Source organism: Lampetra fluviatilis, chromosome 2, assembly GCF_964198595.1.
Source record: "Lampetra fluviatilis chromosome 2, kcLamFluv1.1, whole genome shotgun sequence".
Lineage (NCBI taxonomy): Eukaryota > Metazoa > Chordata > Hyperoartia > Petromyzontiformes > Petromyzontidae > Lampetra > Lampetra fluviatilis.
The window spans coordinates 22639670-22909772 of NC_136276.1; the positions used below are offsets into that span (position 1 = coordinate 22639670).

Here is a 270103-nt window from a genome sequence, read left to right on the forward strand (position 1 = left end):
TGTGGTGGTGGTGGTTGTTGTGGTGGTGGTGGTTGTTGTGGTGGTGGTGTTCACCTAGTGTGGTTGAGCCGTGGAGCTTTGTTGTTGGCAGGGAGTGAACGAGCGCGGATGGATGGAGGCGACTTGTCGGATGTACCGTGAACTTCTTTCGCACCCTACGGAACCAATCGTGCTAATTTGGAGGCGCGGTTTGAAGGACAACAAATTGATTACAAAAAAAATATTTCTAAATAAATTAGTTTTAAATTGAGAAATAAGTTTTCCAATTTAGATGCGGAGCAGCAAGGTGATTTAGTACAGTTGTATAGTTAATTATTATAATCACCATGCTCATTATCATAACCATTATGGTAATCATCGTGTTTATCCAGTTGGATCCTGCCACGTGGTTGCAGTAGGGGGCGATGTTGCTGCTGCTGTTTTGTGCAAGTCCACAAATCAGCAATTTGAAGGTTATTTTCCAGCATTGTGATATTTTGGCCAAGAGCAGTTTGGTTGTGTGGGGGGGAGGTGTTGTTTAGCTATGGAAGGAAACAACTCCAGTATTCTCGCCTATGATGGCAATACGTTCAGGACCTGAATGTCAATGTCGAGGTCTGCTGCTGGCCACGACGAGGGCTTCAGGAGGGAGCTTTTGTTTCGCTGTTCCTCCTACTCTGTGGTACATAGTTTGGGTTGCATGGCAGCAATGGCCCGACTGTTACTTTGGATTGTCTTTAATACACGGCCGTGTCTCACTTAACTAGCGAGATGCATTCCACGATAATTGCTCGTTAAGCGAAAATTCGTTCAACGATCATCGCTTTCCCATTGACTGCCATGTTAAAAGCTGAGTTACGTTTCAGCCCCAACATTGTTCACACTTGTACAACGTTTTTTAAGAGAGAAATACAACCTATAATAAAGTAATGAAAGTCAAATGTCACACCACAAATGAAGAACCACGGTTTTTGCAGGTGCCTGTCCTCAGCGTCTGCAATTAATTAGCGCCCCCCACTCACCCATTACAGTTCCACCACGAGGCAGCACAGCTGGCATGTATGTTGAACTTATTTTGCACCGTAATTAACCAACTGTGCTAATCAGAGGTGTGGAGGAAGCAGTGGCGGCTCCTGCAAAATCTCTCAGGGGGGGCAAATGTCTGGATGATTTATAAGGATAAGGTCCACCCATGCAAAGGATAAATTAACAGCTCTAGCATGTAAAGGCAACTTCACTTCTTTAATATTAATGAAAAATAAAGTGACTCTTACAATACATCTTGTTTGTTTCTATACTCACTATTAATACAATCCACTCAAGTTTCTTTCATTAAAGATTCCACTAGGTGGCGACAAATAATATTGTTGGATGCAACGTGCTTACGTATGATGACGTAAGCACGAATTGCCCGATGATGCTGGATGCAATTACCAGCGAAACGTCGTACTCAAATTGTAAATGTTGTGGCTTCAACACACCGGTGGGCTAAAGCAGTGAACTATTTGTCTTTTGTCAACGTGACACATTTTTACTGATTGGCCGTGTCGGGGGGTGGAGGGTTACGACACATTTATAAATAACGCGATCTAAACCCAAAAATCGTTGATTATGAGTGAGCACGTTAGTGCGAGCCCTCCCGGAAGCCATAGAGAATGCATTGCAGCGCCCCCTGTTTGAAAAAAAACATCTTTGAATGTAAGTCTATGGGACCACTCTGGGCGATTCTCAGCCGGAGTGAAATCGCCCAAAAAGAGGCGGTACTCCACAGAACGTGACATGACGCTGATTGGACTATATCCAAAAGCACAGTGACGGCTAGCGTGACTCTGTGGTTGAATGACATTGGTGGTGCGTCGCCCAATCGCCCTAATGAAGAAACCGCCCCTGGGAGGAAGGACAACTAACTGAACACGGAAATCAGTTCTAAAGAAATTCGTTTTCAATTTAGACTTAAAAGTGCAGACTGCATTCTTGGTTCTTTCGGTAAAGTCACGTAGATTATAAAAAAAATCTCTCCGCCTGATGAAGACCGCTTCTGTTGCGATCGAAACGTCGTGGGATTTTTGCTTTTATTATTTTAAATGTATTATTTTTAATTAAATTTTGTGATTTTGGGTTGCACGGCCACAGTCGTACTACTGTGACTTGCCTTTTATTTTCCATTCCGCAAACTGAAGAACCCGGAGAAAACCCATACAGAACAATGGGAGGACAAACAAAACTTTGCATGAGTTCATAATTTAATCCAGGCCCCTTCTTGCTGTGAGGCATGAGTATTTACAATTGCGATCCGTTGCATTTCATTATCAAGCGAAGCTTCCTAATCACTCTACAATAGCCTAGGACTATTAAAACTGTGCACTTCAAACTAGGATTCTTAACCTAATCTAATTTATATAGAGTGCCTTCACTCAATGCACTTGACATAGCTTACAAAGCAGTGACAGAATAGATTTAGATCGCAGGGATGTAGTACAAGGGTTGAGGAATGAGTGACAGCAATAGAGGGTACTTAGGGATCACGAAAGGGTAGGGGAAGGGCGGGAAGGAGTGGAGGGGCAAAGGGATGGAAGAGTAAAAGAACGATCAATAGAGAATAGGTACGGCTTTAAGAGAGGAAGGGGGTTACGGAGTGGGCTGCTTAATGTACAAGGGAATGTTATTCAAGTGGAAGGGTGCAAGGAGAGAGAATGACCGACAACGGGATTGGGCACGGAGGAGGGACACAGAGAGATAGACAAGACTGGGAACGAAGAGGACGAGAGGGGATATGGAAGGAGATCAGATAGCAAAGATAAGGTGAGGCGAGGCCAAGGAGAGGTATTAAAAAAAGAGCAATGTCGTAAACAGGAAGTCTTTGGAGTTCAAGGAGGAGAGGCAAAGTGTCAAAATTAAAGAGGAGGTCGAAAGTGGACCATCTTCTACAGTGCTGGAGAGAAGACGATCCCGGGCTGTGGAGTCTGCTGAGCCCAGAGGAGCTTATAAAGGATGGACGGGAGAGTAGAGATGATAGCTAGTCATACATAGAGGGAATAGTGTTTGCAAATATTACGGAAACTGAGAAAGAAACAAAGACACCGGGGCAGGTGTGCACACATGCGCTATGCATGGATGCTATAGCCATTAAATAATTTTACAAATGTTATCTGAGAGTTCAGGACAGAAAGTTATTTTACACTCATAATATTTCAGGTTGCAGGTAAAGTAGTTATTTGGTGAGTGTTTTCCAAATTTCAACAGGTGTGACTTAAGTGATTTCAGTGTATGTTCCATCTAGATATAAAGTACTTGTTCATGCGTGTGATCATATTCTATATCTCAGTTTTCAAGCAGAGCAAGAAAGTCCATGAGAAATGTTAACAGGCTGTTCTAGAGTCTTTCACGCAGAGTGAGTCTGGGAGACAGGGTATCACGAGGTTTCCCATGCAGTGTTTGATGCAGGCAGGGTGTAACTAACAGCTCTCAGAGTTTCCAGGCAGATTGTTTGATACAGGAAGTGTATTAACATGTTCCAGAGTTTCCAGGCAGATTGTTTGATACAGGAAGTGTATTAACAGCTCTCAGAGTTTCCAGGCAGATTGTTTGATACAGGAAGTGTATTAACAGGTTCCAGATTTTCCAGGCAGATTGTTTGATACAGGAAGTGTATTAACAGGTTCCAGAGTTTCCAGGCAGATTGTTTGATACAGGAAGTGTAACTAACAACTCTTAGAGTTTCCAGGCAGATTGTTTGATACAGGAAGTGTATTAACAGGTTCCAGTGTTTCCAGGCAGATTGTTTGATACAGGAAGTGTATTAACAGCTCTCAGTGTTTCCAGGCAGATTGTTTGATACAGAGAGTGTATTAACAGGTTCTAGTGTTTCCAGGCAGATTGTTTGATACAGGAAGTGTATTAACAGGTTCCAGTGTTTCCAGGCAGATTGTTTGATACAGGAAGTGTATTAACAGGTTCCAGTGTTTCCAGGCAGATTGTTTGATACAGGAAGTGTATTAACAGGTTCCAGTGTTTCCAGGCAGATTGTTTGATACAGGAAGTGTATTAACAGCTCTCAGAGCTTCCAGGCAGTGGTATTGAAAGCCACTCTCGGCCATCGCGGCATCTGGTGGCCGTGCCGCACCTCCACTGTGCACTTACAAGAAGGGAGAGTTTGCCGTTGATGAACCACCTCCCAGGCCTTTACAATTGTAGGGGTGTCAGAGGAAGGATTCCCACCAATAGGTGGGTTAGTGGGAGGGGTGATCGAGGAGATATAAGGAGAGAACGGGCGGGAAGAGGGGGCCTTTGGCGGGAACGAGATTGGGACGGCTGGGGACAGGTGTGAATGGAAGAAAAGGAATAAAGGACGAGACCCCTGCAATCTCGTGTCGGCTCCCCTTTACATTTGGTGGCAGCAGTGGGATTTCAATGGCTACAAAGAAGAATCCCCGAGGGAAAGAGCCAAGGGAAGAGGAAGCAGGGGCCGGGGATCCTTCCCATCCCGGGCAACAAGGGGGCCTGCGATCAGAAGCAGCAGCAGGGGGCCCGGATCGCCTGGAGGACCCCATGGAGGACCGCATGGCCCGCGTGGAGAGGGCACTCCAGGAGCTACTGCAGAGGCTCCCTATGGGGGGCCCGCCAGCACCGGGACCCCCACCCCCACGCATACTACGGGAGGAGAGGCCACGGGACCCGGAGGCCGACCAGCCGGCCGGGCGGGAGCCGCAACCAACCTCGTCACGCCAGCCGCCGCCGCTCCCGCCAAAACCCCCAGGGCTAAACACCCAACACGGAGAGCAGGTGGCCGGACGGCCGCGTCGGCTGGGGCCCGTCGACAAGTTCGTGGCTGAGGAAGAAGATTGGGAGGGGTTTGTCTGCCGATTCGAGGCTGCCTTCTACGCTCTCGAGTGGACAGACGAAGAGGCACTACGAGCGCTGCCATCCGTTCTGGGCAAAGAAGCACTCTCCTCTTACACCTCCCTTCCCTCGCACAGCAAGTCCACGCTACAAGCGGCCTACGAGGCTTTGGGGGAGATCTATTGCCCGGCGGAAGGAGCCTTTAAACGGTTCCAGGATCGCCAGCGAGGGGCTAAAGAATCCCCTTTAGCCTACAGGGGTGCGCTGCTCGTGTTGGCGAGGAGAGCTTTCCCTCGCCTGGCTGAAGAAGCGCTCGAGGACCTCGTGGTCGAGCACCTCATCGCCTACGCTTGCCGAGCCGGCGTTGTAATGCCCGTGGTGACGCCGGGGGAACGCACCTCGCTGTGGGCTGCCCGGACCATCCAAGCCCACGAGCAGGTCATGGGCCGGGCGCCACCCGTGGGCCCGGTGGCTGGCGCGGCGGGGGGGAACAGCCGAGCCGTTGCCGCGGCGCTACTGGGTCCAGCGACACCAACCGCCGAACCTGCACCGTCGCCACAGGCTGCCTGTGGAGCAGCTGGGAACGGACCCCCGACGTCTGAGCCGGAGCCATCGCTGCGGGAGGTGTACGCGGCGATCCGGGGACTGGCGGAGCAGAGGGACCAGGGGCGCGACCAGCCGCCGCGTCGCTGGCAGCCGCCTCTACAACATCGCGCCGAGCCCCCCCGATGGAACGCCCCGTGGGTCTGCCACCGTTGTGGTCGAGAGGGGCATGTGGCGAAGGGGTGCCGCACGGAGCCGGAGGCCGCCAACGTCACCTGGAACCCGCCGGGGCCGAACGCCGACAGGATCCAGGCGAGTGACGCCGTCCCGCCCGGCCTCTCGGTCGGGCCGAGCAATTACAATTCCGACGCCGCGAACTTACCGGGAGTCTCCTCGGGGTGGGCGCCGTCGGTGTCGTTCCCCGGTCCCCATTGTCCGGGTCGGGGGAAGGGGATCGCGCCGGTGATAGCGCCGGGGCCGGTGATCGCGTCGCGACCAGAAGTGGCGTCACGACCCGGAGTGGTGTCGCGAAGGGACGTGACGTTGCATCCGGAAGTGACGTCGCGGCCGAAAGTGGTGTCGCGGATCGCGCCGGAAATTGCGCCGGGGCCGTGGACCGCGCCGGGAATTGCGCCGGGGCCGTGGACCGCGCCGGGGATCGCGCCGAGGCCGGGGACCGCGCCGAGAATCGCGCCGAGGCCGGGAGGGACGTCGCGGGCGGAAGTGACGTCGCGGGCGGAGGTGACGTCGCGGGTGGAAGTGACGTCGCGGGCGGAAGTGACGTTGCGGCCGGGGGTGACGTCGCGGCCGGCAGTGACGTCGCGGCCGGGCGTGGCGTCGCGGGCGGGCGTGACGTCGCGGGCGGGCGTGGCATCACCAGTTACCTGCGACACCGGCGAGTTGCCAGGGGCAACGGCCCGGGGGCGGAGGCAGCCCACAAGATTGACATTGCGCCCTGGAGCAGTTCCACGGCCCGCCTCACCACCGCTTTGCGGCAGAGCGAGACGGAACCAGGGGGACCACACCCCCATGACAAAGGAAAGGGAGAAGAGAAGGGAGGGGCTCACGGGAAGGCCCACCCCCCAGTCCCCACCGCCCCCTACAATGGGGGGGGCCCCCCCCACAGGGGGGGGCCCCCCCCACACCACAAGGGGGGCCCATCCTACGTCACCAATGGGGGGCAATTTGCACCACATAGAGAGCCCAGCCCGCAACCCAGGGGTAAGCCCACACTATGTAACAAGGGCGCGTTCACCCTGCTGTGACGCACTCCAAAGGGAGGAACCCCATCTTCGGTCCATTCACATCCATCCCCCATCATTTCACCATGCACCACAGGATAACGAGATGCCACCTGGTCAGTGGCCGGACTCAGCCACACAATGGAGGAAGCTGGCAAGGCGGGTGGTAGCGGCCACGTCAGGAACCTCGGTCTTGGTCGGTGAAATCGCGGGAGTGTCGGCACGTATCTTGGTGGATACGGGGGCATCAGCCACGATCATCTCGAGCACCATGCATGAGATGCTGCCGGATAAAATCCGACCTTTAGTCCCCGCCAAGACAACGTTCATTGCAGCAAATGGAGGCAGCATGGGCTTCCTGGGCCAGGTTGAAGCCCCGATACAGATTGGGCAGATTTCGATTTAAAGCTTTCGTGACTGCAGGGATTCATCTTCTTGGTTCTTTCGGTAAAGTCACGTAGAAGGGAAGTAATAAAATAATAAAAATAAAACATAATAAAATCAGAAGAAGAATTTCTTCACCTGAAGACGGCTGCTTGCGTTGTAGCCGAAACGTCGTGATAATTATTTGATTTTATTATGTTTTATTTTTATTATTTTATTACTTCCCTTCTACGTGACTTTACCGAAAGAACCAAGAAGACAGATTGGGCAGCTTTCGATAGCAGGACCCATCCTTGTCTCCGCAACGTTGCCCGTACCCTGCCTGTTGGGGACGGACTTTCTGAGGCGGATGCCAATGAAAATCGATCTGGCCAATGGGCGGGTGGAAGTCCAGGGAACGCATCTCCATTTCCTAAAGGCGGAGGGGGCCAGCCGGGGTGTACCCTACGTACCGGCTCTGGTCAGTAAGTCTGTCTCCATTCCCCCGGCAGCCCAGATGCTAATTCCGCTGCAATATCGGTCCCCCCTTGTGACAGCCCGACCAGACTCACCCATCCTGGTGTCTCTGGCGTCAGCTGCCATGGATCGCCATGCGCTGGTGGGAGCCGAAACTATTGTACAGAGGAACCAGCATCTGTTCATTCAGGTGCTGAACACCTCCGATAGAACAGCGACGGTGCAGGAGGGAACAGTTCTGGCCCACGTTAGTCCCTTGTCACTAGGAGCCCCAGGGACAGAGCCCGAGCTTGTAGGCAGCATCAGCCAGTCCGAGGACAGAGGGGCCGAATCGTGGATGGACCAGTTGGCGGGGCCTGAGCCGGGATTGCCGCCCGACCAGAAACAGCAGCTGCACTCGTTATTGCAGGAGTTCTCGGACGTGTTCAGCCGGGGACCGTTCGACCTAGGGCGCATAAATCTGTCGCAGCACCACATCAACACGGGAGATGCCGCACCCCTGCGCCAAAACACATATAGAATGAGCCCAATGGAAAAAGGGCACATTCAACAAGCGGTGCAGGAGATGCTGCGGGCCGACATAATTTCTCCATCCTCGAGTCCCTGGGGGGCACCGGTGGTCCTAGTCAAGAAGTCAGATGGGTCACTGAGATTCTGTGTGGACTTCCGACGCCTCAATGCCGTCACGCTGGCCGACGCATATCCCCTACCACGTATCGATGACTCATTGGATGCACTGGCGGGAGCAACATTTTTCAGTACGCTGGATTTATTGTCCGGGTTCTGGCAGGTCCCACTAGACGCAGACTCCCGGCCAAAAACAGCGTTCCGGACACCACAGGGCCTGTTCGAGTTCAACTGCCTGCCTATGGGCCTCCAGACTGCGCCGGCGACGTTCCAACGCATAATGGAGTTGGCCTTAGCAGGCCTCCAATGGGAAACGTGCCTCATCTACCTGGATGACGTCATTGTTTTCAGCCGATCATTCGAGGAACACATTGACCGATTACGTCAGGTATTCCTGCGGTTCCGGAACGCGAACTTGAAGCTCAAGCCGTCGAAGTGCCACCTTATGCAGTCGTCGGTACGCTACTTGGGCCACATCGTCAGTGAGTCTGGAGTGGCTACAGACCCGGAAAGACGGCCTGCGTGAGGGCCTGGGCTGTTCCCACAACGGTTCCAGAGGTACGCCGGTTTGTGGGTTTCGTTTCTTACTACCGCCGGTTTGTGCCCAACTTCGCAACCATTGCCAAGCCCTTGCACGTGTTGACGGCGAAGAACCAGAGGTTTTATTGGGGCCCTCTGGAGGAAGAGGCATTCCAGCAGCTGCGCTCACGTCTGACAGATGCACCACCATTGGCCTTTCCGGATTTTGGCCTCCCCTTTATCCTGGACACGGACGCCAGCGATGTGGGCATCGGCAGTGTTTTGTCGCAAGTCCAGCAGGGTCGGGAGGTGGTTATCGCCTATGGTAGTCGCGTGCTTTCATCAGCGGAGCAGCGCTACTGCGTCACACGTAGGGAACTCCTGGCAGTCGTTCACTTCGTGCAGCAATTCCGACCCTACCTGTATGGTCGCAAATTTACGGTCCGCACTGACCACGCGGCCTTGCAGTATTCGCTCCGCATCGACCAGCCTTCGGGCCAGCTGGCCAGATGGATAGAGCGCCTGCAGGAGTACAGGTACCAAGTAGTGCATCGCAAAGGGACCAGACATGCCAACGCAGACGCATTGTCCCGACTGGCGCCCCAGGGCCCTTGTGCATGCACCACAGGCAGGGCACGCTGCAAGGAGGCGAGGCCGGAGGGGACGGTCATCGCTCCCGTACGCACGGCGGAGGGCGCACAGGGTGAGGTCCAGCTGACCGACCACAACCTGGGGCTGACCTTGGACGATTGGAGACGGCTACAGCTGGAGAAAGCCCCACTGCGAACGCTACGCGCCTCAGCAGAGGCGGGGGGGAGGAGTACATCGTATGGGAGGACCTCCTCATGCGATGGGACCCGACAGGGCGCCGGCGATGCCTGGTAGTTCCGGAGTCGCTGCGTCAACAATTGGTTATGGACATACACGGCCGCCAGCTGCTGCACCTGGCGGGGCGGAAGACACTGTACACATTACAGGGTCGGTACTTTTGGCCAGGTATGACCGCTGACGTGCATCGATGGGTCGCTACCTGTGTCGAATGTGCGCGGCGAAAGCCGCCACCCCGGGTAAGCCGGGCGCCCCTACAGCCCATCACGGTGACCAGGGTCAACGAATTGGTTGCATTGGACATCCTGGGACCACTGCCGGTCACGCCACGGGGAAATAAATACCTGTTGGTCGGAGTCGAGTACTGCACGAGGTGGCCGATGGCGTGGGCCCTCCCGGACCAAACGGCACAGACCATCGCCGATGCCTTCGTGGGAGGCTATGTCCTTGATAAGGGGGCACCGGAGCGGTTGCTCACGGATCAGGGCAGGAATTTCTCCTCACAGCTATTGAAGGACGTCTGCTCTATCCTGGGCACTAAAAAGGTCCGAACATCTCCGTATCATCCCCAGACCGATGGGATGGTAGAGCGGCTAAACCGCACCATAGCAGCCATGCTGTCCCAAGTGGTGGACGAAAACCATTCCGACTGGGACCTCCACATTCCATCGGTCTTAGCGGCGTACAGGGTGGCCCCACACGCGGCGACGGGGTTCTCGCCGTTTTTCCTGATGTACGGACGGGATCCCGTTCCGCCTATTGAGGTGCAGCTGACGGACATTCCCGCAAGAGCCGACGCATGGCCGAAGGCACTAAAGACCTCCCTCATTTATTTGAGAGAGGCCCGCCAAGCAGCCGAGGCCGCATCCACCTCCCTCATTTATTTGAGAGAGGCCCGCCAAGCAGCCGAGGCCGCATCGGCCACGAGCCAAGAGAGTAATGTACGGATACGGGAGAGGACAGTGACAGCCAAGCCCTTTAAAGTCGGGGACCAGGCATGGCTACACTGTCCTCAGGTGCCGGTTGGCCTCTCACCAAAGCTGCACCGACCCTGGAAAGGGCCGGTTGAGGTCATTAAAGCACTCCGACCGCAGTGCGTCCAGGTCCAACTGGGTAAGCGACGATGGTTTGTACACCCCACCCGCCTTAAGCCATACATCTCTCCATCGTCATCTTCACCAACATCACCACCAACATCACTGCCAACATCATCATCATCCCTACCCAGGCCAAGGTCGCCGACCACCATGCGCCGACCGGCAGGGGGTTCGGTGCCCTGTGTTCCCTTGTCACCTACAGCACCCCATGTGAGGCCTGACGGAGCGGCGGCACGAGCGGGGGCCGGAGAGACAGCGGCGCCAGGCAAGGCGACACCGGCACCACCGAACCAGGGACCGCGACGAGAGGGCCTTCGAAGGAGGGGGCTGCCACGGTCATCTGCTGCCTGTGGATGTCCGGGCTGTTACGGGATGCTGGCTGGAGACCTGGGCAGGCCGCGCAATTGATTTTGTTGTGTTATATTGCATTGTATGGTTGTGGGGGGGGTAAGGGCTGTCGTCACTGTCAGTGGTGGGAGGCATGGGGAGACTTAAATGGTCCATGGGGGAGGCAGAACCGAGGACGGTTATTTTTTCTCCGGGGGGGGGGTGATGTAGGGGTGTCAGGGGAAGGATTCCCACCAATAGGTGGGTTAGTGGGAGGGGTGATCGAGGAGATATAAGGAGAGAACGGGCGGGAAGAGGGGGCCTTTGGCGGGAATGAGATTGGGACGGCTGGGGACAGGTGTGAATGGAAGAAAAGGAATAAAGGACGAGACCCCTGCAATCTCGTGTCGGCTCCCCTTTACACAATTATGCAACCTGTGACCAGAGGGTGTTCGACGTCTACAGCATCTGAGTGTACGGAGGCTGCGAGTTTCCAGCATTCACCCTACTGCAACTCGTGATGGGCATGTCTTCACTGCATCAGACCCCAAGGGTCTGAGTCTAGCTCTGGTGTATGAGGCTGCAAGCTGCTCCTGCATCAGAGGCCAGGATTCCCTGAGGCTGTAAGCCACTCCTGCACGAGGCCAGGAACATTTTCCAGAATCAAAACTCCATTGTGCGGATGGGTTATTTTCGGGGAGACGCGAGTGCGTTGGATAATTAATGCTTTGTTGTATTTAGTAGTTAAAAATGGGGCTAAACTGCTTTGAGGGGTTTGAAGAAAGGTCTTGTGGGGTCCCTCCCTGGTGCCACCTTTTGTTTTTTATTACAAAAAAGAATCCTATAAAATCACAATACAGATGAGCAGCAAATGCGTCTCCATCTCATATCTATCTCCATGTAACAAAATAAATGCATTTTTGCACGACCCGTGGACCTGGCCCCCTTCAAAGGGTACACGTCAGCAAACTCTGGACCGGTTTCACCATGGTACCAGTATCGGTTGTGATGTGATTATGATGGTGTGATTGGTGTTGTTGGTAGTGGTAATATAAACAAGAAAATGGCCACACTCATCAAGGTTTCTGGGTTAGATCGCGTAAGTATAAATGACTCCAACGACACATTAAAAGAAAATCCACTTTAATTAAAGATGTCCACAATGCGGAACCATACTATAGACTACCACGATGAGGGACCCTAGGCTCATTCTTGTCTTCCTGCTTGTATCTTCCTCCAAGGTGTCCCCACTCCTCGTGCTCTCCCCTTATACATCAATCAACTCCCTTTCTCGAATCTTCTTGTTTTTAACTCTTTTCAGAGCTTTCCGGTCTGCTAGGCTGTAGGTCACTTGACTCTTGCCACATCATCTGTGGTGTCGTGAACCGTCCCGGACAGACTGGTTCTTGTGGTGAAATCAGTCATCTCGCCAAGATTATCAACAGTCACAGTTTAACCCAGCAAATCAGCAACATCGCTCGAGAAATACAAATCTGCCAATGACTGACGTTATCGAAGACGTGAGTTTTTTAGATCAGTCTCATGACGTGCAAAGTGGTATCGATTATTCACCCACACGTCACAACGATATCATATAGAGACTGAAAATGACTGGACCAACACGCTTACCGTCAGAACAGCTGGTCATCATTGGCATGTCTAAATCCTGCATCGACGGTCGATTCCTTTGCAGCTCAATTATAAAATAGCATCACTGCTGTTCTTGATGAACTCGTGCATCTTCTTTGCAGGCGATCGCTGCAAAGAAGTTGCAGAAGAGGCTACAGCGTCTTTGGAAACTGGTTTCGAGGTGGTCCGATTCACTTAGAGCTGTTTCCCAGACCAGTTAAAAATGGTGTAGGTAACACCGCTCCTAAAAAATCTGGCAGTCATCAGCCATGCCCCGTGCCTAGTTGACATACCACAGGGGTCCATTCTTGGGTATTTCCTATTTACAACATAAGTCTCTGATCACCGATGTTATTTCATCGCGTGACATAAGGCTCTATCAATATGCTGATGATATGGAATCTCTCAAAACCCTCGAAGATTGCATGCAGGCTGTTTATGTGCGGTTTGCACGAAAGGAAATGCTACTTAATCCAGAAACATCGGAGGTTCTGGTGGTTGACACTTAGGCGAAAAATGGTGTAGGAGAATCTGTTGTGGTGGTCACAGACTCCAAGATTCAGTTTTCTATTCATCTAAAGAGTGTCGGCACCACTCGTCCAGAATGTAATTTCATCACCACGTGCAAAATAGTGAGGTCCTGCAATTTTCACGTCAGGGCTCTACGACACATTCAACTGCTCTACGGGACGTCTGGCAAAAATATTACCAAGCAGCAGTGTGTAAAACATTATTTGACATGTGTCATGACGGGTACTGCAAGATCTGACCATGTCCATCCATTGCTCGCTGAGTTGCATTGCCTTCCGGTTGTCGAACGAATACATTGAGGTTGCACGCATTAAACACAAAGTGCTTGCCACAAATTAACCACAATACCTGGCTGATCTCGTCAAGCCGCATAAATGATCACGTGAACTCTAGTCATCCTCGCAGCGGCTTTTGGCTAGCCATCGAACAAAGACGATTTACTGCATCATGTGCTTTTAGGTGCGCTACTGCAGCCATCTTGAATGTTCTTCATTCCGATATTAGGAAGCCACTGGAGCTATGCACTTTTAAATCTATATTAAAGACTAATTTATTTTAGAACTGCTTTATGCTTAGTTTCTTGGCTACGTACGATTCGAAAAAAGTTCAACATACGTACCAATGAATGTTACGAGTAATGTAAGGTAGAAGACGTACCGCTTTGTGTTGGGTTAAAATTGTTATCTAATTGTGAGAAACAGATTGGTCATACATATGCCTCGACTCAAGGAACACCTTGCAGAGATGCTTGTGCTAGATGAGAGCCATATAAAACTTGAAGGGTTTAGAGAACAAGATCGTATATATATATGAACCAAAGCAAATGAAACAGTACTGCTATATGTTATTTACAATGAGCATTACCATTAGACAAAATACTGTACTTTCATAGACTGCACCCTAAATATCTTGATGCGTGGAGGGCTACAACTACGGAATTATATTGATAGTAAAATATATGTGGCTTTAGGCGGTCTGCATACAACTGCTAAGATCCTTTTATAAATATTACAATTTAAAACCAAGACTTAATTGTAACCTGAGAATATATTGCATACCTCATTGCACAAATATCTATGTTTAAAAAATGTAGAAGATTTTACTTTGAATTAATGATTGTTTATTCTTCTTGACACATTGCATATATTTCACCAGGGATTATTACAGCAAATATACTGGAATTCATAATACTCGAACATTACAAACCACATTCCCAACCCCCTTGCAGAGCTCTTGTGACCAACTGCTCACAAGTGTGTAGAAAACCACGCCATCATCTGCCGAGCCTTCGACAGCTCCAGGATGCCCAAAAGCCAAACCTTCCTGCTCCATCTCCCGCATTCAAGACCCCTTGAACTTCTTGGATTTGAGGAAGGGCTCGTGATACACGCTGCTTAGACAGTCTGAATTTGCACGACGAAATAAACACACGCAGCGTGTTTAGAGTTTACTTGTGTAATGTAATGACTTAGGACACGAACTATAGAGGGCTTCTTATTCATTTCTCGTCGGCATACAGCTACGACTTTTAGTAACAGTTACTATCGCTTAGCACTGACTATATAGCTGGTTGACTATATAGCGACAACGACGATGGTTAACTATTGCAGCGCATGGCTACATAGCAACGATGAGGAGACGACAGCGATGATGAAGGCAGCAATGACGGCGAGGAACCTGAACTCCCACGGCTCCCAGAACCCTGGTTCCTTCCGCCTTATATCCCCCTAGCATGGCCATGCCCTGCCCCTGGCCATGCCCCTCTTCTCGAACTCTCCCGCGGGTTTTGAGAGCTTCCACATAGATCCCCTCTCTGACCCTTGGCCTAGTTTTCCCCCCTCTTGGGGTCGCTCGCGTATCTCTCTGTTCTGTAGGTTGTGTGCTGTCCCACTACCCGTAATTAGCCCTTACGGCCGCCAGTCGGCGCCTCGACGCTACACTTGTGTAGTGTCGGTGTGTCCCTTCTTCTCGTTCTCTTCTTCTCGACACTCGAGGCTTGTGTGTGCGTGCGGGTGGCGTGTGTTGCACACACACTCAGTCGGAGACGAGGTGGTCACATGAGGCACCGTCCTCCCCTTTTATTGTTGTTGAGTTCACGCCGCCACTTGGGCCCCCTTTTTCTCACGACCACGCTGCCGCACATCCCGTCCCAGACACGACTCTGTCCGCATTGCACCGATGGCGTTGACCGGGACAGCCAACTACTCTCTGGCCGCGCAATGATCGGGCGAAGGCGGCAGCGACGAGGGCGCCGACGACGACAGCGACGTCGAGATGAGTCCACTCCCAGAACCGACAGCCTGGAGCTCTCGCTCTCCACTGCGTTTATTCCCCTCAGCATGGCTTGGCTCCGTCCTAGCTGCGCCTCCCTTCTCGAACCCTCCAGAGGGTTCCAGGGGCTTCCCCACGAGGTCTACCATGACCCTTGCCCCAGATCCTCCGCCCTGCCGGCACACCCGTGTATATGCTCAGTGGTGTGTGTGCTAAGTGCCCACCTACAGTTGCTGCTATACAACAGCACTATGTCACTACATCTATATCAATCCAATCTGAAACAAGGTACATTAAATGCATGTATTATACAATACAGTACAATTTACAAGGCAATCCAAATACAAGTCCCTACTATAGATCCAATGAGCCACAGAAGATAAGCATTCGTAATTTTTAGCGAAATAAATTTTCAAAGAAACCTGAGAACAGAGATTACCTTTTCTAATCATTACAATTTTAGTCGAGGAGTGGAACTAATAGATCAGTAGATTCAATCGCCTCAAGATTTGAATATTCCAGCATTAATTTTGATGCAATCTCAGTGTAGCTGCTTCATCCTTGGAAATAGTTTATCCTTTCAATAGTCAGTCTTAGTTGTGTAGTGGTGGTGCGGACGCGCGCCCGCAGTGAGAGATCACGGGGCGGCGCGGGGTGCGTGGTTGGGCACGCGATGTAGGCGTGGTGTTGACGCGCGCGCCGGGAGTGAGAGATTACGGGGCGGCGCGGGGTGCGTGGTTGTGCGCGCTGACACAAGGTGGGAAAGAGGATCGTGGGCAGCGCGCAGTGATTGGTCAACTGGGGTGGGTGCTCTCAGCGACGTCCGCATGAAGGACTATAAAGGGGGACGCGCGGGAGCACTCGGGAAGTTGTTAACCAGTCAAAGACCGAAGACGGAGTTCAGAGGTAGGCCCTGAGATCCCTAGTCCCGCTGTCCTTGTGAGGGCCGGGGCCCTGTGTGGCTCGGAGGCGAGACTGTGGGACCCGTGGTCTGACGTCCCTGTGGACCGAGACTGTGGGACCCAGAGTCGAGACGGACACCCCGGCTGGGTGTGTTCCGAGAGGCTACGGGGCGTAAGAGCCCGTGTGGGTGTAGCCGGGGGAACCCCGTGGGTTAAGGCTGGAGTTAGCCACCCGTGTAATATACGTTGGTGTTAATAAAAGAGTGTGCTACCCGTATGGTCGTCTCCCGCCAAGTTCCTACATTACAACTAGCGTCAGAAGTAAACCGGTCTTCAAAAGGATGGATACTAGGAAGACTACCCGTACCCACGAGCGAGATCGGGAAGACGACGGCGTACCGGAGCCACAAACCTCGGAAGGAGAGGACGAGGAGTTGCCGCCGATGCAGCACTTCGCGGCAATGGCCGACGCTCCGCTCGCCTCCGACACCAGCCTACAGGATGCACACTCCCGCCTGGCGGAGTTGCTGCTCGCCGCCGCTTCAATTTTGGCGGAAATCACCGTTTCAGCAGGCGGAAGGACGACTACGAGGTTGGAGGAGGGAGCGCGGCCTGAGGGATCCCGCCAGAATGCGCTTCGCGCCGAAAGTTTTGAAATTGGCGCCATTTTTGAGGGTCCACCATCGGTTGGCGGGAAGCGTGGACACCACGTGGTCGGAGACTTCCACTCTGCACAGCCCGCGTCATCGGCGCGCGCCAGAGCTCTCCACCATGCGCCTGCCGACGGAGCCGACATTTTCGTCAACCACAGCGGCGCGCGGGAAAAGCATTCCTCGGAGGACGACGACCAGGTCTTCCAGCAACGACTGCCCGCGCTGACGGCGTTCAAGGCAGACGGGGGCGACTGGGGGGCCTTCCAACGAAGGTTCCTCGCACATCAAGAAATGTCGGGGTGGTCCGACACCACTGCCCTACGCGCGCTGCCAGCGACGCTCAACGACGACGCGCTTGCGGCCTTCACATCCGCCCCAAGGTCGTCCCGCTCAACGCTCCAGGCCGCGCTACATCTAATGGCTAAGGTGTTCGGACCGCCCTCGACCTGTCGCCACCAGTTCTACGAACGGCGCAAGATGGTTGGAGAAACTACGCTCGCCTATCGCACGGCGCTGCTCGCCCTGGCGGACGCTGCTTTTCCCCGCATGGACAAGGAGGGGAAGGACGCCATGGTGACAGAGCAGCTGCTGGCGTTGGCTCACGACCTGGGAGTCCCCATCAATACGGCGGACGAAATGGACATCTGCTCCTTGGGGATTGCTACTAGTATTCACGCACACGAGGTCCTCAAGCGCAAGCGGACGGTCGTCTGTGCATCGGCAGGGATCGCAGCACCTGCCGCCACGGTCGCCGAGCCTCAGACTGCTACGGCTCGGGAGGAGGCCTTCACCGTGTCGAGACCGGGGGAGTGGAGAGCGGGAGGTCGTTCGCCCACACGTTCGTCCCGCAAGCTGGAGCAACCGAAACCCACGACGTCCCTCGTCATGTGTTACAACTGCGGCCTTCGGGGTCATGTCGCGTCCGGGTGCCGGGCTCCGCGTCAGCGCGCCACGGGACCACGTCCGGACGACGACCAAGGCCCCAAGTCGTCCCAGCTAACCCCGGCAAGTCGCGGCACCCCACACGCTCGGTCCACATACACGGCACACTCGGGTCGCCGCTTCGCGTATGGGTACCGGGGATTCGGTTCGGCGAGGGGGGTTCGTACACAGCCCGAAAGCAGTCGAATGGTCCGAATTGGCCCACAGGATAGTGGCTGCGTCGGCCGGGTCGTCCGTGGTAACGGGTTTTATTGACGGGGTTGAGGTCCGGGTGCTGGTGGACACGGGTGCGTCAGCCACTATCATTTCGGACCTTATTTATAACATCCTTCCCGTCCAATGTCGACCCCTTTTGCCGGTGGACGTACCATTTTACGCGGCGAACGGGGGATCCTTGGGAATCATCGGACAGATTCGGGCGACTATTTGTATTGGCGATATCAAATTGGCGGGTCCTATTTTTGTATCATCATCTCTGGCAGTTCCTTGTTTACTGGGTACGGACTTTCTGGCTAAAATGCCCATCAAAATTCTCATCGATCAAGCCTGCATTGAGCTTCCATCGGGACGGCGGGTTGCATTTTTGACGAGTCCTACAAAAATACGCACGGTTTCTGCGACGGTTCAGGCGCTGGCAACTCAGACTGTACGGGTACCCCCGGGATCGCAAATGTTGGTACCCCTTCGATTGAGGAAACCCCTCGGGGTGGATGTGGCGGGACAGAGTGTTCTGTTGGGGCCGTCAAACAGAGCTGTTGGGGGCCTCGACTTAGCGGTAGCTCAGACCATGGTGCGGGCGGACAGTGAGCCGTTCGTTATGGTTCTGAATACGGGGTCGCGGCCAGCCGTAATTACACAGGGCACGGTGCTGGCTCACGCGGCGCCGCTACCCGTCGATGAACAGCACGTTGCACACGCGGATTCGGGCCTCGATATGCATCCTCCATTTGAGGAGGGGACAGAGTGGTTGGACTCGTTGTGTGCTGGGTCTGGTAACTTGTCTAGTGTGCAGTTGGGAGCGTTGAGGGGCTTGCTAATCGAATTCGCTGACGTGTTTAGCAGACACAAGTACGATATTGGCTGCACAGACCTGTTGCGCCACCACATAGCGACGGGTGACGCGGCCCCTATTCGGCAGAATCCCTTCCGGCTCAGCCCAGCCGAGAAGGAGCATGTGCAGTCGGCTGTTAATGACATGTTGGCGGCCGACATCATTTCGCCCTCTTCCAGTCCGTGGGGTTCTCCCATCGTCCTTGTTAAAAAACAGGACGGGTCCTTGCGGTTCTGTGTGGATTTCTGCCGCCTAAACAAAATCTCAATGGCCGACGCGTATCCACTCCACAGGATGGATGAGTCGCTGGATGCCTTGGCGGGAGCACAGTTTTTTTCGACGCTTGACCTGCTTTCGGGATTTTGGCAATTGCCCCTCGATGACGAATCGAAACCAAAGACCGCTTTCCGGACACCAGGAGGCCTATTTGAATTCAATCGATTGCCCATGGGCTTACATTCCGCTCCTGCCACGTTCCAGAGGCTCATGGAATTGGTTTTGTTAGGACTCCAATGGGACACCTGTTTGATTTACCTCGATGATATCGTTTTCAGCCGGACTTTCGAGGAGCACCTCCAGCGACTGAGAGCGGTGTTCCTCAGGATGCGTTCCGCTAAATTATTTAAACCGGCGAAATGTTACCTGCTTCGGGAATCGGTCAGGTACTTGGGGCATATCGTTGGCCGTTCAGGGATCTCTACAGACCCTGCTAAGATGCACTGCGTCAGCTCATGGCCAACGCCAACCTCAGTCACTGAAGTCCGCAGCTTCATAGGATTCGCCTCCTACTACCGCCGTTTTGTCGAACATTTTGCCACCATAGCCAGGCCCCTGCACGCTTTGACGGCTAAAGGAGTAAGGTTTCACTGGGGGCCGGAAGAGGAGGCTGCGTTCTGCTCCCTTCGAGACGCCTTGGTGCGGGCTCCCCCCTTGTGTTACCCCGATTTCACGCAACCGTTCCTGCTTGACACGGATGCCAGTAACACGGGTATCGGGGGAGTGCTCTCACAGGTGGTCGGGGGGGTCGAACGGGTGGTCGCCTACGGTAGCAGAGTTTTGTCACCTGCGGAACAACGCTACTGTGTAACACGTCGTGAATTGCTAGCGATCGTTTTTTTTATACAGCAATTCAGGCTGTATCTCTACGGCCGTCATTTTACTGTTCGTACGGACCACGCGGCTCTCCAATACGCTATGCGGGTGGCGCAACCCTCCGGCCAATTGTCCCGATGGCTGGAGGTCCTCCAAGACTACCAATTCACGACGATTTACCGTAAGGGATTGCGGCACTCGAATGCGGATGCCTTGTCGCGATTGCCGCCCCACTCGGAATGCGCATGTCTTCTGGGATCGGCGCGGTGTAAACCCCCTGTCGCCGTCCCCGCGGAAGTTTTGCTCGCCGCCACTAACGCTCCGGGGGTCGACGCGCCCGCCGCTCCCACGGGGAGGGACTTGTTACTAGCGTTGCCTCTTATCGAGTGGGGCCGTCTCCAAATGGCCGACAGCTCCCTACTCACGCTGCGTCGGAAGGCTGACGCTCCCGGGGGGGGGAGACGCGGGTCGGTTCCTGGGTGGTCAGACAGGGCCTCCTGATGAAGTGGGACAACATGTCTCGGCGTCATGCGCTCGTTGTGCCATTTGCTATGCGGGGTAGGGTCGTTCTGGCTGCTCACGAACGACTCATGCATTTGGGATTTCACAAAACGCTCGCCCTAATCCAACGGGACTATTATTGGCCGGGTATGGGCAACGACGTGGCAAACATCCTTAAGGGATGTGTGGGGTGCGCCCAAAGGAAACCGCCACCAATAGCGGCTAATCCACCGCTACAATCCATTCAGGTTTCGCGCACAAACGAACTGGTTGCGCTCGACATCTTGGGGCCCTTTCCCGCTACACCTAGGGGTAATAAGTACCTGCTGGTTGGCGTAGAATACTTCACCCGATTGCCCATGGCATGGCCACTCGCCAACCAGTCAGCTGCGGCAGTGGCGGACGCCTTTGTCCAGGGCTATGTTTTGGACAAAGGCGCCCCCGAACGCTTGCTGACGGACCAAGGGAAGAATTTTTCGAGCATTTTATTGCGCGAGGTGTGCGACCTGTTGGGTACAAAGAAAGTGCGTACCTCCCCGTACCACCCGCAGACTGATGGAATGGTTGAACGTCTGAACAGGACGATTACTTCTATGCTGTGCCAACAGGTTTGCAACGATCAGGTTGATTGGGACTTACAGGTACCTGGGGTACTCGCGGCCTATCGAATGGCCCCTCATGCGGCGACGGAATTTTCCCCATTTTTTCTCATGTATGGGCGGGAGGCCGATCCGGCCATGGATGTCCAACTGGGGATTTCCCAGCCACGTGCGAAATCTAAATTGGCCGCCCACATCAAATTTAATATCGCCAAACTGGCTGAAGCGCGAGAGGCTGCGAGGTTGAATTCGAGGTCTCGCCAGATCGCTAACGAAAGATTGCATGAACGAAAGGTGTTTACGCACGATTGGAAACCAGGTGATAAGGCCTGGCTGCACTGTCCACATGCACCGTTGGCTACGTCCCCTAAATTGTTGAGACCATGGAGGGGACCTGTGGAAATTGTGCGTGTTGCACGACCCCAGAGTATCCAGATTAAATGGGAAAAACGCCGTTGGTACGTACACCCCTCCCGGCTGAAACCCTTCGCGGCACCGCATGGCCTCCCTTTGTGCCGTAACGACCGAGCGTGTGATGTGGCCGTCGACTCGGGGAGGGATGTGTCGCAGGCTGATCCTCACATGTCTCCACCTGACCCACTCCCAGGTGTCTCGGACCTGACGGCTGTTGACCGTCGGGAACCGGAACCCCGCGGCACGCGCGGATCTCCGATGCCTGCCCCGTGCCTTCCTGGACTGCCGGCACCACCGGACGGTCAACCGCGTCTGGTGCCGTACGACGGACCGGCCAGGCGGACTCGTGCTAAGACACAACACTTTTCATGAAAAAAAAAAAAAAACCGAGCTCGTCGCCGCGTTCCCCTTCTGCCCGGTGTAATGTCTCGTTCAAGGGGCGCTCGGAAATGAAGGGACGCTGCACGGGTCATTTTTTTGCATACACATTTATTGTTGTCGCCCGCCGCGTTGTACATATTGTTCTTGTTGTGTTGTTGTTGTTGTTGCTTGTGTTACGGGACACACACGGGGGGGGGGGGGGGTAATAAGATTTTTTTTTATAGCAGCCGGGTCGGCTGCGAGCTATGTGGTAGGGGGTGATGTAGTGGTGGTGCGGACGCGCGCCCGCAGTGAGAGATCACGGGGCGGCGCGGGGTGCGTGGTTGGGCACACGATGTAGGCGTGGTGTTGACGCGCGCGCCGGGAGTGAGAGATTACGGGGCAGCGCGGGGTGCGTGGTTGTGCACGCTGACACAAGGTGGGTAAGAGGATCGTGGGCAGCGCGCAGTGATTGGTCAACTGGGGTGGGTGCTCTCAGCGACGTCTGCATGAAGGACTATAAAGGGGGACGCGTGGGAGCACTCGGGAAGTTGTTAACCAGTCGAAGACCGAAGACGGAGTTCAGAGGTAGGCCCTGAGACCCCTAGTCCCGCTGTTCTTGTGAGGGCCAGGGCCCTGTGTGGCTCGGAGGCGAGACTGTGGGACCCGTGGTCTGACGTCCCTGTGGACCGAGACTGTGGGACCCAGAGTCGAGACGGACACCCCGGCTGGGTGTGTTCCGAGAGGCTACGGGGCGTAAGAGCCCGTGTGGGTGTAGCCGGGGGAACCCCGTGGGTTAAGGCTGGAGTTAGCCACCCGTGTAATATACGTTGGTGTTAATAAAAGAGTGTGCTACCCGTAAGGTCGTCTCCCGCCAAGTTCCTATATTACAGTTGCTTACAGAAACCATTTTCAGTGATACAAAATAAACAATGAATAAAAATTATTTCTTTCATATGGCTGATGTAGATTTAGAGCAGTAACTGCAAATTAACATTCAGGTGGTCGAGCCAGACAACCACGTTAACAGCAGTGGAGTGTATCGCTGTGATGTCTCCTTCGCATTTGTGTATAGGGAATTGTCGTTATATATGTTATATGGTCTGTTCTGGGTGACCAGTCATAGACTGTCGAGTTTTTAAATTTTCCATTTGTGCATCAGGTATCTGCATCTGCCATGGTTTGTGCAGATGTGGTTTAGGTTGGACCATGAGCTTCGTGGAAGATCAAACCTAGAGATCTTCTGTATTGGGTCTTTCACAAGGTATTTGTTTTCAAATTATTTTGAACTCGATTCAGCTCTCAAAGCTTAATTGGGGCTGAACTCGCATTATTGAAGGTTAACCACATGAATCCAAAAGGGCCTACATGACTTCAAGCAGTGATGAGGGATGTTGAGGTCCTGGTGAATGAGAAGGCGACTGTTTTCCTGGATTCGCAGAATTTCCTGAAGAGTTGCAATGGATGGGTAGGGGAGAGATGTATGACAACATGGGCAGCCAGGGTGTTGGGGTCGACTTGAGGGTTCAAGCGATACACCGCATTGCAAGTTTTCAGTTGGACAAGTTGAGTGCGACGACTTGTGGTCCATAATATTCGGCTACAGAGTACATAAGTACATAAGGGCCATCGTTGATGTCCGTAGCACTGGTGATGATGCTCCCCAGCTTGTGCTTGTCAGTTTCTAGACCAGGTTGACCCTTGTTTTCGTCTTGGTAGCTACCTTTTTAAGGTGGTCATGGAAGGTTAGCATACGGTCCAGCTTCACTCTGAGATAGGTTGGAGTGGGGTGGTGTTGCACAGTGTTACTGCAGAAGGTCACTTTCAGAGTGTGCTTGGTACTCCTATTATCAAGATGAAATGTAGTGACTGTTTTGAGGATTTGGCTTGAGCCTTTATTTGACAGAAATCTTGGTTCAGAGAAGATTTGATCTCGCTGAAAGTGGCTGCTTGCGTTTCCAGGGCAAGGTCATCCCGCACATATATAAATTTTCACGATTCGGCTGGTAGCATGTCGCTCGTATAGTCATCGAGTGTTAGCGCAAGTACCGAACCTTGTGGCAATCCATTTTTGAGGAACCGGGGTGACCTGGCTTTGTCGCCCATATAGAAAATTTAGTCGCCTATTGCTCAGCATCGTCCAAATCAAGTGTATTATTTTGAGGCAAGGAATGGTCCTTGTGTGCTTCAACATCAAGACCTTAATTCAGATTGTCAGAGTTTGATGACAAGTCCACAAAGGCTACGCCAGTTTTGAATTTCTTCTGAATTCCAGCCTCGATGTGTGTCACAAGGGCCAAAACCTGGTCACAGCAGTTGCATCCAGGCCGGAATTTTGCTTGTTCTTCAGGGATCACCGACTCGACGAGGGGGGCTGATTCTCCAGAGGATGTGTTCCAGGAGTTTATAGGGTTGTGCACAGGATTGATATTGGCCGATAACTTCCCAGGTCGATTGGCTTGCCCGGTTTGGGTATGGCAATGATCATCACCTCATGCCATGCCTTTGAGATACATCCACTTTTCATGGTTTGTGTAGAGCTTTTCCAGAGTCCCCTAGGGCCTAAGTGGAGGAATTCTGGGGTGATACCATCTCTGCCAGCAGCCTTGTCTTTCTTAATTGCAGCCAGACCCCCCCCCCCTCACTTCCTGTGCCGATGGCAGACGGGTCTTGTGAAGAAATTTAGGCCATGGTGTGGTGTAATTGGCGATGGTTCTCTTGCTTTATGTTTTTGGCGAGTGGTCCTTGTGTTCTCAAATAGTTTGGAGGCTATAGAGTTGGCCAGGACTCGTGTTCCGGTATTCTGTTGGAAAAGTAGCACACAAGCAGGAGTATGTGAAGTCCAGGCCTTTAAGACACGACATCTACCGCTAGCGTCCAGCTGAGTCTAAAGACTACCAGGACCTTTCCAACCTGGGGGCTGCCCGACTTGTTGTACTGTCGGAGCAGGTCCTGGGTCTCTTTTTCTAGCAGGGAGTGTATACTCTTTCCAGAAGCCTCGGGGGTGCTCTTCTTGGCAGCTGCAGTAAGGAGGCCAACAAGACGGTGATGAGGGTGATGGGCCTATGTAAAAAAAATTGGAAGCTTGGAAGTATTTTGCAGAACTCTTCCTGTTCCGGAAGACTCTTCCCGTTTTGGAAGACTCTTCCTGTTCCGGAAGACTCTTCCCGTTTTGGAAGAATCTTCCCGTTCCGGAAGACTGCTGATTCTGTACGTTTGCCCACTAACAAAGAAATGATCAGTCTATAATTTTAATGGTAGGTTTATTTGAACAGTGAGAGACAGAATAACAACAACAAAATACAGAAAAACGCATGTCAAAAATGTTATAGATTGATTTGCATTTTAATGAGGGAAAAAAGTATTTGACCCCCTCTCAATCAGAAAGATTTCTGGCTCCCAGGTGTCTTTTATACAGGTAACGAGCTGAGATTAGGAGCACACTCTTAAAGGGAGTGCTCCTAATCTCAGCTTGTTACCTGTATAAAAGACACCTGTTCACAGAAGCAATCAATCAATCAGATTCCAAACTCTCCATCATGGCCAAGACCAAAGAGCTCTCCAATGATGTCAGGGACAAGATTGTAGACCTACACAAGGCTGGAATGGGCTACAAGACCATTACGGGGTACAATGCAACACTGTCCGCACAAGCAGGTCAGTGTTAGACCTCGGACCTACTCAGAAAAGCTGCCTCCGCATTCCCCCTGACTCTTCGATCACTCCCATGTCATGCAATTTCCTGCTCGATCTGTATATCTAGAGATGGGTGCAAACAGGTGCAGGGTACTAAGAGGAAAGGTTCGAGAAGGGAATTATAAGACGGTATAGAGTCTGCTGGAAGAATCTACCAGGGGAAAGTTCTGGAAGTTACCAGGGTGTGGCCGAGCTGGTATATAAGTGGGAGTGAGGCCCGCGATCAGGACACTGGCTCGGGAACTGAAGGACGACTGCAGGTAGACGACATTGGGGGCCGACATTGGGGGCCAACTGTTCAAGATCTACATGGTGGAATCCATCAAGAAGGTAAATAAATCGTCTACAAAATGGAGCATGCGAAGGAGCTTATTTACAATGTTAAGTACGTATTTGTAGTTTTGTAGCACAGCCGTAGCCCCTTGCTGGTATTCAAAGCTTAGTTGCTTACTTACTGCAGCGTCCACCAAATGTTCTATAGATTGTCTGCTGCAGATGTGGGACAGTGTTCATATGAAAATTGCAGGACTTGACTACATTTTGCATGCGGTGATTAAGTGACTAATTCTAGTCGAGTGTGGTGTCGAGGCTCTTTAGATGAGTATAAAACTAAATACTAGAGTTTGCGACCACCACATCTGATCCTCCCAAGAATGGTTTTGCCTGAGATCCAACCAACAGAACCTCAGATTTTTATGGATTAAGCAGCATTTCGTTTCGTACAAACCACACATGCACCACTCGAGTGTAATCTTCGAGGTTGTCGAGGCTCTCCATATTTAACTTTGATTTCACTGTGGTGTACAATTGTGTATCGTCTGCATATTGATGGAACTTGATATTATGCGATGAGATGACATCGGCGATAGCAGAAACGTATGCTGAAAATAGGAAGGGCCCGAGGACAGACTCCTGTGATATGCCGACTAGGCACTAGGCATACGTGATGACTGTTTTTCAGCCAGCTTGACGAACTGTGATTAACCATGTAGGTATGACTCAATCCACCCCAGTGCTGTACCCGACATACTACCCGATGAGTATCTCGTGGTCAATTATATCGAAGGGAGCTGAGAGATCGAGGCCTACCAATTCTGTGGCGCACCAGTCATTCATGATCTTGTAGAGGCCATCAGTGATCTTTAGTAGAGAAGTCTCAGTGCTGTGGAACTTCCATTACGCCGATGGCAATGGATTGAATCTGCCCATTGCAGCAACGTGGGGAAGTCACCGCTTCAGATACAAACACTGTATGACCTTTGAATCCGTACTTAGGTTTAAGATTGGGCGATAGTTTGTAGGGTCACTATGGCTTAGGCCAACTTTTTTAACGAGTGGTGTTACTTGTGCTATTTTGAACTGGTCTGGGATGCAGCCCTCGCTGAACAAAGATTTGCAAGGTGTGCAATCCGTCGCGCAAGCACATCCAACCATGGATTTGTAATTGACGTGTAGATGTAGTCGAGCAAAGATGTCTTATTTGGCAACCGTGCGATGAACATCGACATCTCTGCCACCGATGTTGGTGCCAGGGTCTCGAGTTGTACATTGTTTCCAGGTTGATTAACTTAAGATGACAGACTGGGAGAATTATTTGCCTTCAAATTAGAAACTGCCATCTTGATTGTCACTATTTTATTGCCAAAGAACATCGCAAGTACTAGTTGACAAGTTGATGGGTGGTTGGAGTGCAGCAGACCTTTCACAGAGCACGAGGATCGCGAGCTGACTCATTGACGTGCAGAGCATATAACAATCTGCGAGACTCAAGAAGTCGGTTGGCAGATCTGCAGGCTGCTCTAAGTCAAAACCAGTTTCTTTCCCAAGACACTCAAGCTTCCGGTGATAGCCAGTGACTGCATGCTATTTGTGCTTGACAGGAGTGATGTAATTTTCTAATTGAGATGCAAATAAATCGGCTGTTTTTGCAGAAATTAGACACGCCAATGATGACCGGATTTTCTGTAATTTCCAGTCTCTGTATGATATTGTTGTGATGGGTGGGCGAATAATCGATAATACCACTTTCCACGTCATGAGACTGATCTGAAATACTCACGTCTTCGATAACAATATAAGTCACAATACAGCATCGGTGGATGTGAAAAATGTGATCCAGTATATTTCCTGAGCAACATGTTGCACCGCTGACATGCTGGGTTAAACTGTGACTGTCGATAATCTCGGCAAGACCATTGTTGATTTTACCACAATAACCAGTCGGCCTGGCACACATGATGTAGTGAGAGCCAAGTGACCGACCCACCGACTAGCAGACCGGAAAGCTTGGAAAATAATTACGACAGTGGTGAAGACGGCGTTCGATAGATGACAGCAATCGTAACCTGCCACATGCTGTTCGTTATGTTCACAAGCAGCAGTGCGAATTACGTTATTGTTAATGAGTCACTCGGGACATTCACGCAGATGTATCCATGGTGAATCGGTGCGATCCCACCACCATGCGGGCTGCCAGTGTCAGGTTTCCCATGATGGTCCTAATGTACAATAGCGTATCCGTTAGGTGCAGCCTCACGGTGAGTCATCATATACCGATATTTCAGTAATGGCCAATATGTTGAGTTCACAATCGTTGATCAGATCCTAGATCAGTGCCATCTTGCTGACTACGTTGAGGAGCCCTGGTCCAGGGTTTGGCTCGATACCCGAAATCAGCAGCATTATGGCAATGAACGTGTTCTTCCCTGATCATGTGGATGTAGGACGGAGGAAGAACTGACAAGATCTACAGCACAACCATTTGCGAGGCTTTACAACAATTGATGAACACGGCCAGGTAGGGGTCGGCATTCTACAGCAGATTGTAGCACACTGGGTGTGGAACTTGAGAAGTTTGAATTGGAAAGTCGACCAATCAGCACTCCCTTTTGCACGTTGGATGATGGGCCAAGTCTGCTGGTGAGTCCCACAGCACTATCATGAAACATACGGGTACACTACACTGTACACTACATACAGGGTACACTATACACTACACACAGGTACACTATACGGTACATTACACACGGTACACTATATACTACCTCGTCGCGGGAGCGCTCCACCCCATGTTGAGCCTATGGGCAGCGTTGAGTCTATGGGGAGTGCTGCTTAATGTACAGGGGAGTTGATTCCAGTAGAGGAGTGTGAGGAGGGAGAATGACAGAATATGGGAGAATGAAGGACAGAGAGAGAGAGAGAGAGGATTGGGAACGAAGAGGACGAGACGAGGGTACATGTGTAAAGACTAAAGACAGTGTGGAGCAATAGCAGGAGGGTATGGTTCCCTGAGACCATGGTTACTAATGGACGTGCTAATGATGATTGATGGGACGAGTGTTGACAGGGTCACGTGAGGGGGTGCATGGAATCCAATGGCGGGAAAGTGTAATAAGGGCGGTGATCGGCAGAACCAAGTGCGGTGAGGAGAATTCTGGAATAAGGGCGTAGCCGGACCGGGTGAGGATAAGAACCAGCGCGAGCCGGGGCTTGGGGCTGCTTGGTGTGGGGAACTGCCGTCGTCATCGCCATGGATTGGGTTGTCTCCATCGTCTGCAAGTTGTCTTGAGACTATAAGCTATGTTGTCTCAGAATGGAGTCGTCTAACTACCCAAGTGTACATAGTCACTCGCGGTTACTCGTTGAGTTATCAGTGGACTTTGTTAATAATAAATATACAGGAAGACAAGACGGTGTCTCTGAGAGCTACATTACAGTGGTGTCAGAAGCGGCTATTGTAAAATCCCGAAGAAAGGAAATAGTAAGAACCCACCTGTAGCATCTTCAGAGATGGAGAAGGGAGATGGCCAAGGACTTCCCCCAGCAGCCCTGGGAGCCGGGAACCCGGTGATGAAGTCCGAGGGTGCAGAGGTTGTGGCACCTGCGTCGGAGGAGTGTCGAGCCCTGATGATGGAGGCGGATCGGCTCCGGTTGACCGTCGCTGACTTGACGTCGAAGAAGAGAGTGGCGACTTCGGGAGCCGACGCAGCCGGGGACGAGCCGCAAAGTCGCGCGGGGATGATGGAGCGGCCGCCTGCAGTCGGGGTTCCCGCGCTGGAGACCACGCGGTCGGGGGCCGCCATTTCGCGGGAGGAGACACGGCCGCCATTTTGATGCCCATTAACCACAATACTTGTGGTCAGAATGAAAGCAAAAAACACACTCTGATAATATATGCATTTTTCTTAGGTTTTTTCGGTAAAGTCACGTAGGTAAAACATCAAAATTAATGAAAATAAAATAAAACAAAAATCACGACGTTTCGGAGGCAACACAAGTCTCCGTCATCAGGTGGGACTGTCACAGCCGAATTAGCTGCATCAAGTGAGGCAATGATTCAAGATGTAATCCCTTATAAGCAAGTTGAAGGGGGGAGGAGAGGGGGGGGGGCTCATCAGAATGTGGTAGCCAATGAATGGAAACGTATTGGGAGGGAGGGGGGCGGGGCTCAAAGACAGCACGGAGTGCTCAACACATGACGGCACGGAGTGCTCAACACATGATACACATGATAGACAAAAGAACGAAAATGCCCATGTTTATACCAATGCTGGCTGAACAGTGAAGAGAGTACTGTTAAAAATAACTGGGGATGTTAACACTCGGTAAAGTAAAGTAAAATAGTGCTTGTCAGATAAGATGGTCCAAAAAAATGTAATTAAGTCTTTTTTGCGTGGTTGATAACATCTTTCCAATGATTACTAAGTTTGTACCCATCATCACGGTTGAAATTATGTCTGTGTTTGTATATTTGTATGGCTTCGTGTACAAACCTTTGATGGTAGCCGGGAGGTTTGCAGAGAACCTTGGTCTCGGAAAAGACAATTTCATGAGAGCCCACCGAGTTGTAGCAATGATCGGCAACGGCAGAAGAATCAGTTCTGCCGTGTTTCAGATCTGACTTGTGCTCGCGGACACGATCAAAAACATGACGTTTCGTTTCTCCAATGTAGCAATCACCACAAATGCAACTCAATTTGTAGACTCCAGGATACTGTAAGTCAGGAACGACATCCTTCACAGATGGAATCAGATCACGGATTTTATGCACTGTACTGAATCGGACTTGGATCTTATGTTTGTTTAGAATTTTGGAGATCTTTTTGGTCACGCCTGCTATGTATGGTAACGTGATGGTTTTGGTCGGAGTTTCATGTGGCTGTTTCTGTGTGGTGGGAGAGACAGCTTGGCGGATAGTACGGTCAGAGTATCCGTTCATCCTGAGGGCCCGATGTACCTGTCTTAATTCACCGATCAGGTGGTGTTTGTCAGAAATGCCATGGGCTCTGTGGTATAGCGTTTTGATGAGAGAATTCTTTTGAGATGGGTGGTGGTGGGAATCCGGTTTCAAGTAGGAATCTGTGTGGGTGGATTCCTGTAGACAGAATGTCCCAAGGATCCGCCAGGCCTCCTCTCAAACAGAATATCCAAGAATGGTAGTTTACCGTCTTTCTCCACTTCCATGGTGAATCTGATGGATGGGTGTCTAGAATTGATGTGGTCCAAGAAGTGGTTCAATGCTGGGAGGCCATGTGGCCAGATGACGAAAGTGTCATCCACATACCTCTTCCACAGGGAAGGACGCAGGGTGGATGTCTGGATGGCGTCTGATTCAAACTTTTCCATGAACATGTTGGCTATAACTGGTGACAAAGGGGAGCCCATAGGGGTACCCTCATTCTGTTTGTAGAAGGTGCCATTCCAGGTAAAATAGGTGTTGGTGAGGCAATGCCTAACCAGCGCAGGTGCATCAGAATTCAATCCATGTTGGACTAAGTCCTCAATTATTGTTAGGGTGTCTGGTACTGGGACTTTGGTAAACAAAGATACTACATCAAAGCTGACGAGGATGTCATCAGGTGATAGTACCATGTCCTTAACCATAGAGACTAATTGGGTTGAGTTGAGTACTGCCGAAGAGGTCTTGCCTGTGAAGGGGAGCAGAGTATCTGATAGAAAACGGGCTAGTTTGTACGTAGGAGAGTTTATCGTCGACACAATGGGTCGTAGCGGGGTGCCTTCCTTATGGATTTTGGGAAGACCATAGAGTCTGGGAGGTCTTGCCGCCGATGGTTTTAGAGAGGGACGTTTGATTGGTTCGATTAGGGAAGTCGAACTCGTGATGATACTGTTGGTTTTCGTCGTTAGGCTTTTAGTAGGATCGTTTTTAATTTTGGAGTAACTCCCATCATTAAGAAGGTCCAGGATTTTGTTGTTGTATGAATCTTTATCCATGATGACCGTGGCATTGCCCTTGTCTGCCGAGAGGATGACTATATCATCTCTCTTTTTTAGGTCCGCGAGTTCAGAACGTTCATTTTTGCTGATGTTACTAGTGGGTTTCTTAGCATTCTTAAGAATAGTAGCTATTTCAGCTCTTGCTACATCCGCATGGATGTGTCCTATGCCTCTGAGGGCTACATCAATCTGAGAAATCATATCCTCTACTGGTATATATTTAGGGGTGACGGCGAAATTTAGTCCTTTGGCCAGTACCGTTTTTAGAGTGTCAGAAATTGGGATGTTACTCTGATTAATCACGGTCTTGTTAACATCCAGCTTTGCGATGTGTGGCTCTAGTTTCTTCTTAGATAGGAGGTTGAATTTAGAAATCAGGTTAGCTTTGCATTTGGCTGACATTGAGTCAGCAGAAGCAGAAGTCATGTTATCAACGTGGTTCCAATCAGAAGGTGACATTTTTTGTGTTAACATTAAATGTGTTTGTAAGAGAGTCTTGTCTAAATTATCGAGTTCAGATCGGAGTAACCTTATTCTCTCCGAGATTAGTGATAGGCTAGCTTTAAATAAGATCTGTTTAGAGTTCGGTGAGGACACAGCAGCGGATGTGAGTGTGAAAGCGATGGGTATTACCTTGTTATCTCGGCATCTCTTGAGGAAGGCCAGCGTCTCGAGAAGCTGTGACTTCTTGTCTCGTTGTCTGTTAAAAACTCTAACAGATAGGTGGAATTCCTCCCCGTAGAGGGCATTAATTCTAGATTTGAAGCTTTCGTGACTGCAAGGATTCATATTCTTAGGTTTTTTCCGGTAAATTCACGTAGGTAAAACATCAAAATTAATGAAAATAAAATAAAATAAAACAAAAATCACGACGTTTCGGAGGCAACACAAGTCTCCGTCATCAGGTGGGACCGTCACAGCCGAATTAGCAGCATCAAGTGAGGCAATGATTCAAGATGTAATCCCTTATAAGCAAGTTGAAGGGGGGAGGAGCGGGGGGGGCTCATCAGAATGTGGTAGAGAACCAAGGTTCTCTGCAAACCTCCCGGCTACCATCAAAGGTTTGTACACGAAGCCATACAAATATACAAACACAGACATAATTTCAACCGTGATGATGGGTACAAACTTAGTAATCATTGGAAAGATGTTATCAACCACGCAAAAAATACTTAATTACATTTTTTTGGACCATCTTATCTGACAGGCACTATTTTACTTTACTTTACCGAGTGTTAACATCCCCAGTTATTTTTAACAGTACTCTCTTCACTGTTCAGCCAGCATTGGTATAAACATGGGCATTTTCGTTCTTTTGTCTATCATGTGTATCATGTGTTGAGCACTCCGTGCTGTCTTTGAGCCCCGCCCCCCTCCCTCCCGATATGTTTCCATTCATTGGCTACCACATTCTGATGAGCCCACCCCCTCTCCTCCCCCCTTCAACTTGCTTATAAGGGATTACATCTTGAATCATTGCCTCACTTGATGCAGCTAATTCGGCTGTGACGGTCCCACCTGATGACGGAGACTTGTGTTGCCTCCGAAACGTCGTGATTTTTGTTTTATTTTAATTAATTTTGATGTTTTACCTACGTGACTTTACCGAAAAAACCTAAGAATATGAATCCTTGCAGTCACGAAAGCTTCAAATCTAGAATTAATATATGCATTGTCTTTGAAACTGATTGGTCCACACCAGACAGCTTTCCTATTGAGCCTCGTCTCAAACGGTGTTAGACCAGAGGACGCCAAAAGGCGTACAGCACAAAGACAATGGCCTATCAGAGTAATGAGATGCAGACATGATTTCTTGTAAAAGGTCTTTTTTTGTTGCCATAAAAAAGGGGGGAAAACATATTCTCAACATGTGAACAGTTTAAAACGTAGGCTTTCGCGACCAATATCATCAGTAAATATATATTTTCGTTGAAACCCAACACCACCCGACACAGCCAACTCGTAAGGGTTGTCACGTAAACAGAACATGCCAATTCGTCACTAGTACAGCACACCGGTGTGTTGGAGAGCCAGGCCACAACATGTACAAGTACTGTGATAAATGCAGACACGATTCCTTGTAAAAGGTGTTTTTTTGTTGCCAGAAAAAAGGGTAAAACAACTATTCTCATGTTGGTACTGGCAAAGGAGGTCCTATGATGTTCACATGTTGTGAACATGCGGTTACCGGTAATGAAAATGACCAATTTTACCAATCTCTTCAAATAAATCGAAATCCTCAACAATTAAGGAATCTGAGCTTATCAATCCAGTCAAACACGGACAGGTGGCAACGCCATCCAACGCGTGTCCGATCCTCGGCGGCCGCGTGGCGGCGCTCGCGATCAGAAAACGCGATTTCGTATCTCGCCCAGGTTTTGGCCTCTGCGGTCTTCCGTCGCGTCCCCCAGCTGACACCGTTGAGACCGTCTCGGCACGAACTCCGCTGTGGCGGCGGCGGTGTTGCGAATGAATGGATTTTGTTGTTTATAAATGTTTATAATTAACGTTTAGATTCCCGCGTGTGCGGTGGAGGTGAGCGACATGGACGCCAAGAAGTTTGACATTCCGAGGGTGGAGGACGTGTACGAGAGGCGGGTGTCTGAGGTGACGTGCCCAGTGCTGACGGACGTGGCCACGCTGGGCATCGTCGGCGCTGTCTCACGTCGAGGCGAAGCTCCCCAATTGTAGCCCTCACAGCGGCCTTTAGGGGGGGGGGTTCAGTTGACGTGAGCGAGTAGCGCATGTGGTGGCCAACGTGGAGCGGCGGTGGTTTATACTCTCCTGCAATCGGGGTCTCCATTCGGGGCTGAGTCGACCTAGGGGAGGCTCGGGAGTCAGGACCGAGTCAACACATTGGCCGCTGTTGTTGGTGGTGGCCGTGAGCGGGAATCGAACTTGGCTCGCCGGGTTCACAGCGCAGTGCGCTAACCGCTGCGCCACCGCTCCCCACATCCGTCACGCTCCCTTTCCCTTGCATCTTCAGCTGTTAACGAAACCATTAAAATTATATTCTTGGTTCTTTCGGTAAAGTCACGTAGAAGGGAAATAAAAAAATAATATAAATGTAAAAAAATAAAATAAAAACATTAACTTATTTTATTTGACCCAAGCTTGGGCTCCTGAGCTATATCGCGCTCTTTCAGAAGCGACAAATGAAGTTGCTTATCATGGGACTTGAGAACTGGTGTAACACGGAGTAGGCTTTAGCGACCAATGTCATCCATAATTTAGGTTGTTTGGGGTTAGATCGCGTAAATATATAAATGTGTCGTTAAACCCGCCACCACCCGACACAGCCAATTAGTAAGGTTTGTCACGTAAACAGAACATGCCAATTCGTTACCAGTACAGCACACCGGTGTGTTGGAGAGCAAAGCCACGCCATTTAAAATGTATTTATATATTTACGACACATTTATATATTTACACGATCTAACCCAAAACAACTGGACTATTATGAACAGAACTGGTGTCGGTGTGAACATTCTTAACATTTGGGAATTCAATTTACCATAGATATGTAGTTGTGTTGGTACGCATACATATAATCTGTTGATATTGTTTTACATTTGAGCCCGTTGAACAATGTTCTCACTATGGTTGCAGACATTTATACATCTAGAATAATCTGTTCTGATATGCGTAAACATTCAGATGTCAAGCTTGATACATTTTTCCCTTGACTGAGCGTTACTTGTTTCTTGTGCAGCCACGGCCTCTGTTCAGATCTGGCCTCACAAAGACAGCTGAAAAAGACATCGTAGAGGAGCGGCCACCACCGGGGCCACATAAGGGCGGCTATGCCGACTACGTCATGGAGCAGAGCAAGAAGCAGCCGCCAGCTCCCTCCGAGCCAGCCAGCAGCAACCCCGCAGGGCCCAGTGAACCTGGCCCACAGGCCGGGGGTGCGGACAAGGCCACTCCAGCAGAAGCGTCAAAGGCATTCGGCAGAGACGCAGCGACAGACTCCACAGGTCCTGTAATCAGCCTGTGGATTTGTGTCGTTCAGTTTCTAATAATGGTGGTTATAATTTAGTATGTTTTGGTATTCGTGTAAGTCGTATGTCGCAGGGGTCGGCAACCTGCGACTTCGAAGCCACATGTGGTTCTTTAAGGACTGCTTCGTGATATTATTTATTAAGGACCACCGTCTGGTATTCACGTGCATTGCGGCTCTTGAAAGTTTGTGTTTTTCACCGAATTCGAACAAAAATGGCTCCTTGTTATTTTGGTTGCCCAACCCCTGGTATCGCCTAAGACTGTCACGAAGGAAGGCGCTGCTGGGTTTCAAGTAGTTTGCAGTAGTTTAGCAGTAGGAGGCGATGCTACTGTGTGTAATCCCAATTGAGTAATTTGCAGGTAATATTTCAAATTTGTAAAATCTGTACCATGACACTGGCAATAATCAGGGCAGCCTGGGAACCAGGAACTTCTACAATGAGCGGCGAATGCGCTACCAACCGCTGGGCCGTGTCATCAGGTTTGGGTATTAGCGAGCGTCTTGGCTGGAATGAACGACATCAGTGCTATTTGGTATTCGAATTTGTTTCATGATGATTAATATCAGCTGTGATCAATCCACTGCTAGACCTTGCGCTTACACCTTTTTAACTCTAAACAAAGAGCTGTTGTGTTAGACGGGATTCTATTTGTCTACTCTTGAGAAGATGGTGTCATTACCCTCTGTGTCTTCTGGATGCTTGGGCTGTCTGATGTTTGTGGATGATGAGGCAGGTGAGCATTAGGTCACCTTGTAATCCTCTGTAGGTAACCTGATGGGCTAGGAGACACTTGTCAATAACTTCGTGAGCTGGCATAAGTAGAAATGGAGTGGATCCCCTGAGAGTATTTCACTCATCCCATCTCTTTTCTTGTAGGGTGAAATCCAGGCAAGTGCCAAGTTTATTTTTGTGTAAACAGGTTGGAACTCAAGGGACCAGGATAGTCTCCTTTGTAAGAGTAACCTGGGTCACCAAAATTACCAAAGCAAGAACAAAAAACCAAGTACAATGATGAAAAAAATTAGATAGAAGCAAAAACAATAAAAATTTAAGTAAAAATAACCAAGTTACAGCAGAATAAATATAAGCACACATAGGTTGTCAATATTAAACCAAATAAATGGCCTGTATCAAACAATGACTTGGACAATTTACTATTAGAAACCATTCATAGTAAAATTAAGTTATAGAAACATGGAAATTGATTTAGGGTGGCTATTGTGTGTAAACAGAAAAGTATGCTGAGCTCCGTGACACGGACATTGGGAGTGGGCCCCCTCATTCTGATACGCTCTGCCCTGTGTGCACGCGATGACGCACACTAACCTTGCTCCCACAGGGTGCCCAGACCAGGAGACCAGCATGCCTGCCCAAGCTGCTGACAGTCCGCTCGTCGAGGTGGTGAGAAGCCGAGAGGCTGTGGGGAAACGTGAGGCTTTGGGTGCAAGTAGAGCTGCAGGTGGTGTCGATGCCATGGCCGTTGTGGCCCCCAAGGCGGCCGGCAAGAGCAACAGCTTGCTGGTGAACCCCCGACAGGTGATTGCGGGGAGTGGTGGTGAAGTGATTAGCGTGCCGTGCTACAAACCCGGCGACCCAAGTTTGATTCCCGTTCACGGGCACCAACAACAGTGACGATTATCTGAACCGGTTATGGTACGATATGTTAACATCGCCACTGGTGAGACTAAGGTGGCCGGGCATGAAATTGGCCATCCACCCCCTCATGTGCCTTGCCAGCCTTCATTGGTACTAACAGCACTTGCTCCTACAGTCTTTCAGGCTATACGGGGAATCTTTTGTTTTTGGTGAGTGCGTGGCAGGCAGCGTGTTCACCAAATGTTCCTCCCACAGCTTCCTAAAGGCAACGAAACAGTTCAGTCCATTAGGGAACTGGACAAATGCCTTACAAGCTTAATGGAAGATATGGAAACTCTTTTTTGTTTGCATTTTGATTGCTTGTGTTGTGGTTATTGCAAACATGATCCCTTGTATAAAGGTGTCAGTTTTTGTACCAGTTGAAAGGGTAAAAACCTATTACTCTATGGAAACTCCTTTAGATTCCTTGTGACTGGGATTGCAAGGACCTACCACCAGCTATGAATGTGAAACATTTATAACATCCACGGTACTCAAATCTCAATTCATAAAAAATATACCTTTGTGTTATTTTCATTAACTTCTGGCTTAATATAAAAATGTTATTTCCCGTGATACAGTATCTTATACTACTTCATTAGTAGTGTAAGAAATGTGTATTCGTCTTGTTATGACATGGGGAATTGAAATTATGGGGAAGTAAGAGGCGTGTGAGAGAGGAGATTCTAATGCATGGTAACATTGTGCTGCATCCCGCTGCTGCTGCTGCTGCTGCGGTGATATTGGCAGCGTGGGAACCCCGTGCTCAAGTTTGTGCGGAACGTGCCTTGGGAGATTGCGGACGTGGTCCCAGACTATGTAATGGGGCAGACTTCCTGCGCACTCTTCCTCAGGTGAGACACACAGGCCAAGGAGGAGCCAATGCCAGGTGTAGAAACATTTCCTTGCTCTTGCTCGCGTTGCAAGGGTACCCGTAATCATGAGCCTCAATCAGTCCACTGCATAATGTAGGCGCCTGCCATCTGCCGCTATCTCTCACATTCTCGCAAAGCAATCATCCATCTGGCCCCTGCATGCGAGCTGATTTCATCCCCTCATCTCTGTGGTGAATATAATTTTAAGTGTTATTCTCCGTTGGCTGCCGCTGCAGAGGAGGAGGAACACGTGGATTAAACTGAACTGTAAAACAAATATTTTACTAAGGCCCACTGAGATATACAGCTCTTTTTTAGAAGCGACCTGGCCACAAATTATTGCTCAACAAAGGCGGCTTATCATGTGGAAATTTATACCAGCCAAATCTAAACGCATATTTCTAAATGTGGAGGGAAAAACCAGAGAACCGGAAGAAAAATCCACTCGACCACGGAGAGATAGAACATGCAAACTTAAAATATACAGGCGTCAAGGTTGGGATCAAACCCACGACCTGCATACCAGGCAAGGTAGTTAACATCTCACCACCATGGTGCCGCACAGTGGCGAGATTAGAGATCATGCACAAGTTAAGAGACATTGACTGTGAAAAAGATTAAGGGATGATTTTCAACGGTCAAAATCTTTATGTACAAATTAGCATCCATTACTAAAACGGAAATGAGAAAAATGCACAAATCTATTTTGATTCCATGGTCTAAATATCGCAGGTATTCGCTCCACTTTCAACCTCGGTAGCACCCTTGATTAAGATGCTAAAACTTCCGATCAGCTGGATCTGTGGCATCCGCTGCTGCCACCAAAGTGGCTCCATGCTGCAATTGCCTAGAGGTGCCAGCGAACGCACGAGTTCCTGTTGCCGCCGGCAGTGACCATCTGTCCCCCGCAGCCTGCGGTATCACAACCTCAACCCCAACTACGTCCACGAGCGCCTCAAGCAGCTGGGTCAGGCGTTCGACCTCCGCGTGCTTCTGGTGCAGGTCGACGTGGTGAGATTCTGCACCAGCGCCGTGCAACGGAAGCGCGCACGCAAACCCATGCCTGCAATCCACCGAGGAGCATGCACGAGAGGAATAACCCAGAATTGAAAGCAATGTCATCCTATAATTATCAGTGTGGAAATGTGGATAACCTGAAAATTGGTGGAAATTCCCAGTAAACATGGGAACATTGGACCAATGTTGGGTCAGCGGTACCAAATGCACGCCAATATTTTTACCCCAACATTGTACGTTTACTAGGTTGCTTCCTAGAATCTACGATGTCCGCGCTTCAAGCAGATAAGCGCATCGTAATTTGATTATCTTCGTTCATGACCTATCTACTGCTGGATAAAGGCCTTCCCAAGCCGTCGTATCTCTCACGGTGGTGCGATAATCTCTATAGCCCCGATATGCAAGCTGAGCACCTCGCTTCATCTGAGCACCGGAGTCTTGTAACTCGGTGATAATAATATGTACCAGTTGTCCATCGTTTACATCTTCTCGACGATCATTAGATTTGACATTACTCAGTCACGATTTATCTATTATAAAAGCTCGGCGTTCTGTTTGTCCGTCAACTAAGTTGATCCAATAGGTATCCAAACATTGTCGACTCCACCCTCCTCCAATAAAGACATACAATAGGGTCGGTAGTATCTGCACACATTGGCGGGGGGGGGCAAGAAAAGGACATCAGTGGTTTTGTGTTGTGAAGTGCCGAGAAGCCCTCCACAGGAGCTCGCATAAGGCGGCCGTAGAGCATTGTCGAGCTTGTGTTTGAAATCATCCCCATAAGCCTTGCTGGAGAGAGCGTCGCTGCTGCTGATCAGGGGGCTGCTTCATGTGTGGTGCGAGCAGAAGGACCCACACCAAGCACTCAAGGAGCTGGCCAAGATGTGCATTCTGGCAGAGTGCACTCTCATTCTGGCCTGGAGGTAAGAGCTTTAATAAAGGAAGCTTGGCAGCGTTTGAATTGAATTCAGATAACCAGGATCATTTGGCAGTGCACTAACCGCTGTGCCAATACCCACATATGCCTCTGCATTTACACATGTGAAGGGATGCAATATAGTGCTTGGAGCTTGTTAATGTTGAGTTCATGGTGTGTGTTTTCTTTGTAAGGGTTTTGTTCTTATTCACGGTTAATGTTTGTTAATAGGGCGGTTTTGTTCCTGAAGCTTACAATAGACAATCCGTCATCACCATAGTGATGTTACTGAAACTAGTGCACAGGTGGCTGGGTGGTTCAGAGGTCAGAGAGCTAAGCTTGCACCACTGAGGTCTCGGGTTCTAATGCAGGAAGGTGCCCATGGTTAAACTGCTTTCTCAAGGGTAGTGAATTGACTGCACAAAATCCCATCATATATTTCCATTTGGATGAATTACAGCTCAGGAAAATTTAACATAATTTTGACTGTCATGTACAAATAGATTTGCATTCCCAAGCAGTTGAGAAAGTGAGCTTCCTACTCTGTAAATTTTAAAAATCCAATTAAAAGACTTGAAGGCCTGTGAAAAATCTCTTCAACGGACCTTTCTGCCAGATGGGGCGTGCTGCTCCAGAGGTTTCCCCATCAGATTCTATTTCTCAAGACATGATGCCAACAGCAACACTGGGAACACAACTGGGAAAAGATAAAAAAAAATACTTTAAGTCACTGACATCACTCCAGTGCTCCAAAATGTGATGTTAAAGTATTTTTTTTTGGTCATCACTAAAAGTTTCACAGTGTGAAAAACGACATGTATAACTGTGGACATCATGCAGCAAGGTCAGTTGTTGGAACAAAATTAGTAGACATTTATTCTATACAAAGAAATGTAATACCTCATCGCAGGACCACGAGAGATGGCGAGGGTTTGGGGAAGTCTTCATTCAACAGTGGATAGACCGTGGCTGATGATGGACTGTTCAAGCTTGTACAACCCGGGACACAGCCTCTGTGTGTAGCTGCAAGAGTTGCTTATTTTTTGGGTTAAATATTCCAAGGAGTATTCTCGCCCCCATTTTCTCCGTGTCGCCTCTTGTTCTCTTCATTTCCAATCTTCTCTGTCTCTCTGTCCCTCCCTCTCCCTGTGCCCACTCCCGTTTTCAGTCCTTCTCCCTACTCGCATCCTCCACCGTAATAATATTTCCTTGTACATTAAGCAAGAGCCCCTTCTTAACCTCCTTCCATTCCTCTCTTAAAGCACACCTCTTCTCCATTTCCCTTCCTCTTCCTTCCACTTTCCCATCCCTCCCCTTTCGTGATCCTTAAGTACCCTCTATCCCTGTCACTCATTCCTCAATCCTTCTCATTCCTCAATCTGCCCCTGTCAACTACATCATTCCATTCTGTGTCACCGCTCTGTACGCTTTGTCAAGCGCCTTGAGTGAAGGCGCTGTACAAATATAAATTAGGATTAGAAAACAACGCCTTTTTGTTTTCATTGTTCATACTTTCCCTGCACGCACGCCGACAGCCCGGAGGAGGTGGCCCGTTACCTGGAGACGTACAAGGCATACGAGAACAAGCCGGCCGACCTGCTGAAGGAGCGTGTGGAGCAGGACTACTTGTCTCGCGTGCGTCTCTCAAACACTTGCATGGACGGTGACAACAGCGCGATGATTACCGCCTGTGTATTGACCGTAAAGATCACACGATGAAAGTAGTACTGCAAGACGCCTCTGCAGTCAGAAACACCGGCTGGGGGTGAGAGAAGATGGTAAAAGTTGCTCTGCACGTTTCAGACTGAGGCCAAACACAAGACTCGTCTGTCCTTAGGGATAGGGTTAAGCAAGGAAGATAATGCAGTGGACGTTAAAGTTGCCGTGGCGATGTCATTCGAAAGGGGGTAGGCGATTGTGTGCCGGCGTCATGGGCCAGAATTGTCAAATTTGTTAAATTACCCACAAATTACTCAATTGGAAAATACTGTACATTGCAATCGTCACCTATTACATTAACTTGGGAGGGAGGATCCCCTTGTGAAAACTTCATGAGACTGAGGCTTTCCTGGGTAAACAAGCATACTAGTAGTGTGAACCTTCATCTCAGCACACATCTAACACCAATGGTACGATCAGCATCGGAGCCGAGCAATGGGATTTCCTTCACCAAATCCCCCACTGCAACAGTGCAGTGACACGATTGCTGTGGCGTGCCTCGTCTCTGCAGATGACCGACTGCCTGACCACCATCAAGTCCGTGAATAAGACAGACGTCATCACCCTATTGAACACTTTTGGGGTAAGATTATTTTCACAGCATTTTGTCATTCACTGTTGTTGCTCTTTGAAAATTAGAACAAAAAATATTGTGATTACGCATAGTACATGTTGGAAACATGTAATACGCAATAGCTCCTCCTAGCTGTGATGGCATGGAGGGATGGCCTCAATGAAAAGCAAAATCAGAGATGAACTAAATTTTTCTTTTATAATATAAATGATTAAAAAAACCACTGCACATGCATTAACTAGAGTAGTGAATAATAAAATAAAACAATAAAATAATTCTCACGACGTTTCGGCCACAACGCAAGCAGCCGTCCTCAGGTGGAGAACATGTCTGTCGAGGAGACAGAATTATTTTATTATGTTTTATTTTATTATTTCCATTCTACATGACTTTACCGAAAGAACCAAGAAGATGAATCCCTGCAGTCACGAAAGCTTTAAATCGAAATTTTGAGTAGTAAAGTATGGTCAAACAAGCCCATGACCAACAAGGTGCGGAGAGGTCTTCATCAAGCAGTGGATTGACAAAGGACTATATTATTGATACATAATATGGACAAACACGAATAAAAAATATATTTTCTAACAATGCTATTCCCATCATGTGACAATGGCGTCTTCTCACGTATTTTTTTTGCTATTCAATATCTTTCCCAGTCACTGGCAAACATCATGGAGGCATCCAAAGAGGATTTGTCACTCTGTCCCGGACTGGGACCTCGCAAGGTGAGGATGGCAGAGTGGGTGATCTTCACATTGTCATGTATAGTGAATGTTGCAAGAAATCATGAATGTTTATCTTCAGCAGTCGCTCATGGATCTAAGACTTGTATATATTTTGAGTCCCTCATACAGTGTACTATAATGTATAATAAATGTAATGTACTTTGTTTCAGCCAATTTCATGAATAACAAAACAAATAAGCAGACAATACTCCTCGTGTTATCTAACCCTGGCACTTACAACAATTATCATATTTTTAATGCATCCAATCAGCCACAGGGCCTTCTGGCAGTACTTTTTTATGCGCATTTGATTAATACAAGCAAACTCTGGACAAGCGGCATGCGTGTGTTTTTTATCGCGTTGTGCAAATTCAGGCTCGGAGTCTGAGCAGTGTGTTTCACGAGCCCTTTCTCAAAGCCAAGAAGCCAAAAAAGGGGTCTTGAATGCGGGAGATGGAGCAGGAAGCTTTGGCTGTTGGGCATCCTGGAGCTCTGAAAGACTGCAGATGATGGCGTGGTTTACTCCACACTCGTGAGCAGTCAGTCACAAGGGCTCTGCAAGGGGGTTGGGTGTATATGGTTTGTATGTGTTGAGTCTTATGAGTTCCAGTATATTTGCCGTGATAATTTCTCGTGAATTATATGCAATGTGTCACGAATAATAAACAAATCATGCTTATTCAAAGTGAAACTTGTACATTTGAAACGTAGGTATTTGTACAATGAGCTATGAAATACATTCTCAGGTTACATCCAAGTCTGGGTTTTAAATTGTAAAATTTATAAAAGCATCTTCAGACAGTTGTATGGAGACCCTGTCTAAAGCCAACTATATATTTTTACTATAAATAGAATGATGTAGTTGGGGCCCTCCAGCATGAAGATATCAATATATGGAAGTAAATAGTCTAATGGTAATGCTCATTATAAATAACGTATAGCAGCCCCCTTTCATTTGCTTGGTTTCCTGTTTTTTTATATACAGTAAGACTCTGCCTCATGCAGGTCTTGCATTCCTGAAAATTGCCACGTAAAGTGAATTTGCGTTAAGTGGGAGTGACTTTCACGTTAGGAATAACGGTGAAGGTGTGTGTGTGCCATTCCAGCCTGTAATTGTATTGTTTTTATTTCAGAGTTTCATGTTTTTTTACATGTGATGTGCATTTATATATTTCTATAAATATGCTATGTGTGACAGTCATTTATTGAAATATCGAGTGAGTGAGAGAGATGGTGAGTTGAAAGATAAGGGAGTGACGGCAATAGACCGTGGATGTTGCTACGTGCACAAAGATGCTGGAACAAAGACTGAGGAAGGCATGCCGTGTATCATGGCATGCACATATCAGTAATACAGTACTCCAGTACCAGCTCCCAGCATCACTGAATAACGCTGCCTACACCCACGCTGCTCATAAAAGTAGTCTGTCACATGCTAGACCCGCATTATCAAAACTAAACTTTTTTTATTTTACCAGGTAAGGCCCACTGAATTATATAGCTCTTTTTCAGAAGCGACCTGGCGATAAATGATAGCTAAACGAAGTGGCTTATCACGTGGAAATTGATAGCAGCCGAATACTCAACGCTTGTTTCTAAGTGTGGAGGGAACAACCAGAGGACCCGAAGAAAAATCCACGCGACCACAGGAAGAAAATGCAAACTCCAAATATACAGGCATCAGGGACGGGATTGAACCCACTACCTGCTGTATACGAGGCAAGGTAGTTAATGTAGCGTTACCCTGGCACTCGGCGTGTAATCCGTCATGCGCTAGACTCGTGTTATAGTGGGCATGGTGCGCGTTCAGCGAAATACGTTACCCAAAAGGAAAACCGCGTTAAAGCAAAAACGCGTCGTGTGAACGTCACGTGAAACGGGGATTATTCATATTTTTGTTATATAAACTCTTCAAGCTTTCATTATCTGCTCGACTTGGTTTTACCTGGCTCTCATCCAGCACAAGCATCTCTGCAAGGTATTCCCTGAGTGGAGGCATATGGATGAAAATCTTATTAAACGATTAGATAACAGCATTTTTTATATGTAAACATTAACCCAACATAAAGCGGTATGTCTTCTACAGTACCTTACGTTGCTCGTAACATTACTATAATCCCCAAGAACTAGGTGACAGCCCTGCACCGTGCGAGGCTGCATTTGCCTGTAACATCAGTGCCCAATCGCCTCATTCTGAGGTTTGAGTTAATGAAGTTGAAACTGATCCTGGGTGAATGTGCTTAAACAAATGCAACTAGGAAAAGTTAACTTGAAAGAAGGTCAATAGGGCTGATGAAGGCTGCGATTTGGCCAATTTCAAATGGGGGGGATAAAATAGAAAGGCTTTTCCCCCATGACTTACACAGCATGAGAAAGCCCTCATCTAATACCAGACTTACAAATTACTGAAATAACAATTGAGCACAAGATACGATATTGTGTTCATGTGTTTGTATGCGCTCAAATAATGCATTTTACATGGGCAAGCCTCACCGAGTCTCGTCACTTTCAGGAGGGTCCTGCTGCTATATTGGGATAATTGAACAAATACATTCATGAGAGGTTGCCGCCTTGTGGGATGAAACTGGAGAACCTGGGCATCGGTGATAGAGCTTCATAGCTCATTGGATTCCTCCAGCCTAAATAAAGATTCTGATTCTGAACCTGTAGGACGGCTGATATTCAAAACTCTGCACAGATCGAAAAATAAATACCCTGCTGTGCTGCCATCTGGCCATCTCGTAGCCAGCCCCAACTCTACAGCATCAGCTAGGGTGCTGCGGTGGCGAAATGTTATCTCCCTCGCCAAGTACACAGGAAGTCGTGGGTTCGATCCTGACCCTGAGGTTCAACCATGGCATTGGCAATTCCACTTATCCAGGTGGGATATATATATGTACTGCCATCGGGGGTGACAACAGAAAAATGCAGTCCTGGGGATTAAAGAAGCCGTTGGGGAAATCCTCCCCCATCCAATTGAACCCTGGTAATGTTATACCAGAGTCCATTAATTCTCGGCCAATTTGTCTTAAATATTTTAATCGAAGCAACAAACCACATTAAAGCAGTCAATCCTGGAATGCAATTAAGTTTCTGGAAATGTCCTCTTAATTTATAAACGTGTTTACTGTAGATTTGAAGCTTTCGTGACTGCAAGGAATCATCTTCTTAGGTTTTTTCGGTAAAGTCACGTAGGTAAAACATCAAAATGAATGAAAATAAAATAAAATAAAAAAATCACTTATTTTATTTTAATTCATTTTGATGTTTTACCTACGTGACTTTACCGAAAAAACCTAAGAAGAAAACGTGTTTACTGGTTAAATGTGAAGATGTGCATTTTTGGTTATAAAGATTTAAGATTGCGTATGCTTAAGATTACAAATAATCACTCGTTGCCATAATCATATTCACATCTCCTGTAATGTTTCCACTAAAATATTGCTGAACAAAACATTACTGCATATATCCAACTGGCAATATTTTAATATTTCACTTTATTTGGTTATATATTCGATCACATAAAAAATCAACAGCTCCTGGGGATTGTTATACATTTGCCCGACTTATACATTTACCTATAGCAATATTAAAAGTATGGATTGGAGAAAAATAAGCAATCAAAACTAGCAATGGCAGTCATTTATATGGAGACTATGCAATGAATTTGTCTGGCCCAAGTGCCATAAAAATTTAACATGTAGACTTTCCTGACCAATATTCATAATAAAGGTTTTTTGGTTAGATCGCGTAAGCATAAGTATAAATGTGTCATAACTCTCCACCACCCGACACAGCCAATAAGGTTTGTCACGTAAACAAAGCGTGCCAATTATTGGTGCGTGGAGAGTAAATCCACAACATTTAAAACCTTACTGGCTGTGGTGGGTTGTGGATAGTTACGACACATACTTACGCGATCTTACCAAAACACCTTAATTATGGCTTAACATTATTACAGTATGGTGAAATACACCGTGTAAGACATTTGCTTCGTAGTTTGTAAACACTTGAATCCCAGTGGAAATTGTAAAAGGCACAATGTAAACTGGATGTCAACATTCATTCACTTTGCTCCCTTGACCTTAAACTATGGAATTATTATCGTTACATGTGTTTACTCAGGAATAAGAACCCTCTTTCAGGGATGTCATTGCAACAATACTAAAAGTAAACTATCAATATTTTAATGATATATACACGTGGTGGATGGCGATAGTTACATGGTTGTGGTATATGGTGGGTGGTCTATACCTTGCCGTGGTTAGGTGGGTATAGTTGCATGTTGCAGGGTCTGCGAAGCTCATAACATAACACTCTGATGGACAGAATGTCGTGAAATAGACATCATCCTGGTTTGGCCCATTATTATAAAGGCTGTTTTTTTCCCTTTTCCCCAAAGCTTTAGTTAAAGTCAGGATTTTATCTCAGTTTAACATAAGTATTCATCCTTGACTCATAATACAAGGGCAGCGCTACCTGAGAAATGAGCAGGGTTGGAGGAGTGGGCAGGGATAACGGAAGAGCTAGATGGCCACTCAGTGTGGGTGGAGCTCGTGATCGAGAGGGCGTGGCAAAGCAAGTGCCGTTGGGAGGGGCTGTTAGCTGATGGTGTTCAGGGTAAGGATCCCAACTGGAACAGTCCAGTGTATGGCCAAGTCACTCAGACCAGCCTGTGCTGTGTGGTGCGACGGCGGCACTCCACCGCCGCCTTCCACACTGCAAGCACCTGGCCCAGTGTGACGTCGTCAGGCAGCGGGCGACACACGCTGCCCACCACCTCATCCCGCTCGCCCTGCCTCTCCAGGTGTGCCCTGAGCGTGTCCGCGAGGCTGCACGCAACATCGGGGACACACACAAGCCAACAGAAACGTCCCAATATAATTTGGAGTAAAGATGCTGTACAACGAGAAGATATCAGATGGCAGGTGAAAAGGAAGAGCGAATGTTATGCTGCAGTGGGATTGTGTGGGAAACAAAGATGATATTGACTCGTGATATACGAAGGTACTTAAGGGAATGTTTCTGGCTAAGAGGAGAAAACAGTGTTCCCAAGTATAAACAATACTATACAAAATGGCTTCACTGTCAGCTAAAGATGCTGAGGTGATTGTTGACATGTAGGTCGCTGGGTGTCTTGGGAGTTGCATCGGGAGATCAGTGCATTGTTTCAGGATCACCCAGTGCTACACTGATCGCATGGGAGCTCTATCGGCGACAGCCGAATTACATCTTGGTGGTGCGGATGCCTTCTGTTCAGGCTAATCAGAGGAACTTTGTGGTGGCGTGACTGAGCGTGATAGTGACAGTACGGGGGTCTGTTCGGGGCCGGCTTGTGCTGCGTCATACGCGTGTAGGTGCGGTGCTCACCTCCACGCACGTGTACGTGCGGGGCTCACCTCCATGTGTGATTGTAGATGTTGCTGTGCTGCTTGGGCCGCAGCTCCAGCAGCACGAACGCGTGCAGCTCCAGGATGAGCCCGTCCAGGCGGCCGCCCGAGAGCCTCTGCTCCAGCGCCTCTTGCTGCTCGTCGTTCAGATCTTTCTGGAACCTGTCGAGCATGAGCAGCACTGGCTCCTGCCGGGGGAAGCGGGGAGCAACATAAAATATTTTTTTAGACTACAGTATTTTGTTCTATCAGGTAAAGCCCACTGAGCCATATAGCTCTTTTTCAGAAGCGACCTAGCCACATTATATATCACGTGATAATTGAAAGTAGCAGCCAAATAAACTAAACGCACATTGATTCTAAAGTGTAGAAAAACCGGAGGAGCCAGAGAAAGTCCACGACTATGGGAGGGAGAGAGAACATGCAAACTTTAAATATACAGGTGACGGTCGGGATCAAATCCATGACCTGTATATGAGGCAAGGGAGATAACATCAATACACTTGCTGATGCCTGCACATAATACATATTATGGACACATTAGCAACTAAGGAATAACAAATTCACATTTTGCGAATGGAACTGGATACATTTTTCTCAGTGCTATTGATTTAATTTTTTATATCTTTTGTTTAGGCTTTTCAGAACCAAACATAAAGGGCTGACAGAGTACAACAATGTGACGATTACATTTAACGCATAGGCTATCGAGACCAATAGTATTAATAAAGTTGTTTAGGTTAGATCGCGTAAATGTAAATGTGTTGTAAACCCACCTCCACCCGACACGGCCAATTAGTAAGGTTTGTCACGTGAACAAAACGTGCCAATTAGTTATTACTTAAGCACACCAGTGTGCTGGAGAGCAAACCCACAGCATTTATAATTTGAGTTAATGACGTTTCACTGGTGATTACAACAACCAGCATTGTCAGACAATTGCCGGAATAGTGAAGAAGTCTTCCTGTTTTTAGTGGTCAATAGAGTAATGTGATGTCATCACTGCATCTACAAACGCAATAATGTCCACTGAATCAAATGCCTCTTTCTTTGTCTTCAAATGCTTGGCAAAAATAGTACTTGGCATGTACATTTCTGTCTGATGAATGTCATCATTTGTAGAAAGTGTCAGAACTGTTTTTGCACGAGTTTACCTGTTTCAGCTCTAGCAGAAGCTCTGCTCTCCAGGCAGTGAGCAACTTCCAAAGGGAAATGCTCTGCTTGATGCGACATAACTGTAGAACCTACAGACAAATGCACGCACACTTCTCATAAACTCGAATGCATTCGTACACACCCACAACACACTTGTGCGAGCAGTTCACCCGGATGATAGTCAACTCAGCAGCCCACCATCCCACTCGGATTGTAGTCAGTTCTTACTCAGGACCAACCAATATGAGCATTGCCTAATGCTTGCTTAGGTAAGGAGATACAACTTAAATTTAAGATGTACAAAATCATTTGTACAAATGCTCTTATATTAAACCATAATCAATTTTATTTGTAGAGGTACATTTGTGAAAAAACTATAAAAAGCAGTTGTGAACACTGTGGTCAAGGGAACAGGGAAAGATGCAGCCTTGCAACTGCTCGCTAACACCACCCACCGCTCACCCCACCACCCACCGCTCACCCCACCACTCACCCCACCACCCACCGCTCACCCCACCACTCACCCCCACCACTCACCGCTCACCCCACCACCCACCGCTCACCCCACCACTCACCCCACCACCCACCGCACCACTCACCCCACCACCCACCGCTCACCCCACCACTCACCCCCACCACTTACCGCTCACCCCACCACTCACCGCTCACCGCCACCACTCACGCCACTGCCGGCGGACGAGCCTCCACTTATGCAAACTCTAGACGGTATTTGGTCTACTCTTCCACATGTCTGCAGATGTGGGCGTACCCACACTTAACCCCAACATAATGTTACCTGCTGATCAACTACGGCGACCTAGCAATTGACACTGCTAGGTGCACACAGGCTGCGGTGTGGCGAAGGAAAGAATGGAACCGTAGCAGCTCTAATAGCGACGAGTGTTGTGTAAGATTTACGAGGAGCCCATATAATAATGACATCTGTAACCATAAGGTATTTACAGCGCCCGAGTTGAGAACCCCAGCTACAAACTGGCCATGCAAGCGCAGTGTGTGTTGGCACCTGTGTGCCGGCATTCCCTCCGGCGTAGTCCATGTGCAGCGCAGACACCACGTAATCCGCGAGGGGTTGCTCTCCATCGCCTCCTACGGCTGCCAGGAACTCCACGGCGACCGTGAGTGTGAAGATGACTTCGGAGACATCGCTCACCACCCGCAGCATGTCCATCACGCGGCGCTGGGTGGCGACCGACAGTGGCTCCTGATGAGAGAGTGGCCACGGGAGTCAACAGCAGCAAGGAGGAGGGGACACCGTCCCTCTCTCTATCGGTAACTCAACTCGAAAGGCCGTGGTTTTTTACAAAATTGACACACATACAATTTTGCACTTAGATTCATAGTAAAAGGTTTTTAGGTTAGATTGCATAAATATCAATGTGTCGTTAACCCACCACTACCCAACACCACCTCTGCACCTCCGATTAGCACGGTTGGCTATGTATGGTGGGAAAGAAGTTCAACATATGTGTTATACTTGGTATTAGATATACTTCTGTTCTAGCACAAAATATATGCATGGGAGTAACAGAATGAGAGGCGCTTAAAGGAGTTATGTTATATTCATGTATGTTCAACTTATTTGGCGCCGTATGTAGCCAACCATAATAATTGGAGGTGAAGGGGGCTAATCGGAGGTTAGCACGAGACCAATAAGCCAGCTGAGGTCCTGAGTTTGAATCTAGGCAGCCACCTATGATGAAAACCAGGTTATCAAATACAGAGAATCGACAATTTAATTGGTCTCCCAATGAATATGCAACAATCCTATTGCTGTCTTTTAGTTTTTCACTTAATTTGGCCCATCCTAGTTATGAGCACTAAAATTAATATGGAAATGGATTTAAGAATATTTGAGGGTTGTCAAATGTACATTTGTTTACATTTTACACTTTTTCAGAGCACTTTTTTTTTTATAGAACTTACGCACAATATTTAAGAAGAAAAAAAGATGTTTGGCAACATGGACATGTTGCACTTCAATTAACTACTCAAATACCTCATTTTTAATCCTATATGAAATAGAGCAGCATAACATATATTTGAGCAGGACAGCCTCACTGTATAGCTTAAGAAATTGTGGAATTTTACATTAAATGCAATTGTTTAAAACACTGAATTACAATCTTGCCAATGTAAAAAGGCCCAGCATTTCACAAATTGAGCAACAAATTATATCATTGTAACACAGGTGATAATGTCAAATGTGCATGCAATAAATGGCTTGTGAACCTGTGCGATCTTCTTCTGTAGGGTTATCAACACCGTCAAGATGTTGTAATTTTGTTTGTCAGAAAAAGAAGGGATATCCTGTAGAGAGACACAACAATTAGTGAGCAGGTGTGCAGTCACTTTTAAACAGAATTAATTCGATGCAATACATAAAATTGACATGGACATGGTTCCGATGGTCAGAAGACCTTTTCTGCAAGATAAATCATTCCAATGTCTATAATTTAGCACAGGTGAATTTGATCTACTTAAACTTTGTCTGTATGGTACATATATTTCACATTTACTCTCATCAGTTATCACAAAGCTATGCAAATTTACTTCACTCAATTACTAATATTATTGAGACAAACACAGGAGCATTTGTAAACAAAATGCACAAAGACTTCACTGCGATATGTAATGCATCACCCATGGCATTTATTTATCCATGAATGGCCCCTGATTGAGGGGCCATAACTCACTGCGTGCAGCAAGGTGTATCCTGACACGGAACAACATTGTTACTACACTTGTTTACCCAAGAAAGCCAGAGTCTTAACATTCTTTTTCAGGATGGTCCTGCCAAGTTTTTACAGAAGGGGGGGAAGTTGCTGTTTGTAATCCACATTGAGTAATTTTCAGGTAATATTCCAGTATGGGGATGTTTGCTCAGTATAAAAATAGAGTGATTTAGATGGCAGAGACATGCAAGGACCGAGGAACAGAGGGCACATAGGGGCCATGAAAGGGCAGGGAAGGGACGGGATGGAATGGAGAGGTGAAGGGAGTGAAGAGGAAGGGAATGGGCAATGAAGAAGAGAGGCTGTGGGAGAAAACCAGAGAACCCAAAGGAAACCCAATTCCAAACCAGGGGAGAACAGACAATTATCCACATAGAAAGGCGCCTGAGTCGGGAATCTTTTGTGTGAGGCACGAGTGTCACCACTGTGCCACCACCACATCCAAGCCTCGTGCCCCAGCCCCACCTTTATGCGTGGTTTCCCCAGGAGGAATCGGTCCACCAGGCGTCGCTCCAGCAGAGGGAACGCGTAGTCGCACACTGTGGGGCGCCCCCCTTCCAGCCAGTACTCGCAAGTGGACAGACCCAGGGGCAGCACGTCCCGCTCGACGTCCACGCTCAGAGCGTCCACTGCCGTCACCTCTGCTGGCCCCACGCACCTGCGTGTAGAGGGTTCAGGCGACGGGATGGCGGGGACAGCCATAGCAACAACGTAAGAGCTCGTTGCTTCTCCAGGAAATCCTCACCGAGCACCAGGTAACAAAAGGGTCCTGGACTGAGATGTTTGACCAACTCCTTCATGAACATTTTACTTGGGAATACACCAGCATACCCCAAAATACTCACGTCAAACTTCACCTCATTGTCCTGCAGATATGACCTTGCAAATACATTAAATAGGAATGACGCAATGATCCTCCACCCTCTGGCTTCAAAGTAATGGTATATGCCTGCACACATTGCCTCTAATAGGTATTCGTGATCAAGAAAAGGGTCATGAGGTCACCGTAACCAAAGATTTTCATGCTGCCACAGCGTATGATCATTTCTTTCTTTCCTGAAGAGGGATTTATCAACAATAGGTATGGCTGAACTGGCCGCAATAAATAGGACTCCTTGCACTTTCAACACACTGCCTGTACTGCACTAGCAGTGTTAGCACCGGAAAAGTAAATAAACAGAGCCAGTGTAAGCGGCCAGAACTAGAGTAAAGACCAGTTTAAAGAGAGGTTAGATAAGCGCTTTGACAGATAAGCGTGCAGAATCGTGAGAGGGGTCTGCAGAGCTAAGTTCCACATATAAAACATAACACACCCTGGCCTAATGAGTCGAACAGTAGTCTGTGTGAAGATGGTAACCATATTTCTTAATCACCAAGTGGTACGCCAGTATGTAGAAGAGGCCTCTGCTACCAAACACTAAGCGTTGATATTAGTTTTTGTCCTTCCAGTGTTGCACCAAATGAATTAATTTCGACTAAAGCAGTGCTTCCCAAACTTTCTAAATCCATGGGCCACTGTCAACCGCTCATAAACAGACAACATATTTCTAAGTTAAAACTTCTGCATGTATGTTGAACTTCTTTCACTCCACACAGCCAACCAGGCTAATCAGAGGTGCGAGGGAAGGACAACAAACTAAACACAAAAAGCAGTTGTAAAGAAATTAGTTATCTATCTAGATTAAAAAGTCCATAGCTCCAGTGCTCCAGATGGCCGCAGAAGCGCATCTGAAAGCGCGCGATGCAGTGACCATCTCCGAACTACTTTTTATGAAGGAATGGTTTTTTTTGTGAGAGAAAAAGAATCGTAGTTCTGGCAACAGTTCCGTAGACCATTCCAAGTGTTATCTTGGACCACAAGGCAGGAATCGGCTAAAGTGTGCATTGGATAAGGCTTCTCAACAATGTCTATTTTGTGTGAATTAAGAGTAGAGAATGCTGTTTATTTTGTCTGTCATCATTGCTTTGCGGTGAGTTCCAGTTTGCTGTTTTTAACGACAAGCAATGGACACCCCACATCTCCATGCACCGATTACCTCACTCGGTGGCCAGAGAAGCGCTGCACCATCTCCACAAGGTCATTGTGCAGCCCGATGAGTATCCTGCTGACTGTGCGGGCACACAACCCTAGGCCGTGTTCCTGGGGAAGCAGGAGGCTCATGGGGGCAGCAGCACCGGCGATTGCGGTAGCCAGCGCCTCGGGCAAAATGGATCCTGCAGCAAACAGGGGCATCAAGCTGCTATCAAGTTGTTCATATGTGATTCTTTGAATGCAGAACTAATGAGGAGTTATTTGAATTCTACAGTGATGTGTACAGGTTAGGGATTCACCAGATTCCTTCATGAGAAGCTGAACCGAGTTCCATAATCTCCAAAACGTGTCGATCTGTGCACTCAACGCCTGCCGCTCCCGTTCTGACACAAAAACAACAGCATCACTCCGATTATGCTACACCTAGCTACAGGTGTACGAGACGGGTCTGGTTACCGCAAAGAATATTGTTCCCCACTTGGTGTTAATTTTTTATCACCCATACCCCCTCTGCTCACCACACAACCATTCATACAGATAGCAGCAGCCAACGCTGACCACAAACTCTGCCCTCATACAGAGGCAATGTAGACTGGGGCACCAATAATTTATTTGTAAAAATAAAAGGGAAGAGGCTACAGCCTCTTGGCAGAAGTTTGTGACAGTAATTTTGCATGCAACCTAGCACTAGTTTGCAGCACTCTCTTCAGTCTATGCCCAGAATACAGCTCAAAATACCCAATATATTTTAAAAAGACGTTATGATACAGTTCATTCCTGTGTGTACCTGTGGCTACAGCACTAAAGTGCTGTAACGTTGTCACACTATACATATTGAGCTGAGTGAGTTCATTTAACACACATATATAATGGAACAAACACGAGACACACGTCGTATTGACAATTAAGAAGAGCAAATCGACTTCAAGGTAGACATTGCTAGACGGAATGACAGCGAATGGCAGGCAAAGGAAAAACCACGTGCTGAAGTTCAACCACCGTGGAGATGGAGCAAAGAGATCAGTTTACATGCAGGAGTGAGATGGATTATAGCATCTCTGGACCGTGAGGTATGGCGATGGCCTGGGAGGCCTTCATCCAGCAGTGTACAGACAATTGCTGCTGATGATGATACACTGACTGTCACACAGCAACCCATGCATGTGAACCCCCTGTGACTCTATCCATCTCCCCCAACTCTCCAGACTCTGAGGGCTTCCTGACAATAACATTAATAAGCATATTGCAGAATAAGCAATGTGATTGTTAATTCAATAACTGACGTTACTAAACGTGAGGTATGCAAAACTCATAAATCCAGAACTCGCGCATAGCAAGGGTTGACTACTTAAAACAAATATTGCATAGGACTAGATCATCTGGAATGCAACCAAACTCATCAGATTGTGGAAGTTAACCAAGGTTGAACCTGAATAATAGGGCTTAGATGGGTGTCCACCTTGCATAAAACAGGTGTTATAGGCTGCTGTGGGGCTACATTGTGGCCAGCAGAGAGCAATGCAGCAAAATCCATTGTTGTACCGTACATCTATGCTATTCTTCCAGCCATCACCAACCCATACTGGCCAGTTTTAAGTGTGATTAAGCCCTAATCCAGCAGTGGACTAACAAAGGGCTGTACATATACATACATTAATAAAGCTCCAGAGGCAAACAGCCACTTTGACTTATGGCTTCTAAGACTCGGGAGACCAGGCCACCACAGGGAAGGAGCAAGAAGAAGCGTAGCTCACTCCAAGATGAAAATGATACACTATTCATCCACTCTGAAATTTACATTTATATTTTCCATGTTTCCATTATTACCATCGTTGAATCTTTCGAGGAAGCTGACAACAGAAAGTGTGGTGTAGTTGAGACTGGGTCGGTGTCGGAAGTAAGAGATGAGCTTCTGCTGCAGCTGCAGCAGCTCAGGGAGGAATCGCAACAACTTGAGCTTCTGCTCCTGCACCCAAAAAGACAAAAAAATTGCATTTTGGGAACATCACCTCCTAGATCTACCTGACATCACATCCTATTGGGGAATGGCAGAGGAAACAAAAACAAGTAACTACTTTTGGAGTCCTTAAAAGGGCCTCTCCTACTCCCTGCAAGCAGCAACCGAGTCAAGATATGGGAGCTGTGCATGCTCTGAGAAGTGCTTACCTGCATCAACACATGCCACAGCACAGGGTGAGCCTCTCGGCCTCCCTCCTTCTCTAGCAGGTGGGCCAGACGCCCGGGTGTGAGTCGGGCCTCATAGCGCCACAGCACGGGGCTGCTCGGTAGAGGCACAGCACTCGGAGCACTTGCTCTCTCCATTGCCTCCTCCTGCTCCGTGTCCCGGTGTTCGCCATTCCCTTCATCCACAGCCGTGTCTGTCTGTCGGGCTGTGTGCCCAACCACTTGCACTCCATCACACTCCTCATCTTCCTCCGAGTCTGTGTTTTCTTCTTCACTTGGATCCTGGTTTTCTGCGAGTTCCCCTTCTTCTTCCTCTTCTGCACCTGTGTGGTCGAGTGCCTCTTCACCCGTCTCCATGAGCTCCCCTTCGTTACACGGAAGCTCTGCCGCTTCACTCTCATTCATAACGTCGCTGCCCGCAAAGATGAGCCTCAGCAGGACATTGCCGCGCATCTGGTGGTCTCTACTCATGCGCTCATTCACATCTTGGAGCTTTCCATCCAAGCCCTGGAAAGCCAAATATGCTACCGTTATTCACTCTTCATGTCAAGCTACATTTTTATTTTCCACAAACGTAATTCAAAAGTCAATAAAGCAATGCATGAAACACCACGATTCTATTACAGCATCACCAACCAGCTACATGGTCCTTCCAGGCAAAGCACGGGCATTTTGCTATAGTGATAGCATAAGCGCTATTTACGTAATACAAGTAAGATTTGGGTATTCTGGAGCTGCAGTTCATCACAATTGCTTATGAACACAGACACAGCAACAAGTAGACACACAGAAATAGAGAAAAACACACATTGTGGAAAAAAAAGTGAAATGAAATGCTTTATCATTGACATTTAAATACAGAAATATGTAAAATATGACACAATTCTGCTCAATCTTTCAATTGACTGCACAAACCTATATATAACCTCTTGTTGCAACAGCCCTTTCTTGTTCAGCAGTTCCACTGCTGTATAATATACCTGATGACGATTGCTTGTGTTGCGATCGAAATGTCGTGATTTATTATTTATTTTTCTACCTACGTGACTTTACCGAAAGAACCAAAGAGTATAGTCATTATGTGTTACACAAATGAAAAGTCACAATAGGCAAGTCTATACCTCGTGGAAATTATCGCTTTGCTTCTGCAACTTTAAGTGCCTTCATATCTCCACAGTGGTCTCCTCAGCTGTAAGAGTCTGAGCTTTAATAACAGCATGTATCTGGGTATGACTCACTGATGAGCTCCTCAGTGGGCGAAAGATGGCCATGTATCCCAAGTTGTGAACTTATATGTCAGTAGTAGGCTGTCAGCTGAAATTGACAGCATGTAAAACTTACCATTTCATGGTTTAAATAAAATGTGTCTGCATACTATTATTGGTGATATACAATATATCCTATTTAGCGATAAATACACAACGGACAGTACTCCGCTAACGATCTCATACAATGCTAATATGTTGCAGCAACTCTTTCTCTTGCATCAGCAGTTCTCCTGCTGTGTTTGTCTCACCTGATGATGATTGCTTGTGTTGCGAGCGAAACGTCTTTTGTATCTATGTGACTTTACCGAAAGAACCAAAGAGTATGGATTCCTGCAGTCACGAAAGCTTCAAATCAAGAATGCTAATATGGTTACAACTGTACGATGCAGCATAGTGAGTATCCAGCCATTTGATTGATGAATGGAACGATGGAACGTGCTCTAATCTTTCCTCATTGTTTAACAATAAGGTAAAACTCATATTCCTTTCACACGAGGGTCTCGATGACCAACGCCTTACCTCGAGGAACGGTTTAATGCACTCGTCTACAAAGTGAGTCTCCCACTCAGTCCTGCTCTTTTTGGAGTTGAGATTCTGGTTCCACTTGCACCATTGCCCTGGGGAACAGTGAAAGTAGAACTATAGCAGCCGCTTACATCTGGCGAGCGCATGCTGTGACTGTACAGTTCAGATGTCAAACCATTTTCTACATTTTCACAAAGCGATTGGTCAAACTAAAGTGCGGTATGTATATTTTCCAGAGTATCTGTGAAGGCATCCATCATCCACTCTTAAAAATATACACAACAATCATAATTTAGACTTGTATTGCACACAGCTTTTGTGAAAAAAACAGGCATGAGGAACCACAGATGATGGCAACAATTGGCCAAGCTCTGTCTGGTACTAAAATCATCCACACACTTGATAGTTGGCAGCATACCTAAAATTAAGATTTGAGTCCCAGGTGTTCACCAACACCTCGGCCGTGACTGGAGTTTGCAGTTTAGAATTTATCTTTCACGTAACACCAACCACAACCACATAGTTCAAACTGAACTCATCTGGAACTGGGAATACTCATTTATGTATTGTTACAAGACCCACAAACTATAGGATTATAACATTATGCCATATTTGGTTAAATATTTGGTAAACATTTATTATTATTATTTTAACTTGATGGTATTATCCTCTCATAAGTGTGAAAATAAGCATGAATGGGTGTGTGGATTAGGCAGCAAACACAAATAATATATGGTATTGACTGTCAAGAAAAGCAAGTGGGATATGGCAGGACACAACTAGGAGAAGTGATGGCCGATGGTCGTAAATGGTGATGGTATGGCTGCAAAAGAAGAGAAAGACTTGAGAGGAAGACCACCATGGTGATGAAGCAATGAGATCAGCTCATGTGTAGGAGACAGAATATTGTATCATGGGACCATGACAGATGGTGACTTAGGAAGCCTTTCATCTAGTAGTGGAGAGATCGTGGGTGATCATGATGATAAGAATAGTGCATTAACAGTTGTGTAATGATGCCAATGTAATTTCATCTAATAAAGGACACACAACTCTGGGTCAAAATAACTGTATATCAATATCTCTCACAACAGCAATGTACCAAGCCAAAACGACTACCTATAGGGGCAGTGATTATTTTCACTGAAACTAGGCTGACATTACTCCAGGGCTTCCATAAGACTGTGGGTACCGACCGGGTTTCTGGCTTGTGGAGGTGAGCAGGAGGTGTGCTGTCGTGAGGGCATCGTCCCAATTCCTGCCCAAGGCAAGACCCAGCTGAGTCAGGTCAACCTGCAGGTGGCCCAACAGGAACGCGGGAATATCCTCCACAGCCACAGCCGGTTTAATAAGCTGCTTCAGTACCTGCAGGTGCCAGCCAAAACACACACACAAACACGGGGAAGAAGATGTGAAGAGTCGTCTCATGATCTCCTCACTGCTGTGATTTCATTGTGATTTGAAAAAAAAAACATACAATGTAACTGGTATTGGCCAAACATCCCAATGCTGAAAATTACCTGCAAATTACTAAATTAGGATCACACAGCAGTAGCGATATCGCCCCTAATATAAACATTTGGCAGGACCCTCCTGAAAAAGAGTCTTGAGACTCAGTGAGGTTTCCTGGGTAAAAAAATGCATCATAATAATACTAATTGCATCTCATCTTTTTTCAGAATCTTCCTTAAAAGGGGTCGAGTGAGAAGTTTGTTGAACTTCAAAGGTAGTTAAATATTTTGAGGGAGTTTATTCACCCCAGAACGATTTGATAAATTGTATATCATGAATACCAAACAAATTACAAAAACAACAAAATAATACTTTTACAACAAAGTGTAAAAGTAGGTATGTGAGGCAAGTGTAACATTTGCAAGAGAGCAGCAGTTTTAGAGCTGTGGTACCTCTCCTGACCACACACAGGATAACAGGTGGGAGTGGCTTGTGTGTTTGCATTGTATGAGTTTTAAACAAGACTCAGGTCATGTGCCACGCTATTGTTAACGGTAAAACTGATTAGCAGCTCCAGGGCTTATACTAAACTAAACTATGTTACCAGGTAAAGCCTACAAAGCTATGAGCTCTTATTTAGAGGCGATCTGGCCACACATGATAGCTCGTAGAAGTGGCTTATCATTTGTTGGAATTTTTAGTAGGAAAATAAACTAAAGCAAAATTATTTGAATTATGTATTTTCCAGATCCTATATATAAACTATATATCACAGAAACTAACTCTAATGCCTAATGCTAACCCTAGTAAAAGGCAGGGTGACACAAGCAGTATCACAGCAATTGGACCTAGCTTAGATTCCAGACTCGGGCGCCTTTCTGTGCGGAGTTTGTATATTTTCCCCCTATTCTACGTGGGTTTCTTCTGGGTTTCCCTCATAGCTTAAAATACGTATAATGTCAATCTCGATAAAAAATTGAATAACTAGCAACAAATTACCCTCATAGCAATCATCGCCCCCTATTAGCAGACTAATGCCCACTGCCGAACCAGGTGCTGAGTCACCATGAGCCACACAGGGACCACTGCAAAAACACATGGGCATCTATGCCCCAAGATGTTTTTGTAGTGATAAGAGTGCAATATGAGCCTTCAAAGAGTGAGAAGTGTGGGGTATACTGGGATACCTGTGGGTCCTGGGTGTAGCCCCACAGCATGGCGGAGTGGGTGAGGGCACGCATGAGGCACTGAGCAGTTGGTGGCAGATTTCTCTCTGGGATCAGTGAGCTGCGGGCATCAGGATCTCCTAGAACATGTCCAGTCTGCGTCTGAACCACTGCACTACAGAAACAATAAAACACAGGACAATATTGCACTGTGTGTGCTACACTCGCACATAGTAAGGGATTGATTTGTATTCATGCTCTGTGTAGTTTTGGCAATGTTAATCAACTCTATGTGTTTCCACATGTAAATATCCTACACAGCTCTAAATATTTAAATTGCTATCACACATGAGTGCTTTCAGAACTCAATTGGGATTATCCATAGCAACATCACCCCCTCCTGTGAAAACTTGGCAGGACCCTCCTGAAAAAAAGTCTTGAGACTCGGTGGGGTCTACCTTGGCAAAAAGCATAGTATTAATTAGAACAAGTATGGTTTATTATCTTTGGTAACAAATTCACACTTTTATATTCATTTTAAATGATTACATTTGTTTCCTTCCAAGCAAGTATTGGAAATGTGTACTGATGACCTTTGCAACTACACTGGTGAAATAAATTAAGATGTAATTTTTTTTTATAATATAACGTATCATAACTTTTAAAAGACAAAGTGAACACTACTTATGTAAGATACTTTTTGCAAGGGAGACCGGAGGAAGAATGTGCAACAATGCAACCATGAACATAATCACGTTAAACATGAAAAAAAACAGAATGCATCAGTATCAGTGATGAGTAAACAGCACTGGACACAAATTAGTGTCATCTTCTAGTGCAGACAATAATCTTCCGAAGATGCTTGTGAATAGCAAATTTTGCAAATAATGATATTGGCTTACGAAAACCTATCTTTTTTATGAATTACGTTAAATAAATGTGAATAAGTGATTAAAACATGACAAGATGTCATCACTTTATCTCATCACTTTCTCTCATCACTTGATTTCATTACTTTCTTTCTCTCTCTCTCTCTATGAAGTCGTGTAGCATTCCAGATGCGATTCGCGGATAGCCAAAATCGTGGATAGCAAGTTCATGAATAACGAGGGAATACTGTAATGATAAACACAACATTGGGCATATTCCATGGAATTAACCTCATATCACGTACTACAAATATTCACCCCGACAAGGAACAGGCACTTGGTGCAGTGAGTTGTCTGGTTCTTAATTGTTTCACAACAAACAAACAAATTGCATGTCTCAGCGAATAAAACCAACATTTTTACAACGTTAGATGGCTGGCATGAGATGAACAACATTTGCATTGCTTGAAGAAAAGTGATCTGGTATTAGACTAAAGGCCTATTGAGGGAACTTCAGAAGTAGTTCCTTAGTGGCATCTTCCACGGGCCATTTCCATGATGTTACATATTGCTCACTGAAAATATGCAGGAAGGATATTTCTTCATCATGATAGAACTGAAACAGTTGTATGTATGTATGTATAATGCCACAGGCATGACTTATTTACCAATTCATCTGTACACCAATACAAAGTCAAGTTAGTTATGGCTATTATGTAATTCTAAAATGTCCCTGTAGCAAAAATATTGATGAAATGTTTATATTCTGATGATTTAACATTTCACATTGCTGTTATGTTATTAGACCAACTGTTGACTTACCTCTCAATCCTCTTGGATCCCTCAATGAGCTTATATGCTAAACCTCCAATCTCAGCATTACACTCCATGCACTTGCCCACAAAATTAGGCTGGCCACACTAAACATAAAAACAAACAAGATAATTATTTAAAAAGCAGACGCGATATTATCAATTGCACCTTGTGCTGCAGATATCTGAAGCTCGCAATACTGCTCCTCTGAATGTAAAAACATCCAAACCCACCAACATGGACAGCCACACATACGAAGGAAATATTCCCTGTTTGGCTTTATAGAAGACACACATATACACATACCCATATATACAGGAAGTCCTCACTCAATGTGTGTTCACACAATACGTTTTGCTGTAATACAGTTTTCCTATGAAGGAATACTTTTTGCACAATGTGGAGCACGCCCGTTATAACGCGATTTCTGGGCGGTCGACAATGAATTAATTTCTTGAGCTGCGTGGCTGAGCGGTATGGGAATTCTGGGTAAACGTGCAGAATGATAGAGTATGTGGCGTACCCCCATCTCAGCTCTTTGTCCGGCCATCTTACTGTGTGTGCGTACATCGTATCTTGCAACCTCCACCTTTTACATTATTTCTGATGAAAAAATAGTTTTTGCTTAACGCATAACTTTTCAGGAACGCAACTTCCGTGTTAAACGAGGAATTACTGTATTCAAGCCCATAACTACCCATACCCCATATGTACACATTCATAGTCATGTACCACGAACGTTTAATCTTTATGTATGGAAAAGTCCCTCATATAACCCGTGTGGTGAACCATTATGAAGAATGATGCTGCATCATACGAGCAGGTGGTGGGGTCACCAGCTCAGGATTATAATCTTTATTTAGACTGCAGGAGGAATCCAATGAGCTATGAAGCTCTTTTTCACAGATGTCCAGTAGGGGCAGGTCAGCAAGTTCCAACAACAATCAGCAAGTTATAACAACAATCAGCAAGTTATAACAACAATCAGCAAGTTACAGCAATCATAAAGTTACAACAACAATCCCTATTAAGTCCTAGGTGTGAGCCCCGCCTACTGCTTTGTGGTTAAACCAGGTTCTCAAGTACTCACAGCGAGGTGATGGTCTCAGCCAGACAAACAACCATCACCTTCAATTAGGTTATGCACTGAATTTGGTCATAATCCTGCCAACCCCTGCATGCGCGCTGATTTAAGGACTCCCGTGTTTTCAGTCGACATCTTCTCGGACATCTTCTATTCCATGGCTACACGTACGATACATACGAAAATAAATAAGGATTTTAAAAGGCTTAACAAATCACACCCATTCACTGGAATTCAATCAAATTGCCACACCTTATCAATGCAATGCATCAAATCACCAGCGACAAAATAATTCCAACTCTATAATCGAAGGCTGACCTGGATACCCCTTGCGTCAATTCAACATCAAAACTACCATCTGGTGTAATGTGTTTAGATAATGAAAATAGCACAGTAACTAGGTGAAACTAAACTTTTATTTACAAAATAGGTAAAAGACTACTCACATTTTCAATGACGTATACATGACCATTTGGACATTCTGCAAAATAAGTACAATGCATAATTTCATGTTTTTTCGACGATTAATAAATAAATTAATGAAATGAGCTTTCATGGTAGAGAAGTGCAGTCGTGGAATAAATCGGTATTAATAGATACAATTATGTAAATCTAGAAATTACAAAAAAAAAACCATCAAGACTGAAAAATCAATGCAGATTTAATATAAATGTTTCAGTACCACTAACATTTCGATACTGCATTGCACAACTCCACTTATAAAATGTGAACAGTCTGAGCTGTGGTTATGCTATGGTTTATATGGATAAAAAAAAAAACATGATGCTTATTCACGTAGGATAAGAGGCTCAATTAAAGTAAAAATGAGGTCAAAATTCTGGTCCAGCATCTCTGAGACCCAGGGATTTAACCAGGTTTTTCAGACAACTAAACAGCATTGACCAGTCACCACTTTATAATCATCATTACTGCGCCTATGTTTTCCTCAGCCGTCAACAAATAAAATAATGACGTGAGATATAGTGGCTTACCATAACGCCACCCTTGCTGCATTCCTTCCCAGGTGAAGGAATCAGCCTTCAAATCATCTGGCATCGTGGGCAGGAATGCAGTCTAAAGAGTGGAGGACATTTCTACGTTATGTTTAACAATTTTTTTACATAATTTGTTTTAAATAATGCAATGTGGCTGCTGCAAACACAATATTACAATCTACATAGCGTTGAAATCATTGTAGGCAGGAGTAATCTACACTGTCTCTGTATCGAATACATACTGCATACTTTATTCAATTGGAGAGATGGAACACTTGGCAAAAGCTCACAACCAAGAGATACCAGTTTTGCATTTGATGATACAATACAGATCCATCTTTTAAGTTGTAGACCGAGCTCATCTAGTGCCCTCTACACATTTGTATTGTAGAGTTTTATTTTAAAAGATGGTACATGACACATAAACTCATTCATACCATTAATTATTCAAAATGCAGAATTGAAACTGAATACAAAACTCGATTAATCTCCTTTGCTGTCAAGGATGTTAGAGAATGACTCACAAGAAACACTTCACTGTATGTTAACCACAATGGGAGAACTTTACCAAATCTCACCTGCAGATACCACTATATTTATTAAGTCACTTTATATACCCATTTGTATATAATAACTTTGCGAGTGAAAGGATCATAATATAATATGCTGCTTTGTGACTTTACTACCATATTTGACACCCTTATTGTTAAGTCACAGAGGTAAATGTCAATTACGTATGACCTATGGAATTGTGCTTTCACTGTCATGCTGGCTGTCTTTGTGGTTATGATGCGTAGGTGATGTTTGGACATGACAGGGTGTTCTTACTGCCATGCTGGCCGTATTTGTAGCGAGGTTATGGAGTGGTCCCAGCAGTGGGCTTGGCTTGGAGCAGAGCAGGACAGCAGCCAGATGGACAACCAGCTTCAACATCGCTGACTGAAAGCTCCAGTCTATTTCTGTTGTTGCTTCCTGATTCTCAAACATTCCCAGCTTTTTAAGAATTGCAGTGGGGTCTGCTTCATTCTCATCTCTTTGCACCTCCACCATCCCCAATAAGATGTGACAAAGGCTCAGGGCTGATGAGTTTTTCCGAGATGCAACACCTTTGAGTGCACTCACAATCGTTTTCTGTCAGAGAGAAAACACATGAGAACAACTGAGGTTTGTTGGTAACGTTTTTTTGCAACATTTTTTTCGTTGTTAGATATTTAACTTGTGTTATTCTGAAACAAACAATAAATTGCACTCGTGCTACTGCCCCTTACTTACATTACATAAGACCCACGTGAGTTCCCTCCTACTACCCAGCCTGCCACCCACTGCCCCTCACCTCCTGTCAACTATCCGACCCACCCCAGCTGCTGCTGTTTCCACAGCCTCATCCAAAACCCTGCTTCGGGTTTCACATCTCTGGGCCCACTTAACTCTCCACTCTCCACCACCCTGCTTTGAACTCCGTGCCACACACACTGGCCTCATTGCACTCTCCTGCACTGTCTCATTTGTATTTTCTGTACTATTCTTGCATATGGAAGTATGTTCAGGAGCTAAATTCCAATATCTATCTGTACTGCTTGTTCCATTTGTACAGTATCTCTTGCACTGTTTAAGTTTCACATCCTAAACTCTTAGATTACTGTGATCATTTTCTTCCCATATGTCAACTCTGCAGAACCTCACACCTCAATTTGCACAACATCTCTCACATCCACCATCTCTTCTCCCCAGCTACCCCCTGAGATCCTCATCCATGCCGACATCGTATCACGACTTCACTACTGCAACCCTCTCTGCTACAGCCTCCCCCAAAACCCCTCATCTCCCAGTCCCTCCTAAATGTCAAGATTGAACTCACCATCTTTAAGATCCACCATATATTCACTCCTGCCTCTGTTCTCTCATTTTGCTCTTCTCTGCTCCACACACTGTCTACTCTCAGCAACCAAGAGTTCCTGTCAAGGTCCCCAATCTACCGCCTCTCAGCGGGATGTCATTTATTCTCATAAGATGTCCACATGGTCTGAAAGCAGAATCTCCCAACCATCCTTCCTGTCAACTCCTTGCTCTTATTCAAGTCCAGTCTAAAGGCCACACACATTTTTCCCTATACCTTCGTCTTTCGATTAAACAATGCCTGCTGTGTCTGTATAGTTTCTCAAAATATGGTTGCATGTATATCTAAATTGTATTATTGTATTGTATGGAAGCTCATAATTTAACGAGCTCAACATATGACTGAATGGGCTTCAACAGAGTGAAACTTTTTGTGAGGATATTTAATGCATTTTGTTACAAGCTATGTTGAGGTGGTACAATACAAAATATCTGCTGTGTCCATGAGCATGATTGTAAAGGTGTAAATGTAGAATTCAAGACTGATGATCTATTTGCCCTTGAAAGAACATCCACAATGTTTTCATGTGTGAAATCTGCGGACTCGTTTTTCATAGTAGAATAAATATACATGAAGTTAATCAAATTTTATCACAAGTTACGACTCGTTAAATTAAAAAAAATTTGCATTAATAAATTACAAACTTAAACTCATTTTGTCACAACTGGGTATATTCACTTAGATCAGGGGTCCGCAATGTATTCGTGTGTGCTTTCTTTTAGGTCTGGGTAATCTCCATACCAAGGTCTGCTGTGTGGGCTGTGTGTGAGGCTTCATGGAGGGCAGCACCACCTCTTTGAACACTGCCAGGGGGAGGGAGGCCGTCTGCCCAGAATCCTGCAATGAGAATCGAGAAACATCAGCGACCAGCACAGCCCCATTGCCAACAATCAGTAGTGCTCAGCAAGTATGCAAAACTAGTCATTACCTACTATAATCACCCAGAAATGTCTGTCCGTCCCGCGCGTGACGTCATTCCACATGAAGCCCCTCCCCCTTCATTAATATTCATGCCCACGTGGAAATGTACACTAACGCACAAGAAGGTCGCGTGGGCATTAAACAACTTTTACTCAAATACGTTCAAATTTAGGATATAAATATGTCTACGCAGCATCACAGTACATTACTTTTCTTCACTTATTTCTTCAGCTCTTGAAACAACAGGTAATTCTCATTTATGCTTCTAAATTATGGTAAAAAACAAATTGCTCGGCTATTTGGCAGATAGTGCATCTCATTCACATCTATTTTAAGCCCACCGACCGCCAGAAGAAGATAACAAAGTATCAGAGCCGTTAATTTGAAGAAATGGAAGGTCACTTAGATCAGGGGTCCCCAACCCCCAGGCAGCGGACCGGTACCGGTCCGTGGCCTGTTAGGAACCGGGCCGCACAGCAGCAGGAGGTGAGAGCGGTGAGTCCGCGCGTGGCCCGCCCATTATTTTATTATTTACCACTTACGTCCACGCCTCTTTCCTGCACTTGTCTCAGTCACAGTTTTGGTAAGCCCACAAGCTGCTAACCCCTAGTAGCCAAAATGAGTAAAAAACAAACGTCGCTGGAGAGCTTCTTTAAAAAGGGGGAAAGACCCAATGATGAACCCTACCCCCGGTCCGTGAAAAAATTGTCTTCCATAAAACTGGTCCCTGATGCCAAAAAGGTTGGGGACCACTGACTTAAATGCAGTGCTACAGTGACATTAAGTGAGGTGTTTTATGCTATAGTTTTGCGCAAGAATAACTTCCATTCACAGTGCTACAGTATATTTACTGCAATATACACCCGTCATTGGATGGGCAAACAAGCTCGTGTAAATATAATACCTTGAATTAAAAGTTTCACGAATACTGCCCATAAGATGAGGTTTTCAAAATCGCATGCTGAACACTTTCATGTGTATTACATTATCGTACTGTTAGCTCTGACCAATGCAAAAACCAGTCAATTAACAAAATGTATTTACGCATTCATGTGTCGATTCATGTTTGGTGAAAGGATGATATCTGTGCAAAAAGCAGCAATATGGCCATTCTTTACCAAAGATTAATTGAATCCAAATATAATTATTTACAAGCATGCTTATTTACACACACCACATTTCTTTGACAATGCAAGCAGCTATAATCTTCCAACTACCTCTCCTGTACATATCTTTAAGATGCATGGGGAAGAACACACATATCCTAAAGTGACCATCTCTGTGGCAAACAAATCTGCAGGACACCTTCAAACACTTGTGGAGCTCTCCGCTGTCTTCTGACATGGCCACTGCAGCCAAGGCATCCCTCAAATCACAGTACTGGGCACCATGCACCAGGAAGCGATCTGGCAACATCTTGGCTTCTTCCTGCACCATCTCGATTACAAAATAGGTCATCAATGCACAGTTAAAGTCTCTTCTGCCAAAAAAGCCCTGAAAAGATTACGAATCACTATTAAAAGCTTGACATATAATCATTCGTTATGACAATATCCTGACAGGTTATATTTTAGGTTTCTGCAGCCTTCATAAAAAATAATATTACAACTGTATTTGGGCATGACTGTGTGTGTGGGTGCCACGAGTAGTTGCTTAAGTTTTCCTATATCCACCCAGTCACCGTAGACCCCAAGGCAAACCCCAAATCTGTTGTTTAACCTTTGTCGTCTATGGAGGTGTGCAACTCGAGCAACTAGTGGTGACGAAGTCACACATGCAGTCACAAGTAAATGCAGTTGTAAATATAATATACGTATAGCTGTTTATCACTGGAGTGTTCAAACTAGGATTCTACAACTTACCAAAGATGAACTCAATCCATGAAAATCACAATTAAACCCAATAACTTGATAGGATCCTTTGGTGGATGAGCAAACTCTGTGGTTAAAGCAACTTGATGAAATACAAACGAGAATGGGAACTCAGGGCAATGTGAGAGAGGCCAAGGTGAGAGGGAAGTGAAGAGAGGCAGTGCGAGAGGGAGGGTTGTCAGAGTGAGCAGGGATGGTTCAGGGATTGCAGGAGGGAATTGGAGTCAAGCTCAAGGCGGGTATTGGGGATGATCGCTGGCCTGATGAAACAAAATAATAGCAGACAATACACCTTCTTCACATATCTGTCACCTCCATGTAAACATCTTTACTTTTACTCATCCAAATCAGCCGCACAACCTCCTAGAAGTGCATCAATTCAGCAAACTCTGAACCAAATTTACATATTTTCTCATCAGCAGTCAGGCTTGCTTGAACCAATGCGAGTGAACTGCCAGATGTCCACAGGCAAGGACCCTCTGTGTTAAACATTGGTTCTAGTTTGACGCAAAACTATAAAACAAATAAGACAAAGTAATTATCACTCAAGTCGATTCCTGACAGACTGGTTCATGCTTTTGTGTTCGCCTGAGTTGATTACTGCAACGACTTACTGTTCAGGGTTTTGAGTGAGGTACTGGGTAGATTCCAGATCGTTCAGAATACAGCTGCTAGATTCCGTATGCACACACCGTTTTGCGAGCACATCACACACCTGCTCTCTTGACTTTCCATTTACTACCAGTGAAGTATCGAGTGGACTATAAGATCCTGTTATTGACCTACAAAGCACTCAAGGGGTTATCCCTGCAATATTTACAGGAACTGATCAATGTTTATATTTTACAATAAAGTCCCTGAAGTCTTCAGATCACCTTCTTCTAAGGACTCCGAGATCAAGGCTCTGTTCCTGGGGTGATCTGGTTTTTGCCAGTGCAGCTCTAAAGCTTTAGAACCCTTCACCTTTGCTTATAATACAGAATCGATTACATAAGACAGAATCAATATAGTTGTCTGCCTTGAAAAAGCACCTCTTTAAACTGACCTTTGGCCCCTAGCTCTAGCCATGTACCCTGGTTATGGTTATTTCCTTTCCATATGTAAAGCATTGGGATCTACGGATAAAATATGCCTCATAAAGATACATTATTATATATTATTAAGTCGCTGTGGGGAACACAATTAACCAAATAATCAAGCAGACAATCCATCTCCTTCACACAACTGTCGTCTGATGTGGTCAGATACTCACGCGGGAGCGCAGCACGCAGGCTGGGAAGGCCCAGCCAAGCTGTGGCTCACTCAGCAGGTTCAGGAGGAAGGCGTAGCCATAGCGATGGAACACGCTGCGGATGAGAAAGTTCTGCAGCAGGGGGCTGCATTCCAGCCTCAGCTCCTCGGAGAGACGGGAAAGGAACTCGCTCCTCTGCCCAACCAGGGACAATCCCTGGGGCACACCCTCTGTCTCCCCATCTGTGCATGTCACACGCAGTAATCTTATTTCAGCTTGGTCACCATTACACACTTTCAATATTAAATCGTGAATATTTTACCGACACCTTCACTCCTCTCCGAGATACAAAATGCCTCAGCCGGGATCACTTTTAACCTCCTCTACAATTTCTACACTTCTGCTCTATTTCCCAACTCCACTGGCTCCCGGTCTACTATCGCTGTGTTTAAATATATCACTCTAGTCCATAACTCTCTCCATGGTTTTGACAAACCTAATCTTGCTTCTCTCATCTCTTACTACTCTGTCCCATCCCGCCATCTATGCTCCCAGTTTCTACCGTGTCTCTCTGTGCCTCCCTCGCCGTGCTGTGCCCAGTCTCACGCTCTTGCCCTGCCATTCCCTTCTCGCTCCCCTTCACTGTAACCAACTCCCCCTGCAGCACACAAAGCGACCATCTTCACCCATCTGCTTCTGTTCCTCTCTTAAAACAACCCTCATCTCTGCTCCCTTGCCCATCCTAGCTACTACCGCTACATCTATCACTCACCCAACCCCTCCTTAACCTCTCCCACCTATTCTCCTGTCCCCATAACTAAACCACCATTTAAAAAAATAACGCCACTCTTTACTTCAACCACTATCATCTTGTATACAATGTTGTTGTAAAGTGCCTCGGATTAAGGCGCTACATGGATCTATATAATTTAAGAAACAACACTTTTAATCAATTGAAAATTAATCAAGAGGAATTACACATGGTAAAATCACACCTACTATGAAACTACTGCAGACTGTGTCTTTGCAACATATCGGCTTCCTGAGAGCCTTGCGCTATAAGAATTACACAAATACTTAATGTACTAAATTATTATTTGGTATTTAACCTAAAAAATATGAGAATACACGAGTGTCAAAAAGTCAAAACCAACATTGCAAGGTAAAGAAATCACTGCTATTTTTCTCTTCCTTTGTCAATATTTCTTGCCATTTGGCTAAAACTGTCTTTTTGCTAAAATATGAATCGGTTTCTAAACCTCTATTGTTCACTGCAGCACATCTGTGGTGAAGAAGATGCCAGGTATAGATGAAAAAGAGTTGCAGGAATCTAGTTGCATAAGTTCAGATTGAAAAGCAGAAACCAACTCTCAAATAAAAACCTGAAGATGATGTGTTATATCATCTTCAGGTTCCCTTTGAAATATTGTATTGTTATTTTTACATGGCAAACTGAACTTTATATGTGGCACACTGAACGTCACGAACTTGCGAGCTGTATCGGGGCTAATGCACGTCTTTATCTGGTCGAGCAGCTCATGACCTGGTTTATTTTCCCAAAAAAGACCATCCTGAAAGAAGTTGAATAAAGGACCCACATTATCGACTGCTGTATTTACCGGCTCGTTTCTCATTCTCTCCGCTGTATTCTTGGTAGAGCACTGCAGTTGCTACATTGAGGCAAAAGCGAATGTGGCCGATAGAGATGAGGGTTGCGATGGAGCGATCCTGTTCGGCCCTGTCCTGCAGAGGTAGTTGCAGGGTGGAGAGATGGTCCAAAGCTCTGCTCATGTCCTCGTCAAGCCCTTCCGAATGCAGGGAATCCTGTGAACGGAGTAGTTCATACAGTTCATAAATACATGCATACAAAGGCATACAAAGGCAAAGACAACCTGTTACAGACTGTTGGAGAAAGTGCTGTTAGCAAGCACCTATGAAGGCCAGTACGGCGATCACGAGGGGGTGTGGCCGGCATGATGCCTGCTCACCTTTTTCTCCCCAGAGGAAATGTTAAGACACTGCACCACATACTCACTTAAGGCTGAGCCAACCTAGGGGAGGCCCAAAACCAGTTCAGATATTTGTTAAATGTTGATCAAATTTACTGTAAAATATAATTTCAACTAAAATAACTTGAATTAGATCATTCAAACTTCAATTGGCTTGCAGTAATCGCTGCATTTTTTAAATAGTTCAGGCTCTAAATACGAAGATCACACATTTATTCAGCCCGTCACCCAACAAAGGAAAGCAAACATTCATCATAATTATATAATTGACCTCTGAAACACGACAAGTCATTTAAATTATTGTACATTTTGAAATTATTTATGCAAACAAGCAATTACATGTTTATAATTGGCATTTCTCTAAATAGTATTAATAAAAGATATAGTTATTTTTTACTCAGCTTAGGTCTGTTTGGGATGTGTGGTCAAGTACGGTAAACACTCTCTCGATTTGCAAGGGTGACATTCTTGAAAACGCTCGCGAATGCAGAATTCGCGAATGCAGAAACCTTGTTCCAATGGGAAAAATATGGTTATGTTCCTGGTACGATTAAAATAGGGGGGAATTTGTAAACGTTTAAAAACAATGACTGCAATAAATAGTAACGCATTAAAATAACAATGTGCTTTTTAATTACCTTTGATGATGATTTGACGACGATGGAGGTAATGGGGATGGTAAGGAATTCAGGAGGATGACTCCTCGGGAAATGCAGGTGTTTGATCACGCACAGTTATAATTTTAGCCCCCTGGGGAGCACGAGCCGCAACACTTTCCCTGATTGCATTCGCATTATTTTTAATGGACCTCACAGTCGACTCGTTTATGCCAAAATGTATACACGAGTGGACTACAGGTACATATGAAGTAAAAATGGACGATAAAAAAAAGGATTGGGTGAAAGGGTCCTAATACTTCAGCCGTGAAGAAAAAAGACGAAATAAATCAAATGCACATGACGACCACAGAAGAAGGATACCGGCTCGGACATTGCCCGGGTCAACAAAGTCCATGTCCCCAATCAAGTAATCGGGATTGGATCGAAAATGGAGCTACTGGAAAGCAGCAGCATCAGCAGCAGAAGCTACGACACCATCAGGAAACAAAGCAGCCACATTCCGAAGCAGCGAAGAGGCTGAGAATGGCGAATGAATAGATCACAGTCGGGCCATGGAATGTGAGAACACGATGGGCAACAGGACAGTTAGAGCTGCTAAGAAAGAAAATGGAAAGGTACACAGGTATGACATCCGAGAACTGGCAGAAATGCGATGGAAAGAACAGGGGAAATAAATGGGGGTTGGAGTGATCTGGTCAGGGGAAGAAAAAGTGCACACCAGAGGAGTAGTGTTCTTGTTGAGCGCAAATGCCAAAGCGTAATTATTGGAATACGGACCTGTTAGTTCAGGAGTAATTGTAGTGAGATTTAATGGACAACCCCTAAACATGTCTGTCATCCAAATATATGCACCAACATCAGATAACATAGAAGAGGATATTGGAGAGTTCTATGAAATACTGGAAAGCATGTGAAAGGAACTGACAAGGAAATATATTAAAATAATTGTGGGAAACTAGAAAGCAAAAATTGGGAAGGATAACACCGGATGGGAACGCATCATGCAAAGGTATGGATATGGAGAAATAAATGAAATATGTGAGAAACTGCTTCAAAAACATCACATGCTCATATGTAATACTAAGTTCAACCAAAAGTACTGCAAAACATGGACATGGAGGGCACTGAATGGAAAACATGCGAATAATAGATCTGGTAATGATCGACGGATACTGGAAAACATCAGTGCGACTATACAGAACATTCCAAGGAGCGGATGTGTCATCAGACCACAGCTTGGTACTATGCAACATACTACTAAAACTAAAACGTATATCCAGAATGCAATATGAGAAGAGGAACATAGAGGCACTCGAGAACGAGGAGATAAGGAGGAAATATGAAGAGGAAATATCGAGAAGAATCAGGGGCGCAAATACAGAACACCTTAGCATAGGCAGCAAGGCATTAGCACTGAAGATAGTGGAGAAAGGAGTAGAAAACAATAATAAAATGGTTAACTGAGGAATCTTTAGAACTATCACAGGAAAAGATAAAGATATGGCTGAAGATAAAGAAATCCAATGCGATGGCGACTAAGTACAAAAAGCTCTGCAATGAGGAAAGGACATCAGCAAGAATGGAAAAGCAGGAATGGCTGAAAAAACAATATCGCAGCACTGAATACTACACTGAAGAATACAAGACCGGGGAGGTGTACAAACTCGTCAAGAGCAAAAATGGAAAGTGGAAATCAAGGCAAACAGTGATAAAAGGCAAGGACGGTAAGATCTTGATGAATAAAGAAACAAAAAAGAGATGGACTGAGTCTAGCAGTGATTTGTATAGGAATACAGATCAAGAGAATTGTGCATAGGAAAGTGGAAGCAAATTACGAAATGTGCAGTGGATAACTACGGGCTATTTGCCCATGGATCGTGATGATGATGATGGTGACACGCACACCAGAAATGGCGAGCGACTCAACATCCTTCAGTACAGGGGTCGGCAACCGGAGCCACATGTGGCTCTTAATGGACTGCTTCGCGACATTATTTATTAAGGACCGTCTTGTATGCACATGCATTCGCAGCTCTTGAAATATTGAGTTGTTTACTGAATACAAAAAAATATCTGTTCTTGTTATTTTGGTTGCCAACCCCTGCTTTCATAGCATAACAAGGATGAAAATCATAAAAATTAGTTAAACAAAGAGGGAGGGAGTGATAATTTCTGATCCAGGAACACAACACTATTTTTACTATGAGGTCTATGATTTGTCGAACACGGTCTTTCCCAACACTGCATTTTACAGGAACGTAACCCCCCGCATTCGAAGAGGTCTGCCTTTACTCTCAAAATCTCTGACTTCTTTATTTAACCAGGTAAGAACGCTAAGCCACGGTTGTGCATGTGTAGTGTCAACGATTCAGAAACAGTTTCTAGGAGGCACTTTCTTTATGAACAACTTTCACGGTTTCGTCCGCACACTCTCCACAGTAGCTCAGCCTAGCCTGTACATTACACTAGCCATCTAACACTGACGGCGCTGACTGAGATAGCCAACTACTATCCTTCGTAGCACAATATCTAGCTGAGACGTTTAGCGACGACGGCGATGAAATGACATCATGACGAGATGAGTCCATTCCCAGAACTGGCAGCCGCGAGCCCCCGCTCTCGGCTCCTTTTATGCGAGCAGCGCGGCCTGGCTCCGCCCTGACCACGTCTCCCTTCTGGAACCCGCTAGCAGGTTCCAGGGGCCTCCAGACAGGGTCCTCTGTGACCCTTACTCTAGTTCCTCCCTCTGCCTACACCCCGTGCACGCCCTCACCGGTGTGTGTACTATCTGTCCACCACAGTTGCCGCTGCTGTCCACCAGCTGGCGCTATTACACTATACATGTAGTAAGTTGGCAAGGCAGGTCAATGCCTACCTCAATACAGCGGATGACCATGTAACACAGCTCCTCCTGGTCTCCCTGCTCCAAGCTGGTAGCTTCACCCATTTTGTGCAAGTAGGTGTCCAAGTACTGCCTTACATCTTCAAATCTTTTTTCAAGACAAATAGCAAAGGTCATACAGGTTTCATCACACTGTTCTGAGTAGAACGAATGCATTGTTGTGCGATTAAGCAAGAGTACACGATTGAAAAGAATCACCTTCATCCATGCGTGGGAGATTTAGCCATAACACTAATGTAACGGCACATGCTTCCAAATACAAAGCATTTGATAAAGTCATCATCTTCATTTCATAATTTAATATTTTTAATGCACCTCCCATGCAGCGCATCTTGAAGTACCGCAACATATAAAAAATTACAACTTAAAACTTTCAAGTAACCATGTAGGAACACTTCTGATGAAAGTCTTCCAAAGTGTAACTGTGGGTCATTGGTACATGATGTAATTTTTTACAACATATATGTGGGAAATTTCAAGTTTGGAGTTAGACTATAACTATGATTTTAATACTGGCAAAAAGTTCCTATAGATTTAAATGCTCAACCCGATAAATTAATGCTTTGATACATTGCATTTGAACTGTTTGCCTGTTGGCGTTGTCTGGCCTAACATTGGTGAGACAAGGCCATGAAGCAAGCTGTCTCTGGTTTAGGCCAATTAGCTTCAAAGACAAAGCATATACATTTTCAGAGCATGTTTGTTTGCATGTTTTGCCACAAGTATGTGTGGTTAATGCAGACTTGATGCCTTGCAATAGGTATCTATTTGGTGTTTGAACATCTTAAAACCTATACTCTCATTTTTTCGGTAAAGTCACGTAGGAAAAAAAAAGGAAAACTAATAAATTAAATCACGACGTTTCGGAGGCAACACAAGCTTCCGTCTTCAGGTGGAACCGTCACAGCGAAATTACTGTATCAAGTGAAGAGAGCTCTAAGAGACACGACCTAATATACTGGTTTAAGGGGAGGGGGGAGGAGCCAGGATGGGCTGTGGGGGGGGTATAAGCTGGTGAGGTGCATGACCTGTGCTGCAGCTGCGGCTACGCCTGGAGCTTTGTGATGTAGATGGCGGAAGTAGATAAGCAAGCTCGGATTAAGCCGCCTTTTGTTATGCTCGCTGGTGGGTTATATTCCAAAGCATGCAAGCAGTGTGTGAAAAGCTAATAAACTACTATGGCTGTACAATTATAAGGCAGCTAGAGTTTGGCTTGGTTGAAGACATCTTTCCAATGATTGCTTTATTTAAAACCATCCTCTCATTTGAAGTTGTGTCTATATTTATATATCTGGATGGCTTCATGGACAAATCTTTGGTAGTACCCGGGAGGTTTGCAGAGTACTTTGGTATCGGAGAAAACAATATCATGAGAACCCGCTGTGTTGAAACAATGATCAGCTATGGCCGAAGAATTTGTTCTGCTGTGTTTCAAATCTGATTTGTGCTCACGAATTCGGTCAGAAATGTCGATTCGTCTCCCCGATATAGCAGTCACCACAGGTACAACTCAATTTGTAAAGACCGGGGTACTGTAAGTCAGGAATGACATCCTTTACGGATGGGATCAGATCACAGATTTTGTGTACTGTATTGAATCGGACCTGGATCTTGTGTTTGTTTAGAATTTTGGAATCTTTTTGGTAACGCCTGCTATGTATGGCAACATGATGATTTTTATCGGAGTTTCAGGTGGTTGTTTCTGCATGGTGGGAGAAACAGCTTGGCGGATAGTACGGTCAGAGTATCCGTTCATCTTGAGGGCCAGATGTACATGTTTTAATTCACTGGCCAGGTGGTGTTGGTCTGAGATGCAATGAGCCCTATGGTATAGAGTTTTGATGACCATGGAATTATTTTGAGCCGGGTGGTGGTAGGAATCAGGCTTCAAGTAGGAATCTGTGTGGGTGGCCTTCCTGTAAACAGAACGTCCCAAAGAGCCATCAGGCCTCCTCTCAAACAGAACATCCAAGAATGGTAGCTTGCCATCTTTCTCCACCTCCACGGTAAATTTGATGGATGGGTGTCTGGAATTTATGTGGTCTAGGAATTGGTTCAATGCTGGGAGGCCATATGGCCAAATGACGAAAGTGTCATCCACATATCTCTTCCACAGGGAAGGACAAAGGGTGGATGTCTGGATGGCATTTGATTCAAAATTTTCCATGAAAACATTGGCTATCACTGGTGACGAGGAGGAACCCATAGGGGTACCCTCATTTTCTTGGTTCTTTCGGTAAAGTCACGTAGAAGGGAAATAATAAAATAATAACAATAAAACATTATAGATAATTCTCACGACGTTTCGGCCACAACGCAAGCAGCCGTCCTCAGGTGAAGAACAGGTCTGTCAGAAAGACAGACGCTGTTCTGTATAGTCTAAGGCAGGGGTCGGCAACCTACGGCTCCGGAGCCGCATGCGGCTCTTTACGGGCTGCTTCTTGACGATGAGTACGTATGTACTCAGATGCATTGCGGCTCTTGAAATACTGAATTTTTTACCGAATTGGAAAGAAATGGCTCTTCTTGTTATTTTGGTTGCCGACCCCTGGTCTAAGGCATAGGGTGGTGTTGTATAGTAATGCAGAATATAATTTAATGTTGGGTTTGTCTATGGCAGTATATAGTACGGGGTAGACCCGTGTGATGTAAGAGAAAAAAGTTTAGCTGGAGGCATATTATATTTTTTGCGACATAGAATTGTAATGTATAACTTACTGTTAGTAACTCAGCTTATTGGAGAGTATATTTAGTATATTGATGATACTGATGTAGTTTATATTTTAGTTTTTTACGTGGTGGTTTAGCTGCTTCAGCTCCTTACTATTAAAATTCCTTCCCTCTATTACTGCTAACCCTACTCCCTCCCTTTGATGCTGCTAATCCTGCATACTGCATAATGCACGGGCATAATATGACTTTGAAACCCCCCCCCACCTCCTACGCATTCCACAAGTAGTGACTAATCCCATATCTGCATTTCCCATAAATATGCTAAATCCCTCTTGATATGCAAATTCCCTTGTCAAGGCGCCCCCTCCCCCTCCAACCCAGCTTAAATATACGCTGCCAAGCCTGGTGGTGCCCATTCAGACGCTGTCTTTCCGACAGACCTGTTCTTCGCCTGAGGACGGCTGCTTGCGCTGTGGCCGAAACGTCGTGAGAATTATTTTATGTTTTATTTTTATTATTTCCCTTCTACGTGACTTTACCGAAAGAACCAAGAAGATGAATCCCTGCAGTCACGAAAGCTTTAAATCGAAATTTACCCTAATTTTGTTTGTAGAAGATACCATTCCAGGTAAAGTAAGTGTTGGTGAGGCAGTGCCTAACCAGCGCAGGCACATCCGGGTTCAGTCCATGTTGGATACTCTGACCGTACTATCCGCTAAGCTGTTTCTCTCACCATGCAGAAACAACCACCTGAAAGTCCGATCAAAATCATCATGTTGCCATACATAGCAGGCGTTACCAAAAAGATTTCCAAAATTCTAAACAAACACAAGATCCAGGTCCGATTCAATACAGTACACAAAATCCGTGATCTGATCCCATCCGAAAAGGGTGTCATTCCTGACTTACAGTACCCCGGTGTTTACAAATTGAGTTGTACCTGTGGTGGCTGCTATATCGGGGAGACGAAACTACATTTCTGACCTAATTCGCGAGCACAAATCAGATTTGAAACACGGCAGAATGAATTCTTCGGCCGTAGCTGATCATTGTTTCAACACAGCGGGTTCTCATGATATTGTTTTCTCCAATACCAAAGTACTCTGCAAACCTCCCGGCTCCTACCAAAGATTTGTCCATGATGCCATCCAGATATACATAGACACAACTTCAACCGAGAGGATGGTTTTAAATTAAGCAATCATTGGAAAGATGTCATCAACAGCCATAGTAGTTTTTTAGCTTTTCACACACTGCTTGCATGCTTTGGAATATAACCCACCGGCGAGCATAACAAAACGCGGCTTAATCCGAGCTTGCTTATCTACTTCCGCCATCTACATCACAAAGCTCCAGGCGTAGCCGCAGCTGCAGCACAGGTCGTTAACCTCACCAGCTTATACCCCCCCCCCACGGCCCATCCTGGCTCCTCCCCCCTCCCCTTAAACCAGTATATTAGGTCGTGTCTCTTAGAGCTCTCTTCACTTGATACAGTAATTTCACTGTGACGGTTCCACCTGAAGACGGAAGCTTGTGTTGCCTCCGAAACGTCGTGATTTAATTTATTTGTTTTCTTTTTTAACCTACGTGACTTTACCGAAAAAACCAAAGAGTATGGATCCTTGCAGGCACGAAAACTTAAAATCGAGAATCTTAACACCTGTTTTATTGTCAGAAAGGGTAAAGCCTATACTCATTTTAATTATTTTTATACTGGCAAAGGGGTCCCATAGATATAACTATGGAACTCAATGGCCTACTATGACAAGGTGACATGCTTTTTAATAACTATTTACAGCAGGAAGTGCATTTCTACAATTCTCCACTAGATATAGCAGCGACTGCAAAGAATAATGCATTGGCCGTTAGGTACTAAAACGGTTTAGTTAATGCCAAAAAAAACCATAATGCAGCACCTTTACAACTCGTAAAAATTCGAAAGCAAGCTATGCTATAATATGCATTGTAAAGGTAGGTCTGTAACCGCATGCCTTCACCTGTAGCCTAGAAGGAGCTTCAGTAGAAGGGAACGGATCACTGGGTTGGGGTCCATACATTCCTCAAATGGGGACAATCCCCGCGTCTTGCTTTTTCCTAAAGATACGCAAAGGCAAAACATGAAAATACACCGCATGTAAAAAAGATATATCAGGGACCATGGAGATGCAAATCGAAGGATACATCATATAATTCACTTTGTAAGTTCACACAATTTCATAAGTTTATGATGCACCTCCGATTAGCATGGTTAGCTATGTATAGTGCGAGAGAAGTTGAACATGCATACATACATGCACCTGTGTGTTGTTAATACAATTGTAAGAATTTGTCCATGTCATTTTTTAATCAGCAGTTGCTTCAATTATTGCTAAAGACATTACTATAATCGCTGTTCATGTTAAAGAGACTATATTGTTATCATCAAATGTAGAAAACAATATTCAATACAAAACAGGAATTTCATACCTGTCATAAACTATGGAAAAGAACAAACAAGTCAAACCAATCCCCTGCTCAAATGAGCATTAGGGCAGTGCTCATCTCCTTTTAATAGCCCTGAGCCAGTGGTATAAATTTCAGCTGGATATATCTGTTGAAACCATGCGCACATTTGAAATGGTTCGATAGAGGCGCACACACTGAATTAGGGAGGCAACACTATTTATTTACTCAACATGTGATAACACTGCACATAGGGTGGTGACCACCGACCTATCCTCGCTAACACACACTAACACCCGCTAACACTGACACAACTAGCGTGACCAACCCAGGAGGGCTACTGTTTGGCGACGCTGACTTGAGGCTCGACTCTTCTCTTCATGAGGCGTCTTCACGAGGCATCTTCATCCCGGACCCAAGCAGCCCCGCACCAGGTGCGGAGCCCACTTATATGCGCCTCGGCGTGTCCAGGCCACACCCCGGCCACGCCCACCTTGGAGAACTCTCCAGAAGGCTCTTCTGCCCACGTGACCCCCAAGGTGCCCCCGGCCCCCACCTTGATCCGGTCACGTGTCGTCCAGTCGGGTTCAGCCAGAGTGCCACAGCCTCACACAACCCCCGCGGTACTGACCCACGGCCTCCAGACCCCCTGACCCGGCCGTGACGTCATTCCCGCATGCACACGTAGTGATGTCATGTGTGTGTGTAGACCCGCACGGTAGTAACATTCCCCCCACGTAGTGACGTCATGCGTGTGTGTGTAGGCCCACACGGTAGTGACGTTACAAGTCACTACACATTACTTGAAAAGTTTTTATATATTACAAAAGTAGTGTGCTGCTTACCAATATCTTGTCCCTCGCTGGGATCTCTGAACAATAGATCAAGCAGCATTTGAATGACTTCTTGAGATGGAGGGTCTCCAGAGCCAAAGCAGAATTGGGCCACAATGTCCACGAAGAATGCAGTCAGTCGCTTCCTGAATCCATTGTGCTGCTCGACGATGCACCTGGATACAGAACACATCAGTGTATTGAACATCAATGCAGGCAGACTTAGCTTAGTGGAACCCCATAGAACGCGGATTCGTTATTGAATTTTTTAAAATCAAAACATGACTTAACACTGCCAGAGAAAGCGTACTTGCCCCCATCATTCGTTCAGCCAATGAGAGCAACGCACACTTCGAACCAACCAGACCCCACCCCCCGCGATTCAATTACTGTAATACCTCGATATTCGATAGAAAACATTCAGTATAACGAACGTTGGATTTATTAGCATTACAACAATACACCTCCTTCACATATATTTCTCTCTACATAAAAAAAGTTATCTTCTACACATCCTGTCAGTCACACAGCCATCTGGGAGTGAATAATTTCAGCTACATTGGTTCAATACAAGCAAACGCTGGCCTAGTGTTGATATATGATATATATCAACACTAGGCAAGGGTGTTCATATATATATCAACATTAGGCAAGGATTTGCTTGTATTGAACCAGCAGTAGTTCAAGCAGGCCTGACTGATGATGAGACACTGAATAAAGATACCAGGATAAACTAATTTACGAGAGTGTTTTGGGTAACACAAAAGTAAGCATTACCAACGATGCAATTATTCGTATTTTATGACGTGAAACTATCTGTAGAGTACAGACATTAATAGACGATTGAATAAACTGGCTTGCATTCACATACTCATGGAAACACAAATGGCATGTATTGTTTTCAATAGTCAGAGCCAAGAGGAAGACATGAAAGTCAAACTTTACACATAACAGGGTGGACACGCTTGCTTCTCTTTAGAAAGGGCAGTGAGAATATCAATGCAGGGCAGTGCTGGTCTTACCTGACATGCTCAGTGCGGACAATCTGGTCTTGTGACGTCTCCTGTTGGCATGTAGGGCAAGTATTGCGCATTCGCAACTTCATGACCAGGCATTTCATGCAAAACACGTGATCACAGGGCAGTGCTGCAGGATCCGTGATCTCCTCTCGGCACAGCCGGCATTCCTTGACTCCACCCCTGAAAAACACCACGACCCACAGCTTTACCTCTCGTGCTTTCATATCAACCCTGATAATCAGAATCAGAAGTTTATTTCCCGAGTAAAGCCCACTGAGCTAAGAAGCTCTTGTTTCAAGAGCGACTTGGCTGGCAGATAATATCAAAACATTCCCCAATTACAAATAAAAACACAAATTAAATAATATAAATTATGATCTAAAATTACATTCACACTTAAACTTTCGTGACATCAATTGAGTCAGTTTAAATGAGGACAGCGATGTCAAAATGGAAATGCCAAGAGATGCAACTCGGTGGTTCCAAAACATTGGGGCAGCTACATTAAATGCTTTTAATCCAAACTGTGTGTGAAATATGGGAACTATTTAATAGACAATCATATGCACGTCACAGATTTTTGGATTGTCTAATGGTAATGACAGGTCATACAAATAAAGAGCAGATCTACAGGCCTTGTAAATGAAAATAACCCTGGAGTGATAATGTCTTCTCAAGTCCAAGGACATTGTCTCAGCCATGGGGCAATAGAGGTCACAGTGGTAATGCTTTCCACATTTATAATGAAGTTGATTACCATGTTTCAGACATTAACAGATTTTACTGTAATGTAGTGTTTCCTTAGGGTTTGCCAGTTTTGCCAATCCAAGTGACAAAGATGCTATGTAATAATTTGTATCAAACTGCACCAATTGCACACACATGTGAACGTATAATTAAGTAATTAATTAGAAAGCATTATTTTGACAATTTTATTATTTATGCAGAATACACCCAGCATCTCAATTGCTGGTGTTCCAGATTCTAACCATTATTAAAGAAATGGCTACAAATGTTTAGACTTTTAGTGACATTCACAACACATTGCAACAATCCCTCGCAAATAGAGTCAACAGCATCGTTTTCTCGTAAATTTGTACAAGTAAACATGTTCCTGTAATTAATATTAGTGGAACTTTTCACCTTGAGTTTAATGTTATACACATTAGAATCTCGATTATCCACGCTAATGATGGGGAGGATGGCCGCGGATAATTCAAAATCGCGGATAATCCAAAAATATCCATATTTCGCGAATCTCTATGCCAAAACCAGAAATATAGATATAAATTATGTTTAAGTTAAGAAATTTAGTTTTTTAATGAGCAAGACAAAAATGTGTAGTAAAGATCTTGTTTAATTACATCTAACGATTTCGATTGTTACTCTTTCGATTTCGAACGAATACTAACGATCGACTGATTGATGCACGTGCTCAGTGATATTTTCCTGGTCTTGCGCAGGAGACTCCACCCACTAAGTGGAGATTAGAGCCACGCCAATCAACATCAAGTAAACTCTGCCCACCGTTGTAAAGATGTGCAACTACTGTCCTGTAGAGGCGATCATGTGGATTTCGGATTAACCAGGGCACATCTTTGTTCAGTTTAAGCACGTGACTTGTAATAAACATTTTCAAGAACAAACAGTATAACTATTTTTTGATGATTAATTTGAGCTGAGGGGAAAATCCATGAGTTGTTAATTTGTCAAAATCTCTGGTTCGCAGTTAATCAGCAAATCAGATAAACAGCAAGCGGAAAATCAGATCTTGTGAACATATATATACAATTGTAGCAAATCAGACATTATACAAATGGTATATACGTTTAAATGGCATAATGATACAACTTACTTGAAGTAAAGGGTGCTGGATTGATTGTTGCAATTTTTCAACAAGTTAATGATGCATTGCATTGGCTTTTGTTTCGAGAGGTCAGAATCAACTTGCAAAATCTGTTGACAAAAAAAACACGTTTACATTGTCATCAATATTTTAGATGATGAGCTTGCCTTAAAACATGAAATCATTAAAGGAACCTTATGGAGCAAATGTATGGGTTGGAAAATATTCTTCTTTTGCCAAAAACAAACCAATGTCTCCATAGCAAACATGGGGGGCAATCTCCAACACTGTGTTTCAGCCAACTCATCATGTCAGTCAAGCCCTGTACGTTACAATGATTTATGAAGATTAACATTTTAAATTATGTTATTGATAGACCATCAAATATAAGATGAAAACGATATTTGAACCGACTTCAGACAATAATACCGAGATGATGCTGGTTTGTCTTCCATCAAAAACACTGGAATGTAATGGTTCACCTCCTTGCTTGTCGATGTATTTTAACGATTTGATTCAATCATCAATTCTTTTTTTTTACATTGTGATGAACATAGCACATCTCGTGACTGCAGGAGTCATGTGAACCCATTACAAGTCTAATGTAGCACCCGGAGAAGTTGCCCAATAGTTGTATTTATTCGATATCGCTGGCGGACGTAACAGGTGAGATGTAGCTGCTACACGACGTTCCATATAGCTGGTCGACTATATAGATGGTCGACTATATAGCAAGACGTCGGTGTAGCCGTCCACGCTGGTGTCGATGCAGATGATGATGGCGACCGTAACAACGACGACCACAACGATGTAGATAACGACAATCCCTGCGACGACGATCCGGACCCCGACTTCTCAAACAGCCCCGAATCCCTCTCAGCCTTTTCCTTATATCCCCTTTCAAGTGGCCAAGCCCCGCCCCTGGCCAAGCCCCGCCCCTGACCAAGCCCCTCCTCTCGAACTCTCCCAGCCTTGTTCGGTTGCTCCGCACAGTCACCTCGTGTGACCATTCCTTCCCCCATCACCACAACCAAGTCACCTCGTGTGACCCTTCCTTTCCCTGTTAAACGACCATCCCCCAAGCCCACTAAACCATGCACTGTCCTTACACAAGCAACAGAGATTAAATGAATGTTACAGATTCTCCTACGCACAACTTGAAGATAATCTGCCAGGCCAACAAGGTCTGGTCAGCACCAAACAACACACCACATTTCGCTATAGCGTTGGCGTTAATTGATTTGAAACACGTGATACTTAGCTAGTGATAAAAGGCAGATTTGATATTTTCAATATGGTATTACCAATTACAACTAGACTGCAGTTTTGTGAATAAATGCATACAGAACAAACGTAACTTTATGAAAATGTAAAGATTACCTTCCAAATAAGAAATAAATGATTGACTATCACGCCGAAGATTTTTGGATCGGTGACGTCACTCAAACGGTCCATATACATGTGAATCACCAGCAAGCGTCTCCATTGGCTCCTGTAGAACATTGTCACTGCTTTAATGCGATTGTAAAAGTCGTTTTCAGATAGACACATATACAAAATTAAAGTCATTCATGTCTTTAAATAATGTGTAGCATTTTTGTCAGAGGAAAAAACAAGAACATTTCTGGAGTAATATTTTCATCACCATCCTTTCCATAATTTACCAATGTAAATTACTCTCATCTGGCTGGAATTGGCATTGCTGAGGTACTCCATTCTAAAGATTACAAGTTCATATCTCAAATGGAATACAGGCATACCCCAGTTTACGCCCAAGATGCGTTCCTGAAAACCAGAATGTAAATCATAAGTACTTAAACCGAAGCAAAAAGAATGGATGGTGGATCGCAATCTAGTACAGTATCTAAACAGAGGGTTAAAATAATCGTCACTGGTGTTAGCCGTGAGCAGGAATCGAACTTGGGTCGCCGGATTCGTAGCGCAGCAAGCTAACCGTAGCACTACCGCTCCCCACTCGCAGACAAACACACACACCAGCTTTGTATCATCATGATCATCGGTAAGTACAGTATTTATTCAGTATTTATACTATTTATTGTCTAGGAATGTTCTTTGTATAGGGGTTTTACATGTGTATTTCAATCATTACGTTTTTAATTTATTTGGCATACAGTACGGTACTTATTTCAATTGTGATGTGACTATGATTGGTTGCCGTGTACCTAACCCCATTATTTAGGTAATGCTTAATTATTGAATATTACAGTTTTGGCTTTCATGGAACTTTCCAATAACTTAGTATTGATATAAGATATATGACCTTATCTATTACACTATATGCATTATTATTAGTTGTTTATCATGAAAAAATAGTTTACACTTGTGTAAAAAGTCACCATGAATATGGTATGTGGGAAAAAAATCTATGATTAGAGCACATGAAAGAGACGACTGTAGTCAGGGACGCTAACGCTTGGGTGCCATCTGGCGTCCGAATGTTGCCGTGCGGTGTAAAAAATGTGGGCCTTCGTAAAGTTCGTAAATCTCGGATAGGTTATGGCTACGTACCATAGTATGTAAAACGGGCATAAATAGGGGTATTACTGTAGTTTAGCCTAACAAGCCTCCGGGGACAATAAAGCGTGCCCCACTCTGTCAGAAGTCAAGAAGGGCATCTTGTGGAGGAACTGGTCTCCAGCAGGGAAATGTGGAAACTACCACTGGCTCAGATTACCAATAGAAATGAGCCCCTGTAGCTCATTTGAGCAGGGAGACACTGATGACTGTAGATTGATTTTCAGACATATCATCAACCAGTGTATATCCACTGCTGAATTAAAGCCTCCCCATGCTATCCTTATTCCTCATGGTCAACTGCTACTACCATCCATCTCACTCCTACATAATCTATTTTTTCCATCTTCTTGGTGGTCATCCTCTTGGACACATTTTCTCCCTTGGCTGCCATTCCGTCTCCATTCTCACCCATCGGCTATGATCCCATCTAGCAATGTGTCCTGCTCCAGCCCATTTACTCTCCTTGTCAATACGATGTCTTTGATTGTGTGTCTCCTGATCCATGTGTACATTTTTTCACCGTCATTCGAAGTATACACCTCTCCACACTTCTTTGCGCACTTTACAACTTTTGTTAAATTTCCTTTGTCAGTCTGAATGATTCTGATCCATGGATATTTCACAACTATCACAGGCCATAATGTCAGCATGCTATTGTACATGAAACGTTTAATATTATTGGTATTACACTTGTTTACCCATTGAAGCCTCACTGAGTCTCAATACAATTTTTCACGAGAGAGGGTCCTGTCAAGTTTTTGCAGTAGGGGGCAATGTTGCTAGGTGTAATGCTAATTTAGTAATTTTTAGGTAAATATTTAACATTGGGATGTTTGGCCAATACTAGTTGCAATGTATTTGTTTTTATCATTGGGGGGAAATTGGGAGAACCCAGAGGTAACGCAATCATGGCAGGGAGAGAACATACAAACTTCACAGAGAGACAGGCGCTCAAGTTGGGAATTGAACCGAGGCCCTTCTAGCTGCGAGGCTCTACCCTGCCGCTCGCAAAGTGTATCGTGATGTGTGCGTGCGAGCCAAGACGCACCGCATCTTCTGTAGGCTCGCTGTGATGGCCTCAGTGCTCCTCGGTGAGTTGGCCAGGGCAGCAATGCAGGAGTTGATCACCGGCTTTAAAGACGTTACCTGCTGGCTCCATTGCCACAGTTGTTCACGCTGCTGTAGTTTTTCTTGGCATGGCTGGAGGAGCTCCAGGCACGCCTGTACTGCATCTAAATCCAGAACCTATAGCAACACCCACCAACAAGGTGGAGGTGAACCATTCACATAGTCATAATGAAAATAAACCTCAAAAACATTATCCATAGCTTCCAATTAGAAATATAAGATAACACAAAAGTAATATTCATGACACAGCATTGCTCAATGAATCATTGAGCCCATACTTATAAGATGTGCTTATTGCATCGATTTAGAAGCAATTTTCCACAGCTTGTTAGATCATTACAATGAAGACAGCTGTAAAATAAATCTGTAAAAACAAACATTGGCCTCATATAAATCAGTATAAGAATCACAATTCTAGGATAAAAATGATCAAAACCAGCTTAACATGTAAAATGTTGAATATAAAAACATGACAATGATCACAATGATATAAAACAACTGCTTCGACAGACAGCAAACCATTTGATGCATCAGTTCCACATGCCATCAATGCCATTCGCATTGGATCAGTTACAGCCCACACTCTCCATACCATTTCCTGATGCAGGAGTGTCGCCGTTGGTTCCGTGTTCCGGCATAGCTGAGTCAAGATATCCGGAAGGGTCCGGGCCAGCTGGCAGAAGCAGTCGAGGCGGGTGCGCGCGCGCGTGGCCACCACATGCAGCCAAACCACGGGTGGTACAGACGACCGCTGCTCCTCTTCGTGGTGAACCAAGTGGATGGCACGAACAAGAGCCGAGCTCAGCAGCTATGCATTATAAACACAGGCAATGGGTTAGTGCAGATACTTCTTAACTAAACTATGTTATTTACCAGGTAAAGCACACTGAGCTATATAGCTAAATGGGCATTACCAGGTAAGATAAAAATAGTTTAAGTTTTTAGTTATTTGCGCTTTTTCAGAAGCGACCTGGCCACAAATGATAGCTCAACGAAGTGGCTTATCATGTGAAAATTTATAGCAGCCAAATACTATAAATGCATGTTTCTAAATGTGGAGTAAAAAAGTTGAGGATCCAGAGAAAATTGAACGTGACCATGGGGAGAACGTGCAAATTCCTAATATACACGTCTCGGGGTTGGGATCAAACCCACAACCTCCTGCATACCAGGCAAAGGAGATAACATCTCACCACCGCAGCTCAGCTCCCACACAGGCACACAATGTATTACACAGTCACCCCCATGATCAAGCAAGGAGAATGATGAACATATATTATAAATAAGAGGGAGGACCAGTTCAGATATCGCTCGCCACTGATGTTAGCTGTAGCCGAAAATAGAACTCAGATTGGTCGCTTAAATTTTCCTACGTCACCCTAATCCATGTTTAAAAATTTTCATATTTCTAAGATTCAGTGTTCATGCAAAAACTCTGAAGGCATGTACCTTCAATCCTCAAAACTAAAACTCATCAAAAATCCCAAGAGGAGTTGGAGAAATGGTTTCCAAGCCATAGCTGCCATGTTGCTCCATTAAAATGTTTTAAATAATTTGACTGACAGCCTGTCCAGATTTCCTACATATTTTGGAAGGGAGATGTGGGTAATTGTAGCCACAGAGCAACATATGACTTCTGAACAATTGCTTCATGCAAGCTATTAAATTAGCACACAATGGCCTACTCTTATAAATAACTCTGGCACTTCCAACTTCTCAGTCACCTTGAGTTCCTCTTGTCTACGTGGCTGGAAGGTCATGCACACAAAATCATTGCTGTAGCGAGTGAGGATATCCTCTGAGCAGTCTCCAGGCAGAGAGGCAAGCAGCTGGCCGAGCGGAGTCGAGTCAAACTGCCTCTGCAGCATCTTCTCTGGGCAGGAGCCAAGCGTATCTGCAGGAAGCCAGGGGAGGGTCACACACGTCCCAAGTGAAACATGGCCTACAGCCATGACATGGCCTACAGCCATGACATATAAAACATACTCTGCACATGGCCATTCTATAATAAGTCAGTGTTTCCCTGATTTAAAAAAAGGAATGGATGGGTTTGTTGCCCTGAGCAAGTGGAAAAAAATATTTATATTACATTGAGGGCTATTGTATATAAGTTAATTCTAGATTTGAAGCTTTCGTGACTGCAAGGATTCATATTCTTAGGTTTTTTCGGTAAAGTCACGTAGGTAAAAACATTAAAAAGTAAAATAAATTAAAATTAAAATCACGACGTTTCGGAGGCAACACAAGCTTCCGTCTTCAGGTGGTACCGTCACAGCCACGACAGCTGTATCAAGTAAATGAGAGATTGCAGGAGCTACCACTCCGTTTATATAATGGTTGGAGAAGGTGGTGGGGCAAGGGCTGCATACGTTTTATTAATATGGTAAGGTGAGGCTTAAGAGGGTGAGCCTTTGTTATGGAGAGGTAAGGTCACAGGTTGATTCACAAACCGTACCTCTCCATAACAAAGGCTCACCCTCTTAAGCCTCACCTTACCATATTAATAAAAAGTATGCGGCCCTTGCCCCACCACCTTCTCCAACCATTATATAAACGGAGTGGTAGCTCCTGCAATCTCTCATTTACTTGATACAGCTGTCGTGGCTGTGACGGTACCACCTGAAGACGGAAGCTTGTGTTGCCTCCGAAACGTCGTGATTTTTATTTTAATTTATTTTACTTTTTAATGTTTTTACCTACGTGACTTTACCGAAAAAACCTAATAATATATATATACGTTAAATTAAAATTCATTTTAAATTTACTGTACAAACAAATTATTGGCAATGACATTAACCTTTGGGCTCATCTATACAGATATGCCTCTGTGCAGCTATCACCATCCCGGGAAAATTTCGAGGAAAGCTAATTCTTTTACATTTTGCTCTATGCTGTATTGTGCCAAACGTAGTGAAAAATGTTAAAATATAATGTGTTTGGCCATTGCCTTGGTGGTCCTGGATCTTGATCCACAGAGTTTGGATTGACTCATAGAACAACCAGCTGAATGGGAGCTCTGAGTGTCTTGGCAGTCCTGCGTCCGTTGAACAAGGAACGGGAATCTGCACATTCGCTTCCCTGTGAGATCGTCACAAAACACAGTGAGTACCTCAAGCGCTCTGATCAGCGGTACAGTCGCTTGCCAAATACAGGCAACTTGAATATTCTCGTTATGGACAAAAAATATGGATGGTAATAGCACTTGACAGCGTTTGTTAAAGAATATCAGTCATTATCAATAAACTCCAGTACATATTAAAACCTTGTTTCTAAAATATAGTACTATAGTGTAGCACTTTAGACTGTTATCATTCAAATTCCGAATAACAATGCTTTTCGGCCAAACAATCCCAACACAAACCTATTCTCCACATCAATTCCAGACTCTGGACAGTTTCTCTCATTCACAGTAATGACACATCTCTGATAAATTCTGACTTCAAAAGACATTTCTAGATATTAGACTAAGTTTAAATTACATCACCAATTAATCATACACAACATGAGCTTAAATCACTCCAAATTTATGTATGGTTTGTTATGCATAGCACAGGTTGACCAGGACTAAGCTCAAGAACTCATGACTGCTTCCAGGGCCTTTTTTTGAGCAGCATCCAAATTAAGAACGTTCTTGTTACCAATCTTAATGTTCCACATTAACCTTCTCTAGCCACGTGTGCTAAGACCATGCTGCAGAATTACCTATGCACAATTGCTATGAATCCCATAGGCAGAGTTTGACTTCTATATTTAGGGGGGCAGGGGTTCGCTTTGTCCCTCACATTAAGAATCAATTTGTGTATATTAAATCTTAATTGTTACTGTAACTAATGAAAATAAATTAATTAAGGTGCCCAGTTTGGGGAGAGGGGCATTGCCCTCCCCGTGTCCCCCCGGCAAACTCCGACCATGATGAATACTACAAGCAAGCTCAATTGTAACGGAGGCTGTACACACGGTTTATTTACACATGTCTGTCACACGATATTTTTATACTGTTTTTAACTTGTCGGAAGCACTATTTATTGTTTACCATGTTTGATATAAGATCTGGCCAGGGTTCCGTGTAAATAATTGTATTTTTTGTTCTCGTTAGTTTGCACATTACCACTATGCAATGTCCTGTAATTTTCACCACTGTCGACAGTATTGGACTGTTGTCGTCCGTGTAAAATAGCTGTTCAACTAAATGGGCCTTACCAGCTGAAATAGAGCCTGAGAGGCAGAGGGATATAATAAACTTGCCCATTGTTTAACTTTCCACTAATTTTCTAACCATCACAACAGGGCAGCATCCCCATGTTAATGTAACACACGTTCACAGCATTTGAAATCTTTCAATTTGAACTCCAGTTAAATGGCTAAATGAGGTTGATTGATGTTCAAGGTTAATGGTATCCTGCTTATAAACATGGTCTTGATGCATGATAGGTAGAACAGTGGTAACACTTGTGCCTCATGGCAAAAAGAACCTGGATTCAATATCCAACTCTTTCTCAGTAGAATTTGTACGTTCTCTCCCCCTGTTCTGCACGGTTTTTATCCTGGTTCTCCGGTTTCCTCCCGTAATTCAAATGCACACACAATGTAACATGTATTCGCCAATACATACCAATGCTAAAAAACTTCCTGAATTACACGTTATAATATTGCCCCCTACTGTGAAAACTTGGCAGGACTCTCCTGAAAAGGTCATGAGACTCTTTGAGGCTTTCCGGAGTAAACAAGAGTAACAGTAAATAATAATTATAGGCTATGCTTCTGGCATGGCCACACCATTCAACACCACAACCAACACATTGAGCTCACTGCTCTCTTACCTTGCAATGGACTGGAATGGGAGGATATTCTCATTGCTTAGGATCTGCAGCCATAATTCAATGATGTGAGGTGGCTGCTTGGACTCAACTAGAAGGTCCAAGTTGTTGTCCTGGTCCACAGCAGCCAGAACACTGGCCAGAGCTGAAGACACAACCTTCTGCAGATGCTGCCATAGCGCTTGTCTGAAACAATTTGCACAGAACATTATCAACATTCAGCAGATGGTAAAGACATCATTTTATAAATGCTTGTCTTTGGCAATATTCATTTATCATTTCAACTGTTTTGCATAGTAGCTACATAAATAATGCAATTGAGTTTCAGTTGCTCCTATGGTCATACATTTTATTGGTGTTCTCTGTAAAATACAATAATGATTGTGAGAACAAACAAACACTATTGCGGAACCAAATACTATTCAGAATGCTTTGTGAAATACTAAACAGAATGCATTGAAACTTGTGCTTGTCTTCAGATGAAGGTAGAATGACAACGTGTTGACAACTTGCCTGAATGTTCCGTTGTGAAGAATGGACTCTAGTGAGGAGGCCTGGCGTGAAGTCCAGCTCTCATTTCTGTACATCACTAGCATCTCCTGCTCCTTCAGGAGCCCAGCCACCCTCGTTTGGAGCGCAGTCACAAACTCCGCTTCACCAGAAACAGGACCAGAAGGGTCCTTTTCTATAGGATCAGAACCACAGCAATAACACATCTCAAAAGAGGTTAAACATTTATTTTTATCAACATTATTAGTCCCAATAGTGCAATTATGATTATTCACTACCTATAAGCAGATTCCATCCAAATAGTCTCCCCTATCATTGCGTGCAGAAAATAATAAAATGTAATTTTGAAATGAATGAAAATAATTAGTTTTTGATAAAGCTGCCCTCCTCTACTCCAGGGCGTTTAAAGTGCTTTTCAAACGAAAAGCGACTTACATCACGCCATCTAAAACATGTGTAGTGACATAGAATGGGTCACTACGTAGCATAGCGCTGGTTGCTGGCAGAGAAGGGGATCTGCAGGTGCAGCAGCCCTGTCTGTCAGCAGGTCACGTGCTAAGCCAGAGAGAGGGATGTAGGGGAAAGGTGACAGAGGGGCATGTGAGGTAAGCCCAGGAACCCGGGAGTAGGCTCTAGAAGGGGGGCGTGGCCGGGGCAGAGCGAGGCCACGCCGGGAGGATAAAAGTGGACCCCGAGCGAACGCTGTTGTCTGGAGTGGAATCCCGTCATGCTGCTGGAGTCTTCGTCGCCATCAACATCTTCTCCTCCTCGGCGTCGTCAATCAGGCAGTCTCCCAGCTGTCCTGACTGGAAGCTGTAGTTGGACTGTGAAGGCTGTTCATAAATAGAGTGCCCTCTACTCCTAGTGTCTCTGAGTGCGTCACTACACATGTGAAATCAGGCATTACCCTGCCAATAGTGGGCGATGCTTGCTATGTGTAATTCCAACTGAAAATTTACATCCACTGTGAAGCAGATGTGTACATCATCAGTTATTCTTCCGATTCCATTCTGATGACATACATATGCATACATCATCGGAACGGAACCTGAAGAAAAACTCAAATAAATAACTTTATCGGTGCCGAGCCTCTTACAAGGCCATATGGGAGGGCATTTGGCACAGTTTGGCGCCAGCTATCATAGAGTGCGGTCGTGTCGCTGGAGTTCTCTATGGTGACTACAATGTCTTTAAAAACAATGGCTCTATGACTCTTTAAATAAAATGAACACGAACCACTTGTGTGTTCCGAGATTCAGCAGTGAACGGGACTCCACCTTGCAACAATTTTTTTTATTTTACCAGGTAAGGCCCACTGAGCTATTAAACTCTATTTCAGAATCGATCTGGACACAAATGATAAGCTCAATGACGTTGCTTATTATGTTTAAATAAACACGTTTCTAAATGTGGAGGGAAAGACCGGAGGACCTGGAGAAAAATCCACACAACCACGGGGAGAATATGCAAACTCCAAATATACAGGATTGGGATGGAACCCACAACCTCCTGTATACCAGGCAAAGGAGATAACATCTCACCACGTTGGCACCGTGGTGCAAAGGATATAGCGCATTGCACTCGGAAAACCAGCAACTTAAGTTTGATTCCTAGCATTGGCTAACATCAGTAGCCAATGATATCTGAACTGGTCCTGGAGGATCATCCCCCATCCAATTTCCCAAATCCATACTGTCCAGCGTGGTGAAAAATGCCATGAGCGACACAGCCATGGGTATGTCTTCATCCAGCAGTGGATTGATACAGAACAGTACATTCACATGAAGTTAATACACTTTCAGGACCTCATAATGGTGTAATTTACTCCGGTGTAAAGACAACCACACAGCTGCATGTATGGAGCAGCGACTAGCTAATACCACAGTATCATGAGTACTTACCACTCTGTTCACCACTATGGGTTCCGAACAGACGGAGGAGGATAGGAATCCTCTCCATGGTGCGCTGGACATTGTCTGCCCTGTCCTCGAGCATGGCGGCCGCAGGCTGCAGGCATAGGGAGAGCAGGTGTCTTGCATCCAGGCCTACTGGCCCATCCTCTGATTAAATAAATAAGGAAGGGGATGTTATTCATAAGTTCTCACATGCTCTTAGGAGATGTATTATTCTTACACATGTTTACCCCTGAAAGCCTCACTGAGTGTTAAGAGTCTCTCAGGATGGTCCTGCCATTTTTTTTCATTCAGGGCCAATGTTGATTTTGTGTCTAATCCCAAATTAATAATTTGCAGGTAATTTTTCAGCATTGGGATGTTAGGCCAATGCAAGTTGCATCAAATGCATATTTTTAATGTGAAGAAACCAGAGAATCTCGAGGAATCCAATGCAGAACAGCGGACAAAATGCAAACTCCACGCAGAGAGGCGCCTGAGTCACAAATCGACCCAGCCACTTTTACATTCTCTATCCATAGTTCATACTGCCGACAGCATATATATGTTTATTTTCCTTTATTTAGCCAGGTAAATGCCCAATCAGATGGATGATTTATTCCGCAAGGGAAGCCTGGGTACAAATAACTATAGAAGCAAATGAAGACAAAAGTTACAAGTTAAATAGGCATGATACCTCACAGTGTTGTGTGTGACAGACTATGGCAGAAAAATGTTCAGTTTAACTTTCCAACTTTTGTCTATCCAAGTCTGGCTAAATTGATGCATTCTATAATGCTTTCTCTCATGTCTACTCTCAATCATTGTTTTATCTATTTAGACAAGTGTCATATTCCCCCCATAGGGTTTAAGCTAGTAAGCCGATTGAAAAATGTATCTCCCCCTCAAAAGGCAGCCATGCAAAGAGTGGAACTGGAATGCGACCAGGTTAAATGTGCATGTGACACTGGATATGTGAACAAACTGGATATATGGGGAGCGGTAGTGTGTAGCAGTTAACGAGCTGCGCTATGAACCCGGCGCCCCGAGTTCAATTCCTGCTCACGGCCAACACCAGTAATGATTATCTGAACTGGTCCTGGGCCTCCCCTAGGTTGACTCAGCCTCAAATGAATACCTGGTGTGGTGTGTAAACATCGCCACTCCGGATACAAAGGCGGCCGGGCATGGTGCTTGCCACCCAGCCCCTTGTGTGCCATGCCGGCCTTCATAGGTGCTCGCTAACAGCACTTGCCCCAACTGTCTGTTCAGGCTATCGGGGGGATCTTTGTCTTTGTGAACAAAGCCCCATGCTCATGGTGAAATGCAGTTACCAATATGAATCGCGCAGCAGTTTTAACCATGGAGAAGCAAGTTCCATCTGGGTAACCCCTTGAGGTGGAATATCTCATTTGTAAGGGTATCTAAGGGTGCCGACTGACACATACATAGCAAACATGTAATGACACGTAAACAAGTATTATTGATCTATAACTTGTACATGCTTTGTTTCACCTTGGCTCAACACAGGGGAGACGAGGAGGCTGCTGATGGAGGAGCTGTATAGGGACTTGATGTCCACGAGGAATGAGCCTGGTGGCACCAGCTCATCCAGATGCATGGACCACCACGCGCCTGGGATAGACATGGGTAGTCGGAGTCATTTCTCTTTCTCCCTCGTATTATAAAATACTGCATGACAAAATATGTCGTGTGTGTGTGTATATATATAGCAAATCCTTGCCCATCGCGTGGGTTAAGTTCGCTGCAATCGGCAAATCCGCAATGTGCAAACTCAAAGGCAAATGGGTAACATAGGGTTTGGTTTACGGTTTGTAATACAACACCAACTCCTCATTTTGTTGTACGTTATGCTACATCAACCCAAACATTAAACAGGCAGTATTTTGAATGTTAAATATGATCAATATTTTCTTGTGTTACATATAAATTGTACAGTAAATGCATAAAATGAAAAAACCCATAGTGTACAATACTGTAGACATATCTGTGTACAGTATTGTAACACTAGAGGAAGAAAAATCGTGTGGCTGAACCTCACTGCCTGGTCACTGGAGGCTGGGAACACCACGTGACCTGTGAGCCGCGGTGGGCCGCTTGGGAGACAAGATGGAGATAACACGGCACCGCGTGTGTTCTTCCGCAGCAGCGGAGTTACGACGCGTACAGAAATCTCGCGGTCAACCCCGATGGGTCGAGAAGGGCACTCTGCCGCAAAACCACAATAGCTAAACCCGCGAAAGGGAATGGTTGGCTATACAGTCATACCTCGGTATACGACCGCTTTGGAATACGTCGAATTTGGTAGACGTCGTGTTTTGACAAGAAAAAATGTCTTGGGATACGACGTCTTGCTTGGGATACCACGCGCTTGCTAGAACTTGTATGGGTCGGGATGAGTCACCGCGTACCTGCGTATACCCCTTTCACGACTGAAACAAAGCGCCGCTCCTCATTCTGCCTGTACAGTAGATCTCGTTCAGTGCACAACCCTTGCTATATTTCAATTTATTTTAATTTATTTATGCATTTATTTTAGTTTATGTATGCATTTTAGTAATAAGTAGTGTCTAAATTATTTTATACAACCCCATTAATGTATAATATGCCAGAAAAATATAATTTCTTATACTCTGGAACGGATTATTTCCTTTCCCATTATTTCTTATGGAAAAAATTTGTTTGGTATACGTCATTTTCGGTATAAGTCCTACCTTCTGGAACTAATTAACGGCGTATACCGAGGTACCACTGTATTTATTTTTTCATTACTTTATTTTTACTCTCAATCAGACCAATCAAATATAATTCCACAGACATAAATGTTAAATTCCATTTACTTTAGAGTGGTGAAAACTGGTCATACAGAGTGAATGCAAGTCCCAAGCATTAATTCATTATCACCATCAGCCATTATCTATTCACTGCTGGATGAAGGCATCCACACCTTGTCACCATTCCTCATTGTCCTGCAATTTAACAAACCAACTTCGCCGCGGCTGATATTAATTAACAACATTCCAGGAACACTTGTGATATTACGTGCAGCAGCTTTGCACTTGAAGTAAAATAAGACCAACTTTATTATAAGAAAATAGCATTCAGTTTAAGTAAATTGTTATGCCACTGAGCTGAATGACCATTTTAAAGAGACAAGGCCAAGTCAGTTCACATACATCCACTGTTTCCATTCTGTGAAATTACTGTGTCTTCCTGCCTACAAAAAAAACACTCACGACAGTTTCTCAGAGATCGAAAAATCAGTGGGGTCAGTGTTGTGGATTACTGTGGTGAATTGGGATTCGCATTTCCATGGCTGACCTCCATTAAAGCCGATGTATCCACAGCCGCCAAGAACTCGTGGCACTTTAGTGATGAACGCCACAAAGAGCTCGCTCCTCTCAACACTGTCCTCCAATTTCTGATTCAAGATGCAGTACCTGCCAAGAGTCCGCAAAAAATGCATCCAAGGTATTTTATAATGCATTGAAAAACATTAACAGTTCGCAAACTAACCATGCTTTAAATAAGACTTTTACATAACAGACTATGCCATAATGCAATCTGAGAAACGGGTGTAACTATTCACCCCCTTCACTATTCAACAAATTGTTACAATTCATAGCTGCGATTATATTCAAGAATCATTGTTTTAACATTGTGGTGAATAGTGCCTCCAGTGACTGAAGGTGTTGCATAAACTCATTACACATAACGCATTTTAATAACACGTATCATTTTCTACATGTATCGCAAAGCTTAATAATCAATATCAATCCAAATATAAGATAACATTGTCACACCCTTACTGGCAAGTTTAAAAAAATACATTGCAGGAATTAATTTAAAATGCTCTTTGGTTCTTTAATTTAAAATGCTAAAATATGCGATGCAGTGAACCCACTTGGCACAGGAGATGAGCCTGGGGCTGATATGAGGGTCATCAAAGATGTACTGCAGCAGGAGCAACTTCCGTCCCTTTTTTTTGAAGAAATTACTACATAAAAGATCACAATATGTGACAATTATAACATATTTTACATCCAGAATGTAATACACATAAGTTTGGATTTTGAAACTCTAGTTCTCATAGCCAACTGTGCTAAAATATTATTTCAATATTAACCAGGAGACCTGTGGTACATATATGTATGCAGGTTAAGCAAATGTAATGCCGAGTTTCAATGGCCAAAACACAGACAGAGGCCTTCAGTGAGGCAAACCTTATACTTGACCAATCATTCACACAAATGCATGCATCAAACGTGTTAAGGCACACATCGCCTTTAGACATCGCCCCCAGGACCCTCCTGAAAGTGAGTTAAGGCTCAGTGAGGCTTTGCTGGGAAAACAAGTGTTCAATAATACTATTTGGTTCTTTCGGGAAAGTCACGTAGGTCAAAAAATAATAGATCATGACGTTTTGATCGCAACGCAAGCAATCGTCATCAGGCGGAAGAAAGAGCAGGGAAGCTGCTGATGCAGGCTGCTTTTAAAGGTTAGAGATGGACGTAGCCCCAGTCATCAACGGCTGATCACTGCTTGAACGCGGTAGGCTCACACAACATTGTTTTTTCCGAGACCAAAGTACTCTGCAAACCTTCGGACTACCATCAAAGATTCGTTCATGAAGCCATCCAGATATATAAACACACAATTTCAGCCAAGAAGATGGGTATAAACTGAGCAATCATTGGAAGGACGTTATTAATCAGTTTAGGTCATAACTGACAGTGATGTTCCCTTCCTTCCTGCCTATGTCAGCAGTTATTTGCGACTCTCTGAGTTCCATTCACTAACACAGCCACCGCCGTTTGCTTGCTCCGATGTGGCTGTGGTTCTTTCCGAGCTTTTTCCGATCTTACATTAACATGCAGTCCTCGATGTGACGGCGTGCTGCGTGCTTACATTGACATGCTAACCACATTTACACAGTAAATTTACATGCAAATTTCTCACTTCGTTTATGACTCTAGGGCTACGCCCATCTCTAACCTTTAAAAGCAGCCTGCATCAGCAGCTTCCCTCCTCTTTCTTCCGCCTGATGACGATTGATTGCATTGTGATCGAATCGTCGTGATCTATTATTTTTCTACCTACATGACTTTACCGAAAGAACCAAAGAGTATGGATTCCTGCAGTCACGAAAGCTTCAAATCAAGATTGTTCAATAATAATAATGCAAAGTACGAGTCAGTTTCAATATGTAAGGAGACTATTAAAAATGATGTAACCTATGTAAGTGCAATTTTTTGAGAAAACGTGTGGTGAATGGGGCATGATCCTGGTGTTCATGTGCAGTATATTTTTCTGTAATACGGCAACAACCAAATTAATTGTGGCAATGTTTACCAATTAGTAGAACAGCTGCAATCAGAAAATGAATTATGGTGTTTTAACTCCAGTTAATTTAACACGTAGGCTTTCATGACCAATATCATCCATAAGAGGTTTTTGGGTTAGATCGCGTAAATATATAAATGTGTTGCTAAAACCCGCCGCCACCCGTCACAGCCAGCTAGTAAGGGTTGTTATGTAAACAGAACATGCCAATTCGTCACTCGTACAGCACACCAGTGTGTTGGAGAGCCAAGCCACAACATTTACAATCCGAGTACGACGTTTCGCCAGTAATTGGACAATCTAGGCAAGGCCGGAGGCTCTGCACGGGACTAGGCCTCACCACGCCACTCTGTCAGGTGAGTACTTTGTACTATAGAGTCGATAAATACTGCTAGAGTCAGCATGTACTACTGTAGTGATAGCAGGTACCACCACAGTCAGTATGCACTGCTGTAATCATAGCAGGTACCACCAAGTCAGTATGCACTGCTATAATCATAGCAGGTACCAGCACAGTCAGTATGCACTGCTGTAATCATAGCAAGTGCCACCAGTCAGTATGCATTGCTGTATCATAGCAGGTACCACCACAGTCAGTATGCACTGCTGTAGTGAAAGCAGGTGCCACCAGTCAGTATGAATTGCTGTAATCATAGCAGGTACCACCACAGTCAGTATGCACTGCTGTAGTGAAAGCAGGTACCACCACAGCCGGTATGAGACATTGTGCTTCGATACCAAGACAACACCATCAAACGATTTCCTGAGACAAGCAGAGCATATGATCCTCAAATTATCAAATCTACATGACAAAGACATACTCACAAAACAATCTCCTCTAAAGACTTCTATTCCTTCATGCTCATGGACAGAGGAGGAAACCACATATTACAGTGCGCCAACCTCTTCAACTAAGTATGTTTTCGATGAGTATGCCAAAATTGAGAGTGAGCGCCTTCTTTACATTCAACTTCATCAAAAACGCCTGCGTATAGAACATTATGCTCATCTCAGGCACACTATCAATGCTGACATACATGCGAACACTCAGAATGTGGGGAGATTAGTTCTTTTGCCTTCATCCTTCACAGGTGCACCAAGATACATGCATGAGAAGACTCAGGATGCCATGACATACATCAGGCAATATGGCAGGCCTCATCTCTTTATCACCTTCACTTGCTATCCTAAATGGAAGGACATCCAAGTTGAGCTTTATCGAAACCAAAAGGCAATAGACAGACATGACATCATTGCAAGGGACTTCAACCTCAAAGTTGATGAACTCATGAGGCTTATTACGACTAAGGAAGGCGGAGTCTTTGGAAAGACAGCATGTAACTTGCACACCATTGAGTGGCAAAAACGTGCTCTTCCTCATGCTCACATTTTGCTATGGATGACAGAAAAAATGCATGCAAGTAACATTGACACATTTGTCAGTGCTCAGCTACCTGACCCCCATCAAGACCCTGCCCTATTTGATGTGGCCTACAGGCAAATGGTCCATGGCCCATGTGGGCAGTTCAATCCAAATTCGCCATGTATGCAAGACCGCAGGTGTACCAACAGGTATTCACGCAACTTCTTTAAAGACACTCAGTCAGGCCCTGATGGCTATCCTCTATATCGTCGCAGAAATACTGAGCATGGTAGATTTGAAACAATGCTCAGACCTGCCACTAACTCTGGAATGAAGGTTGACAACCAGTGGATCGTCCCCTACTGCAAGATTTCGAGCCCCACATTAATGTGACATTCTGCAATTCTGTGCAAGCCATCAAATATGTTTTCAAATACATCAAAAACAGCTCTGACATGCCTGTCTTAGCCTTACAAAAAGAGGGGCAAAGTGTGGATGAGGTTAAACTTTTTGTCCAAACAAGATACATCAGCAGCAATTAGGCCATTTGGATAATTATGGGCTCCCCCATCCGTGAGCGTTCCCCCACAGTCGTCCATTTGCCAGTTCAACTCGAAAATGGTCAACGCATCTACTTCACCGAAGGAAATGACCAACAACAGGCCCTGGCTCCACAAGATACCACCCTGATGGCGTTCTAAGTTACCCATTTGCTGCCAACGTGCTCTCAAAGTTCCAATATGTGTGTGTCAGTCGATGTCTGTGTAAGTCCATGTGTGTGTGTTAGTCAATATGTGTGTGTGTAAGTACATATGTGTGTGTAGGTCGATGTGTGTGTGTGTATGGCTCGATGTGTTTGTGTGTGTGGGTCAATGTTTGTGTGTGTGTAAGTCGATGTGTGTGTATCTTTTTTGCCCGGGCAACGCCGGGTACTTCCCGCTAGTAAGATGATAAAGTACTGTACATATGTGCCTATTGGATGCATTTAGAAGAATCAGAATTGTATTACCGGAGTAAAGCCCAATGACCTACAAAGCTTTCAAGGGCGAATCGCCGGCAGCCATCAGCAATAAATCATTCCATCTTAACCATTACACAGGTTTGTTTTTAAAAAATACACTTAATCAAAGCAATTATGTTGAACAATGAAGACCGCAAAGCAAACAACACTTTAGTTTGTTGTGCTTCATTGGCTCCATTTAAATGCTTCTATTGGCCATTCTCTAACACAGAGGGTTGCACTGCTCTGAGAGATCAGAATACATATTTGATTCATGACCCGACTTCCGATGGTACACTGAGATTAAAATTACATTTTAAAGTAACAATTTTAGATCTGCTGCAAAGCATACGCTTTGACACCCATAATAGAAATCAGATGTAGTTTAATTTTGTCAAAAATATCTTCCCCAGGGGTCGATAGGAGTCCATTCAAAACATGGAAAAATCTCCAAATGAGAGACAGAGCAATGTAACCAAGCGCAGATGAAACTAAATATAGCACTAACCGACAAACAGCACCAGATACCCTCACACAAAACCCTTTCAATTATTTATGGGAAGTGATGTTAATTTTCTGTGTTCTGTTAAAATAGCTGTCACCTTAAAGGAATATTTTTTTCATGCTGTAAAGGGAGTAAAACTAACATTTAACTATAACTACAACAGAGTGTAATGAAACAAAATGTTTCTTTGTAAAAAAAATATTGGAAAATTTGTGGAAAATACTTCCCCATCCCTTATTTAAATAAATACATGTGACTATAAATAACTATTGCAAAGTAATTGAATTTTGAAATGCATACCTGAGCTCTTGACAAAATTCTTGCTCGGTTTCAAATTGCTGGAGAGTTAGCAAGCAAACAGTTTCCTTTTCAAATTTAAGGTCGTTTCCTATATTGTCAGCATCCAATTGGCTCAGCAGCTTTGAGTGAGTAGAAATCTGTGAACATTAAACGCATATTTGTAATGAACATCTGCCATAAACTAGAAATCAGGAGAAAATGTTATATTAATGTAATATGTCTTGTGTAATTATTATGAGATTAACTATTAGCTAATAAATTGCTTTTAACTAAAATTTAGTTTTCTGACAAACTTCAGGTCCAGTTGCAGCTAAAATGGCACTCATACTCTAGTGAGAAGGGCACTCTAGCGAGTAACAGAGTTACGTGAAATATACCACTTTATGTGGGAATAATACAGTGAAGAATGCCAATATTATTTCACTGACCACAGTGATTACATCTAACTTTATAGAGTACCAAATTTACATTTTCTGCAGAAGTAACTGGAATCTCACCTCCAGATGGATTCCATTGGAGGCTATGTGCATATCTTGTAGGCAGAAGCGAAGCAGCTCCAGCAGGCTGCGGTGTTTCTGTTTCTCAAAGTACAAATCAATGACCTTCCTTGCTCCTCCGGCCGCTCCTGATGTATGTCTCAGGACCGCATCAGGTGTGGCGCACTGTAAAAGCACCTCTTTGGCACACGATAGGAATTCACTTTCATCCATGTCACTGCGATGACGTTCGCATTGCTGCACTACAATGGAGGCACATGCATCTTCGTGGTACCCGATGAACACATCAGCAGCACTGAAATTCTGCTGCGAGCCAGAGGCGAAGTCTCTTGCCCAATCCTGCAACTGCTTAGTGAGAGCTCTCTGCTCAGGTTCCAGGATTGTGTTCATCTCCAGACAGTGTTTCTCCAGACGGTTTATCAAAGGAACTGGAAATTTCTCATAAACAACGGCCTTTTCCTCGATGACAATCAGTCGGAATTTTTTCTGCACCCTGCACTTCACCCTGTGTGACCCCAAGCCAAGGTCAACATATCGGTTTCCCCCGAGGTACACGTAGTACTGATTCAAAGCATCATAAAGGCTCTCATACAGGTTCTGAATATTAAGGAGGATGACGGTCTTGCCTGTCTCCATGCAAACTTTGATTTTGTTAATGTTGCGACATACTTGGGTGTACTCCTGATCTTTCGGGAAGCTAGAACCGTAGATGTAAATGGTGTCTTCCATGTCTAGATTCCCAATTGTGTTGAGAATATTCAGAGCTGCACTGTTGCTTGTGAGAAGAAGCAAATATCTTGACTCTTTACATTCATCACCCTTTTTAATATTTTCTTTTATAAATTTTAATGAGCTGATGCATGGTGTATCATATTCGAACGCCACCTCATTTAAATGATTTTTGAAGAACCCAATTGCATCCATATCTGCGTGCCCTCCAAAGTTACGGAGTATTGCTTCAAGCAACTCTTCTGGAGATGGAAATTCATTTGATTCTTTGGAAAACGCAAAAAGCATCTTCACAAGGCTGTAATAGTCTCTCAGTCCAAAAAACTCTTTTTCCTGTGCCTTGCAAATACTCAGGTAAGCTTTGGCCAATCCTGAAAAGAGAATTTCTATTATATCAGAGATGACTGGATCAGATGAGCAAATTCCCCGGGCACTTTTAATGAGCTCTTTCTCATCGGGGACACCACGGAACACGAGGATCCCCCTGTTCATCTTCGCTGGATCCAGAGCCCAGTTGGAGATGCCAATGAAGCCGACCTTTTTATACTGCTCTGGTTTCTCTTCATCGACACAACCGTCTTCGAGCAGCGGATGGAGAGCCTTGAGAGGCATCTGTGGCGAGTCCTCAGCCAGGCCCACCTCATCCAGCACGACCACCGACACATACTCTTGGAAATTTTGGTTCTGTTGGAAGTGTGCAGACTGCCTGAATGTGGATATGATACCTTCTGATGAGGAGTGGGGGCTACACTGAAAGGAAACCAAATGCAGCTGCTTGTATCCTCTGAAGAGGTCACTGCGTGCAGACTTTCCTTGCATGGCATCCGCAACAATAGTTTTTGCGAGGGACTTGGAGCTCCCAGGCTTGCCAACAAGAAAGAGGGGAATTCTTTGCTCCACGCACACAACCATCATGAACACATTTTCCTTTAGAGCTGCATTCTTTGCTATTGTTGACTCCAAATCAATACTTTTCAAAAATACATTCTGGCAAAGTATGATCTCATTCAAGATTTCTTTGGCAGAGCAATTGAAAAACGGTGCAATTGCTTTCCTGTATTTTTGACGTTTTTCCAAACTTGCGTGATAACAGACACCAAGCGCGAGGATGAGTGCCCTGGTGACATCATCAACACGACAGTCAGCATCAGCTTCCTCCTCCTCTTCCTCCTCCTCTTCTTCCTCCTCCTCTTCTTCTTCCTCCTCCTCCTCTTCTTCTTCATCCTCCTCCTGTTCTTCTTCCAACTCAATTTCAGCCTGATCCTCCTCTTCAACCTCTTCATCCTCTGATTCCACTCTCTCTTCTACAAATTCTTCACCCTTAGCACTTTTTATTTGTTCCATTTGCTGGAAGAGCGTGTCTCGTTGCTCGTAGAACCAAGCCAGCACCTTCAAGCAGCGCTCCACATCACGGAGGCTCACAAAGCTGCACTCGTCGGCACAAGTCCTCAAGTACTCCTGGGAGGCGGAGAGGACAGCAGAGATCCGTTGAGTGCTCTCTGTGGGGATATTTCCTGTGCGCGAGTGTCTCAGTACAATCTGCTTTATGTACAGCTGCTCAGCCAGGTTGCTCAATTGGCCAAAATCCCAGACAAAGGGCAGCATGCTGGGGGGCAGGGGCTGCACCCGGTACACCAACTGCCGCAAGGGTATTTTCCCCATCCTCTCCTCCGTGTCCTCTGCTCGTATTCTGTAACCGAGCCCAGCAGCCTCCAGTCGATCTATCATTTGATCTGTGTGCTTCCTGTAAGGGTTACACGCGGCAATGATCTTGAGTCTCTGCGTGCGTATGGCCCGGCCTTCCACTGTCGAATCGCACAAAGCCTCCTTGATTGCGTAAATGGCCTCTGTGGTATTGGCCTCGTCAAAAAAGAGGACAGTGTCCATGTCAAATTCTTCATTCTGTATGGCAAGTTCTTCAGCATCCTGTATCTTTTTATAGATGAAGTGGGGTGTCACACCACCGTGCACTTTCACCAATATCATATTCTCAGCTTCTCGGCCCGACTTCTGCAGGTCACACATGTAGCGGATGAGCTTTGTTTTTCCACAACCAGTCTCCCCCATGATGATCACGGGGATCCCACTTCGGAACCGCATGTGAATGGCTAACATCTTCATGACGTTGTCGGTAGTCAACTCATAGTTTTCATCAGGGTCCTCTGGATATTCAATTCCAAATACCCGGCAGAGCCTTACTAGCTTCTCCAGTCTGGGCAAATTGTCAAAATTAATGTTGAATGGCACTCTTTGGAGTTTGAGGCCAACATGAAGCTGTTTAGTCATAACAGCTTTCAGCAACACATTATATGTACTTGGGTCCACAGCATCACATGTTGCATTGATGTGAAAACCTAAGAACGTCATGGATGTATGATCAGCATTGAAAAAGACGTAAGGATGGGGTTGGCTTTCCCATCGTTTCCGGATGCTGTACGTTTCGAGTGTTTCTAACACATCCTCCATGCGGTTATTATGTAACCGAGCACTTTCATCTGACAGTTCCAAAGATGGTGTGGCAAAGTCTTTCGCCATGATTGTCATAAATTTCACAATGAAATGTTTGAAGCCAACTAGGGTGTCTCCTACGATGTTTGCATTGCAGTACACAGACGTCTCGCTGTCTTGCAACTGCACGTTTAGAAAGCGGGCAAAGTTTTGAAGCTCAGCCCATGATGGGTCTGACACACCACAGTAGTGCAGCAGAATTTCAAGACATTGCATGGGGGTTTCTTCCACTCTCCCCAAATCAAATTGAAAAGCGTCAAGATTTGCTCCGTCTGTAAATCTCCTGAGGTATTGCAACGGCCGTTGGTAAACCTCGTGTTCAAACAAATCTTTGTCCATCAACGGAAGATCAAACCTCTCTGGAGTTTTTTCTCTGTATAGCTGCAGCACCTCCAGGGGAGAGATGCAGGTCACAGTTGGTAAAACGTGGGTCAGTAGGATAGGGCCTCTCTGCTTCCTCTGCAAAGAGAGACATACATGGTATTTTTTTTAATGACAATACAACACCTCCTTCCTGCCTTATAACTAAATTACCACCTGAATTAACATTTTTCACAAGCATTGTTATGAATATCACCTCCATTTTAAAAGCTACTTTTTGTTTTTTTATCCAGTTTACTAGCAATAACATACAATAGCTATGGTGGTAGTAGAATTGTTGTTGCAGTAAATTTAGTTTTGATTTGAAGCTTTTCTGACTGCAGGAATACATATTCTCTGGTTATTTCAGTAAAGTCACGTAGGTAGAAAAAATTATAAACGAAACACGACGTTTCGGTCGCAACCCAAGCGTCCGTCATCAGGTGAGAAAATGATCTGCTGTTGTGGCTTTATATAGGCACGGGAGGGGGGGAAGGGGAGGGGAGTTTTGTAGAGTCGTAGCTGCAGGAGTTCACGGGGAAAGGGTTTGTGGCATGCAGGGTCGAGTGGAGCTGGAGAAATTATGTCAATGAGCTTGAATTCGTAACCGAAAAAAAAAAACTAAAACGGCATGGGTGGGTGAGTGAAAATCACAGCAGTTAAAACTTTGTGGTTTATCACGTTCTTCCAATGATTGCTCAATCTGAATCCATCTTCTTGATTAAAGTTTTGTCTGTGTTTGTATATCTGGATGGCTTCATGAACAAATATCTGATGGTAGCCTGAGGGTTTTCAGAGCACCTTGGTCTTGGAGAAAACAATGTCATGTGTGCCCACAGCGTTGAAACAATGATCCGCCACCGCCGAGGTGTTGGTTCTATCGTGTTAAAATCCGCTTTGTATTCGCGAACCCGGTCTGAGACATGTCGCTTGGTTTCACCAATGTAACTGCTGCCGCAGACACAACTCGGCTTATAGATACCAGGACATTGCATGTCCAGAATCGCATCATTCACCGATGGGATCAAATCACGGATTTTGTGTACTGTAATTGAACCGAACTTAGATCTTGTGTTTGTTCAAGATTTTGGAAATCCTTTTGGTAACCCCTGCTATGTATGGTAAGGTGATGGTTTTAATTAGCTCCTCAGATGGTTCTCTACCTATGGTTGGGGATGCAGCTTTGCGGATTGTGCGGTCAGAATATCCATTCCTCCTGAAAGCCTGGCGTACGTGCTCAAGCTCACTGGCTAGGTGGTGCTGGTCGGAGATGCAACGAACCCCTATTGTGTAGTGTTTTGATTAGGAAATTCTTCTGGGATGGATGGTGGTGGGAGTCAGGCTCTGGATAGGAATCCGTGTGGGTGGCTTTCCTATAGACAGAGTGTCCCAACGAGCCATCAGGTCTCTTCTCGATCAAAACATCCAGGAATGGTAACTTACCATAATTTTTCACTTTCATGGTGAATTTGATAGATGGGTGTATGGAACTGATGTGGTTGAGAAATTGTTATAGTGCCGTCAGGCCATGTGGCCAGATCACGAACGTGTCATCTACGTATCTCTTCCACAAGGAAGGACGTCGGGTGGATGTCTGGATGGCATCTGTCACAAATTTCTCCATGAAAATATTCGCGACCACTGGTGATAGGGAAGAGCCCATTGTTTGTAGAAAGTACCATTTCAGGTGAAGTGTTGGTACAGCAGTGCCTTACCAACGAACAAACCCTCCCCCCTCTCCCCCCGTGAACTCCTGCAGCCACGACTCTACAAAACTCCCCCCCCCTTCCCCCCCCCCCTCCTGTGCCTATATAAAGCCACAACAGCAGATCATTTTCTCACTTCATGACGGACGCTTGGTTTGCAACCGCAACGTCGTGTTTATTTTATTATGTTTTCTATCTACGTGACTTTACCGAAAGAACCAGAGAGTTTGCAGTAAATTATCAATCGTTTTTTTTTTCTTTCAGTGGTGATTGATTGTTGTGGGAATCGTAGTTGTGGTGGGTTATCGGTGTGGTAATTGTGGTTGTTGCTGTGGAAAGTTGTGGTTGCAATGCAGCTGTAGTAAATTGTCATTATATGTTTATACATAGTAGTATTTTTTATACGAGTTATAGTTAATTGTCATAGTATTTATATTGGTTGTGATTGGAGTATATTACCTGTATTTGTACTTTGTGCAGTTACATTGTTCATCTAGTATGGAAGTGTCTCTTCAGTGTTAGTTGTATTTATGGCACAGTGATTGCATGTGCGATTGCAGTAGTCTTTTATTATTATTATAGTATTGTAGTAAGTATTATTGTACAGAACTGTGAACTGCATGTGAGGAATGGCTTGTGTGGCTGTGGTGCATTCCCTCTTCAGCTTTACATCTTTGGCAACCCGCACTGAACAGCATGGCGACGTATGGTCAAAGACATACCCTCCTGCCTGTCGCACACAAACAAACCCTCAGCCCAAGAACCTCTGATTCCACCAGTGAAGCAGCAGAGGGTGCTAAGAGTCTCTGTGTATCGACAGGAACACCTTTTGAAGTTGGCCATTGCTATGTACAACATGTGAATCAAACCTTCTTGAATTGGATTTTTAAAAAAGAGAAATATTGAGAGAGTTTGACTAAAATGAGAAAGAAAATGCGAAAACGCCATACATTTAAAACATTATTTTTGTTATTATTTGCAATAAAAATATTACAACACACACGGTTCTCATTGTTGGTTGACTAGCAGTGTAATGATTGAATTTATGTAATTTATAGTAAAAACAATTCCCACTAAATAGAGCACGGGCGCAACTGTTAAATGATTCAAATGTCTACTACGGTAGCTGTGTGATTCCCTCTGTGTTAAGTGTTTCAGGGGGTGCTGCTGGCTGGATTGTGTTTGATAGCACAGAAATAGAACAAGTAGAGAAACATTGCCAATAGAGATGCACAGCAGGTGAGAGAGATGTTTCCAGTGGGAGTGAAGTAAAGAAAAGGAGATCAGCTAGATCTGTTATTGTAACAGCAAAGAGCATCCCTCATGGTATAATTTTTATTAAACCCACCTGGTCTACCAATTCTTTGGTTGGATGCCAGTCCAGGTACTCTACAACGTAGACATCAGACTTCTTGCATCTCCACACTCGGCCATCCATAGATTGCAGATGTCCCAAAACGAAGAGACGCATTAACAGCGTGTCAAACCCCTTCTTCACCTGTTGAGAAGAGGGGGCGTATTGGGTCAGCATCGATGCTGTGTTCACATTGATCTGATGCAAAACTCAGCAACTATGTTCATCCCTCTGGTAATTCAAACTGAAAATTCACATCAACATCCACCGCAAGTATAGAAAATAATGTAACACATTTTATTCCTATGTCTTTAACATTCATGTCATATTCTTTGGGTCTTTTGGTAAAGCCACATCTACGTGGCTTTACCGAAAGACCCAAAGAATATTAATTCCTGCAGTCATGAAAGCTTTAAGTCAAGATTCATGTCATATTTACACCGACTTCTGTATTATACAATTTCTATCAATGTGGCTTTTTTACTTTAACAGTCCCTTGAAAGCACTACTGAATGTGCAGCAACATGAGGTGTATGGCTAGCAGAGATAATTTCCATGTCTGCAAAATCGGAATGTGAACACAGTAACAAAACACAAACGTGGATATGGAGACACATGTGGCCCAAATGGTGTTTGGATTCCTCACCCCTGGTGTGACATCGACGTGGAAAACACGGGGAGTACAGTCTGACGGATTGTCCTGGCGTGTCAAAAATGTCTCCACAAGAAATGTCTCATCAATCTTGGAGTCCATGAGTCGTACAGTTACATAATCCATGTTTGGGTTGTTTAGCAAGTCCTCAGAATGTTTTACCAATTTTTGCACAAATAATGACTTCCCTGTAAACGAAACACAAGCAACACTTAAAATTAGCAGATGCAATTAAAGCTGATTGCAACCATTACGAACCTTGTTGATTACTTTATTTCTGACCAGTTCAACCATTTAGTAATGGCTGAGATTTGGGCAACCCTTTGATTAATTTGCCCGGTTTTATAGATGGTAATGCGTAAAGCTGAGCGCTTTGGTTGTAAAATATAATAGTGTGAGCTCAGATCATTTAAAGCCTTACCTACTCCAGCACGCTTGGATGACACCAGGCTGATGTTGCGCCTATCTGGAAAAACACTAGCCGTTCCTTGTGGAACAATACAATGAGACTTAAGATAAGCTTTGAAATCGCTGTCTGTGAATGACAGAGTGGTGCTGATCCTGAAGCTGTCAAAAGTTGTGGGAAGGTGGCTGTGTTCTCGCTCAGAGCTACAAAATATAGCCAACTTGTAGTCGGCCGTGTTTTCCAAACTATTGAAGCACGTCAGGAACTTGGCAGCAACCTCATAGGTGAGCTGGTCTGCATTTGCTAGGCAATATATCTTGCTATTGTGTACGTCCTTTGTCATTACTCTCCTCAAGAATATCTCGCATTCCTCCGCCATTGTTTCTGGTGAGCAGATTAGGACTTCATCATAACTTGGAAGTGGCTGATTCTTGGAAACAATGTAGAAGTGAAGAATGTGAGTGTATATCTCAGCTTCTGGGCAAACAATGAGGTTTGGTTTTCCTATCAGGAATCCTTGTGGAATTTCCCTTTGGATCCTCGTTGTTTCCATTTCCATGAGAAAGTCAAGTGCTGTCCCTAAAATATCTAAACTCAAATACTCTTCACATATCAAGTTAGACAGGTTTTTTTCATAGATATTCCAAATAAGTTTTACTTTCTGCTCACATCCCACAGATTTCCAGTCAAGCATTTGCTCAAACTCCTCTTGGGTTTTGCGCTTCAATGTTGAGAACTTCACATCCACATCATAAAATGATGGGTGGGGAACATCGTTTAGTGATGTGTGGTGCAGCTGTGGATTATGCCAAGTATCATCAAATTCCTGACAGAGTCTGTTGACAGTAGAATTATCATCCATCGAATTGGCAAATACGAAACCAAGCAGGACAGTCTCATCTACTGCTCCACAATGCTGGATCGCTGCTTTTGCATGTTTCTCAGGTATCCCTTGCTCTGTGAGATTGTTCAATAACTGTTTAATCTGTTCAGCTTTATCCTTCATGTCTTCCTCCTTTCGGGTGTTTTCCTCAATGACTTCTTCTGATGGTGGCTGGGTGAGAGTTTTCTCTGTTGGTTCACTTTCTTTCTTGCGGATTAAATCAATCGCTCTCTTTAATGCAAGAGTTACATGGTCACCCGTGCACTCTGACTTGATGAAGGAGAGCATGGTGAGACTTTGTGGGTCCGACTGCTGTGTCTTGAGTAAATCAGCTAGCTTGGAGCACAGTGAAACCAGTTGCTCTGAAGTGTACCAGTTTAGGTGGCTGAACTCTGTCCTCTTCTGGTTTGTATACTGCTGCCACTGATCCAGACAGCCCTCCATGCCCCTACATAGCTCCTTCAGCTCACCAATCACCGGACGGAATCCTTGCACATTTAGACCCAGTGCTGGGAAATCCACGTCCACACTAACTTTCCGATTTTGATCGCAATATACCAGGGCATTCCAACCTCTAAACAACACATTTCCAGCATTGTACAGTTGAATGTATGCCTTGCCCAGACGAGTGACGCCATCAAACAACTGCAGACAAAAAACAGAATGAAAAGTTCAGGAGGAAAATTTGCAGTTAAGAATTCCGTAAAATCTGCATAAGACTGTTTAATAATTTTGTACTTATTTAGCATTAAGCCTAAATGCATTTTCACCTGAACCCTTAAATTTGACCACATTCCCCCAATACTAAAATCCCTCCACTTGCTCCCAATTTGGTGAAGGCAGACCAGGATCAGAATTATGAAATAAAGAGCAAGAGCAGGGTGGAGTGCTTTTGGAAAATGTAATTTTATAATGAAATGCAAAATACCATTGTGCCTAAATAATACATTTTTCAACCGATGCATATTACCTGTCATGACATGGTTCAGAAACTCGCAAAAATATGCAAAGAATCTTAAAAGTAAATAAAGAATCACGGGGAAATGCACGCTGGGAATAACACTGAGAGACAGAGCAACCCATGGATATGAGAGCAAACACAAATTGTACACATCTTGTTAACTGCTAAGAAAAGTAAGTGGGCTTGAGCAGGACACATCATGATAAGGGATTATAGCTGATGGACAAGACTAATTGAGGATTGGCAACCCAAGGAAGGAACACTCCCGAGAAGATGACCACCACAGAGATGGAGTGATGAGATCAGCGCATAAGCAGAAGCGAGATGGTTTCTGGCATCACAGTATTGAGAGATGCCAATGACACGGGAAGGCTTTCATCCAACAGTTAACAGAATGTAGCTGATGATTAAAAAATTATGTGAAAAGGGGCAAACGACAATAAAAGTTATGTAAAATTATTACAATAAGTCCTCATGCGTAGATGCGGTTCCTGAAAAGTCCCGCGTTAAGTGAAAAATGCATTTAGCGAAAACAATTTCCCCATAAAGAATGTAATGACAAAGTTTGGCGAGATATGATGTACCATGCACATGCAGTGAGATCGCAGGATTAATAACTGAGGGCACGCCGCTGTATTACTGTATAATTCCGCATACCGTATCATACCACTCAGCCACGCAGTTTAAGAAAGATTGTCGTCCACCAATCAGAAACCGCATCCATAACGGTGCACGTTCTGTATTATAACGGAGCGCGTTCCGCGTTGTGCGAAAAATGTTTCCTAATGGAGGAACCGCGTTATTGCAAAAAAGCATTTGGTGAACACGAGTTAATCGAGGACTTGGCATGCTTCAGCATGGTTCGTTGTTAAAAATAACCGTGGGACACAGAATGAATGCTTCGCTGAGCACGGGATCTTTACCTCGAGGAAGCGGTCCACCTCCTCCTTGCCTTGCTCTGCCTTGCCAGCAATGAGCATCAGCTTGTTCTGAAGTTCCTCCAAATTCTCGAGGCTGTACGTCCTCATCACCTCATCCTGTTCCCTATCACTGCCTTTCCCATCATGGTTGCATTCGTTGTCCTGGACACATTTCAGCCTGACTATGGACTTCAGTGTAAGCTGTGGGGAAATATAATGCATGTTCACGGGAAAACGTTACGATAATGAACAATTTGAAGCGTCTATTGTTTCGCACTCCTAGAATCAACAAAATGTTGGATTAGAGTTCAGCTACTCAGCAAAATTCCCATGATATCCAATGGTATACGATGACACACAGCGATAAGTTCAATATAATTAAACTTTCAGTACATTATTAACATGAAACGTATTTACACAAGTTGTAACTTAAATGTAACTTTTCCACGAAATATGTTTTTGTCATGTAATCTTCAAACTTTCTACCTAGACGTGACACAATTGTTATTTAATTCTTATGTTTTGACCGTGAAACAAATATAACTATTAGGATAAATGTGAAAAACATCAGAAACAAAATAAATAAGGAGAACGTCTCCTTTACATATCTGTCCTTTACATAAAACATTCTAAGTATTTGTTTAGCACATCCCAATTTCAGCAGCATTGGTTCAACAAAAACAAACTCTGGGCCAGTTTTTTGTACGAAATCTCATCAGCAGTCAGCCTTGTTTAAACCAGTGTTGAACTGGCAGATACTTAGAGGCAATGGTGCTATTTTACAAATGGCTCAGTTCAGCAGCATTGAGAGGGATAATATCTGTGTATTTAGTTCCTTAACACATTATTAATGTTTAACATTGTGAGAGCATTTCCCACTGCACCCATGAAGATGAAAATGAGGTTTATGAAATGCATAGGATACCTTCCCCTGCTCAGAACAATGTTCAATGTGAAAGATGCCCTTCTGGTTGATGGTTTTCGCCTGCACAAAGGATGACCTCTCCACTGAACCATGGGCCTCATGGACAGCTTGCAGCCACTCTTTATTTGCACAAGAATCAATCTGTAAAGCAGTAAGAACACCAGTTTAACACGCAGGCTTTCGCGACCAAAATTATCCCTAATAGAGGTGTTTGGGTGAGATTGCGTAAATATAAATGTGTCGTTAAAGCCATCACCACCCAACACAGCCAATTAGTCAGGTTTGTCACGGAAACAAAATATGCCAATTCATTACTAGTACAGCACACCAATGTGTTGGAGAGTAAACCCACAAAATGTACAATTGGAGTACGACGTTTCGCCAGGAATTACAACTAGCATCATCAGGCGACAGTTATCGCATGATCATGCTGGCGAAACGTCGTGCTCGAATTGATCTAACCGAAAAACCTCTCAGGAAGAACACCGTTAAAAAGCACTTATCATTTTACAAGTGTTCTTTCACATATTAAACTTTTTTCTAAACGGTGGGTTTAAAAATAAACGTAAGTTCCAAATGTAGTACTGACATTAGGGGTAGGGACATGGCCTAGCAGTACCACGTTCGTGCTCATCCACTTGTTGCAGAGCTTCATGGTAAGAATCCGGCAGGCTTTCCTGGTTATTATTGCAGGTGTATTAACCTTAACATATTCACCGGCTGCTTCACCGCAGACATGAAAGATTCCCTGATGTCAGTCAAAACGAGGAGGCCATTGTGTGCTAGTGCCATGGTCCAAATTTTCTGCTATTCAGTTGGGATTACACGCAGAAACCATCACCCCCTACTGCAAAAACTTGGAGGGACCCTCCTGAAAAGGTCATGAGGCTCAGTGAGGCTTTCTTGGGAAAACAAGGGTAATAATAGTTACAGCTAAAATGCAGATGCATTGCACAAAGCTGTTAATCAGTGGGATGTGTGCATTACAGATAAATAGGAGGAATATCTATGATATTTTTACATTTGAGCCAATCCCGTGATGGCCAACATTTGCCTGTTTCTGTTTCCCGCTCCCCACTTGGAGACACCTGCATGCCGTGTGACGTCATGTGCCATGTGACGTCACCTGATGAAACATTATTTATCATTATCAACCTTGATCAATCCACTGCTGTATAAATGCCACCTCAGGCCTCCACCACCCCCCACAGACTGCTATGAAACAATCCACCAAGCACCTGGATACAAGCTAATTAAATCGATCCATCTCTTCGGAGGATGTCCTCTCAGGGACATTGCCTGCCTTGGCTGCCACTCGGTCCTTCTTAACCACCGGCCATCATCCCTTGTTGTGATCCGTCAAGCCCAAGCCCCACTCACTTTGATGAACAGTTTTGAATGTCACTAACCTGAGTATATTCTCTAATCCACGTCTTACTAACTGTTTCTCAATACAATTCCAAGAGAACATCTCCTCATGCTTCCTTGGATACTTTTCAATGTTTGTTCTATATATTTTATGCATGGCTGTTTATGAACCATAGCGCAGAAAGTAATACACCTTAATAACAATACAATAATTCCAAGATAAAGTCATGTTGGAAATCACTAACAAAACCATGCATACGCAACGTTTCTTCCTCGTTTGAGGTTTGATTAAACGCCGGGCACAGTGCTATAAGGAAGGGCTGATAAAAATATATTGAAGTACAGTACCCTGCATCTCATCTGTTAGCATTGTAACACAAGATAAATACAGAGATTGTGGGGTTTAAAAATCACGTAACTTATAAAGAAAGTTTAGACTCACCAGCTTTCGGGGAATATTGCAATCGGTATCCATTGTGGCCTGCAGCTGCTGGAGGGCCTCCAGGAGCTCATCAATGCCCACATCTGCCTCAAGTTCGTACAGCAAGGGTGCATAACCCAGCACGGCATCGTGGAAGATCTTCACCTTGTCAATGTCCATGTCATTTTCACCAGCCGAAATGGAAGCCAAGTCAACAAAGACTTTCAATTCCTTAACATCTGCAACGTTAATATTTAGAATAAATGTTCAGCAAATACCATCTGCACACTTACAAAAGGAAAACGTTGTTTTTTTGGGGAATTTATGCATTGGCTTTATTCCTATTTGAGGGTGGTCCAGATGTTAATGTGGCCACAATATAATTCTCTAAAATTTACTATAGAACAGAAACGAATATGCAAAGGCACAACATTTAGGGGTCAATGAATTGGGGGTCACAAGACAAAAACCTGTAGATTTCAATGCAGCTCAAAAGTGTATTTTCTATACGAGTATAAAATATATATTTGTTCCCCAAAATTGGTGCCTCTTAGTCTATTCAAGGATTGTTCATTGTGTCCTAAACTTACTCTTTACAGTCTCTTTAATCCATGCGATAAATAGTTTTTCACTGCATTTGCAGAAAGCATCCGAACTTTGCTGTAAATTATTATTGAGTCCTTTTAGAATGTCTTTTGTTTTAACAAGATCTTCATTTATGGATTTGAGAGGATTTTTTCTGAATGTTTCCTGATCCTGCAAGACATTATAGTTTGTGAACATACCATACATTGATAGACATCAGAAAAAACTATACATTGCTTAAAATTTCCCAAAATCTAGCCAAAATATACTTTTAGTTTACTCTATGTAAAGTAATGCAGTTATGTGCAAAGCATATGTGGAAATCTCTCTTATCTTAAGATAATAATAGAAATAGATAGCAAAAGTCCCTTTCTCAATTTAACGACGATCAATCATTGCATGCAGACCATGATAGCATATATTTTCTGACATGCAATACCCCGGTGTCTACAAACTAAGTTGTGTCTGCAGTAGCAGTTACATTGGGAAAACGAAACGACATGGCTCGGACCATGTTCACGAACACAAGGCAGATTTGAAACACGGCAGAACCAATACCTCTGCCATAGCTGTTCACTGCTAGAACACTGTGGGCTCACGCGACATTGTTTTTTCCGGGACCAAGGTACTCTGCAAACCTTCGGGCTACCATCAAAGATTTGTTTATGAAGCCATCCAGATATATAAACACAGACACACTTAAACCGAGAAGATGGGTACAAATTGAGCAATCATTGTGGAAGGACGTTATGAACCAGGTAAAGCCTTACTTAACTGGTTGTTGATGTTTCCTTCCTACCTGCCATTGTCAGCAGTTATTTCTGACTCTCTGAGTTACATTACCAATTCACATTACCAAGTTAAATGTCTTTATATTAACGGGCTAAATGTCTCACTAACAAAGCCAACGTTGCCCCTTTCTCTCGATGTGGCGGTGGCTCTCGTTTTTTGTAGCAGACTATAACTGGCTGTGATGTTGTTGTGTGTGTCTCTCTCTCTGTGTGTGTCTCTTTGTGTGTGTGTGTGTCTCTCGGTTTTGTGTGTGATTCCTGCAGTCACGAAAGCTTCAAATCAAGATTGAACAGCCTCTAAGGGGAGGATTTCCACACAACTCAGATATGACTTCAACCGAGAAGATGGATGCAAATTTTTGCAATCTTTGGAAGGACGTGATCAACCAGGTAAAGTGTTAACTGTTGTGTTAGCCGACTCTCTGAGTTGCATTACATTTCAAAATTTGTTAAGTCTGATATCTGAGCTTCCTTTTCCTTTTCTCTCTCTCACCTAAGCCCTCTTTGAATTTCACCCCCACCCTCTCGCCAGTTATGGCCTCCCCTCCCTCTCCCCTCTCAGATCTATATAATGCCTTGTCACGACGGCATGCTTCTCTCTCTCACCTGAAGACGATTGCTTGTTGTTGCGATCGAAACGTCGTGATCTATTTTAGTTTCCTATCTACGTGACTTTACTGAAAGAATTAGTAGTATTAGTAAGATATCAGTTACACCATGGAATCAATATCATCATACGTTTTTATGAATGACAACTCGGATAAGTAATGATGCTTTGAAGAAGGGTTGTTAAAATAAGTGTAGTGTAATAGCGCCAGCTGGTGGACAGCGGCAACTGTGGTGGATAGACAGTACACACGCCGGTGAGCGTGTGCATGGGTGTGTTGGCAGGGTGGAGGAACTGGGGCAAGGGTCACGGAGGACCCCATCTGGAAGCCCCTGGAACCTGCTAGTGGGTTCGAGAAGGGAGACGTGGGCAGGGCGGAGCCAGGCCGCGCTGGTAAGATAAAAAGAGCAGAGAGCGGGAGCTCGAGGCTGCCGGTTCTGGGATTGGATTCGTCTCGTCATTGCTTTCGTCTCATCGTCGTCGTCGCTGCCGTCTTCGCTTGATATTGCGCTGCCAGATAGTTGTTGGCTGTCTCAATCAGCGCCGTCAGTGTTAGACGGCTAGTGTTGTGTATAGGCGAGGCTAAGCGACTGTAGAGAGTGTGCAGGCGAGACTGTGAATGTTCTAAATAAAAGAAGGTGCCTCCTACAAACCTCGTCTCCGAATAACTGACACTACATAAGTATAAAATCAGGTACACATAGATTCATCTTCTTGGTTCTTTCGGTAAAGTCACGTAGAATGGAAATAATAAAATAATAAAATTAAACATTATAAAATAATTATCACGACGTTTCGGCCACAACGCAAGCAGCCGTCCTCAGGTGAAGAACAAGTCTGTCGAGACGACAGAGTCTGAATGACACACCCCAGGCTTGGAGCGTATATTTAAGCTGGGAGGGAGGAGGAAGAGCGCCTTGACAAAATAATTTGCATATCAATAGAAATTTTATCATATTAATGGAAAATGCAGATATGCGATTAGTACTACTTGTGAAGTGCGTAGGAGGTTTGGCGAGGGGTTTAAAGTTATGTTTTGCCCGTGCATTATGCAGGATTAGCAGCATCAAAGGGAGGGGATAGGGGGAAACATTAATAAAGGGAAGGAATGTTAATAGTCTGTAGCTGCAGTAACTAAACCACCACGTAAACAACTGAAGTATAAACTGCATAGTATCATCAGTATACTAAATATACTCTCCAATAAGCTGAGCTACTAACAGTAAGTAATACATTACAATTCTATGTCGCAAAAAATATAATATGCTTCCAGCTAAACTTTATTCTCTTACATCACACGGGTCTCCGTGTCAATGGGTGAGTCGTGGGGTCAATGGTACAGTGTATAATAACAAATAGTATAGTATTTATATGCTTAATACAATGTACAAAGTAATATATAGTATCGTAATTGTATAGTAAACATATAGCAGTGTGATACACATTAGGGTGGGTAGAATAATACATAGTGTTATATTAAAATGTATAAGGTTTATAGCAATACAATATATAATTTAATGTTGGGTTTGTCTATGGCAGTATATAGTACGGTGTATGCTCGTGTGATGTAAGAGAATAAAGTTTAGATGGAAGCATATTATATAATTTTTACGATGTAGAATTGTAATGTATTACTTGCTGTTAGTAACTCAGCTTATTGTAGAGTATAGTAAGTATACTGATGATGCTATGCAGTTTATACCTTAGTTTTTTATGTAGTTTATACTTTAGTTTTCTACGTGGTTGTTTAGTAACTGCAGCTACATACTATTAACATTCCTTTCCTTTGTTAATGCTACTCCCTGCACCCTCCCTTGGTGCTGTTGATCCTGCATAATGCATGGGTATAATATGAATTTGAAACCGCCCCCGCCCACCTCCTACGCATTTCCCTTGAATATGCTTAATTCCTCTTGATATGCACATTCCTTTTTGTTAAGGCGCTCTTCTCCCACCTCCAACTCAGCTTATATATAAGCTCCTAACTTGGCATTGTCTCATTCTTCACCTGAAGACGGCTGATTGCGTTGTAGCCGAAACGTCGTGAGAATTAGTTTATTTTAATATATTTAATTTTTATTATTTTATTACTTCCCTTCTACGTGACTTTACCGAAAGAACCAAGAAGATGTACCTTATACATTGTATTAAACATTACACTTTTATACTATTTATTATTATACAATCTGCTATACAATATACCATTGACCATCACGTGAAAGGTAGTATGAGGAAGCAACGAAATGTCAATGGGAGAGTGGTGGTAGGAGACTTGCAGCGGAGCAAAGAATCCATTCCCTGCGGAGAATACAAGATATATAGTCAATGCCAATGAGTGGACTGCGGTCTGAAAGTCACCGTAAACGTGAACACACTCAGTTAAGATCCGAAATGGTTTATTACGTCCTTCCAATGATTGCTGAGCCAGAATCCATCTTTTCGGTTGAAACGGTCTCTGTGTTTGTTTATGTGGATCGCCTCTTGAACGAATCTCTCATGGTAGCCAGATGGCTTGCAGAGAACCTCTGTCTTGGAGAAGTCAATATCATGTGAGCCCACTGAATTGTAACAGTGATCTGCCACGACTGAGGTGTTTGTCCTACCGTGTTTCAAGTCTGCTTTATGTTCACGGATGCGGTCCGAGACATGTCGTTTAGTTTCTCCAATGTTACTGCTACCACAGAGGCAACTTAGTTTGTAGACGCCAGGGTACTGTATGTCTGGAACCACATCTTTTACAGACGGGCCCAGATCACGGATTTTATGTACTGTGTTGATTCGGACCTGGATCTTGTGTTTATCAGGATTTTGGAGATCTTTTTTGTGACCCCAGCAAAGTAGGGTAAGGTGATGGTTTTGAAAGGCTCCTCAACAGGATCCTTCTTGATGGTTGGAATGATGGCTTTGCGGATTGTGTAGGCGGAGTAACAATTAGCCCTAAGAGCTTGGCATACGTGTTTGAGTTCACTGGCAATGTGTTCCTGGTCGGAGATGCATTGGGCTCTATGGTATAGAGTCTTGATGACGGAATTCTTCTGGGATGGATGGTGGTGGGAATCCGGTTTTAGGTAAGCATCCGTATGGGTGGCTTTCCTGTAGACAGAATGGCTCATTGAACCATCAGGTCTCCTTTTAATTAGGACATCCAAAAAGGGTAGCTTGCGATCTTTTTCGACTTCCATGGTGAATCTGATGGCTGGGTGTATGGAATTTATGTGGTCGAGGAATTGGTCTAGAGCAGGCCGGCCATGTGGCCAGTTGACAAAAGTGTTGTCTACGTACCTCTTCCATAAGGTGACTTTCAGACCGCAGTCAACTCATTGGCATTGACTATATATCTTAATTCTAGATTTGAAGCTTTCGTGACTGCAAGGATTCATATTCTTAGGTTTTTTCGGTAAAGTCACGTAGGTAAAACATCAAAATTAATGAAAATAAAATAAAATAAAAATCACGACGTTTCGGAGGCAACACAAGTCTCCGTCATCAGGTGGGACCGTCACAGCCGGATTAGCTGCATCAAGTGAGGCAATGATGTAATCCCTTAAAAGCAAGTTGAGGGGGGAGGAGAGGGGGGGGAGCTCATCAGAATGTGGTAGCCAATGAATGGAACGTATCGGGAGGGAGGGGGGCGGGGCTCAAAGACGGCACGGAGTGCCACGTACAACGCATCGGGAGGGGGAGGGGGGCGGGGCCAAAAGGATGGACGACGGCTTGGACGCGGTTGCTGCTGCACACGCCAACGCATTGGACAGAGAGGGGGAGGGGGGGCCTGATACACATGATAGAAAAAGAACGCAAATGCCCATGTTCATACCAATGCTGGCTGAACAATGAAGAGAGTACTGTTAAACACTGGGGATGTTAACACTCGGTAAAGTGAAGTAAAATAGTGCCTGTCAGATAAGATGGTCCAAAAAAGTGTAATTAAGTCTTTTTTGCGTGGTTGATAACATCTTTCCAATGATTACTAAGTTTGTTTTCTCCGCAGGGAATGGATTCTTTGCTCAGCTGCAAGTCTCCTACCACCACTCTCCCATTGACATATTTCGTTGCTTCCTCTTAGTATCTTTCACGCAACGGTCAATGGTATAGTGTATAGCAGATTGTATAATAATAAATAGTATAAAATTGTAATGTTTAATACAATGTACAAAGTAATATATAGTATCGTAATTGTATAGTGAATATACAGGAGTGTGATATACAGTAGGGTGGGTAGAATAATACATAGTGTAATATTACAATGTATAAGGTATAGGGTGGTGTATAGTAATACAGTATATAATTAAATGTTGGGTTTGTCTACGGCAGTATATAGTACAGAGGAGACCCGTGTGATGTAAGAGAATAAAGTTTAGCTGGAAGCATATTATTTTTTTGCGACATAGAATTGTAATGTATTACTTACTGTTAGTAGCTCAGCTTATTGGAGAGTATATTTAGTATACTGATGATACTATGTAGTTTATACTTTAGTTGTTTACGTGGTGGTTTAGTTACTGCAGCTACAGACTATTAACATTCCTTCCCTTTATTAATGCTTCCCCCTATCCCCTCCCTTTGATGCTGCTAATCCTGCATAATGCACGGGCAAAACATAACTTTAAACCCCTCGCCAAACCTCCTACGCACTTCACAAGTAGTACTAATTGCATATCTGCATTTTCCATAAATATGCTAAAATTCCTATTGATATGTAAATTATTTTGTCAAGGCGCTCTTCCTCCTCCCTCCCAGCTTAAATATACGCTCCAAGCCTGGGGTGTGTCATTCAGACTCTGTCGTCTCGACAGACCTGTTCTTCACCTGAGGACGGCTGCTTGCGTTGTGGCCGAAACGTCGTGAGAATTATTTTATAATGTTTTATTATTTATTATTTCCATTCTACGTGACTTTAACGATAGAACCAAGAAGATGAATCCCTGCAGTCACGAAAGCTTTAAATACACATAAGATTGTTTTGTACAGATGTTAGAACACATTGAATAGGGATTGGATCGAGATGAGAAATGTAATCGGTCCCAATCAGGTTTGGTCGAATAGGTCATGGGCATTGGATGAGATGAATCGTATTCAGATCATATGCTGATTTCCTTATCATCTGATCAGATCAGATCTGAACAAACTGTCTAGAAAATTTAAGTTTTTAATAGTTTTGAAATAAATTTTACTGACCGTTAATAATGTAGCCGCAGTGGTGCTACCTTTCATAAGCAATCATGAAGATAATATTTCGGTGGTTAAAAGTGAAAATTAAATTAATTGCACTTTGCGCTCCTTAATAGATTAGTTTGCTTACATGATTCATATATGATCCACACCAAATATCCCATTGCTTTCCCTCCAAACGATCATTCAGATCACATTCAATCAAAACAAATCCAGACTTAATCTGGACCAGATCTCTCTCAACTTGAGTGTCCTTATATTAAATATATTAACCAGCCACAGTACTTTCAACCCAATGCACGCGATGGACTCTGAAATATTCATGGTTACTTACGTGATGTGACAACTCTCTGAGAAGCCGAAAATCTCCCGTCAGTCCAAGGCAGTCCACTATTTCTGAGACGGCTTTTGCTGATCTTGCAGCCTCGCTGATTTGCCTGTAGTGGCGTATCTGGTTAAGTCTCTCTTCTATCCAAACAGCCATATCTTGCTTTGAACAGTCAGGCCCGTCCAATGCTGGGGCAATAATATAAAACTCGTTCTTTAAGGATTCTTCACTGTTGTCTCCGAATTTTTTGTGAACTTCACCAAGGCTGATTGTGCCATGTTTTACATCATTGTAGAGCGTCTCAAGGCTGCTATATGCTGGTTTCCATATTTCTTCAAACACAAGGGCTAGAGAAAATGCTGAAAATCTGTAAAGCTTCCTGGAGTTTGTCATGTGTCTCATCTGGTTCTTCCACGATTGAGAAAAAAGAAAAGATCCCTTCAGTTTGAGAAGATGTTTGGCCATTTCCTGTTGTTCCGTTTCGAGAAAAAGTAATTGTTGCCCCAACATCTCTTCTTTGCCCAATACTCTGGCAAGCCAGAGGGTTTTGATAGGTTTTGAATCAGCTTTTAGACACTCTTCATAATTATTTCGTAGATTGTTATAGTCATCTGTTAATAAAAGAAAAACACACTCATTACGTATTTTGTAAGATGGTTTACTTTTGATCAAATTTTGTGCAATTATCTCCATTACCTCTACAAGCCTATTATAGTCCCTCTTCTTTAAGTGAAATATTTTTAATATATTTATAATTTTAAGTGGAATTGACACTTTTCCTGAACCTTATACACATTGTACAGCAAAGCCTTGCCCATCACGTGGGGTACGTTCTTGAAAACGACTGCAATCGTCAAATCCGTGATCCACAAACTCAAAGGCAAATGGGAAAATTATGGTTTGGTTCACGGTTTGTAATGACACCAACCCCTCCTTTTGATTTATGTTACCCTACATCAACCCAAACATTAAACAGGAAGTATTTCGAATGTAAAGTATGATAAAAATATTTTACAATGTTAAATATAACTTGCACAGTAAATGTATAGAATGCAAAAAAAAGTACGTAGTGTACAATACTATATGTACACGCATCCATGTATAGTACTGTACACTAGAGGAAGAAAAATGTGGCTGAACCCCACTGCCTCCTCACTGGCGGTTGTGAACACCGCGTGGCCTGGGACCCGCAATGGGCCGCTTGGGAGACAAGACGACACCACGTATTCTTCCGCGGCAGCATCATGGGGAGCAGTGCAGTTACGATGCAGATAAGAATCTTGTGTTCAACTGCGATCGATGAACTATATCTCCATAAATTGGGCATGAAACCAAAAAAACGTAACAGCTAAACCCACGAGTGGGAAGGGTTTGCTGTACTCGAATACCTGATTTAGCCAAAACACATTAACCTGGGTTTTTTTTTACTCTCCTGTATGCAATCACTGAATGCAAATGGATTGTCAACACCTCTGAAATATAAATATTTAAACATAAAAAAGAAAGTTTCCTGCATCGCCCACCATTCATATTGTTCTTGACAATCTCACATCTTGACAGCAGCTCATTCACGAGGGTTATCTGAAATTTAAATTCGTCAATCTCACTTTGCCGCCAGCCCAACACCATCTCAAGGTCTGTCCGTGTGACCTTTGTTGTCTTGGAATCTGCAAAGCAAAACAAAAGATTATCTAATTTTCAAAAACCAAGGAAATCACTGGAACATGGGATCCAGTTCAATGTAAATTTTGATACTTTAATCAAACTATTATTGAGGTCCGAAACCTCGTATTATATCAGCTTTACCAAACCTATAAACAACAAGTGTACCCCTACCAAGATACAGGTTTATGTTTCATTAAATAATAAAAAAGGATTAAATTATAGATACATTTACATATTAAGTAACAGCTAAGACATTTAGTTTACACTGAATAATAAGTATGTTGCTTCAGAATTGCAAATGTACACACATACAGTAACACTGCTTATTAACCCCACCTGACCACCGCCGACCCCCTAGCGATGTCAAGCATATCCCCTTGGCCTAGCCCAACAATGGAAATGCATAATTAACATGTTATTTGTTCATATTTGCATCGGGGGTTTCAACTGTTAGCCCATACCGCAAGTCCTCATTTAATGTGCGGTGTTCACACAATGCGTTTTTTTGCTATGAGGTTCTTCCATTAGGGAACGCTTTGCACAACGTGGAACGCGCAACATTTGAATGCAGAACGTACATCGTTATATTCCAGAACACGTCCGTTAAAATGCAGAACGTGCACCATTATAACGCAGTACCTGAGCGGTCGACAGTGAACTTCTTGAGCTGCTCGGCTAAGCAGTAGTGATACAGTACGCCGAATGATACAGTCACGCGGCAGCGTACCCTCAGATATTTGTTGCGTCATCTCACACTTTGTGCATAGTACATTGTATCTCGCCAAATTTTATCGTTATATTATTTATGGGGAAATTATTTTCGCTTAACACGTTTTTTGTTTAATGCGGAACTTTTTAGGAACGCATCTACCACATTAATGAGGACTTACTGTACATCGGGTAGAAGCCACACAATGCCCAGAGATCAATAGGGGTCATTGTTAGTTGGTTTGTGCAGTGTGAGAAGCTTGAACTCGGGGCCGATTCAAGAAAACACATGTCTATGCCAGCAGATCTCCTACTCCATTGCCTGGAGACAAATGGCGATACACTTGATTATCAAATAAATAGCTTGTGCATTGACAACTATATTTATAGGGCAGCTGTAATTGTCATCGATATGTTGCGGACCCCTGCATTGTTAAGATATTTTTTCAAGGTACAGATATAATATGTGGTAACAAGGAAATAGTTAAGAAACATTAAAATTCCTTACCGTTGTTATTTATAGCATCGAAGCATTCCAATAGTTTTTCTATGTGCTGGATGGCCAGATGAAGGATCCTATACACGACAGACCCATCAATGAGCTCATTAATTAGTTTTTCAAGCACAGACTGAGCTATGCCAATATGGAATCGAGCTTGGTCGGTCATTGTTTCATGTAGCTTCGTATTGCTTCCTGCACAAGTGAAAAATGTAGATTATGAGCAAAACTTGACACAAAAACCCATCAGGAACTACCGTAATGTAAGTAAGTACATTTATGAATGTGCAGCTCTTACAACCTAGGTTATCACTTGTTGCACCAGCTCATGGTTCAAATATAGCAGTGGCCCTGATTATCACTGCAGGTGTATTAACAAGTGCTGTCTGTTCCACAGTGGATGTTACAAATCCCAGTGGGGTCATTCACAAGAGTAGGTCATTGTGTGCCGGCATCATGGTCCAAATTTGCCAAAGTTGAACAACTACCCCCATGTTACTCACTGGTAATATCTATAGCACCAACGTTTTAGAACAAGCGTATTACCTTCCTTAACATCGTAAATCTTCCTTTAAATATTATGAAGCAGAAGATTAGTGCCAGATACAGCCAAATTTGTGAATGTAATTTGCAAATTTGAATCCTGACCCGTGCATCCGAGTCAAATTTTTATGTACAATGTAATTGGTGTGGTCTGAGACTGTTGTTATTGTTTTTGTTTTGCTGCTTTGCCCAAGCTTGAATTTGGTGTTGACAAATCTACAGGAATTAACGTGGACATTATATTTATATACTTTTTATTATTTATTATAGTGCTTTATTTGTCGTATTTTGCACTCATATCTGTCGTCTAAAAAAAGAGTCAAAATACTTAGTGAGGCTTTCCTGGGCAAACAAGCTTAACAATAATGAAACTATGGTGCAGCTTTACCCCAGATCTGCAGGAATGTAGCCGAAGCTTGCCACGTCAGGAGGTGTTTGACGATGTCCTCATTGGATGTTTCTTCATGTTTAGGCCAAGAATTCTCCAAAATGCTGGACAGGAGTCCACCGAGCCTTACTGCATGTGTCTGTATATATCTGAGAATTTCCTCCTCTTCCTTTGCCTAAAGAAACAGACAAACGTTGAACCAATGTACACATGTCAACACGGGGGTGCTGAGACACTGGTGGGAAGAAACGTTACTACTCGAATAAGTTGACCAAAGGTCAACTTATTCGACAGACATCCTACATTACTCCATTTTCAGTGGGACTTAGATTATCACTGTAAGGGTTGATGACATTTTTAACTGTCATAAAATATCTAATTTGTGATTTGTCTTAAGTGTAAACTTCATTTTCTTCTAGTCATACATTGATTTACCAGGGTACAATGTCAGATAAATTTTGTATAAAAGCCTATGAATTAACTACACTTCTGTCATGTGTATTGAAACTCACTGCAAATGCTAGGTTATGCCACTGCTGGCAGAAGGGCCTTCACTTTAGGGAGCTCCATAGACCCTCGAGAGGGTATTTGGCCTACTCTTCTACGCTTGCTAGATCTCTTGGAAGAGTTGGGCTTACCCACACTTTACCCCACCACAAACGACCTGCTGAGCGACTGTGGTGTACTCATTATCGATGGAGAGAGGTGGAGGTGATTTAAGAAACTTGCCCACTTGTTTTATCTGCTGCTCCATGACCTCTGCATTGCACGTCCTTTGTGCCAACCATTACAACATCATGAGAGAAAACCACTGATTAAATAATCCAAAATCCTAAAACAGTTCCAATGTATACAGTATTCCCTAGTAATCGTGAGGAATATACGTTCCGGAGGTGCTCGTGAATAGCACATTTCGTAGATAATGATATTGACCCACGAAAACCTATTTTTTTTTATTAATTACCGTAAATAAATATGGTAAACCCTCGCGATGCGCGAATTCCGGATTCACAAGTTTTGCATATTCGCCCATTTTAAATGTATACTAATTGCCTATTCGCGACCCGCCAGACTCCAGTATTCACGAGTGTACATAGTGCCAGACCACCGACACCGGGGAGGTGCGGGCAGAGTTTTACATTTAAAACTGCGTAGATTAGGCATGCCCCCTCGGCTGCCCGCTTTGTCCTCAAGAGTCACTGAAATCCCGCTCTGAACTCGCTATTGTGCATTTTTACTTTAAATGTACTTACCGTTAACTCATTTATACATTTTAGTATAAACGAGTCGGCTGTGAGGCTCATTAAAAGAACGTGATTGCAATCGGGAAAGTGTTGCGGCTCGTGCTCCCCAGAGTGCTAAAATGATAACTATACTCTATGGTTCTTTCGGTAAAGTCAGTAGGTAGAAATAAAATAAAACAAATCACGACGTTTTGATCGCAACACAAGCAAACGTCGTGATTTGTTTTATTTTATTTCTACCTTCGTGACTTCACCGAAAGAACCAAAGAGTATGGATTCCTACAATCACAAAAGCTTCAAATCATGGTAACTGTACGTTGTTATCAAACACCTGCATCTCCTGAGGAGTCATGCTTCTGAATTCCTCACCATCACCACCACCTCCATCGTTGTCAAATCATCATGATCAAAGGTAATACAAAAAACACATTGTTCTTTACAATGTGCAAGGGCAGTACGGGGCCTAATGGCCATAAATAATGATTGCAGCGATGAGGACAGGCAGGGTCAAGTGAGGTAACTGGGTGAGGAGTAATAGCGGGGGTAGATGTAGAACCCCCGGGGTGTTATAGTGAGAGAGGGGGTCCAGACCGTTGTCGCTGTCATCAGAGTGGATCGCCCTCATCGTCTGGAAGGCTGGGAAAGAAGTTATATATCTTCGCCATGGCTACTACATCGACGGCTCCTATATAGTCAGTCAGCTATATAGTGAATGTTGCGTAGCAGCTAGTCCCCCAGTTGTATATAGTCAACCTGCGTCCACCTGATAACATGTCATCGAGTCGGGTGGACCGTAATATATAATAAATATATATAACTTAAGCAAGACAGCGTCTCTGAGTGCCACATTACAAATGTATTATTTATTTATTCTAGAAATTATTAAACATTTACTATTTCCCCCATATGCTCACTCATACCAGGAACGTAACCCCATTTATCCCATTGGAACAAGGTTTATGCATTCACAAATTTGGCATTCGCGAGCATTTTCAAGAACGTAAGTAATATATCTCATCAATCTCTCTCTCATTACTTATATCTCATCACTTTCTCACATCACATTCTCTATCATGACTTTACTTAGAGTTCCAGATGTGATTCACGGATAGCCAAAATCAGGGATACCAAGTTCGTGAATAACGAGGGAATACTGTAATTAATTTTATGTTAAATAAAATGCGAGACCATTCATTCTTCATGCCATGAGCAAATGTGTGGTGAAAACAGGCTTCTGCAATAAAATGATCAGATTGCATATAAAGTACATAGTATACAGTGAGGGAAAAAAGTATTTGATCCCCTGCTGATTTTGTACGTTTGCCCACTGACAAAGAAATGATAAGTCTATAATTTTAATGGTAGGTTTATTTGAACAGTGAGAGACAGAATAACAACAACAAAATCCAGAAAAACGCATGTCAAAAATGTTATACATTTATTTGCATTTTAATGAGGGAAAAAAGTATTTGACCCCCTCTCAATCAGAAATATTTCTGGCTCCCAGGTGTCTTTTATACAGGTGTAGTGGTGATACGCGCTGGGGGTATACGTCGTGTGCCAGCGCGTACGTACGGGTGTGTGTGTGGTGACGCGCGCTGACGGGGAGGAGCAGGCGTCAGCGCGGGTGGGGGTAGTGCTGCTGATTGGCTGTGTGCCGGTGACGCGCTGAGAGGAAGTGATCGGGTGGCAGCGCGGTGTGATTGGTCGATGAGTGGAAACACGCGCTGGGCGGAAACGGATCGTAGAGATAGCGCATGGTGATTGGGTAACTGAGGAGCGGTGCCGACGTTGAGGTCCGCATCCGCTCCGTCTCCCGGGAGGAAGGGAGATATAAGGTGATGCACAGAGGAGTAGAGGGAGGAAGTGGAACCATCTAGGAATGAAGACGAAGGTGCAGAGATAGAGCCCGGAGAGGAGAGTAAGGGAGAGTAATGTAGAGTAATGGAGAGTAATGTACAGTGTGTAGCCAGAGAGAGTGTAAGGTCTACACGAGCCGAGTAATGCATACGGTGTAGCCAGAGAGAGTGTAAGATCTACACGAGCCGAGTAATGCATACGGTGTAGCCAGAGAGAGTATAAGGTCTACACGAGATAGGTACTGAAGAGTGTGTAGCCGGAGATGTAAGGTCTACACGAGACGGGTACTGAAGAGTGTGTAGCAGATGTGTAAAGTCTACACGAGACGAGTGAAGAGTGTAGCGGATGTGTAAAGTCTACACGAGACGAGTGAAGAGTGTAGCAGAGGCGCAGAGTCTACACGAGACGAGAGGAGAGTGTAGCCGAGGCGCGGAGTCTACACGAGGCACAGAGAGCCAGCAGCACAGAGTCTACGGGAGTTGAGAGAAGTGTGGAGCGGAGAGAAGAGATCACGAGTTGTACCGTTGTATGGTGACCGTACTGTGAAGAAGAGAGGCCACGCGTTGTATCGTTCAAGTCAAGATTTAATAAAAGAAGTGTGTTCCCGTCAAAGGAGTTTCCTGCCATCATTTCCAATACTTCACAGGTAACGAGCTGAGATTAGGAGCACACTCTTAGAAGGAGTGCTCCTAATCTCAGCTTGTTACCTGTATAAAAGATACCTGTTCACAGAAGCAATCAATCAATCAGATTCCAAACTCTCCACCATGGGCAAGACCAAAGAGCTCTCCAAGGATGTCAGGGACAAGATTATAGACCTACACAAGGCTGGAATGGGCTACAAGACCATCACCAAGCAGCTTGGTGATAAGGTGACAACAGTTGGTGTGATTATTCACAAATGGAAGAAACAAAAAAGAACTGTCAATCTCCCTCGGCCTGGGGCTCCATGCAAGATCTCACCTCGTGGAGTTGCAATGATCATGAGAACGGTGAGGAATCAGCCCAGAACTACACGGGATTATCTTGTCAATGATCTCAAGGCAGCTGGGACCATAGTGACCAAGAAAACAGTTGGTAACACACTACACCGTGAAGGACTGAAATCCTGCAGCGCCCGCAAGGCCCCCCTGCTCAAGAAAGCACATATACATGCCCGTCTGAAGTTTGCCAATGAACATCTGAATGATTCAGAGGACAACTGGGTGAAAGTGTTGTGGTCAGATGAGACCAAAATGGAGCTCTTTGGCATCAACTCAACTCGTCGTGTTTGGAGGAGGAGGAATGCTGCCTATGACCCCAAGAACACCATCCCCGCCGTCAAACATGGAGGTGGAAACATTATGCTTTGGGGGTGTTTTTCTACTAAGGGGACAGGACAACTTCACCGCATCAAAGGGACGATGGACGGGGCCATGTACCGTCAAATCTTGGGTGAGAACCTCCTTCCCTCAGCCAGGGCATTGATAATGGGTCGTGGATGGGTATTCCAGCATGACAATGACCCAAAACACACAGCCAAGGCAACAAAGGAGTGGCTCAAGAAGAAGCACATTAAGGTCCTGGAGTGGCCTAGGCAGTCTCCAGACCTTAATCCCATAGAAAATCTGTGGAGGGAGCTGAAGGTTCGAGTTGCCAAACGTCAGCCTCGAAACCTTAATGACTTGGAGAAGATCTGCAGAGAGGAGTGGGACAAAATCCCTCCTGAGATGTGTGCAAACCTGGTGGCCAACTACAAGAAACGTCTGACCTCTGTGATTGCCAACAAGGGGTTTTGCCACCAAGTACTAAGTCATGTTTTGCAGAGGGGTCAAATACTTATTTCCCTCATTAAAATGCAAATCAATTTATAACATTTTTTACATGCGTTTTCTGGATTTTTTTGTTGTTATTCTGTCTCTCACTGTTCAAATAAACCTACCATTAAAATTATAGACTGATCATTTCTTTGTCAGTGGGCATACGCACAAAATCAGCAGGGGATCAAATACTTTTTTCCCTCACTGTATATGTGCCTGTAATCAAACCACCTTCTGTCTGATCTCAGAAGCTAAACAGAATTAAACCTCAATAGTGCTTGGATGGGTGACCATCTGTCATCACAAGTGTTACAGGATGCGGGACTACATTGGTAGCAGTATAGGGCAGTAAAGACAAATCCACTCTTGTTCTGTACTTCTAAACTTCCGCATCTATGCTCATCACTTTCACCAAAATGCACTGACCAGCAATAGTGAAGTTTGGTCGAATAACCTCCATGACCCATACAATGTGGGGAGGCCTGCACCCAGAAATTAATTGGCAAAGGGGTGTGCATTGACATGTACATTATATATTCACAGAAAAATTGGAAACAAACATATGCAAATCATGCATATTGTCTAGAAAGTGTATAAGAACTTCAGCACAGGTTGCTCTCGTTTAACGCAGTAGTTGCATTCTTGAAAAGTGTGTTAAGCGAAAAGAATTTCCCCTATAATAAGGTAGTAACTTTAACATTTGGTGAGATATGATGACCGTATACACAGTAAGATGGCGGGACAAATAACTGAAGGTATGCTGCCGCATTACTGTATCATTCTGCCTACTGTATCACCGTACCGCTCAGCCGCACAGCTCAAAAAAGTAGTTAATCATCAACCGCTCATAAACCGCGTTATAACGATTCGCGTTTCGCGTTGTGCAAAAAAATGGAACAACCACGTTATAGCAAAAACGTATTGCATGAACACCACGCGTTAAGCAAGGACTTACCATACATACATTACAAACTTACCTCACACACGTAATGCACTGCTTGGATAGCGCATTCTGCAAAGCAGTTTTCCAGGGAAGGGCTCAATTTTTTTAGATATTCTGCACTGCTGCAGTAGGCCTTGATTTGTTGCTTCCTGTCTGCCTGCATGAGGTGATGACAACATAGGCCGCTATCTTTCATTACAAGGCAAAATCATTAACACAGCGGACATCATCTAACATGCGGTCCAACAAACTACAAATACAACTATACACAGCTATATTTAGGTGGCCTGTGATAAAATTACTTGGAATGTGCCCATTCTCGGAAGCTAAGCAGGAGTGAGCCTGGAAAATGCTTGGATGGGTGATGACCGCACAAAAACAAGTTGTTATAGAGCTGTGGGGCTACATTGTGGGCAACAGAGGGCAGTGCAGCAAATCTATTGCTGTGCTATACTTCTATGCTACCCACTTTACCAATCTGCACTGAACAGCATGAAGTATGGTCAAATAATCCCCACGAACCACACACCATGGGGAAGCCAGCAGTCGATTGAAAAAAATGGCTGTACTTGTACATGCAATGTTACATGTGTAATTGTACATGCAATGTTACATGTGTAATTCTGAAGCACAAATGCACTGAAATGTAACAAATGATCTGAAATCAAATAATAATCATTTACATGTATTTGTAAGGCGCCATCCACTAATGTCTCAAGGCGCCTTGTAAGATTAAGCTAAGGCCAAGAGAGGATAGCTAAATATAATAAATTGACTTAAGAAAATGTATTTTTAGACGCGGCTTAAAAGTATCCACATTGTCAGTTAAACACATTTCCAACGTCAGGGAATTTCACAACCGAGGCGCAGACACAGCAAATGTCCGCTCACCCCAGGAACGCAGCCGGGATCAAGGTACGCACAGAAGGGCAGAGTCTGCAGATCTTAACGCCCTTGAGGGGGTGTAAGGTTGGATTAGCTCGTGAATATATGGTGGTGCCAGCCCATGCAAGGCTTTAAAAACTAGTAGAAGGCTCTTAAACTCTACTCATTTCAAGACCGGTAGCCAGTGTAATGATAAGAGAACCGGAGAAATGTGTTCACGTAATGGGGTTTGAGCCAGCACCATAACTGCCTCATATCTCTGCTTGGATAACTAAATGGAATATATGATGATTTGAAGGTAAAAGAGTGATGTTGCTCTATGGTAAAGCGTTAAAGACAACTATGTACATATCTGGTTATTGCTAACTTTCCTGGCAGAAGGTGATGCTCTGTCATTTAAGGAGCTTGGAAGAGATAAATCTCATCACTCATTTTATGGGTCAAACTAAGCTATAGTTTTATTTTATTTGGTACATTTTAGATATGAAAGTGGAATTCTCCATGAGACAGAGCCAGTTGCTTTTCGTCACATATTTTGGTTGCATTTTCATCATGTGCATATTTACGTGTTATGAAACTGGGCCACATCAAAATAGTACATGTTAAAGCAAAAATGCATCATCAGCCATTATCTAACCACTGCTTCATTAAAATCACAACAGAGGAATTAAGATGAAAAATGTATTGCTCATAGAAAATACATTACAAAAATGCAGTCAAATGTTTCATTTTTAAATACCTTCTGAATTCTGTTCTTGAGAAAAGTCATGGTCTGTGTATTCCATATTTTGTTGAAGTCTTCAGCCTTAAAGTTAATTGAAAGGACATCATGCCAAATCTGCAAAAGAATTAAGATTTTACTTTATTTCACCAGGTGAAACACAATCACAACAAGGGCCCAAATCATGTAGAGTTTATTTTCGCACTTGCACAATTCCAGAGTTATCCATAATTTCTGCAAAGAGTGATTCTGCTGAAGGAATAGTGGGTTTGTGGCATGATTCGCTGTACATAATGGGTGAAGCCACATTCTGCAAAAAAAGCCTCGCAGTCAAATCAGTAGCAGGGGGAGTGACAATAGAAATCAGGATCATATATGCTCACATGAGCAAAGCTCGCCCCACTGAATAAGCCAGTCAAATCAGCTCTGTCCATCACACACGGACGACAACACACACACATACAAACATGCCAGCTCCACCCTCTATGCGGCTATGCCAGAGTGCTGAGCTGCTGAGCCAGACAGCTTAGCAATGCTTATAATGACAATGATGATAATATTGTTGCAGTTGCAAAAGATCATGACAATGATGTGAATGATAAGTGATGGTAATGGTTCTGATGACCTCTTCAGCTTGCTTTTGATTTTAAGAAAACAGTTATCTGGAAAAGTAAGACATTTTCTTCCAATATAATATATTAATCATAATCCACGTTTTTGGGTTTAGACCGCGTTATTTATAAATGTGTCGTAACCCTCCACCACCCGACACGGCCAATCAGTAAAAATGTGTCACGTTGACAAAAGACAAATAGTTCACTGCTTTAGCCCACCGGTGTGTTGAAGCCACAACATTTACAATTTGAGTACGACGTTTCGCTGGTAATTGCATCCAGCATCATCGGGCAATTCGCCAGAATGGTGAGGCTCTGCTGTGTCTCCCGTTCTTATATAGAGCAGCAGCAGGGTGACGTCATCATTAACTCATTAACTCATCAGGTGCAAAGATTCAAGGGGGGAGTGATTGTAATTATATACTAGATTAGTAATCAGGCTATTGTTACGATTCGAGTTGTAGATTAGTAATCATTTGGAATGTGTTTTATTGTGATTATGCTACATTAGTAATCAGTTAGTGTTTGTTTCCCTTATAAGGAATTGTAATGTATCTTATTTAATAATACGCTTCCAGGCCGCACTAAGCCTGTAGCTGTCTGAGCGATTAAAGTTATTTCTGTTTCTCTCAATTTCAATCGATTCTCTAATTAGTCTTTGCCAGTAGTAACTAGTTTTACACAACACTTCCACGTTGTCAAAATCAATTGAGTGTCCCTGTTGGCATGCATGTTCTGCCACTGCCGACAGTTGTGTTTGTGATAGTTTAATATTTCTCTGGTGTTCTTTGTCTTACACTAACGTTACGCCCTGTCTGTCCAATATAGCATCTGCCACATACACAATTAATCCGATATACACCTTCTGTTGATAATTTAGGTAATTCGTCTTTAGTGCACGTTACTAGTTGTTGAATTTTGTGTACTGTACCAAATCTTACTGTAATGTTTTGCTTTTGCAAAACACGGGCTAATTTGTCAGTTACTCCTGAGATAAATGGTATTTTTATTGTTTTAATAATCTGATCGCTTTCAGCAGTGTTGCTTTGCGATCGTGATTTGGCTTTTAGTGCTCTGTTAATTTGAGCATTATTGTAGCCATTCTGTCTTAGTGCTTCTTTAACATGTTTAATCTCTCTCACTAGACTTTCACCATCTGACACTGTTTTAGCCTGATGTATGAGCGTCTTGATAAGAGAGGATTTCTGAGCTGGGTGATGATGCGAATCTGCATTCAGATAGGCATCAGTGTGCGTTTGCTTTCTGTAAACGGGAGTGTGTTATTCACCTCCATTTCCATGGTGAACTGAATGGCCGGGTTTTGTGCATTGAGATGATTTAGAAAATCGTTAAGTGTATCTTTACCATGTGGCCAGACAACCAAAGTGTCATCCACATATCTAAACCAAAAGGATGGTTTTAATGTGCTCGAGGCACTTAACAATAGCCTGATTACTAATCTAGTATATAATTACAATCACTCCCCCCTTGAATCTTTGCACCTGATGAGTTAATGAGTTAATGATGACGTCACCCTGCTGCTGCTCTATATAAGAACGGGAGACACAGCAGAGCCTCACCATTCTGGCGAATTGCCCGATGATGCTGGATGCAATTACCAGCGAAACGTCGTACTCAAATTGTAAATGTTGTGGCTTCAACACACCGGTGGGCTAAAGCAGTGAACTATTTGTCTTTTGTCAACGTGACACATTTTTACTGATTGGCCGTGTCGGGTGGTGGAGGGTTACGACACATTTATAAATAACGCGATCTAAACCCAAAAACGTCGATTATGAATAACATTGGTCGCGAAAGCCTACGTGTTAAACTGATAATATATTAAAATGGTTTACCTTTGGTTCATGTCGATTAACAAAGAAGATTACTTCAGAATCCCACCTAATTGGATTGAACATGTAGGTGGGCAATATGTTTTGAAGCCAATGCAAGATGATGGAGTTTGCATCAAGTATGTACTTTGAGCCTTCCAGATGACTTTCAGGCATTGGACTGTTTATTTCCTAAACAAGAACAAGATGTTATTTTAATGCCATGTCTAAATAACTTCTGGAGAAATAAACTACAGTTATGCACTGAATGGCACTTTTTTCCATCGTCACAAACACCGAAATATTATTTGGGTATCCGTTGCAAATGGAAGGGAATAGTTAACAGGCAAGATGAACGTGATTGCAGTAAGACAATTCAGATGACAGATAATACAGACATGACGAGACACTCTAGGTGTGAGATTTAGTATTGGCGAGAGGAGTTGTGGACAAGAGATGTGAGATGTGAAAGAGAAGAGTAACATGACATAGAGATGTAGTTATTTCAAATCAGAGGTATGCAAGATTAAATGTGTTAGTGATATGAGAAGAGAAATGTAGATGACAGAGTATATATAATTATATAAATGTATACAATATTTAGATATGACATGAGAGAACAGAGATTTAGATAAGAGGTTGAATTATAGTTGAGTGAGAAGATAAATTAATACTCTTTGGTTCTTTCGGTAAAGTCACGTAAGTATGGATCCCTGCAGTCACGAAAACTTCAAATCAAGATAGAATACGACGTTTTGATTGCAACAGAAGCAGTCGTCATCGAGTATAACTTAGCTAAATTTGAAAGAGAAATAAAACAGACACGGGGACACACAGACACACAAGCAGAAAGAGACAACACAGAGACACACAGAAAGAGACACACAACATAGACACACAGAGGTGTGTCTATCGAAACGCGTATTATATTATTTAATTTATTTTCTTTATAAGTTATTTTACCGAAAGAACCAAAGAGTAATTCCTGCAGTCACGAAAGCTTCAAATCAAGTTTGAGTGAGAATATGTACAAAACATTCATTAGAATGTCAATGCACGGTTTTCCTAGCTCTCAGACAGAGAATGACTAGGAGGCACGAGGAACCAAAGACAAACGGGAAGGAAGTAGTTAGGTGATGAGCCGGCGCAAACAATTGCCTCAACTCTACATTCCTCAATTATATTAAGATGTTTTCAGCCAATTAATTATTGTTTTTACATATGGGAGGAAACTGGAGTATTCGGAGAACACGAACGCATGTGAGGGGGCAACACTATGCCCATACATATGGAAACAGATTATATTAATGACAGTAATGTGCTATTCTGGCATCTCCTGGTGAGCTGGGGTATGGCAACCTCATGCTGGATTACTGGCCATGTGCGCCACCACTACCGCCCGACAGAGCGATGTAGTTAAATAAGAGGTAGACTTGAGATGGACAACATTTAGCGAGATAAACATACACCATGCACATTTGTGCTATTTTTAATTTTTCACACAGTTGTGAAATACAGGCAGACCTCAGCGTGACCCCATAGAACGCTAATTCATTATAGTACTTTGTCATGGAGAAAACGTTAACTGAAAACATTGTATAACTTAACAGCGCTTTTGAGTGAGCACATGCAGCAGTGTAGGCGATACAAACGTACCCACTCCCATTATTCGCTCAGCCAAAAAGAGCGACAAATGCTCTCAGCCAACCAGATCCGACCTCCTGCAATTCGATTATCACAATATATTCCAGGGGGTTTACACAAGTGAGAACACATGAGACTTTCACGGTCTCCGGCTCCACCTAAAATAAACTTCACCACAGACATTTAGACTAAGACCCGGATTGGGACTGCAGCACCTCCAACCTCGTTTCCTACCTCTGCCTTGAGTACAGTAGAATGCACTATTGAGTATAGTGCATAATACTTACTGATATAATACATTGATAATTTATTAAATGTTTACCGTCTGTATTATTAGTGCTATTATCGATACCCCAATGAAGCCCTAATATATTGCTCATACAAAATAAATAGCGCTGTCGGGAATCCATCCCCATATATACAATGGTATAACGACCCGCATGCAGGTAGACCTCATATTAATGCATTAACTACTCATACAAAAAACCCTTCCCACATTTTAAAATGGAAGACAAACTTTAGTATTTCAGTTGAGTGTGAGGTTTCATGTATATATATTTTACATCTAAGTTACAGGTACCATCATTTAACAATGAAATAGTAACACAAATATAAGCTATATCCTCATATACTACACTTGATCTTTACATATGACAGTTGGTAAAAATTATATATATTATAGATTAAAAAAATGTTAAGGAATGTAAGTTTGATCCCAATTCAAATCCATTGATTTCAAAACCCATATAGTTTGGTCAAATTCCTTACCTGATTTTTGGTGTGTTTATGTAGTAAATGCAAGTAAACTTCAAATATTTTAAGGCAGGCAAATACAACATCAACCAACCAGTCTTGGTCAACAGCAAATTGTTTACAAAAACCCAGAAGAGAAAGGCATTGTTTAATCGAGACCAGCAAGCGTTCTGGAAGCAAGGTCTGGTTGTTGCTTTCACGTACACCTGTGGAATCTGATGCTTGAGGCTTTGATCCACCACTGTCCACACAGATACAAGTTAACATGAAATATCTTTAATGTGTAAAGATTACGCATTGTTAGTACAATTAAAATTATACTTTAAGACCGATTGTGGGCTATCATTTACGAAATCCGATTCTCATGCAGTCAATTAATAGTCTTAACCTATAGCCAACACAGAATATATCCCAAAATTGGTGTGAGTTAATTAGGGCCCCCCGTGCTGGTTTACACAAAACCACGGATGACTCAGTGCAGCGCAGCAGAAGTGCCTTCGTCGCTTGTTGCAGAGGTTTGGGTTCAAATGCGCAGGCCGCCTCGGTTAACACTGTGGGAGCATTAACCATAAAATATGCACGATCTACTTCCCAGTGGCAGTGGACGGTAAACATCTAGTGATGCCACAAGAGGATGAATTAAGATCTAAGCAGCAGAGGGGGTCAAAGATTAACGAATGTGGGAGGGATTGGCAACTTTAGAGATGTGAGGCATAACAAAGAACTCAAAATCAAACATGACTCAAAGGCATTGCACCTACTAAGCAAATTCAATATCAGAATACAGCAATTTACCAGTGAAAAAAGTATCCGTAGGTTTTCACAGCTAATGTTATTATTTGCAATATATTTTTGCTTTATGCTACGTAATGTTCTGACCAAATCTGTTATTAAAATCCTCTACCACCAAACACCCTAACCCTAAGATTCTGACTTCCTGGATCATTATTCTTTATGGGTCTTGTTTTGATGTTAGACAAAGTTTTAAATGAAACGTTATATCTCATTGCTAAATTTTGTTGTGAGGATTGTTCAACTTACTGATAAGATACCATGGTGAAATGTTATCTCCCTCGCTTGGTATGCAGGAGGTTGTGGGTTTGATCCCAACCCTCCACATCTATAAAAATGCATTTAAATTATTTGGTAACTATAAATTCCCACAAATGAAAACCCACTTCAATGGGCTATCCTGTGTGGTCAGATCGCCGCTGAAAAAGAGCTTTACTGGTAAATAAAAAAAGTTTAGTTAAATATGTATGTGACCATAAATGTTTGGCTCTGTGGGGTGGTGGTGGTTTCTTACAAAGATGTTTCAGCTCATTGGGCCACTCTTGCAAATGGGACGAAGGTGATCTCACCGGGTTAAATAAACTTGATGTAGCCTTACCCAACAATCTATTATGAATTGATATGTAATAAGTTGATATTTTTACCAAGGGATTACTTTTTTCATACAAATAATTTTAGTCTTTGTATCAATGAGCTAGATAAAAATGAAGGTGATTTGATAGAGAATAAAGACATAGCACGTTTAGACAGAGAACTGGGGTAAGATTATAATCAAATGATATGGAGTTAATAAGCTGATACATAACATACAGTGCAAAGTGAGAAAGGGTAGAACGTTTTTTTAAAAAAATCCTTTGTATTAAGTTCACTTGCGCGCTTGCTTGCTTGCGTGCTTACGACCGTGCAAATCTTTCGGTCGTTTTTTAACCCACTTCCCGTGATCCAATCGAGCTGACATTTTGCACACAGACTCGTTGTGCGTGACAATGTATTTTCGTGAAATTTTTTTTCCAAAATGTACACTTTTTAGGAATTTTTTAAAAATATTTAATTACCAATTGCTTAATGGTGGCAGGCATTCATCTGACCCATAGGTGGCAGCCATCTCAAGCCAGAGGACGAGAGGACTCTAGCCGCCACGCATATAAAGGATTTATAGTGAAAAACTTTGTTTTTACGGGTTAATTAATGGTTTGTTGATTGACATATTTATTTTATATGAGTTTACCTTTGTGGACTGTCAAAATGAAGCTTCTTGCATATTGCATCACAGACCTGCAAAAATCCCTAAATGAAAAAAAAATGGTTTAATGAAAATGCATCGCTAAACACAATACATTTTAACGCATGTAGGAAACCCTCATCAATCTCATTTCATCTAATTATAAATTCGCCAATGCACAGCACACGTACACTTGACCACACTGCCCCATCCTCAAATGCCTCAACTGCCTCCAAATCCAGTCCTGGATCATGTTGCGTTGTATTGGCTTCCATTTAGTTTTGTATTTTTCCGAATGATATCAGAATCAGAATCTTTATTCCAATCCTGCTATCAGCATATGTAATTAAATGAAAACAAATATTATTTCAAAACCCACGTAGAAATCAATTAGTCAACCCTTGTCAATCAACCCTTGTCCAATAACAGCTTCTGGAGCATAGCATAAGAAAATGACTATATAAATGTCTTCAAATTACTGTCCACACTATGGGCGCTGCACTTTTTTTCTGGCACAGGTAAACTCCCATTGGGCAATAAATGCTCATTTTCTATGGGGACCGCTTACACAATAGAAACCTCGTGACACAAAAAAAATCCATTAATAATCCAACAATAACTGTACATGGCCAAGTTAAACATTTCAATGTCACACATCAACATGGGACAACATCACGTAGAATACAACAAGGCTAGTAGAACGCATCCCATATATAGAAAATAGTGGGTGCAAAACAGCAACGAGGTAGATGAGATTGTCAAAACACATTTATAACTTAGAGTCTGCAAAGCAGAGTGATCAATTGCACATACATGAGCATCTAATATCGAGATATATGTATTGTGACAAAAGAAAAGCATATTCCATAGCACTAAAGTGCATGGTACTGAGCAAAAACTAACACACTTATTCTCTGTTCATGTCCCAAACTCGAATTACAGCGCTTAAAACATTTCCTTGGTTACTCTCTCCTCTAAATCACCATTTTCTTCTGAGCTGTCGATTCTTTTAGAACTTCACTTACAATTGATATATATCCTTGTCCATTCTCAGATTAGTTTTAAACACACTACAGTATATCTGTTTCATGTTATTTAACTTTATTCTATAATTCTACTATGATTAGTCTAAAAATATTTTGGCCAAGCCAACTTGCACCACAGGGAATTTTATATTTAACTTTGATTTAATGGTGATTTATGTTTGTGCGATATTTTGGATTTCTCATGTGCTAGTGTTTTTTGTTCCGATTTCTATTTGCTTCGTTTACTTTGTTTAGGTGACACATGTCACTCTTGCAAATGTGACTTTCATCGTCTTTTGAGTTCTCACCTTGGTTTAACAAAATAAACTTGAAACTAACTTCATGATGTTGTTTGTGTGCAGTCAATGGTGAACAGCCTAAGACTTGCCACATTTGAGAACCCAGTTTAACCATGACAGGTAGCCTGGATTCACAGCTAGGATATCTAGGCCTGGCTCAGGAGCTGTGACAAAGTAACAACCGCCTGAGTCATCCATCTATATCAAAGTGAAACAATATTCAAGTAATTTTACATGGATGGTAACAATGTTGAACATTATATTTCTATATCATGAGCATATGTGCTAACTTACTCGTCTTTCAGGATGTTGAGTGAAACATGCATTTCCATATCTGTGTAGTAAATCATACAGCGATGCAAACATGTCCTCTGGTGTCCAGCTCACATCCATTTCAGTGAAAATGGCTAAACTGCTCATTGTCAGCATCTTGAGCAGCAGATGGGACAGATGTGGGTTGCCTTTAAGTAGACTTTGGTAACTACGCAGCATTTGAACCACACTTCTGCAATTATAAATACAAAAATCCAGTACATGCCATTGCATGAGAAAAACACAATGCAAACATATACGCATTTAAATTGATGTGTGTATTATAAAGTGATATGCCTATAACCACTACCAGGAGATTAACAAAAAAATCACCAGCCTAATGCAATTATCTTTTTCAATTTACATTTAATATACAATAAATTAGTATTTTTACATTTTGGTATCAAAAACAATATTTTACCCATCATCAGTTGTATTAGCATGGTTGACTAAGTACGGATCGAAATAAGTTCAACATACATACATAGACTTTGGGTCTTTCGGTAAAGCCACGTAGACAGAAAAAATTAACAAAAATATCGACGTTTCGATCGTCTTCAGGAAAAGGGGAGGGGGGGGTTAGCTTCTAAAGGCAACTGCTTATAAAGGTTTGAAATGAGTGTAGCCCAAATGTCAGCAGCCAATGCCAATGCCAGTGGTGGGCAGCGACCGCGGCGGTGTTGGGCTTTCCACCAATCAGAGGGCTGCCAGGCAAAACTTAACATGTCAATGCAAGGCCGCCGAGCCTTCTCCACGGCGAGTGCGCCAAGATGGCTATGTTAATGTGAGAGATTAGCATGTTAATGGTATTGGCATTGGCTGCTGACATTTGGGCTACGTCCATTTCAAACCTTTATCAGCAGTTGTGTTTAGAAGCTAACCCCCCTTTTCCTGAAGACGACCGCTTGTGTTGCGATTGAAACGTCGATATTTTTGTTATTTTTTTCTGTCTACGTGGCTTTACCGAAAGACCCAAAGAATATATTTATTCCTGCAGTCACGACAGCTTTAAGTCAAAATACATACATAGTATACAGATTAACCAATGTATTTGTCTAAGGTTAACGGTTGCTTGACTGACAAAAACATACCAAGATAGATTTTGACCTCACTCTGATGTCAGTGAAAGCAATGGTTATCATTGACATGTACTGGATGTTAGATAAATATAAACATAATTTAAAACATAAGCATGAAAACACCATGTTTATTTACTTTTGAAAGTTTTCGTTTTCCAAAGATTTCGTCTGAAACTGTTGTACAGTCGTGCCCACTGTTTGTTTCGTGGATGCAGCCACATGGCCTTCTGGACCACCACTCAGCCTCTCCAACTCCTCCAGCAAAGGCAGGGCCAGCAAACACTCGGAAACTGGATGATTCATCATCAAGCACTTCTCACAGAACCACTTCAATGCAGCGAGCACAATCCTAAATGGTGCACAGCGATACCGACACAAAGAGACCATTATAAATATTTACAACCAAGTTTTGTTTTGTAAACGAAACCAAATGTTATTCAGCAATTAAACTCGGTAACATTAAATTATCTATTTTAAGACTGATATGCATTATACAAATTTAATTACAATAGCATTCTATTAAATATTTTTTAATAAAGCACAAATATTTCATGCACGTACTCGTTCTTCCGCTGAAATTGTTTCCAGATGTCATCGTCTATATTTGATGGCAGAATCAATGCCTTGCAGATCATTGATGCGGGTTTCACGAATACATTTAAATCAAACTTGCTGCAAATGCAAACCCACAGTACTGCAAAAGCTAACTTGTTTGATTCAGACATACATTCAGAATCAAATATCATCTTCTGAATGTGGTCTACAAATTTTTTAAGAATTTCTTGAACCTGAAAAAATAAGCATTCGTTAAGAATTGTTTCACATTTTAAAAAATCCAAATCCCAGTTAGAAAGCGACTTGGCCAATCTCTCATCAGTTTATTAAATGAGTGCCGCTCGATGAGACGTGAACAGTGATCGTTCTCTAAAGATCACCAGCATGAAAATGTGGAATTTCCCACCACTGGCTCATGGCTGCCAATGTAAATGAGCAGTTGAGCACTTGCCATTGGCCATTTAAAGATTGATGCACTATGACTTTCGTCACTTCTTCTCTTGGTGGAAAAATTTAGATAATTTTTTAAAATGTCATTTTACAGCTTTTACATCTTTAATTGACAAGATAAATATTGGAGAATAAAACCAAATAGTACCTAATATTTAGTTTGCCAATGTAACACATAAAATGAAACAGGACATAATAGCTTACAAGGCTGATCAAAACATAAGCATGGTGAAAACACGTTATTACAGAAAAAATTAAGCAGTGTTCCTAACTTGCAATTGTAGGTATAGAAATCCAGACAAAAATATATATCTTTTAACTCACACTGCCTTAAAAGTAAAAATATGAAATCGGTAATATTTTGGGCAATGGCCCTTCTTCATGGCACATAAAGTGGCCAGAGATAAGAGGTCAGAGTGGAGACGCATTAAAGACTGCACTTTAAACCATAGGGTCTGATAATAACTACGTTTTAATAAAGTTTCCTGATGAACACTTTTAAACTGAAATAGTTACCTATGAGTAGATGTAGCATAACAATAAACAGTATTACTAAATAAACTCCTTCCTATGTGTGGAGTCTATACAGTTGGCACTTTTCTAACTTTATTTCGTGCCCAATTTTGCTATTTCATCAATACTGATTTTAAAATAACTTGAATTTATAAAGCATCTAAATACAAGTCCTCTCAAGACACTTTACAGAGCAACTCAAAAAAGACCACCACAAACACATCAGCATAGACAATGGAGTTAAACAAATATAAAATATTAAAATCCAAAAAAACGGCTACATGGCCCAACAGTAGCGCTTTCAACGCTTGTTGCAGGGTTCACGTTCGCGAACCCAGGAGGGCATATTGGGTCATATTGCGGGTGTATCAACTGTAAAATATGCATCGTCTAATAATCAGTGGCTCCGAAAGACCCTGCGATGTCATTCAAAAAGAGTAGGCCATTGTGTGCGGGTATCATGTTTCAAATTTGAATAGTCAATTGAGATTGCACGTGGCAACATTGTCCCCTGATGTGAAACGAATGCAGACTATCTGTGAAACATTTCACCTTCGTGACAGCCTTGTGCTATAAGAATGTGGCAAATGTACTCAATTAATATCAACATTATTAAAGCAAAAGAGAGCTGACAAAGCAGGCAGCCCATGATCACAGCCCAACACATCATACAACAGTAGTGCCCGTAAAATAGCGCACTGATCAATTCCTGGGCCAATGAGGTCCAAACAAAACAGTGGGCCAATGAGACATGAATAGCCAGCAAGATCATTAAATTCCCAAAGCCGACAGTCCAAAGCAAGCAGTAGGAAGATGGGGCCCAGGGCAGGCTACTGAAGTCAGCACTGAGCCAACAAGGCCTAGGCCATTTTAACACAAGTTGATTTTGTTTATGCATTGCACTCATGACAGGTAAAAAAATAAAACTGCATCGTCAAAGATACGGACTGGAGTTTTACCTCTGCTTTATAGGTTAACACATTTTTTGAGGCAATGCAAATTATAACGTGCAATAATTAAAATGTCCTTTGTGTATTAATTTAGATTTCTGGTCCCTTGTCAATCACTTCTGGTTGTGGCTTCCTCATACCGCATTGATAACAGCGCTTATTTTATACTTCACCGTGCTGGTCAGCGCAGGTTGATAAAGGTGCATTGAGAAATATTACATTTAATATTTAGTTTTACCTGTTTTTCATTTGTGTCTAAATTCCACACTTCACAAGCCCCACAATGAAATAAAAAGGTGTTTAAAAAGCAATATTTTAGACACTCTAGCTGTATAATGATGGATTCTATATTTATCTTCATCTCCTTGTTTCTCAGGCTATGAAGGATGTGTTCCAAAATAAGTTGGCCAGCCCACTCTTTGCCTTTCTTCTTTTTTTTTGTTTCATCCGAATCATATCCAGTAACATAGCGAGCTGTTGAGGCTACACGTTGCCAAACGCCTTTGGCTCCCGCCGCAGGTGGGGCACAAATCACATCATCAAACTGGTGCCAAACACCTAGAAAACACAAAAACACAATTGTAGTAAGTTTGCATCATTCGATGTAGGCAAGCACCAATTTAAACAATTCACATCCATTTTTTTACTGAAATTAAATTGTACATTTGCGCAATCGCAAAATATAACATGACATTTTTTTTTCACGCATTTTGTTTATAAAAGTCCGCATTTAATATATCTCGTACATCATTTTATAGAGGTATTTCATGAATTACAAAAAACACAGTTGCAAATAAAAAGACAAAATATAAAAATGTGAATCCCAATTCCTTGTAGAGCAGACAGTAACATTAGTGTTTTGATATTTGGAACAATGTTAAGGGACAAGGTTCAGCATCACTGCTGCTATTGCTATGCCCATGAGCTGATTGGTGACACAATTTTGTGCAGTGGTGTACAACAAAAAAACTCGAGGTACATGGCAGTCACTTCTTTTACCTGAAAAAATTAATATATCATATACTGCAAAGTGCTGTGAAACTTATTTGAGATATGTAGCGCTTTATACATTTATAAAATATATGAAGGGTAAATGTGGCAACAGATACCACAGTACAGCCCAATGCAGGCATGCATTGTGGCACACGCCTGCAATCTAGCACTTTGGAGTCAGGTAGATTTAATTTGCGAAACTGGAAAACCCATTGGCTAGGAGATGAAAGTATAGCAAGTCGGTTTGTGAACACTGCTGTGTAGACTTTTGAGTATTATCCCCCCCGATTAGCACGGTTGGCTACATAGGGTGCGAAATAAGTTCTACATACATACATATAAGTGGGTTTTAATTGAGTACTCTGGTTTACTCCCACATGCAAATCGCTCAATAAAATGGCATTCGCCAAATATCCGAATATAGCACCCTCCTGAAAATGTTTGGTGACCATGAATTATCCACGGATGAATCATTCAAATTACCATGATTATTACTGACTATAGGAGAATAACAAGATGAAAAAAGGGAAAGCTTCTGGACCATATGGTATAATTGTGAGCATCATAAAAAAAAGCGGGACCAAATGTGAGATTAAAATTAACGGACTAATATTTTTTACAGAGAAATAAAAAGCTGTAATAATGCAACGATGCTTCAATAATTTATATATTCAAACACTTTGATAGAAAAAAACTAGCTTTAAGAACTACAGACCCATCAGCCACGCATCTCATGTACAATTATTCATGAAGACCAGTGGGGACAAATTGTAGGCCAAACAACTGCTGGAGTAAGCAGGGTTTAGGAAAGATGTCTCTCCCATCGACCACATACAGACCATACATTAGATTCCGGAAAAGGCCAATGCATTCCAATTACCATTTTACCTATCCTTTATAGATGAACTAGCTTTACTACCCGGCTTCGCCCGGGACTTGGATTCTTGTCTTGGATTAATACACGGCCTACGCGGAGGGTGGGGGGGGGTGCGTGACGTCACCAGGCACACTGCGTAACGCTGCCGCATGCGGGTGACAACACAAGTGAGCGGTGACATCACAGATGTGATGTCACCGATGTGATGTCACCGATGTGATGTCACCGCTCACTTGCGTGCAAAATATATGCATTATTGCGCCCCCTCCCCCAAAATACAAAAGTCTATTTTTATACTTTTTGCATTGTGTACAGTCTGGAAGCTACCCACATGCCAAATTTCAAGTTTGTTGCATGTCAGGAAGTATGCTAAACATTTTGAACAGACACACATTCACAAATTTCCCTTTTATATATATAGATAATAATAATAATTTGACTCGGGCAAAATCTATTAAGTCATCCAAGCTCTCACAAACCAAGGCCTAAATAAAAAATATATGAGAGTAAAGACTATAAAATTAAACAGCCCAACTAAGATTACATGAGCAACACCATAGAAAGGGAGTCGGACAAGGTAAGGTGACACGCTTTCACCAAAGTTATTCAGTGACATCAAAATATATTTTCCAAATTTGAATTGGAATAACAAGCTATACATATAAATAGAGACAATATTACCAATTTCATTTTTGCTGACAACAGTCATTGTAATGTCCAACGAAATTTAACTGCAGGAAAATGTTTAAACTTAATAGCGAAGGCTGCAAACTTTGACTTAAGATGAATATGAGCAAGGCAAAGGTCATCGACAACAAGCTCACTCAATAATTGCAGATATCGGTCAAGATGGACACAACTTAAAAACAAATCAAAGTATGTTTACCTAGGACAGCTATTCAATGTGGGGCAGAATTCAAATGCTGAAATAAAGAAGCAGACAACAGCAGGGTGGAGTGCTTTTAGAAGGAAGAACTGAATGAGGCAAGTTTTTAAATGGTGTGTACCATCTGCTGTAACATATGGTTTATAAATATTTATTAAAAATATATATAGAACTGCACAATTACATGCTTGGAATTACTTTGAGACAAAAAAAGGAACACATGAATGAGAGAATATACACAGATTAATGAAATAATCCAACCTATTTCGAAAAGTAAGTTGGCCTAGGTAGGACACATCGCTGGAAAGGACAATAGACGATAGTCAAGAAAAATTATGGCGTGGCAGCCATCTAATGGAACATGTTCAAGAGGATGCCCTCTGAGAGGATAGTGATGAAATTAGTTCATGTGCAGATGCTCGATGGATTGTGCCATCACAAGATCATAAGTGGTGGCGGTATGGGGAGGCATTCATCCAGCAGTGATTAACCATGGAACATGATAATGGGATAAAAAGCTTCACAACAACTCAAGTAGGAGTGGAAGCTGTCATTTAACTACTTTTGAGGCAAATGCCAGTCAGCCACATTGTTTTACCGACGTAATTATTGGCTTATATTGAAGCACCTTCTTTAACAACTGTAGTATCACAAGTATGATATCATGTAGATCACGTAAATATAAATGTGTTGTTAAACCCACCACCACCTGACACAGCCAATTAGAAAAGTTTGTCACGTAAACAGAACATGCCGATTTGTTACTAGTACATCACACCAGTGTGTTGGAGAGCAAATCTACAACATTCAAAATCCGAGTACGACGTTTCGCCAGTAATTACAATGAGTATCATCAGGCGATAGCCAGATTTGTGGAGAATACTCTGGTTTCGTTTCTTAGATAGAGGGATAGATGTGATGACATCACTTGTGAGCCCTTCACGTGCAAAGTGGGGGGGTGGGTTAATGAAAGCATATACATTACAAAAGGTATCCATTGCCAGTTGGGTTATTCATATAGTAATCAACGTGGCATGCACATTGCTCTTGTACCTCCTGTCGTTTGCGTGCAATAAAATAGCAATACCTGTTATTGTTTGCGTACAGGTAATTCCCATTGATGTAAGGTGGCCTGTATAGGCATGCATTTAAACACTGTATTATTTGATGATTCGCTTCCAAGCAGCACTAAGCCTGTAGCTATTTGAACATTTAAATTTATTTCTTTATTAAAATTTCAAAACACTCAATGACTTACTTCCTACAAAATTTGTTGGAATGTGTAAGGCTCGCTCATATGGAGTTTCTGAAGATGTTGCTTTGTAGATGAACTCAGGTTTCATTTTCTTTTTATCCCGAACTTTACAAACATATTTGTAAGTCAATGCATTCTTCTTTACTGCAGAACCCTTAAGGCGACAATGACCTTCCAAAACATGAACTTCATTCTCCAACCTGCAATAAGAGTGGGCAAAAAATTCGTCAATATTAAAATAAAATTCCCAAATAACTCTCAAGAACCAAATGTTGCTATTCGAGTGAGATTTTCCTGAATTAAATTTCCCAACTGAAAACATATGATTCCTTATTTTAGCTGGGAACTTTTATTGATCATGCATGCAATATCTGTGAGTTAAAAAAGGAGCACTGTTCACATTATTCAAGCAGAGGCTACAGTTAACTTTGCGAATGAAGACGATAATGATAATAATGACGAGAATAAATTACCTGAATGTCATCATTTTACTCAATGTTTGACCTTGCATCATTACATACACATCAGATTTTTCTGAATCAAATTTAAACTCTTTAGCAAGCACGGCCCAGAACACCACATCCACTCCATCTGGGTCGTCTTTTTCAGCCAGAACATCAGGCCTGTTAAAATGAAACAATACATTAATATGAAACACAATACACACTGCCAAGCTCATTTAACAAACCACATGCTGGTTAGGCAGATTTATACATTTAATTTAAGTGCCACTGACACAAGGTTTATTGACTTTAATTCAATATCAATGTAGTGCTTAAAATACTTTGGTTTTCAGATCGATTCAAATTTTACATTCCAACAACATAATTGATCACATCTCAAAAAAAAGGTTTTAGATAGAAACAAACATTGTTTTCCCATTCGATTAGACCTGAAAATTATTGAAGCTATAATTTTTGCACTTTTTGATGACTACGATGCTGCTTACAGATCAGCTGCTAATGGCAACACTGAACAGACTAAACCCGCTTTATCATTCGGCTCTCAGATTTGGACTACATGTGCCATACAGGACCCACCATTGTGATCTCCACTTAAACTCCAATCTCACATCACTTAATACATCTACAATTGGCCCTGGAAAATATGCACTATACTTAGCTAATTCATTAACCCCAATGTTAAATGCAATAAACCTAAGACGTCCATCTAATTCCATTTTAACTATCCCTAGAACAAAAATTGGAATAAGTGCCAAATCCTTTGCAGTTGCAGCACCAACATTTTGGAACGTTGTTTCTTCCCTTAACATCGTAAATCTTCCTTCAAAAAATTTCCTTAGGCAGAATATTGATGCTAGATACGACATTTGCAAATGTGTTTTGTAAATTTGATTCCTTACCATCCATATATCGATAGTTACATTTCAATCTACAATTTTATTGAAGGACTTTGTGTTGTCTTTGTGTGGTCTGGGACTGTTTTGTTGTTGTTTTGCTGCCTTGGTCTAGCTTGCATTTAGTGTTGAAAACTCGGCAAGACTTTGATGTATTTATGAAATGTGGACTTCCATGTTTGATTGATTTGTATTTATTTCTCGTGACTTCCTTACCATTTCTCTATTTTGCACTCCTATCATTCGTTTTTGTGTGGGGGGGGGTTCTCCAAAAGTAGTTATTAACAAACCGATTCAGGTACACAACACAGAGGATATGAAAGGGGGTTGACACAAACACATTACGGATTACAGTGCAATAGAAACCTGTGTAAACCGCATGTTTCAATAAACTGTTTCAGTAAACTCTAGAACCCTGGTGTCTTCCTAAGCTCAGATACCCCAATAGGAAAATAAGGGGGAGTGCCTAAATGTCCTCATGAATGCTCTTAAGAATCAGAGCCCACGATTGAGGAGAGGTAGTGAAGAACGGTTTCCATTTCGATTTAAAGCTTTCGTGACTGCAGGGATTCATCTTCTTGGTTCTTTCGGTAAAGTCACGTAGAAGGGAAGTAATAAAATAATAAAAATAAAACATAATAAAATAAAATAATTCTCACGACGTTTCGGCTACAACGTAAGCAGCCGTCTTCAGGTGAAGAATGAGACATTACCAAGCTAGGAGCTTATATATAAGCTGGGTTGGAGGTGGAAGAGTGCCTTAACAAAAAGAATGTGCATATGAAGAGGAATTTAGCATATTCATGGGAAATGCGTAGGAGGTGGGCGGGGGGGTTTCAAAGTCATATTATGCCCATGCATTATGCAGGATCAGCAGCACCAAGGGGGGGGTGCAGGGAGTAGCATTAACAAAGGAAAGGAATGTTAATGATATGTAGCTGCAGTTACTAAACAACCACGTAGAAAACTAAAGTATAAACTACATAAAAAAAAACTGAAGTATTAACTGCATAGCACCATCAGTATACTTACTATACTCTACAATAAGCTGAGTTACTAACAGCAAGTAATACATTACAATTCTACGTCGTAAAAAATTATATAATATGCTTCCATCTAAACTTTATTCTCTTACATCACACGAGCATATACCGTACTATATACTGCCATAGATAAACCCAACATTAAATTATATACTGTATTGCTATAAACCACCTTATACATTTTAACATAACACTATGTATTATTCTACCCACCCTAATGTGTATCGAAATGGTTTATTACGTCCTTCCAATGATTGCTAAGCCAGAATCCATCTTCTCGGTTAAAATTGTCTCTGTGTTTGTATATGTGGATCGCCTCATGAACGAATCTCTCATGATAGCCAGATGGCTTGCAGAGAACCTCTGTCTTGGAGAAGTCAATGTCATGTGAGCCCACTGAGTTGTAACAGTGATCTGCCACGGCTGAGGTGTTTGTCCTACCGTGTTTCAGGTCAGCTTTATGTTCACGGATGCGGTCCGAGACATGTCGTTTGGTTTCCCCAATGTAACTGCTACCACAGAGGCAACTTAGTTTGTAGACGCCAGGGTACTGTATGTCTGGAACCACATCTTTTACAGACGATACCAGATCACGGATTTTATGTACTGTGTTGAATCGGACCTGGATCTTGTGTTTAATCAGGATTTTGGAGATCTTTTTTGTGACCCCAGCAATGTAGGGTAAGGTGATGGTCTTGAAAGGCTCCTCAACAGGATCCTTCTTGATGGTTGGAGTGATGGCTTTGCGGATTGTGTAGTCGGAGTAACCATTAGCCTTAAGAGCTTGGCGTACGTGTTTGAGTTCACTGGAAATGTGTTCATGGTCGGAGATGCATTGGGCTCTATGATATAGAGTCTTGATGAGGGAATTCTTCTGGGATGGATGGTGGTGGGAATCCGGTTTTAGGTAAGCATCCGTATGGGTGGCTTTCCTGTAGACAGAGTGGCTCATTGAACCATCAGGTCTCCTTTTGATTAGGACATCCAAAAAGGGTAGCTTGCCATCTTTTTCGACTTCCATGGTGAATCTGATGGCTGGGTGTATGGAATTGATGTGGTCGAGAAATTGGTCTAGAGCAGGCCGGCCATGTGGCCAGATGACAAAAGTGTCGTCTACGTACCTCTTCCATAAGGTCGGGCGTAGAGTGGCAGTCTGGATGGCGTCCGTCTCAAATTTCTCCATGAAGATGTTGGCTACAACCGGAGATAGGGGGGATTCCATTGGGGTGCCCTCAATTTGCTTGTAGAAAGTTTCATTCCAGGTGAAGTATGTATTGGTTAAGCGGTGTCTCACCAGGGGGGGTACCCCAGCATTCAGTCCTTGATGAACCAAGTCTTCAATGATTGCGATGGTGTCAGGTACAGGAACCTTGGTGAATAAGGAAACCACATCAAAACTGACAAGCAGGTCGTCTGGGGACAGGGCAATCCCCTTGATTGTCGATACCAGGTCAGTAGAGTTTAGTACCGCAGAGGTGGTTTTTCCAGTGAAAGGCCGTAGGATTTCAGACAAAAAACGAGCCAATTTATAGGTGGGGGAGTTGATAGTAGAGACAATGGAACGAAGAGGTGTATCTTCTTTATGTATCTTTGGCAAGCCGTATAATCTTGGTGGCCTGGCTGCAGAAGGTTTCAACGAGAACTGTTTGGTCTGATCAAATAATGCGGTTGAATCAGAAATGATTTTGTTGGTTTTAGTGACGAGGCTGTTGGTGGGGTCTCTTTTCATTTGTGTATAGCTGCCATCGTTGAGTAGTTCTTGAATTTTGTTGTTGTATTCTATTTTGTCCATGATGACAGTGGCATTGCCTTTGTCGGCTGAGAGGATGACAATGTCATCCCTCTTTTTTAATTGAGCTAATTCAAAACGCTCATCTTTGCTGATGTTGCTAGCTGGCATCTTAGCGTTTTTGAGGGTTGCAGAGATTTCGGATCTTGCTACGTCTGCAGCGATGTGACTCAAGCCCTTGAGAGCTACATCTACTCGAGCAATTATATCATTAACTGGTATGTGTCTAGGTGTGACTGCAAAGTTTAGTCCTTTAGCTAAAACGGATTTCAAACCTTCAGAAATAGAACTGTTACTGCGATTAATTACGACTTTGTTAACATCTAGCTTTTCAATGTGTGGGTCCGGTTTCTTGTTTGAGAGGCGGTTGAATTTGGAAATCAAGTTGTCCTTACATTTAGTCGACATAGCGGCAGCTGAAGAAGCAGTCATTTTTTCTACATGTTCCCAATCCGATGTGGACATTGTTGCACTCAAAAATAAGGCTCAGCTAATCGAGTCTCTCACCTTTCTGAAGAGATGCCGCGACTCTAAGGTAATACCAAACGCATTTACACTAACATCTGCTGCTGTAACTTCTTCTAATGCGAAACGAATTCTGTCTAGAACTAGCTTAGCTCTTATCTCAGAGAAAATCAGACTTACGCGCACCGAACTAGATCAGTTAGACAAGACACTCTACAAATCACACTTATCTTTGAGTGCAACAATGTCCACATCGGATTGGGAACATGTAGAAAAAATGACTGCCTCTTCAGCTGCCGCTATGTCGACTAAATGTAAGGACAACTTGATTTCCAAATTCAACCGCCTCTCAAACAAGAAACCGGACCCACACATTGAAAAGCTAGATGTTAACAAAGTCGTAATTAATCGCAGTAACAGTTCTATTTCTGAAGGTTTGAAATCCGTTTTAGCTAAAGGACTAAACTTTGCAGTCACACCTAGACACATACCAGTTAATGATATAATTGCTCGAGTAGATGTAGCTCTCAAGGGCTTGAGTCACATCGCTGCAGACATAGCAAGATCCGAAATCTCTGCAACCCTCAAAAACGCTAAGATGCCAGCTAGCAACATCAGCAAAGATGAGCGTTTTGAATTAGCTCAATTAAAAAAGAGGGATGACATTGTCATCCTCTCAGCCGACAAAGGCAATGCCACTGTCATCATGGACAAAATAGAATACAACAACAAAATTCAAGAACTACTCAACGATGGCAGCTATACAAAAATAAAAAGAGACCCCACCAACAGCCTCGTCACTAAAACCAACAAAATCATTTCTGATTCAACCGCATTATTTGATCAGACCAAACAGTTCTCGTTGAAACCTTCTGCAGCCAGGCCACCAAGATTATACGGCTTGCCAAAGATACATAAAGAAGATACACCTCTTCGTTCCATTGTCTCTACTATCAACTCCCCCACCTATAAATTGGCTCGTTTTTTGTCTGAAATCCTACGGCCTTTCACTGGAAAAACCACCTCTGCGGTACTAAACTCTACTGACCTGGTATCGACAATCAAGGGGATTGCCCTGTCCCCAGACGACCTGCTTGTCAGTTTTGATGTGGTTTCCTTATTCACCAAGGTTCCTGTACCTGACACCATCGCAATCATTGAAGACTTGGTTCATCAAGGACTGAATGCTGGGGTACCCCCCCTGGTGAGACACTGCTTAACCAATACATACTTCACCTGGAATGAAACTTTCTACAAGCAAATTGAGGGCACCCCAATGGAATCCCCCCTATCTCCGGTTGTAGCCAACATCTTCATGGAGAAATTTGAGACGGACGCCATCCAGACTGCCACTCTACGCCCGACCTTATGGAAGAGGTACGTAGACGACACTTTTGTCATCTGGCCACATGGCCGGCCTGCTCTAGACCAATTCCTCGACCACATCAATTCCATACACCCAGCCATCAGATTCACCATGGAAGTCGAAAAAGATGGCAAGCTACCCTTTTTGGATGTCCTAATCAAAAGGAGACCTGATGGTTCAATGAGCCACTCTGTCTACAGGAAAGCCACCCATACGGATGCTTACCTAAAACCGGATTCCCACCACCATCCATCCCAGAAGAATTCCCTCATCAAGACTCTATATCATAGAGCCCAATGCATCTCCGACCATGAACACATTTCCAGTGAACTCAAACACGTACGCCAAGCTCTTAAGGCTAATGGTTACTCCGACTACACAATCCGCAAAGCCATCACTCCAACCATCAAGAAGGATCCTGTTGAGGAGCCTTTCAAGACCATCACCTTACCCTACATTGCTGGGGTCACAAAAAAGATCTCCAAAATCCTGATTAAACACAAGATCCAGGTCCGATTCAACACAGTACATAAAATCCGTGATCTGGTATCGTCTGTAAAAGATGTGGTTCCAGACATACAGTACCCTGGCGTCTACAAACTAAGTTGCCTCTGTGGTAGCAGTTACATTGGGGAAACCAAACGACATGTCTCGGACCGCATCCGTGAACATAAAGCTGACCTGAAACACGGTAGGACAAACACCTCAGCCGTGGCAGATCACTGTTACAACTCAGTGGGCTAACATGACATTGACTTCTCCAAGACAGAGGTTCTCTGCAAGCCATCTGGCTATCATGAGAGATTCGTTCATGAGGCGATCCACATATACAAACACAGAGACAATTTTAACCGAGAAGATGGATTCTGGCTTAGCAATCATTGGAAGGACGTAATAAACCATTTCGATACACATTAGGGTGGGTAGAATAAAACATAGTGTTATGTTGAAATGTATAGGGTATAGGGTGGTTTATAGCAATACAGTATATAATTTAATGTTGGGTTTATCTATGGCAGTATATAGTACGGTATATGCTCGTGTGATGTAAGAGAAAAAAGTTTAGATGGAAGCATATTATATAATTTTTTACGACGTAGAATTGTAATGTATTACTTGCTGTTAGTAACTCAGCTTATTGTAGAGTATAGTAAGTATACTGATGGTGCTATGCAGTTAATACTTTAGTTTTTTTTTATGTAGTTTATACTTTAGTTTTCTACGTGGTTGTTTAGTAACTGCAGCTACATATCATTAACATTCCTTTCCTTTGTTAATGCTACTCCCTGCACCCCCCCTTGGTGCTGCTGATCCTGCATAATGCATAGGCATATGACTTTGAAACCCCCCCGCCCACCTCCTACGCATTTTCCATGAATATGCTAAATTCATCTTCATATGCACATTCTTTTTAAGGCGCTCTTCCACCTCCAACCCAGCTTATATATAAGCTCCTAGCTTGGTAGTGTCTCATTCTTCACCTGAAGATGGCTGCTTGCGTTGTAGCCGAAACGTCGTGAGAATTATTTTATTTTATTATGTTTTATTTGTATTATTTTATTACTTCCCTTCTACGTGACTTTACCGAAAGAACCAAGAAAACGGTTTCCATGTTTGGTGGTAAGCTTAATTTTGCACTTAGATGCTCTGAAGCGGCAATTTTTGACAATGTATTGGCCCATTCCTGAGTGTTGGGGGAGCATGCTCTTTCCAGTTGGCTATAATCGTGTGTTCTGCTATAACAATCAACTTTGGAATCATGTATTTGCCTCCCTGGAAAGGCCTTGGGGTTTTAACCCCAACAGGGACGTTTCTGATGAGGTTGAGATACTTATTTTGTGAATGTGTTTAAAGTAGCAAGTGATCATTTGATTGTTTCTTTTTCTGTTTGTTGTAACTTGCTGTCCTGCCCCTATGAAAAATAGCTTCATAGCACATCGGATGCACCCAGTCTAAATAAATATTCTAAAGCTATATAATAGTGTATAGCAGCAGCTCTCATTTTACTATGATACAATGGAAAGGGGGCAACCTTTATCAGTCAACTGCACTCCAGTGCAGCACTTAATAATATCTGGAAACCCATAGGATTAACCAGAGTGAATAATCGATAATATGAAAAATAGTTAAATGCTCTCCAATGTTGCTTTATCCCCAAACAATAAAAGCACCCATTCCCTCTGCTAGTATCACACTAATGCTGATGCCCATGCTGGGACATTTACTTTCATTTCCTTTACAAAGAACAGTAGACGTGGCTAGCGGTAGCACTTTCGGTGCTTGTTGTAGAAGATCACAGTTCAAATCCAGCGGCCTCCCTAATTAATACTGCCCAGTATATTAACCATACAACTACGTGGCAGCTATTTTAGTGGACATTAAAGATACCATGACATACACAAGAGTAGGCCACTGTGTGCTGGCATCAAGGTCCAAATTTTCCAAATTTGAAAAAATTACCTGCAAATAACTACATTGGAATATACATATCGATCATCGCCTCCTACTGCAAAAAAACTTGGCAGGACTCTCCTGAAAAAGAGTCATGAGACTCGGCAAGGCTTTACTGGGTAAATAAGCAAATGATTAATAAGTATATGTTATCACACACATTGATTAATTAAAAAAATACGAGATTCAGCATTCCATATAAACGTCCTCAATTTAGACAAATGTTAAAACAGGATATATCCAACCAATTGACAGCTTCCTGTATTCCATTAAACTCAAGTGGTTAATAAAATGGTTTTATAATAATGTATCTGGCTCAGAATTAGATTCTTGTTGTTGGCATCACAATTTTGTTTCAAATTGTACGGCAATTTTTTTTACATTTGTTATGGAAACACTCCCTGTAAGAACTAGTTTGCCACAGTTGGATAGCATCACCTCGACATGTTTGAATGCTTAAAGATGTTGAACAAATATAGTTTGATATAAAACAAACTAGGATGGTCTCTACATGTAAACAGTGTGGCCTGGTTGTTGGCATGAGTTGAGTAGCCAATTTGGCTGTGGGAGGTAGTACACATCACTGTAGATTTGAGCCAGGTGACAGTGATGGCACTCAACTATGATCCAACACTGGTGGCGAGGGTTGGCGGACCACACAAATGCAGTGAAACTCCCATCCTGTGGCTGTTGAGATGCCATACCCTCCCTGGCTTGCCAGTAGAAAGTACAGCAAAATGTGGATTTATCTCCATCTGTTACATCTGTATGGAAATAAGTCTTGCCTCTTCGTACGCTTGGGGAGCAATGGTGGTAAGATGTTAATTACCTCACCTAGTATACAGGAGGTTGTGGTTTCGATCCCGACCCTGCTACTTGTCTTTCTGGAGCTTGCAAATTCTCCCCGTGATCGCATGGATTTTTCTCCGGGTCCTCCGGTTTTTCCCTCCACATTTTAGAAACATGCGTTTCGAGTATTTGGCTATTATAAATATCCACATAAGCCACTTCGTTGAGCTATCGTTTATGGCCAGGTTGCTTATGAAAAATAACTAATTAACTCAGTGGGCCTTACACGGTAAAATAAATAGTTTTATAGTTTAGTAGTCTTAAGAGTTTTCACCAGGTATTCCGGTTTCCTACAATATATGTAAACACTCATTAATTGGCTGAAAACATCTTAATATATAGATGATCACAGAGATTGGGGCAATTGTTGACACCAGCTCACCACCTTCCTGCTTGTCTGTAATTCCAACGCCTGAGTCATCCCGTTTTTTGACAGTGAATTAATAGTTAGTCCTCGACTTACGATTGAGATGCGTTACGACGACCCCATCGTAAGTCAAAAATATCGTAAGTCGAAGATTGCCTAGCCTACCCAAGAGTCTTAAAGAATGGTGATAATTTAGCAAAACAGAGCAATTTACAGTACCGTACTGTATAAACTATATACTGTATGTATTTATTAATTACAATACTGTATCGCAGTCAAATTTAAAGTAAAAAACAAGGTAAATTCTTAGCCTACGTATATGAACTGCAATTTCATAGAAAGTTTTTTCAGGAAACAATCCTATCTGCTAAAAAAAATGTTTTACATACATTGAACATATGTATCGTATCGTGGTAACCCTACAAGCAGGAGACATACTTGGGCGTTTGGAAGACATGCTTTTTCACAAACATTGGGCTTTGAAACATAAAAAAACACAGAAAAAAATTAACCCGTAAAAACAAAGTTTTTCACTATAAATCCTTAATATGCGTGGCGGCTAGAGTCCTCTCGTCCTCTGGCTTGAGATGGCTGCCACCTATGGGTCAGATGATTGCCTGCCACCATTAAGCAATTGGTAATTAAATATCATTTTTTTTCCCTATAAAGTGTAAAATTTTGGAAAAAAATTCACGAAAATTAATTGTCACGCACAACGAGTCTGTGTGGAAAATGTCAGCTCGATTGGATAACGGGAAGTGGGTTAAAAAACGACCGAAAGATTTGCACGGTCGTAAGCGCGCAAGCAAGCAAGCAAGTGAACTTAATATAAAGGATTTGAAAATACACGCGCTAACACCGTGACAACTTAACTCCGTCGACGCTGGTGAGAGTGAGAGGCACCGCCACACAAGGCAGGAGATGCGTACAGTACATCCCAGCAGCGTCCCAACGTACAATATCGTACCTCATACGCTGCTGCGTTTGCCCGCCGCGCGAAATGTAAAATATTTTACAATTTTGTCATATCGCTATCGCCATCGTAAGATCGAAATATCGTAAGTCGGACCATCGTAAGTCGGGGACTACCTGTACTGTGTGCTTTACAAGTGAAGTTTATATTCAATCATTAAAATAATTAAACCTGTATTCTGTTCCACAAATTCATAACTACACCTGATAAAAGTACTTGTTTGTAAATATGTAATAAACCTTCTTGAGACGGCTTCCGGAATCAGTCCTCTTTATTTTCAACTTCCACAGTTACACTTCACACACACTCTCCGTTGCTGACAGACAACGGAGAGAGGGCAGACTTCCCGCCAAGTCCCCACCGCGCACGTGGCACCCAGAGCCCCCGTACGCGCGTGACTCCTGCTCTTCTCGTTCCCAAGTCTGCTCACGACTGCTCTCTCTCTTAATCCCTTCGTCACGTGGTACCCCCCAGCCAATCCTCCATAGACAGCGTTGACCGTTCCCGATGGTTCCCTGTCAATCCCGGGACCACGCCTCTGATCCGGCTCCCCATTAGCTGAGGCCCCGATTGGCCAGGCCAATCACCCCTGCTAACATGCCGTGATCACGCCGAGGCCATGCTCCCTGGCTCATCCCTTATTGGCTACAAAGCAGGACCGGCAAGCCAATCCCCACGTGAACCCTCTATGGCTGTTATTACAAATATATGGTTGTTTCTTACCTCAACTCATTCTGTTTGGATCCTTGATTTTGATTTTTTGAATCTTTGTTTTTAGTTTCACCTGTATCTGTTCCCTAAAGAAAAGTGTCAAATGTTAGATTAACAATTGTACTACTTACACTGTGTGAAGCCTCACATTTAATAATTTACACCTCGAAAGCACCTTTCACCCAGGGGGCACAGGGTGCTGTACAAAGAAAACAAATCCACACCAGTTTGTGTGTGAAATCCACTTGGCTTAGGACAGCAGAACAGAGATTTTCATCAGCAGAAAGTCTACCAACTGAAGTCCAGTCAGCCGTGACAACCAGTGATTTTAAGACTGGACTAAAAACATACATTTTCTCTTCTGCTCCTCACATTTAGTCTAATTTGCTTCAAGTTCAAGTTAATTTATTAGGTAGAGCCCTGTGAGCCATTCGGCTCTTGAATCGGGTGAAACCGCAATAAACAAAAAACAAAAACATGAACAAGAAAACATCTTAAAGTGACTATGTGCAAACAGAAAATCCAAGAAAAGACAGCAAAATATTGCAGAAAAAGCACCGTACACCAACACTGTGTGCAAAAATCCCAGTGGGATGCAAGTCAAACAACAACAACCACAAGACAACTTAGTCTGCTTAATCCCATCTGCTGTCATCTCAGCTTGTTGCTGAATATGGCGCTTTAAAAATCTTGGATTGATTTTTTCCCTTCGACCATAAAACACAAATAGTGGGCCATATTTGCTTGTTGTAGTGTCCACAAGTGTGAAATCTGCAGCGAAATATATCTTTCAAACATGTAGAAACGTATAAAAAGCACACAGCCTCCGTGCATATGCAAACATCATCAGCATTTCCTAAAGAAAAGTATTGTGGTCCTCTTGTTTAAGGCCACCATCACAATACATGTGAACAAATGTGACGAACTGACAGCAGCTGCGATTCATTGATAGACAACTGTGGATCGGCTTCATCCTCGTGAGGACTCGCCAGCATGGCATAGTCACAAAGCTCACTGCTGCAAAGTCTGTCTCTGGAAACCATATATCTGGAGTCCCCAATTCCACACTATGGGGCTATTAACTTGGCTAAAGCCAACAACAATGATCATATTTGTAAATTATGAGGAAAACCCACCATAAGAGTAATAGAGCAGGCTGAAAAAAAAACACAATTTGAGGCTGCTATGCTACATTCTCATGCTAGCCATGTCAAAGTGTCTTAAGCACAAAATGGAACCAGTGATTCATTAGTATTGAAAGCGTGCACATAAACATTGCATTAGTCGAGCGTCAATTGTGCGTTTAATAAAGCTTCGGTTGAAATATTTCACTCACGATTTAAGACGTTTTCATTATATGACACTTTTACTATGTGCGTGTTGATGGTTTAAATTACCTGTTTCCCTTGTTCTTGGCTCTCAATATTTTCTGCAGATGACTGGCTTCTGGTCTGAACTCCAGATGTGGTATGTGCTGCAGAGTCTTTAGAGGATATTTTATTCTTTGCATCGGAATCCAGGTCTTTTACAGGCATTTTCTCTTTATAAGCACCTGCATTGCTTGTTGCCTTAGCTGCAGAAGTAGAATGTCCTGCAGGGTCCTCAGGAGCTGCGTCAATATTCTTACCAGCAGATTGAGTACTCAATCCTGCCGACTGAGAAATATCTCCAGGTTGTGAATCTTCATTATTTTGTTCATGGTTTTTTTTTTGCTCAGAATCAATTTGTTTTTCTTTATATTTGATAGTGATATCCTTATTATTGAGTTCTAAAGACAAAGTGTCATCATTAGCTGCACTATTCTCAACTTGGAATTCCGCAGTTGCAGCTTCAGGCTTCTGATGAGAAGGATCTTGTGAGAAATCCCAACTGGGAGAGTTTATCTGCCTCTCTGGTTCAGTGTTTTCACAATTTTTACCGTCGGTGGGTTGTTCCACATCTCCTTCATTTTTGTCCTCAGTCATAGAACTGTCGGCATATAAATCTGCAGTTCATGAGTAAAGATGTCATGCACTACATTATAAACGGATGCATACGTGCCACAAATTTCACATTTAACAGAGCTGATACATAAATAAGAGAGAAACCAAAAGCCACACTTGTGGCAGATGTTTTTGTTACACTTACCTTTTTCTTTCTCTGTTGATGTTGGGGCTTTTTTCATGTCACCAGCATCTAAGAGAAAAGTTATATACAGTAGTTGTGATGAAATTATGAAAAAAAAGTGCAATCATTAGTATGAACCATTATTAACTGATGGCTAAACAGTTCCGCAAGCTGTCACTCTTCGTCCTGGTCTCATGATGCAACAATTATACACCACCTGCATATGAACCAATTTCATTGTTCTATCTCTGCTATGGACATCTATTCAGGAAATTCCCTCCTTTTTGGCGGCCATTCAGTCATGAATATCAATCAGTGGCCATCAACCCTGTTAGTGATGTGTCGTGCACAAGCCCACTTACTGTTTAGCCAACTTATATACTTTGCAGTCAATGTGATGTCTAACTTGCATATTTGATCGAATCCATGTGATGGTTTATATTTATCCATTTACATTTATAGATGAGTTCCACTAATCATTGTATATATATATTTGCACATCATATATGGTGTCACCAGTTTCTTCACAACTTGAAATTTGATTCCTGGATAGACCAGCAATCCCACTCTTCAATAATAATGAGTCAACTCACCCAACATCTTCCTAAATAATTCATAGCATTCTACAGGTCAGTGACAATCAATTGTGAAAAATTCATAGTAACATTATAGCACAATTTACAGATACAGCAAAAATAATTAGTAAAAAAAAGGGAGGAAAATGGCAATTACTAAATCCAGGTTAGTGTCCTGCCAGCAATAGTTGTGCGTGTTGCACCCGGCATCAGGGTGACATCTTGGCAAACATTACTTTGGTCAATGTGCTCAACTGGTGATTGTTCTCTTTCCAAGACGGTGAATGTCTCTTCTATTTTTCCATCACCGCCACCATCTCAAAACAATGCTTCGTAATTACTTCATATTACAATCATGTAAGAGCATTTCAAAAGTTAAGGGAAATTCCAGTGAACTACATACTGATTTATAACTAAATACTGTGCATATTAGGCATAATCTCAGTACTTTCTTCGTATATCAGGAGAAAAAACATATCTAAACTCAACTGTACATGCACACAAAACAAACATGTGCACGTTTACATATTCGTGCATCGGTGTGAATATGAGGCCTAAAACAATTTACTAATTCAGATTGACTCTTCGACTTCATACACATATGATGTGTGTGTGTGCAAATAGTTAATGAGATAATCTAATTATACATTTCGTAGAACATTTCGTGTAAAGAAGTGACCAAGACAATACCAACAAGATGAAACGACAAATAATATAAATAGGGTGTAAAAAAATTGGGCAAAAATGAAACAATTATTAATTTGAACCACAACCGACAGGGTGGCTAGTTACATGCCTAGTGTGTAAGTGTCTCATCACATTCATTAAAATTCAGTAAAACCTCTAATAACGCACGGTGCCAACAATGACCGGTTACTGACATCAGCTTGAATATTAATAAAAGTGAATGGGTATTGGCAGGACATGTTTCAAAAATAGATCATGGCTGATGGTCAAAACTAACAACAGAGAGACAGCCAAAGGAGAGAACATGGATGAGAGGATAGCCACTGTGGAGATGAAGCGACGAGATCAGCTCATGTGCAGGAGCCGGTTGGAATTGCGAGGATCATGAGGGACTGCAATAACTTGGAGGAGTCTTCATTCAGCAATTGATCTCATGATGATGAATGTGCATTTTACAATCACCTTCCTGTGGCTCATTCATGCGACTTAGTGCTCGGATCTGTCACTACCATAACCGATGCTGAAATTAACCTTTGTTACTATAAATGTCCGTCTGTGCGCATGTGTATGTGCATATGAAAGGAAACCGACGTACACCTACATACTGTGCTGTAGTGATTGTTGTTTGCGCTTTTCAGACTTTTGTTCAAAAACCGCCAGGAATACTTATTTACCGGTAAGCTTGCTGCCTTCTTCCTGACCAACACCATCATTTCTGTGTTCCTTGTCAGTTATTGTTGTGCCAGCTGCTGCAGCAACACATTCTTCATTGCTAAATAATGAATAAAATTAACTGATGATCCAAAGCTTTTTCATTCACAAAAACAGAACTTTAAATAATTCTCATAAATTGCTTTGTAACATTACATATATTAAATACATACTTCAATTGTTTTATTTTGTTTAATCAGATTAAAATTGAAAAGAGACAAGGAGGCTTATTTTCAGGAGTGCCTAGGTATGGCTTTAAGAAGTTTTAAAACAAACTCCAGTTTTAACCAACTTCAATAAACCTCCCCTTATAAATAACAGCAAATTTCAGCTGTGATATTAAACAAAAGTCAAACATTGTATTATGCGATTCAACATATTGTGGGTTAGATTGTGCAAGTGTGAAGCCCAATCGTGTCATACCCTTCTCCAACTGACACTGCCAAACAAAACATTCTTGGCATTATACTTGCACATTATAACCAAAAACCCTAATTATGAATCATAATATTGGTGGCCAAACCTACATGGAAATCCTATTACCTTCCAGTAGTTTTCTTTTTTCTATCTTTTTTTTTATTGTCCCGTGTCCCTTGCTGTCTAGGCGATGCTTGTGATTCTCCAGTTGAGGCCTGAGAGACTGCTGGGGCACTGTCACCCTGCTGCTTGGTTTGCAGTGGAGTCCCAGCATCTGCTGAGCCATGCTGCTCCGAAGCAGCTGAAAAAATAATGTTTGTAAAAACTCTCAGCTTCAAAGTCTCAAGGATGAGAGCTCAGAATCAATGAGATGATATATTTACAGACGTAAGCACATGATGAAATCCGTAATATTTAACTCCTATTAATAATGCAAAACAGCAATACTTTTAGAAATCCATATCGGGTTTGTGCAATACTAGGCACACATGTACAATGTCCACTCCATTGACAATAGCTGTCAAACAATTGAATGAAAGACAAAATGGTTGAAATATTTAAGGAAAATCATCGCTTCAGTAGTGATGACTTCATAGCAACCATTAAAGCACAACTTACAGCTAGAGTAATAATAAGCTGTAAAAATGGGTTGAAAATTATAAAAACTAAATTCAGGTTAGTTTTCTACCAGCAATAGTTGTGCTTGTTGCACAAGGCATCAGGGTGACATCAGTGCAAACATCACTTTGGTCAATGTGCTCAACAGTTGGTTGTTCACCTTCCACGATGGTCAATGCCTCTTTTATTTGGCCATCACCGTCACCATCTGAAAGCAATGCTTCATAATTACTTCATAGCACAATCATGTAAGAGCATTTAAAAAGTTAAGGGGAATTCCAATAAACTAGACACTTATTGTAAATGTATAATTCTGTTAATATAGTATTAGGTGTAACCTCAGTAGTTTATTTGTATATCACGAAAAAAAAATATGAACACAACTGCCCACGCACACAATGCATACATGTATGCACATTTATGTATTTGTACATCTGTCTGAATATAAGGCCTATAACAGTTCACCAAATCAGATTGACTGTTAAGACTCCATACACATATAATTTGTGTATGAAAATTGTTCATGAAATAATCTAATTATACATACAGCAGCACACGAAGTGTAAAGACGTGACCAAACCTGTACAAGTTAGATGGAACAACAAATAATAGACCTGCGATGGAAAGAAATGTAACAAAAAAACCTACAATTCTTGAATTGAATCACAACCGACAGGGTGACTAGTTACATGCCTCGTGTGTACACGTGTCTCATCAAGTTTGTTAAAATTCAAGTAAAACCTGTAATAACGCACAGCGAGAAGAACCACCGGTTACTGACATCACCTTGATTATTAATACACAACTGAATTGGCTTTGGCAGGACATCTTTCTAAAAGCAATCATGGCTGATTGCCAAGACTAACAACAGAGAGACAGCCAAAGGAGTGAACATGGATGACAGGATAGCCACTGTGGAGATAAAGCGATGGGGCCAGCTCATGTGCAGGAGCCAGTTGGTATTGCGAGGATCATGAGGGACTGCAATAACTTGGATGAGTCACGTTTCAGCAATAGATCTCATGATGATGAATGTGCTTTTTTACACCGACCTACCCATAGCTCATTGATGAAGCTTAGTACTGGATATGTTACTGCCAAAAACCAATGTTGAACCTATGTTACTAAAATTGTGTGTATGTGCTTATGAAGGGAAACTGATGTATGCCTACATACTGTGCTATAGTGACGGTTGTTTGAGCTTTTTGGACTTTTGTTACAAAACTCCAGGAATACTTATTTACCAGTAGATTTGCTGCCTTCTTCCCGACAAACACCATCATTTCTGCGTTCCTTGACAGTTAGTGTTGTGCCAGCTGCTGCAGCAACGCTTTCTTCATTGCTAAATAATGAATAAAATAAACTGATAATGATCCAGAGCTTTTTCATTCACAAAAACAGAACTTTAAATAATTATCATGAATTGGTTTGTACATTACATATATTAAATACATACTTCAATTGTTTAATTTTGTTTAATCAGATTAAAATTGAAAAGAGACAAGGAGGCTTATTTTCAGGAGTGACTCGGTATGGCTTTAAGAAGTTTTAAAACAAACTCCAGTTTTTAACCAACTTCAATAAGCCTCCCCTTATAAATAACAGCACATTTCAGCTGTGATATTAAATAAAATTCAAACATTGTATTATGCGATTCAACATCTTGTGGGTTAGATTGTGCAAGTGCGAAGCCCAATCGTGTCATACCCTTCTCCAACTGACACTGCCAAACAAAACATTCTTGGCATTATACTTGCACATTATAACCAAAAACCCTCACTATGAATCATAATATTGGTGGCCAAAACCTACATGGAAATCCTATTACCTTCCAGTAGTTTTCTTTTTTCTATCTTTTTTTTTATTGTCCCGTGTCCCTTGCTGTCTAGGCGATGCTTGTGATTCTCCAGTTGAGGCCTGAGAGACTGCTGGGGCACTGTCACCCTGCTGCTTGGTTTGCAGAGGAGTCCCAGCATCTGCTGAGCCATGCTGCCCCGAAGCAGCTGAAAAAATAATGTTGTAAAAACTCTATCAGCTTCAAAGTCTCAAGGATGAGAGCTCAGGATCAATGAGATGAGATATTTACAGACGTAAGCACATGATGAAATCCGTAATATTTAACTCCTATTAATAATGCAAAACAGCAATACTATTAGAAATCCATATCGGGTTTGTGTAATACTAGGCACACATGTGCAATGTCCACTCCATTGACAACAGCTGTCAAACAATCGAATGAAAAACAAAATGGTTGAAATATTTTAAGGAAACGCATCGCTTCAGTAGTGATGACTTCATAGCAACCATTAAAGCACAACTTATAGCTAGAGTAATAGCAAGCTGTAAAAATGTGTGCAAAATGATAAAAACAACTAAATCCAGGTTAGTTTTCTATCAGCAATAGTTGTGCTTGTTGCACCAGGCATTGGGGTGACATCAGTGCAAACGTCACTTTGGTCAATGTGCTCAACAGTTGGTTGTTCACCTTCCACGATGGTCAATGTCTCTTTTATTTGGCCATCACCATCACCATCTGAAAACAATGCTTCATAATTACTTCATAGCACAATCATGTAAGAGCATTTAAAAAGTTAAGGGGAATTCCAATAAACTAGACACTTATTATAAATGTATAATTCTGTTTATATAGTATTAGGTGTAACCTCAGTAGTTTATTTGTATATCACGAGAAAAAATACAAACACAACTGCACATGCACACAATGCATACATGTATGCACATTTACGTATTTGTACATCTGCGTGAAAAGAAGGCCGATAACAATTCACCAATTCAGATTGGCTGTTAAGACTCCCTACACATATGATTTGTGCATGAAAATAGTTCATGAAATAATCTAATTATACATACAGCAGCACACGAAGTGTAAAGAAGTGATCAAACCTGTACAAGTGAGATGGAACAACAAATAATATAAATGCGATGGAAAGAAATGTAACCAAAATATCTACAATTCTTGAATTGAATCACAACCGACAGGGTGACTAGTTACATGCCTCGTGTGTACGCGTGTCTCATCAAGTTTGTTAAAATTCAAGTAAAACCTGCAATAATGCACAGCGAGAACAACCACCGGTTACTGACATCACCTTGAATCTTAATTTTGGAGCTTTCGTGACTGCAGGAATTATTCTTTGGTTCTTTCGGTAAAGTCATGTATAAAGATAAAATAATAAATTAAATAATAGCATACGACGTTTCGATCGCAACACAAGCAATCATCATCAGGTATAATGAAATAGCGACATAAAATCTAACCAGAAAACTATAGACAGACATATAAGCAGACAGATATCACCAAGATACATAGAGCGAGCAACACAGGTACAGAGAGGGGTGATCGTCTCTGTGGGGTGGCCTTAAATAGACAGAGGGGGGCGGAGGCAGCGAGAAGGAGGGGTTAGAGACAAAATTTACATGTCAATGAGTACGAGGAGACGCGTAGAGAAGTACGCAGGCTTAGAGGGAGAAAGAAACACACTAAAATTAAATAACCTAGCAAAGTATCGAAATGTTATGTAAAACGACACAGAGAGTCGGTCAACACACAATTAACGCATAGCCTGGTCAATTACGTATTTCAAAGATTGCTAAGTTAGAATTTAAATGTGAAAATTCCAAAGAAAGACAAAAGATAAAAACAAGAGGAATGGAGACACACAGACAGAGCAGAACCTAAGAACGACAAATAACGAGTGTAGACAGAAAAAATTACACTAAATATACAAGCAGAGAGAGAGAACAAAAAACCCAGAGAGAGAGAAAAAAGGTAAACTTGGAACTTCCCCGTAGAAGTGGTTCAATCTTAATTTTGGAGCTTTCGTGACTGCAGGAATTATTCTTTGGTTCTTTCGGTAAAGTCACGTATAAAGATAAAATAATAAATTAAATAATAGCATACGACGTTTCGATTGCAACACAAGCAAGCATCATCAGGTAAAATGAAATAGCGACATAAAATCTAACCAGAAAACTATAGACAGACATATAAGCAGACAGATATCACCAAGATACATAGAGCGAGCAACACAGGTACATGTTGTGTATATGCCCCCCTTTTTAATATTTAAAATTATTTTTTTTTAAGAATTATTCTGCCAACATAGATAATATCAGTTTTTTTTAATAGACGCGGCAACGTGGGAACGAACACGCCCCCACACTCCCACAGAGGCCCCCACACACTAACACAGATGTGCGCACACCTCATTTCAAAGGAAAGAGGGCATGAAAGAAGGGTAATCAAGATCATAAAAACTCCCCGAATTTCACACAGGAGGAACAAGGGAGGGGGGAATGGCAGGCAGAGGGTCGAAATGACACCCTCTCGTAAAAAAACCTTGCAGGGCCGGGCACCGCGGAGGAAGAGATGGTTATGTTTTAACAAAGAAACAGCATTGACGACAAAAAGCACACACGGGTCTTTGAACCATGTTAGATGCACAAGTAAACTTAGCCATGAAGATTAAGCAAACAGTATCTATCCTCACTCCAATTGGAAAGCAGACTACAGTCTGCACCAAAATCGCGACTCATCATTGTTAATTAAATACTGACATTATTTACCTTTAAAGAATTTCTACATGGCCGGGCCGAAGCATCGAAGAACAATTATGGCATCTATTTCGCTCCAAAACAAAATTCCTAGCCGGGATAGCAGATTAAATAATCACAAGAAGTCAAATAATAAGTACGGAATTAAAGTGAATATCCTAGGAGCTAACGGCGAATAAGGCTCTCAAAATTAACCAAACACAACGACCCAGGGGAAGCAGCAACACGACCGTCTTTTTCTTTCCGAGAGGATCTCCACATGCAGGCACAAAAGCGAGGAAACGACCCAATAAAACTCCCGGGCAAGGGCTCAAAGGAAATTAACACGCTCTGGGAAATAAATAAATAAGCGCATGTGCCGGGTGCTTCCACCGTGGAAACAACCGTCTTTGTCTTCCCACAACACGGACAGCAAAAATTGCACACGTGAGGAAATAACATTTCCATGAGAGATCGGGTCACGATGAAACATCGGGAACACGGTTTCGGCATAACTGGGGCATAATGGAATAAGTCGCATTTCAACTTCCAAACCAAAACAACTTAAGCTGTGTGAGACAAAAGATATGATCCCCGAGCGAGGGCGGAAATAATTAAGCTCGCTTAACGCGTAGGTTGTCGCGACAAATATTATTCAGGAACAAAAACATGGATTCGAATATCTCTTTTATATATATAACTCGACGCGAATCATCGGTCTGGCTAATGGATATCTTCGTTGGCGCCGTCACGAGCCCCCCCCTCTTCCAGAACGACACACAGCTGTGTCTTCAAAGCTAATAAACACACGGACAAACACGCACGCGAAACACACGGACGGACACACACACACGGATGCAGATGGCCCCACCCACAAGAAGGTTTTATGACAGACTTTGAACAACTCGGGAAACTGAGTGGATATTCTCGATATAAGCCAAAAAAAAATCCATTCAACACAGATCGTCAGGGCCTCTGGCCCCATCACACATCGTCAGGGCCTCTGGCCCCATCACAGATCTTCCGGGCCACGGGCCCCACCACTTCGTCCGGGCCACGGGCCCCACCAAACAGATCCTCACCGGGGCTCCGGCCTCCATCTCTCTCACCGGGGCTCAGGCCCCCCATCTCATCTCGTCGCCAACAACGAAGGAGCTCTTCCGTCATCCAAAATGACGATGTTCGCGGGGTAGCGACGTGCATTGACAAGCTGAGGTCTGCACCACCTAAGAAGAATTACTACACTGAGCCACCGAGCTGCGAGTGAAACGGACGGAGATTCCAGCTATCACTCTCGAGCCAACAACTTCAACCCAACGTCAATACCAGCAACGAACGAAAGCATCGTTCATCGCCAGAGCGACAACCGACGAGAACCGACTCGTCATCCAGCAGTGGAGAGAAAGAGCGAGCCACCGCGCCGTCAGCTACAAGAGCGCGCCACCGCGCCGTCAGCTACCGAGATCGCGCCACCGCGCCGTCAGCTACAAGAGCGCGCCACCGCGCCGTCAGCTACAAAGATCGCGCCACCGCGCCGTCAGCTACAAGAGCGTGCCACCGCGCCGTCAGCTACCGATAGCGCGCCACCGCGCCGTCAGCCGAGAGCGCGCCACCGCGCCGTCAGCTACAAGAGCGCGCCACCGCGCCGTCAGCTACCGAGAGCGCGACACCGCGCCGTCAGCTACAAAGAAGGCGACACCGCGCCGTCAGCTACAAAGAACGCGCCACCGCGCCGTCAGCTACCGAGGGCCGCCAAGCGCCGCCAAGCGCCGCCGCTCACCTCCCTGTGGAGAAAGTCGCGGCTGCAACCCGCACGGGCGAGAGGAATCTGCGAACCAGGGTCGTATCACCTCCCCCACTCACAACCTCCAGGAAGCACATACACACACACGCACACACCTACTTCCCGCGGGGCATGCAAGAATTTATCCAAGAGACAATCCACCTCTCTCACAATGGGACCAACCCTAGACAATCATCAGAAGACTAATTATAAAGTTTGAACACCAGCTGGCCGTAAGGAATCGTGGCCCTCTGAGTAATTAAGAATCCGTCGGTTATAAGAGTGTGAAGTTTTTTTTTCTTGTTTTTTGTTTCTCTTATCGCATAAACGACCAATAGATTCGTCGATGCAAACTAAAATCCTCGAAATCCTCATTGCGAATCGACCGTGCACAAAGAGAGAAAATCTTGTCAAACCAGTTTTCTTTGTCTTAGAGTCTCGCGGAAGAATTAATTAAAAAACCGAGCCAAATTCGCTCTCCCGCAACACGCCTCACCCACCATTGACTCCAACCTTCCGTTAAAAGGATTTCACACTTGCCGATGAATCTATTGACATATACTTTCGCCTCTTGGGTATAATAAGTGATTTTTATTACCGCAAAATGAAGTGTGTCATGCTTGGTTTCAAACTCGGCCAGTCGCCGATTGTGATCGATACCAAAACGAACTAATGAGATGCCTGGTTGTTAGGAGGGTTTTTAGTCATTAAGTTCGTTAAATGCATAAGAGTTTTGAGTTGTTCTCGCAAATGCATAAGTGTTTATTCATTCATTTTAGTCAATGCTTAATCTCGTAATTGCATAAGAATTTTAGTTATCCATATTAGTCGAAGGCACAATATCGAAAATGCATAAGAGTTTTGAGTTATTCAATTTAGTAAATGCATAAGTGTTTATTCATTCATTTTAGTCAATGCTTAATCTCGTAATTGCATAAGAATTTTAGTTATTCATATTAATCGAACGCATGATATCGCAAATGCATAAGAGTTTGGTTATTCATGAATTATTGACGCATGTTCGACCTGCATGATAGAATGTCACATGCTTGTTAGAATAAAATTGCTTAACACCAACTGTTCGAGTGCTTCTTTCCAAGTCCATGCAAAACCATCTTATTCTTGATAACTGTATCCTGTGATGAGATATGAAAATGGAGACCTAAATATCATAACACACACTAGGATAATCGGTAAACGTTTAATCATTGATCATCGTGTTATCCTGATTGACATAACTCTGGATAAACGAAGCTGAGCCTAATTACCACAACTGCTCACATTAACATCATCGCAAGCATCCGCATAAATTACTACGATTATCTCCGCGATTATCATAATTTATGCATACGATTACTCACACCATCATAATGTATGCATATCATTACACGCATTATCATAATTTATGCATGTTAATACACACATTAACATAATTAATGCGATTTGCGCATTTTTCGGAAAATTATTAATTTTTATTATTTTCATCAAAATTTCATAACTCCAACACATACAACATACACCTAGCAAAGTATCGAAATGTTATGTAAAACGACACAGAGAGTCGGTCAACACACAATTAACGCACAGCCTGGTCGATTATGTATTTCAAAGATTGCTAATTTAAGGCCACCCCACAGAGACGATCACCCCTCTCTGTACCTGTGTTGCTCGCTCTATGTATCTTGGTGATATCTGTCTGCTTATATGTCTGTCTATAGTTTTCTGGTTAGATTTTATGTCGCTATTTCATTATACCTGATGATGAGTGCTTGTGTTGCAATCGAAACGTCGTATGCTATTATTTAATTTATTATTTTATCTTTATACGTGACTTTACCGAAAGAACCAAAGAATAATCACCTTGAATGTTAATACACAAGTGAATTGGCTTTGGCAGGACATGTTTCTAAAAGTATTCATTGCTGATGGTCAAGACTAACAACAGAGAGACAGCCAAAGGAGTGAACACGGATGACAGGATAGCCACTGTGGAGATAAAGCGATGGGGTCAGCTCATGTGCAGGAGCCAGTTGGGATTGCGAGGATCATGAGGGAATGCAATAACTTGGATGAGTCACGTTTCAGCAATAGATCTCATGATGTGCTTTTTTACACCGACCTACCCATAGCTCATTGATGAAGCTTAGTAATGGATCTGTTACTGCCAAAAACAATGTTGAAATTAACCTATGTTACTAATATTGTGTGCATGTGTATGTGCTTATGAAGGGAAACTGATGTATACCTACATACTGTGCTATAGTGACGGTTGTTTGAGCTTTTTGGACGTTTGTTACAAAACTCCAGGAATACTTATTTACCAGTAGATTTGCTGCCTTCTTCCCGACCAACACCATCATTTCTGTGTTCCTTGTCAGTTATTGTTGCGCCAGCTGCTGCAGCAACGCTTTCTTCATTGCTAAATAATGAATAAAATAAACTGACGTTTATTCACAAGAACAGAACTTAACAAAACAATAATTATCATAAATTGCTTTGTAACATTACATATATTAAATAAATACTACAATTGTTTTATTTTGTTTATTCAGATTAAAACTCAGAGACAAGTAGGCTAATTTACTGGAGTCACCAGGTATGGCTCACAAGAAGTGTTAAGGAAAGTCCAGTTTTAACCAACAACTTCAATAAGTCTCTCTTACAAACAACTTCTAATTTCAGTCATACATTGTGACATGAAACCAAAACTCAAACATTGTATTATGTACAATTGGTTACGTAGAGTGCAAAATAAGTTCAACATACATGTGATTCATGATTATTAATCAGTTAGTATGGCAGGGAGAGGGATGGTCTCGGACGGACTGGGCCTTGGCAATAGACATGAGTTATTGGGACGTGGAATGCCACATCACTGGGGGGGGAAGGAGCCGGAGCTGGTGGAGGAGGTGGAAAGGTATCGACCAGACAGTCGGCCTTACCTCCACACACAGCATTGGCACTGGAACCAAACTTCTCGAGAGGCCCCGGGCGGGTGTGGGGATACTCGCAAGCCCCCGACTGGGTACTGTTCAGTTGGAGTTTGTCCCAGTGGATGAGAGGGTCGCCTCAATAATGAGACTTCAGGTCTCAGAAAGAAAAACTCTGACTGTTGTCTGTGATTATGCACGAAACAGCAGTTCAGAGTATTCGGCCTTCTTGGAGACGGTCAGTGCAGTGCTCGATATAGTGCCGCCTACTGACTCCATAGTCTTACTGGGCGACTTCAATGCTCACATGAGAAATGATGGAGAAACCTAGAGAAGCATGATTGGGAGGAATGGCTCCCTTGATCTGAACCCAAACAAAGAGATGTTATTGGGATTCTGCGCTAGTCATGGAATGTCAATAATAAACACTGTTTGAACCAAAGGATGCTCATAAGTGTACTTCGTACCAGAGCACCTTGGGTCAAAGGTCAATGATTGACTTTATAGTTGTATCATCGGACCTAAAGCCGTATGTTCTGAACACATGGGTGAAGAGAGGGGCAGAGCTGTCAACTGATCACCACCTGGTGGTAAGTTAGATTTGATGCTTGGGGCACCAATCAAATAGACGTGGAAGGCCCAAACGAATAGTGTGGGTTTTCTGGGAACATCTGGTGGAAGACCCAGTGCAGAAAGATTCCGGGAAAACTTATCCTACACTCCAGGGGAGGTTATGGACCTTGAGTCAGAGTGGACGATGTTCAGGACCTTGATTGTCGATACAGCTGTGAAAAGCTGTGGCCTGAAGGCAGTTGGTGCCTGTCATAGTGGCAACCCTAGGTCCCGCTGGTGGACACCAGTGGTGAGGGAAGCTATGCTCGGAAAAAGGTCACCCGACACAATTGAGAAGTACTGGTTTTCCGAGAGAGCAACAGCGGCAGCAGTCGCTGAGGCGAAAGCGCAGGCAGGTGAAGAGTTTTAAGAGGCCATGGAAAGGCACTACTGGGCAGCCTCAAAGATGTTCTGGCAAACCATTTGATGCCTTAGGAGGGGTCGACGGGACGTGGCCCAGGCTGTTCTCAGTAAGGGTGGTGTAACATTGAACTCAACTAAGAAGATAGTCGAGAGGCGGAAGGAACACTTTGAGGAGCTTCTCAACCAGGCGGACATGCCCTCCTCTCAGGAGGCAGCCAAATAAAACAGCTGGGGGGGGTCGGATCCATCACAGCTGCTGAAGTCGCTGCGGTGGGTCAGGGCCTTCGTAGTGGCAAAGCTGCTGGGGTGGACGAGATTCGCCCAGTTGTTGAAAGCGCTGGACTATGTAGGGGTGTCGTGGTTAACAGCCTCTTCAATGTTTTATGAAAGGGGGGTATAGTACCTCTGGATTGGCCAACTGGGGTCATAGTCCCTATTTTTAATAATGGGAACTAGAGAGTGTGCTCCAACTACAGAGGGATCACACTCATTATCATTTTTCCATTGACTCTCATGTTAAAAGCTGAGTTACGTTTCAGCCCCAAAATGTCCAACTCTTGAAACTACCTTCATTCCGTGAGAAATACAAATGATTATATTACTTTTAAGTAATAAAACATGAAATGTAACACTTAAGATACATGAAGAACCACAGTTCATACAGGTGCCTATTCTCAGCATCTGCAATGAATTAGAGCCCGCCCTACCACCCACATGTGCGCACACAGCACAGCAGAGCTGGTAGGTATATTGAACTGCTTTCGCACCATACGTAGCCAACCGTGCTAATCAGAGGTGCAGGGGCAAGAACAAGAAACTACACATAAAAAGCAGTTCTAAAGAAATTAGTTTTCCATTTAGATTTAAAAGTGCATAGCTCCAGTGGCTTCGGAATATCGGAAGAGCATTCCAAGACAGCCGCAAAAAAACATCTGAAAGCACTCAACAAACAACTGCGGGTGGTGGTGCGCCCCTGCCGCCACAGAACAAATTTGATCTCTCCACTCGTTTCTACAAGAACATTTGCTTGTTTTGCGAATGAATTGGTCTAAATGCAAATTGCTCATTAGAGCAAAATCTCACAGAAAGAATGCTCGTGAAGCGAGACTTGCGTGTATTGGTCGCCCAAACCTACATGTACATCAAATTACCTTCCGGTAGCTTTTTTCTTTTTATTTCTATTTCTTTTTTTTTTATTGCCCAGTGTCCCTTGCTGTCCAGGAGATGTTTGTGATTCTCCAGTGGAGGCCTGGGAAGCTGCTGGGGCTCCGTCACCCTGCCCCTTGGTTTGCAGCAGAGTCCCTCTTGCTGCTGAGCCATGCTGCCCTAAAGCAGCTGAAAACAGAATTTTGTTAAAACTATAACATCTTCAAAGTCTCAAGAAGGAGAGCTCAGATTCAATGAAATGATTAGGTTTACTTCAGGTATGTGCAATTACAAAATCCATGATTGAATTGCTGTTAATAGTGTAAAAATGCAATATTTTATGAAATGCATGATATTGTGTTTGTGCAATACTAGGCCCACATGTGTAATGTCCTCTCCATTTACAACTGTCATTAAACAGGTGAATGAAAGAAAATATACAGGCATCCCTCGATAATTAAATAACATTTATTATTTTATTATTTTTATTTTCTATCTACGTGACTTTACCAAAAGAACCAAGAATATAGGTGTCCCTCGATTTATGAACGGGAGGCGTTCTCCAAAAAAACATTCGTACTACGGGGATGCGTTCCCAGCCTTTGTAACTTAGCATTTCATATAACAGGACCCTGCGGGGTGGGCTGGTAGGAATAATACTTAGTACCGGTACAGGGATATCGACCGGGCTGGGTGGGGAGGGGCTGGGTGGGGAGGGGCTGGGTGGGGAGGGGCTGGGTGGGGAGGGGCTCGGTGGGGAGGGGCTGGGTGGGGAGGGGCTGGTCACCCCGTGGTGTCCTTATAAAACTCAACGTTTAACCTACTCACGCCGGCTTGTGCCCGCCCTCACAGTCGGGCATATTTGCGGAATACACCACGCCGCTGTTGACCCTGGCCATTGACCGAGCAACCCAACGTTCCTACCAGCTCCCTCCGCAGGAATGTGTTCTATGTTCCACTCAGTCCGTATTTAGCCGCCTATTCTGTTGTTCCACTCGGTCGACTGAACGGGTTTAAGGCAGTGACTGGAGAAAATGTGTTGCCCGTAGTGTGCAAAAAACTCATCTTGCTGTGATTTGCTTACTAATGTAAAAGCGGGGGTGCTGCATCATTGTTTTTAATTATAATATCACTCAAATATTGGTGGGGGGAGAGGGCGGGGGGGGGGGCAGGGCTGGGTGGCGCGTTTTACTTCTCGGTGGTTTTGTTTGTGTGCAGATAATAAATCGCAACAAAATTGAAGCAGAGAAGTGCACCGCCTCCTACACCAGTTGACAGCCCCCCCCCCCCCAACACCCCCCAACACCACCCTCAACACCACCCCTCCCACCAGCCCTCACCACCCCCCCACCACCCCCCACCACCACCCAACCACACCACCACCACCCCACCACCCCCCACCACCACCTTCTGCACTAGGCCTCGCGAAGCCTCCCGCACTAGGCCTCGCGAAGCCTGCCGCACTAGGCCTCGCGAAGCCTTCCCTGCAGTAGGCCTCGCGAAGCCTTCCCTGCAGTAGGCCTCGCGAAGCCTTCTCTGCAGTAGGCCTCGCGATGCCTTCTCTGCAGTAGGCCTCGCGATGCCTTATCTGAAGTAGGCCTCGCGAAGCCTGCCGCACTAGGCCTGGCGAAGCCTTCTCTGCAGTAGACCTAGCGAAGCCTTCTGCACTAGGCCTATCGAAGCCTACTCTGCAGTAGGCCTCGCGAAGCCTTCTCTGCAGTAGGCCTCGAGAAGCCTTCTCTGCAGTAGGCCTCGCGAAGCCTGCCACACTGGGCCTCGCGAAATCTTCTCTGCAGTAGTCCTCGCGAAGCCTTCCTTGCAGTAGGCCTCGCGAAGCCTTCTCTGCAGTAGGCCTCGCGATGCCTTCTCTGCAGTAGGCCTCGCGATGCCTTCTCTGCAGTAGGCCTCGCGAAGCCTGCCGCACTAGGCCTCGCGAAGCCTTCTCTGCAGTAGACCTAGCGAAGCCTTCTGCACTAGGCCTCGCGTAGCCTTCCCTGCAGTAGGCCTCGCGAAGCCTTCCCTGCAGTAGGCCTCGCGAAGCCTTCTCTGCAGTAGGCCTCGTGAAGCCTTCTCTGCAGTCGGCCTCGCGATGCCTTCTCTGCAGTAGGCCTCACGAAGCCTGCCGCACTAGGCCTCGCGAAGCCTTCTCTGCAGTAGGCCTCGCGAAGCCTTCTCTGCAGTAGGCCTCGCGATGCCTTTTCCGCAGTAGGCCTCGCAAAGCCTGCCGCACTAGGCCTCGCGAAGCCTGCCGCACTAGGCCTCGCGTCGTGCTTTTCGTGCACAAATAAGGCGATTAAATGTATCTCGTCTGTGTTAATAAATGTATCTGTGTTAAAAAAAACGTGCTGCGTTTCAGTAAAGTAAATTTGAAGCGAAGTTTAAAGTTTCGCCGTGAGGCGCCGGAAGCGACGGCCATCTTGTTTAGTTCACAGATCGCAGGGGGAGCGGGCAGCCATCTTGTCGGACAGGGTCATGCCAAGTGTTTGCAGTAGGGGGCGATGTTGATACACGGACGGACGGACGGACACATTAATCTATTGGTGGTCTGGTCCACTTCGTTCCTACCAGTATAAACACTTCATAACTCACCATTCATATTGTAAACAAAGACGTTAAATTTAACATATTATATTTATACTGTACAGTATTACAATTAAAAACTGACAAATAACAGACGCATAGTGAAGATAGTACTGTATAGCGACAAAAGTATTATTTATTCCTTTTAGTGTATTTTTAAATAATTGCCTTTTGTGTAAAATAACGGTAAAATATCCAAAGGTTGTTGCACTGGAACTTTTTCGAATATATGCATATCGAGGTATTATTGTCTGGTTTAAATATTTAAGGAAATGAGGCTTATGACCACTCCACATGTACTAATTTGTGAGACACGATGGTTAACAAAACCAGATTAATGCCCAACATTTTTTTCAAAATGTATTGTTCAAAGTTGTAATATTTGCATGGTGGGCGTGGTATGTAATAAAAATGACAGCAGAAAACAAGAATGATATTTGTTATTGTTGTGTTATTCTGACCTGGCCTGCATTCAGGCTGTAACGGGTTCCCGCATTCACCACAAAACTTTTGGCGTTCTTGACAGATCGTCTGACAGTTTGGGCACTTCATCGCATTCCTGCAACAAAGTGAACAATTCCAATGTTGTTATTCCACATTCAGAAATGTACACTGCCGATCTAGAGCACACGTTTAAGCATGATTACTGTGGGTCATTACATGGACAATCCTCCTGACCCTCTTATCTCCAGCGTGGAAGAGTAGGCCAAAATACCTTCCAGAAGGCGATAGGGGGGCTCTCTAGATCTTGCTGTTGCAGTGGGCACCCTTCCACCAACAGTGGCCGTGAGCAAGCAATTGTAGGGCTGCACCTCTAACATCTAAACCTTTACTTTCAACCTCCATCGACCACTTTTCCAAATTCCCACCAAAAACCATCCACACTGCAGACAATTGGCATGGCAAACATCGCCCGCCTCAACTCATTCAACTCGTAGACCTACTGTTACAAAACCTCATTGTTTGCCCTATTTAATGTATTGTTATTTACATATCCTTCAATCATCGTTGTGCTATATAGTATTTAAAAACTAGTTCATGAAGTCTGTCTTCGCCAGGCAAAAGTTTTAAATAATATAATGAACCTGATGATTCTTTACATTTTTGTTATCTACGATCAGACACTAACTACTAAAATAAATTGTATTTTTCCACAAACAAAAACCACGAAAATTGTTGATAATTCTATTAAACTTTTTATATTTAAATACGTACCCATAGGAAACCGCTCAATCTAAACAATCCATTATTTTATTAGAAAGAACCAAAAATAATTAACTGAATAATCTGAGGGGAAGCTCTCCTATCTTTTACCGTTTTTGAATTGTTCAGATGTGAACATCATAAAATGCGTATCTTTTCATTCAAACCGCTTGAAACGCAAAGAGCTCAAAAACAATCTTAATTTTGGAGCTTTCGTGACTGCAGGAATTATTCTTTGGTTCTTTCGGTTAAGTCACGTCTAAAGATAAAATAATAAATTAAATAATAGCATATTACGACGTTTCGATTGCAACACAAGCAATCATCATCAGGCATAAAATAAATAGCAACAAAAATCTAACTAGAAAACTCCTCTCTCCGCCCCCGTCCCCCTCTCTATATTTAAGGGACCGTCACAGAAACGACCTCTCTCTCTGTGCCGATGTGTTCTCTCTCTGTGTGTCCTTGTGATGTCTGTCTGCTTGTATGTCTGTCTATAGTTTTCTAGTTCGATTTTTGTTGCTATTTCTTTTATTCCTGATGATGATTGCTTGTGTTGCAATCGAAACGTCGTAATATGCTATTATTTAATTTATTATTTAGCTACTAGGATAATATCCGGCACTGCCCCCCCCCCCGCATATTCTGCATCGGTTCCCCTCCCCATTCCATTGCTAAATACATTTACAATGTACAGTGACAGGTCATGGCCAGAATATCCCAATTTTTAAAATGCATTTTTTTCAATTGGGATCACACACAGCAGCAGCAGCAGCAACATCGCCCCCTACTGCGGAAACTTGGCAGGGCCCTCCTGAGAAAGTCTTGAGACTCGATAAGACTGTGCTGGGTAAACAAGCGTCAAGAGGAATCACAACAACAATAATAACTACTGCTGTTGCTATATTCTTAGGTTTTTTCGGTAAAGTCACGTAGGTAAAACATCAAAATTAATGAAAATAAAATAAAAACAAAAATCACGACGTTTCGGAGGCAACACAAGTCTCTGTCATCAGGTGGGACCGTCACAGCCGAATTAGCTGCAGTCACAAAAGCTTCAAATCTAGAATTACTGCTGTTGCTGACATGGCCCCAAGCCAAGCACCAGCGCCCGCCCCCCTTATTCATGATGGGGGGCCCGGGGCGCAGTTGCACCACCTGCACACGCGGAGGGCACCCGCCACCGAGTCCCCCCCTCCGCCACTGGATCCCCCTCTGCACGGGTGCCACCGTGCAGTGGTTCATGGCGGCGTGTTCACAGCAGCGTAGATATATAATAAGACACTCGGAGTTGTGAGAGCTATTTTTTATACTGGTAGGAACGAAGTGGACCAGACACCAATAGATTATATCGTCCGTCCGTTTGTCCGTCCGTCCGTGTAGCAACATCGCCCCCTACTGCAAACACTTGGCATGACCCTACAAAAACCTTTAGACTCAGTGACGCTATCCTGGTAGCAACATCGCCCCCTACTGCAAACACTTGGCATGACCCTACAAAAACCTTTAGACTCAGTGACGCTATCCTGGCTAAACAAGTGTAACATTCCCTTATACTGTAATTCCCTCAGAGAGCTTTTAATTAAACATTTAAATTAATGAGGCTTTCCTGGCTAAATACGTGTAACATTCCCTTATAATTCCCTGAGATAGCTTTTAATTAAAACTTTGAAATTAAATAAAAAAACTCACAGCGCCCTAATAATTCCCTGAGATAGCTTTTAATTAAAACTTTGAAATTAAATAAAAAAAAACTCAGCGCCCTAAAGCCTACAGCTAGGCCTAAAGCCTAGAACTAGGCCTGAAACTCTCCCTTCGTATCGTACCCCCGCGTGTGTGAAAGGGAGTTATGTTTAACAATGTTACATTCCCTCAAGTTTTTAAATAGAAACATTTAAATTTAAAGCTTTTACATAAATCATTAAAACATTTAAATTAAAAATTAACTCACAGCGCCCTAAAGCCTACAGCTAGGCCTAAAGCCTAGAACTAGGCCTCAATCTCTCACTTCGTATCGTCCGATTAGGTGTAGCAACATCGCCCCCTACTGCAAACACTTGGCAGGACCCTACAAAAACCTTTTGACTCAGTGGGGCTTTCCTGGCTTAACAAGTGTAATAATACATGTTTATATTCTTTGGTTATTCGTTCCTACCAGCCCACCCCGCAGGGTCCTGTTTATGATTACACGCTTTTATTTAACTCACTCTGTTGTTGTTGTCGTATCCTCAAATCTTGTAACTCAATTTTGACCAATGTGCTATCGACTGCAAAGTTGGTATACTTATGTCATACTGATGACAATACTATATTCTATAAGAAATATATATTTTTTAACATTTTTTATGTTATGTTTCGGTTTGGGTCCAATTGTCCACGCTCAACTAACGTTGGCTGTAAATCACCACGGCCCCTTACGTTATGGCAAGCTTCGGGGCCACTTCCTGGAGTCGTGGACTTCTTCCATTACTAGTACGGTACATTTAATTAAAGCGTGTTTAAAAAAAATTTTTTTTATATTACTTATTAAGGCCTGTCTTGTTGGTGGGTGGGTGAGTGAGTGGGTGAGTGAGTGCGTGAGTGAGTGAGTGCGTGAGTGGGTGAGTGCGTGAGTGGGTGAGTGGGTGAGCGAGTGAGTGAGCGGGTGGGTGAGCGAGCAGGTCAGTGGGTGGGTTATCGGGCTGTTACCACTGTGCCGCTCCCAGACTGCGGAACAGTGCTCTGGCGTTACTAACAAGACAGCCAGAGTCGTTAGAGTTGTTGTTAAAGTGAGCCTCATGGCGGTACCCCAGGGTACCATAGTCGCCCGGCTCTCGCATAATTTCCGTGATGCAGTCACCTTTAGTCTGTTGATGGTCGGCGATGCGGCAATCGACTCATCTCGACGAGCTGTACACGATGCACTATGCAAAGTTGAATTTTCGATCACGTTTTTTTACGATTGATTGGTACCCCAGTCGCGGAGTTAAGTTCACCCCCGGGAGAAAAAAATAGTGTCCCAGAAATAAAAGATTTAATTGCCTCGGCAAAATATTGACTTAAAGCTTTCGTGACTGCAGCAATGCATATTATTTGGGTCTTTCGGTGAAGTCACGTAGATAGAAGAAAACATAATTTAAAAAATCACGAAGTTTCGGTCACAACACAAGCAGTCGTCATCGGGTGACGTCACCAGGAGATTGCTTGTGTTGCGATCGAAACGTGATATTTGTATAATTTTATTGTTATTATTTTTTTGTTATTACTTCATTATTTTATTGTTATTCTTTTATTGTTATTACTTTATTATTACTTTGTTATTATTTTATTGTTATTATTTTATTATTATTTCTATCCACGTGACTTTACCGAAAGACCCAAAGAACATGCCTCGGCCACTCTATTATTAAAGGCCAAGTCTCAACTTGGCCTTCACTCCCTGCCTCGTGCTGCCCATTGACCCTGCAAGTTCTGTTTATGTCCGGCTTTAACATACACGGGGCGCGTTTAGAACTGCGGATGAAAGGCGCCTTGCTAATTATTATTTATTATTACCAGAAGTGAGTGTTGTAACCTCGTCAGCAGTGAGTGGTGGTGTCACCTCACCTGCAGTGTCACCTCACCAGCAGTGTCACCTCACCTGCAGTGTCACCTCACCTGCAGTATAACTTCACCTACAGTGTCACCTCACCTGCAGTATAACTTCACCTACAGTGTCACCTCACCTGCAGTGATCGCGCCGCGCACTCTCCACGTCTCCGGCAGCGCCCTCCCACCTCGACTCTGACCCCCCCGCCCCGCCCGGCGTAGACCGACGACACTGGACGAGTCCCTCTCGCTCCTAGCTCACTCCTCTCTCGCACCGTCGCCACAACTCGTGAGAAGAAGAAGCAGCAGCAGCTCTTGCTGCGGCTGACGGCTGGGGACGACTGAGAGGATCCACGTGGGGGCCACAGGGGGAGGGGGGAAGGAGGGGGGAGGGGGGGCGTGACGCGTCGTTCCGGGAAGGGGGCGTGGCCGTGACGCGCGGCCTTCTCGGCAGCGTCGTCGTCGACAACGACTCGGAATCTCATCAGAATTCAGATAAATGTCGATGTGAAGCTTTCGTGGCTGCAGGGATTCATGTTCTTGGTTCTTTCGGTAAAGTCGCGTAGAAGGGAAATAATACAATAATAAACATAAAGCAATGAAATTCTTTTGACGTTTCGATTGCAACACAAGCAATCATCATCAGGTGTGAAACCCACAGCAAGACATTTTTTGAAAAAAGTGGCGAAACGTGAGAATTGTATTGTTTTATTTTTATTATTTCCCTTCTACGTGACTTTACCGAAAGAACCAAGAATAATAGTATTATTTTCATGTTACGATCATGGACGTTTGTGTGGCTGCCCTACCCGAGCGGCATCACACACGTGCGCGCGTGTTTCATGTACCCCTCGTCTTGGGAGGGGCTTTGTTGTTGTTCGTTTGATTTGCGGTGGCGAATCCAAGCCAGGAATGGACATTCCACATTGACAGGTCGGGGGGATATCCCATCCATGCGATCGCCCCTGTGAGCTCCGAACCATGTGTTTGATTCCCTTGGGCCGATTTATTTCCTAAGCTGAAAGCATCAGTTACCGCAAATACTGGAAATCAAATATACCTGGCAGGCCCCTGCTATAAACAGCACAGTATAATGTTTTGCTTGATTTGCATTAAAACAATAGTGTCGTTATCCCAGCACCACCTGACACATCCAATTAGTAAGGTTTGTCACCTAAACAAAACGTGACAGTTGCTACTTCAGCACACCGGCGTGTTGGAGTGGAGACCCACATCATAATTTGAGTACGACGCTTCTCTGGTGATTGCAACCAGCTTCATCGGGCGATTTTTTTTCCAGAATTGCGAAGAAGTCTTTCTGTTATGATCTTAAATAGAGTAAATGTGATGTCACCGCTGTGAGTCTATTTGGTACGAAGATCAGAGGGGGGGGGGGCTAATGTAATCATGAATTACAATTGATGTTAATCTGAGAATATGCAGTACATATTACCAGTTGCATTAGTCAGTTAAAACATGAAAACCTGAATATGCATGAAATTAAAAGGTGTTATCACTTAATAATATGCCTCCAAGGAACACTAAGCCTGGAGCTATCAGAACGGTTAACATTTTAATTTCTCACAATTTAAATAGATTACACTGGTCAACAAAAAAAGAAATTCTGGCCTGAACTTTTGCAGCTGTTTTAGACAAATTTTAGGGTGCCGATTCCAAATCTGATCTCAGATTTGCTCTATCACATCTCATTTTTATGCTATCGGCATACCCCATTTTCATTGATTTTACCCGAAATTAACTCTGTCACTTATGATTGCAAGTTGTTGCGAGTCAGTGACTGCTTTAGTGTTAAAATATGGTGCTGTATTTTTAGGATAGTGTGTTTATAATATCATTTTATGTAGATATCCACATTTATTTAATATTTTTCTTCTGCAGGGCGTGATCTAACAATGGCTACAACATCCGAAAGAAGGAAATGCAGTAATGACCCAGATATCTGCTACATCTGTGGCAGCTTCACTGTGCAGGATCAAAGGCGCAACATCAATACCTTTGTCAAGAATGTTTATCTTGCCTATTTTAAAGTACGACTTGGAGACCAAGACAAAAATTGGGCTCCTCACAAAGTGTGCAAAACCTGTGTTGAAACTTTGCGATCATGGTCTAAAGGAAAGAATGCTAAGCTGAAGTTTGGTGTGCCAATGGTTTGGAGAGAACCTACAAACCATTTGGATAACTGCTACTTCTGCCTTGTCAATGTAAAAGGTTTCAATAAGAAAAACAAACAACACTTACAATACCCAGATATCCCATCTGCCAGACGACCAGTTGAGCACTGTGAGGAAATACCTGTGCCTGTATTTATTGAGCTACCAGAGATTGATGTTGAATCCCTCAGTTTACCTGCTTCTACAGATGATGATGATGCTCAGATCGAATATACGCCATCTGATGCAGATTGTGATAAAATGTCTCTGTTTAGTCAGCCTGAATTGAATTATCTTGTAAGAGATTTGTATTTGCCAAAGCAGTCTGCTGAATTGTTGGCTTCCAGGCTGCAAGAGAAAGGACTACTCAGACCTGGCACTAGTGTCTCCTTTTATCGTAACAGAGAAGCAGCACTGCGAAAGTACTTCCATTCAGAAGGTCAACTTGTTTATTGTAATGATGTTGAAGGGCTTCTTCTCAATATGGGACTGCCCACATATGATTCAAGTGAATGGAGACTTTTTATTGACAGTAATAAAAGGAGTTTGAAATGTGTGTTACTTCACAACAGAAATATATATGGTTCAATCCCAATAGGACACTCTGTAAAAATGAATGAAGAGTATGCCAACATCAATATTGTTCTGGATAGATTGGAATACCATGTTCATGGATGGCTAATTTGTGTTGATTTGAAAATGGTTAATTTTCTGCTGGGTCAGCAAGGAGGTCACACCAAATACCCTTGTTTCCTGTGCTACTGGGACAGTAGGGCTACATTAGAACACTGGGTTAAAAATAACTGGCCACCAAGAATCAGTTTGACGCCTGGTGACAAGAACATCAAGAATGAGCCTCTGGTTGATAGGAATAAAATTGTATTTCCCCCACTACATATAAAACTTGGGTTAATGAAGCAATTCGTCAAAGCTCTTGATCACACTGGAGACTGCTTCATCTATATATGTTCAACCTTTTCAAGTCTCAGTGCCAAGAAGAAAAAGGCAGGAATATTTGATGGTCCTCAAATAAGAACACTCATCAGGGATCCACACTTTGTTACAACAATGACTGCGGCAGAGGCTAGAGCTTGGAATGTATTCTCTGATGTGGTGTGGAATTTCCTTGGGAACAGGAAAGCGGACAACTATCGAGAGATTGTGGAGGAGCTGCTCTTGAGTTTCCAAGCACTTGGATGTAGAATGAGCATCAAGGTTCACTACTTACATAGTCACTTGGCCCAGTTTCCAGAGAACATGGGTCACGTGAGCGAAGAGCAAGGTGAACGCTTTCATCAAGACATTAAAGTTATGGAAGAACGTTACACTCTAACATAATGGCAGATTACTGCTGGTCCTTGATGAGAGACATTCTACAAGCTGTACATCGGAGATCGTCAAAGAAGAGGTCGTTTATGCAGATGTAACATCACTATTGTGAATGACCTTTTTGTACATATTTTTCTTATCTTCACAATGCAATTCTTACATGGTAATATACATTCACTCTCATTGATATGCAGTCACTCTCACAACTTTGTGCTACGGCTCATTAAATGTTTGTTTCATTATTATTGTATATTGTATCTTACCTTATTCTTGTATGGATGTCTGTTTAGCTATTCGTATATGAGCATAAATTTGCTGTTTTTATTGAAAATGCAATATTTGATATCTCAAAAACCTGATGTGATAGACAAAAACTGATTCCAGATTTGGAATCAGCACCCCAAAATTACCTTAAAACCGTTGGAATATCTTATGCCAGAAAAAGTGTGTTGACCAGTGTTATCTTATTAGTCTTGGCCAGTAATAATTAGGCATGTGCTGCAACTGCCTACAGTTGTGTTTGTGAGTATTTAATATTTCTTTTATGTACTTTTCTCGTCTGACCAACATAACATTCGCCACAGGAGCTATGAATCCTGTACATACCCTTTTTTGATAGCTTCGGTAAATCATCTTTCATACCAGATATCAGTTTTTGTATTTTATATATATTGGTCGCGAAAGCCTACGTGTTAAAATACTGAATCTAGCAATTATTTTTTCAATTATATGTTAAAGACATCAACGTTGGTAAGGGCTACGTATTTACAATCCATTAATTACAACCAACAAGAAGACATTGCCAACCATCCCAAGCAGAATCTGCCTGGCCGACCTGACTCTGAGTCGAGGCTTTTTTGATGAAACAAATATAATTTATTCGAAATTACAATCGATGACTTTGCAATCAAAGATTTCACTCAGGACACTCCAAACAACGGGGTGTGATGATCGCCCCTTATTAGGTGAATATAGATTGGAAAAACTTAAATTGTATGAGTAATTACACTTGGTGATCATAATTATAATCCTACACGCTACTGTATTCATAGAGATTCATGTCCAAGACACAATTATATTCACACCTGCTCACAAATCAACGCTTGTATTCAGCAAATTAGCGATCAAAGTGAGAACATCACAAAACAACAGGCATAGCAACAGTGACACGGTCTCGACGTTTGCAAAGTTCACTGGCAGGGCATCGCTCTTCAGCATGTCTCGCACATCCTCCCACGAGCCATTGTTTGTCATTGGCTCGATCTCCAGCACACTGTACATTACGTTGTAGATATCCACAATACGGAGAGGTTTACTGACGTACCTATGCTTAAAGCCTGAAAAGGTAAAACAAATTAAAAAATAAAATATTTAAAAATACTTTTTTATTTTAAACACGCTGTAATGAAATGTACTGTCCGAGCTGCACCTCCCCCTGCCCCCTTCCCCATCGCCCCTCCCCTCCTTCCACATCCCCCGCCCCTCGGCGTGGCTCCCCGAGGCTTGCCGTGACGTAAGGAACCGTGGTGATTTACAGCCAACGTGAGTTGAGCATGGACAATTAGAGCCGTAAAAAAGATTGTTTAAAAAGTATATTTTTTATTTTTAATGATAGAATATAGTATTGTCATCAGTATGACCTGCCTATACCAAGTTTGCAGTCGATACGATATTGGAAAGACGGTTGAAATTGAATTACAAGATTTTAGGATACGACAACACACAAAGTTAAATTAAAGCGTGTAAAATGTTTAAAAATACAGTATATATTTTGTAATCAGTATGACAGGTATTCCAAGTTTGCAGTCGATAGCACATTGGGAAGTGGGTAAAATTGAGTTACACGATTTTTTTGAGGATACGACAACAGACGGAGTGAGTTAAATAAAAGCGTGTACTGTAATAATAAAAGCGTGTAATAATAATCAAATAAACTTGAACCTTGATGTCCACAATGCTGATTCATCTGACAAAGCGACTCCATCACAGTGTTATTAAAATACGAACTAAAAGCATTTTTATTCATTTGGCCATACGCTTATAAATAGGAAATCACATTTTTGGCGTTTGACCTATCCGTCTAAATTAGTGGTAACGTTGTGGCCCCTCCACTACTACTGCTCCTCCTGTGAAGGTTTCCCAACCAGAGTGAGAAGTTGGGGCTGTGGTCTGGGATGTTGAGACTTAGGAGACTACTTTCTCTGTTGTCATCACTTTTTTAAAATCATTTATATTAAGTTCGCTTGCTTGCTTGCGCGCTTACGACCGTGCAAATCTTTCGGTCGTTTTTTATTTAAATCCTTTATATTAAGTTCACTTGCTTGCTTGCGCGCTTACGACCCTGCAAATCTTTCGGTCGTTTTTTAACCCACTTCCCGTGATCCAATCGAGCTGACATTTTCCACACAGACTCGTTGTGCATGACAATTAATTTTCGTGAAAAAAAAATTGCAAAATTTTACACTTTTTAGGAATTTTTTTTTATATTTAATTACCAATTGCTTAATGCTGCCAGGCAATCATCTGACCCATAGGTGGCAGCCATCTCAAGCCAGAGGACGAGAGGACTCTAGCCGCCACGCATATAAAGGATTTATAGTGAAAAACTTAGTTTTTACGGGTTAATTTTTTTGTTGTCTGTGCTTCTTTTGTTTTGGTGCCATTTTTTTATTTTCTGAGGGTTTCCATTTTCTTGGTAGTGGTTGCTATAAATAAAAAATTAACCCGTAAAAAAGTTTTTCACTATAAATCCTTTATATGCGTGGCGGCTAGAGTCCTCTCGTCCTCTGGCTTGAGATGGCTGCCACCTATGGGTCAGATGATTGCCTGCCACCATTAAGCAATTGGTAATTAAATATCATTTTTTTTTTCCTAAAAAGTGTAAAATTTTGGAAAAAATTTTTCACGAAAATTAATTGTCACGCACATTGAGTCTGTGTGGAAAATGTCAGCTCGATTGAATCACGGGAAGTGGGTTAAAAAACGACCGAAAGATTTGCACGGTCGTAAGCGCGCAAGCAAGCAAGCAAGTGAACTTAATATAAAGGATTAAAAAAGGATTTGGCCCTGCAATATAATGCATGTACAGCATGAATTATGCAAATGAAACTAGACGCGGCTATGTGGCTTGACCACCTGAATGTGAAATTGTAGTTGTTGCCCTGCAATCTACATCAGCAGCCATACGAAAGAAGAAGCAGCATGAATTATACCATTGTATCGTATTTAAAATCAAATTAATATGCCACAGTAGGCAGGGCCGATTAGAAGCGGGCGGGGCCACCGGCAGTGTGGGCGGGGCTAGTGGCGGAGTGGGACGGACTGGCACCACACGTGACCCTGTTTCTTGGCGAGTCACGTGGGCGCGCCACTGATCACTCGTGGGGGGTGGTGGGGGTGAGTCACGTGGGTGGGGGGGGAAGTCTCGTGGTGGGGTGGGGGTAGGCACGTGGGGGGGGGGGGAGTCTCGTGGTGGGGTGGGGGTAGGCACAGGGTGTGGGGATGGAGTCTCGTGGAGGGGGGGTGGAGTCTCGTGGGGGGGGGGGTGGAGTCTCGTGGAGGGGGGGTGGAGTCTCGTGGGGGGGGTGAAGATTCGTGGAGGGGGGGTGGAATCTCGTTGGGGGGGAGTGGAGTCTCGTGGAGGGGGGTGGAGTCTGGTGGGGGGTGGAGTCTGGTGGGGGGGGGGGTGGAGTCTGGTGGGTGGTGGAGTTTGTTGGGGGGGTGGAGTCTGTTGGAGGGAGGGTGAAGACTCGTGGAGGGTGGGTGGAGTCTCGTGGAGGGGGGTGGAGTCTGATGGAGGGGGTGGAGTCTCGTGGAGGGGGGTGGAGTCTGGTGGAGGGGGGTGGAGTCTCGTGGAGGGAGGGTGGAGTCTGGTGGGGGGGTGATCACGTGGTGCTGTCGGTGCCGGGATCATGGCGGAGCTGACAGCTGAGGACGCCGTGGCACTGTCGCTGCTCCTGCAGGTGAGAGAGGTGGCGGTGGCGGTGACGTCGCCGCGGCGCTTGTGCCAGGCTAGGTGCGCCTTAAAGCGCCACCACGTGTCGCAAGGCTCGCTGCTGGCAGGAAGGTCACGGGACAGACCTAGGTGGTGCCATGGGTCGACTTGACTGAGATGACTGGCCGATGCACCACCCCGTGCCCCCTACTGTGCCAACTTGCTGTGTTTTATTCGCCCGGTGCTCCGCTCGTTGTTGTGAGCGTCGCTTATCCGCCCTCCGTTGTTGTTGGAGGGCGACTTCCTCTAGAGGCCAATGTTGACACCGCTGGTACCGGTCATCGGCAGGTCCACTCGCGAGGCTCCACATCCTCCTGCACAGCATCTGTCCATCTCTTCTGTCACTCACCCACACACTCACCTACTCACCCCTCCACACACACCTACTCACCCTTCCACACACACTCACCTACTCACCCCTCCACACACACTCACCTACTGACCCCTCCACACACACTCACCCACTCACCCTTCCACACACACTCACCCACTCACCCCTCCACACACACTCACCTACTCACCCCTCCACACACACTCACCTACTCACCCCTCCACACACAAACTCACATACTCACCCCTCCACACACACTAACCCACTCACCCCTCCACACACACTCACCTACTCACCCCTCCACACACACTCACCTACTCACCCCTCCACACACACACTCACATACTCACCCCTCCACACACACTCACCCACTCACCCCTCCACACACACTCACCTACTCACCCCTCCACACACACTCACCTACTCACCCCTCCACACACACTCACATACTCACCCCTCCTCACACACTCACCTACTCACCCATCAGTCCATTTCTTCTCTCGCCTGTCACTTACCCACACACTCACCTACTCACCCCTCCACACACAGTCACCTACTCACTTACCCACACACTCACCTACTCACCCCTCCACACACGCTCGCGGCTCACCCATCAGTCCATCTCTTCTCTTGCCCATGTCACTCGCCCACACTAACTCACTCAAACCGGCTTTCCTAGGTGCTACTACTCGCCAACAGCACTTTGCCCCTACAGTCTGCTAAGGCTATGCGGTTGGGTGTTGGGATCTTTGTCTCTGTAGGCTCCCTCAAAGGAGGCTCTGCGAGCGGTGGTTTCCCGGGCGCTGTCGCCCTACGCCGCCCTTCGCACGGGGCTCAAGGAGGAGGTGATGGGAGCCCTCGAGCTGGCGAGCATCGAGCACGCGGAGCAGGTGAGTGCGCCCTGTGCGTCTTCACTATGTGGCACGAGGTGGTGCATCTTGCCGGTCAACTCGGTCAACCCATGACACCTGGGTCTGTCCCGTGACCTGTCAGCGAACGTTCTGCACGTTCTGACACTTCACTATCTCGTTTTTAGAAGCGACCTGGCCACAAATGATAGCTCAAATAAGTGTTTTTTTATCACGCGGAAATTTATATCAGCCAAATACACACGTGATGTTGATTCTGAATATGGAGGGAAAAACCGGAGGACCCGGAGAAAATTCCATGTTACAACGGGGAGTGCAAACTCCAAATATAGACGTGCAAACTCCTGCATACTAAGCGAGGTAGTTAACATCTCGCTACCGAGGTGCCCACGGTGTTGTGGTGCATCTCTCTTGCACCGTGTCTCACAATGCGTCTGTATCTTTCACTGGTCGTCTGTGAATCTTCTTGGGGAGTGGTAGTGTAACGGGAAGCGCGCTACTCCACGTATGTATGCACTATACGTTGAATTTCTTTCGCACCGGACGTAGATAACCTGGTTAATTGGAGCTTCGGGGGAAGGACAACAAACTAAACACAAAAATCAGTTCTAAAGGAATGAACCCATTAACTCGAGTTTGATTCCCACTCACGGCCAACAACAGTGAAGATTTTCTGAAGCGGTCCTGGGCCTCCCCTATGTCGACTCAGCCTCAAATGAGTACCGGGTGTGATGTGTAAACATTGCCACTGGGGAGTTAAAGACGGCCGGCTGTGGTGCTGGCCACTCATCCCCTCGTGTGCCGTGCTGGTCTTCATAGATGCACGCTAACAGCACTTTCCATAACAGACTGACAAGGCTATACGGGGGATATTTGTATCTGTGACTTGTGTCTGTAAATGTAATCGTGTGTCAGCAAGGCTCATTGTCCATCTCGCTGTGTCTGTTGTGTATCTGTCACTGTGTGTCTGCGATGCTCGCTGTGTGTCTATCGCTTTGAGTCTATGGGTATCGGAGTGTCTGTGAGCCACACTGTGTGTCTGTGAGTCTCGCTGTGTCTGTGAGTCTTGCTGTGTGTCCCACAGTGTGTTCCACTTAGTGCCTCACACTTGGAATCTCGATGTGCATCTGAGAGTCTTGTGTGATTCTGTGTCTGGGAATCGCACTGTCTGAAGTCTCGCTACTGTGTGTCTCACTCTTCCTCACTGTGTCTGTCACCGTCTCACTTGGAATCTTGCTGTGCGTCTCACTGTGTCCATAACTGTGTGTGAGAGCAGCTGTGCGGAGTCATGGCGCAGTGATTAGCGCACTGCGGTACGAACCCAGCGACCCTAGTGTGATTCCCGTTCGTGACCAGTAACAGTGGCGGATATTTTAAACGGTTCTGGGCATCTCCTAGGATGAGTCAAACTCAAATGAGTACCTAGTGGGGTGTGTAAACATCGTCACTCAGGAGACAAAGGCGGCCAGGCATGACGCTGGCCACCCACCCCCCCATGTGCAGTGCTGGCCTTCACAGGTGTTACTCTCGAAGAGCACTTTGCTCAAACAGTCAGTCAAGGCTATCTGATCTTTGTCTTTGTATGTGCAGCTGGTGCTGGCGCTCGCCGCTCTGGCGAAGCGCGCCGTGTTTGTGTGCCCCGTGGGCCCCGAGGAGGCCCTCCGCTTGCTCCCAGAGAAGCTCCCTGCCGGCCTGAGGACGCTGCTGGCAAAGGCGCTGCTCGACAACGTGTAAGGGTCTCGCGATCCACACCGCCTTCCCCCAGTGCTATTTTGTTTTTATTTAGAAAATGCTTTTACGCGCGACTGTCACATACAATTAGAGCGCCAGATATGTAAGAAAAATAAGTGAATGTTTGTTCATTTTAGATGTGAGTAGACGTCAGTCCATGTAGCCACAGAGCCATGTGACAGCCTCCTCCTCCAGCACGTGCAGGGCAACCAGTCCGCCCGGCACACCCTGACGGACTTCACAGCCAGAGACGATGTGCGCTCTGCGAAACTGCTTCTCCGAATTGCCATGACTTGATTCCTTTATATTGTGGTGAATGTAGTCAAATAAAATAATGTTTAAAAAATCACAATTTTTTATATATGACATCAGTATTATGTAATGTACTCGCCCGTGCATCAACACATCTGACACTCACCCGCCTCAACCAGCCTTATCACTTTCATTTTAACATCTAAAGTGATCATTTTCCTTCACACTTTAGCCTCTTTTCCGACACGAACACTAGCAGCCCTTTGTTTAGATGTTATGGGTCTAAAATGCTCACAAAAACACGCGAAAATAAATGAGGCAGAGCGAGATCAATGTGGAGTAAATGCACGTCAGTGGACAGGTGTGTCCTTTGCGTGCTCTAATGTCTCCAGGATAAAGAGCGCTATAACGAATTGGCATTCTACGGCGTCATGCTAAGCGAGGCCTGCCTGTACATACATCCTTGAGAAATAAAACACGTGGATTTGTGCACGCGAGATTGAATACATGTATCATGTATGTGCTTTGACCTTCTTTCATGACGTTCAATAGTCGTCAATCTGCTCCAAATGAGCATTGAGTTGTTGCTCATCTCCCATTTCCAGTCCTCTGTAAACTCCACACAGAGAGGCGCCCGAGTCAGGAATCGAACCCAGAGCCTTCTTCCTGTGAGCCGCGAGTGTTACACATGAATTCGGCCTGGATCTCTAGCAGTCAAATGTGCAATAATCTGGTAACTTCATTACAAAATTTCCTGGGCTCTGAGAAACGCATCTTGGGAAAGTGGCCTGACCCGAGAGAGGTGTGTGTGTGCACGCCTCTTTGGGTACACGTGGCCGTACATGTGTGCTTTTGTGCGTGCTTGTGTGTGTCCACTCAGGCCAGCATGGAGAAGCGAGCTGATCTCTGACCAGGGTGAGTGTGATTCTCCATGCACTCTTGATGAATTGTGGCATAGCAGTGAAAGATGAGTGACGCCGAGTCGAGAATTAACAAGAGGTCATCACTGCCAATACCGATAAATCACCACACCTCACCATGGCTCCTGCTACTTCTCTCAACTGCTGCGCCATAATTCACGCGGCCGTTCCTTTGTGTGTGTGTCTCCGTTATGGGGAGCAGTGGCGCAGTGGTTAGTACACTGTGCTACAAACCCGTTGACCCGAGTTCGATTCCCGCTCACGACCAACACCAGTGACGATTATCTGAACCAGTCATGGGCCTCCCCTCGGTCGACTCAGCCTCAAATGTGTACCTGGTGTGATGTGTAAACATCACCACTGGGGAGACAAAGGCGGCTGGGCGTGGTGTTGGCCACCCACCCCTTCGTGTGCCGTGCAAGTCTTCATAGGCGCTACTTGCTAATAGCACTTGCCCCAACAGTCTGTTAAGGCTGCATGGGGGATCTTTGTCTTGTATGTGTCCGTGTTTATTTTCCTGTGTGCGGCTGCAGTGTCTCTACCTCGCCTGGCCTCCATGGAGTGGAGCGTGCACGTGAAGGCCGCCTCTGACGAGGTTGCGCATCTAGCTGTCCCTACCTGTCTCCTGCAGCTGCAGGTGATTTGTGCTTACAGATACCACCTCCCCCCCACACGCTGGCACGCACACACACACACGCACACTTGTGAAGCTTAACAGCACATAGACATGACATTAACTTGCTAATCTCCCTAATCTCTCTGCCTAATCTCCCCCATCAACTTAGTGTTAATCTCCCATTAACATTGCTGTTGTGCGCATATGCGGGGACGATACTCTTATGCGGCTACGGAAGCTCATTTCATGCTACTTTCTCTCCCTAATCTCTCTCCCCCTAATCTCCCCCATTAACACAACTGACGTGCTTGCGTGTGGGGATGGAATTCCTTTCCAGCTCTGACCCCGCTTGCTTGCCCTTGGCCAACATATATAACCTATTGTTGTAACAGCTCTCTCGCCGTTCCACTGCTGGATTATGTGTTCCGCCTGAGGACGACCGCTTGTGTTGCGATCGAAATGTCGTGATATATTATTTTTTATTCTATTTTTCTACCTACGTCACTTTACCGAAAGAACCAAAGAGTATACTTTAACCTTGATTTGAAGCTTTTGTGACTGCAGGAATCCATACTCTTTAGTTCTTTAGGTAAAGTCACGTCGGTATAAAATATTTTATTTTGAACCAGGAAGAACCAAAGGGTATAGTATACTTTAAATTTACTCAATTTGATTACACACAGCAGCATCGCCCCCTACTGAAAGATTATTGAGACTTGGTAAGCTTTTCTGGCTAAACAAGCGGAATAATATAAGTGAGCCCCTTGACACATGAACGCATGGATATCACAGGCATTCTGGCCGTGTGATGGCTATGCATCACCGAATAGCCCCACACCACACGCTTAAATCACGGAAACATCATGCAGACACGCCCATATGGGCTGAAAAGCCCATGTCAGGACACCCACCACCCACTGCTGATGGTAAATTTATATTTACAGGTGAGATCTAGAGTTACTTACGCCCTTATCAGCAACAAAGACAAAAATCCCCTATAGCCTGTACAGACTGTGCTGTTAGCGGGCACCTTTGGCGGGCACGAGGGGATGGGTGGTCAGCACCAATCCCGGCCACCTTTGTCTCCCCAGCGGTGATTATTATACAGCATACCAAGCTGAGTCGATCTAGGGGAGGTCCAGGACGAGTTCAGATAGTCGTCACTGGTGTTGGCCATGAGCAGGAATCGAACTTGGGTCACTGGGTTCTTCGCACAGCATGCTAACCGCTGCACTACCGGTCCCCATACACACATTCATACACTGACACCTTCATGCGTCCACACACACATTCACGTGTTCGCCAACCCACACACTCACACCTTCATGTGTCCAACCACACACACTCGCACCTTGACGTGTCCACCCACCCGTACACTCACACGAGTCATAAACTGCGTGTTGTGCATGTGCAGTTGGAGGGTGCGGAGGAGACGGGGCCGCTCACAGTGGAGCTCGGACGTGAGACACTGCACACCCTGCTGGACACGCTGGGGCGCATTCGCACGCAGCTCTCTGCCGTGGCGCAGCCCTGAGCGAGTGGGGGAATGCGGGAGCGAGGATGATTCACGAGGAGCCGTGTGACGTTTCGTCTCCTCCTTCTGCACAGGGACAAATGTCGCTCCTGTGCACCACGCCATCTGGGGAGTTGAGGGTTGGCAGAGCCTGGAATTGGCCTAACATCCCAATGTAGGACCGTGGAGCTTGGGTAATTATTTGCCCCGGTTCTGGTTTGCCCTCTCGCTTGCCCGTGGTATCCCATGCCTCCGAGCAGTATTTGTGCGCACTTTACAAATTCTACAGCGTTTTGAGATTAATGTTACATGCGGGACTACAAATAAAACATGGGATCTCCAGCAACAGCAGCGTACAGTTTGTAGTCCATCCATCCTCATGGTGAGATTTGAAAACCAGTAAAGGCACTATCTTTGAATCAGCCTTTAGTTGCTGTTTTGAACCAAAATTATGTTTTTATGGGAGCAATCGAGTTATGTAAATGAATCGCAATGCCTGTCGATGAATGATATCGAGCATTGCACATATTGTAGTAAAAAAATGATCGGATAAAATGTCCGTGACTACTTCAAATGGTGCCCAGCCATTCCCACTCTGTTCTAGGCCTGCCTGCACAAATGAGCTTGGTCCTGATGCCAAATGTGCAAATAAGTGTCTATCGCATTTCATATGATTCCGTTCTATCCCTTCTACTCCCTTTCTCTGATCACAGCCCTCCATGACATACCCAGGCAGGGCACGTTGGCTGGGCAGGACATTAGGTAAAGACAGGGCGATGATGGCTATACATTTTTTCACAAAAAATTCAACAAAGTATGCTAGGCTACGGCTGCGTAGATTGAACGTTCACACGTGTTGTAATTGATCACTGTGTGGAGTTAATACGCTCAATTACTTTGGAGATGACAACGAATGTCTTGGTGACCCCTTGATGACAACAGGGTCACCACGGTCGGAGCTCGGGGCGAGTTGAAGCAAGAGGGACGAGCGATCGTTCAATATACTGCTCCCCACTTTCAAAATCATGGGGACACAGTGTCAGGGTTGGCACGTATTACCGTGTAGTGGAAAGGTGGTGTTGGAGACGTGCTGTGGTAGGCTGTTTGAATAATGGTTGTTGTTTAAGTGAGGCTGTGGTAGGGAGTGCACTACGCCATGAACCAGGCAACCCGAGTTTGAGTCCTCGTCACGACAAGTGAAGAGTGGTATCTAAACAGTCCTAGGTACCCCCCTTCGCTAAACTGCTCTGATCAGAGTGATAAAGTTCGGTGAGAGAGTCCCCCCCCCCAAACCCGACACGGTGTGTTGAGGCCTTCATCCAGCAATGGATTAGTCCGAAGTACTTTATTTGCTGGTGTAAACTTGACTTGTGTTATTGGATGTGTCGTAGCCGTTCACTGAATGTGAACAAGAAGCTGAAGGTGACAAAGAGGCAAACGCTGCTGGGAGCTGCGTTAAGCGAAAAACGCATTAAACAAAAACAATTTCCCCATAAAGTAACGATACATTTTGGCGAGATACGATGTATTGGCGATGTACTAGACAGTGAGAAGGCAGGACAAATAACCACCTTATAAGAGTAACTCTAGGGTATGCCACCATGTTACTGTATCATTCCAAGTACTGTATAACTCCTCAGCCGTGCAGCTCAAGAGAGTGTTCATCGTCGACCACGTTATCATGGTGCGCGTTTCGTGTTACAGCGGTGTGCGTTCCACCTTATAAGAGTGCACGTTCCGCGTTTTGAGAAGTGTTCCCGAATGGAAGAACCGCGTAGTTAAAATGCGTTGTGTGAACACCGCGCGTTAAGCGAGCATGGTGGTTGTCATCAAGAATGCCGATTCTTGCGGGCTCGTTTCAGAAGTCTAATTTTGTCTGTAAATGAGTAGGAAATGAGATTGTAGAATTATATTAAACTTGATTTACTAGCACTTATTGTGGGATGCATTTTTCTGATAAAGCAGACGATCTATCCACTGCTGGATGAAGGCCTCCAAGCCACGATCATCAGATGTCAATGTCCTTCGAAATAGTCATTCATTGCATAAGCTGACCCCATCCTTTGTACTCGGTGCATGTTTCAACTTGCGCTCCGTGCTCTTCAGCAGTGTCCACGTTTCTAACCGTCACTGCAGGTCGTATGCACCAATTGAGAACGCTTTACGTTCGTCAACGTGGGTAGGTTGATTCTAGATTTGAAGCTTTCGTGACTGCAAGGATTCATACTCTTAGGTTTTTTCCGTAAAGTCACGTAGGTAAAAATAAATAATAATAGAAATAAAATAATGATTTATTATAAAATAATAGAAATAAAATAATGATTTATTATTTTATTTATTTTTACCTACGTGACTTTACCGAAAAAATCTAAGAGTGTGGGTAGGTTGCTTTACATCATCAGTCACGTTCAAATTTGTTCAATTGCTTCAACATGCTCTTGTCCACCTGTCTTTCCTCTCTTTGACCCCACTTCGTCTTTCACATTGGAGTTCCTTTTCGTGGGGTCAGACACGTGGCAGGGGCCTTGGCAGAACCGAAATGCTTGCTGGCGCACACCCTGGCCTTGAGACACTCGAGCTGTCCTGGGTAATCGAGCTGCACTGCCATCTGACTTGCAAGGGTGTTCCTAGCGCCACGTTGGAGGAGCTGAACGTTGGTCGTGATGTTGCGTGGAGCTCCACGTTTTCGGAGGCCTCAGGGCTGCCCCTTTTGCTCCACGCTAACCCCCGATTGGCTGCCGGTTCACTTTGACCTCACGTTCAAAAGTTCAACCAAGCGAATTTCGTGGTGCTATATTCAATTTCACACGTAGGCCTTTGTGACCAATATTCGTGATAACGTCTATGGGTTAAATGGCGTAAATGTGTCAAACTCTCCTCCACCAGACATAGCCAGTTCGTAAGGTTTGTCACGTGGAAAAAAACGTGCCAATTTTTTACTTCTTCAGCTGCACACCGGTTGTGTTGGAGAGCAAACCCACAACTCATTTCTAATTTGAGTTAACGACGTTTCGCTGGTATTTACAACTAGCATTGTCAGGCGATTGCCAGAATTGTGAATACATCTTCCCGTGTCGGATGGAAGTGGGTTTACGGCATTAATATTTACGCGATTGAACCCAAAAAATATATATTACGGGTACGACATTCACTTGACACTCGGGTGATATCAATGGGGGCTTAAGTGGCCATCGTGTGAAGTTACTTAAGTGATTGGGGGCAAATCCCCCATCACTCTGTGATAATGCTGCTTTTTTAAGACAGGATCTCCGTAGTCTTATCTAATGGAGTACGTCGAAATGGGTCCTGGTGACAAAACATCGCACGGACTGCTCACCATTTCTGTGGGTGCAATGTCAGCTGGTCGGTGAAGACACAATTTGCTACTCTGGGTAGACAAACCTTTACACTGAACTATGACCACTCCACATTGACTGACATTTGTCAAATGGTAACGAAAAGGACTATTTGATAATGTACGTGTCAACAATCGGTCAAGTCGTAGCATCTCCACGCCTTCATCTCTTGGAATTCACCACAAGCATCACGAGAGGAGCTCCGTGGTGAAAATTCCACATTCCCATGGTGGAAGCCAGTCTATCCAAAATGGAGGAGTCCCCTTACCACGTTGCGGTCCACACTGCCCTGGGAGAGATGAAAGCCGAGTCGCCCTCGAGCCAGAATAAACTCTGCAAACCTTTGTGAGTTGGCGCTCTCACCACTCAGTGCCACCCGTCCTCCTGCAGTCGGCTCCGGTTCATGTTTCATCTCCTCTCTGAGAACGCAGCCCACAGACACCTGCAAAATTCGATACGGAATTTGCAATGAACGCAGTTTTTCATTCGCTTTCCAAAACAGCGATTCAGAGGCATGGGATACCACTGGCAAACAGGAAAGCAGTCAGGAACTGGTGCTAACAATTGCCCGAGCTCTGTGGCCCTATATCTGGATAATTGGCCAATTATATTCGTGTTTATACACATGGACGAAACCGGAGTACCTACGCGTGCAGGGAGAGTGCCACTTGATCCCCGTATGCATTTGAGTACAGGTAGAGGGTACAGAAAACCTGTGCCCTTTGCAGGGGTTACGATTTTGAGGTTAGCCACAATCAGCCCGTTTGCGATCCGTAAACTCAAAGGCAAATGGGTAACACGAGTCTCTGCTGGGTAAACGAGCATAATCGTAATTAGCTGGGTGGTGGTGGTGGCTATGCACGTGGCTTAGTAAACCAGCGCTGGAGGCAAGGCTTGGTGGATCACCGCACAAGTGTTGTGAAACTCCCCATGAGCGTCAGGGTCTGGCTCACCAGAAGGCAGTGTGGCAAGTTGACTAATCCCCATCTGTTTCCATCTGTACAGGAATCGAGTGTTGCCCCCACGCGTACGGTGTGGGTTTTCTCCCACTTGTAAAAATAAACACAACTTGTTAATTGGCTGAAAACATCTTAACCCTTTTCGGTTCCGATGACGTATGTGTGCCTCTTAATAAAATCAACGCTGAGCCACTTGCGTGTTCTGAGATTCAGCGGTGAACGGGACCCCACCCTGCAATGTGCAGATGTCTTGGATCGGGAAAGGGTTCAAATTAAAAAAATACCCAATGCAGGACCCTCTTGAACAAGAGTCCTTTGAGTCAGTGTGGCTCTCCTGTGTATGTGTAACGGTGGTGATGTGTGGAGCAAGCGGTGGCGGTGCGCCCGCGCACACACGCTCACGTTGCAGGCGAATGGCCGCTCCCCCGTGTGCGTCGTTCGGTGCCTCTTGAGGTGTAATACAAAGGCGAAGCCCTGGCCGCACTCGTCACACGTATGCGGTCACTCTCCCGTGTGGGTGCGCGCGTGGATCTTCAGCGTCTGGCCGTGCGTGAAGCCCTTTCCGCACTCCTCGCACACGACTCCGTCGGTGGCCAAGCTGTGACCTGCAGCGAGTGCCGACGGATAAAGGTTTTTTTTAAATCCTTTATATTAAGTTCGCTTGCTTGCTTGCTTGCGTGCTTGCGTGCTTGCTTGCTTACGACCGTGCAAATCTTTCGGTCGTTTTTTAACCCACTTCCCGTGATCCAATCGAGCTGACATTTTCCACACAGACTCGTTGTGCGTGACAATTAATTTTCGTGAAAATTTTTTTCCAAAATTTTACACTGTTTAGGGAATTTTTTTTAAATATTTAATTACCAATTGCTTAATGCTGGCAGACAATCATCTGACCCATAGGTGGCAGCCATCTCAAGCCAGAGGACGAGAGGACTCTAGCCGCCACGCATATAAAGGATTTAGAGTGAAAAACTTTGTTTTTACGGGTTAATTTTTTTTTGGATTAGATCGCTTAAGTATAAATGTGTTGTTAACCCGCCAGGTTTGTCATGCCAATTAGTTACGAACGCCTATGTATATAAACCAATCAATCTTTATTTTATGTGCCATTATCGCCCTCAATAAAGTAGGCATCGGTGCACATTACAATGGAATGAGAAGTGTACAGGGGGCATAGAGCAAACAGGAGTGAAAACAGAAACTCATCACGCCCTCAGCGTTTAACACCGACTGACCAAAGTAAATTGTGGCAATTGAAAGCAGCCAAATCAAGTGCAACCTCGCGCAACGAATAGCATAAGAAAGTTAAGTAGTAAATACAAAAATAATGAAATGGAGACAGTTATAATAAAAAATAGTTTATGGGAGTCTTGTGAGCGTCTCGAGCCCGCCGGGCTGCGTAGGCGCCCAGGAGAAGGCAGTGCAGGAAGTGGGACTGTGAACTCATCTGTGCAGACCGACCTTCCGAGTGAAATTCTCTTTTGAGTGTGTGGATTTTTATTTAACACGTAGATTTTGACGTGGATTATCTCCAGTGTTCTCCCACATGCAAATTATATTTTAGTATTCTCGCCATTCTTATTGCTCAATGGTGGCCAACACATGGATCGCGACCCCTGGGTGGATCACAGAAGATCTTACATGGCTCTCAGGAGAAATCAGAACACTGACACAAGCATACAATTCTCGTTAAACCTGATGGCAAATAAAAGTCCCTGATTTAGAATGCGTACATTAAACACAGACTGACTCCTACCAATAGATGGCGCAAGTACTTTACGTCTATGTTATATTACAGGGTCGAAGCCGGGTAATTGTTAAAAGACATAGCCCGCTGATGGATGCAAAGCTCATTAAGATTCATCTCATGAATGGCAGTGCTTGCTATATTGACCGCTGCTGTTATAGCCCAAGGTGATCACCACAAAGGAAGGCGCTACGGTGTCCTGCAGTAGTTTCGGAGTAAGATGATTTTTTTGCTGCTCGTAACTCCAATTGAATAATTTGTGGTGTAATTCTTTTTCAAATTTGCACCTTGATATCTTGACACTAGCCTACTGGCACACAATGGCCTACTATTTTCGAACGAGATGAAGGCACCGTTATTGTCCACTGTGAAAGTAGACAGTTCATAGTATTTTCAGAATCAGGATCTATATTTAGACTGGAGAAATCTGATCAGCAATGAAGCTCTTTTTGACAGAGGTCCAGGAGGGGTGGGTCAGCAAGTTACAACAACAAACAAACCCAAAAACGATGGGAGTGCAAAATAGAGAAAAGATTAATACATAAAAAAAAAATCAGTATAGAAGTAAAAATGTAATCAGTACATTAAATCCTGCCGATTTTTCAACAAAATCCAAGCTAGGGTAAGGCAGGAAAACAAGAACAAAAGTAGTGCCAGACCACACCAAGACAACACATACAGTGAAGGAAAAAAGTATTTGATCCCCTGCTGATTTTGTACGTTTTCCCACTGACAAAGAAATGATCAGTCTATAATTTTAATGGTAAGTTTATTTGAACAGTGAGAGACAGAATAACAACAACAAAATCCAGAAAAACGCATGTCAAAAATGTTATAAATTGATTGGCATTTTAATGATGGAAATAAGTATTTGACCCCCTCTCAATCAGAAAGATTTCCCGGCTCCCAGGTGTCTTTTATACAGGTAACGAGCTGAGATTAGGAGCACACTCTTAAAGGGAGTGCTCTGAAACGTCGTGATTTATTATTTTATTTTATTTCCATTATTACTTTAATTAACTTTTAATTTAAAAAAATGTACCTACGTGACTTTACCGAAAAAACAGTATGAATCCTTGCAGTCACGAAAGCTTCAAATCTAGAATTACTATTTTTATTTTACCAAGTAAGGCCCACTGAGCTATATAGCTCTTTTTCAGAAGCGATCTAGCCGCAAATGATAGCTCAACGAAGTGGCTTATCATCACGTGGAAATGTATAGTAGCCAAAAACTCTAAACGCACGTTGATTCTAAATGTGGAGGGGAAAATCGGAGGGCCCGGAGAAAAATATGCACTACCACGGGGACAGAGACATGCAAACTCCAAATATGCAGCAGGTGTCAGGGTCGGAATCGAAGCCACGACCTCCTGCATACCAGGCGAGGTAGTTAACATCTCGCCACCACAGCGCCCTTGGTTGCAAACAAGCTAAACGTGGAACACGTAAAATAGCCGTATCTGGACACAGAGCAAGAAAGTGTTTCCTATACCGTTGGTTCTCAACAGGGGGTACGCGGATCCCTATATAAATATAAAATAACTACGATAAAATATAAACCCATATGGTAACCCAGAACGATATAAAACACCATTCTAAACTCATCGACGTAAACAATATGGTTTCCAAGAGTAACCACGCATGGTGAGCGTCCGTTGAATATTTTCATTCGCTTGCAGTTGGTTAGCTGGCTAGTTAGGATAACCTCACAAAATGGACAATCGGTAAACATACTGATGTTCATTATTCTATTCATTTCTCAGAAACATGTTGGGCCTGGAAACGTGTGTGTGTGGGGGGGGGGAGTTACTTGCTTGTAACAAACTTCAACAAGGGGGTATAACAGTGGACACACAAGGTCGAGAACCGCTGCTCGACCCGGCCCACCGGGCACCTAGCACGGCCTGCTTCTGGGAGTGCACTCATTGTCAGCAGTATTGATGCGTCACAAGCAACACTCTGGGCCGGCTTCGACACGCAGCGTCTCATCAGCAGCCGGGCTTGCTTCAACCAATGCTGCTGGTGAACTGCCCGATGGTATAGGCAAGGACCCTCCCTGTGAGTAATCATTTGCGTCATCGTGGAGAAAAGACGAAGAGACGCTGCGCCTCCTTCACATCTCAGCGTCTTGACGTATATACTAAAGACATTTTTACAACACAACCCATGATGGAGAGGCAGACACATCTACGAAGGAGGCGTATTGTCGTCTGCCGATGTTACTTATATTCTTCACGACGATGACGCAATTTAAATGAATCAGTGACAGCAGCAGGAACAGCAGAAACACGTTGGGATTAGCGTAGTGACGCAGGCGAGGACTGGCCATGCATATTGCGTGGCTCTGCTCCCCCACGCGTTCGTCCGGGGTAGGTTAAAAAACCCCGACTCGAGTTCTCACCTCTCATGGGACAAACGAAACCTGCGGTTCGGAGCATCGCAGTGGTGCGTGTGAGTGTGTGAAACCAGACTGGGTCACAGTGCGATGAGCTCACAGATCCTTGCAAGATCTGAAAACAGTCCCAATCATTGGCGAGCTCCTCCAGCAGGCAAGGCTGCGTTGGTTGGGTCATGTAGCCCGCATGCCCAGCCACCGCATGCCCAAGCAGCTTCTGTTTGGCCGCATGGAGGGGGCTTAACGGGCACGACATGGGCTGGAAAAGAGATGGACTGATGTGGTATGAGAGGATATGGAGCTGAGTGGACTTGCCGATGACCGGTACCAGCGATGTCAAGATCGACCTCTGTAGAGAAGCATCGTGAAGGAGGCTACTTGGCAGTTGAAGGCAGTCGTCCTCCAGATGAGCGATGATGACAACAACGAGCGAAGCGTCGTGTGGCTAAAACACTGCAAGTTGGCACAGTAGGGGGCACAGGTGGTGCATCGGCCAGTCATCTCAGTCAGTCAACCCATGGCACCTGGGTCTGTCCCGTGACCTCCTACCAGCGGGCGTTCGACACTTCACGTGGCCTTAATGTGCACATAGCCTGGTACAAGTGCCGAGTTGACGTCACTGCCACTTAGTGGCGAATGGTAGTTGTTGTGGTTGTGTGTGCAAGAGTGTGTGAGTGTGAGCTAGAGAGTGTGTGTGCACGCTAGCTATATGGGGGGTCTTACTGGTAGGAACCTCCTGGTTACACCAGCCCACAGGGGATTATTGTGTCCGTCCGTCGTACAGGGAGGGGCTGGGCGGGGAGGGAGGGGCTGGGTGGGGAGGAGAGGGTGGGGAGGGGCTGGGTGTGGAGGGTGGGGCTGGGTGGGAGGGGTGGGGCTGGGTGGGGAGAGGCTGGTCACCCCGTAGTGCCCTTATAAAACTCAACGTTTAACCTATTCACGCCGGCTTGTACCCGCCCTCACAGTCGGGCATATTTGCGGAATACATCACGCCGCCGTTGACCCTGGCCATTGACCGAGCAACCTAACGTTCCTACCAGCTCCCTCCGCAGGAATGTGTTTGTCCCTGTATAAGAGCATTACAGGCGTTGCTGTTCACTTACAATGAACGCGCCAGTGCAATATCGAGCCCCGGGGCCCCATAAAGCTAGCCCCTACAACGTATATGGGTTTTCGCAGCCAATGTTAGCATTCACAAATAAACCCTTAGGTAAAGTTAACTTCACCAGCGAGCTGAAGCAATCTTCATTGTTGCGTTAAACCCCTTTGCGCCACACGCGACGATGTAATTAATTTGACTGCGTCGGGTGGTGGAGGGTCTTCACAACACAGATCATTGCGTAGGGAGCCTAAATCCCAAACACTCGTATGAAGGTGTAAGTCTTTGTTGACGGCTCAGAGTACACTTGCGGTGTTCGTGGCTGTCAGCGGATCCATTGCTGCAACTCTATTTCACTCTTTCTCGTGGCAGCAATAAGTTAAAAAGCTGAATGTCAATGTCGAGGTCTGCTGTTGGCCACAACGAGAGGGCTTCATGATGGAGTTCGTGTCGTTTTGCTGAACCTTCTCCTTTGAAGGAGCACAGACCACAGTGGTTTACAGTATTTCCATCTGTAATTCTACACGACTGTATCTAGAGATAAATAAAGTAATGGGATAAAATGATGAGAGAGAAAGTGATGAGATTTATTATTTTTGTATTTATTCGTGAAAATACTAACATTTAAAGATTGTACTGAATTTATTTAATAATTCGTTTTCTATATATCACATTTGATATAAAATAACGATCATCGCCCAAAAGTTTTCCTTGAGATGAATTTTGTTGAATTGGCATTTCGATGTTCGTTGGATTTTTGCTTCTTGACAAAGTTAACATAAAGTTGTCCGTGGGAAAAAAAACTGTTTCGTCGAGATAAAGTCCAACATACTGAAAAGGTTGTCCTTGTGACTTAATGACAGTGATAGCAAATGCAGGAATGATAGGAAATTGTCTTCGCTTCAAAATAAATGGTAAATTCACATCAGACCGTGCCAGATAAATTCTGGGAATGAAGACAATATCTCCACGATTAGATTCTGAAATGATTTCAGCCACAACAAAATTACGGTGCATTTCACGAATCACCTAACGTGTGTTATTGCATAATCTATTTTGGGGTTGCGTTTTCGAATCAACATTACAATGGTTCCTTTTTTCAAAAATGTATGAAGTGGCATTCCAGATGGTGTCAGCGTAGTGCAGAAATTCTACTGGCTAATTTGTAACGTGACTCGGATCCACATAGCCTACCCAGCGTTAGACACAGCGTACAGTGTCAGGCGTTAGGCACTAATCACCAAAACTATATGTATAATAGGTCTCTATGTATCTGTATGGGTTTACCGTATGGTCCGCAGTTTGTTTTGCATGACCACAATCACACTCCTGGGGCTTGTCATTAAGTTTCAACTCACCAAAGAGATGTGCGAATTTTCCTGTTGTTGATCTTCCGCGCTTAGTGGCGAACAGCGGTTGCTGTTGTTGGTGATGGTATTGATGGTAGGCAAAATGGTGGTGATGGTGGCTTTTATAGGTGCTAACAGCAATTGCCCCGAAAGTCTGTTAAAGCTATACGAGGGATCTGTATCTTTCGTGGTGGCAATGCTGCAGGTCTATCAGCGCAAAGAAAATCCCCTTGCGAGGCGGCGCCTTCCATCGCAAGGGGTAGCTATTTTTAGAAAACGAAACCTGCCAATCGAAGCATTCAGTATGAGCGGGAGATATTTTCACCCCGTGGTTTCAGTTCCGGTTTCAGGTCCGGCTTTCTCACCAATGAAGCCGGCGGCTGATACTGCACCCCCCGACCCCGAATCTTCCCGACACGAAGGGGATCCCTGCTGACGACACGGGGTTGATGGGGTAGGAGGGTGAGGGGGTGGGTAAGGCACCAACCGACTGGTGCAGCAGATGAACTGGAAGATTTCACGTGGCCAGCATTCCCTCTGCGCGTGCCATGCTTTCTGTGTGCCACCTGCAGAGCCGTCCTTAGCTTACGGCGACTCGCTTTGGTTTGTAGGCGTCCGGGGGAGGTGGCGCACAGGGGGATTTGCCCCGGGCTCCGCACCCAAATGATGGACGGGGCCCTAACAACCTGTCACGGAATATCCCCGAGTGACAACGTATCACAGATGGAGTGGGTTTTACGCCAGAAGCAATGCAGCAGGGCAGTATCCGTGTGTGTTAACACGCTCTATCACCGGCCTCCTACAATACTTGTGAACCCAGTCGTTTGCAGCGACTGTCACTATTAGTGCCTGTCTGCGTTTAAAAATAAAGGCAGGGTCAGTGACCTGAGACTACTGGTGACGTGAGGGCACGGTTCCGGTCATCTGGGCACCTCCGATGAGCACGGTTGGCTGCGTATGGTACGAAAGAAGTTCAACACAAAAACGTACATTGAGCATCGTGGCAGAGTGGTGGTGGCACGGTGGTGACACCTGCGCCTCACAACAGCAAGCAGCGTCTGGGTTCGACTCCCGACTCGGGCGCCTTTCTGTGCGGAGTTTGTATTCTCTCCCCCGGGTCCTCCAGTCTCCTCCCTTAGCTAAACACACAGGTACAACGTAGCTGGTATTGGGAGAGAACAAAACATCCCAATGCTGACAATTGTCCTGAAAATTACTCAACAGGAATTACGCACAGCAACAAGATCGACCCCCTACGGCGAAACCCTGACAGGACCCGCTGCTGAGGAAGATTCGAGACTCATTGAGGCTTTCTTGCAGTGTAAACAAACCAAAGTCGCCGCGATATGGCGATGCTGCTACGATGCATGAATCGCGCAGAGTAAGATCCACAATGATTGTTGTGTCCCTCGTCCGTGTCGCCACATCTCAGACATCTCGTCAGGTTGCTCGTTTACACAACTGTCAACCCATACGGTTTAACCGTATTCTTGTACAGGAAAATTTAGTTTTTAGGTCCATACGGCGTACAGCCGTTTCAGTACGGGCATTTTTTGCCTATTTGTGTTTCTCCCTCGTGATGGGACTTTGCAGGATGAACGTTGAGATTTATAAGGGGCACGGGATTGGTCTGTAATAAGGTAGGGCACTGACAAGGGATTGACAGGATTGATAGTTTAACGTTTGTTAAATATTTTATTCAACCCGCGCAACCGTCGATGAATTAACACGGTCAACGCCGTGCTCTGAGTCGGAGTCATTCATTAAACGCGAGGTTACGATTTGACCTGACCATCGTGAATAATGATTCCAGAAGCTGAAGAACAAGACGTGTATTTCCAATCGAGTAGAGCCCATTGAGCAAAGAAGCTCTTTTTCAAGGGCGACTCGGCCGGCAGACAACACCAACGCTTTCCACAATGATACAGATGTGCAAAAACAAACTTAACAATATAAATTACATTCACTCTTAAACCTTCGTGGCCATGTTGTGCCTCTGACAAGTGTGTGCGATGCCTTTGTATTTCCAGTGGCGATATTTATATACCTAGTGCGGTGTGTAAACATCGCTACTAGGGATACAAAGGCGGCCGGGTGTGGTGCTGGTCACCCACCCCCTCGTGTGCCGCTCCGGCCTTGATAGATGCTCGCTAAAACGGCACTTGCCCCTACAGTCTGTTAAGGCTATACAGGGGATCTTTGTCTTTGTTGCGCAGTGATAATTTACCACGAATTGGAGTGTTCACGGCGGGATTACCACCTCCATCGTAACCACTACCATTATCAAAAATCCCCGGTATAGCCTGAACAGACTGTTGGGGCTAGTGCTTTTAGCGAGTAGCACCGATGATTGCCCGACACGGTACACAAGAGGGTGGGTGGCCAGCACCACGCTGGACCGCCTTTGTCTCCCCAGTGGCGATGTTTACACACCACACCAGGTACTCAATTGAGGCTGAGCCCACCTAGGGGAGGCCCATGACCGGTTCAGAAAATCATCACTGGTGTTGTCCCTGATCTGGAATCGAACTGGGGTGGCCGGGTTCATAGTGCCGCTGCACTACCGCTCCCCACTACCATCAACAACAACAACCGCTATTCGTCACTTAGCGGCGGCGACATCACCACGTCGCTTGTGCTAGGCCAGGTGCACTTTAAGGCCACGGTGTCGATATGCTACTTACCTCGCCTGGTATAGAGGGGGCCGTGGGTTCGATCCCGAACCTGATGCCTATATATTTGGAGTTTGCACGTTCTCCCCGTGGTTGCGTAGATTTTTCTCTAAGGCCTCTCGTTTTTCCCTCCACATTTAGAAACTAGAGTATTTTGCCTGCTATACATTTATATATTATGAGCCACTTTAAGCTATCATTTGTGGTCAGGTCGCTTCTGAAAAAGAGCAATGTAGCTGAATGTGCCTTACCTGGTAAAATAAAAGTTTATAATTTAGTTTATAGGCCACTTAAATTGTTGAATGTTCGCTCGCTGACAGGTCACGGGAAAGACTGAGCAGGTGCAATGGAGTCAAATGAATGGCAGATACACCACCTGTGCTCCCTCCTGTGCCAACTTGCTCTGTTTTAGCTGCCCAGCATCACCAAAGACAAAGAAAAAATTTGGGGCAAGTACTTTAAGCGAACACCCATGAAGGCACCACCACCACCCTCGCCACTCTGCGTCCCCCGCTCTGGTAAAGAGACTGCGTGGAGAATTCTTCTCATTTGTCACCCAATTTCAGCGAAGCACGGTATACAACGCGACGTGTCGTGAATATATCGTGGACATTTGATATGGCATCGTGAAAGAAAACAATACCCCATTATTATATTGAGGCAGTCCTATATTGCACGTACTTGCAACAACACGGTGTATGTATATATAACACCATGGGCCGACACGGCTTAGTCGTTCTGGAAATTCTCACCGACGGTTCAGGTTAAGGCAGTCACTACACACACCTTACGCAGTGTCGCGCTATAGGAGCCGGCGGTGTTTCCGCGTGACTTCCACGGTCACTGCGAGAGGGACTTCTCGGCCCTCACCCACCCCGTGCTCTCGACGTGGGCTGGGAGTGGGTGGGTCGTGGACTGCACGGGTGGTGAGGTTGGTCAATCTCTGCGGGCGAGGAGGAGAGTTCCCCCCCCCGCTACTCTTGCGGATCTCTTCGGGTTTCGGGATGACGGAGAAGAAAAACCCCCAAGCTGCGTGCGACGGGCATCTTCAGCGGTTTCGGCAACAGCGGCGGCATCAGCGGCGACTATTTAAGGGCACCGCCGCAGAGATGCGGAGAGCAGAAGCCACAGTGACCGCCACCACGGTGAAAGAGATGATCATGATGCCGTCGTCGCGCGCCGTGCTAGGTAAGATTCACAGCCTGGGTCATCGATTCTCTCTCTCTCTGCACGCGCTCGCATTCATTGGCCGGTATCACATTGACACAGAGAACACAACACAACAAATAACAACCCACATTGACGCCATAATAGAGGTTTTTTGGGGTTAGATCGCGTAAATATGAATGTGTCGTTAAACCCACCACCACCCGACACAGCTAATTTGTAAGGTTTGTCACAAAAAACAAACATGCGAATTCGTTACGAGTACAGCACACTGGTGTGTTGGAGAGTAAACCCACTACAACATTACAAGTCATTGACACTATGGCCACAGTGTCGGAATTTCAGAAGTTTATTTCCCATTGAGTAAAGCCCAGTGAGCTAAGAAGCTCTTTGTAAAAGGGGCGACTCGGCCGGCAGACAACATCAAAGCATTCTACAATTAGCAGCAGCAATTATCAATCAACACCGTTGGACACTGTCCACTCGCAAAACTAGGGCACGTAAATCGGCGCCGGCTGTGTGTGCGGGGTCTGGAGCCGCGCAGTTGCCATCTCTGAGCAAGCGAGCCACGGGCGATCGTTGTCGTTGTTGCGATGCGAACATCGCGGGAGAGACGGGAGCCCAGGTTGCTTCCGTGGCAATGCTGCCAACACACGGGGCTCTTCCACGGCGGCGTGTACGATCGCTGAGCATTCTTAGTCGCTGAGCAACTTGAAAGAACGACTGTTCGTCGCGTTCAAAAGATTGTGGCGATTGTGGCGATGATTATGGTGATTGCATTGGAAGGCGCACGTGTATTTACAGTTACAAATGTGATAATAACGATGATATCGTCACGAACGCAAGACCAATGAGGAACAGGAGACATTCAACAAATTCATTCTTTGGTTCTTTCGGTAAAGTCACGTAGATAGAAATAATAATACAAAATAAAACGACTTTTTTTTAAACCACTTTTTAATTTTTAATATTTTTTCTATCTACGTGACTTCACCGAAAGAACCAAAGAATATGAATTCCTGCCGTCACGAAAGTTTTAAGTCAAAATTGAACAAACTCGTGGACTCCGGATCCCCTCGTTGCCCGTGTCTCACGAATCAATCGCTTTGGACTTCCCTTATTATCACGATCCATGGGAAGATAACCCGTAGGTGTCCACTGCACATTTCGTCATTTGTTTCCACTTTCCTCTGCCTTGCCAATATGCTCAATTAATGCCACATCTTTCTGGCACCAATCTCTTATGTCATCATCAAGACATTCTCTGATAGGTCGTCCTCTCTGTCCGGTTCGTTCCCTTTTTCCAAACAACACACCTTTAATGTTTCTGTTGTCCATCCTACATGTGTCCAAATCGTACCAGTTTCCTTCTCGTCACTACCTACATCATCAGGTCTTCTTCTATGCGTAACCTTTTTTTTAATGTCTACGTTGGTCACGTCGGATTTCCAGAAACAAACAAACGACAGCAACCGACTCAACGTCGTCTTCGTTCTTCTTGCTTTCCTAGAGAGATCCTCAACTTAACGACGCATTTACTTGATTATTCCGCAAACTTCTCCTGCAACGACGCCTTGACACGCGGCGCTCCGATGAAGGCCGCGCTTCCTGTGTCCACACTTGAGTCGCGGGTCAATCTCGCAGTGGTCATGAGCGTTTTGACGTATGTGTGTGAATGAATGTATGTTGAACTTTGTTCGCACCGTACGTATAGCCAAACGTGCTAATCGTGCGGGGAGAAGGACAGTGGGGGTGGGGGGGGGGAAGGACAGCAAACTAAACGTCGGGACCGAATGGTCCGCTCTTGAGAACGACATCGCAGGCTCTTTAAAATCTTCCTTTCGTTTCACGCTTTGGCAGATTACTGCTATGGATACTTTTAATAATGCCCCGTGGAAATGATTCGGTGATGGGAGTCGTCTCGCCGTGGCGCGTCTTGCCCAAGCGCTGCACTCATTTGTCCTAACAGTGAGGACGATGCCACCACCAACCTGTGTGGGTCCTCTACTCCACGCGTTCCTCTTGTCTCTATTTGTAACTGCAAGCGTGCATATTTTCCCATTTTTCAGTTTCCATAAATGTGTTATAACTCTCCGCAGGCAGTGCACACTGATTAAAACGTTCTTCTTCAGGAACATTGCGATGTGACTTGTAAGGGCTATACAGGGGATCTTTTTCTTTGTTGACGGTGGTGCTAGAGGTAGTGGAGTAGATATTTAGTGTGATGATGTTGATGTTGCATTTGTCTTTGATGATGGTGATGATGCTGCTGCTGGTAGTAATGATGATAATGACGCTGGTGTTGATGATGCTGGTAATGTTGTTGATGATCATGCTGGCGGTGTTAATAGTGGTGGTAATGTTGATGATGCTGATGGTGGTAATGTTGATGATCATAATGATAATAATAATTGTGGTTGTAATGTTGATGCTGGTGGTGGTAATGTTGATGATCATAATGATAATAATGCTTGCGGTGGTAATGTTGATGCTGCTGCTGGTGGTGGTAATGATGATGATCTTGGTGGTGGTGTTGACTGCAGGTTTCGCCGTGGTCCTGGTACTCCTCTCCCCCGCGCGACTACAGCCGCAGGGCTCGGCCAACGCGACTTTGCCCGAGTTGCTTAGCGCAGGGTACAGCCACTCGGTCTACCTCTACAGGGAGGCACAGGAGCTGTACACCGCCTACGTGAGCACTGACCACATCAGACACAACTGATCTTTCCTATTTTAATTTTAGCAGGTAAGGCCCATTGAGCTATATGACTCTCTTTCAGAGGTGACCTGGCCACAAACGATAACTCAACGAAAAGTGGCTTATCACGTGGAAATGTATAGCAGCCAAAACGACAAAGTTTCCCCGTATAGCCTTCACAGGCTGCTGGGTAGGGTGACCAGCACCACGCCCGTCCAGTGGTGATGTTTTACACAGGTACTAATTTAAGGCTGAGTCGACCTAGGAGAGGCCGGTGTTGATGATGGCCGTGAGCGGGGAATTTTAAACTCGGGTCTCTGCCGGGGTCGAAGCACAGGGACGCGCTAAGCACTACGCCATCGTACAAAGACGCAAGTGCTGCTTGCGGCCGCCTGTGTCTCCCCAGTAGTGATGCTTACACACAGCACCAGGTACTCATTTGAGGCTGAGTCGACCTAGGGGAAGCCCAGGAATGGTTCAGATATTCGTCACTGGTGTTGGCCCGTGAGAGGGAATCGAACCTGGGTCGCCGGGTTTGCAGCGCAGCGTGCTAACCTCTGCACTTATCGCTCCTCCACCACTGCCACCACTACCCTCCGTGCTCAGGTTCTTAAGCAAGAGTGAGGGAAACAGAGTAGAGGCATACTCTTTGGTTCTTTCGGTAAAGTCATGTAGGTATAAAATAAAATAAATCACGACGTTTCTGGCGCAACACAAGCGTCCGTCATCAGGTGGGACAACCACAGCAAGAAACAATTGCTGAAGTGGGCAAAAGGGCTGCTGTAAAAAGAGGCTATATAGGTAAGAGAGGTGGGGGAGGAGCCAGGGAGGAAAGATAGAGAGGGGGGGGAGTGCTGCCAAGTGGAGCGCTACTAGAAGGGATTCAAGGGCGAGCAGATAACAAAATGGGGGGGGGGGGGGGTGGGGAAGGGAAGAGAGCGGTGCTGGGAGTGGGAAGCTGAAGCAACAGGGGATGCGGATATGAAGGCAACACCGTAAAGCATTTAAAGTTTTACCTGGTTAAGAAAAATCCTTCCAATAATTGCTCAATTTGTATCCATCTTCTCGGTTGAGGTTATGTCTATGTTTATATATCTGGATGGCTTCATGAACAAACCTTTGATAGTAGCCTGAAGGTTTTCATAGCACCTTAGTCTCGGAAAAAACAATATCATGAAAGCCCACAGCGTTATAGCAATGGTCAGCCACGGCGGATGTATTAGTCCTGCCATGTTTCAGATCTGCCTTGTGCTCGCGAACACGGTCCGATACATGTCGTTTCGTTTTCCCAATGTAACAATCACCACAGGTGCAACTTAGTTTGTAGACTACAGGATATTGCATGTCAGGAAAGGTCTTCCTAAAATCCATATAGAAGGCACTCCACTGCGGCCCATCGCTTCTACTATCAACTCACCTACCTACAAGCTGGCCTGTTTTGTGTCTGATACCTTGCTTCCATTCACTGGCAAGACTACCTCAGCAGTACATAATTCAGCTCAAGGGCATTTCACTGTCTCCAGATGATTTTCTCGTCAGCTTTGATGTGGTTTCTCTGTTCACCAAGGTTCCTGTGCCTGACACCTTAGCAATAATTTAAGATTTCGTCCAACATGGACTGAACCCTGATGTTCCTACTCTGGTTACACTTATTTCACCTGGAATGGCACTTTCTACAAACAAAATGAAGGTAACCCCACGGGTTCCCCCTTATCCCCAGTGATAGCGAATGTTTTATGGAGAAATTTGAAACAGATGCCATCCAGACATCCACCCTACGTCCTTCCTTGTGGAAGCGATATGTGGATGACACTTTCGTCATTTGGCCACATGGCCTGCCAGCATTGAACCAATTTCTCAACCACATTAATTCCATACATCCATCCATCAAATTCACCATGGAAGTGGAAAAGGATGGTATGCTACCATTCCTAGATGTTTTGTTTAAGAGACCTGATGGCTCTTTGGGACACTCTGTCTACAGGAAAGCCACCCACACAGATTCCTATCTGAAACCTGATTCCCACCACCATCCGGCACAGAAGAATTGCCTCATCAAAACACTACACCATAGGGCCCACTGCATTTTTGACCAACACCACTTAGCCAGTGAACTGGAACATATACACCAGGCCCTTAAGATGAATGGATATTTGGACCGCATTATCCGCAAAGCTGTTTCTCCAACCATGGAGAAACAACCCCCTGAGACGCTGATCAAAACCATCATATTACCATACATAGCAGGCGTTACCAAAAATATTTCAAAATCTTAAACAAACTCAAGATCCAGGTCCGATTCAGTACAGTAAACAAAATCCTTGATCTAATCTCATCTGTGAAGGATGTCATTCCTGACATGCAATATCCTGGAGTCTACAAACTAAGTTGCACCTGTGGTGATTGTTACATTGGGGAAACGAAACGACACGTCTCAGACCGTGTTCGCGAGCACAAGGCAGATCTGACCATTGCTATAACGCTGTGGGCTCTCATGATATTGTTTTTCCGAGACCAAGGTGCTCTGCAAACCTTCGGGCTACTATTAAAGGTTTGTTCATGAAGCCATCCAGATATATAAACATAGACATAACTTCAACCGAGAAGATGGATACAAATTGAGCAATTATTGGAAGGATGTTATTAACCAGGTAAAACCTTAAATGCTTTACGGTGTTGCCTTCATATCCGCATCTCCTGTTGCTTCAGCTCCCCACTCCCAGCCCCGCTCTCTTCCCTTCCCCCCCCCCCCCCCCCAACATTTTGTTCGCTGCTCGCCCTTTAATCCCTACTAGTAGCGCTCCACTTGGCAGCACTCCCCCCCCCTCTCTATCTCTCCTCCCTGGCTCCTCCCCCCTCTCTTACCTATATAGCCTCTTGTTACAGCAGCCCTTTTGCCCACTTCAGCAATTGTTTCTTGCTGTGGTTGTCCCACCTGATGACGGACGCTTCTGTTGCGCCCGAAACGTCGTGATTTAATTTATTTCATTTTATACCTACATGACTTTACCGAAAGAACCAAAGAGTATGAATCCCTGCAGTCACGAAAACTTCAAATGTAGATTAGAGTAGAGGTGGTTTCAAGCTGTCTCTCCGTGTCTCTTTCTATGTCTCTCTCCACGTCTATGTTCTTATCTTTCTCCGTGTCTCTCTCCACGTCTCTCTCCACATCTCCCTCCGTGTCTTACTCCACCTCTCTGTTCTTGTCTCTCTCGCGTGTCTTTTCCACCACGTCTCACTCCAAATCATCTCTCTCTTCTTCCCTCCGCCGCCACCGCCGCTGCCACCACCAACCGCAGATATCAGTGCAGGGCGCCCCGTTCAGCGACCCGGCCTTCTCCGCTCCCGAGCTGCAGCTCAGTGGACTGCCCACAGCCGTCGTCTCCTACTCGGTGTGGCGCGCTCTCTCCCCGGCGCAGCGCCTCGGCGACTTGGTACTCGCCTACGGGGCCCTCTGCGAGTTCCTGCTGCTCGCCTCCGACGACCAAACTGGGCTGGGCCGTGCCGAGCTGGGGGCGCGCCTCGCGACTACGCGCTCCCAGCTCCTCGCGCTCACAATGAGCGCACGTGCGGCTCTCTCGCTGCTGCAGTCGGGCACCGAGGGTCACGCGCAGCTCGCCGGGGAGCCCCAGGGGTCAGCGGCCTCGGACCCCCTGTCCGGGGCCGCCGCCTCTGCGGGAGATTGGAGCAGGAAGGTGCGCGGCTTCGTGGTGGTGCGCGACCTCCGCGCGTGGCTCGCGCGCTCCGTGCGCGACTTCTACCTCCTCAAGACGCAGTTGCCCTGACGGGCCATTGTTGGTTGTTGGCACGGTCCAGCATGGCACGTTACCTGCCCCCCTCCATTCCAATGTAGTCACAGATCCGTTGCCTGTTCTATACCAGCGTGTGGTGAATTCGTGCAATGTATATTTATATATATATGGGTGTGTGTGTGGTATTTATAGCCCGTATGCCGTCGGTATTGGGATCAATATTGCTGTTTATAACGCAGGTGTTTGGGATCAATTTACTGTCTCCCATGGTGTTGTAATTGGCGAGTGGAGTCCCTGACCAACAATCGTTAATGAACTGTCCTTGCCCCAACGCTCGTGCATGGAACTGGATAGATGTTAAGTCGTTAAAGGTACAAGAGCACAGCCAACAAAGACATGTTTGTCAATCACAACACTGTGGCCTTAAAAGGAAAAAAAACATATCTAGTACGTCCTCATTTAACGTGGTAATGCATTCAGTGGAAAACGCGCTCAGTGAAAATGTTTTTATCCATAAATAATGTAGTAATGATAAAGTTTGGCGAGATACGATTAACACACACGCAGTGATCTGGGAACAAATAACTGAGGGTACACTGCTGTGTTCCTGTATCATTCCACGTACTGTTTCACTGTACCACTCAGCCGCACAGCTCAAGAAAGTAATTCATCGTCGAATGCTCAGAAACCGCGTTATAACGGTGCGCATTCCGCGTTATAACAGTGCGTGTTCCGCATTATAATGTTGCGCATTCCGTGTTACAACGCTGTGCATTTCGCGTTATAACGGTGCCTGCTCCGCATTATAACGGTGCGCGTTACGCGTTATAACGGTGCATGTTACGCGTTATAACGGTGCACGTTCTGCGTCATAACGGTGTGCGCTTCGCGTTATAACGTAGCGATGAGCGTTCTGCGTTATAACGATGTGCGTTCCGCGCTATAACGGTGCACGTTCTGCATTGTGGGAAATAACCGCATTGTAGCGAAAAAGCATTGCGTACACACCGTGCATTAAGCGACAACTTGCGGTATATGTATAGTAGGAAACATTCCGGGCAATGATCCTTTCTGTACGTCCTATTGAGAAGCACCATTTACCGAAACGTTGCCAAATCATACATTTACTTTTTTTTTTGCCTTTTTAAGGCCATATATTATGAAGTGTTCTTGGGGGACGTGTCGAGTTTGTCGCGCTATCTGTAGTCATCGGGTGAGTTTATAACCAGCCTCGTGACCGACACTGCTGCTGGGTTGGTGGACGGTGCTCGCGGAACGCGGTGACGGTGCATGGGATCACCGCAGAGGATCCGTCCCCGGGGCACGGACGAGCGGGCGGGGTGGTTACAACGACAACGACGCGCGGACAAATCGCTGGGGTGATGCGGCGACCCGGAGCCTACGCCAACGTGAGTTCGACTACAGGCCACAGCCAACATCGGTGGCATCTAAGCCCCTTGAACGAACTGTAACTGACCAGCGTGGTGAAGGATGGTGAAACAACCCCCATGGCAGCATGGAGAGAGGCCTAACTCCAGCGGTGGATTAACTAAGTAATTAAACTTATTTATTATTTAAAACATGTTACTCATGTAAATAAATTTGCATACTGTGTATTGTTTTTCGATAACTTATTTAATACTGTTATTCAGGATATTCTTGTATATTGACAACATTACATCATTTTCAAGGTGCACCTTAAAATAACGGATACATCATATGTTTTACAATTGACAATAGAAAAGAATGTATATGTTTGGTAATAATTGCGCCGCGTGTATAGACAGCTGGAAATAAACAGAACTTGCAGGGTAAATGGACACAACTAGACGGGGGTAAAGGCCAAGTTAAAGAGGCGAGTTTTCAAGACGTACTTAAATACATCTAACGAATCTGATTGTCTCATTAGCAAAGGCAAAGCGTTCCAAATCTTGAGAGCTGCACTGGCAAAAGCCCCATCATCCCAGGAACGGAGCCGAGACCTCGGAGTCCTCAGAATAAGGCGATATGAAGATATCGGGGACCTCGTTTAAGAATATAAACATGGATCACTTCCTGTAGATATTGCGGGGATAACCAGCTGAGTGCCTTGTAGGTCAGCAACAGGGTCGTATAGTCCATGCGATACTTGACAAGTAGCCAGTGTAAGGACAAGATAGCCGGTGTGTGATGTGTTCGCGGAACGGTAAATGGCATAATGACTCTATTCGCTACTTTCTGAACGAGCTGGAGTCTACTCAGCACCTCTGATTGGCACGGTTAGCGACGTACGGTGCGAAAGAAGTTGAACATACATATTACATTAACAGGCATTCAACACGTTCACTTATCAATATTTACTATAAATATGCGGCATTTAAATGTCGTGTCGATTGAGTAGAGAGACAAGCAGTTTAATACCGAACATATATAATATACTCAAACATGGCAACAAATAGCATGTCATACATCATGTGTAGTAAATACTATAACACTAATATGGCGGTGCCCTCTGGTGGAGTGAATAGAGGGCCAGGTTTCCAGTTGGAATCTCCATGTTTGGATCCCGGTATGGGTGACACTAAGCCATTCAATCCCTTCGGGGTCGATCAAACGAGGGAGGTATTTTGAGTGCCTCGCCCATCATATAGGAACGTGGAATTATCACCACCACCGGCTCGGGGCATCGCCACAGTCACTGTAAGAGAGGCGCTAGAATCGCGAAAGAAGCGCAGAGAGAAGCAGCACCGACTCACTACAAATCCATTCAGAGGCTGTCAGGAAATCGGTCCAAGTGTCGCTTTGATTTTGTCGAGCTAAGGGAGAACCCGGGTAGGCTAGCAGAGAGACCAGGGGTCGGAAACCAAATTAACAAGAACTGATTTTTTTTTAAATCGTAAAAAAACCCCTCCATACTTCAAGCGCCGCAATGCACGTGAATATGTACATTTCGTACATACATTACGTACATGCATTATGCATGCAGCTTCGGAGCCGCAGGTTGCCGACCCTTGCTGATCGTCTAATTTGCAAAGCGCGTGTTTGGCGGCTACTGCCAGTAGGGGGCGATGATTGCCTTGTTGAGTGATTTGTGAAAAAGATTTGAACCCAGATTGACGTTGCAAGTTGGACAGTTCCTCCAGCGCCTGTTCCACAGACAGCGCCTGTCCCATGCACACAAGCGGCTCCACGGAGAGACGCAGCGCGATCAGTTGCGTGTTTAACTCTCAAGAGTCTCAAGAGTCTGATGATGCCGTGGTTTTACATGTTCCTACACATTGCAGTGACTCCAAACGCAACATAATTCTATTTTATATTTTTAAGAAAATACATTTCTCCTTCGTCATTCATTGTGAGATGTGTTGTTGTGTGTGTGTGTGTTTACGCACCGTGATTGGTGGCAACGATGCACTTGACCCGACAGACGCGAGTGTGGCAGTGTGTATGAAAGATGTGGACAAAGTTCCATCGGTGAGCTCCTCCGGCCGGCAAGGCAGCGATGGCTGGGTCATGTAGCCCGCATGCCCATATACCGCATGCCTGAACAGATTTTGTTCGGCTGGATCGAGGGGGCTAAACGGGCGGGGCACGGGCTAGAGAAGAGATGGAGTGATGTGGTACAGGAGGACTCGGAGCTGAGTGGACTTGCCAATGACTGGTACCATCGGTGTCAAGATCGGCCTCTGTGAAGGAGGCTCGTGAAGGACGCTACTGGGCAGTTGGAGACAGTCGCCCTCCAACAACAACGGAGGGCGGAGGAGCGACGCTCCCAACAACGAGCTGAGCGCCGGGTGGCTAAAGCACAGTAAGTTGGCACAGTAGGGGGCACAGGTGGTGCATCAGCCAGTCGTCTCAGTCAGTCGACCCGTGGCATCTGGGTCTGCCCCGTGACCTCCTGCCAGCGGGCATTCAAGACTTCACGTGGCCTCAAGGTGCACATAGCCTGGCACAAACGTCGTGGTGACATCACCGCCACTTAGTGGCGAATAGCGGTTGTTGTTGTACGTTGAACTTCTTTCGCACCGTATGTAAATAATCGGAGGTGCGGAGAAAGGACAACGAACTAAACACAAAATAAAGGCAGGGTCGGTGACCTGAGACTACCAGTAGCGTGAGGGCACGGTTCCGGTCATCTGGGCACCTCCGATGAGCGCGGTTGGCTGCGTACAGTGCGAAAGAAGTTTAACACACATACGTACATTGAGCATCGCGGCCGAGTGGTGACGGCACAGTGGTGACACCTGCGCCTCACAGCAGCAAGCAGAGCCTGGGTTCCACTTCCGACGCGGGCGCCTTTCTTTGCGGAGTTTGTCTTCTCTCCCACTGTTTTGCATGTATTTCTTCAGGGTTTTCCGGTTTCCGCCCGTAGCTAAACTAACACACGGCGCGTATAGTGGAACTGGCATTGGTCAAAAACCATCCCAATGCTGAAAAATGGCACTGCAAATTACTCAATTGGGATTACGCGCAGCATCAGCAACATCACCTCCCTCGGCCAAGTCGGCTTGGCAGCAATCTCTTGAGAAAGAAAGAGAATTGAGACTCGGTGAGGTTTTCCCTGGGTAGCACGGGCAATGAGAAGCGCGACGATAGCGATCGCAGAGGATCGCAACGCGTGTGGTTTGCGGGGGCAGCGTGGCACGGAGGGAGGATTCAGGTTCCCTAGTCGACGCCATGTAACCAGGGTGAGGACTCAGAGAGGCACAGGGTAAGAAGAGCCTCGTTTGCAATGGGTGTCCTGGGGGCACGAGTCTGCTACATTCTGTGGAGTCTCAGTTGAGTAATTTGCGGTGTAAGTTTTAGGATTTGGCAAATTTGGACCGTGTGAGGATGGCACACAGTGGCAGACGACGCGCTACGTTGGCGAGATGTTAACACCTAGCCTGGTATACATGAGGTCGTGGGTTCGATCCCGACCCTGACACGTGTATTTGGAATTTGCATGCCTCTCTCCCCGCGGCCGCGTGGATTTTTCTCTGGGTCCTCTGGTTTTCCCTCCACATTTATAAACAAACGTTGAGAGTATTTGGCTGCTATTCATTTCCACATGATTATAAGCTACTTCGTTGAGCTATTATTTGTGGGCAGGTCGCTTCTGAAAAATAGCTATATAGCTCAGTGGGCCTTACCTGGTAAAAGAAAAAAAATGTGTTTTGTAGTTTATATTATTATTACGGTGCACCTGCAGTATTAACCAGGATTTGATCGGCGAACATCTGCAAGGGGGCATGAGGATCAGACGAGAATGGTGAGGAGCGAGTGGGGTGCTATTCAGATGGAGCCGACTCAACATTCACAGAGACACGGAGACTGACGCCGAGAGCACAGAGAGACAAAGATACGCATACAGCTGTCGTTAAATACAGACAGAGACAATGAGACAAACATACAGACAAGGAGCTATATACATCGGGACACAGACAAAGAAATGGACAATAGGAAGTGACACAGAGAGACAGGCATAGCAACAAGACGCACAGAGCAACACGGAGACAATGCACCAACAACAAACGCCATTCGCCACTAAGTGGCGGTGACGTCACCACGGCGCTTGTACCAGGCTATGTGCACGTTGAGGCCACGTGAAGTGTCGAACGCCCGCTGGCGCTGGCAGGTCAGGGGCAGACGCAGGTGCCACGGGTCGACTGACTGAGATGACTGACCAATGCACCACCGGTGCCTCCTACTGTGCCAACTTGCTCCGCTCATTGTTGTGAGCGTCGCTCCTCTGCCCTCCGTTGTTGCTGTGGGGCGACTGCCTCCAACTGCCCAGTAGCAGCGTCCTTCACGAGCCTGCACAGAGGCCGATCTTGACACCGCTGGTACCAGTCATCGGCAAGTCCACTCAGCTCCACATCCTCTTGTACCACATCACTCCAACTCTTCTCTATCCCGTGCCGCGCCCGTTTAGCCCCCTCTATCCGGCCGAACAAAAGCTGTTTAGGCATGCGGTGGCTGGGCATGTGGGCTACATGACCCAACCAACGCAGCCTTGCCTGCCGGAGGAGCTCACCGATGGGACTTTGTCCAGATCTTTCACATGGATCCACACTAACCCATCACACTCACCCACAAATATCCCCGGATAGCCTTAACGGACTATTGAGGCAAGTGCTGTTAGCGAGAACCTATGAAGGCCAACACGGCACACGAGGGGGTAGGTGGCCAGCACCACGCCCGGTCGCCTTTGTCTCCTAAGTGACGATGTTTACACACCTCATCAAGTACTCGTTTGAGGCTGAGTCGACCTAAGGGAGGCCCAGCACCGGTTCAGATAATCGTCATTGGTGTTGGCCGTGAGCGTTTAGAGTATTCGGTTGCTATACATTTCTACGTGATGATAAGCCACTTCGTTGACCTATCATTTGTGATAACGTGGTCGCTTCTGAAATACGAGCTGTACAGCTCAGCGGGGCCTTACCTGGTAAATAAAAACCACACGTGTTTAGTTTAGTTATCTTTTCCCTACGGCGATCCCATCCGCCACCATCTGCGGCAATAGTCAAGGGGGAAAACAACAAAAAGAGAACAGACGGGGAAGCGAGAAGGCGCCCCGCGTGTGCCGAGTCCCGTTCGGGGTCTGTGCGCGCTGCGTTAACGCGCACACAGTGGGAGGGGGGGAGTGGTGGCGCAGCTTTTAGTGCACGCACTGCGCTACAAAATGCCGATATTCGAGTCCTATTCGCGCTCAGGGTGAGGAATGTCTGATCCGGTCTTGCGGCCGCCTGCCTTCCCTCCCATAGGTCGACTCCGCCTTAAAAGCGAGCGCCTGGTGCAGTGTAGTCCATGAGTAAACATCAGCACTGGGGAGACAAAGGCGGTCGGACGTGGGGTCTCCCCCCCCCCTCACCCGCTGTTGTGCTCCGTGTCGGTTGTCATAGGTGCCGCTAACACAGCGCTTACCATAACAGTCTCTTAAAGGCGACACGGCGGGGGTGGGTCTTTGTCTCTGTGCCGATGCGCTGCCAGGGAGCGAGAGAGAGAGACGCCGGCCACCCGTGTCACGCGGCGCTGTTGATTCAACTCGGAGCTGCGATGCGGCATTTGCGAGGTCAGCCACGCAGGCGGAGACGGCTGCTTATACCAGCTCGCTCCCTCCCGCCCTCCGGCCCTCCCACCACATATCCACAATGCCGCGCATTCCTGCAGCGGCAGGAATCCACTCAGTGGCGTTGATGAGAATACGTCCGGCGCACGCCGAGGTGGCAGCTCTGCCACCCTCTTCTCGCTCTACGCAACAGCAGCATCCTCCTCCTCCCCTACCTCCTCCCCTCCTCCTTCTCCCCTACCTCCTCCTCCCCTCCTCCTCCTCCCCCTGACCGCCTCCTCGCCCTCCTCTCCCCGTCGTCACCACCGCCACCGCACGCAGCCCCCGCAGCAGCGTCGCGCCACTCGGGGCCAGCGCCAGGGGCCCGGAATTCGTCACCGCTCGTGAGCTCCGTGGAGTTTCATCTCCAAGCGCCGGACCCCCCCCCCCCGCCCGCTCCTCAGGTGAGGAGCGAGCGAGCGCTGCCTGCGCCTGTACACCCAGAGGGGTTGGGAGAAGCTGAGTTCGAGCCCAGGATGTGATGGCTCTCCGGCTTGCCCTGGGCTCCTCGAGTCGCGGCTCTCACTCCTGTGGCAGCGGCGCCAGGGCCGAGTGTGAAGTGGCTGAGCCGCGACCTCCCAGAGCGCCACCTGCCAGGCCAGGGGGGTGGGGGGGCGTGTCAGAACCCCCGCGTTGTACCTGGGGGGTGGTGGGGGCCAATATGGTGTTTGTATTCGCGACCCCTTGCCTCTCTACTCTCGGTGTCTCTCTCCATTACTCTCACCGTGCCTCTCTCCATGACGCTCTCAGTGACTCTCCCCGTGACTCTCTGTGTCGTTGTACGCACAAGTTCAGTCTGCGCCTCTTTGTGTCTCTACCCCGTGTCTTGTCTAACTCTCCGTGTCTCTGTCTCCCTCTCACCGTGTCTCCCCCCCCCCTCTCTCTCGGGGAACTCGGAGATTCCACAAAAAAAGCGTCGACTGTCAGCAGCGAGCTCTCTACAACGGCCACTCACGCAGACTTCACTCCGCATTACGCCCGAGCCTCTAGCGCATTCAGCGGGAATCCGCCTGCGGTTGCTGCTGTCACATCTCGGGGAATGCAGCTGACTGCTGCACCAGTTGAGAAGCAGCAGCAGTCAGGATGATTGCCGATGATCCGTCACTCGATTATTCACTCGCTCGCTCACCGTCGACGGTCAGACACCTCCTTGTCGCTCTTCTGTCGCTACTATGCCTACCACGGGCTACTGTTGCCGTAAACGTCACTCGATTATTCCTCCCATCCGCGTGTGGGGGGGGGGACTCAGTCTATGGGACAATGACGGTCGCTCTGTCAACCGCGCCGGGGCGTCGTGTTTCCGTGGGAGCCCCCGCTATCCGGAACCCACGGCCACCGCCATCTCGTTGCACGTTGGCAGTCGCGTCCACTCCACGGGCGACCCCGAGGAGTCGCTGAAAGGCCCCCACACCACCCTCTCGCGCGGTCCTCGAGCGAGCCTGGCTTGGCCCCTCTGGGAATGATCGTGCGCGTTAATAAGTGTGTACGTATATTGTTGTTACGTCTCACCCGTGCTATGTTCAACAACACATTCACTGACCCACTCACTCATTCACTCGCTCACCCACTTAGCCATCCACTCGATCATCCACTCACCCACTCACTCACCGATTCACCCACTCACTCAACCCCTCAACCACGTTTTTGGGTTTAGATCGCGTTATTTATAAATGTGTCGTAACCCTCCACCACCCGACACGGCCAATCAGTAAAAAAGTGTCACGTTGACAAAAGACAAATAGTTCACTGCTTTAGCCCACCGGTGTGTTGAAGCCACAACATTTACAATTTGAGTACGACGTTTCGCTGGTAATTGCATCCAGCATCATCGGGCAATTCGCCAGAATGGTGAGGCTCTGCTGTGTCTCCCGTTCTTATATAGAGGGAGACACAGCAGAACATCACCATTCTGACACAGCAGAACCTCACCATTCTGGCGAATTGCCCGATGATGCTGGATGCAATTACCAGCGAAACGTCGTACTCAAATTGTAAATGTTGTGGCTTCAACACACCGGTGGGCTAAAGCAGTGAACTATTTGTCTTTTGTCAACGTGACACTTTTTTACTGATTGGCCGTGTCGGGTGGTGGAGGGTTACGACACATTTATAAATAACGCGATCTAAACCCAAAAACGTTGATTATTAATAACATTGGTCGCGAAAGCCTACGTGTTAAACTGACTCAACCACGTACTCACCCATCCACCCACTCACCCACCCACCCACTCACCTACTCAGCCATCCACTCGCTCATCCACTCACCCACTCACTCACCGACTCACCCACTCACTCAACCACTCACTCACCCACCCACTCACTTTCCTACTCACTAACCAACTCACTCATCCACTCACCCACCCACCTACCACACTGAAGGTCACATCACTTATCTTTCTGTCTTCCCTCTCACACCGCTCCATTTTGGGATTCCGTCCCAACATTGTCTCTTTTTTGAAGCTCTTTTAATGACGTTGCTCAGTTCAAGACACGCGTTTATTTTACTCTCCAACAATGCCGGAATGTCTGGGCCCCTTCGTGAGAGTGAAAAGTCTCTATATGTGTGTGTGTGACCTTGCCAGCCGTGTTCACACAAGGACACGCCTAGTCTCACCCCGATACAATCTCCACAGCACGAGGAATGAGCTCCACGCGCAAAAGGTATGTGTATGGCTATCATGGGTTACCAAGCATGAAAAAACAATCATGTATGTGCAATGCATATACAGTGAACCCCAGTTTATTTCATGGCGTTTACATGACGTAGTTTCGCTTTAACGGTGTTTTTATATTCCGCGATTCTAGGGTGGAACTGACTACTCGCTATATTGCCAGTCTAGCGCGTGAAGGACTACTCGCTATAACGCGAGTCTAGCGTGTAATGGACTACTCAATATAACGCAAGTTTAGCGCATGACAGACTACTCGCTATAGCGCAAGTCTAGCGTGTGATGGTCTACTTGCTATAACACGAATCTAAGGCATGTCGGATTACTCGCTATAAAATTAGTCTGGGGCGTGACAGATTACTCACTATAACCAAGTCTCGGGTGTGACGGACTACTCGCGCTACCGCAAGTCTAGCGCGTGACGGACTGCTTGCTATAACTCGAGTCTAAAGTGTAACAGACTACTCGCTATAGCGCGAGTCTAGAACGTGATGGACTACTCGTTATAACGTGAGTCTAGCGTGTGACGGACTACTCGCTATAACGCAAGTCTAGCGCATGACGGACTACTTGCTATAATGTCAGTCTGGGGCATGACAGACTACTCGCTATAGCGCAAGTCTAGTGTGTGACGGTCTACCTGCTCTAACGCAAGTTTAGCGCATGATGGACTACTCGCTATAACGCCAGTCTAGTGCATGACGGACTAATCACTATAATGTAAGTCTACCATGTGACGGACTACTCGCTATAATGCGAGTCTAGCGCGTGATGTACTACTCACTATAACGCAAGTCTAGCAAGTGACGGACTACTCGCTATGACGCGAGTCCAGCGCGTGACGGACGACTTGCTCCAACGCGAGTCTAGCGCGTGATGGACTACTCACTACAACGTAAGTCTACCATGTGTAGTGACATAAGAAGGGAGGGGCTGCTGGGGGCTCTGGGTTCCCAGGTGGGTCCAGACGCTTAAGCCTCTGGGCGCCAGGCGTTGAGTTCCCAGGGGGTCCAGACGCTTAATCCCCTTGGCGCCGCCAAAGGGGGGGGCTGTGTGTGCTCTGTGGGATATCTGGGGGCGCACACGGCCCCACCCCTCGTTGTACCAGGCATAAAAGGAGAGCTCCCTGGACGATCGGGGCCCAGTTGTAACTCAAGACCCAAGACCCACGACCAGCCATCTGAAGACCCTGGGATGCTGTGAGAGCCAGCGCTGGGACTCTGGAACTCCCTACTCTACGACCTTGTGAGGGCGAGTTCCGGAGCGTAGCCAGAGTAGAGTATCTAGGCTGTGTAGCTAGGCTGTGTACCTAGGCTGTAACAGAGTATCAGGACTGTTGGACTGTTGGAGTGTTGTATTGTAATAAAGAAGTTACCTCTACAAGTGTCTCCGGAACCTGTTACATTTGGCGTCAGAAGTGGAAATTGAGACAAGAAGTAAGCCACGTACCTTCAGTCCTGACGGCGATGTTGAGGAGCAAGCGGCGACGGGGCAGCCAACTCGGGCCGACAGCGACGCTGCACCGCCGGCTCAGCAGTCGTCCACCATACCTGCCGATCCTCCTCCAGCGTCGGGAGCAGCAATGGAGGAAACGCTGCTTCGCCTCACCGAGCTGCTCCACGCCACCGTCTCCATCCTGGACGACATGCGTCGCTCACAGGCGGAGACAGCAGGGAGAGAGGAGGCGCAGCGGCCGCACCATCCCGCCGGCTCCCACACAAAGATGGCGGCCGTTCCCGCCGCAAATACATCCGGGTGTGTCGTAACTTCTGCGGGGGGAGCAGTGGCCGCTGGGAGCGACGTCACTTCCGGGCCCAGCGTGGGCCAACCCGATGACGCCGCGTCATCAGCGCTGCGTCCCTCACCGCCGGGTGACAGCTGGTTGCAACCAAGCAACGCCGCGTCATCAGCGCTGCGTCCCTCACCGCCGGGTGACAGCTGTTTGCGACCTAGCAACGCCGCGTCATCAGCGCTGCGTCCCTCACCGCCGAGTGACAGCGCTGCGAACGCGAAGCCAGCTTCAGCCGGGTTGCCAGGCAACGAAAGCTTGGCTCACGTCCACCAACGCCTGCCGGCACTCAAGGCATTTTCTTCAGAGGGGGGTGAGTGGGCAGCGTTCGAACGCCGGTTCGTCTCTCTTATAGAGACGTCCGGCTGGTCGGAGTATGAAGCGCTCCAGGGCCTCCCGGCCATGCTCGACGACGACTCCCTCGCAGCACTCCTTGCTGTGCCACGCGCGAAACGTGCCACGCTCACGGATGCCCTTCATCAGATGCGGCTGATTTATGGACCCCCATCCGAAGCACGTCACCGCTTCCATGCGAGGAGGAAGAAGGCCTCCGAGTCGGCGATGGGGTACCGCAGCGCGCTGCTGGCCATGGCGAAGGTTGCCTACCCTCGCATGGATGAAGACGCTGTGGAGTCACTCGTGCTGCAGAAGCTCATGAGCTTGGCCCGCCAGCTTCGAGTTGCCATGCCGACAGCCGACGACGACTTCACGTCGCTACGTGCTGCCAGGTGCATCCAAGCACACCTACATTGCGATGAGGACACGACCATCGCCGCCTGCGCAGGCCCACCTGATGCACAAGCCTATGACGTGCATTCGGGGCCTCATCAGGCCTTCGCAGCAACAGAAAATCGCGGATCGTCCAACTGGCGATCCCAGCGAGATCACCACCAGCGGGACCGGCCAACCTCGCGCCAGGACGGAGCGTCCATCGTCTGCCACAACTGTGGCCTTCGGGGCCATGTGGCGTCCGGCTGCCGGGTCCCCCGACGCCGGACTTCAGGACCTCCGGCGCCTCGGCCACCACCGTATCCTCGGCATACCCAGGCGAGTCACGACACCTCGCACTCTCGGCCCCCACTTACAACAAGCACGCACCCTCACACCACACAGGGGGGTCATGCTTCGGAGGAGGGGGATTCGGGCCCATCATTGAACAACCGGGCGCTCGGACCGGGTCAATGGTCCGAGTTGGCCCATAGGGTCGTTGCCGCTGCGGCAGGGTCCTCTGCCGTAGTGGGTTCCATCGAGGGCGTTGATGTTCGTATGTTGATCGATACGGGTGCGTCGGCGACCATCATTTCAGACATAATTTATAACATTTTGCCCGATATATGCCGTCCCTTGCAGCCAGTTGATGTGCCATGCTATGCCGCAAATGGGGGTTCGTTGGGCATCACCGGACGGATCAATGCTCAGATCCGCATTGCTGACGTCCAATTAGTTGGGCCCATTTTGGTCTCATCAACCCTCGCCGTTCCGTGCCTCCTCGGAACAGATTTCTTGGGGAAGATGCCCATTAAAATTCTCATTAACAAAGGGTGTATTGAGCTCCCCTCCGGCCGACGCATGGCCTTCCTACCCACACCCACTCGGTTGCACTCCGCATCTACGACGGTGCAGGCGTTGGCGGCGTGCACAATTCACATTCCTCCTGGCTCTCAGATGTTAGTTCCCCTCCGGTTTCGTAAACCCCTTGATTACGACGCGTTCATGGGGGGTGCTGTGATCGGGCCTTCGCGTTCAGCTGAGCGGGTGTCGGACCTCGTGTGTGCACAAACGCTCGTGCGAAGCGACCACGACCCCTTTATCCAGGTCCTTAACGCGGGATTGGAAACGGCCGTTATCTGTCAGGGAATGGTGCTTGCTCACGCGACGCCAGCCCCGCCAGAAGATGTGATCGTGGGTCACGTAGGGGGCGAGTTCTCTTCCATTGCCAAGCCAGGTCCTGACACAGGATGGCTCGACGCGCTTTGCTCCACTTCTGCCGATTTGTCACCATTACAGCATGCTAAATTACGCACGCTGCTGAGCGATTTCGCCGACGTTTTCAGTCAAAGCAAATTCGACATTGGCTGCACTAAATTGCTAAGCCACCACATCGACACGGGTGATGCCGCTCCAATTCGTCAAAACCCATTCCGGTTGAGCCCGGCCGAAAAGGAACATGTACGGGTGGCCGTCAACGATATGTTGGCGGCCGATGTCATTGCGCCATCAAATAGCCCATGGGGGGCGCCGATCGTTCTTGTTAAGAAGCACGACGGGAGCCTCCGCTTTTGTGTTGACTTCAGGAAACTTAATAAGATTGCTGTGGCCGACGCCTACCCGCTTCCCAGGATGGACGAGTCGCTCGATGCCTTAGCAGGTGTGCATTACTTCTCCTCCTTGGATCTCCTCTCGGGGTTTTGGCAGCTACCCCTTGATGACGCATCCAAACCAAAGACGGCCTTTCGCACGCCGCAGGGACTGTTCCAATTCAACAGACTTCCCATGGGTCTTCACTCGGCCCCGACGACGTTCCAGCGCCTGATGGAGCTGGTCCTCGCTGGGCTCCAGTGGGATTCTTGCCTAATCTACCTCGACGATGTAATCGTGTTCAGCAAAACTTTTGATGAACACCTCACGCGATTGAAGGCAGTTTTCCTTAAAATGCGAGCGGCTAACCTCAAATTCAAACCGCAAAAGTGCCACCTCATGAGGGATTCGGTTCATTATTTGGGCCATATTGTCAGCCGCTCGGGAATTGCCACGGACCCCGAAAAGACAAATTGCGTGCGCTCATGGCCAACTCCTACCTCTGTTGGGGAGGTGCGGAGTTTTATCGGCTTCGCCTCATATTATCGACGATTTGTTGCGGGATTCGCATCTATTGCGAAGCCCCTCCACGGATTAACGGCCAAAGGGGTCAAATTCCGCTGGGGAGAGTTAGAACAGGCATCGTTCAATGCCGTCCGAAAAGCACTGGTCGATGCTCCTACCCTGTCTTATCCAGATTTTACCACTCCGTTCATTCTGGATACAGACGCCAGCAACACCGGAATTGGAGGGGTGCTGTCGCAAATTGTCAATGGAGTGGAGCGCGTCGTCGCCTATGGCAGCAGGGTGCTGTCGCCCGCGGAGCAACGTTACTGCGTGACGTGCCGCGAATTGCTTGCTATCGTTTTTTTCATAAAGCAGTACAGGCCATACGTGTATGGCAGGCATTTCACAGTACGCTCCGACCACGCGGCGCTACAATAAGCCTTGCGAGTGGACCAACCATCTGGACAGCTCTCGCGTTGGCTCGAGATCCTCCAGGACTTTGCGTTCACTGTCATTTACCGCAAGGGGATTCAACACGGGAACGCCGACGGGTTGTCGCGACTGCCGAACAATGGGCGCTGTGCTTGTTTTTTGGGTGCGGGGCGTTGTAGGCAGCCTGACGGGGTACCGCCCCCATCCCTTGCGGCCGCGGCCGGGGATGGGGTCGGGGACCACGGGGCTCCCTCCACGCAAGTTCCGCAGGACGCATTGCTGGGCCTCGGGTTGGATGACTGGGGACGTCTTCAGATGGAAGACGTCTCCCTCCTCAAATTGAGACGCCGCGCTAGGGATGCCGAGGGTCACAGGGGGCAGGGGGGCCCCGTATCATATGTCATCCGGGAAGGCGTCCTCATGCATTGGGATGGGGGGTCCCAATCCCACACATTGGTGGTGCCCACCTCCCTGCGGGGGCGACTTGTGTGGGAAACCCACAGTCGCCTCTTGCACTTGGGTGTTCAGAAAACACTAGCTAAAATCCAATTGGAATTTTTCTGGCCGGGCATGGCAAACGATGTGGCTGACCTTGTGCAAGGTTGCACAGAATGTGCACGGCGGAAACCACCTGCTAGGCCGTCCTGCCCGCCGCTCCAATTCATTAAAGTTTCCCGGGTCAATGAGATCGTCGCATTGGATATTTTGGGTCCGTTTCCCGCTACTCCTCGGGGTAATAAGTACCTTTTGGTTGGGGTCGAATATTTTACCCGATGGGCCATGGCCTGGCCACTCCCCAAACAGTCTGCAGCAGCCATTACGGAGGCCTTTTTCCAGGGCTACGTCCTGGACAAGGGTGCTCCCGAACGCCTGCTGACCGACCAAGGGAAAAATTTCTCTTCCACCCTGTTGCGGGATGTGTGCAACCTGCTAGGGACACACAAAATTCGCACCTCGCCATATCACCCCCAGACTGACGGTATGGTCGAGCGATTACATAGGACACTTACCTCCATGCTAAGCCACCAGGTGTCTGAGTCACAGACTGATTGGGATCTCCACATACCTGGTGTCTTGGCTGCCTATAGAATGGCGCCCCATGCTGCCACGGGGTACTCGCCATTCTATCTTATGTATGGTAGGGAAGTTTGCCCCCCAATCGACGTACAATTGCACATTAAACAGCCCGCACCTAAGGCTAAGATTGCCGACCACATCCGTGCTAATGTGCGTCGTCTCGTAGATGCCCGGGAGGCTGCTCAAAATAACTCAGAAGCCCGTCAGCTTGCCAACGAGCGGTTGCGGAATCTCCGCACATCCCGCCACGTTTGGGTAGAAGGGGACCGCGCCTGGCTCCACTGCCCGCAGGTACCATTGGCTACTTCCTCAAAACTGCTTAAGCCTTGGAGAGGGCCAGTTGTTATTATTCGCGTTCTCCGCCCGCAGTGTGTCAGGATCCAGCATGGCAAGCGACGTTGGTTCGTGCACCCGTCACGTCTAAAACCTTACATTCAACCCTACACACCTCCTTCACATCTCCGGGGCCGAGAGCGCGACATGTCTGACGAGTCACGCCGCGATGATGCTGCTTCTAACTCTCGGGCAGGTCCCGCTGCCCCGCCCTCAGGTGCCTTGGGAATGAAATCCGCCACGGCCGACCCAGCGGGAACAAGCTTGCCCGCGGGATCAGCGACCCAGGACACAAGCGCAACAGCGGGTCGTCGGTCCCCTCCCGCCTCCGTCGCGACCGATGGACCTGCCACTCGGACTCGCTCAAAACTCAAACGATTTTCATGCCCCCCGCCCACGAACTCTCGTCCCAACGCGACGCCACTCACCTTTCCATCATGTATAGTGGGCGATTGGGGCGTGCGTTCATCCTGCATATATGTGTTTATACAGTGTTGTTCTGCATCGGTGACCACAGGAGGGGGAGAGGCGCTTTCTTCCCATTTTTTTTTCTTGATTTGTCACACACTCATTCTGATGGTTAACAAATAATTTCTTGTACAATTGTATTTTTTTTTGACAGCCGGGTCGGCTGGAGGCTACATAGAGGGGGGTAATGTAGTGACATAAGAAGGGAGGGGCTGCTGGGGGCTCTGGGTTCCCAGGTGGGTCCAGACGCTTAAGCCTCTGGGCGCCAGGCGTTGAGTTCCCAGGGGGTCCAGACGCTTAATCCCCTTGGCGCCGCCAAAGGGGGGGGCTGTGTGTGCTCTGTGGGATATCTGGGGGCGCACACGGCCCCACCCCTCGTTGTACCAGGCATAAAAGGAGAGCTCCCTGGACGATCGGGGCCCAGTTGTAACTCAAGACCCAAGACCCACGACCAGCCATCTGAAGACCCTGGGATGCTGTGAGAGCCAGCGCTGGGACTCTGGAACTCCCAACTCTACGACCTTGTGAGGGCGAGTTCCGGAGCGTAGCCAGAGTAGAGTATCTAGGCTGTGTAGCTAGGCTGTGTACCTAGGCTGTAACAGAGTATCAGGACTGTTGGACTGTTGGAGTGTTGTATTGTAATAAAGAAGTTACCTCTACAAGTGTCTCCGGAACCTGTTACACATGTGACAAACTACTCGCTATAACACGAGTCTAGGGTGTGAAGGACTACTCGCTACAACGCGAGTCTGGCACGTGATGGACTACTTGATATAACGAGAGTCTTGCATGTGACGGACTACTAGCTATAACCCGAATCTAGCACAATTACGACTATTCGCTATGACGCGAGTCTACCTCGTGATGGACGACTTGCTATGATGTGATTCTAGGGCATGGCGGATTACTTGCTATAACGCCAGTCTACCATATGATGGACTACTCGCTATGACGCCAGTCTACCATATGACGGACTACTTGCTATAACGCGAGTCTGGGGCATGACGGATTACTCACTATAACCAAGTCTAGCCCGTGACGGATTACTCGCTATATCGCTAGTCTAGCACATGACGGACTACTCGCTATAATGCGAGTCTAGCGCATGACAGACTACTCGCAATAACGCAAGTCTAGCGCGTGATAGACTACTCGCTATAACACGAATCTAGGGTGTGACGGACTACTCGCTAGAACATTAATCTAGTGCGTGACGGATTACTCACTATAACATAGTCTACCATGTGATGGGACTACTCACAATAACATGAATCTAGGGTGTGATGGACTACTCGGTATAACGTGAGTTTAGGGCATGTCGGATTACTCGCTGTAACTCGATTCTAGCGTGTGACAGACTACTCGCTATAACTCCAGTCTAGCGTGTGAAGGACTACTCACTATAACGCGAGTCTAGCGCATGACAGACTACTCGCAATAGAGCAAATCTGGGGTGTGATAGATTACTCACTATGACTAAGTCTAGGGCATGACGGATTACTCGCTATAACACTAGTCGAGCATGTGACGGACTACTTACTATAACGCAAGTCTATCGAGTGACGGACTACTCACTATGAAGCAATTCCAGCGTGTGACGGTCTACTCGCTATAAAACGAATCCAGGGTGTAACGGATTACTCGCTATAACGCGGGTCGATGGCCTGTCGGATTACTCCCTTTAAGGCCAGTCTAGCCCCTAAAGGACTACTCACTATAACACGAGTCTAGCACGTGACGGATTACTCGCTATAACTCCAGGTTAACACGTGTTGAACTACTCAAAACCATCACCTTACCCTACATTGCTGGGGTCACAAAAAAGATCTCCAAAATCCTGATTAAACACAAGATTCAGGTACGATTCAACACAGTACATAAAATCCGTGATCTGGTTCCGTCTGTAAAAGACGTGGTTCCAGACATACAGTACCCTGGCGTCTACAAACTAAGTTGCCTCTGTGGTAGCAGTTACATTGGAGAAACCAAACGACATGTCTCGGACCGCATCCGTGAACATAAAGCTGACCTGAAACACGGTAGGACAAACACCTCAGCCGTGGCAGATCACTGTTACAATTCAGTGGGTTCACATGACATTGACTTCTCCAAGACAGAGGTTATCTGCAAGCCATCTGGCTACCATGAGAGATTCGTTCATGAGGCGATCCACATATACAAACACAGAGACAATTTCAACCGAGAAGATGGATTCTGGCTCAGCAATCATTGGAAGGATGTAATAAACCACTTCGAATCTTAACTGATTGTTGTTCACGTTTATGGTGACTTTCAGACCGCAGTCCACTCACTGGCATTAACTGTGTATCTTGTGTTCTCCACAGGGAATGCATTATTTGCTCCGCTGCGGATCTCCTGCCACCGTTTTCCCATTCACATGCTTCATTGCTTCTACATACTATTAACATGCCCTCCCTTTATTAATGCTACCCCCCCTCCCTTTGGTGCTGCTGATCCTGCATAATGCATGGGCATAATATGACTTTGAAACCCCCCCGCCCACCTCCTACGCATTTCCCATGAATATGCTAAATTCCTCTTGATATGCACATTCTTTTGTTAAGGCTCTCTTCTTCTTCCACCTCCAACTCAGCTTATATATAAGCTCCTAGCTTGGCAGTGTCTCATTCTTCACCTGAAGACGGCTGCTTGCGTTGTAGCCGAAACGTCGTGAGAATTGTTTTATTATGTTTTATTTTTATTATTTTATTACTTCCCTTCTACGTGACTTTACCGAAAGAACCAAGAAGATACTCACTATAACGCAAGTCTAGCGCGTGATGGACTACTCACTACAACGTAAGTCTACCATGTGACGGACTACTCGGCATAAAACAAGTCTAGGATGTGACGGACTACTCGCTATAACACGAGTCTAGAGGGTGATGGACTACTCGCTACAACGCGAGTCTAGGGCATGGTGGATTACTCGCTAAAAAGCCAGTCTAGCGTGTGACGGACTACTCGCTAGACGTAAGTCTACAGGGTGATGGACTACTCACTATAACGTCAGTCTGGGGCATGGCGGATTACTCGCTATAACGCCAGTCTAGCGTGTGACATTCTAGTCGTTATAACATAAATCTAGGGCATGACGGGTTACTCGCTATAACTCGAGTCTAGCCTGTAACGGACTATTCGCTATAACATGAGTCTAGGGTGTGACAGATTACTCGCGATAACCAAGTCTAGGGCATGACGGATTACTCGCTATAACCAAGTCTAGGGCATGACGGATTATTCGCTTTAACGCTAGTGTAGTGTGTGGTCGACTACTCGCTATAAAGTAAGTCTACCATGTCACGGACGACTCGCTGTAACGTAAGTCTAGGGTGTGAGGGAATACTCCCTAAAACCAGGTCTCACGCGTGACGGATTACTTGCTATAACACTAGTCTAGCACCTGATGGACTTCTTGCTATAACGTGAGTCTAGTCCATGATGGACTACTCGCTATATCGAAATGTAGCGCGTGACGGACTGCTCGCTATAACGTGAGCCTACTTTGTGATGGTCTACTCTCTATAACACGAGTCTAGGGCGTAACGGATTACTTGCGATAACGTGAATCTAGAGCGTGATCCACTATTGGCTATAACACGAGTCTAGCGCGTGATGGATGACTCCTAAAATGCGAGTCTAGCGTGTGACGGAATGCTCACTATAACGCGAGTCTAGCACGTGACGGATTACTCGCGATAACTCCAGGCTAACACGTGTTGAACTACTCATTATAACACAAGTCTAGCGGGTGATGGAGTGCTCACTATAACTGGAGTCTACCATGTGACGGACTACTCGCTATAAAAACGAGTCTAGCATGTGACGGACTACTCGCTAGACGTAAGTCTACAGTGTGATGGACTACTCACTATAACGTCAGTCTGGGGCATGGCGGATTACTCACTATAAAGCCAGTCTAGCGTGTGATGTTCGAGTCGCTATAACATAAATCTAGGGCATGACGGATTACTCGCTATAACGCGAGTCTAGCGCGTTACCGACTACTCGCTGTAACGCGAGTCTATCATGTGACGGACTACTCGCTATAACCCGAGTCTAGGGTGTGACGAACTATTTGTTATAATGCGAGTCTAGCGGGTGAAGGACTACTCGCTACAACGCGAGTCTTGCACGTGACAGGCTACTCGCTATAACACGAGTCTCGCGCATGATGGACTGCCCCCTATAACTCGAGTCTCGCGTGTAACGGACTATTCGCTTTAACGCAAGTCTAGCGCATTACCGACTACTCGCTGTAACGCGAGTCTAGTGCGTGATGGACTACTCACTACAACTTAAGTCTACCATGTGATGGACTACTTGCTATAACACAAGTCTATTGGGTGATGGACTGCTTGCTATAACTCGAGTCTAGGGCATGGCGCATTACTCGCTATAACGTGAGTCTGGCGGGTGGAGGACTACTCGCTACAACGCGAGTCTAGGGCGTGATGGACTACTCACTACAGCGTAAGTCTACCATGTGACGGACTACTCGCTATAACTCGAGTCGACCATGTGACGGACTACTCACTATAAAGCCAGTCTAGCGTGTGACGGACTACTCGCTAGACGTAATTTTACAGTGTGATGGACTACTCCCTATAACCTCAGTCTGGGGTATGGCGGATTACTCGCTATAACGCCAGTCTCGCGTGTGACGTTCGAGTCGCTATAACATAAATCTAGGGCATGACGGATTACTTGCTATAACGTGAGTCTTGCACGTGACGGACTACTCACTATAATATGAGTCTACGGCATGGCAGATTACTCGCTATAATGCCAGTCTAGCGTATGACGGACTACTCGCTATGATGTAAGTCTACCCTGTGCCGGACTACTTGCTATAACTCGAGTCTAGCTTATGATAGACTACTTGCTATAACTCGAGTCTAGCGTGTTAGGAGCCACTCACTATAACGCAAGTCTAGCGCGTGATGGACTACTAGCTATAACACGAGTATAGCACGTGATGCACTACTCGCTATAACGCGAGTCTAGGGCATGTCGGATTACTCACTATAACGTAAGGCTGGAGGATGATGGATTACTTACTATAACCAAGTCTCGGGTGTGACAGACTGCTCATTATAACGCGAGTCTAGAGGGTGTTGGACTACTCTCTACAATGCGAGTCTAGCACGTGACAGACCACTCGCGATAGCGCAAGTCTAGGGTGTGACGGACTACTCGCTCTAACGTGAGTCTAGTGCATGACAGACTACTCGCTATAGCGCAAGTCTGGGGCGTGATGGATTACTCACTATAACTAAGTCTAGGGCATGACGGATTACTCGCTATAACACTAGTCTAGCATGTGACGGACTACGTACTATAACGCAAGTCTATCAAGGGACGGACTATTCACTATTAAGCAATTCCAGCACGTAACGGTCTTCTCGCTATAATACGAATCTAGGACGTGACGGATTACTCGCTATAACTCCAGGTTAACATGTGTTGAACTACTCACTATAACACAAGTCTAGCGCGTGATGAACTACTCACTACAACATAAGTCTACCATGTGACGGGCTACTCACTATAACACAAGTCTAGCGGGGGATGGACTCTACGCTATAACTCGAGTCTACCAAGTGACGGACTACTCGCTATAAAACGAGTCTAGGATGTGACGGACTACTCGCTAGACGTAAGTCTACAGTGTGACGGACTACTCACTATAACGTCAGTCAGGGGCATGATGGATTACTCGCGATAACGCGAGTCTAGAGCGTTACCAAATAATCTCTGTAACGCGAATCTAGCGCATGATGGACTACTCACTACAACATAAGTCTATCATGTGACGGACTACTTACTATAACCCGAGTCTAGGGTGTGACGAACTATTCGCTATAACGTGAGTCTAGCGGGTGACAGACTACTCGCCACAACGCGAGCCTAGCACATGATGGACTACTCGCTATAACACGAGTCTAGAGCATGATGGACTGCCCGCTATAACTCGAGTCTAGCCTGTAACGGACTATTCGCTGTAACGCAAGTCTAGAGCATGATAGACTGTTCACTATAACACGAGTCTAGGATGTGACAGATTACTCGCGATAACCAAGTCTAGGGTATGACGGATTACTTGCTATAATCAAGTCTAGGGCATGACAGATTACTCGCTTTAACGCCAGTTTAGTGTGTGGTCGACTACTCGCTATAAAATAAGTCTACCATGTCATGGACGACTCGCGATAACATAAGTCTAGGGTGTGAGGGAATACTCGCTATAAACAGGTCTCACGTGTGATGGATCACTCGCTATAACGCTAGTCTAGCACCTGATAGACTCATTGCTATAACGTGAGTCTAGTCCGTGATGGACTACTCGCTATATCGCAAGTCTAGCACGTGATAAATTACTCGCTATAACACCAGTCTAGCTATGATGGACTACTCATCATAACAAAAGTCTAATGGGTGATGAATTACCCGCTATAATGTGAGTCCAGCACGTGATGGACTACTCGCTATATCGCAAGTCTAGCGTGTGACAGAATACTCGAGAAAACGCCAGTCTAGCGCGTGACGGACGACTCTCTAAAACTCGAGTTTAGCACGTTACCGACTACTTTCTATAACGTGAATCTAGCGCATGACCAACTACTCTCTATAACACGAGTCAATGGTGTGGGGGATTACTCGCTATAACGCAAGTTAAGCGCGTGACAGATGACTCGCTATAACGCGAGTCTAGCGGGTGACCGATTACTCGCTATAATGCAAGTCTAGTGCATGACGGACTACTCGCTATAGCTCAAGTCTAGCGCGTTTCCAACTACTCACTATAGCGCAAGTCTCGGGTGTGGCGGTCTAATCGCTATAACACGAGTCTAGGGCATGACGGATTATTCGCTATGATGCCAGTCTAGCGCGTGACGGACTACTCGCTATAACGCGAGTCTAGCGGGTGACGTATTACTATAATGCAAGTCTAGCATATGAAGGACTACTCCCTATAATGTAAGTCTAATGGGTGATTAACTACTCGCTATGTGTCTACAATGTGACGGTCTACTCGCGATAATACGAGTCTAGGGCATGACGGATTATTCACTATAATGCCAGTCTAGCACGTGATGAACTACTCACTCTAGCGTGTGACAGAATAATTGCTATAAGGCGAGTCTACTGCGTGACGGACTATTTGCTGTAGTGCAATTCTAGCACATTGACGGACTACTCGCTATAACGCGAGTCGAGCGGGTGACGGACTACTCACAATAACGCAAGTCTAGCACGTGATGGACTATTCGCTATAACTCGAGTCTAGCGCGTGACGGACTACTCGCTATAACGCGAGTCTAGCGGGTGACGGATTACTTACTATAACACCAGTCTAGCATATGAAGGACTACTCACTATAACGTAAGTCTAATGGGTGATGAACTACTCGCTATAATGTGAGTCTACAATGTGACAGTCTACTCGCGATAATACGAGTCTAGGGCATGACGGATTATTCACAATAACGCAAGTCTAGCACGTGATGGACTACTCGCTATAACGTGAGTCTAGCACATGACGGACTACTCGCTATAACATGATTCTAGCACGTGACGGACTACTCGTTATAACGCGAATCTTGCGCGATTCCCACTACTCATTATAGTGCAAGTCTAGTGTGTGACGGTCTACTCGTTATAACACGAGTCTAGGGCATGGCGGAATACTCGCTATAACACCAGTCAAGGGCGTGATGGACTACTCGCTATAATGCAAGTTTAGCGCATGATGGACTACTCGCTATAACGCGAATTTAGCGCGTTTCTGACTACTCACTATAGCGCAAGTCTAGGGTGTCACGTTCTAATCGCTATAACACGAGTCTCGGGTATGACGGATTGTTCGCTATGCCAGTCTAGTGCGTGACAGACTACTCGCTATAACGCGAGTCTAACAGGTGAGGGACTACTCGCTATAACGTGAGTCTAGTACGTGATGGACTACTCTCTATAATGCGAGTCTAGCGCATGATGGACTACTCGCTATAACTCGAGTCTAGTGTGTGACGGACTACTCACTATAACGCAATTGTAGTGCGTGACGGACTACTCGCTATAACGCGAGTCTAGCTCATGATGGACTGCTCGCTATAACGCGAGTCTAGTGGGTAATGGACTACTCGCTATGTGAGTCTAGCGCATGATGCACTACTCGCTATAACACAAGTCTCGCGTTATGGCAGCTTTCTGTGATGCTGGAAGTTGGTGCTGTAGTCCTGTGGTACTGGTATTGTAGTACAGTTGCTTGCGTAACGTCATTTCACTCCCTCATCTTTTCCCTCTCACTCACTTCATATTTAGATGACTGTCACACATCGTGTATTCATAGAAATAATCTATAAACACACAATATTTGAAAAAGTTCAACATACATACGTAAAAATAAACTTCTAAAACAGTGTACTGTCAAATGAACAATAATAAGACTATGGGCTGGAACGGCATCCCCACCTTGACCGTTATTCCTTACGTTTATCGCGAATTCATTTTACGTGGACATTTTCAGGATCGCAACCCCACGTAAACAAGTATGAAGAATATATTTTTTATAAAGTCTGTTCCATGTATATACATTATAAGTCATCGGTTGACGCATTTTCATACAACATGTTTTCGCTATAACGCAGTTCTATTGGTAACGCGGAACGTGCACCGTTATAACGCGGTTTATGAGTGGTTGACGATGAGCTACTTTCTTGAGCTGCGCGGCTGAGTGGAGTGATACAATACGTGGAATGATACAGTAAGGCGGCAGCGTACCCTCATCTCGGTTCCTGTCATGGGATGACTGTAGGCTGAGTTTGCAATGCAAATGTGCTTCAGTAACTCGATAATTCCTCGCTTCACTCGGTTTTCGCTTAACGTGGTACTTTTCAGGACGAATGCACCTCATCCCGTGTTCAAAAAAGGACTTACTGTAATGCCCTCTATTCACCCAGAAAAGCCCCGCCGAGTCTCAAGGCTATTTCAGGAGGGCCCTGCTTTGGGACGTTTGGCTCAATATCCATTAACGAGTGGCACATAGGAAGAAACTGGAGTAGCTATCATTTATCTTCTTGGTTCTTTCGGTAAAGTCACGTAGAAGGGAAGTAATAAAATAATAAAAATAAAACATAATAAAACAATTCAAACGACGTTTCGGCCACAACGCAAGCAGCCGTCCTCAGGCGAAGAATGAAACACCACCAAGCTTGGAGCGTATATTTAAGCAGGGTTAGAGGGGGGGAGGTGGGAAGAAGAGCGCCTAGACAAAATAATTTGCATATCAAGAGGAATTCAGCATATGGAAAATGCGTAGGAGGTGGGCTGGGGGGGTTCCAAATCAATACTATGCCCGTGCATTATGCAGGATTAGCAGCATCAAAGGGGGGGGGGGGGTAGCATTAACAAAGGAAAGGAATGTTAATAGTATGTAGCTGCAGTTACTAAACCACCACGTAAAAAACTAAAGTATAAACTGCATAACAAACTAAAGTATAAACTACATAGCATCATCAGTATACTTACTATATTCTACAATAAGCTGAGTTACTAACAGTAAGTAATACATACAAAATTCTACGTTGTAAAAAATTATATAATATGCTTCCATCTAAACTTTATTCTCTTACATCACACGCGTCTATACCGTACTATATACTGCCATAGACAAACCCAACATTAAATTACATACTGTATTGCTATAAACCACCCTATACCTTATACATTTTAATATAACACTATGTTTTATTCTACCCACCCTAATGTGTATCGAAATGGTTTATTACGTCCTTCCAGTGATTGCTAAGCCAGAATCCATCTTCTCGGTTAAATTTGTCTCTGTGTTTGTATATGTGGATCGCCTCATGAACGAATCTCTCATGATAGCCAGATGGCTTGCAGAGAACCTCTGTCTTGGAGAAGTCAATGTCATGTGAGCCCACTGAGTTGTAACAGTGATCTGCCACGGCTGAGGTGTTTGTCCTACCGTGTTTCAGGTCAGCTTTATGTTCACGGATGCGGTCCGAGACATGTCGTTTGGTTTCCCCAATGTAACTGCTACCACAGAGGCAACTTAGTTTGTAGACACCAGGGTACTGTATGTCTGGAACCACATCTTTTACAGACGGAACCAGATCACGGATTTTATGTACTGTGTTGAATCGGACCTGGATCTTGTGTTTAATCAGGATTTTGGAGATCTTTTTTGTGACCCCAGCAATGTAGGGTAAGGTGATGGTCTTGAAAGGCTCCTCAACAGGATCCTTCTTGATGGTTGGAGTGATGGCTTTGCGGATTGTGTAGTCGGAGTAACCATTAGCCTTAAGAGCTTGGCGTACATGTTTGAGTTCACTGGAAATGTGTTCATGGTCGGAGATGCATTGGGCTATATGATATAGAGTCTTGATGAGGGAATTCTTCTGGGATGGATGGTGGTGGGAATCCGGTTTTAGATAAGCATCCGTATGGGTGGTTTTCCTGTAGACAGAGTGGCTCATTGAACCATCAGGTCTCCTTTTGATTAGGACATCCAAAAAGGGTAGCTTGCCATCATTTTCGACTTCCATGGTGAATCTGATGGCTGGGTGGATGGAATTGATGTGGTCGAGAAATTGGTCTAGAGCAGGCCGGCCATGTGGCCAGATGACAAAAGTGTCGTCTACGTACCTCTTCCATAAGGTCGGGCGTAGAGTGGCAGTCTGGATGGCGTCCGTCTCAAATTTCTCCATGAAGATGTTGGCTACAACCGGAGATAGGGGGGAGCCCATTGGGGTGCCCTCAATTTGCTTGTAGAAGGTTCCATTCCAGGTGAAGTATGTATTGGTTAAGCAGTGTCTCACCAGGGGGGGTATCCCATCATTCAGTCCTTGATGAACCAAGTCTTCAATGATTGCGATGGTGTCAGGCTCCCCCCTATCTCCGGTTGTAGCCAACATCTTCATGGAGAAATTTGAGACGGACGCCATCCAGACTGCCACTCTACGCCCGACCTTATGGAAGAGGTACGTAGACGACACTTTTGTCATCTGGCCACATGGCCGGCCTGCTCTAGACCAATTTCTCGACCACATCAATTCCATCCACCCAGCCATCAGATTCACCATGGAAGTCGAAAATGATGGCAAGCTACCCTTTTTGGATGTCCTAATCAAAAGGAGACCTGATGGTTCAATGAGCCACTCTGTCTACAGGAAAACCACCCATACGGATGCTTATCTAAAACCGGATTCCCACCACCATCCATCCCAGAAGAATTCCCTCATCAAGACTCTATATCATAGAGCCCAATGCATCTCCGACCATGAACACATTTCCAGTGAACTCAAACACGTACGCCAAGCTCTTAAGGCTAATGGTTACTCCGACTACACAATCCGCAAAGCCATCACTCCAACCATCAAGAAGGATCCTGTTGAGGAGCCTTTCAAGACCATCACCTTACCCTACATTGCTGGGGTCACAAAAAAGATCTCCAAAATCCTGATTAAACACAAGATCCAGGTCCGATTCAACACAGTACATAAAATCCGTGATCTGGTACCATCTGTAAAAGATGTGGTTCCAGACATACAGTACCCTGGTGTCTACAAACTAAGTTGCCTCTGTGGTAGCAGTTACATTGGGGAAACCAAACGACATGTCTCGGACCGCATCCGTGAACATAAAGCTGACCTGAAACACGGTAGGACAAACACCTCAGCCGTGGCAGATCACTGTTACAACTCAGTGGGCTCACATGACATTGACTTCTCCAAGACAGAGGTTCTCTGCAAGCCATCTGGCTATCATGAGAGATTCGTTCATGAGGCGATCCACATATACAAACACAGAGACAATTTAACCGAGAAGATGGATTCTGGCTTAGCAATCACTGGAAGGACGTAATAAACCATTTCGATACACATTAGGGTGGGTAGAATAATACATAGTGTTATATTAAAATGTATAAGGTATAGGGTGGTTTATAGCAATACAGTATGTAATTTAATGTTGGGTTTGTCTATGGCAGTATATAGTACGGTATAGACGCGTGTGATGTAAGAGAATAAAGTTTAGATGGAAGCATATTATATAATTTTTTACAACGTAGAATTTTGTATGTATTACTTACTGTTAGTAACTCAGCTTATTGTAGAATATAGTAAGTATACTGATGATGCTATGTAGTTTATACTTTAGTTTGTTATCCAGTTTATACTTTAGTTTTTTACGTGGTGGTTTAGTAACTGCAGCTACATACTATTAACATTCCTTTCCTTTGTTAATGCTACCCCCCTCCCCCCCCCCTTTGATGCTGCTAATCCTGCATAATGCACGGGCATAGTATTGATTTGGAACCCCCCCAGCCCACCTCCTACGCATTTTCCATATGCTGAATTCCTCTTGATATGCAAATTATTTTGTCTAGGCGCTCTTCTTCCCACCTCCCCCCCTCTAACCCAGCTTAAATATACGCTCCAAGCTTGGTGGTGTTTCATTCTTCGCCTGAGGACGGCTGCTTGCGTTGTGGCCGAAACGTCGTGAGAATTGTTTTATTATGTTTTATTTTTATTATTTTATTACTTCCCTTCTACGTGACTTTACCGAAAGAACCAAGAAGATGAATCCCTGCAGTCACGAAAGCTTTAAATCGAAATTTAGCTATCATTTACTTAGTTTAATCCGATGGTTTATCCAGGAAAACCTCACTGAGTCGAAATACTTTTTTCAGGAGAGTCCTGTCACGTTTTCCTAGTCGGGGGTGATGTTGCTCTCTTAAATCCCAACTGAGTAATTTTCAGGTAATTTTTCAACTTTGGGATGTTTTGGCCATTACCAGTTCAACTGTACGTGTGTGTTTTATCTATGGGTGGAAACGGGAGAACCAGGAGGAAACCCATGCAGAACAGAGGGAGAGAATACAAACTCTACACAGAAAGGCGCCCGAGTTGGGAATCGAACCCAGGCCCTTCTTGCTGCTATGAGTAGCGAGCGTAACTACCGAAAAACTCAATGCGTAAGAGGGGGTAACCAGTGGCGGCTCCTGCAAAATCTCTCAGGGGGGGCAAATGTCTGGATGATTGATTAGGATAAGGTCCACCCATGCAATGGATAAATTAACAGCTCAAGCATGTAAAGGCAACTTCACTTCTTTAATATTAATGAAAAATAAAGTGACTCTTTCAATACATCTTGTTTGTTTCTATACTCACTGTTAAAACAAACCACTCAAGTTTCTTTTATTAAAGATTCCACTAGGTGGCGACAAATTATATTGTTGGATGAAACGTGCTTACGTATGATGACGTAAGCACGTATGATGACGTAAGCACGTTAGGGCGAGCCCTCCCGGAAGCCATAGAGAATGCATTGCAGCGCCCCCATTCGAAAAAAAACATCTTTGAATGTAAGTCTATGGGACCACTCGGGGCAATTCTCAGCTGGAGGGAAATCGCCCAAAAAGAGGCGGTACTCCACAGGACGTAGCATGACGCTGATTGGACTATATCCAGAGGCACAGTGACGGCTAGCGTGACTCTGTGGTTGAATGACATTGGTGGTGCGTCGCCCAATCGCCCTAATGAAGAAACCGCCCCTGGGGGTAACCCTTAATCCACGCCGCACGGATGGATTTAATCCTCCTTTCTGTACTGCTATATGGCCACCTCACAAGCCCAAGCATGAAGGCGCCTCTCATTCCCCAGGCAGGGCCCCGTGCACGTAGCCCCTCGGCTCCTCATCCCTCCCCATGGCCGATGACGAGGTCAGTGAGGTGGGGTGATTCACGTTGCCCGAACGAAGTGGCCCCACGCCTCCACCTTACAAGAAACCTCGTGGGCTCGCGCTGCCTGCACATACAATGGGCGCTGTGAAGTGAGAGAATGAGGCCTACATTATGATGCTGAATAGGTGTGTTATGCCCAAATAACATTAATATGTTCGTTAGCTTGCTCGTATAATGAGTTACGGAACAGGAATCTATGGAAATAAAAGCGATTTCGATCCCATTCTCCAACCCACCACGCTTAAACACGCAACACTGCTAACCCATGGTCGACCCCATGTTGTACCCCACGCCCAAACCCGTAACAGCTCGAGCGCTTCTGAAGAGCTGGGCGAGAGGAATTTGAAAAGCGCTTTGTCAAGACCTCTCTCGCGGCAGGGGGCAGGTGAGCCAGCATCATCAGTCAAGCGCAGCGGAGCTCAGCAGCTCATTATACGTGCCCTCCTCCCCAGCACACTGTGGCATCAGGGCGCCAAGTGGCGTTTCTCCAGCAGGCTTCGGCTTGCTTGATAGACGTGAAAGGTATGAAGTTGAAGTGGAGTGTGGACTAAGGCTGAAGCTCGTGCCTAGCCAGTCTGAGGCTGGCACAACTGGCCTGGAAGCCCAGAGGGCTAAGCAGGCTGGTGGCTACAGCGCCGTCGCGCGTGCGTCTTGTGCCAGTCGTGAGTGGCTCATGAATGATTGTTCATCAGCTGATGCCAGTGGCGAGTACATACAATCCTGTACCTCGTGTGTCTGTTATTAAATATAGTGCATACCCCACGAAAGCAAGCGACACAAATAAAAGAATGTGGCTATGCAGCTGGCCAAGTATTCTGTGAATGTCGGCGCCTTGATGGGCAGGGTACCGCTCGCTCTCTTGTGTACCGACTGGACTGCCGCCCGTCCAGTCTGACCAGTTCCGCGTGCATTCATTTTACGCGTTGGTGCGTGGGTGTGTCTGTCTGTCTTTGTACTGTCGTGTGTGTGTGTGTGTCTGTGGTTTGATCTGTACGCGAGTTTGTTAAGAATTCACGCGCCTTCGGCAAAGTGACCCTGAAGGGACGGCGAGCACAGATCGGCAAGGACTCCAGCACGCGCGCGTTCTTGGTGTGCGTGGGGATTGGCGACCGAGTCATTCCGTCAAAACATTTCCTCCCCCAAAAGTAAATCGTTGAGTGCGTAACTGCACGAGCATTCACGGCCAGAGCGGGCGTCCCCTGCGCTCTGGGATGACGACGCCACCTAATTGTATAAAGTTCATTCAAAAACCAATGCCACGTTTTGGTGGCTGCCGGGATTGCAAGCCACGGTTTCCCCAATCTCTAGTCCTCGCGACCGAACCACCACGCGACGTCTTTTCCGCATTTACCAATTTACTCCTCCTCATCCATCACACTAATTAACTCGTCCCACCTTGCACGAGCCCGATAATTGTTAAACACGTCCCACGTAAGGCGCCAAGTAACCCTCCACCACCCGACAATATTGTTATCTTTACAAAGATATCATTCATATTTGCCAATGTATTGGTCAAATTCCGGGCAAAGCAACCCGATTAGTGGGTTACCTGAGCATTGGGGCGGGGCTATAAGGGAGGGGCTACCTGAGGAATGGGAGGGTCTAGTGATCGAGTAGGTGGGGCTGGCAGCTCGGCACGCGAGTCCCTGTTGAGCCGTACAGGCACTGTTCCCGTGTGTATCAGCGTTACACATCGCTGGTGGTGCAGTTTGTTTTTCACTACCGGCTGAGACCTTGGGTCTCAAGACCTTGGGTCTCAGCCGGTAGTGGTTAGACCGGTGTTTCAAGTTTACCAATGTATGCGCTCATAATTCGTTAAGTCACTTAATTCGGCTCAATCCCATCTCTGACAATGCCCCGATGCGTTATTAGCACGGGAAGGAAACTGATCGTGAATTAAGCGACCTTTTGCATCGAATCTTGAGGTAGCTCTGTGACTTCGTCTTCCATGATCGTTTTCTGACACAGGGTTGTGCACTGCTCGCAGCAGAGATTTTGTGAATGAAATTGGCTCTGCATCGTAAGACACCATTTGTGCTGTAAGTAGAACTGGAGAAAAATGAAACATCACACGATGTGGGAGCAGCCTAAAGTTCAGGTGTATTTAACTACCCAGGCGATAACTCAAGGCACCAGAGTAACTCTCATTTTCAAGGGTGACTTGGGTCACCAAAATGACAAAAGCTAAAACATTACATAAAAACCCTTACAGAAATGAAGTGAATAGAAATCAGAATAAAAAAACTGTACTGTATCAGATTAGGAATTTAAAATCGAGATCAACTTAGAGTTGAATATTAAATTCCCTGCAGTACGAATCGGCTCAAACGCAGATGACCTCCAACCTGATCACACTACAGTCTACAATACCAAGCTACATAAACATGAAACGTTACACGGGCATCATGGGACCTCCTTTGTCAGTACCAAAATTTGGGAATAGGTTTTCCCCTTTTTTCTGGCAACAAAACAGGTGTTAAGATGTTTAAACACCAAACTGAAACCTTTTACAAGGAATCATGTCTGCCTCATATATTGGTACTGATGTACCTGCTCACCCCGAGCTCTCATTACTCTTGATAATGATTGTCTTTGTGCTGTATGCCTTTTGGCGTCCTCTAGTCTAACACCTTTTGAGACGAGGCTCCAAAGAAAGCTGTCTCTGGTGTGGACCAATCAGTTTCAAAGACAATGCATATATTATCAGAGTATGTTTTTTAAATGCATTCTGACCACAAGTATTGTGGTTAATGCAGACATGATTCCTTGTAAAAGGCTTCAGTTTGGTGTTTGAACATCTTAACACCTGTTTTGTTAACAGAAAAAAGGAGAAAACCTATTCTCACGTTACGCAGATATAGGGGGAGTGGAGTGCTGATATGTATTATATTCTTCTGTATGGTAATAGTTGCATCTCATGGCCCAGTGTGTCTCATGGCCCAGTGTGTCTCATGGCCCAGTGTGTCTCATGGTTCAGTGTGTCATGGCCTAGGTGTGTTTCATGGCCTAAGTATCTCATCGCCCAGTGTGTTTCATCGCCCAGTGTGTCTCATCGCCCAGTGTGTCTCATCGCCCAGGTGTGTCTCATGGCCCAGGTGTGTCTCATGGCCCAGTGTCTCATTGCCCAGGTGTGCCTTCTGACCCCGGCGTGATTTCGGACCTGACCCGCGTCTCCCCTCCGGCGCCAATGGCGTGGCACCCCACGCACGTGAACGTACTGGTGCGCCAGGCGCGCAGCTTGGGCCGGGAGGCCAATGCCTACGTGACCTTCAGCCTGGGCACGCAGCTCTACCGCACCTCGGTGCAGGGGCCGAGCTCTGACCCCAAGTGGCTGGAGGAGTGCACACTCGATATTGAGCGCTGGTCCGGTGGAGACGGCGACGGCAACGGCGAGGCGGCGGTTCACGATGCTGCAGAAGAGCGAGAGGGAGGCCGAGCGAAGAAGGCGAAGGCGAGGCACTCGCCGCTGCTGGTGCTCGCCGTGATGCACAGGGTCATGCTGGGGGCGGACAAGTGCCTGGGCAAAGTGGTGCTAGCCCTGGAGGAGATCTACCGGGACAAGGCGAGGACGCGTGCCGCGTGAGTGATGGATGCGCCGTGCGCATGGCCACTGTTATTCAAACCCAGGATTTCGGCGGTCCCCCTCCTTACCTTCTTCCGTTCCTCTCTTGGAACTTCACCTCTTCTCCATTGCCCATAGTCTCAATACAGCTCATAGACCCAACGTTGCCCATAGACTCAATGCTGCCCATAGACCCAATATGCCCATTGACCCATCACTGCCCATCGACCCAAAGCTGCCCATAGACTCAACGCTGCCCATATACCCAACGCTGTCCATAAAACCAACACTACCCATAGACCCAACACTGCAATAGGTTTTCCCTTTTTTCTGGCAACAAAACAGGTGTTAAGATGTTAAAACACCAAACTGAAGCCTTTTACAAGGAATCATGTCTGCATTAACCACAATGCAAACAAAAAACATACTCTGATAATAACCAATTCTAATTTTTTTGGTACTGGCAAAGGAGATCCCATGATGTAACTGCTCACCCGAGCTCTCATTACTCTGATGATGCTTGTCTTTGCGCTGTACGCCTTTTGGCGTCCTTTGGTCTAACACCGTTTTGAGACTAGGCTCAAAAGTGAGCTGTCTCTGGTGTGGACCAATCAATTTCAAAAACAATGCATATATTATCAGAGTATTCTTTTTTTTGCATTCTGACCACAAGTATTGTGGTTAATGCAGACATTATTCCTTGTAAAATGTTTCAGTTTGGTGTTTTAACATCTTAACACCTGTTTTGTTGTCAGAAAAAAGGGGAAAACCTATTCTCAGACTCAACATGCTCATGGACCCAACACTGCCAACAGACTCAATGCTGCCCACAGACCCAATGCCGCCCACAGACCCAGCACTGCCCAGACCCAACGCTGCCCGCAGACCCAATACTGATCATAGACTGAACACTGCCCCTGTATAAGGCTGTGAGGCTATGCCCATGACCCCGGGGTGTCGTTGTACCCTTAGGTGGCACGCGCTGGTGGGGGGGCGCGGCGACACGGCGGGGGGGCGCGGCGAGCTCGAGGTGACCATTAGCTTCCTGCGGAGCACCAGAACAGGTGTGAGCCTCCCCCTCTTCCCTGCACCTCCACAACGCAAGCATGAGGTCACACCAGGGCCAGGAGACACACTGGGCCATGAGACGCACTGCGTCATAAGACACACTGCACACATTTAGAGCCTTGAATTATTTTTTGTCATATTGACTCATTGTCATTACCATTGTCTATCCACTGCTGGATGAAGGCCTCCCCACATCGCCACCCTGTATTGATGGTGCAGGGGTTTATTTGCCACGTGGCGCCTGGCACCTCAGAGAACCCTTGACTTTCGTATCAGTAAATCCCACTGCAATCGACGGCCCAATTATTATCGAGATGACGCTGGTTTACCAAAGGAAAGTCTCTGTTACTTTTCAGGAGGGTACTGCCAGGTTTTGCAGTGGGGGGGGGGGGGGGCAATGTTGCTGGTGCGTGTAATCCTAATTGAGGGTTTTTATAGCTATCTATGGGAGGAAACCAGGAGGAAACCCATTCAAAACAGGGGAGAGAACATACAACCTCCACACAGAGGGGCACCCGAGTCAGGAATCTAACCTAGGCTATACTGTTATCACTGTGCCATCACCCTGCCGCCCACGGCATAAGGGTTGAGTAAGGCTTTACAATATACGGTTATGTCTATTGTATTCTATGCTGTGCACAATTAAACTCGGATTTGCCATTCCGAGTAATTTTGCCATTGCATTTTGTTCACTGACTATGCTGTATGCTGTTTAAGGAGAGTTTGTGTTATTTTGGGCATCTTGTGACAGTTTCCACAAAGCATTACACACCGGGCCATGAGACACGGTGGCTGTACTGACCCCGTGCCCCGTGACCCCCCTCTCTCTGTTTCTTTCTCACCAGGTGAAGGGGCATCGGGAGCAGGGGAGGACATGAAGAACGGCCTCAAGGAAAGGTACACTTTAAAAGACTGTTGTGGCGAGGGCTGTCAGCGAGCATCACCTACGAAGGCCGCCACGGCACACAAGGTTGTGGGTGGCCAATACCACGCTCGGCCGCCTTTGTCTCCCCAGTGTTGATGTTTACACACTGCACCAGATACTCGTTTTAAGGCTGAGTCGACTTAAGAGGTGGGGGGGAGTGGGGGCCTGAATTGGTTCAAGTAATTGTCACTGGTGTTGGCCATAAGCGGGAATTGAACTCCGGTCTTCGGGTTCATAGCGCAGTGTGATAACTGCTATTCTAATGACACACACACACAAAATCACCTTCACACTGACTCCACACTAATACTCACCGATACTCACGGATACGTACACACCTTCGCTCTCACCGAGCTTGGTGGTGGCGATGATGGTGGTGATGGTGCCGGTGGTGATGGTCGTGATGGTAGTGATGGTGGCGATGGTTGTGATGGTGTTGGTGATGTTGGTGGTGATGGTGCCGCTGGTAGTGATAGTGGTGGTGATCAAGCCAGTGGTGGTGATGGTGGTGGTGATAGTGGTAATGATGGTGGCGATGGTGATGGTGGTGATGTGTCCCTGCAGCGTGGCGTCTCCTCGCCGCATGTCGCTGGCTCGCTCCATGTCGGACCTGGTGAGCCGGCGTCTCGCTGGAGCCCCCTTGGATGAACCTGAAGGTCGGGAGAGGCACCAACAGGAGCATCACGGCTCCCTTCCCTCCCTCTTTCCCGCTCCACCACACTCGCCATCACATCAAGCACATCGTTAGTGTAAACTCAGTAGCATGGTTGCCTACGTACGGGATGAAATAAGTTCAACAACATGCACAGCAGTGAATATTGAACATCGGGAGTGAATAGTGAACATCTCACACAGTGAGGCGGCCCAGTGGTTATGCATTTCTTGCTTGTAGCAGATTCACGATTTGAATCCTGCAGGCCTACTCTGGTTAATACTGCGAGTATATTGACCGTAAACTACTATGTGCCGCCTGCTTAACGGTGGATATTAACGATCCCGTGATTGCATAAAAAAATGAGTAGGCCATTGTGCGCTCGCATCGTGGCTTCAAATTTACCACTTAAAAAAAAACTGCACCGCAAATTAGTCAATTTGGATTCTGCACAGAGCAGCAGCAACATCGCACCCTCCACTTACTGCAAAAAGTTGGCAAGACCCTCCTGAAATAGAGCGGAGACTCGGTGAGACTTTCCTTTGGTAAACGAGCGTCATCTCACAATAATACGACCACAATCAAAATACAGCAATACCCCACTTTACGTCGGGGATGCGTTCCTGAAAGGTGTGATGACGAATATCGAAACGACATAAGTCGAAGCAATTTACATGGTAGGTGGTGGAGACAAAGGCTGAGACGCGACGGATAATGAGAACTGACCGACGATGCTGTCAGTGATGTAAGTGTGGGTTAAGGCGATATACATCGGGTATTGGTATTAATAAAGTGAAACGTATTTGCAAAACGGCTTTAAAGGGGGAGACGTAAACCGGGGTATGATTGCATTAGTAAAAAAAATATTTCATTTAATTCTTACTTTCTCATTAAGCCTTTCCATCCTCAGAACCAGCCCGTCGTCTCATGCCCGCAGCACCGTATGTAAGATCCTGTTGTTGTTATCATTACTACAACGCTCATTTGCCCAGGAAAGCCTCAATGAGTCTCATGAATCTCCTTTCAGTCGGTAGGGGGGGTGAACATTGTTGTGTTTAATTCAATATGAGGCGGCTTGTGTGAATGTGGGCAGAGCCCCATATGAGCCTGTCCGTTCTCACTGAAGGAGAGTGTGGTTGGATGTTTAATATTCGTTTTAGATTCGTAATGAAAGCTCTTGGCCACGCCGTTCAAATTGTAATATAATGGAAAGGGATTGCAAAAACGTGTGGTTACTACTGGTTTCGCAGAGAATATAGATTGCAATCTGATATATTTCAAACAGTTTTTTGTGATTAGTTTGTTGTCCTTCCCCCGCACCTCCGATTAGCCCGGTTGGCTACATACGGTGTGACAAATTCAACATACATACATACAATCTCATCTTTGCGAGTTTTCACGGAACATTTTTTAGGATTCACAGTGAAACCAATGGTACCGCATACGTTCACAATTGCTTCCCTCCACATTGCAGCTAGAATGACGTGGCTAAGCGCTCTCGTTGCAAACGTCAAACGAACATCAAACGTTCAACCACACTCTCCTCCGGTCCCCGTTCTCCCCGCCGCCCAGATGCAGACACGCACACCCACAGGAGGTCGTCGAGTGCATCAAACCACTTCATTCCAGCGGACTCCAAGTCCAAGCTGGCTCGCTCCAACTCGGCCGTCGAAGGCCACGGCACTGACGCTCCGATGGCGGGCAACGGCGGCGGCGTGGAGTTCGAAACGAGGCCGCCGGGCCATGCATCGCTTGGAAAACCAAGCGTGAGGCCTCAACTCGGGCCAAGGCCGCCTGAGACGCAGGGCCGCTCGCTCTTCAGGAACCGCGCGCGGCCGCGGGAGGGCCCCACGGGAGCGCGGCAGCAGAGGGAGCTCGCCACAGCCTCCATGCATCCGAGCTTGGACAATGAGGTGGGTACATGCGTCCCTTTTGGAGTGGAGCAGGAGGGGTGGCCCCACGGTGGCTAGGAGATGTTAACTCCCTCGCCTGGCATGCAGGAGATCGTGGGTTCAATTCCAAGCTGACACCTGTATATTAGGAGTTTGCATGTTCTCCCCGTGATCACGTGGATTTGTTTTCCGTTTTTTCCCTCCACATTTAGAATCAACAAGCCACTTTCATTGAGCTATCATTTGTTTTGTAAAAGAGATAGATAGCTCAGTGGGCTTTACCTAGGGAAATAAAAATAGTTTAATCGTTTAGTTTAATACTTTCACCAGGTGTGTGGAAGTCTTAGCTTGGGAGAGGCTCAAGCCGGACTGCACAACGCGTGTGCCAGTGCCGTGCGGTAGACTCTGCTAGGTGAAGGTTCGGCTCGGGAAAGAACAATGGACTCGCCTCGAATCACGAGGACTAGGAGACGGAGCGTGTGTGGTCCATGGTGCTCAGTGCTCGGTCACCGGCCAAATAACTTAAACCCTACACCACCCGGCAGTCAGAAACTTTTTTTTCATTCTGGAATCTTGGGTCAGTTTGAATTTTGGTAGAAGTTTTCAGAATGAATGAATGGGGCATGACCCTAGTTGTGTATCAACATTTTTATTTTCCAGATATTTCCACAAAACAAACAGTAGCAGACAATCTATGTGTGTGTGTTTATTACCCGCTACGAACACGGTGATCCCAGTTCGATTCCCACTCATGGCCACCACCAACACCAGTGAGGATGATCTAACTGGTCCTTGGCCTCCCTTAGGTCGACTCAGTATCAAATGAGTACCTGGTGCAATATTTAAACATCGTCTTTAGAGAGACAAAGGCAGCCATGCGTGGTGCTGGCCTTCTACCTGCCCGTGCCGTGACGGCCTTCATAGGTGCTCGCTAACAGCATTTGCCACTACAGTCTGTTAAGGCTATACGGGGGATCTTTGTCTTTGATCTATTGCTCAGTAGTCTGTGTTGTCGCAACCTCAATCGTGATGCCAAGGATAATTTCTCATCATGAATGCATTGTATGCTTGCATTTATCTTTAAAAAATGCAACGTCAATCTAAGAACAACCAGCCGTGCTGCGGCGCGTGGCCTGTAACCCATCACTGTGGGGGCAGTGAGATCGCCGTCTCCTGGATTCTAGCCAGGGTGTGGTGATAGCACAGCAAGTGGGTTCATCCCCATCTGTATTCCATCTGTACAGGGATCGAGTATTACCCCCGCACTCCGCATGCATGGGTTTTCTCCGGGTACTCCGGCCTCCTTCCACGTGTGTAATAATCACTAGTTAGTGGAGTTGGCCAAACGTCCCAATGTAGATCAAACGGAGCTTGGGAAATTGTTGGCGCTGGTTCTGGCCGCCTCTCCACTTTCCTGTGGTTTCCCCACGCCTATGAATCTGACAAAAACTGTGCGCGAAATCACATCTGTGACATTTATTCAATCTCGGTACAGTAAGTCCTCGTTTAACGCGATAGGAGATGCATTCCTGAAAGTGCCACGTTAAGCGAAAAACGTGTTTAGCAAAAACAATTTCTCCATAAATAATGTAGTAGCGATAAAGTTTGGCGAGATATGATGGACTACGCAGAAACAGCAAGATAGCGCGACAAATAAGTGAAGGGTACGCCGCTGCGTTACCGTTTTATTGCACATACTGTATCACTGTACCACTCGAAACAAGTTCGTCGTCGTCCGTTATAACGGTGGTCATTCCGCGTTATAACGGTGGTCATTCCGCGTTATAACGGTGGTCATTCCGCGTTATAACGGTGCACGTTCCGCGTTATAATGGGTGCGTTCCGTATTGTGTGAAAAGTGTTCCCTAATAGGAAGAAGCGTGTTACAGAGAAAACGCCTTGTGTGAACACCCCCACATTAAGCGAGGTGTGGGGCCTGCCTGTGTGTGCGGAACAGAAACTCCGGAATCTCAGCCGGGCCGATCTCGTTGCGCTGATTATCCATCACAAAGAAGATCTGGTGGCCAAGGACGACCTCATCCGATCCTTGGAAGACTACATCGACACCCTGCTTCTCAGGGTCATGGAGCACACGCCCTGCCTGCTTCGCGTCCCCTACACGCCCTGCTCACCCCGCCGTTAGCCACCTCACCTCCTTGCCACCTCACCAGCTCACCACCTCACTTCCTCACCACCTCACTACCTCAGCCCTCACCACCTCTCCCCTCACCACCTCACCCCTCACCTCCTTGCCACCTCACCACCTCACTACCTCAGCCCTCACCACCTCTCCCCTCACCACCTCACCCCTCACCAGCTCACCACCTCACTACCTCAGCCCTCACCACTTCTCCCGTCACCACGTCACCCCTGAGCTCCTCGCCACCTCATCACATAACCACCTCACTTCCTCACCACATAACCAACGCACCTCCTTGCCACCTCACCACTAACCACCTCACCGCTTCTCCACTCAACTCCTTGCCACCTCACTTCGTCATCTCACCAGCAGGCTCTATGCTCACCTCCCCGCCTCAGCCCACCGCACCACACACCTCACCAGCAAGCTCGGTGTTCATCTCTCCTCCTCACCACGTCGTGCTGTGATGCGGAAGTGGGCAGACATGCGTCGTTCTTCCCTCTGCGGAGGCGAGGGCTCCCTCTTGAACTGCGCCACGCGTGGCTCCCTCGGCTCGAGGACATGGGAGTTACGCCGCGGGCCACCTTGCCTCCCCTCACACGCAAGTAGCCCGGTCGCGCTGCGCACGCGATGACATTTCACAAAAGTTGAGCCTCCCATTTTCACTTCTGCGTGGGCTCAGCATCGCATCGCCCCCTTGTGAGTTCGTCGGCACGTGCGGTTGGAGGGACCTTGTCAAAGCTAGGTGGCTGAAGGACGCTAACCCGCAGGTGTCGGCTCCGGCTCCTTCCGGGTGGGGTGGGAGGAGAGGCAGTCGAGCTGCTGTGTGGGGGGGCCACCGTAAAAGTGAGCACTCCTGAGCAGAGTGAACTTGGCTGGGCCAGAAGGGGCATCTGGTGGTGCAAGATCCACCCCGAGCGCCACGCCTCGTGTCGCGACTTTTTCCATCGCTGTGTCAGCAGAGGGCCACGAGGAATGTGAGGCTCGAATAATGTTTTTAAATACCACAATTTTTTTAAATTCTATTCCAATTATGTATTCATGTCACGTCACGAGATACGTGTTCATTTGGAAATCAAGCAGAGCAGTGCACCACCCCGTATCAAAGAATGTCCCACAGAAGCAGAATTCACAGGACTACTTCCGAGCTTTGTATACCCTGCGACAGAGAACTGTTAGGTAGATTAAATATATTTTTTTATTCTTAGAACTGGAATGTTGGCCAAATCAACTTAAAAACAAAATTTTACGCAACACGTTTTTTTTGTTCCATTGTTGGCGACCGGGCTGAGACAATCACCTGACTCCGCTTAAGAACCCGGTTTAAACCCGGTGGTCACCGACCCACCCCCCTGTCACCTCTGAGCCAAGACGTTGAGACGGCTCCTCAGGCCACACGGCTGGCTCCGTTGTAGTTTCACGGCAGGGTGAGACGCCAGTCGCACCGTTTAAGGAGACAACATCTGGGTGATGACGTGGCCCAGCGGTAGCACGCTCACCGCTCATTGCAGAGGTTCGCGCTTCTAATCCAGGAGGCCACCCTGGTTATTACTGCGGTGTGGCTTAACACAAAAATACTATGGGACGTCTGCTTCACAGTGAACGTTAAAGACGTCATTCGGAAAGAGAAACGCGTTCGCCACTGAACATTCAATTGCGTTGTTGCTCTGGAGGCCTGGAGATCGATGATCGATGTTCGGCCGCCGATTTAATGGCGTATGGTTGTGATTTCTCACTTAATAGAGGGGGCTGCATGAAGGCTGCCATCTTCCACTGCAATAATCAATTGGGATTACACGAAACACCATCGCCCCTTACTGTGAAACTCCTGCGGGGTGTGTCTAGGAAACGCAGCGCGTTCCTGGTCATAAATGTCTAAATTATACGTTTGAATGGTAAATACTTAATCGTTATTAACATTAAGTAAGAGTTATGAAGAGGTATGTGGACAATACCTTAGTTATCCTGTTAATTACTGTACAGTAAACAAGTTTAGTACTGTATGGTCACATTTTGTACGGATGTGTGTATGTACGCACATAGTATGTCATGTATGTGTATGTGCATATGAGTGTGCATTTTTATATTCTTTGGGTATTTCGGTAAAGTCACCGAAAGACCCAAAGAATATGAATTCCTGCAGTCACGAAAACTTTATGTGAATTTTAATTTACTGAAGCAACTTGTAAAAGCAACGTTCGGTACATTTACTGAGTCAATGAGTAACTAATCAGTACTGCAAACTGAAAGGAAACTTTTCCATAATCAAGGTAACTTGTTATGGTGAGTAACGTGGCGTTGTGTAACGTTGCCGCCTTCAAATAACTTCCCCATCACTGCTTCTGGCACCGTTCTGCTGTCCTTCGCAATTGTCACCTTTATCCCCCATCTTGAAACGAAACATCTCGGATCCCATTCCAGAAGACCATTTTTGCCAGTATTAAAATGATGAAAAAAAGAATGACCTTTATCCTTCCTGGAAAGCATACCGGTGTTAAGATGACCAAACACTAAATAGACACCTATTGCAAGGCATCAAATCTGCAATAACCACACATGCTTATGATAAACATGCAAACAAACATTCTCTGATAATGCATGCATTGTATTTAAAACTGATTGGCCTACATAAGAGACAGTCTCCTTCGTGGCTTTGTCTTACAAGTGTTAAACAAAAGAATGGCAAAAGTTGAACAGACGAGAAATATGCAAATATCAAAACATTCATAGCGCGGGTCGAGCAGTTTAATATATGGGACCCTTTTTGTCGGTATCAAGATGACGAAAAAACATTAGGTTTTACCATTTATGGCAAGAATATAGGAGGTGTACAGATGTTCAAACCCCAAACAGACACCTATTATCACAAGGCATCAAGGTAATGGAGACCCTCTTCGGATCCCAATCACCTTGCAAACGTCCACTGTCTGTCACATGGTGGACGTATCCCTGAGTCATGTTTTCAACTGCTCTCCAAGGTTCCTCCTCTGGCTGTTGCACGGAGATGGTTATACTGTGCATGGTTCATAACCTCTTGCTCTCCTCCAACCATAGCACTCTCTTCTTGCTTTTGTCATCTCTCACTGTGGCTTGCAGCACTTCACGTCGTTCATTTCGTCTCTTTGTTCGTTGTCTCTGTACGAGACCTGTTGTACTCTCCTGTTCTCTTCCGCTCTGGTGTTCAGTAGAAGCTTAACATTCGCCTCTGCTTATGTTCATCTTCTATTCAGGAAAAGGCTTCACTGAGTGTGGTGGGACACAGGATCGCCCCTTGCGCCACCCTGGAGAACTACACTGCCGTGTGGTCACTACCACGACTAGGGCTGTCCATTGCTGACCTTTCCTAAACGTTGGGGGAAAACACGTTAACCTTTTAAACAAGGGTTGATCTTTTGCCTCACTGTCATGGTAAATAATGCCTCATTTGCACATACCGTTGTGATACACAGGGTCGTGATGATGAAAGTGATGATCTGGATGGTTGTCGTGGTTGGTGCAATAGAGTCAAGCTCTGCGAAGTTTATTCATGCACTTCACTTGAGGCCAATAACAATAATAATTGGTTTTAAACCAAGAAAGCCTCACTGAGTCTCGAAGATATTTTTAGGAGGGGACTGCTTTGAGATGCCTGGCCCATACCAATAATAAGTGGCATGTAGGAGGAACTGGAGTTACTGGAGAAGACCCACTCGTACGTGATAATGAACACTGAAAGCTCTGCAAATATGGATTACAGAATGCGTTGGTATACTGCCAGCTTCTGGCCGCATCACAACCCAAGCTTGCACCAGCTGATATCCCAGACAGTCTCATTCGAGTTAAAACCAGGCTCACATTGTGTTGCTCCGACAAACGCCTTGCGTATCGCCGTGAAGCACAGAGCTGCAGCGTGCACATCCACCGCCATGGTTCTTCACCCACGTGTTTGTTGAATGGTAAATATTTACAAATGTGATCAGAAATATATTTTGCACAGTGAGTGTGTTTCAAAAAAAGAATAACTACAAACGTAAGTGATGCGAATGATTTTTCATTTATAAAAGTGCTGTAAATGTGTTACATTTTTTTTTCGTCTGTAGGCAATCGAATTCTAATTCTGATAGGGCAGGTGAATCATTACTTGAAGGTCTGAATCTTGTTTTGCTGTGTGCTACGGGATTTTATGTGGAGAGTTCACAATCAGGATTTTTGAGTTCCATATCGATCTTCCACTCAAAGCGTTTGCATTCATACAAAGCGTCTGTATATCGCTGTAGGGAAACGCCACTCTTCCATCTATTATCCGCTTTCCCTTTTATAAAATGGTCCGCGCGGTGGTGGTGGTGTCGAGGCGTTTCTCTGCAGTTCAAATGAGATGGGTGTACTTGATTTACTATGATTTTACAACGCCTGTGCTGATGTTTGGACGCTTTACTTAAGTGTGGGTTTTGTATTAATTAAATCTGCAGGAGACCGCTGCCTTCACTGCTGTGCTCTCATTGTCATTCCGGATGTGCTGGTGGTGGGAAGGATATCTGCACTTAATAAGAAGTATTATTTGAACCAGAGAGTTTTATTAACCTATCGGAAAAACATTACCCAATGAATCGTCCATGGTCCATTGATTCCCTATGAGGAATTGGCAGGAACGTTTACAAGATTAAAATGATTAACAATGACTACATCTTGCCATTGGGGCGGCAGTGTCAAAAGCGCATCGTGAACATTGGCGCCGCGCAGCAAGGGGTTCGATTCCCGACTCGGGAGTCTTTCTGTGTGGAGTTTGTATGTTCTCTCTCCCCCTGTTCTGCATATGGGTTTCCTCCGGGCTCTGGTATTGGTCAAACACAATCAATTTACTTACAAAAAAATTCCAATTAGGATTACACACAGCAGCAGCACCGCCCCCTACTGCAAAAACTTGGCAGGAAAGTTGGCGTATTGGCTCGCCTACGCGCGCATCATCACACTTCGCAAGTTGAGCGCGTGTCTCTTTGGAGTTTGTATGTTCTCCCCTTGCCATGCATGGGTGTCCTCTGGGTTCTCTTAGTCCCTCCCCCCCTTCCCCCAAGCTAAAAAAACTCCCAAATACAATGCAATTAGTATTGGTCAAACATCCACGTTGGCGGGATGTTAACTACCTCGTCTGGTATACAGGCGGTCGTGGGTTCGATCCCGATCCCGACCCTGACGCCTGCTGTATATTTGGAGTTTGTATGTCCTCCCCGTGGTCGTGTGGATTTTTCTTTGGGTCCTTCAGTTTTTTTCCCTCCACATTTAGAAACATGCATTTAGAGTATTTGGCTGCGATATATTTCTACATGATAAGCCACCTCGTTGAGTTATCATTTGTGGCCAGGTCGCTTCTGAGAAAGCGCTATACTATAGTTCAGTGGACCTTACCTGCAAAATAAAAAGAAATAGTTTAGTTTACCTGTTAATATACTCAATTAGCATTACACGTAGCAACATTGCCCCCTACTGCGAAAACTTGGCAGGACCCTCTCTCGTGAGAAAGATACGAGCCTCAGTGGGGCTGCCATGAGTGAACAAGCGTGACGATAAATAACGTTCAGAAATATGCGTTTATATTATTTATATTATTTTGCTGCTATACATTTCCACATGATAAGCCACGTCGTTGAGCTGTCATTTGTGGCCAGGTCGCTTCTGAAAAAGAAGCGAATAGCTCAGTGGGCTTTTACCTGGAAAGAATAAACATTGTTTAGTTTAATTTGTATATATTTAGAAGTTATTTATTTACTGTTTAACACATAGGCTTTCGCGACCAATATAATCCATAATATAGTTTTTTGTGGTTAGATCGCGTAAATATGCGATCTAACCCCAAAAAACCTAGTATGGATGATTTATTTACCTTTCCTATACTTTGAACTCATATCGTGTTTTTGTATGTGTTGTTGTTCTGCCTTGCCCCGACTGAACGTGTGTGGAAAATAGCTTTTTCGCTCATCGGATCGGATTCCTCCGGTATTTACTACTATAATAAGCCAAGAATGTCTGTGTGTCCCGCGCGTGACGTCACTTCACGTCGGCCAGCCCCCCTCATTAGTGTGCATTTATTTGGTATAGCCCTGTGAGCCATTCGGCTCTTGAATCGGGTGCAACCGCAACAAACAAAAAACAAAAACATGAACAAGAAAACATCTTAAAGTGAATATGTGACTAAGTGCAAACAGAAAATCCAAGAAAAGACAGCAAAATATTGCAGAAAAAACACCGTACACCAACGCTGTGTGTTTAATACGTCCTCCAAATGGAGGGGTGA

The 270103-nt window shown here is 45.1% G+C and overlaps 4 protein-coding genes and 1 pseudogene across 10 annotated transcripts; 4 read left to right on the forward strand and 1 right to left on the reverse strand.

Moving 5' to 3' along the window:
• Nucleotides 1–34133: 34133 nt before the first annotated feature.
• On the forward strand, nucleotides 34134–43416 carry ERCC1 (ERCC excision repair 1, endonuclease non-catalytic subunit). Of its 3 annotated transcripts, none has more exons than XM_078872326.1 (9): nucleotides 34134–34253; nucleotides 35431–35695; nucleotides 37062–37258; nucleotides 38108–38211; nucleotides 39144–39243; nucleotides 40096–40172; nucleotides 41701–41800; nucleotides 42396–42467; nucleotides 43115–43416. In XM_078872326.1, the coding sequence occupies exons 2-9, from the start codon at nucleotides 35536–35538 to the stop codon at nucleotides 43367–43369; spliced, it is 1065 nt and encodes a 354-aa protein (XP_078728452.1). In that variant the 5' UTR covers nucleotides 34134–34253; nucleotides 35431–35535; the 3' UTR covers nucleotides 43370–43416. The 3 variants fall into 3 exon arrangements, with proteins under 3 accessions (XP_078728452.1, XP_078728443.1, XP_078728435.1); XM_078872317.1 differs by having other exon boundaries at nucleotides 34134–34325; nucleotides 37062–37123; nucleotides 43115–43415; XM_078872309.1 differs by having other exon boundaries at nucleotides 34134–34325; nucleotides 43115–43414.
• Nucleotides 43417–46573: 3157 nt separating this feature from the next.
• On the reverse strand, nucleotides 46574–188607 carry LOC144944264 (E3 ubiquitin-protein ligase rnf213-alpha-like). 3 transcript variants are annotated; one of them, XM_078872288.1, is made up of 74 exons: nucleotides 188390–188607; nucleotides 183944–184041; nucleotides 180908–181091; nucleotides 178173–178270; nucleotides 172000–172047; nucleotides 171343–171517; nucleotides 170759–170856; nucleotides 169675–169722; nucleotides 169023–169197; nucleotides 168443–168540; nucleotides 166528–166575; nucleotides 165798–166384; nucleotides 164413–164486; nucleotides 153503–153652; nucleotides 153033–153229; nucleotides 149257–149576; nucleotides 147112–147338; nucleotides 146687–146899; nucleotides 145454–145664; nucleotides 143842–143900; nucleotides 141837–142062; nucleotides 139449–139616; nucleotides 136997–137095; nucleotides 135407–135529; nucleotides 129527–129701; nucleotides 128605–128790; nucleotides 127247–127390; nucleotides 125730–126334; nucleotides 118831–118996; nucleotides 118262–118479; nucleotides 116452–116592; nucleotides 115530–115727; nucleotides 112778–114290; nucleotides 112351–112544; nucleotides 111699–111848; nucleotides 105048–108743; nucleotides 104551–104687; nucleotides 99944–100036; nucleotides 99361–99479; nucleotides 97534–97653; nucleotides 96028–96186; nucleotides 94130–94301; nucleotides 93620–93802; nucleotides 91747–91877; nucleotides 90524–90693; nucleotides 89392–89607; nucleotides 88720–88916; nucleotides 86514–86625; nucleotides 85143–85243; nucleotides 83291–83467; nucleotides 82281–82444; nucleotides 80991–81087; nucleotides 76294–76408; nucleotides 72409–72613; nucleotides 70811–71031; nucleotides 68993–69115; nucleotides 67508–67603; nucleotides 65698–66000; nucleotides 64867–64948; nucleotides 64321–64355; nucleotides 62800–62897; nucleotides 61130–61283; nucleotides 59687–59855; nucleotides 58485–58582; nucleotides 56680–57204; nucleotides 56341–56479; nucleotides 54813–54896; nucleotides 54518–54695; nucleotides 52947–53139; nucleotides 51979–52056; nucleotides 50753–50950; nucleotides 49728–49817; nucleotides 48583–48761; nucleotides 46574–48015 (listed from the first exon to the last, which is right to left on the reverse strand). In XM_078872288.1, exons 2-74 carry the CDS (start codon nucleotides 184032–184034, stop codon nucleotides 47847–47849), a joined length of 16983 nt encoding a protein of 5660 aa, XP_078728414.1. In that variant the 5' UTR covers nucleotides 184035–184041; nucleotides 188390–188607; the 3' UTR covers nucleotides 46574–47846. The 3 variants fall into 3 exon arrangements, with proteins under 3 accessions (XP_078728414.1, XP_078728405.1, XP_078728423.1); XM_078872279.1 differs by having other exon boundaries at nucleotides 68993–69124; XM_078872297.1 differs by lacking the exons at nucleotides 178173–178270; nucleotides 180908–181091 and having other exon boundaries at nucleotides 68993–69124.
• Nucleotides 188608–195622: 7015 nt separating this feature from the next.
• On the forward strand, nucleotides 195623–203910 carry COMMD9 (COMM domain containing 9). The gene is made up of 6 exons (XM_078872338.1): nucleotides 195623–195714; nucleotides 196839–196967; nucleotides 198537–198676; nucleotides 199810–199844; nucleotides 200383–200486; nucleotides 201880–203910. Exons 1-6 carry the CDS (start codon nucleotides 195664–195666, stop codon nucleotides 201997–201999), a joined length of 579 nt encoding a protein of 192 aa, XP_078728464.1. The 5' UTR covers nucleotides 195623–195663; the 3' UTR covers nucleotides 202000–203910.
• A 26258-nt stretch (nucleotides 203911–230168) lies between these two features.
• LOC144944304 (rab11 family-interacting protein 2-like) lies at nucleotides 230169–268293 on the forward strand (annotated as a pseudogene). The gene is made up of 8 exons (XR_013639574.1): nucleotides 230169–230351; nucleotides 230408–230639; nucleotides 256725–257175; nucleotides 258131–258222; nucleotides 259072–259123; nucleotides 259716–259807; nucleotides 261376–261716; nucleotides 263653–268293. The product of XR_013639574.1 is annotated as a rab11 family-interacting protein 2-like (transcript).
• On the forward strand, nucleotides 235241–239808 carry LOC144938156 (uncharacterized). Of its 2 annotated transcripts, none has more exons than XM_078865896.1 (2): nucleotides 235241–235740; nucleotides 239537–239808. In XM_078865896.1, the coding sequence occupies exons 1-2, from the start codon at nucleotides 235255–235257 to the stop codon at nucleotides 239570–239572; spliced, it is 522 nt and encodes a 173-aa protein (XP_078722022.1). In that variant the 5' UTR covers nucleotides 235241–235254; the 3' UTR covers nucleotides 239573–239808. The 2 variants fall into 2 exon arrangements, with proteins under 2 accessions (XP_078722022.1, XP_078722032.1); XM_078865906.1 differs by having other exon boundaries at nucleotides 239558–239808.
• Nucleotides 268294–270103: the final 1810 nt, after the last annotated feature.

What these genes read in the sequence shown, in the direction of transcription:
- ERCC1 (XM_078872309.1), top strand. Translation starts at nt 34,263, where the DNA reads ATGGACGCCAAGAAGTTTGACATTCCGAGGGTGGAGGACGTGTACGAG. An exon ending in ACGAGAGGCGGGTGTCTGAG is followed by an intron (nt 34,326 to 35,430) that starts GTGACGTGCCCA and finishes TTTCTTGTGCAG; the next exon opens with CCACGGCCTCTGTTCAGATC. An exon ending in CCCTATTGAACACTTTTGGG is followed by an intron (nt 42,468 to 43,114) that starts GTAAGATTATTT and finishes TATCTTTCCCAG; the next exon opens with TCACTGGCAAACATCATGGA.
- LOC144938156 (XM_078865896.1), top strand. Translation starts at nt 235,255, where the DNA reads ATGGGGTACCGCAGCGCGCTGCTGGCCATGGCGAAGGTTGCCTACCCT. An exon ending in CGTATCCTCGGCATACCCAG is followed by an intron (nt 235,741 to 239,536) that starts GCGAGTCACGAC and finishes ACTCTCGGGCAG; the next exon opens with GTCCCGCTGCCCCGCCCTCA.
- COMMD9 (XM_078872338.1), top strand. Translation starts at nt 195,664, where the DNA reads ATGGCGGAGCTGACAGCTGAGGACGCCGTGGCACTGTCGCTGCTCCTG. An exon ending in CACTGTCGCTGCTCCTGCAG is followed by an intron (nt 195,715 to 196,838) that starts GTGAGAGAGGTG and finishes TTGTCTCTGTAG; the next exon opens with GCTCCCTCAAAGGAGGCTCT. An exon ending in GCATCGAGCACGCGGAGCAG is followed by an intron (nt 196,968 to 198,536) that starts GTGAGTGCGCCC and finishes TTGTATGTGCAG; the next exon opens with CTGGTGCTGGCGCTCGCCGC.
- LOC144944264 (XM_078872279.1), bottom strand. Translation starts at nt 184,034, where the DNA reads ATGAAGTGCCCAAACTGTCAGACGATCTGTCAAGAACGCCAAAAGTTT. An exon ending in AGCCCACACAGCAGACCTTG is followed by an intron (nt 66,001 to 67,507) that starts GTATGGAGATTA and finishes TCTCTCTGACAG; the next exon opens with AAAACGATTGTGAGTGCACT. An exon ending in TGGGGAAACCACGCATAAAG is followed by an intron (nt 52,057 to 52,946) that starts GTGGGGCTGGGG and finishes GTCTCTCTACAG; the next exon opens with GATATCCCTTCTTTTTCTGA.